At 46.3% G+C, this 226,349-nt stretch overlaps 6 protein-coding genes and 2 non-coding genes across 19 annotated transcripts in view; 3 read left to right on the top strand and 5 right to left on the bottom strand.

Annotated features, from left to right (window-relative positions):
• ZBTB16 (zinc finger and BTB domain containing 16) overlaps positions 1–3,601 on the bottom strand; it is a 184,376-nt gene extending 180,775 nt beyond the window's left edge. Inside the window, exon 1 of one of the 4 annotated variants that reach the window (XM_032427947.1) lies at positions 3,580–3,601. The gene's annotated coding sequence lies outside the window, so the exon portion shown is untranslated. Of the gene's footprint in view, positions 1–56; positions 496–1,951; positions 2,166–2,315; positions 2,641–3,579 lie in introns of those variants that run through there. The other 3 variants (XM_032427943.1, XM_032427944.1, XM_032427945.1) reach the window with 3 other exon arrangements.
• A 53,469-nt stretch (positions 3,602–57,070) lies between these two features.
• HTR3A (5-hydroxytryptamine receptor 3A) lies at positions 57,071–69,372 on the bottom strand. Its single transcript, XM_032428134.1, has 9 exons — positions 69,290–69,372; positions 66,838–67,004; positions 65,899–65,943; positions 63,894–64,003; positions 62,263–62,432; positions 59,854–60,014; positions 59,293–59,503; positions 58,968–59,189; positions 57,071–57,536 (listed from the first exon to the last, which is right to left on the bottom strand). Exons 1-9 carry the CDS (start codon positions 69,354–69,356, stop codon positions 57,238–57,240), a joined length of 1,452 nt encoding a protein of 483 aa, XP_032284025.1. The 5' UTR covers positions 69,357–69,372; the 3' UTR covers positions 57,071–57,237.
• A 23,043-nt stretch (positions 69,373–92,415) lies between these two features.
• On the bottom strand, positions 92,416–119,022 carry HTR3B (5-hydroxytryptamine receptor 3B). Its single transcript, XM_032427740.1, has 9 exons — positions 119,013–119,022; positions 117,987–118,147; positions 104,632–104,676; positions 104,195–104,304; positions 103,603–103,772; positions 102,919–103,076; positions 94,076–94,286; positions 93,759–93,941; positions 92,416–92,783 (listed from the first exon to the last, which is right to left on the bottom strand). Exons 1-9 carry the CDS (start codon positions 119,020–119,022, stop codon positions 92,548–92,550), a joined length of 1,284 nt encoding a protein of 427 aa, XP_032283631.1. The 3' UTR covers positions 92,416–92,547.
• Positions 93,283–93,386, bottom strand: LOC116647065. The gene has a single exon (XR_004302274.1). It is a non-coding gene; the product is annotated as a U6 spliceosomal RNA (small nuclear RNA).
• Positions 119,023–141,421: 22,399 nt separating the features above from the next.
• USP28 (ubiquitin specific peptidase 28) lies at positions 141,422–200,555 on the top strand. Of its 9 annotated transcripts, none has more exons than XM_032427819.1 (26): positions 141,422–141,549; positions 157,329–157,406; positions 158,443–158,575; positions 165,353–165,458; positions 166,401–166,560; positions 171,743–171,829; positions 172,460–172,597; positions 173,433–173,506; positions 174,481–174,557; positions 175,988–176,136; positions 177,959–178,086; positions 181,047–181,142; positions 184,528–184,707; positions 185,902–186,119; positions 187,085–187,155; positions 188,529–188,757; positions 191,004–191,198; positions 191,786–191,925; positions 192,054–192,239; positions 193,292–193,387; positions 194,085–194,263; positions 194,457–194,535; positions 195,626–195,705; positions 196,239–196,362; positions 198,019–198,214; positions 199,319–200,555. In XM_032427819.1, exons 1-26 carry the CDS (start codon positions 141,493–141,495, stop codon positions 199,492–199,494), a joined length of 3,432 nt encoding a protein of 1,143 aa, XP_032283710.1. In that variant the 5' UTR covers positions 141,422–141,492; the 3' UTR covers positions 199,495–200,555. The 9 variants fall into 9 exon arrangements, with proteins under 9 accessions (XP_032283710.1, XP_032283709.1, XP_032283712.1 ...); XM_032427818.1 differs by having other exon boundaries at positions 174,478–174,557; XM_032427822.1 differs by lacking the exons at positions 141,422–141,549; positions 157,329–157,406 and adding exons at positions 162,582–162,704; positions 164,066–164,268 and having other exon boundaries at positions 158,487–158,575; positions 174,478–174,557.
• Positions 200,556–203,558: 3,003 nt separating this feature from the next.
• Positions 203,559–203,665, top strand: LOC116647061. The gene has a single exon (XR_004302271.1). It is a non-coding gene; the product is annotated as a U6 spliceosomal RNA (small nuclear RNA).
• Positions 203,666–212,943: 9,278 nt separating this feature from the next.
• On the bottom strand, positions 212,944–213,630 carry CLDN25 (claudin 25). The gene has a single exon (XM_032427881.1). The coding sequence runs from the start codon at positions 213,628–213,630 to the stop codon at positions 212,944–212,946; it is 687 nt and encodes a 228-aa protein (XP_032283772.1).
• Positions 213,631–218,862: 5,232 nt separating this feature from the next.
• The window catches only part of ZW10 (zw10 kinetochore protein), a 31,954-nt gene continuing 24,467 nt past the window's right edge, over positions 218,863–226,349 (top strand). The window contains exons 1-5 of the mRNA XM_032427996.1: positions 218,863–219,077; positions 220,888–221,022; positions 225,196–225,297; positions 225,497–225,574; positions 225,728–225,887. Coding sequence (XP_032283887.1) covers positions 218,973–219,077; positions 220,888–221,022; positions 225,196–225,297; positions 225,497–225,574; positions 225,728–225,887 — 580 coding nt within the window. The 5' untranslated portion in view covers positions 218,863–218,972. The remainder of the gene's footprint in view (positions 219,078–220,887; positions 221,023–225,195; positions 225,298–225,496; positions 225,575–225,727; positions 225,888–226,349) is intronic.

Here is a 226,349-nt window from a genome sequence, read left to right as displayed (position 1 = left end):
CGCCTTAGGCACCAACGGAAACACACACGCATAACCCTCACACTAGTTTGGCTTACTTCCACGCTAGGTGCCTCAGAGCTACTGCACATGCAATCGGAAATCTGGACTGCGTGTGCATGGACATGTGTGTGCACGCAGCAGCCAGAAGGAGAGTTAACACGTGTGCAAATACTTCTCGGAGATGCCACACCTGCCTCCTGCCCACAAGTGCCCAGTGGGCAAGAGGATCTGTAAGATGCAGAATAAGTCACAAAAGACCTAGAGAGAAAGAGATCATAGGAAATATGCACCCCTCTGGCCAGCAGTGCCCATGCTAAGTACATGAACTCTAAGCGTGCCCCGGAGGCTCCGAGGTCCTGTGCCCACCAGCAGCAACTGGTGCCGGACATGGCTTGGAGGCACCGGATGTGGTTCTGGCACCGGCATCTAGTGTGTGTGTTAAAACCAGTATGAAGAGAGAACAGGCTGGGAGACAAAGGCCTCTCCCAAAGCGCTGTTTGAGGGCTCTGGGACTCCCTAACCGGTTTAAAGTGTTAGGAAGACATCACCCAGCCCCAGCCGCCGCCCCCCCCCCCCCCCCCCGCCCGCCTCGCCTCTGCCTTGCTGTGGCCAACGCTGCAGTGAAATGAACTGGAAACACAGCAGAACACAGGCTCTCCCTGGCTCTGGGAACACCGCTTGCCTCCGCCCCCAAAAGGAGCTCTATTGGCTCCAGAGCCACAGATCTCACGCAGGAAGGGTTAACAGGACGACTAGTCAAGACACTTTTGCTGCCCACCCTGGGGTGGGGACTAAGGCTGTCAAGAGTGGAACTGCCACTCATCCGCGCCTTGCCACCGTGGGTGCGCTTTCCTTCAGACCCAGGGGCTTCGGAGAACGAGGAGGGGCCATCGAGAGAATGGAAGCTGGGCCACTCGAATTCCTTCCCAAAAGCAAGCGCCCTGGGTCCTGCGGGAAATCAGGGTGCTCTCGGGCAGCCGACCTCCACCCACGGCTCCGCGCCCGGGATCCGGTGGGGGGGTGGGGGGGACGCCGGCGCTCACCCGCTCGAGCTCCGGGGATCGATCTTGCTCTCACTCGCCCCCAGTCCAAGCCACCCCCACGGAGACTTGGAAGCGACTTCAGCAAACTTAGGGAAGCAACTTTTCCCGGGGAGCCAGACGGCAGAGAGAAGAGGAGCCGGGTCAGGGAAGAGGGAAAGCGAAAGAGACCCGGCCGAAAGACGAGAGTCGGGGCAGGCTGGACGCCTGGGCGAGAGCGCGAGGAGGCGGACCCGCCCCGCGGCGCAGGGGCAGCACAAAAGCCCGACAGCGAGTTGTGGAAGGAAAAGCGAGAAGGGAGCTGCCGGCCCTCCCTCCCCGACCCGGGGCCGTGACCCCCGGCAGCGACGGGCAGGGTGCCGGGCCGGGGCGCGTTGCGAGCGTCCCGGGGAGCGGGCGGGTGAATCGCCGCACCGCGCGTCTGTGCGTTCCGGTGGGTCCGCGGGCCGGCGAGATGGTGCGCATTTCGAGCGCGTGCGGGAGCGTTCGAGGGGCTGTGCGAGCGAGCTGCCGGCGCGCCAGGTTGGGAAACGCATCCCGAACGCATCAGGTGCAGAGCCGGGGCACCCACCGAGCGCGGCCCGGAGCGCACAGCGAGCTCCCGCGCCACGGCCGGTCCCGCCGAGAGCCGAGGAGGGCCCGGAGCCCGGGAGACCCTCCGGAGCTCCGCCACGGCCGCCCTTCCCCCCAAAACGGGTGGGGGGTCAAGTCCAATCAGGAAAAAAAGAGCCCACCACGTTTTTCAAAGAGAAAGCAAACCCAAGTGAATCCGAGTCCTGCTCCCCTCCGCCCCCAGATCCTCACTCCTCGGATCCTCGGATTCTGGCTTCCCCGCCGGCCGGCGAATAAACACAAATAAACCACAACCCTATCGCGCCCGCGCACCGGTCCGCATACATATGAGCACCCACCGACTCCCGGCTCCTCCTCCGGCCCCTGGTGGTACAAAGCCTCCGGTTCCCCGACCCTCCGCTCGCGCCTGCAGCCCCCGCACACCGCTCTGCCCCCCACCTCTCACCCCGACCGTGCCCTAGAGCGGAAGGCTTGGGGAGGCAGCTGCGCCCAAGCTGACAGCCGGGGCTCCCCTTCTAGCCGACCCCAACCGGCGGTGGCGACGGCTGCCGCAGCAGGAAGGGAACACGCCGAATAAAATAAGGCACAAGCCCGGCGGCCGAGTGGCCGAAGGGAGCGCGCCCCTCGGACCTCTCCAGCCCCCCGGCGCCCCGGCGCGCGCCTGCGGCTGAGCGGTGCGCCCCTCCCCGGCCCCCTACTCACCGCTGCCGAGCCGGGCGCTGGGGGTGGGTGTGCGTGCCTCTTGGGGGTGTGTGCCTGTGTCGGGGAGGGGTGTTGGCTGGGAACTGTTGCTCTCGGTATCACGGCGGCAGCGGCGGCATCGCCCGGCAGTTCGCAGTACCCGCTCTCATCGCCCTCAACTCCTCTCTGCTGCGAGGTTAGCAAATCACCACCGGCTGCGGCGCCTCCGCCGCGTCCCACGTCAACGCCGAGCCCCCTCCCCTGCGAGGCCCCGGCGCCTCTCCATCTTTAGTGCTGGCGGCCGAGCCCGGCTCGCTGCCCACAGCTGCCCCCCTTCCTCCCCCCCTCCCGCGCCGTCCCCAGGCTCAGCCCGCCCACCCCCACCCCCGTACTGGCCGAGCCCGCGCGCGCTCCCCACCCCACCCCTCCCCTCCGCCGCCTCCCCTCCCCTCCCCTCCCTTCCCCGCGCGCCGCGCTCCGGGCTTCGCCTGACATCTAGCTGCTGCTGGGGCGCCGGCGGCCGCCGCTCACCCGCCCAGCGGAGGGGAAAGGAGAAGGAGCTCGCGGAGAGCGGGGCCAGGGACTCGGAACCCTCAGTGGGGGCAATGGAGGTGAGGGGCGAGGAGCAGCCCCTACCTTCAACCCCAGGTTTTTTATTTCCTTTGGACACGGGTTTTCTTTTTCCCTGCTGCCCCGGGCGCGGAGTTTCGTCCCCGGCTCCAGTGTTTGCCCCGATTCTGTGTGTGTCATCTCGCCTTTCACTTTTCTCCGGGCTCGGGGCTGCATCCCCTGTACCCCGACATCGGTTGCAGAAGGTCCCTTTCTTAGCCCAAGCCCAGGCCTTCTAATGCCTCCAGGTGTTGGGCATCCGGATTGCGAGAAGTCTCCAGGGGCGCGCATTTCGCAGGCCCTGGGGAGCCTAGTGCCAGAGGATCCGCGGGGATGAGTCGTCGAAGGGAGATCCCTTCCTCATTTTAGCTGTGGGGATCCCCGGAGGCGAGGTCGAGAGAGGAACTTTTATTCCTCTCAGTCTGGAGCATCCCCTGGGCTTTGACACCACACACACACCCCCCGCCCCCCCTCCCCCACCCCGGCCAGGGAACCTGGTTGGAGACAGTTTCTGAGAACCTCGTCCTGCTCAGCGCAAAGCCTTCAGGGAGCGAGTGAACGCTTGAAAAAGCTCCAGAGCCCCCCAAAGAGCCTCCTTTTCTCCGCTGGCCGCTCCTCTGTAGAGAGTGGAGCTGAGATCACTAACCTCGGGGTAGAGTAACCAGAAGAAACCTACCCTTCCGCTGGCGGCGGAGAGTCCCCTTCTCCCCCCTTTCCCCGGAGCTTAGCGAAGGTAGGGGGGCCAGAGGTAGGAAGCTCTCTGATGAGCACCGGCCTTGGCGGCTGGCTAAGGTCCGGGATCGCTGGGGTGAGGTCGGTGGTGGAGAGCGCCCTCCCTGGGTCTCTGGACAGTCAGCCCGGGAAGTCCTACAGTCTTAGCATCGCAGGGCTGTTCAGTCAGGGAGACCTGAGTCCCCACACTCTGTCCCTGACACACTGGCGGGTCAAAGGTTTGCACAGGACTCACATACAATCACATTCCGATGCTTGTCTCCAGTGCTGCCCCAGACCTAGAGTCAGGCCCCAAGAACTGTAGGGTCATGGAAGGTGGCAGACACCAACTAGATGCAAAAATCTGCCTCTGGGCCACTGAAGGCCGCAGTGCAAAGTGCTCAGGCTCCGAAGAACGGCTAAGGGGGAACAGTCCCAAGGACAGGCAATTCCGTCCTCGTAAGCATGCTCCGGTCTCCTAGCAGGGAAAAAGGGCTCAGCCCTGCAGGAGTCAGAGGAGAGGAGAAGAGAGCAGAGAAACACACTTGGAAGGGAAGCAAGTCAATTACCCTCGGATTGTCCTGAATACAACAGCACCTAACCGATCCCCAGAAAAGCCTGGTCCCTAGGTATTCATTTTGATTAACAATAAAGAGCGATCCCGGTTATGGGCTGTTTTTCTAGCTAAGGTCTACACTATCTGCAAGAGGAAAAGCATTTAAAGGAAGTTCAGAAAGCACTGGTCTGCAAGGAGAGCATGAGGAGAGGGATGTAAGAAGAGAAGAAAGACCTTCCTAGTGCCTCACCAGGGAAGGAGAAGGAACGATCTTTGAACTTGTTGAGCCTCTGCCCAGAGACGGTGCCTAAGGAAGGTTGCCGCCTTGCCATCCACATCCACCTACCAGCCCCTCCTAAGTGCAGTGGCAGGAGAAGCACACAGTTAACCCTTGATCCTAATCTCCTATTAATCCTCAAATCAGAGAAAGAGAGAAGCCTTGGAAACAATGGGAGAGCAAGAACAATCCCTCCATGGCCCTAGACTCCCCCCACCCACTCCATGCCATATTCACTCGATGTGAAAATCTCCCCTGCTTCATAAACTCTGCCCATTAAAAAAGCCCAGCCCTTGTTAGTAAGTGTTAAAGAGAGATTAATGCCTGAATTTAAGAGGTGGAGAAGGTAACAAAAAGGAGGAAGGCAGGCGAGGCTGTGGGCTGAGAGCCAGAATTGGGCTCCAAGCATTTCCACTTAGCGCTGAAGGCGGGCTGCACAGCAGTTTGATAAGGTTTATTGGGCCCAGATAAAGCAGCAGCAGCTCCCCCACCAAAACTGGCACCGTTTATAGCCAGAGCTATGTCCTTGGGTCCCCTGAAGGCTGATGAGAATCCCCAGTTCAGAGATTTCATATGGCGGCACCTAAAGACAAGCAGGATGGAAAATTACAGGAGAAAACGCTCTCTCTCTGATTTCATGTATTTGTAGTTTGTTGTTTTGTTTTGTTTTTTTACTTGAAGGATATGGTAAGGGAAACTGGGACATCAGTTCAGACAGGTCTAAAAATAGGAGAGACCTCAGTCTTACCAGATCATGCTAAAGACGGGAATAGATGAATTGACCTTTGAATAGAATTCCACGGTAAATCTTCTTATTCCCTCATCTCCTCCTTTATTCACATCCTTTCCACGGGTAGCAGCCTTTCAGAGTTTGTGGAGGAGGGGGCTATGTCAGGTCTAAGGGATCTTACAGGCAGGAGACAGTGGGAATAAGAACTCATTCTGAGCACTGACCATGAGTCTCAACACATTACCTATCTTGTGTTATTTAATCCTTGTTACAACCCAGTCAGGCAGATGCTATCATTTCCCCCATTTCTCAGATGAGAAAACTGAGAGGTTAAGCGCCTTACCCAAGGCCGCAGAGCTGAGGCTTTAAATCAGACCATTCGGGCTGCAGAGCTCATGATCTTCACTTCTAGATGGGACAGCCTCTAGCAAGATAGAACAAGGAAAACAAGGGCTTTTGATTTTCCTCCTCCTCTTACTCCACTGAGGGGGAGAGCTACCAGCAGCCAGGCAAGCTGAGGACCAAGCCGGTCCCCACTGAATGGGGCCACCAGGTAAACAGGCTTAGGTCACCTTCCCTCCTTCTTCAAAATCACAGGCACAAGTTGAGGAGGGAGTTTTGAATTACAATAAAACTTCAACCAAACAGATGCCCAGGAAGAAGGCTGCAGTGGTGTTTTGAGTATTCTGTATTCTGATTGAGTGTTAATGAAATGTTGCAACTCATTTTGTTCCGACTCCTCAGCTGGAAAATAGTTGTAAAATTTTAAGGTAGACTTTCCTATCATGATAAATAAATCAAGGACTCCTACCTCTGGGGGAGAAGCAGCTACTTTGCATACTAAAACCTTGAGATGAGTCGGGAATAAAGCCTTTTCACAGAGGGATGCAGACAGTGAAGCCCCTGAATGGAAAAAGTCTCCTCAGCAATTGAGAACTCCAAGTTGCCACTGGAAGATATACCAGGCTGTCACAGTCACCCTCAGCTCTCTGCCCCTCTGGGGACTCTTGGGGGAAGATACTGCAGACCTACTCTGGCCTTTCCTGGAGGCAAAGGACCTTACAAGGCTTCAAGGTCATAATTGCAGATATTTACTAGGTAGATGCAAATGACGTCAAAAACTAACCAAAATCAAATTTCTCCTCCCTGCATAAGTGGATGGCTTTCTCTGGTCCGTCTTTTTCTTCTTTTTTTCTTAATTATTTTAATCCTTTCATGTCACTTTTTTAGATGCCCCCTCCAAAAAGAACAGAAGAGGGAAATAATCAGGTGACATGTGGATTCCGGTTAGTTGAAGGGCAGAAAACCAAATAAGAAGATGGCCTCTCTGATTAATAATTGTCATCTGTTTTCCTAGTGGAGTCCTGGCTAGCAGCCTTGGCCTCCAGGTGCTAAGCACACCCTTCCTGTCTGTTGGGCAGAGAGTGACTTCTCAAAGGGGAAAGAAGAGGGGTTATTTTTTTTTTTTTTTAGCTCCTGGGGTCTTGGGTCACTGTGACCCCAAGATCTTCATGATTGAGAAAGAGAAAGCTTTTTCTCTTCTCTCTCTTCCCCCAGCATATTGCAAATGGTGTTGGGACCTTAATGTTGTCAACTCAAATAGCAAATCTGAGTTGTTATTAGCGCAAAGATGCCCTGAGGGGGTAGGCAGGGTGGATGAAATCTGCAACGGATGTTATGGGGAAGTGTGTTTATAATTATAATGGGATTTAATGTACACTGGGACCAGATGATGGCAGCTATTTAAAAAAGAGATGTCTAATAAGAGAGGTCCCTTAATGACAGGCAGCAGGGTTCAGGTTACTAAGGCAGAAGCACAAGGTTTCACTGGGTGTCACCAACCATGTGCTAGTTTTATGGGGTTCCTGACGAAGCTTTAAGATGAGGCATAGTAACCACTGCTATTAGCCATTGGGCATCACGTTTTAATGTTGCTGTCTTTGAAAGGGGCACCTGCACTTGGGAGAAAGACATCCCCCACCCCATACACATAAGCACAAACACACAGGCCCCAGGCTAACACTGAGCAGTTTGGTGTTTTTAAAAATCTGCTTTGCTCTGAGAAAGACAGCCTCAATTTCAAAACTAAAATTGTGCAGCCATGCAAGGGTGCGGTTTCCATACAGTATTGCGCGAAATGAAGCAGCAGGGTTCCCAGTACAAGTAATGAGAGTCCCACAGCTAAATGCCCTGGCACCGTGCTGAAAATTAACCCCCAAGTCCTCATCACACACTGGGCCTTTTTTTTTTTTAACACTTTGGTGTTTCATCGTGGGGAGGCCAGGGAGAGGGGAAGCATGCCACATTTTCTTATGCTGTTTAACGTGAAGTAGCCAACTGTTTAAATTTTCGCAGTGTTTAATGGTATAGATTTCAATCTGCGGGAGCTGTTCTCTAACAGAAGGCTCTAGTTCTGCTCAGGGCGTGCAGGGAGAGAGGGTCACGCTCCTTGGAAGCATCATGGTCCAGAAACACAGCTCCTGTCCAAGGTGCGTTATTCTTTCTCTTTCTCCCCCGATGTGAGAGAAGTGCATGAAACGTCCCGCGTTCAGCTGATGCCGGCCTCTGTGATTCCTGTGTGTTGTCTGTTCACTATGACCAGTCTCGGAGATCTGGAAGTGGAATATTTCATTAATCCTGACAAGGAGAAAAGACACGGGACACCTGAACTTGCTGTCTCAGAAGCTGAATTTCTGGAGAAGGTACTCTGCAAATACAAGTGGTGTGTCAGGGGTGCACGGGCCACGAGATGAAATGGTTTTACTCAATGACAGGTCATTTAAGCCAATTATATGAAAATTATTATAGCAAAACAAATGTTGGTATCCTGTGGAGTGGAATTCAAAATTCATATGAATCTTGAAGATAAAATGAAAGACCGCCTTGGAGTTCTTCTTTGAGGAAAGCTCATTGCCTTGTTCTCTGAGGGCTGAGTGGGTGGGAGACTGGGGGTGCCCTGGGGGCAAAGGCTGTTGTGAGTTGGGAGCCAGATGCTTTGACTCAGCCTCCCTTGCTAGGACAGGTTCCTGTGTCTCTTTGGGAAGTCACTGTTGGATCTTGATGTCACCTTGTCCACCCCACCCCACCCCCAGTCAGAATTAATTTCTCCCTCCTCACCAAGTCCCATAGCGCTGTTGGAATATTTATCGTAGTATTTACCACCGTCTGCCTTGTAGCCGAGTTATGTGCATTCTGACCACTCCCTGCACTGTGAGTTTCCAGAAGGCAAGGTCTCAATCTTGTTCAACTTGGTGCTCCCACTCCCAACCTACAGAGCCCAGTGCACTGTCAAACAGAACAGACCTCTGCTTGTTGAATTTCCGTGAATGAACTAATTGAATGAATGCATACGTGCATGCATGCAGGAATGAATGAGTGGATAGAGACACCAAGTGTTTTAGGAATTTGGGAGAGGAGGGACCATCCTGTATCCTAGCATCTAGGGCAGAATTCTTTGTAGCTATGGGTTTTTCACCAACCTTTGAAAAAAATCAATGGGATATAGATAAGAGTTGAAGATAGCTGTTGAATGTAATTGCATGCAGCTCCTTGAGGGCATCACTGGGTTCTGTTTCTTTTTTCTTTTTTTTTTTAAATTTTTTTCATTGTTATGTTAATCCCCATACATTACATCATTAGTTTTAGATATAGTGTTCCATGATTCATTGTTTGTGCATAACACCCAGTGCTCCATGCAGAACGTGCCCTCCTCAATACCCATCACCAGGCTAACCCATCCTCCCACCCCCCTCCCCTGGGTTCTGTTTCAATTTCTATCTCCTTCAGGGGCCTAGAACCAAGCTTGTCTCAATATTCTAGGAGCATTAGTAAATATGTATTAAATTGCATTGGATTAAAATGAATTGATTTGAATCACACTTCTTGTTACTCCCACAATGGCCTCCATCTCCCAGTCCTGGAGAGCCGTTAGCTAGCCAGTCCCCAGGGCTGAGAGGACAGCGTCCAGTCTCCAGCTAGGGACACCGGCGACTGGAAGGCTGCTTACTGAAGCCAGCATGAGTATACGAGACACGCATGAGGCGCAAGTACGGATAGTTAGCAGAGAGTAGCTAGCTGTGCTCCAAATATCGGTCTGAGCACACACCGGCTTACCTGTTTCTTCTTACCTTGCTGGTAGGTCCAGGCCATGCGATTGAGTTCTAGCCAACGAATGGATTGGGAGAAGTGCCACTTCCAGGAGTGGCCCATAAAACTCTCCCGCACAGAATCCTCTGCGCCCTGTCCCTTCCTGCCACCTGACCCCATGAGGATATAGACACCTGGGAAGCTGAGTGAGGAAAGTGGCAGAACCAAGCTGGAAGGAGCCTGGGTCCCTGAATCACAACTTGTAGGGGAACCACCTGTCTCCTAAGAGGTTCTATAAGTTCTATAAGTTCACACCCACTGTGAACTTACAGAAACAAGAAATAAACCGTCCATGTCTTGAGCAGGGTTGCCAAATAAAAAACAGGCCCCCAGTTACATGTGAATTTCAGATAAATGAGGAATAATTCTTAGTATATGTATATCCCAAATATCGTACAGCACATAGTTATACTAAGAAAATTATCTGAACTTCAAACTTAGTATCTTTTTTTTCTGCATCAGGCAGCCCTAGTCTTCAGCTCTTTCGGAGTTTGTTTATGACAGTAGCCAGCATGACCTTAATTAATACCCCTTGTTCCATCTGTCAGAAGCAGCAGGGGCCACAGCACCTGAGCTGGGATTCGGGCCTGGGAGAAGAAGAGCCCTAAGGCTAACCCCGAAGGCAGGTACATCTGGAGACTGGAGCATCTTGTGTGGACAGGGCCAAGGGGAAAACTAGGAAAGATCCTGACAGTTTACAGTTCATCCTTTTCCGCCATGAACCTATTTTTCTTTAACTGCCTCGTCCGCTAGACGTACTATGTGTGCTCTGTGGGAGCGAGGGTGGTTGTGGGTTTATTTCTGTGTCTGCCACACTTGGCACATGGTGAAAGTTCTTGTTTGTGGTAGAAAGCAGCATGACTGCTGGGCAAGGGCTGATAGGAAGGCATCGTAATGTGCACCTACCCGGGACCTTGAGGAATAAAAGCAGGAGTGTAGAGACAACGGGCAGGCCAAGGAGGTCACCCTCAACGTCCCCCTCCGTCCCGTAAATACCCAGGGCAGCATAAAGGCTGAGAGTGTGGGCTCTGATTTACTCTCCTGAGTCTGTGTTCAAATACCACCTCCCACCTCTCGGGTCCCGGGTGATCTTGGGTCAGTCACTTAGACTCCTTGAGTTGCAGTGTCCTCACTTGTAAACGGGGATGATAGGGGTCCCCACCTCACCAGAGCAGCCAGGAAGATGCCCAAGGGGTGCCTGGCCCACCACGAAAGGAAGATCTGAAAATGCTGGCTATTCCTAGTGATGATGTCAGGTCATCTTTCTTTCCACCCTCCCCCTCCAAAATGCCTTCTGAGAAATATCTGGGGTAAAGTCTGTGATAGATAAACTTTAAATCACTTTAAAGACGGAGCAGTGACCTGTGAGTATTGACATAACCGTAGCTGTGTGCATCTGTCCGTGGCCCTCTTCTCTTGGTCTTGCCCTGTTTCTTGGGTAGGGGTGAGGCAAACAGGCCAACAGGGAGCAAGGTGGGGAGTGCAGGGGGGGTGGTGTTAATTTCCCCCTGTAGCATGACGTGTTTATTAGTGTGTACATACCTTAGACACGGCGGCCTGTTTTCCCTGAGTTAAATAGCAGTCATGCCCAACTGGCTCTCCATGTACCATTACTCCAAGTGATTGAGCCAATTTCTCCCTCTGCCATGAGTTTAAGTTGTAAACCTCTCAGCCAGACAGGGAGGCAATGATGGGCTGCCTGTTGTGATTATTATTAACCTTTAGGATGACGCGCACAAGACCACGGGGTCTGCGGAGAAGCCCGGGGTGAGGCGGGTGGGCGACTGCAAACTCCCACCCACCCGCCTCTGCCCAGTCCACACGCGTGTGTTCACTCTGGCCCTGCAAGGAGGCTCCAGCGCCCCCACCTGGGGTGAGGGATCCCTCGTGCTGGGGACCGCGTGGGAAGTGTTGGGTGTCCTCTGCTCCGTCAGGCTGGGGACCGGAAGGGGGTTTATGCAAAACCTGGAAAAGTTGCAGAAAGCTGGGTGCCTTGATACTCAGAAGTAATTTGCCTATGATTTTTTTTCCCCTTTGCCAAATATTTATTAGGCAGATGCTAAGCTATCCAGCTGCAAGTTGCAGGGACAGCGGCCACCTCCTAGTTGCTAGCTGGTTCACGAGGATCATAATTATACTGGGGACCACGAGTCACAGAGAGCTGCGGGGCTCCGAGAAAGTGTTCAGTAAGTTCACTCTATCCCAGATCCACAGCTCTCCCTGCTTTCTCGCTTCCATCTCATATTTCTTTCCCTTTCCTTAAAGAAACCTCTCCCTTGTGGATTCATCCAAATTGGCAGAGATAGTATTCCCTGAATGTGGGCAGCTTGTTTTGCTTTGCTCCACACTTTGGTTTCTGCAAAATCTCTGGGAAGAAAAGAGCCCCCATCCCCCACCTTGGGGTGTTTATATTGCTTCTTTGTTAAAACTCCACAATCCAAGGGTACCTGTAGTCTAACACTGGCTGAAGTGGGCAGACAAAGCAAAACGAATTCTGCCCTCAGAAGGTGAGTCTAATAAGCAAGGCTGGAATCAGGAAGTGCAGGTGGTAGTGGTGGTGGTGGTGGGGGGGTATTGTGTTATTACTTCCTTATTTTCCAAAATAAAAGTGGGGAGACAAGGGGGAAGGCTCTTGAGCTGACAGGCACACACACCCCGCCCCCCCCCCCCCCCCCCCCCCCCCCCCCCCAGAGAACACACACAGAACCTGCTTGGGATCAAAGATAACAAAGTAATCAAAGAAGCCCAAATCTGACCTCCCCATTTCCTCTGATCTTGTTACGCTCCTTCTCCCAGTCTCTTAGAAAGGCCCCTGCCAACAGGATGAGAAACTCTGTAGTATATGTAGAATGAATATTGATTTGATAGGCTTAAAGTTTCAGTCATGCCCTCCAATTTATTTTTGCCATGCCCTGCACTGATCCTGCTTATGGGGCAATCCCACCATGGACAGGTATTGAGGACATACTCGAGGGCACTGGCCATTTGCTCTTCCAGATAACTCCACGAAGTGGGTACTGATGTTATTCCCATTTTACAGCTGGAGAAACTGAGACAGAGAGATAAAGCAACCTTCCTTTGACCACGCACTGAAGAAGAGGGGGCAGCCCATGCCCACACTCTCAAATCTAACCACCAGGCTGTTAGAAGTCCCGGGGGTGGGGTTCTATTTCTTGGGGATTGAACACTGAGACCCCCTTCCCAACTTGCTTGGGGGCAAGAGTGTAAGTCTGGAACAGACTTCCCCTGTGGCTTGAGTTTCTTCACAATCTCCCACAAACGAGGAGGAAAAAGTGATTTTTCAGCTTAACCCACTGGGGAAGCAGTAGAGGAAAAGGTGGGGAAAAGCTTTACCAAGGGACACCCTTCATAGTGACAGAATTTAGGGAAAGATATTCACAGAGCTCGAGTCACACGGCAGGAATCATGAGAAGTGAGCCTGAGTCCTGGAAAGAAGTAAAGGCCCTTGAACACGTTGGTTGTAAGGAGATGGATGGTGCATTCCAATGTCTTCCTTTCATGCCCGTGGCCTCCAAGTTGAAGGGAAGAATGGAGGCAGTGGGTTAATAATGACAAGTGGATAGATAGGCTGGAGGAGATGCTGCATTCATTGCCAAACGAAGACCCCAGGCACTGTGGCCGCTCGCATACGTTAGACGACAAAGCAGGGTGGTTAACTTTCTGGTAAGCATACTAGAGCTGAGACAACCAAAAAGGGTTGCCCGCTTCAAAGTGCCTGATAGACTCAAAACCGAAAGGGACTTTTAAACATCATCTAATCCGATCTCACCATTTTACAAGGCAGGAAGCAGAACAGAGGGGCAGTACAATGCTCCCAAATCCAGAGGCCCCTTGGAGCCAGGACTTGGGGCCAGAGCTCTCTGGGGGCCATCCTGAGGGTGTTGTTGATGTATTTCAGTCATTCTTGGAAATCTTGTGAAACTACCTGCAAAGCACATAGCGTGAATGTTTGCAAAGTCTTCAGTCAAGGCCTATTTTGCCCATAGGGGAAAGATTTGATTTTCAAAACAAGCTCAAGGGGGTGATGAAGCTGGATAATAAAATTTGAGGTCAAAACTGGTAGGATTGGAGAACATGAGGCTGAGATTCTCCTGTGGCTCATAAGCTAGCAATAATAGCAACAGAGTTGTAACAAGTCTATCAGCTTTCCCCTTGTGGCCAGTTTGAAGCATGTCCTATACATTTGGAGATGTGTTATCCCTCTTTACATACATGTGCATGGGTATACATATATATATATATATACTTACACACGTGCGTGCACACACGTGCCTGTCTTCATTCTGACATACTGGTTTGAAATTGATCCTGGTACTTCATAGGCCTGATTCCTACAGGCACAATCCCTGAGTGTGTTCCTCCGGGGGTTAGTAACCGTGATAATCCTATGAAGAAGCCGGGTACCCTGCCATCTTGGCTTTGGAGTTAGACAAACATGGGTGTCAAACCCAGATCTGTCATGTAATAGTGATATAAAATTTGGCAGATTTCTTAACTTGAGCTTGAGATCTCTGTAAGCTCAAAGAAGTTAATGGACTTGGCCATGATCCCACTTGTTAGGAGCAGAGCTGGGACACAAACTTAGGTCTATCGGATTCCCCAAGCTGCCCCTTTTCTGGGCACCCCCTGCTTGTACCCCATGCTTACAGAAGCAGAGAGCTATTCCCTCTGAGGAAGGTGGTCATCGGGATCAGAGTGGAGGTCCATACCTTGCCCATCCTTTTCTTTGTAAAGCCATCTCTTCTACTCTGTGTCAAAGGAACAAATAAGTTAAGATCAAATATGATTCTAGTGCTATGTATGTCAGACTTCAAGTTTTAAAACAAAGTTCTCTCCCACTCCCTCACCCATGTCTAAAATTAAAACACCAAGAATATTACCGGGAAGAGAAATTTGGTGAAGAGCAGGAAAGTCTACACAGTGACTGCAGAGTCTACTGCAAGACATGGATGTCTCTGGTTTGTGAAAGCTCCGTTCTGTAGGAGCTCCCAGTCTTCCGAGGGGATTTTCTTGCAAGGGAAAGCACTCAAATAAACTGCACCAGTGTTTGACTGTGTGGAAAGTCTCTTCAAAGACTTAATATCCCATTTTCCCAGAAAGAGAATTTTCCTTCTATTGCATTTACTGTGTATTGAGTGCCTTCAGTAACAAGAAAAAAAGTGATCATGGAGGATGGTAATTTCATTTCTCCCTCCACATCTCTTTGGAATGTTCTGGAATGTTTACTTTTTGTTGTTGTTGTTGTTGTTGTTAGGCAGATTGGAGAGCGCATGGTGAAATTGTAAGAACACTGGAATTTCAGTTAGAAGACTTGGATCCAAGGCCACCTCTGCCAAACACTTCCTGTGCAATCCTGGGTGAGTCACTTAACCTCTCTGTGCTTCAGTGTTCTCCTCTGTAAAAATGGAAATATTATATGGGAAATGTCTCCGACCATCTTAAAGTGTTTGCCCTGTTCTTTGAGAAGAGCCCTAAGACCCCTCCCTAATTTACTCTCTGACCTTGAGCAAGTTACTTCCCCTCCTTGGGGCCTCAGGCGCCTTGTGGTACGCTCGTTCTCGCCAAGGCAACTCTAGTTATGAAATTCTGTACTACTCTGTGAGCTCTATCAGATACACTGAAATTAGATACCAGCACCTTCTGATTGAGGGAAGGTATAATGTGGGAAGAGATCCCTCTTTATCATAGCTTGGAGTCCCAGGACGAGGGGAGCCAGGTGTTGGGGAGCCTCCTACCTCCACACAGGAGCAGGCAAGGTGGGGGAAGGGCAAGCTGGGCTTTGGCCTGGGCAGGAAATGGTAAGGTGCTTCTGTCAGTGATGGCTCTCAGTGGTTCTAGAAAGGAAAGGAAATATCAGTGGTGAAGCCATGGCTAGGTCATAGAGGAAGGGGTGGGGGGGGCAGGGTAGCTGTAGTTGCAGGAGTGTTTAGCTGTGACCCAAATAAGGCATTCTTGGTACAGAGAGGGGGATGGAGAATTAGATGCAGATACAAATACAGATATGCTACTTTGAATCAGGGCCAGAGACATATTTATTCCTCCCTTGTTTAAAGAAATCATGCCCAAACTCTGTACACCCCACTCGAAGCAGATACTCTAACTAAAGTTTGCTACTTCCCACCTCAGGACCTTTGCACTTGATGTCTGCCCCCTCCCCCCCATGCCAATCTCTCCTCCTATCACCCAATACACTTGTTTCCATGTTAAGATCTTAACAAACAGCACTTTCCTAGAGAAATCCTCCCTACTACAGCCAGGCCTGATCTGGAGCTGCCTCCTACCCCCTCAGGCCCTCTGCCCTGCTTTATTGTTTTCGTAGCACTTCTTACCAGCCCAGCGGAAATTGTTTCCTTTGTTTATGTGACTGCTCGTTTATTTCCTGGCTCCCCTCCCTGGAGCCTCCCCAGAGCTCCCTTTACTTAAAGTAAGCTTCCTGAGGGTAGAGAGGGCTGGGCTCTTCCCTGCAGGTTGGTGTACCAAAAGCACCGGGACAACGCTTGCTCCCCTCCTATAGCCTAATAAATATTTGTTCCAAGAGTTGAAAGAACAAAACAAGAAATAGGCTGTTTTTTCCCCCCTCTCTCTCTCCAGGAAGACTTTTTTAACAAACAGGGCAGCATGTTCCTGAGAATGAAGGATTTAGGCCCAAACTGTTAACAACTAAGGAGGTGAGAGGAGTCTGTCCTTCCACAGGCTCTTGCTTCTAAAAGGAATGTCCCCCTCCGGCACGAGATCTGTAAGAGTGTGCCAGCCATGGGTGACAATGCCTGGAATTTGTACAGCGCTGTACCCACTACCATTTCTCCATTTTAGGAACGAGGAAACCACCTTGACCGAGATCATCAAGGGTAGAGTCAGGACTTGGGTCCAGATCCGCCCCGCAGCGGGCCCACTTGCTTTTGCATTTAAACGTTGCACGAATGAGCCCAGGTTTGCTGCCTCCCCTGTGAGAGATCACAGCTGACTGCCCCCACGAGCTGGTCAGTGGGGCCAAGCTGAAGGAGGCCTCACCCTCGGGGCATGTGCATGATTCTAAGAGTGATGCCTTGAAAATTCTACACCCTACGCACCATGCTTGCTCAGCCTAGTCCTGGCCCGGCTCATTGGAGCTTTCTGCAAGTTTTCTGTTCTTTTCTATTGTGTCATAGGATACTTCTTTGTCTAGAAATATCATCAAAACAATTACAGGGTAGACTTACCTTGGGGAGGATTTAGCTCACTTTGCTTGCTTGCTTGCTTCCTTCCTTCCTTCTTTCCCTTCATTTCTTCCTTCCTTCCGCTTCTTGGCAACCTCTCCTCCCAAAGGCAACTGAAATTATTTTTCAAAAGGACAGATCCATCACTCTTCTAACTGAAAACCCTTCAGTGGCTCTTCTCATGGTATACATTAAAAAAAAAGAGAGAGAGACCTGAACTCCTTGGCATGGCCTTTAAGACCTTTACAAATTGGCACCATTCTGCCTCATGAACCTTGTCATGCTTCCATGGCTTTGGACAGGCTGTGCCTTCTGTCCAACGTATCCTTGCCTGTCTGTCTGGGCCAGAATCATGTACCCTTTAAAGTCTAACTGCAAGGTCACCCATGCTCAGGACCGCTCAAGAGTTGGAGCAAAGCTGCTATGAACCAGCTCATCACTGGTGCCCCAGAAGGGTAGCCAGAACTAGGAGGTCACTGCTAGGCAGAGGGTTGGGACCTAAGAAGCCAGCTAGCCAGGGCCTCCCAGGGCTCCCTCCCGACCTTCTCTCACTAATGGGGCATATGTGGGGCAGGCTACCTTTAGTACTTAATGCTAACTTCACAGCCACGCTGAGTGTGACCCCAGCCTTTGAACGAACGTGTTTATATTTTCCTGTTGCAGTGTGGATCCAAGTTGTTGATAATGAAATGGAATCAGGTCCCCAACTATCCTGGGTCCTCCCTACCCACTCAGGGCCTATTTGTAGAGTTTGCCCTTTGGCATCTGGCTTCCCAAGCCACCAGGGTCAGGGACGTGTAACTGGTTTGTAGCTCGAAAATGCAGGCTCTGCAGAGCCCAGTCTTCTGCCTGGATCTCCTCTTTCCTGCTTTTTGTCTAAGCTCTCCTCTTCCTCCTCTGTTCTAACTTTTCTGTCTTTGCACGATCTTGAGAATCAAGCCAAAGTCAGGCTGACATTTTGGCCCGGTCTCCCCAAGGAGCTCAGATGTGAAGTCTTTATTCCTGGAAAGAAAGCTAATGTATGCGTGCATGTGTTGGTTTGGGAGAGGCTTAGAGAAGAAAGAATAGGTATGTATGCTGTGATAACAACTATAGTAATACTAAATAAATACAATAATAAATATCTATATTTGCTAAGCACCATATAGTAACTGTGCTGAGTGATTTTTCATCCTTTCTATCATCTAATCTTCTGGGCATGACTGTTACATATCTATTTTAAATATGGTTCTTTAAAAAAAAAAAGATTTATTTGTTTATTTGAGAGAGAGAGTGGGGGAAGGGGCAGAGGGAGAGAATCTCAACAGACTTCCCACTGAGCTCAGAGCCCGATTAGAGGCTCGATCTCACGACCCATGAGATTGTGACCTGAGCTGAAACTGGAGCCTGACACTCAAGCGACTGAGCCACCCAGGTGCCCCAAGATGGTTCTTATTGCACCCAATTTTCCTATTTTCAAATAGGAAATTTAGGCTCAGAGAGTTACAAAAGTGGGCTAAGTTCAAAGAGCCAGTAAGGAGGGCTGGTGTTCAGGTTGGTCTTACAGACTTAAGCTCTTACTATTTGGGAGACCCTGAATAAATCACTTTACCTCTCTGAGTCTCAGTTAAATTGCATCTGTGACAGAGAAATAAGGAAAGATACTCCCACCTACTTTACAAGATAGCATGGCTGAATGGGATATAGAATGTGACGTGCTATGTAAGCATTAGTAATTATCCTTATGGAATCTGAAACCCCATGAGATCTGGGATAGAAGAGAATTAACACAAGACACTGGGAATTATTTATATGTTTCATGTTTTGATTTGAACCTGTATCTTTTATTCTGAGAGATCCTCATCCTTTATAATCCAGGCTCTTTGGATAGACTGTGGGACTTGATGTTTTTCAAAAGATGGTTTTATCTGAGCCTTCTTGCTATTCGGGAGTTAGGGAGGACAAATATATTATCCCCATTCTGCAGGCAGGAAAAGTGAAACGAGGGGCGGCTGTCAGGAGACCACTCAGAGCGGATCTCCTGACATCTGGTCCTCTTTGCATTCTTCAGGATTCTCTTGTAGGAGCCTGGGCTGGTGACGGAGGTGATAGGTAGGTAGCAGGGAGAAGGTTCTGGTCACTTCCTTTCTGTATTTTAGAGTCCAGGTCGTTTTCAGGGCCGCAGTTTCGAGGACCTTCGCTGGCCCTTCGCGCTTTGCCTCCACACACAACAGCCCCAGGCAGGGTATTCAAGGCTTTACTCTTTCTTCAGTCTTTGAGGTTGGACTTTGGAGCTTTGGCCAGGCAGATCTGGGGTCAAATCCTGTCTCTGCCACTTACTAGCTGTGTCTGGGGCAAATTGTTTAAGCCTTGTGTCATCTGTAAGATGGAGAGAGTAATGCATATGCGTGGCTACATTTCAACATTGGTAGGAGTTTTAATATGATGTATAAGGTGCCTAGTCCATGTCTGCAATGTAGTAAGTGCTCAATAATTGTAGCTTTTTTAAAATATTTTATTTATTTATTTGACAAAGAGAGAGAGCACAAGCAAGGGGAGTGGCAGGCAGAGGGAGAAGCAGACTCCCACTGAGCCGGGAGAGTCCGATGCGGGACTTGATCCCAGGACCCTGGGATCACGACCTGAGCCGAAGGCAGACGCTTAACCGACTGAGCCACCCAGGTGCCTGTAGCTATTTTTATTATAGTTTCTCCCCCCGCCCCCAACCTAGTTAGACGCATGGACAGTGTCTTTGTGAGAAGGGAGAATGGGCTGTAATCATGTGCCTTGAGTGGTTAGGAAGAGGGTTTTGATGGAAATCCAAGGAGTGGGCAGGAGGGGACCAGGCTGCTGGTTACACTCCAGGCCCTCAGACCCCTCTCTCCTCCAGCTACCCTGAGTCCCTTCATTCCACTAAGGGCGAGGCTGAAACCCAGAACCACATCCACAAGGGCCCCGTGTTCAGCCCCCAAGTGTAATTTCAGGGCCTCTCAAAATTGTCCCCTACTGGGATGGGGGCCTGCCATGTTTGTCCTGCCATAGATGATGGCATTGCTAAGGGAAACCAAGGAAAGGGGCAGCAGAACAGGAGGAGAAAAGAAAGGAGCTGCGGGGTGGGGAGTGAGCCAGACCAGGTGGAGCAAGAGAAGAGAACACCACTCCCTCCCTGCTGGGGGCAAAGAGAGCATTCACAGCACTCCCACCCGCCCAGGAAAAGCCTGAGGCCCAGGGGAGCATCAGAAACCACCCTGGCCTATCTCCCTGGACCAGGCTGAAGCTCAGGCTGCGTAAAAAGCCCAGCCGGGAGCTGTGGGGTAGTGGCAAGAGGATGGCTCATCCTCCATCCCCTCAACCGCCCCCACCCCATAATTTCAGAATCACCTGAGTCATTGGTAGAAAATGCATGTTCCTGATCTCCACCCTAAAAGCTACCCAGTCACGACTCTAGGAGTGTGAGGCTCAGGAACCTAAACAGAATCTCCCCAGATGTTTGAAGGTTAAGAATGGAAGGGTCTTGGGGGCTGAACAGAAAAGATAGATCTAGAAAAAAAAACAAACAAAACAGCTCTCTGTGAGTTGATTTTAAATATCATGCAAGTTAGATTCAGGACAAGATTGGCAACAAACATTTCGGTTTGACAAAGGTGTATCCTACACGTACTATGTGCTAGGAACTTATTCAGCCGCCAAGCTGCCTGGCCGTTTAGAGGGAAAGGGACTTCGTAAAGAGCAATCAGGACACCGCGTTGTGGGCAGCACTAGGAGCACGTGTGTGCAGTGTGCCAAGGAGGGGTCCAGGAGCTGGGACCTGGGACCTGGAAGGAGGAGCCGGGAGTAGACCAGGGCGGTCTACGCATTTTTCATTTTTCAGGTCACGTATTGTCAATAGAAGATAGACTACCCTTGCTTTCATTTCTCTGAAACCAAAATGTAGAGAAGGCGCCTCTCTTTGGCATTATCATTCCTGGAGAGGATGAAAGGAGGTTGAGCACTGGTTCACTTCTATTTGCTCATCTGAAATTTGGGCTCCGTGTGGCTCTGCGTGCCTCATCTTAGCCAAAGTAAAGGAACTTTCTGCTTTACCCTTCTCCAGCAAAAACAGCAGTGAGTCAAAATAAACAACCCTTGGAATCCAAACGCTGGCTCCTCCTACGGAAAGGCAAAATACTTCTCTGTGCTGATGGAGGCCCGCAGTGTGCGGGGCGCGGCTGTAAGCGCACCTTCAGCGCGCGCCCACCTGCGCACAGGGCCGGGCGGTGACCGGGTGGGCCCATCCTCGTGCAGAGAGGCGCTCGCTGCGGGGGGGCCTTGCAGCGGGAGGTTTCAACCAGGGATAGTTTTTTTAAGTCTGATTAAGTGAAGTTGACTTGGTGTGGCTCACAGGCCTTGATCCTGCTAGCGGGCCCCCTCCGCCCCCTCGCGGTGTCGGTTCTGCGCCCAGGGCCGCGTCCGCGCCTGACCTGCAGCCGCCCACCCCACGGCCGGGCTCGGCTCTGGCCCGGCCGCCCGCGGCCGCTTCCTCCAAGCCCTGCTGACCTCTAGTGGTCACAAGGTAGAACTGACCAGGACGCCGGGCCAGCGTGGAGAAAGCAAGGTCTGTCTCACACCTGCGCGCTTCTCCCCCCACGTTTGCACATCGGAATCACCCGGAGCTTTGGAAACAGCCCTGTCCAGATCCCACTGCAGGCCAGTTAGGTCAAAATGTCGCAGTGGGACCTTGGCGTCGGTGTGTGTTTGTTTTAAGCTCCCCAGGTAATTCTGTGCAGCCAGGAGTGAGCGCCGGTGGTCTCAAAAGCAGACATTTGCCCACCCACAACGTGGGCGTGGGAGAGGACGTGGCTGTGCTGTCAGCGTCTGAATGTGGCTGAGATGTCCTCATATGTGCCTGAGTGGAGGATCTGAGCTGTGGCAGAGCCAGGGTCCTGTCCCCGAGTGGGTGACTGAGCTGGGGTGGCGCTCACACCCTTGGCACAGACTCAAGAAGCAAAGGACCCTGTCAGCATCCCCTGTCCTTCTAAGTCCAAGCAGCTAGCTTACAGCGTCTTTCCCCCATCCCCACGGGTCACATTCTTTGCTCCTGGGAAGTTCTTCCTGCTATCTCACCTCAGTCCCTCTTAAGTCTAGATTTTTTTTTTTTTTTTTTTTGGTTTTTATTGACTCATTTAAGTAATCTCTGCACCCAATGTGGTGCTCAAATTCACAACCTCAAGATCAGGAGTCGCGTGCTCTTCCAACTGAGCCAGCCAGGCACCCCGAGAAGAGTCTAGGCTGAAAAAAGGCCAGCTTGCCCATGAGCTCTGGTAGCAGGTAGGATTGGTAACGGGGCCTGGGGGCTGCAGCACCCAAGGCTCCCTGGAGGGGCTGGGCCGTTTTCTTCAGGCTCAGCACTCCACCAGGCATCCACTAAGTGGGTTGGAAGGGAGAAAAGCCAGCGCCAGCACAATTAAATTAATTTCCAGCAGCTGCGTGGGATTAAAATTACCCACTTCTCCCTGGTCTCTGTCTAATGTTCCTGAAAACAGTCTCCTGATCCTCTCCTTCTACTTGTCTCTTGTCCTCATGGTCACCGTTTTTGGTAAATTTACTCCTGATCGCTCTGCCTTCGCTCGCCATCGGCTTGGCTGGAGGGCCTCGCCCTGGTGAGACGGACTCGACCCCACGTCGGAGCAGCCTGACCCTCCCCTTTCCAGACTTGCCGAGGGAGCTGGGCAGGGCCAACCTCAGGGAGAAGCATGACCCTGAGCAGTGGAGCTGTTGGGGAGCTTCAGCCCTCGCAGGGTTCCCAGGTGACCTGGAGCCTTGCACTCCCCACGCGGGTCCTTTCACGGGGCACTTCGAGAGGTTAGAGTGAGCGCCGCACTTAGGGCCAAGGATGCAGGCTTGCATCCTCTGTAAAATGGGGAAGAGATTATCTACCACACAGGTTGTTGTAAACACCAAATGAGATGATAGAAAAAATATACACACAACATAGAGATGATGGCTAGAACCTGCCCCATGGTAGATGATCATATATAATATTAGTGGTTATAGTAATAGCTAGCATTTACTCAGTGCACGTTACAGGATGAGGTTTTAAGCTTCTTACATGTACTATTTCACCATCACGCCAATGCTCTGAGGTGAATCTTTTTATCATCCCCATTTACAAATGGGAACATGAGGTGGACAGATATCAGGAAATGTGTCCAAAGACCCCTGGAAAGATCGGATGCCGTGTCCTCGGAGAAGGTATCACTGGGCTGCGCCTGCCCCAGGCATAGTGTTTGCTTGTACCTGGGATGCGGGCGCGCGCACACGCACACACACACACACGTCTTTGCACACGGTCGCTGCATGATCCCAGGCCCTGCGTGCTTTCTCCTGGAAGAGTTTCCCCAACAGGGCCACCCCTTAGAGAAGCGAAAGAGGAACAAACTAGTCTCTGGAACTTAGTAAGAGAAAACTAACAGGCAGGCAAGCTAGTTGCCTTTGGACAAAGGGAGTGATTCCCAGGGAAGCAGGTGGGCCGACAGGACAGTGAGTCACCCACGCCTCAAACCTTTCCTACGAGGCTTGTAGGAAAGCGAACAGGCTTCCTTGGACACTGCCCTCTCCCGGATTAGCCCATTTCTTTCTGGGGCCCCCAGGACCCGGCACTCGGAGCATGAGGGGCCGCTCTTGGGGTGCTGTCAGCTCATCCCAAAGCTTCACCTGCCAACGATGACAGGGCCCTGCACCTGCCTTTCCTGGCTGTGTGGCCGTGGCCGGGTCACCACCTTGCCTCGTCATCTCTGAGGTCTCATCCGGCCTGACAGTCTCTGTGTGGTCTCCGTCCGCCGCGGCCCGCCACGGTGGGTGCGGGGGGGGGGTGGTCATTGCACTGGAGAGCCCCAGGTGACCATGTGTCCTCGCAGCAGAGGAAACGTGTGAGCGAGGGCACTGCCGCCGTGCACGTGGCTCGAGTTCAGGGTCAGGATCGGGGTTTGGGGCTAGTGCAGTGTGGCTGTGGAGTTGGGAGCAGTCCACCCTCCCAAATGCCTCAAAGGCATACAAGGAAACACCAGAGCAAAGAAAAGGGAGAGCCCAGGAGGGCCACCGCGGGTACAGCTGTCCCCCGCACGCTTGGCGCCGGCTACTGTCTGAGGACCTTAGAGACATGAACTCATTTAGGCCTTGGAACAACCCTACAGGGGTGGATACCGTTACCCCCATCTTACAGATGAAGACACGGAGCCATGACAAGGTCACACAGCTGGTAGTTGGCAACACCAGAATTTGAAACTAGGGGGTCTAGCTCCAGTGCTCACTGTTTTAATCATTACATCACATTGCTTCCCAAGGAGTGTCCCCATCCAGGTCCAGAGTCATTTGGGAGAAGGTAGATCACAAGGTCCTCTCTGGAACCTGCATTGGGAACACTGCCCAGGCAGACCCTCCCGTTCAGAGGAAGGCCGTGGCCAGGCAGTGAGGGGAGCCCTCGAAGCTGGAGGATCTGCTTCTGGCACCCTGAAAATTGGCAGAGAATCTGTCATCTATTTCATATTTGCTTGTGGACCCCCCGGCATTTGGCTTGCACTTCCACATCCAGGGGATAAGGAGCAGGGAGGTGCCTTGTCCAACTGGCCCTTTGAAATGCATCTCTCCCATCCTCCTGAGGGTCCATTTCCTGCTCCCGCAAAGCCCCCCCACCCCCGTGCCCACCCTCCGCAGCAGGAGGACCGGCAAAGCTGGGCAGCGGAGTGTCTCCTCACCACAGGGTGTCACCAGCACAGGCCTGGCTTGCCAAGTTCTGCGAAGAACGCTAGCAGAGGACAGAAGTGGGACGTGAAGCCTGAGGCGGGATTCTCGCAGAGGAGGAGGTCGCGCTCAGGTGGCCGAGCTGTGATGGACCCGGGACACAGGGGACCGTGCAGCCGTGCCCCAGGGCCTTGCATGCTGCTGGCTGGCCGGGCCTCACGTCACAGAGGTAGACAAGAGGGGGAAAGATGAACGTGAAAACAACCCAAAGAGAGCGGAGAGGAAGATGAGTGAAAGTCCTAGCTGATGCAAATATTGACATAACCATTACGAGAGTAAATAAAACTCCCATTTATGTTATGCAAGTGCTATATTCTTTGAATACTTCTGTCTTGAGGAATTTTTTATTTTGCCATAGAAGAAAAATGTTTTCATATTCTCTCCCGCCACTCAGACCCAGAACCCAGCAAGGCCTTGTGCCCCCGAGAGCCATAATATTATTTGTTAACATTTTTATGATGCCAAATGGTCTGTAGGAGAATGGGCGCCATTCTTTAGCTGGGAAACCATATGGCACGACGAGTAATAAATAAGGTATTGTGATAGTTAATGAACCTAATTGCCAGCAAAGGCTTTAATACAGAGACTGTGCGGCTGAGAATTTAGCACCACATTAGGGATGCTGCGGAGCTCCCCTGACTTCTGAGGCTTAATTTAAGTTCTATATTGCAAACTCCAGAAAATAATTCCAAACCCTCCTGCTGGAAAAGCAACCTGCTGGTAGACTGTGATTATACCGAATTACTAAAATCGCAATCAATTTTATACACACAGTTAACCCTTGCTAGGTAGGACTCCCGGAGAGGAGAGGGAGCAAGACTACAGCCCGTCCTACCTGTGGCTCGGGACTGCGAAGGGTGGCGGAAGGCAGGAAAGGGGTGGGGCCCAGAAAGGACCCAGAGCCAGGGGTCTTGCTCTGCAAAGACAGGAAGTTGGGGAAGAAGAATCTGAGCATAAGTATAGCCCACTAGACTTCCCTGGTCCTGCAGGGTCCTCTTCCCTGTGGGACAAGAAGACAGAGGGGCTTGGAGAGAGGGGTCTGTGCTAACCACCCCCCCCCCCCCAGCAGCAGGCGTCCCCGGCAGGCAAAGAAACTGAGCCATTGCTGCTATTATTCCATAAGTCAAGGTTATTAACTAGAGAAGATCAGATCGTGGCAGTCAAATAACCTTGCACTGTGTAAAATGGAAATGTCGAACAGCTGCCGCTGAACCATCAGTGGTGTCTGGAAGGTTCCCTGGGCGAGAGAGGCACACCGCGACAGGGGGAGCGGAGCTGGGGGAAAGCGTTTCTTCCCACCTCTTTCTGGAGCTTGCAGGGGCTTCACTCATCCTCTAGTCCCGGCCAAGACGGAAGAGACAGGGGGGCCGTGGGCAGAGTCTCCCGGGAGGAGGGAATGCTCTGGAGGGGGGTGCTCTCCGAGCAGACTCCGACCCCAGAGCACCTCTCATCCCACGGTGATGTCCAGGCTGTGGCTTGGAGAGCTCAGAAAGGTCCTTCCCAGGAGAGCACTCTGAAGGAGATGGGAAACCTCACGTGTCGCTCCCTGAGCTCACCGCCCCCCGCATCAGAGAGGGGTGAGTAGGGCAGACTGAGAGGTGCCGGTGAGTGTTGGAAATAAGGACTCTTCCCATAACTTGAGAAGACGCAGGGAGAAGCTCAGGCCTGAGAATCCAGCAAAGGCAAAAGCGTGCGGAAGAACAGAGACCAGGCAGGAGGCAGAGGAAGGTATAGAGGAAGGCTCTGACCCGAGATGTGAGACCCTGCAAGGGGGGGACCGCGTGTGGCCATGTGGCTCCTTCCCGGAGAGCTCAGGACAAAGCCCATTCCCCGCTGTGCACTAGGGCCCGTTCAGCCTCATCTGGGATTCTAGGTAGATTCTGAGGTCCCAGCCGCAGGGTTTAGAGGCGAGGCCTCAGGAGGCCAGGCAGCGGGAAGTTCTGTGCACCTTGCAAAGTCCGAGGCCTAGGGGAAGGATGGAGGATGAGGTGTTGTTGTAGGTGTGAAGCTTCTGGAAGGCAGGAAACCCGTCTGATCTTAGCCGCCAGCCTGCACACACGCAGGAACGTGAACGAGGTGGATATCAGTAGAGTAAACTGCACAGATGACCAGGAGAGGAAGCACGTCAGCCCCTGTGTCAGTCCAACCCACCAGTCAGTCGGTGCGGGTGACGGTTCCCCCAGGCGGGGTGCAAGATCACTGCGGGAGGGGGCACGGGGCCCGTCTCACGCTCAGCCCCATTCTTGCTGTTGTCCCTGCTGCCCCACGCTTGTCTCCAGGTGGCGATGCTCATGCACGGCTGTGGTCCTGCGTCGGATGCTATCAGTCGCCTCGTCTGTAATTCCTGTCTCCATAGCCCCGGTGACAGGAGAGGCTGAGACCCCGGCGGTTTTTCCAGCCTCTGGGAGAGGAGGAAGGGCCACAGGACCCCCCAGGCCCTCTCTAAATCTGATGGTGCTTCAGGATCAACTGGGGAGCTTTTAAAAACCACAGAGGCAGAGGCCCAAAGCCCAGAGACTCTGATCCAGCACATCCAAGGCGTGCCCCGGTCCATGTAGTTTATATAAAGTTGCATAGGTAGGGGCGCCTGGGTGGCTCAGTCTGTTAAGCGTCTGCTTTCGGCTCAGGTCATGATCCCAGGGTCCCAGGACTGAGCTCCGCATTGGGCTCCCTGCTCAGAGGGGAGCCTGTTTCTCCCTCTGCCTGCCACTCCCCCTGCTTGTGCTCTCTCTCTCTGTCAAATAAATAAATTCTTAAAAATATATATATATAAAGTTGCACAGGTGATCTGATGGGGAACCTGATGGAGAACTAGTTCCCTGGGGAGTTACACCCCCTGGTTCTCCCTGTTCAGCTCCCGACTGTGGGAGGAGACACACCTACCCTCTCCCCAGGAAACAGTTGAGAGAACGCTGAGATTCTTGCTTACACTACAAGCAAGATGAAGAGGCAAAAAGAAGGCATTTTTAACTCCAGGTTTTAACTCTTGGGTCAAGGGCACAGACAAGGTCATTGAATTTCCACCTCTGGCAGCCTTTCCAGATTAGAGAGATACACACCTGGATGCAGAGGGATGAGCCAAATGACCTTTAGATCTTTAGCTTTTGTAGCCTTATAAGTATTTTATAGATGAGGAAACTGGAGGCCAGAAGGGTCTATGAGTCTCAGATGGGCAGTACGTTAGGAATGATCAGAACCCAGGTATCTTGATTCTAAGTATGTGCTCTTTTTTTCGGGGGGGGGGGGTTAAGAGTTATTTATTTATTTATTTGAGAGAGAGGGAGTGTGCATCCATGAGGGGGGAGAGGGGTGGGGGCAGAAGAAAGAGAATCTCAAGCAGACTGCCCCCCCCACCAACGTGGAGTGCAGAGTGAGATGTGGAGCTCATCTCAGGACCCTGAGATCATGACCTGAGCTGAAATCAAGAGTTGGATGCTTAACGGACTGAGTCACCCAGGTGCCCCTAAGTATGTGCTCTTTGTAGAACGGTCTGCTTTTGTCCCTTCCAGTTATGCAGTCTAGGCACTGGGAAGATAAAACAAGAGCAAAAGAAAATCCAGGATTCCTGTTTGTTCATCGGATATGAGAGGGATGGAGGGACCCCTGAGGAGGTTTGAGAACATAAGATGCTGCAAGAGGTGGTCATCTACATAGATTCTTAGAAGGATTATAAAGCCCTGTATTACGTATGCAAGGTAACATGAGCACAAGGGTCATCGAGTGAAGGACCTAATCAGAGCATGCTTCCTGGTAGGGGACGCAAAGTGATAAGTACTTAAAATTCCTTGTGAGTTGATCACCCAGCTCTGTGCTGAAGGCTTTGGGAAAATCAAGGAGGGGAAAGACATTGTGCCTGCCCGCATGGAGCTTCCGGTGTAGCAGAAGGAGCCGTGTGCCCATGGAAGGCCCGGGGAGGCCCAAGCAAGTGGGCCCTGATCCCAGCTGTGGGACCCAGACACCCAGGGCTGTGGGCTCCTAGTGATCCCTCACATTTTCCAGATTCTGAGAAGTGGGGAAAGTTTAACCAAGTTGGATCAAGACTCCTTGTGGCAGAGGGGGCTCACTGGGGATCCTGGGCAGAGAGGTCAAGGTCAGGTGGGTGTCCAGGTGCAGCTGGGCAGGGGCTCTTGAGCTGGCTTCTCCATGCCCTGGGGGGCCTGGGGCTGAGCCCGTGGCCTCAATGATGCCAGCTCCCCTTTCCCACCAGAAGGTGCTGGGAACCCACGGCCGGCCCAGGGCCCTGTCGGACCCGGCAAGTGCCGAGACGAAGAGCTAGCTAGCGGGTGTGGATTTAATCCGGTACATAAATGCACTTTACAGTCACGGAGAAGCCTTTCTACTCAAAGACCATGGGATATTTTATAGTGATGCAGCTCAAGTGGAAAGAAGGGGAATAAATAAAAGGGAGCATAATTACTTGATGGACTTCTCCCCGGCTACGCCCGCCGCGCCCGGGAGTACTTAGGAAGAATACGGAGCCCTGCAGAGCGTCAGGCTCACCTATCCGCTGTCGGAAGCGAGAAGGGGCGCGGCGGTCTGGGCGCCCCCCTGGCTCGCCTGCCGCGGCCCCGCGCGCCCGCCACCCGCCGTCCTGCAGAGGAAGCTGCCGCCTGCTCCGTGTCTCGGGAAACTTAGGGCCGTGCGGCTGCGGGAAGAAAGACGGCGCCGTTTATCTCCGCGCCATCTGCACACGCTCGTTTGTCGCTCCCGAGGCAGCCCACACGCACGCGGCAAGTTCTCAAGTCTCCAGCGCTTGGAGGGTTTTCTTCACCGGGGGGCTGCGGGACTTGGGGTGGCGACTCCCTTTCTGGCTCGGGGTGCTCAGCAGGAGAGGCTGGAAGATGCGCCCCGCCGGGCCTGCTGGAGGCCTGAGCCGCCCCCTCCCCTCCCCCCACGGGGACACCTGCACGCAGGGGAAGAGGGACACGGGGCGTCACCCACCGCCCATCCACTCAACGGACCGCACGGAGCGCTGCCATGTGCCAGGCGCTGGCGTGGACACTAGGGGGACCTGCATGGCTAGCTTGCACGTCCTGCAGGTTTTTATTCACATGTCATCTTCCCGACAAGGCCTTCCCCGTGCCCCCCCCCCCCGCGTCTAAACTCGCCGCAGCCCCCTTTTTGTAGCAGATGCTGGCCCGCTCTGCCAATATCCTCTCAGGTCCCTTTGCCATTTTTCGTGCGCAGGGACTCCCAGTGTGTGTTCAGTCCAGCAACTATAGCACCTGGGTCTCTTTTTGGGAGAACTGCCTTCCGGCTGCTGGAACCTGCTTTGCTGGAAGTGCCTGAGAATGTATCACCCGACTCCCACGCCCGCGGGGGTAGCCCTTAACCAGTGATGGATGGATACAGACCTATAAATGCTCCGTCTCCCTTGCCCCCAGTGGCTACGTACCACACTGTGATATTTTGGTATTGCTGAAACATAAAATATTGAGGAGAGGGTAGGTGGTTATAAAACTGGGGGATATGCAACTGATGCTTTGCTCCGGGTCTGACTGAGCTCATTCTAATGACGGGCTGGGGAGACATTGCTAACAGCTGGAGGCTGGGCTGGACGAGGGACAGGTGGGGCCACAGTCTCTGCCCGCACCCGGCCGTTCTCCCATCCACCCGGCTGCCCCGGCAGCTCTTATAGTCTTGGCACAACAGCAACCAAGCCCATGGAGACAGTTAGAAGCCTTGAGACTCCCTCCCCCCCCTTCTTTTTCTCCGGGCTCCTTTGCCAATACCAAGATGAAAACTTCTCTCTTCTCCCTTTGCCTTCCCCTCCTCCCACCTGCATACCCAGCCCAGGAACCTCAAGCTTACATATAAAAATCCACCTTCGCTGCCTTGAGGGGAAAGAAGCACTGTTCCCTCTGTTCTGTGCATCATCCTGTCAGACTTGGCTGTAAGACTCTGTTGAAATAGTTGTGCCACTGGTGGGGGCAGCCCGCTGGGGAAACAGGGACCAGAGTAGGAGGCAGCTCGGCAGGGCTTTTCCCACTAGGCAGTGCAGATATGGCCATGGTGTTAACCAGAGGCCAGACCTGGTGGGAGCTGCAGCCTTGGAGCCCAACGAGGGGGCCCTTGGAGTAATGTGCCGATCGTATGGCATATGGGTGACGACCCAGGAGCTTTGGAAGTAGCATTGGGGAGGAGGGAATTGTGGATGGATATTCGGGAAGTTTAATCAACAGAATGTGGTGGCTGGTGGGGGGAGGAAAAATCCTTGAGGAGAGCAGGTTCCTGTGGAAGGAGAAATGAAGGACAGAGCCTGAGAGAGGGGGACGGACAGGGGACGGAGGGGGCCAGGAGGTAGTAAAAGGATTATAGAAAGACACAGAATGATAGAGGCTAAGAGGTGGAAAAGCAGCCAGAGAGAGTCAATGAAACTCCTAGTGAGCCTTCCTTTCTTCTGACTTCTTATTTTGAACTAATTTTAGACTCACAGAAAAAGCTGAAAAAATAGTACAGAGAATCCCCACAAACAGCTCACCCAGCTTCCCCTGCGGTTACCATTTTCCATAACCGGGGCACAGTTACCAAAACCCGGGCTATTAACTAAACTACGGACTTGATTCAAATCTCACCAGTTTCCTAGAGATCTGGAGAGGGACGAGCACAAGCACACAGAGCCGGAGGGAGAACGGGCTTAGACACAGGTGCCCACGTCCTCCTCCTGGAGCAAGTTTAGACGTGTCTTAGCAGGGCCTGAGGCCAGGACTATCTTAGGGACGTGAATTAGGGGCCTCCTAAGAGGCTATTGAATAAATGAATGCATTCAAGTGGCCCAGGCACAGACCAAAGACATTACAACCAGTGTCCGCATACAACCGACCACAGTCCTTGATCTTTTCTAAGCTTCCAGGGTGTTCGGAATCTGCCACTCACACCAAGACATTTTCAAGGGGCCTAATACCAAGGGCTGCTTCCAATGTTGGGTTCTGAGCTTCATCCTCCAGAGAGAGGGACCTCTAGTAGTGCCTCTGGTAATGCCTTTCTCCTTAAATGCTTCCCCCTTCGGCATAGTCATGCCAGCCAGTATCTCAATCCAGCTCCCTTTGAATTTATAATCTAGACGTTTAGGGGACGTGTATTCCTGATACGTACCATCAATCATAACTGGGGCCCTGAGCAACCTTGTCCCTTTAATTCGGGAGCCAGGCAGCGTAGGGTTGGTGGACTGTCAGTCACTAGAAGGTTCAATAACTTCTCCCCTCCTGGGCTCATCTAGCCCCAGCAGAAAGCAGGTGTGTAAAATAGCAACCCAACTGGGGCTCCCAGTGCCCCCTTCTCAGGCCAAACCCAAAGGTCCATAAAACAGCCCCACGGCAAGCCAGCCTGCTTCCATAACAATGACATATTCAGGGCGCCTGGGTGGCTCAGTTGTTGGGCAACTGCCTTCGGCTCGGGTCATGGTCCCGGGGTCCTGGGATCGAGTCCCATATTGGGCTCTCTGCTCTGCGGGCAGCCTGCTTCTCCCTCTCCCACTCCCCCTGCTTGTGTTCCCTCTCTCGCTGTGTCTCTCTCTGTCAAATAAATAAATAAAATCTTTAAAAAAAAAAAAAAAAAAAACAATGACATATTCAGAGCCTTCCTTCTGCAGGGCCCATTTTTTTATAGTTCTTTGTTGTATTGAGGGGGACAAATCTGCCATTTTGTGTCCTGTTGACTTCCTTATTATTTACCCCGTGTAGTTGGGAAAACCTTAGAGTATTCTGAAGGCCAGTGGCAGCCCTTAGGGGGGTACCGCCAGAGGAAAAGGAGTGTAAACCTTGGATGAACAGCAACTAGCAGGGCAAAGCCGTCACCTGTCCCCTGCACCGAGGACCTTGAAGGCCTTCCCTTGGTTCCCCCATCTGCTCATGAATATCTCCGACCTTTCTCCCAACCTGGCAGAGAGATGCAAGAGAGTAACAAACCAGAGGGAATTGAGGAACTGAAGCAACTTTTTTTCAGATTTTTCACGTGCCCATATTTGTCTCAATCCCCCCAATAATCACATATTGGCCAACTTGCCTCTTTTCTCCCAAATAACAAGGACAAGAAAGAGCTGATTTATATGGAAAACAGAAGGAACTCTGTTTAGCTACTGTGTCCAGCATGGTGCTTGGCACATAGTAGGTGCTCAAAAATACGTGTTAGCTGAATGACTGAATGAGTGGTAGAAACAGGGGACACTTTAGTAGCTGGGAGATACTGTGACAAGACCATTAGAGTTGGAGAGAACCGGGTTCAAACTCTCCATCCGCTCCTTCCCTGTGCCCATGGCCGAGTCACGTGACCTCATTCAGCCTCTGCTTTTCTCACTAGTGAAAACAAAGATGAACATCTCCAGTGCTATGGTGAAAAACAAATAATGGTGCCAGACAGTGTGGACAGCACCGTGCCTGGCAGGAAACAGACCATGAACGGTGGCTACTTTTAGGATTGTTTCTAGTAATTTGAACCACTCAAACTCAGAAGTTATGGAGAACCGTAGCAAAGACAAAGGGCAGGTAACTCTTACTTAGGGTTATTTGGGGACAGTCCTGCCCAGAGGCAGAAGGATGGATAGGATTGGACTTTAGGCCCAAGCCTGCCCGGGGATTCTAAGATTCTGGATTCCCATTGTCTGGGAGATGTGGTTGTTTCCTAATGCCTGGGACTGAAGTCTAAAATAAGCAGGCTTGGGGGTGCCTGGGTGGCTCAGTCGTTAAGCGTCTGCCTTCGGCTCAGGTCATGATCCCGGGGTCCTGGGATCGAACCCTGCATCGGGCTCCCTGCTCTGCAGGGAGCCTGCTTCTCCCTCTCCAGCCTGCCTCTCCCTCTCCCACTCTCCCTGCTTGTGTTCCCTCTCTCTTTATCTCTCTCTGTCAAATAAATAAATAAAATCTTTTTTTTAAGATTTTTTATTTATTTATTTGACAGAGAGACACAGCTAGAGAGGGAACACAAGCAGGGGGAGTGGGAGAGGGAGAAGCAGGCTTCCCGCGGAGCAGGGAGCCCGGTGCGGGGCTCGATCCCAGGACCCCGGGATCATGACCTGAGCCGAAGGCAGACGCTTAACGACTGAGCCACCCAGGCGCCCCAATAAATAAAATCCTAAAAAAAAAAATAAGCAGACTTGTCAAAGCCTTCTGGCTGTGGTGTGTGCAGACCACCCGTGTGCACCTGCTTCTCCCTTCCTCTCCCTCATTCTCTCTCCCACAAACATGTAAAGACAAGCCCACTGGACCAACCCATACCCCACGGACACTCGGCAGCCAGTAAAGCTCCCTGTAAGAGAAATGGGTTGTCTCAGGTGCCAGGACACACTTTTCTTCCCAAGTTACTGGACAGTAATAGCATGGAGGGCAGAGAATATGTCCCCTCCCTCAAAAAAAAAAAAAAATATATATATATATACACAAATATATATAAAAAATATATATCTAGCTGGCACCCTGTACATAAGAGGTGCCTAATAAGCCCTTGCTGCTGATGAGAAAGATGAGGAACAAGGCGTTTCACCCCAAGGGCAGGCAAGATGGGAGGCTGCAGGATGGGTCCGGCACCGTTTGCAGGCCGTGACGTGGCCCGTGGATGAGAGGCGTTTCTCCCCGGCTACCACGCCGCCATGTTTCACGAGCAGGTGACCATTAGCACCAAAGCCAACCAAAGGATTGTGGCGTTTCACACTCACCGCGCGCACGTCTTCGTGGGCTCTCCCACTCCCTGTGTTTCCTCTCTTGCCTTTCGTCCTTTCCAGCCCGCGGCTTGGTGAGACCACTCGTGGCACCTGTACCAGGATCACCTGGACGGCTGGTCCGATCGCAGGTTTCTGGGCTCCTGCTTGCTTCCTGACTCCGTCGGTTGGGGGTGGGGCATCTCAGGACGTGGAGGCCGCTGCTCAGGGTCCAGACTTCCGGGACCCCAGCTTCCGGGGTCAGGCCTACGATTGGCCCCCACGGCTTCCATCCCCAATCTAGCGTTCCTCCTGTCCACCTCAGGGGCTTCCCTGTGCAGATCTTTATCAGGTGGGATCTTTATCAATGCCTGGAAATCCCTCCACCTGGAGGTCGTGAAAATGGGCTCACCGGTACATAGACAAGGCCTCTGGGAAAGGGGGGAAAGCAAAAGCAAGCACCATACACTCTGGGCTCAACGCAAGAAGAAAAGGTCTGAGGAGGGAGGCCCCAGGCACGAATCTCGCTCACTGGCCCCTAGGGCTCCTTTTACAGGGTGTTTTATGGGCAGGTTCTCAGTGCCAGCATTAGGGTGGGGTGAGGAGCTCAGCCCTGCCAAAATAAACAGCAGTCTGGGCAGGCAGGGAGAGGTTCAGCTGGTGGGGACCCAGACCGCAGGGCAGTTTTAGATCGCTACTGTATTTAATTGTTACCCGAGCTACTTCATTGGTGGAAGGAATGCGAGAGGGGAAAGGCAGGCAAGCTCCAGGATGAACCGTGAGAAGGTGTATTTCTCTGCGCTTTTGGCTCACTGGGGATTCTGTACAGAGCAGCCCCTCGGGGCTCAGCCCCGGAGCTTATGTCAACCTCTGTGCTTGATGGGTTCGAGGTTCATGCCTCCCGGTTAGTGGGACCCAGGGGGCTGGGGAACCCAGCTGCTCCTGGCGTGCGTCTCCCCATTCCTGCAGCAGGGACTGACTTTGACCTTTGTGGGTCCCGAAATAGAAGTCAGAGCTAGTATGGAGTACCATAAAGCTTCTTGGCAGCCACACACCATCACCCAGCTCTTCAGGGCCTCGTACTAGCAGAGGATACGCAAAAGGGCCAGAGACGAACAGCTGCAGAGATCTCTCCGGGGCACTGCCAGCCTGAAGCCCCGAGGATCCTGTCTCCTTGAACTTCATGGATCCAAAGGTGAAGGCAGTTGTCATTGCCCTTGAGACTGTTTAGACACCCATCCATCTTTGCCTGTTCTTCCCTTCCTATGAGCCCCTCAACGGGAATCACAGACTACTCCTGCTTCAGAGAATTTTAACCCAAATGAGCAGTGAGAACATGGGGCTGAAGAAATCCCATCCCTAGAAATTGAGAGTAATACTAATTATTGCTGTCACTCGTTCAGGGCCTACTGAGTGCTGGCCACCGTTCACGTACTGATTTCATTTAATCAGCTCAATGAACCATGACAGGTGCTGTTATCATTCCCATTTTACAGATGCAAAACTGAGGCACTGAGGGGCTGAACAACCTAGCTAAGATCATAGAACTAGAGAATGCGTGAGCCAGGATTTGAACCTGGGTGGTCTGGTTTCAAAACATGTACCCTTGACCTCTTTTATACTGCAGCCCACCTCCAGCCCCCGCTTACCACCACAGCTACCTATGCTGTTTTAAGAACTCCCAACCCCATACTCTCCAATTATGTAGAGATGCGTTATTTTGCAGGAAATGAAATGGCAGGAAGATGACAGTGGGGACAGAGAGCTCTTAGGAGTAGGGAACAGGGCTATGCCCAGGAGACTGTGGGATATCGCAGAAAGCCCCAGGAGTTGGAGTCAGAAGACCTCGCTCCCCAACCTGCTACCTGAGTGACCTGGGCAAGTGCTTTAGACTGAACGCTTGTGTCCCCCTCCCCCGCCCCAATTCTTACGTTGAAACCTACTTCCCGCTATGATGGTATCAGAGGTGGGGCCTCTAGGAGGTGATTAGGTCATGACGGTGGAGCTCCCCTGAATGGGATTAGTGTTCCTATAAACAAACAGACAGGAGAGGCACGGTGTCTCTCTCCACCCGGATCTTGGGCTCCTAGCCTCCAGGACTGTGAGGGAAGAGATCGGTTGTCTGGGCCCCCGAGCCTGGGGTACCTCGTCATGGCGGCGCTAGAACGCTCATGCAGCCCCTGCACAGAAATGCAGACTTTTGTCTGAAGGCATAAGAGGTGGGCGATCTGGGATCCTGTGAAAGGGACAGCCCAGGAATCAAGCGAGAAGAGGTGTTGCTTCAGATGGAACTCAGGAATCCACTGGAACCAACCAAAAAGGATACATTTTTCCAGGAGCAGGGGAACTAATTCGAGGGGTCGGCTTCATTCATTCAGCCAACAGTTATGGGACGTCTGTTATGTGTGGGCACCCAGCATGGACTGGGGCAGCAAGGAAGGCTTCCTGGGGATGGCAACCCCTGAGCTGAATTCTAAAGGATGAGAAGGAGTAAGCCAGGTGAAAGAAGCAGGTGACAATGGTGTGTCCATGTTGGGTGTGGACTCAAGAGAAAGACCAGGGTTTCCTTCTTTGCTGACTAGGAAGGAAGTCAGGACACATGGCACCACCAGCCTCTCCTAGTAAAGGGGCCACAGTCGCAGGTGAGGACTGCTGAGTAAATGAGGGTCACATTAGATTTTCTGGAAGCCTATCTCCTCCTAGGTAAGAACATATTCCTAGGTTTTGTGAGCATGAAGCATAAACAATTTGAAAAGGCTCTCTTTAGGAAACATGAAAAATTATGAAAACACAGGTAAAAAGTGAATATTTAGAAAAAAAAGAAATCAGGGTGAACTGCACATTTCAAAAAGCTAATACATATAGCAAACGTTCATTTTTCTAGGACTGTGTATAGGTGAGGGGTCCTGAAGCTTCCGTTTACACACATAGACACACACCCACATCGAGACACAAGCCTAGAGCAACCTGCCCGGGACCTCACAGCCTTCCTGCCAGAGACCCGCTCACCTGGGCCAGGTGCGTGGCCGTCTGGGAGCATGTTGGCGGCAGTGTGTACGCAGTGGCTGAAGGCATAATCAGGACCCGATTCAGACCCCACAGCAGAGCCTGGTCATGCGCGTTCCTGAACTCCGTGTGTGGAACCGGAAAATGGTCAGACCCCCAGCGGATTCTGAGTCAGGCTGTCAAGTCCTCAGAGCAGCAGTGGGGCCTGTCCTGCATGGGCACATGGTCAGGAGGGACAGCTCGTGCAAGGACCCAGGGAAGGGGTGGCAAGGCCATCTTGCGGGAAGGCTGGTGGCTCAGTGACCCTGGAGGTTCTGCATGTGGGCAAGGAGGTAAGAGAAGGATATGGAGAAGAAGGGAAGGGGCTACTCATGAAGAATTTTGTACAGGTGCTAGAGAGTTTTAATTCTATCCTGAAAGCCATGTGAAATCATTGAAGAAAGCTAAACATGTAAGAGGAATAGGCAGATTATGTTTTGGGAAAATCTCCCTGAAAGTGTGCAAGGTCAAAGTGGCTTAGTAATGCAAGGGCACCATTCCCGAGGCTACTGCCACTTAGTAATCCAAGCGCATTAATCAGGGTTCTCCAGAGAATCCTTTCTATATAGAGATTTACTATAAGAAATAGGCGTGTGGGATTCTGGAGGCTGAAAATTCCCAAGATTTGCAGTTGCTAAGCTGGAGACCCAGGAAAACAAAGGTATAGTTCTAGTTGGAAAGCCAGCAGGCTCAAGACCCAGGAAGAGCTGATGTTTCGGTTTGAGTCCAAAGCCAGAAAACAAAACAAAACAAAACAAACAAACAAACAAAAAAAAAACAATGTCTCAGCTGAAATAATCAGGCAGGAAGAGTTCGCATTTTGTTCTAGGCAAACCTTCGACTCATTGGGTGAGGCCCACCCACACTAGGGAAGCAATCTGCTTTACTCAGTCTACAATTAAAATGTTAATCTCATCCAGAAACATGCTTCCAGACACACTCAGAATAATGTGTGACCAAATATCTGGGCATCACAAGCTGACACATAAAATGAACCATCACACAAGGGAGAATGATCGTGGCTTGAACAAGAAGAGTGACCAGAGAAATGCAGAGGAAGTTATAGATTAGCAAACTCCCAAAAGGTTGAACAGGGTCTGGTGACCAATTAGTTTTGAAAGATGAGGGAGAGAGAGTCTATGAGAACACTAGGGTTTGGGGCACCTGGGTGGCTCAGTAGTTAAGCGACTGCCTTCGGCTCAGGTCATGATCTCAGGGTCCTGGGATTGAGCCCCACATCGGGCACCCTGCTCAGCAGGAAGCCTGCTTCTTCCCCCGCTCCCCCTGCTTGTGTTCCTGCTCTCTCTATCTCTCTCTCTGTCAAATGAATAAATAAATTAAAAAAAAAAAAAAGAAGAACACTAGGGTTTGGTTTGGGGAGATGAAGTAAAAGATGATTTTTTTCACTTTGATAATGACTGGTTGTCCTTTAGCTTCATCAGTTCATGGGGACAAATGTTATCACATTAGCAGTTAAACATCAATTTTACTAGCTCAAAACTCCATCTACAGATCCTTGCCAACTTTTCTTAAAGAACACCTAGCATGTTGGGGCGCCTGGGTGGCTCAGTCGGTTAAGCGTCCGACTCTTGATTTCAGCTCAGGTGATGATCTCGGGGTCATGAGATCGAGCCCGGCATCGGGCTCAGTGCTGGGTGTGGAGCCTGTTTGGGATTCTCTCTCTCCCTCTCCCTCGGTGCAGGCGTGCTCTCTCTTTAAAAAAAAGAGAGAGAGAGTGAGAACTCCTAGCATCTTAAAAGTCTTACCAACATTCATGAATTATTCTGAGTCATTATTCGCGGACACCATCTTTGCAGAAAGGAGATTCTGCCAAGCCAGAGATCCACCGAGCCGCCCCCTCATTGCCATCAACCGCCAAGTGGAGCTCCGCCCGGGTGTGCGGAAGCGGCCCGTAGTGCACGTGCCCGAGGCCCCCTGCTGGGAGGCTGGAGGAGCGCCATCCCTCGCCTCCAGCTATGAGGCTGTGTAGACTACGCAGCTGCTTCCGTGAGGTCCCTTAGCTCCACCCTCAGAGCCCTTGCTTCCAGGGTGCACACCTGCCATCAACCGAGTTCTGAGGGCTCCTCCAGGCCAGCTGCCCTGCGGTACCCGAATCGGCACCTAGCTCCCTGGCCTCCTTGGACAATCGGGCACCTTCGGCAGATGTACCATGTCATAGCAGTCGTCTCTCGTTGTGGTGGATTCTCTCCCAGAGGCCGGGAAGTCCTTAGAATCCGACCTCTGCCGCTGCCCCCAGGCTCCCAGTCCGCCCTCCCGGTGCACCTGATGTGGCTCTATGTGCCTGGAACCCAAATGTAGACACTTGGGAGTCCCACACACAAACGATCCTCAGGCCAAGCGTATCAGGACATGTGAACAGATTCATGAAGATGTGAGTATTGTTCACATCTTGGAGTAGTTTAAAATTTTGGGGGGGGGGCTGGATTTTGTGTTTTTGTTTGCTAAGTTTTATGGTGGTTGTTCACTCTGTTTTTCCTTGTTTTGGATCTCAGGTGCAGTGTTGAGTGAACCATAGTCCTCATTTTGTGTTACTTCTGCAAGATCTGTGCGAAGTCTACCTCTTATTATGTATTCCTCTTATTTCCATACCTAGAGTGACCATATGTTTTATCATACACGCAAAAACACTTTTGAGAAGAGAAAAAAGCTTGTGAATAACTACTATGCTGGGACCCCAGGTATAAACCAGGACTGCGGAGGGCAAACCAGGACATAGGGTCACCCTGCCTGTCCTTTACGTCCATTCCTGTGTCCCTCTAAGCAACCATTCTATGTTGTTTAATTTGTGTGTGTGTGTTTTTTAAGATTTTATTTTTTAGAGTAACCTCTACACCTAACGTGGGGCTTGAACTCACAAACCCAAGATCAAGGGTCACATGCTCCACCAACTGAGCCAGCCAGGTACCCTTTTTGTTTTCATATATACTTACAAAATGTGTATTTTTGTTTTATGTGCATGCATCTTCAGTTTCTGTAGATGATATTCATTATAGCTTTTTCTGTTTCTTACCTTTTCCACAAAACATTGTTCATGTTGACATAGATTCCGTTGCTTCTAATGGCTGCATGGTACTCGATGGTGTGACTTTTCCACATCACCCGGTGACAGGTGCCCAGCCCCTCAGCCTCGCCCCGTCACAGGAAACCCCACAGTGATTCTCCTTGTGCAGGGAGCCTCAAGGGCCACTGTAAGAACGGCTTTGGGGTCTTAGGAGCAGAATTGCCAGGTTGTCACTTAAGGAAGCCAGATTGCCAGATTGCTCTCCAAAATTTGCCTCTTTGCAAGTAATGTATAAATTTCAGCTCCGGCCCAGCTGGGACACCTGGGAAGAGAAGGCTGAGAACAGAAACCGGGGAAGCACAGGATGAAGGGAGTGATATGATGGTGGAGACTGGAAACTGAGGGTTATAAAGGCAGGAGGAAAACCAAGAAAGGCCAGAGCATGATGAACCAGGGTTGTGTGGCGCTGCGGGACGCTGGCTCCCAAGTCAGACGCACCTGAGTTGAACCTTGGCTCAGCCGCCACTTCATTCAGGACCTAGAACATGATAAGCAGACAGTACATGTTAGTTATTTATTCTCTAACAGCTGTCCATTCAAGAACTTACTAGAGTTTGTCATTATATTTTTATTAGTATGATTATTTGATTAATATCTGTATCTTCCCATTACATTATACACTCCCTTGGACCAGGGACCTTGTCCTTGTCAATTATGATTTTATCACTAGCATCTAGCACAGTGCCTGGTACAGAGGAAACATACTAAATATTTATCGCATTCATTAGCCAGTGAAAGTAAAATATAGAGGATAATTACAGATTATGGTAAGTGCAATGAAGCAAAAGACAGCATGATGTGTTAGAGAATAACTGAGATGAAAGAAGAACACAGATAGGTCTGCAGGGAAGGCTTCTCTGAGGAGGTGATATGAGCTGAAAGAGACAGGTAGAAAATGGGCCATGTATATGGGAAGTTGAGGGAAGAGCCTTTCAGGCAGAGGGACAGCACGTTCAAAGGCCCTGAGACAGATGAGGGCTTAGCGTGTCATGGGATGTCAAGGAGGCATCTTATTGGGAAAGTAATACGGTAAGCAGAAATAGAGGGAACCATTAAGAGGCTGTAACAGACAGAAGGTGGTGGTGGCTTGTGCTTAGTGGCAAAACCATGAAAAAGAGTGGGTGGGTTAGGGATGCATTCTGCAAGTAGAAGGTGGGACGTGGTGAATGGTCAGGTATAGGATAGGAGGAAAATATATAAATCAAGGTTGGCTCAGACAATTGTGTGGGCCATTTACTGGGACAGGAAATGTAGGGAAGAAATAGGATTGGGGGTAGGCTGCAGTGATTGAGAATAGAAAGCTCAGATTTCACCATAGTAAGTCTGACATAACTTGGAGATCACTAAGGGGAGATATTGAAGAAGTGGCCAGGGAGGTGGGAGAATGGGGGAGGGAGAGGGGGGCAGGAAGTCACCGAAGGCAAGGTGGGGAGGGAGGGCGGGCGTGGTAAAACCCTCCAGTGAGGCTGAGGAGCCAAGAAGTGTGGGATGGGGAAAAGGCAGTGTGAGGGTTGCTAATATTTTTTTTTTTTAATAACTTCAAAAACCCCAGATTTATTGCGATACAATTCACGTGCCACAATATTCGCTCACGTAAAGTGTACAGTACAGCGATTTTTAGTATATTCGCAGAATTGGGCAGCCATCAGCAGGATTTAATTTTAGAACATTTTCATCGCTCTGGAAAGAAACCTCATACCTCCCAGCAGTCGCTCCTCTTTCTCCTTCCCACCCCGATCCAATCCCAGCTCCAGGCGGCCGCTAATGTACTTTCTCTGCCTATAGATTTGCCTATTCTAGACATTTCCTGTAAATAGAATCCTACAGTCTGTGGCCTTTTCAGTCTGGCTCCTATGGAGGAGTATGATGTCTCTAAGCTCCATCTATTTTGCAACATGTATCACGACGTCGTGCCTTTTTGGGACTGAGTCATATTCCATTGTCTGGATATGCTGCCTTTTAATGACCATGTGTCAGCTGATGGAGACTTGAGTTTTTTCCACTTTTTAGCTCTTATGAACAATGTTGTGATGAACACCTGTACACAGCTTTTCTTCGGACATTTGTCTCCATTTCTCTGGGGTCCACACCTAGAGTGGAATTGCTGGGTCATAGGATAACTCTGTTTCACGTTTTGAGAAACTGCCAATCTGTTTTCCAAAGTGGTTGCACCCTTTTATATTCTCGGCAGCCATATCTGAGGGTTTCGATTTCACCACGCCCTCACGGTCACTGGTTATTGCCTGTCTTTTTAATTTTAGCCATGCTAAGGAGTATGAAACGGTATCTCATTGTGGTTTCAATTGCATTTCCCAGATGACTATTTCACATGCTTATTGGCCATTTGTATTCGACTACTGGTAAATTTGACAAGGACAGCCTCATGGGAGTGATGTCTGTTGAAGCCAGACTAAGTTAAAGAAAGAATTGAAGGGGGGACGCCTGGATGGCTCAGTCGGTTAAGCATCTGACTCTTAATTTTGGCTCAGGTCATGATCTCAGGGTCGTGGGATTGAGCCCCAGGTCGGGCTCTGCACTTAGCGTAGAGTCTGCTTAAGATTCTCTCTCTCCCTCCCCCTCTGCCCCTCTGCGAACCCCCCCTCCCCGGTTCATGCTCTCTCTCTCTCATTAATAAATAAATCTTTAGAAAAAGAAAGAAAGAATTGAAGGTAAGGAAGTAGGAAAAGGAAATATGAAAACTATTTGAGAGGTTTCTCTTTGGAGCAGTTTCAAGGAAAGTTGCTTTGTTTTTGGGTTTTCTTTTTTTTTTTTTAAGATTTTATTTATTTATTCATGAGAGACAGAGAGAGAGAGAGAGAGAAGCAGAGGGAGAAGCAGGCTCCCAAGGAGCAGGGAGCCCAATGTGGGACTCGATCCCAGGACGGTGGGATCATGACCTGAGGCGAAGGCAGACGCTTAACCATCTGAGCCACCCAGGTGCCCTTTGTGTTTTCTTAACAGTAGAAGACACTAGAATCTGTTCATTCCTGAGAATGTTCCAGTAGACATGGTTGTTTGGTGAAGCAGAGCAAAGGAAAGGTAATTTCAGAAGCAAAGTCCTTGAGAAGGTGATGAGGGCAGGACTCAGAGCACAAGAGAGGGGGTGGCCTTTGAAAGCATCTCTCCTCCCTCCAATCTAACCTGTGAGAACTTGGGAACAGGTGTAGTTCATCTGCGGCCTTGGTGTTCTTGAGATGAAGGGGTCTCTTTCTGAGGGCTCCTATTTTCCTAGTGAATGAAAGAATGAGGTCTCAACAAGAAGCAGAGTGGAAGATGTGTGGGAGGTTTGCAAAACAAGAGGAAATAATAAAATAATTATTTGGAGAGTGAGAAATCAAAAAGAGAAATGTAGGTTTGCCCCGAGGGGCATCAAGTGCCCCTGTATTTTGAGGCCACGAATTTATGGTAAATCCCGTCAGCTCAGTTTGATTTTCTCCAAGACGTTCAGCTCCTCAGCCGGGGGAAGCAGAAAATGTGGGTGGTTGGGCTCAGCCGGTGGTGGCTTCACCAGGTGAGGAGCAGTGAGGGAGCTGAGCCCAGAGCTGAGGATGTGCATGGGGCGGTGATTTAAGAAGGACAATGGCAGTGGTTTTCAAGGTGTGATTCCCCGACCAGCAGCATCAGCATCACCGAGAACTTGTTACACCAGCAGTTTGGGGGCCTCACCGCAGAACAACATGAGAGCACTGTAAGGGAGGCTGTGTCCTCAGAAGACAGATGGGGAGATATAAGGGAGTGCACTGGCTATGGATTGGAAGCCCCGGGGGAGAGATGAAAGGGTTTGGGGGCTCTGGGAAATGGGTCAGCTTAGAGGATAATGACCAGAGGCTTGGGGGGTGGTGCGCTGATGATGGACGACCCAGGAGGCCTGGGCTTCTAGAGGTTCCTAAGTCAGTAGGGATGTGAGGTAGGCTGGGATGCTACCACTACCATGAGGGATCCCAGAGGAAAGTGGTAAGAGTTCCCTCTGGGGTCCTGAATCCTTAGCTGAGCTCTGGATGAAGAGCTGGGAACTGGCACCCCATCACTCCTGCCACAGGATTCTGTTGATCACGTGAAGTCACAAACCCGCCCCGCAGGCAGGGGGAGGGGACCTCACAGAGGTGTGACTACAGTCCGGTGTGGTTCACTGAGGGCCGCCAGCATCACAGACTATCACAACAGCTCATGCTTCCTGTTCCAGCTTAAAAAATCATGACTACTACAGGTTCGTAAAGATGCTATTTTCCTTTAAAAGCCTTATTGTTTTACCTTTCATTTTTAGATCTACAATCCCCCTAGGATGGATGTGTGTGATAGATGTGAAGTATAGACACCCAACGTGTCAAAAAGGCTATCCTTTTACCATCGCTGTGGAGGCTGTCGTCTCTGCCAAAAACCAAGTATCTGTGTATGCTTGCGTTTGTTTCTGGACCTTCTGTTTGGTTCCATGGGTATATTTATGCCTGCCCCTATTTCAATCTGTCTTGATTACTGTAATGATGTACAAAGTCTTGATAACCGGTATATGTAAATCTTCCAATTCTGTTATTCTTCTTACAAGATTTTCTCAGCTTTTAGAATTTTTATATAAATGCATTAAAATAAACTAGTTTTTTAAGACTTTATTTGAGAGAGAGAGAGAGAGCGCATGAGCAGGAGGGAGGGGTAGAGGGAGAAGCAGACTCCCCACTGAGCAGGGAGCCTGGATGTGAGGCTCCATCCCAGGATCCCGGGATCATGACCTAAACTGAAGGCAGACGCTTAACAGACTGAGCCACCCAGGTGCCCCTAAAATAAAATATTTTTTAAAAAGATTATTATAAATTGAATTGTGGCCCCCAAAAGATATGTTGAAATCCTAACTTCCGGGGCACATGGGTGGCTCAGTCGGTTAAGCGACTGCCTTTGGCTCGGGTCATGATCCTGGGGTCCTGGGATCGAGCCCCGCATCGGGCTCCCTGCTCAGCAGGGAGTCTGCTTCTCCCTCTCCCTCTGCCTGCCGCTTCCCCATTGTACTCTCTCTCTCTGTCAAATAAATAAAATCTTAAAAAAAAAAAAAGAAATCCTAACTTCCAGGACCCCAGAATGTAAACCGATTTCCAAATAGAGTCTTTGCAGATGTAATCAAGTTAAGATAAGGTCAGATCAGAGTAAGGTGGGCCCTAATCCAGTATGACTGGTGTCCTTATAAGGAAAGGGCTCGTTCAAATGCACGTTGCTGGGCGCCATTCAGAGCTTCCAGGTCAGTAGGTCTAGAGTGAAGTATGAGGATTTGAATTTTGGATGAATTGTGGATGAGTTCCCAGGTGAGGCTGATGCTGTGCTCATCCTGGGAGAACCAGTGGCTCAGACTAATCGGGATTCACCTCAGAGGACTGGGCTCAACTCCTGGCAAAGACACTGCCACTCAGAGGAGGGGGGATACCTGAACAAAATCAGGATCCCATCAGGGTCTAGGAGAAGACTAGAACACGGGGGGAGATGCTGGTGGTCAACTGGTCAACTGGTAGTGTCTGCTATGGAGTGGCCAAAGAACAGCCTGGAAGGAACTGGGAAGGAGGGTGTCCAGACAGCAGAACAGCATATATTAAGGGAGCCTTGGAGAAGATTCAGGGAGAGAGTGGTCAAGACAAGTGGTGAGATGTGGCCATTGGATTGGACAAGTAGGAGGTCTTTATTGATATAGAAAGAGCAATTTTATTTTGAAAAGGAACCATGGGGACAGTTCTACAAAACACAAAGTTCTATACCTCTCATTATCCACTACGGATGCCAAGTGCTAGGACTGATTTCCGGAGTAGGGACTGGCTTTCCCGGTATCCAGGTGACGAGGTGAGTGGTAGGAGGCAGTGACCTACTGCTGAGCAGTGAAGGACGTCTACTGGGACAGAAGTTCTGAGCTCAAGTTTAAACACAGCTGCATCCTGAGTCCTGAGTTAAAGACAAGAGGTCTTGATTGTGGGGGAAATGTTTGCACATCTGTCCCCACATATGTTCCGCTACGTCTACTTAGCCCTCTAGTCCCACCTCGGACTCCTTCACGCATATGCTCGTCTCGCTTCACATACCCACACAACTACAGCCAGACAACTCCAAGGTCAACCACCTACTGCTGGAAAACCTCTCTTGGCCTCCATTGTCACATCGGTGAAATGCAGATCATAATGATCTCTCTCATGGCATTGTGAGAATTAAGTGAGATCATGCATATGAATAAATATGTGTGTGTGTGTGTGTGTGTGTGTGTGTGTGTAAGATCATTGTTGTTATGGCTACACGTCCGTCTCTCTCTCCACCCGTGAACATCACTGGCTGACTAGCAATTGGTTCCTAAGTGTAGGATGAGTACAATTTTAAAAGTATATTTATACCGTCTGATTCCATGTGACGTCCTGGAAAAGGCAAAACTATGGAGACATTACAAGGATCAGTGGTTGCTAGGAGGTGGGGGTGGGGGTGTGGGAGGGATGGATAGACAGAGCACGGAGGATTTTTAGGGCAGTGAAACTACTCTGTAGGACACTATAATGATGGGTACATGTCATTCTACATCTGCCCAAACCCACAGAATGTTCAACACCACGAGTGAGCCCTAACGAAGACTAGGGGCTCTGTGTGATCATGACGTGTCAGTGTAGGTTCATCGATGGTAACAAATATGCCACGTGGGCGGCAGATGTTGCTAATGGAGGAGGCTACATGTATGGGGGGATTTTAGGGAGTAGATGGGAAATCTCTGTACCTTCCACTTAGTTTTGCTATGAATCTAAAATTGCTCTAAAATAAGAGTCTTGGTTTCCTGGGTGGCTCAGTCGTTAAGCGTCTGCCTTCGGCGCAAGTCATGATCCCAGGGTCCTGGGATCGAGCCCTGCATCGGGCTCCTTGCTCGGCGGGGAACCTGCTTCACCCTCTGCCTGCTGCTCCCCCTGCTTGTGCTCTCTCTCTCTGTCAAATAAATAAATAAAATCTTAGAAAATAAAATAGTCTTTTTAAAAAAGTGTATTTATATCTATCGACTTAGACCCACCTACATGTCCGATACCTAGAGATCCGTATACGTGTGCTTCTAACATTGCTTATAAACATAGTCTACCTGTCTTTCCAGCAGCTGTCTACATGAACAACACGTAGGCACAAAATCTCTGCGTGCCATGCCGACATATACAACTGTCTCTCCTTATGCAGATGAGAGGTGTGCTGGTCCAGGTCCCATGAGAATCAGATGCCAATATGGGATTAAATGCGCAGGATTTTATTAGGGGAAAAGCCTGGGAGGGACCGTGGAGAGCGAGCCAGGACCCGGCTGGGTTGCCGTCAGTCTGCTCTGCAAGTCCAAGTGCGGGAGAGGAAGCGCATCTTCCCAGACGGCCACGCAGTAGAAGAAAGACCTGACAAGGCTGTTGAGGAGTCCTCCAGCCAGCTGGCCGAGGGACGAGTCCCCGTCTCCCAGCACCCCTGCCACACTGAGTCACTGGCCCGGAGCCGCCCACGGAAGGCGTGGCCTGGGCGCACACGCTGCCACGGAAGTCAGTGTGGCCGCCCGCCCTGACTGATGCCTCACTGTACTTGGAGGTCCAGGGGCGGTGCATTCTCGGGGCCACCAAATGAGGGGCCATCCATGTTTGCATTTGATACAAACACTCCACACTGAAAGACAAAATCGGTTCAAAGGTGGGGAATTCGCCTTTGAATGGCCTGCGGGGTCCTCCTTGTCACCTTGGCTGTTCCCGACGGAGCCTCTGCTCAGAGTCCCTCAGGCTGACGCCTCGGGAAGGCCAGGGCAGTGGTCACCCGTGAACTTGGTCTGTGTCGTGCTTCAGGCATGCCGTGGGGGATGCTCTGGCAAAGCTTGCTGCTGATTCTTCCTCGGTATGTTCCAGGGAGGACTTCCCTACGCAAGGACGGGAGAAGCCAGGACACTCTTGGCCGGGGTCTGTGGAGACCCAAGCCTCAGATCAGGCACAGATGGAGGGGGCGCACCCCCTCCGGGATTCCCCATCATGTCTCCGTCTCCCGGGGGTTCATGGCTTCCTTCCTGGCGGGACTGCTGGTCCAGCCCTGATCACAGGGCAAGGGACCAATGGCAGGCAACCAGGCCAGGGCCTCCGTGTGAATGACCTTGTGTCCAAGGTGAGTCCCACCGATGAAAGCACAGAGATCCATAGGGGCCCAAGCCCAGCACTGTACAGATGAAAGTCTTATTTATGTGGAAGATATATCTGCAGAGGGAACAATAAACTGTAAAGCAAAGTATGAAGGTTTGCAGCAAATGCTGTTAAGTTTTATATTCCTGAAAACTAGGGATAAAAGATATAACCGTTTAAAGCAAAGTGGATAAAAGGGGCTTCCACAGGATTGTAAAACAGCCTTATAATAGTTAATTGCTAGTTTCTTATTACAGCAGAGAGAGTCAAAAGAGCCTTTAAAATCCCCATTGCTGGAGAGTCAGAGGGAAGAAGAGGACAGGAGGGAATGACCAACCAGAAAGGAGGTCTGGGCCCCAGTTCCCAGGTGTTATCAGGACAGGGACCACTGTCATTTCACTCCTAGAAGCCCGTCCTGTCTCCAGGACCGAGAGGCAGCTTGCTGCCCAGGCCTGGCCATCACGTTCCCGTTCGCTGCTACAAAGACCCTCCCGGACGCTGCAGGCACTGCATTAAGAAGACAGCAGGGAGGACAAGTGGAAAAGACGGACACTGAAGCAGATTGCTGCAATTCCACCTGTAAATGTACAAGAGAGGCGTGTGTGGGTGCGCCGTGTACGCAGGAAGGAGGCACTGAGACCCAAGCTAAGATCGAAGGTGGATCTTGCCAGAATGACATTCTAGGTAGAGGAACTAGCATGTGTAAAGGCTCATGACAGAGCTTTTTGAGTGGCACAACTCCAGGGGCTCCGTTCACATTGGGGTCCATGGAAATGATGCCCCTAGGGTTGTACAGTGCACAACCTGTGCAACCTGACATAGCAGCCCCACGAAGCTGGGGCCCAGGTGCATGCCAGGGATGATGAGGCTGACCCCCCAACCGTAGCACATACCACAGTAGACCTGCAGGGTTGCACCTCTCACCCCACCCCCATTTCCCACCGTCTCCCCAATATAAGGACCTTCAGGGGAGCTCCCACTTAGATATGGCCTGGCCCCAGGGGGATTTCTGTTCCATTTCCAAACTCTGGGGAACACCAAATCCATTTCTCCCTTTAGCAACACACTCGTACTTCCTCTCTACTCTGAAGGGGGGCATAGGGGTTTCCTCCTTCATAAAAACAGATTATTAATGAAAAGTAGACTTTCAGGGCAGTGGTTCATCTGAGGAGTCCTTGTCAGTCCAGCCCCGTTTAGCAAACTCTCAACCCCGTGGGGCACGTCCCCTCTGTCAGCAGCGCCCCCTCCACACTGCATCCCACCCACCCCACACACCAGCACAAGGCAGCATCTCCGGCTAGGGCGGGGGGAGGGGTCGGCAGAACCAAGCCCTTTGGATGGTGGGGGTAGGGCCCCTGGAGCCCCTTTCTGCCTGCCTGGGCCTGCCTCACCCTGCTTCCTGCTCCAGAATCAGCCCATCCTTCTTCTTGGAGGTGGGAGGGCAGAGGGCAGCCAAGGACTCCATGTAGCTCTGCTAAGGAATGTGGCATTTGACCTGTGACCCACAGGAAATCCTTCCGACCTCTGAGGCAAACCTCGGGAGGAAAACCATGAGCCCAGAGTGGACAAAGGGCAGTGTGGAGGCCTCTCGTCCCCTCCCCCAGCCCGAGATCTCTTGTCTCTAGAATTTGTGGGAATGGAAGGACTCCTAGCTGGCCAGCCCTGGGTAGGCTCTCAGCCACGGAAGGGGTCAGGGGGACCATACATCCTGCTTGCCCAGGACAGCCCCACTTTCAGGCAGGCTGTCTGAATACTGCTTCCATGTCCAGGACAAAACCGCTCTGGAAGATAAATTATATGGCCATCCGAGCAGAAACAGATTCAACGAGAATCCACACCGCCACCTCCTTTCATTCATTCCACAAATGTTAAGCCTTTACTCCTGGCAGGCATGCATCTGGCCCTGGGGATCCAGAGCTGAGCAAGAAGCAGTCAGTCCCTGCTATGGTAGCTCACCATTTTAGCAGATACAGCCCCAAACCAGCTATGGTGCAGCGTGGAAGTTCTAGCAAAACATGCCTCGTTCTCTTAAGGGTCTCGGAGAAGATCCACTGAAGCAGCAGCATCAGGAGCTTCATGGCCACCCACGCAGCCTCCTCAGGGCCACTCCCCGTCCCCACAGTCCCCAGGGCCCTTTCAGCTGCCCGGGGTCTTTCTCTTGTATGGGACTCCCTGCTCCCCACCCAAACCGGGAGTGCCGGTGAGAGCTGAAGGGTCGCATAGAATTGGGATTTCAGAGAAGGTCTCCTCCTGCTGCAGCTCATTCATTGATCTGCTCACCAGACGCAAAGCATGGGCTGCGTGTCAGGCAGTGGGAGTGGCCAGCAGGACCGGAAACACCTGCCCTTGGAAACTCACAGGCTGGGAGCCTGGACAAACACTAAGCAAATCCCTCTACAATAAATAAGTGCACTACAATTATTATAAAGAAATTGGCGGGGGTGTTGAAAAAGCATGTGCGGGCTGAGGCTAAGGTAGTAGGACCAGCCCTACTCACCTTCATGAGGCTTTTGAGGAGGGAGCACTTGGTTGGGAATGTTAAGCCCAAGGACAAACCCAGATGGCCGATAGATTTGAGTTTCATTAGTGAGAACCAGAAAAATGAGTCCTTGGGTGAAAGGGGCAGTGGGGTGGGATATGTCAGCCAAGAGAAAAGGACAGAGCACAGACTGGAGCCTAAGCCATGATTAAGTGTCACCTCAATGGACAGGCAGTGTTTCCTGGACCCTACGCTGTGAAGGTCCTCTAGAGGTCATCCTGTCCATTCTCCTGCCTCTGTGTATTTTCTCAAAGAAGGTGGATCAGGAGAAGGGAAGTGATTTCAGACCCCATCCCGTATTTAACGCCTCTTGCCCCGAGAAACTCTTACCACTGTCAAGAGGCTTTGCGCACTGGGAAGATGAGCAGACTCTGGGAGTCGGGGAGGAGGGCAAAGAGAGAGCCTGCCTCAACCTGATCCTATTATCTCTTGCCAGGCTGGGCTCCTGGGCTCCTGGCCTCTAAGGTTCTGCTTTCACAGTCCCTTCTCCTAAGTAATAAAGGAACACAGTCAACATCACCCTAAATGATTGCACGAAGGAACATTGCCTAATAGGAAGTATATTTTCTACATAGTATTAACTAAATGGGTCCGAGAGGCACCACACCTTGTTTTGCTGTGCAGGGGGCTGGGCAGGAAGCTTCTAGGTTTATGCATAAGAGCAATAAGAAAAACGTAGTTAAAATTCATCAAGCATTTACTTTGTGCTGGACCCTTTACTTATGCTGGCTCTTTTAATCCTCATTGACAATCCCGTCAGGCAGGTGCTGCAATTGAATGGATTTTACAGATGAGGAAAGTAAGTTAAGCAGTTTGCACAAGATCTCACACAGTGGTAGACAGAACGGTGTGGTTCCCCCAAAGATGTCCTCTTTCTAGTCCCCAGAGCCTGTGATCATGCCGCACTGCACGGGAAAAGGAATTTTGCCTCTATGATGAAGTTAAGGATCTGGAGATGGGGAGATGGTTCTGGATTATCCAGGTGGGCCCACTGTACCCATAAAGGTCTTTGTAAGAGGAGGAAGCACAAGAGTCAGAGAAGGAGACGTGACAAAGCAGAGCGGTCTGGAGCTATTATTCCAGTCCTGGCTCTGGAGACGGGAAAGGGGCCGAGAGCCAAGGAGTACAGGTGGCCTCTAGAATCTGAAAAAGGCAAGAAAACAGATCTCCCCAAGAGCTTCTGCAAAGAACACAACCCTGATTTGGGGCTTCTGACCTCCAGAACTGCAAGATAAGACATTTGCGTTTTTAGAGTGGTGACTTAGTACAGCGGTAGCAGGAGACGGCTCCCGCCCACCAGCCCCCCCTCCCCCCGTGTGGCAACTGCAAAGATTCGAGCTTTGTGCCGGGATGGCTCCCCCCCCCCCATTTGGGACCAACTTCATCTCTTCGCCGCTGACCCCAGAGCTGATAGACAAGTATCCCCATGTCCCACCGCCCCTGTGTGCCTACTGACCCCCAACCAGCTCCCGCTCTGGGCAGCACCTTCTCTCCTGCTTTTCCCAGGACCACTGAGAACCATCTCAGCCAGTTTGGGATGGGCTGGGGCTGGCGCCCTGGACACACGGGCGGAAGAGAAAGGCTGAGAGTCCTCCATGGGCCTGTATGTGTATGGCTTTGGGTAAAACAGCTTCTTTGCTACCAGGAACTAATATCATGCATAAGCAGAAAGCAGAGGAACAACGAAGTGTGTGGCTTAGCCTGGAGTCCGGGCTGAGCTCAGAAGCAAGATCAGTGCTCAGCGATCAGTGTGGCCACAAGTGTGTGACAGGGGAGGGGGACAGTCTCTGCCCAGAGCACCAAAAGGGCACCAAGCACCCTGGAACAAAAGGGCTGGCCCGGAAGGAAGGGGGCTTCAGAGGCCCTGGGGGTGAAGGGAAGAGGGTGGTGTTTCAAGACCCCTCCATAGAACTTCTGGACTCTGCTGCCACCTTGTGGACAGACTTCAAAAAGACAGGGTCGTGGTTCCCCTTGGCCAAAGATTGACATCTCACTCCAGGCCTTAGGCTAGATCTTTCTAAGTCGTGAGGGTGGGGTTCTCCCAGACACGGGGATGTGAACCCTAGGTTCCCACAGTCGTACACATGGTGCATCCCTCTGCCAATAGTTTCCTTCTCTTTGCAGACAGGGACACAGTGGAATGGAATGGGAGAAACCTAGCCAGGATCGGGGCAGGCATGCATACACCTTCCCAGAGCAGGAATTCAACGCTGTGGTTTTAAGGAGCTGGGAATGTGTGGGGTGAGGGAAGGGGGCGGTAATGGGAGAAAAGGAGACACAAAGGTATGGGGCACAGAGGTCTGAATCCAGGCTGCTGGGGACAGGAACTTGAGCTCCCACGGGCCTTATGATGAGTGACCAGCTCACCTCTCCCTGCCCATCTCTGCAGTGGGGACAGATGAGAAGGACAAAGGCCTCATCTTCAGTCTTCCTGGGGAGAGTTCTCACCCATTCAGAGTGTGATGTGAGCAGACGGAGGAAGGGCTGATACGCCACGAGCCATCTCTCAACTCCAGCCTCATGCTTCCCCGGGCTTTTGCCCCAAGTTGGGAGCATGGTGCCCACAATACTGATAGGCCAGGGACTAATATGCTCCTCACTTTGCAAATGAGAATATGGATGCATAGAGGAGTTAAGTCCTTGTCCAGGGTTTCACAGCGGGCGTGTGATGGGGCCCAGATGCGAGTGTGTGGCAGCTACCCTGTGCACCCACAGGGCCCCCAATAACTGTGTTGCAGAAAGGAATGGGACTGGCCACTGCAGGCATTGGGCTCCCTCCAACTAGAGCGCTGACAGTGGAAACTGAGGCAGATCTCTCCTCCTTGGTCTGTCCCTTCCCAACCTAGATACAGGGCTCTCTGTCTTTCAAGGCTTCTCGAAAATTAGATTCCATTCCTTCACCTTCAGACTCCCAATCTAATCCGTGTCAAGATGATTATCAGGAAGCCCTTGCTATAGTCTAACCTCACACCTCCTCCTGCAGGTCAAGTCCATTTATAAAGTCCCAGAGAGAAGAGAGAGAAGAAGTGGCTGTGTTTCAGAGACGGGTATTCTTGGTCTCTAAACCACAGTTTAATTCTCTAACCATGACAGTCAGGGCTGGCCAATCACAAGCATTAATGGGAGAGCTTAAATTATAGAGGACCAAGTTAGCGAAAAGAAAAGAAAAAAAAAAAAAAACAACAACCCACCCAACTCCCAGCCACTGGGACTTGCAGCTGATAGGTAATTATCTGCTGTTTGTGCGCAGTAAGGGCTCCCTGACCCTGACTGGTCAGGGCGGACAGTGTGGGCCTGGGGAGAGGGCCAAGGAGTTGGTGTCAGGTCAAGACAATTGTGTGGGGCCCATCCAGACCCTTCTCGACTTCTTCCCCCCCACTTCCACCCCTCCACTCCCCTCCAATCAGGGAGGAGGTGCCCTCTTTGCCCACCACCCCTCCCCGAGCACTCAAGCACTCGGAGGAGAGAGGGAGTGATTAGCATGGGGCATTGTCCCCGGATAATGGGCCCCAGCTGCCGCATGAAAGCAGAGACAAAGCGCCTGGCCGCTCCACGTGCATTATCCCCTCGTTAAATCTCTGTTATTAGATTAGATTCAAAATGTATTGATTCAGAGGCTGGGGGGAGGTGGGGGAGGGAGGAGAAGCTGGCTAGTGATTGCTGAACCCCACCCCTCTCCAGGCTCTCCCTCCCCACCTTCACCCCACCGGGCAACTTTTCCTCTCTCCTGTTCTCTTAGGGAAATCTCCCGTATCCTGACTCTGAGCTCAGCTCCTCTCCCTGGACTGTCCTGGAAGCCAGGGGAGGTCCACTTGTGTCAGGACCCCTGAGGTCACTGCGCCCAGGCTACTGCTGTCCCTATGGAAAGGCAGCCTCCCCAGTGGGATGGTGGCGGTGGGCTCCGCACCTTGAGCAGCGCCAGCCATGAATCCAGAGGGCTGGAGGGGTTCATGCTGGGCACTTTCGAGACCTTCAGTGGGATCTTTTGCACACACGTGACAGGTCTGGAAAGCAGGGTGAGTAGGAAAAGAAGGCGAGAGCTGAAGTATGGTGGGTGGCGAGGAAAGGCGGCAGGAGAGGAGTGGAGAGAAGACAGAGAACCAGCAAGCTTCTCAGAAACACTAAGATATAAGTGGTTTCTGGTTTTCTCATGAGAGGCAATGAGCTGAAGCAGCAGAGTGAAGGAAGGGAGCAGGTTCTGGGAGACAGAACAGGTGGGGAGGAAATTCTGGGCGTTCTCATATCCCAGACAGGGTAAAGGTCTCCTTGGGAGGAGCTCAAGATCAGTATTGATGGATGAGAGGTAGTACACTGGGGGTTCTCTGGCCCTGGGCCTCAGTTTCCTGTTCCTGGGCAGCACAGTCTGGGTGCTGGATCGATGAGCTGATTGGCTGCGGCTAGTGGAGCAGAAGATGTTACACGGGGCGGCTCATTCTCAAGGTGGTTAATTGGCTGCCTCAGTGCTCGGCTCTGTTGCCCCATTGATTGTGGGTGAAGGGTGGGGAGGGGGGAGATGAGGAATCAATAGGTTGATTAGTGTCTTACTAGCTCTCTGGTCGGACACTTCGTCAATAGCCACCCACTTACTGACCAGTGGTGCATTGATAGTACCGGACTGTCCCCCTTTCTCTCTCCCTGGCCCGAGGCATGAGAATCAGCCCCAGCAAATCCTAGTGGAGTGGGGCAGCTTCTGGTCCCAAGACCAGGCTCCAAGTATGAGCTTTCAGAACCATCCCGAAAGAGTTTGGATGAACAGAGCCCACCTTTAGCCCAATCTCTGCTCAATGGGAGGCAACAACTGTGAGTGCAGCCAATCCCCAGCCCCGCACAGTCTCCTGCTTTTTGCTTGAGGACCCTGATATCCACCCAACAACAAAACAAATATAAAATCCCTAATTAGTAGCAAAAGCACATATGTCTGGGGTGGAAATAGCAGGGGAAACTTCATTCCCAATTCACCTTAGGAACCAGCAGCCAGTTAGACAATATTTAATGAGTCCACTTTGCATGTTGGGGAACATGTGAAGAAGCTGAGAGAAGCTAAAACAGGTAAGTCTCCTGCAGTCTGTAGGCTCTCCCAGTCTTGAAGCTCCCAAGGGCCCAAGGTCTGCCGCCCACCCAGCCTCCCAGGATGGTCTACACACTAGAACTGCAGTTTGGGATCACGAGAAGGTATAACTTCGGGTGTTCCACACCAAAACCCTTATGATTGGCCAGCCCAGAATGGTTCATCCCAGATATTCCTTTTGGGTCCTTTCCCTTTAGACTGGCAGGTTCAGTCCATCTCCCCCATGCCTTCCTCTGAGTGACAGGCAGCCCGAGGGCTGGAATGAGAACGGTGAGCCAGAGAAAGCCTCAAGCAAACATTGTGACACTAAGGTCCCTCTGGTGGGTTCTGGCATTCTTTCCTCTGAACACTTGTTAGATGGATGGAGTGAGGGAATGATAGAGTTGGGGCACTCCTTAGCATGTCTTATAAACCCTGGTGTTTGGGAGAGCGGGCCAGGATATGAGAAGTAACACCAAAGACCATGCCCCCAACTCTGCCTCTCTCCTGGTCCTGCACTTGGGTGAATGTGCCAGGAGCCGGCTGCGGAGAGTTCCCAAAGGAGATAGTTAAACTCAAGCCTTGGGTTTCCTGTCTTCCAAAGACCAAACCAGCGAGTGCTGGCCCTGGTGAGGCCAGAATGGTAACAGGACTGTGCAGACACTTCCAGCATCTTCCTAGGGGTTCACAGAACCAACCTTCCCACTCCTCACCTTTCCATTGGTAAGTGTTGGTGGTCCTTACCCTCCCACCTTGGATTCTACCTCCTAGTGTGTCTTAACGGCCACTGTTTGGTCACCTCCTGATTCTCCAGGGCAGAAAGCACCAAATAACTGAAACCACAGATAATACCTCTACCTCATTTCTACCAGTAACTTTACACTTCTTCCACCCACCCAGCTGCTGACAAATGGTTAAGAAGAGAGTCTAGGGCTTCATTGTATTTTATTGCCCCCACCTGCCCCCACCCCATCATCTCACGGAACAAGAGTGTTCAGGGAAGTGGCCACAGGTGAGGTGAAGAAGGAGACAGTAGGGCCGGATAAACCTAACGAGGTGTTACCAGCCCTGTGTAGCAGAGAGTTGGTTTGCCTCGAATCTAAAACCAAGGTTGAGGGAGATGAGCAGAAGTCCAAAGTGCCGTATGCAGGGAGGTGACAAGGGGGAAACCAAGGCTTGATGCACAGATCAATAGAATAAAGTTAGGGAATGCCTCGGTTTGTCCTGATCTAAGACAGCATGTTTTAAAGCCATGATACGTTGGTGGGGGGCGGGGGGCGGGAGGTGAACGGGTCTTGAACGCCGAGCTTTCTGGGGAAGAGTCACAGCCCTGGTTCAGAGTTTCTGAGACACACTGGCTTTGGACAGGGTCTTGAAAACATCGGTGGCATCCTCTGGGCCCTGAAATTCTCCCCTCCCCGTTCTAAACAGTGCCTGACACCCCCACACCCACGCTGGGCCGTGCCCACTCAAGAGTCCTGCCAGACGGACCACAGAACGATGAGGGTGATGCTGTAGGCCAGCACCGCCACCAGGTAGATTCGGAAGAGCAACCTGTCCAGCACCGAGCCCACGCGCAGCCACTCCCGGGCCACCTCTCGGCTCTCGTCTCTTTTCTCCAGGAAGCGCCTGATGGAGACCAGCTCCTGCAACAGCCCTCGCACAGCCAGCGAGGCCTCCCGCGGGGGTGGGGGCGGGCTGCCTGGGCCCCTCGGGGTCTTCTCCAAGTCCCGGGGGCCTCCCAAGTGGTTGCAGGGGTTTCCCATGTCTGGAAAAAGGGTAGCGCGTTGGCAAAGGAGGGAGGCTCAGCAGAACGGTCCGAACACCGTCCCTTCTGTTTCTGCGGCGGCTTGCAGATATTGTTATGAACAATTTCAGACATAAAGACTATAGAGGTTAACTTACCTATTTGTGTACCCACCATGTGACTTAAGCAAATAAGGAAAGCAACACAGTTGGAGATTCCTGTGTACCCCTCCTTAGTCACAGCCTCCATTTGCTCCCCAGGTCACCGAGATCATGGATTTGGTGTTTAATTCTTCCTGTGCATTTTTTAAAAACACACGGGCTTCCTCCAGCAATTTGACACCTATTATTTCATTTGAGCCTCACAATAGCCCGTGAGAGAGGCCGTGTAGGAGTAGTTATTACTCGCACATTTTATACAAAGGGGCTAAAGCTCGGAGAGGTTAAGTGATGAGCCTGTGGTCACACCTGGAGCATCATTTAAATGGGAGGCCACCAAGGCCTAAGGTATCTGGGCTGTGAATCCACTGCTCTCCCCCTTATGCCTTGCTGTCCTCTTCTCCATGACTCCAACCCAAGTCCTCTGCACCTGGAAATACACCTTCAGCTGTGGCTACCTTGCAGGTGAGCAGTAAAACTGGGCATTGGGCTGGAGTACTAGCTCACCTGTTCAAGATGAGGTGGTCTTAAGTTAACCATACACCTTCTGTAGAAGGCCCAGCTCTTGCCAGAAGGGAGGACGAAAGCGGGTGGAGTGGTTAGAAATACCAGCTTAGCAGCAGATGGGCCTGGGTTCCAGTTTCACCAGTTCCTGGCTCTGTGACTTAAGGGCCAGCTATTTGGCCTTATGCCTCTGTTTCCTCATTTGACAAATGAGGATGGGAACGCTATTGGGGGCCTGAGGCCGACCTGTGATAATGCACAGAAGATGCACATGCCTGGCCCAAAGCCCTGGACAAATATATCAGCAAGCACAACGACCCCCCTGTCCGTCCCCGCCACCAGATGGTGGCTGTTACAATGTCTCAGGGGAAACAAGCCCCACATTCCATGTCCCCGGCACCCCGGCTCTCCGGCTCATAGGTGTTTGAAATTCGAAGGGACCTGGTCTCTGAGCTGATGGAATGCAAGAGTTTGGGAAATCCTGGCTGCAGACCTAGCCCTGTTGGGAAGAAGTCTCATCACCACCTGAGGGGCATCCATTTGCTCGCTGTGGGGGCCGGTCTCAGAGAAAGGCTACTCTCAGCCCAGAAGTCTCAGCTCCCGACATGCTCAGCCACAGGGAACTCTGCTGCCTCCCCGTGAGGCCGGGCACGGGGTGCCGTGCGCAGGACAGCACCCACTTCCCAGGGCCCGCCCAGACCCTGGCCCGTCCCGTCGTGCCGGCCCCAGGCTCTCCACCACGTCCCCACGCCCAGGCCCCCTGTGTGGGACTCCCCTCTCCCTCTCTCACCTGGGCAGTCATCCGTCTTGGTGGCTGGGGAGGTGGCTGGGGACCTTCGAGGAGCCGGCTGCTCGCCCAGGCAAAGGAGCAGGGCCACCCGCCCCAGAAGCAGGCGCCGCAGCCAGGCGGGCACGGGCTGCTGCAAGTCCTGCTTGTGTACCAGCCGCACGATGAAGATGGTCTCGGCCAAGCTTATCACCAGCAGCGCCATGCACACGACGAAGTAGACCCCTGTGCACACGGGGCGGGGTTGGGGCCCGCGCAGCGCGGGTGGGAGGGGCGGGTGTCTTGGTTCCTCCGCCGCGGCGCGCGCTTGCCCGGGGGGGGGGCTTACCAATGAGGGGCGTGCCGATGGCCGTGGCCGGCAGCGTGTCCGACACGATGATCAGGAAGACGGAGTAACCCAGGAGGAGCGTGATCTTGAAGGACACCCTCTCGCCACTGTCTGGAGGCAGGTAGAAGCCCACGATGTCCATGAGCATGAGGAAGATACTGGGCAGGAGCAGGCTGACCGCGTAGAACAGGGGCCGCCGGCGGATGACCACCTAAGACCAGGACGGGAGCTGTGCGAGGAGAGCCGGGGCAGACGGGCTCTGCGCCCAGGAACCCCCAGCCCATCCCAGACCCCCTTGCTTCGTGGAGCTTCCAGGCCGAGAGAGGAAATTGGACCGACCTCGTGTTCTGCCTCTGGATCGAGGAGGAGTAAGGGACGAGTCCACTGAGTTTCCCCACCTACTTCCCTGAAGTTCCAAGGCACAAGTGTGACCCTGGAGCTGGGAAAAGGGCTGCGGAGGTTCTCCACCACCCCCCTGCCATGCCTCCCGGAGTCCACGTGGGTCTCATGTCCCTGCAGCTCCGGTGGTCGTCCCCCTGTGCCCGCCCCAGTCCCACTCACGTAGAACTTCATTTCTGCATAATGGTTGCTGTCTTCCATACTGAACTCCCGGAACTGGGTCAGCACCCCCAGAAGCTCCCACTCGCCCTGGTTCATGAAGAGGGTCTTGTCGAGCTTCACCTTTTCCGGCAAGCGCCACAGGGAGATGTTGATGTCCTGGACTGAGAGGGAAGAAAGCAAGCCGGCTCTGGAGGCTGCAGACCCTGGGATGGGGCTTAGCTCACTCGCCTCTTGGCCTGCAGCCTCAGTCTCCTCAGCTACCAAATGAGGTAACAGTGCACATGGCACCACCCATCTGGGGTAGAGGGGCTGTAGCAAGGGGAGTGACAGCCTGGAGGAAAACACACAGTGAAATGCAAAGAACCAGAACCAGACAAACGACTTATTAGAAAGCCCCCTCTCTCCTTCTCTCTATCTCTGTCTCTGTCTTCCCCCCCCACCCCCCGACATACCCCTTCCAAACCTTCTGTGTTTCCATTAGGGTTACCGATTTTTGAAATGAACAAAAGTCAACATTCTTTACCTTTCCCCTGATAGGGCTCCCTGCCCTTAAAGGTGAGCTAAGGTCTCAGTTGGTTAACGTCCAGGTCTTGATTTCAGCTCATGTCAGGATCTCAGGGTTCTGAGATTGAGCCCCACATCAGGCTCCGTGCTAGGCATGGAGCCTGCTTAAGATTCTCTCTCTCCCTCTCCCTTGACCCCCCCCCCCCACTGCTAGTGCCTGTGTACTTTCTCTCTAAAGAAGAAAGAAAGAAGAAAGAAAGAAAGAAAAAGAGAAAGAAAGGAAGAATAAAGGTGAACTAGGGAAATAAGTGAAATCTTCACTTACAGAATAGCAGTTTTACTTCTCCGCATCCCCACTAGAAAAACAGATATATACTAGAATGCCAGGAGTATCCATTACAGCAAAATATAGGGAAAGATCTACATGTCCACCAATCAGGAAAAAGCTTACTAAACTATGATGCATCCAAACCCCAAGCTATCCTACAGCAGGCAACATTTATGAGAAAGATCTAAATATGCACTTACTCGGAAAAATGTCCAAGACCTCTCGTTGAGCGAAAAGAATCAGGTAGCAGTAGCATAAATGACACATTTAGTAAAATAAAAACATATGAAATAAATTCCATGGGCTTTCCATAGGTGTGTATGCACAGGTATATGCCAGGCCTAGAGAAGGATCTGGAAGAATGTGCCATATGAAGCTTATACTGATAAAAGCTGTGAAGTCCTGGTGTGGCGAGTTTTTGGTGAGGAGTTTGGGATTGAAGGTAAAGGTGAAAAGTCAAAGATTATTTGTAATTCTGGTTTTTGTCCAGGGAAGTTATACGTTATCTTTGTAATGTACAGTTAGTGTGATAAAATCAGACAGAGGCGGAGGATGCCTTTTTGCAGGAGCATCACGCTCACCTCACTAGGCTATAGTGAGCACCTGGCATTCATCCACTAAATAAAAGTTGCCGAGCACCTTCTTTTGTGCCAGCCACTGTCCTGGGGGCCTACCGGTGGGTCAGAAATCGTGGTCCTGCCCTCTCTGGGCTTATCTCTGCTAGAGAAGCAGACATTGAACGAGCACCTAAGCGTGCAACGGAAGTGGGGAGAACAGGTTGCTAATAGAACTGCGCAATGGGGAGGCCTAGTCTGGAGAGGAGACGGCTTTCCTTGAGGCCCTGAGCCAATGCGGGGGATTAGGTGAGCAGGAGGCTTGGCCACACTAGGAGGGGCTGGGGGCAGGAGTGGGGTGGGAAGGGGAACAGGAGAGGGAGGGGGAGGGGGCTGGGGGGCCCAGGAGAGGAAGCAGCCTGGGATAAAGGGAGAGAACAAGGGGCTTCGGGGCTTGGAAAGGAAGGCAGGGGGGCTGGAGCCGAGCTCAGGGGAGCATGCACGGGGTTGAGGCTGAAATGGTGAGCTGAGGGCAGGCCCTGTGGGCCAGGTGAAGGATCTGGACTCTGTCTCAGGAGTGCCAGGAAGCCTCGGAGGTTTTTAAGCAGAGAACGATGTGATCCGATTTGCATTTTAATAAACGCTCCCCCTTTGCTATGAGGAGCACGAATTGGAAGGGACAGACTAGGAGGTTACTGCCGAAAGCTGGGGGAGAGAGGAGGGAGGGGTGCGTCAGTGTTGAAGACAAGTGAGGGACACTTAGGGCCACATCCTGGCCTTACTGAATGTCCTGCGCCAGTTTACATTGTCTCACTGGACGCTGGCGACAACTGAGGGAGGCGACAAGGGCAAGCACAGAGGCCCGTCTGGAGGAGGAGACCCAGGCTCAGCGGCATTAAGGAAATAAGCAGGAAGTGACTTGGATGAAGGAGAGAGCCTCCTGGGGGTGCTCCTCCTGCAGGTGCTCCAGGGACCACCCCCCTCCGCGCCCCGCCCCCTCCCGGAGCCCTGTGCTGTACTCACTGGTGTGCAGCCAGCTGGTGAAGGTCAGGGAGCAGTTTTGCACATCGAAGGGAAAGTTGTAGATGTCGAGGCTACAGGCGGTCATCACCTGGAGGGGCTTGTAGTTCTGGACCTCGCCGTGATGCCCAACGTACACGTACGGGATGCTTGGAGACTTCCCGACGTCCACACTGCCCAGGGAAGAGGGTCAGTTTGGGGGCTCAAGAAGCAGGTCAAGCTCTGGGAGCCTGAAGGTCTCTGAGCAACGCAGCAGGGATAGAAACTCAGGAAGGGTCTGGGCAGCAGGACAACCTGCACAGTTTCCTTCTTATCTATGGTAGGCTTTCTTACCTGCCCTTGTCGGGGCTACTTTCCAAGCAGGAAAGGGCATTGCTCCTTTATTCCCCTGGGAACCTAGCCGCAAAAGGCAGGATTCCATGCACCTCACAGCCACCGGCTCTAACGTGCATGCCTAGCTGTCCCTACGCCACCAGCCACCCAGCTGGGCAGAGCTCAGCTCCCGGGAGTAGCGGCTCAGTGACAATGGGCAGGCTCAGTGGGAAAGCAGGACATTGGGTTCCGTCCTGACTCAGGCTTCTCTTTGCTCCCCATCCCTAGAAATCCTGTTGACATGAGAATGATTTTGCCTGGAGGAGAAGGAACTAGAGAAATCATTGAGAAGAAGTGAGGCAAGGTGGGAAAGTTCTGCAAGACTTAGCCCCACTCTCTTGGAAGATCCCCAACCCCGAGGCGCTCCCAAGTGACCGCCGCGGCACAGAATGGCCTGAGCTGGGCGTCCTGAGCCTGCAGCCTCCTGCGGAACCAGGCTGAGAGATGAGAAACCAAGATTCAGGCTACTTCACGGTTTAAGTGGAGATCCAGCCAGGAACTGGGATCCCTCCAGCCTGAGCTATGCAGATCATGGGGCTCTAGGTCAGCTGCCTCCCCTGAAAAACAGTGTGAGTGGCACCCCAGGCTTTAGACAATGCAGTGCCTGCTGGGCGGAAGGCTACTGGCCCCAGGCCACCTCCTCCTTCCAACCGTCTCCCACAGCCATCTTCCATGCCCTTGCATTCAGAAGCCCAGGCAGAGGAGCCTGAAGGAGCCTGAAGGATGGGGGAAAGGGATGTTACCCGGGGCCCCATGAGACAGTGTTCAGCTGCTGGTCATAAAGGATGGTGGTACCCACTTCTCATCGGGGTACAAGCTGGAGATAGCCAGTCACTTGTGTGACTGGCGAGGTCTGAGCATCTCCCAGCTCCAAATCACCCTGTGACCAGAGGTGGTGACCCCTGGGGAACTTCATCTCTTTCGGTAACCTCACTGTCCCCTTTAAAAAGGCAACTGTCCCTCATTGGGCTATTATAAAGTGGGGACTCATTCATCAGCTTCCCTTCCCCAGGAAGGGGGCCCTCGGACCAAGAAAAGCAAGGTTTCAACATCAGGCATAGAAAAAAAGAGGAGTTTTAAAAAGAAAGGAGAAAAAAAAAACACAAAGGGGGAATTGGGGCCCAAGGCAATCCCTACAGTTACCTACAGTTCTGCAGGCCTGGGAGGGACCTTTCATGCAACAGCAGAGTCTTGTCCCCATGCCCTGTCCTTCCCCAGGCCCGGAGCCACTGGGCCACCCAGCATTGCATGACAGCACTCACAACTCATTGATGAGAATGTCCGGGACCCAGATGCTCTCAGTGGGGATGGACAGCTTGGTGATGTTGTCAAAGTCCTCGGGGTTCCACTGGAGAAACTCGTCAGTCCAGTACTAGGGGAGGAGTGGGGATGGTCACAGGCAGCCCCCTCCATTTTGGGCGGGGGGCAGGGCATCAACAACTTGGGATGACTTCACCACTCGGGGGGAATCTGCGTATTGATGGCCTCCAAATCACTCGGCAATACCTGAGGGTCCCCCCGACCTCTGTGCTCACACACTCCCAGCATGCAAACATGACCCAGGCAGATGAAGCCTTGCCCGGGGAAGGCATGCAGTCATTTCTCCTGCTTGAATATCCCATGCACCAACTGTGGGATCTTGGACAAACAGCTTCTTGGGTCTTGGTCTGCTCACACGTAAATTGAGATAATAGCACGCGCCTCACAGGGCAGAGATGGTTGTTGTTAAGTTTTGATCAATGCATTGTTCACCATCCTGTCAGAATGACTGATCTAAAATGTCACCTTAATCATGTCACTCCCTTGCTTAAAACTCCCGTGGCGAACCTTGCACTTGGGATAGAGTCAGACCTCACGGCCAGCAAAGGCCTGCATCATCTGACCTCCAGCATTCTCGCTAGCCTCATTAATTCTGCTGCTCTGTGGCCTCTTGCCTCCAGCCGCGTGCAGTGAAGCCCCCCACACCTCTGCACATCCGCGCGCTCCCACGCTGCAATCCCGGTCTTCTCCCCTGAGGGAGGTCTTAATCGTCCCTCCAGACTTAACCAAAGCATCTGCCTGCTCCCTTCTCCAGGAACCGTCCGTGACCCCCACTTCCCAGGCTGGGTGTTTATGTGCCTCCTCTGTGCTCCCATGGTTGGCACCTCGTTCTCGCTGCGTTCACTGGTCTGTCCCTGTGTCTGTGGCCCCCATAGCCCGTGAGCTCAGTGCAGGCAGGGCCTGAGTCTAGTTTGCGTCTCTGATTCTGGCCCCGTAGGTTGGCATCCCCTCACTGCCGGGCAGACAAGTGACCCTGAGGTCCAGGGATGGGACCTAAGCCAGATGTCCCAGGACAGGAGCTCCAGGCTGCCTGTTCTTGCTGGGCCCCTTCCCTTGACTCAGGGTGTGCTCCGTAGTGAGAGCTCTCGGTGAGGCAGAAGAGAGCCGTCCGGCAGGAATCAGCATTCTGGCATCTTCCTCCACCCCACTCTCTGCCTGAGCGGGTGGTAGTGGAGTATGCTCATGAGGAGCGGGAGGGATTTAACTGAGACCCACATATGCCAGGCGTGTCCCCAGACAGAGCCTCTCTCAGGTTTGAGCGCTATGAACCGGCCCCATCCTCCTGCCCGCTCTCCCCAGCCATCGTGGTTCCCTCTGGCTCTCATGCCTGCCCCACAGCTCAGGGGCTGCCAGAGCAGACCAGCCTGTGGACGGCAGCCTGCACGGTTTGCCTGCCCTCCCCACCAACTCCCCGCCAGATGTGTCGTAAAGGCCTCAGAGACTTTCCACCAAGTGCCGGAGCGATGCGGGTCAGAAGCTGAGAGAGTGGGGAGGTGGCCGAGGGGGTGAGGACTCGGGGGATGGAATCAGCCCGTGTCAATCTCCCTGTTTGGTTGTCATCATATCTGGCTTAATAGAAGGAAGAACTTTCTAGCAATTAAGAGTTGTCTGAAAGTGCAGTTGCTGCCTATTGAGCTCCCGGTCGCTGGAGGTATTCCATCAACAGAGGCTGCACAAGTCGTTGTTTGAGATGCTGTGAAACCCTGAGAAACCAGAGGCGTTTGGAGGATTTCTCCTCCACTGAGTGTTACGCTTCCTTCCACTGCTAGTCCTGAGATGAGAGGGGCCCAGACTCCTTGTCTCATGAGTCTGCCTCTGAGCCTCTCCCCTCCCCTTCCCTCGCCAAGGCCTCTGAGGGTCCTGATTCCTTTGAGATGGAGGAATCCTTCCTGGAAGGGGAGGCCCAGATCCCAGGAAATGAGGGTGGGCGCAGGGCTGGGCGCTCACCTGCCGGTACCAGATGTAGGTGGTCAGAACCTGGTTCTTCTCATCCTGTGAAGGGAAAGGGAGCTCAGCTTCAGGGGCCCTGTGAGCGGGCGTCCACCTTGCACACACCCCCCAAAAGGGGCTGCCGCTTTGTGTTCCTGTTCCTTTGGGAAGAGAGAGTGACGAAAAGGGGAAAAGGGGCCAACCAGGAAGAGTTGGTCTTTTACTAGAGACACCTAGGAAGAAATACAACCAATTTTTTAAAATTTCATATATATATATATACACATATATATAAATACACACATATATATATTCTACTATTTTCTATTATGTTATACATATTATATATATGCCTCTTACGTTACATATATTTTACATATACAATATATATAACATAGAGATAAGAGGAGACATACAGAAAATATCATCTCTCTCTCTGTCTATATATTTTTACGTATTTGTATGCCTATATACCTGGATCTGTATCTCCCTCCTGCCCTAGTGTGCAGGCAAGAGGTGCAAAACAGCACTGAGAGAAAGATTCATCACTGGTTTAGGATTAATTCTGCAACAACCCTTTGGCAACAGCTGCCGTGTATCAGGGGCCTGTGTAAGACACCAAGGGCCTAGAGAGCAACAGGACAGTTTGAAGCCGCACACAACTCACATGGAGACGTGGTTACCACGATACACTGAGTGAAGAACCACATGTGGGAAGTGGTTCTCCAGCCGTGAGGGTTGGGAGAGGCAGCCGCACAGGTGACCCCGCTTTCTGGTTTGGGCCGCTGTGCAGGTGTTGGGGGATGTCATCTGTCCTGACACGGGTCGGTGCCAGATCGCAGGGACTCCGGGTCCTTGAAGGTCCGCTGTACTGCCCAGGGGGTGACCTGGCCTTCCATGGTCTCCCACCCCAAAAGGCCCACCTCTGAGCAGGGCAGGTTGGGGCCAAGTGCTCACCACGCTGAGGATGGCATAGATAATGACGTCGATGGCCACGGTGGTGGGCTTCCTCCAGTCCCGCACGGGCCGCACGCCCTTCTCGTAGTTGGCCAGGAGGTGATCTGACAGCCTCAGCAGAGCCGGCCTGGCGGCCTTCTGGGCCTGGTGATGCCTCCAGCGCCTGGCTGAGAAGAACAGTTCAAAGTGGGCATCAGAGCCTGAGGCTTTCCGCAGTTCTCTTGCCCTGGTTTGAAAGCTAGTAAAAGGAAAACGTCTCCACTATTTCCACCTCAGATCCCCAGATCCCCCCACCGACTGAAATTCCCATCATTGGAACATTCTGTCTGCAGAGAGTCCTGCCCAGATCCGAGGCTGTTGTCTCCTAAGCGTAACCGACACCGTCATTTACGTCAGGGAGGGCGCTAGCTGGGCTGCAAAGGCAGGTGCTGCAAGACAGGTGAGGTCTAAGGGGGGCGAGGGCTGAGAAAGGTTGAGAGCAGGCGGCTGCCAGAGGAGGTGGGCCTGTGGGGGACGGATGAGGGGCACTGGGGAGCCAAGGAGGAGTGGCCCTGGGACGTGGTACTGGAAGGAGAGGGGGCTGCAAGGAGAGGTGGCCCCAAGTGCACAATCTCTAAGCACCAAGGTCTGCATGAGGGTTTGCCTCAGCGTCTGCCCGGATCCCCGTTGGCTCCTTGACCCCAGCCTGCTATTGATGAAGAAAGAGGGGAGCCATCCAGTGAACACTGACATTCCTTTTTCTTCCTGCAGAACCACCCCCCTAGTCAGCCGTGCACACACACAAACTCCTGGGAGCGGGTTGGCCAGGACTCCTTCAGAGGGCTGCTCTGTGGGCAGATCTGGTAGAGGGAGGAAGAGGGTTAGGTGTGGGGTGTACGGGAGGTGAGAAGAAACCGAGTTGTCCCCAGAGCTGGAGGCGTAAAGGACCAAATAGTGATGAGGAAACCCAACCCCATCCTATGGGGATTTCATGTGTACCTGTCGTCCCTCTGGGAAATAGTAGAAGCACTTCCTGAGAGGTGCCAAGAAGTATGAAGGTGAAAGGCATAGGGTAGGGAAGGGGAACGCCCTGGAGGGCCAGGGCACGGGGTGTGAGAGGACGGGCAGGGCGCTGCCTGGGTCCTTCCCGCAGCAGGTGCCTCTTCTCTCACCTTGTCTATGTAGCGCGTGCACACCATGCAGCCAACAGCTCCTACAGACCCCCCTTTGCCTCCCCACCCACCTGTCCCTGATAAACTTTCCGTTTCCCTCAGAACGACAGGGAAGAGCAGAAAGAGGCGGGAGACGAGAGACCATTTATTGAGCGTCTCCTGTGGAATAACATTGGTGAACATATTATTCATTTCAGCTTTGGAGCAGCCCCCTGGGGTGGCTGTCACGACTACAGCGTTTACAGAGAAGAGTCCCCGAGGCTCAGAAAGGTGGGTCCTGTGCCCTGCAAGTGGAGGAAATGAGATTCAAATCCAAATCTCTGTGTGTCTTCACTACACCAGCAGCAGCCCTGGTCCCATTGCTGGGAATCTGACCAGACTGGGCCCTGCAGGCCTCAGAGCAAAAGGCTATGGCTGGGAGGGATGATACTTCTCTTGAGCCAGGGAAGCCCCCCAGACCAGAGTCTTAACATGCAGCCTGGGTCTGTTGTCCCACTGAGCTTCCCCAGTGACAGCTCAGGGGAGAAAAACCATCGTGCACTTAAGCTCTTCCTATCCGTCCAGCCCCGGGACAGCACCCTAACTGTGCTTCAGCCCCCAGCTCCAACCTAGCTCTGGATGGGGAGAAAACCTTCTGGAATGGGGAGTCAATATTGTTTGTAGCAAAAGGAAACAGATGCTTTTGTGACCCCAACACCTCGTATCCCAGGAAGGCAGGAAAGTGTGGGTGGGGGAATATGGAGAAGTTTGGTGTCACTGGAGTTTAGCCTTGGAAGGGAACTTTAGGAAAGGAGGCCCAGGGAACCCGTGCAACAAGACTAGGGAAGTTGAGGAAAGATGGCTCTGTTAGTTCTGGTCTCCACTCTGTTGCGAAGGCGCTGTGTGACCTTGAGTGAATTCCTCCCCCTCTCTGGACCACAGCATTCCCATTTACAACAAGAAGGGGTAGACCAAGTGAGCTCCAAGGTACCTTGCAGCCGCCATTCCATGAGTTTGGGGGCAGGGCAAAGAAGAGAGGAGCCCCTCTCTAGCATCTTCGTACACACTTCCAAGTACCAGGCTGCTGTGGGCCCCTCTCGGCAAGCCCTGCCCCCACCTGCACTCAACCACCCCAACTTTGGAGGTGGACCACAGTGCCTTAAAATTCTCTCATGCTCCCCTGTGGCAAGATCCCTGACTCTCCTACAGCAGCACCCGCCCCAAAACCTTCCTTCCCGCGACCCTTGGGGGAATCAAGCATCCCCTGCCCTCCGTCGGCAGGTGGCCAGCGACTCCTACGCGCTTGCCCCCGGTCCCCTTACCTTCTCCCTGTGCCAGGAGCGTGGGTAGAAGCAAGGCCAGCAGTGCTTGTGGCACCCACAACAGCATGGTGAGCTCTCCCGGGGTGGGGTGCCTTGGCGGGGCCTCGGGGTGAGTCGTGCTGAGGAGCAGCCTGCCCGCACGCCGCCAGCCTCGTGTCCCCACCAGCCTGCCTCCGGGCGGGCTGCTTTCCACACCTTCTGAGGCCGCAGCCTCACACAGCCCGGGGCCACCGGGGGTGGGCGGCCGCCAAGTTTTCCTGCAATCAGTCCCTCGGCTGGATCAGGTTTCAGGGCGGGAGGGAAGGAGAGGGAGCCAGTGAGAGAGGAGCCCGCCCAGCTGATGTCATGCGGCAGGACTCGGTCCACCCATCCAGCCAGGTGGCCCGGCCAAATTCCCCAAGGAGTAACGGGGGTGGGGGTGGGGGGGCGGCAGGAGCCCCTGGAGCAAGGATGCGGCCTGTCTGCTGGGAGGTGCTCTGGGTTGCTGCTCTCATTTATGTCAAGTCTGGTTTGGTAGCATGGGGCTGGGGCAGGGAGGGGTGAGGCAGCGGGAGCAGGGAGGCCATTCCTTTACACCACAGGGTGATGCGTGCCCCAAGCTAAGCAGGTGACCGGGCATCCTTGGCGGACAGAAGAAGGGGACCCAGGGTTACCACATGTCTGCTCGTTTGTCCTCATCTACATATTTATTCATTTTTCTCATCTAAATATGTAAATCTAAATATTTAAGTAGCAACACATATATGTATCTATAGTTTATACTATAAACTATATAGTATAAACTATACCAATATATTTATATATTTTTAATATACATAATAAATATGTGTTATCAAACTATAATAGAAATACATGCTTGTTAGAGAAAAATATGAAGAAAAATTAAAATCATCCGTGTGCTTACTTACTCCCCAGAGACAGCCACTGTTAATATTTTGGTGTGTATTCCTCTATAATTTTCTTCAGTGATATGTATACAGTGAAGTAAATATATCCGCACTTAACTTTGCATCCCATTCCTTTCTTTGCTTATTATCAATTCACGAGCATTCTTAACACTTTCCTTTTAAATGTTTTCTTGGAAGAAGTGTTTCTCTTTCCTTTGTAAATTGAATAGGAAAGGATCTATCCCTCAGATACCCAACTGCGTGCCAACAAAATTGTCTGAGAAGAATATTGCTGTGAATTTGAGTGAATCCCACGTCACCATTTGGAGTAGAAGCGGACTTTTCCACCTCGAGTGTGTTCAAAGCAAGAAGCACCTGTGTCAGATCATGGCAAGCCTCAGTCACAAAACATTTTTATACCTTTCCATTCCTTTTCCAATTGAATTTAAGTGTGGCATAGGCTGGGAACACTGTAGGAAGGAAGAATTTTCTGAATTGTAATTAAGTTAAAAAAAAAATCACCTGGGGCAGGGACGAGTCCTTGTCAGTTTTGTCTGGATTTTTCCCCTTATTCATGTGCATGATGAAATCTGCATTTAGCATTTATACCTTTCACTGATGGAGTCCCTTCATATGGCTATGAGCCAGAGTCTTGTCCTGGAATGTTCAGTCAAGCTCAAGGAGGTTGGGCTACCCTTCTCTTAAGTCACGTGCTTCCTCACTGCACAATCTAGAAAAACAAGGAAAATCATCTCCAGGATTTCCTTTTGGAGGAATGGAGATGGGGGTAAGTGGTAGAATAGGAGAAAATAGGCACCCCCAAACTGCTAGGGAATTTAGAGAGCTAGACACCCCCACCCCAGAATGAATGCATACAGACTCCAAGCTTGACCACAGGACAAGGCAAGGCAAGAAGAAGCAGGCTGCCCCCAGGCCTCCAGGTTGAGGTCTTGAAGGGGCTCAAACTCAGGAGGGGTACTTGTGGATCCCTAAATGCATCCTTGAGCCCAGCATCTGGAGTGATACACAAAGATTCTTAGGCTCATGCTCACCTCCATTTTTGGCCATTGTCACTTAGAAATCTGCAAATTTTGGGGCGCCTGGGTGGCTCAGTCGTTAAGCGTCTGCCTTCGGCTCAGGTCATGATCCCAGGGTCCTGGGATCGAGCCCTGCACAGGGCTCCCTGCTCAGCGGGAAGCCTGCTTCTCCCTCTCCCACTCCCCCTGCTTGTGTTCCCTCTCTCGCTGTGTCTCTCTCTGTCAAATAAATAAATAAATAAATAAATAAATAAAAAAAGAAATCTGCAAATTTCTAGGACTTTTCCTCTTGTTGTGCATTATAAAATCTGCACATTTTATAATGTTCCCTGATGGGGTCCCTTACATGTGGGCATTACCAGGTTTGGCGCGTAGCAGTAACCCACTTGGGGTTTCCATTACAGTTGTTTCATCATTCAAGAACAAACAACACTTAGCTGCTCCCCTCTGCATGCCCTAACCCCTGCCCCCCTCCACATGCCCTAACTGCTGCCCCCAAGTGCCTCATTTTGTCCTCCCTGGGGCTCCCTGCATGTACCCACGGGGCATGCCCTCTTCTCTTGCTCCAAGCCGAGGCCAGTGTGGCCTGGAGCCCGCTCCTGCCACAGACTCAAGCAATCTGGAGACAGAGAGCAGGAAGGAGCATCGGGCACTGAATGTGTTGAGCGAGGCACGGAGCCCAGGCAGGGTGCGAAGAAACAGAAGGTAAAACTACGGGAAAAGGGGGATCTGGAGAAGGAGAAGGAGAAGGGAGAGAAGTAAAAAACAAAAGATGAGAAAAGAGAAAATTAGCAGGAAACTGAGAAAGACAAGGAAGCTAGGAGTAGAAGGCAAGGAGAAAGGGAGACACAAAGAGGGACACAGAGGGAGGAAGAAAAGAGAAGGCTGCAGGAGAGGCTGAGCCAGGAAGCGGGGTGGGGGGCTGGGAGGGGTGGGGGGGCGGCCTGAATGTGGCTGACCCTCCGACACTATGGGGTGGTGTGTGCTGAGACCTGTGCAGGGGCCGCAAGAAAGCCTGGAGCCCCTGTCCTCTGAGCCCCAAGCCTTCGTTTCTGCACTGAGCTCCTGGAATCCTCTGGGACTGCCCGACTGTGCGGGGGTGGGGGGGCGGGGGGGAGGATGTCTCAGTACAGCGTGTGCATTAGAGAATTAGCTTCTTGGGTAATAGGATTATAGCGAGCCGGGCAGGCCACGGCCTCGAATGGAGATGTATAGCTTGTGTGCCTCCCCGATGGAGCCACAATCAAGTTTCCCCTGAAGAAATTTCCTATTAATGGATTTGATGGCACAACAGACGGGGTACTTGGAGCTGTGGCCAGTGGCGGGGTGTAAATTGCCTCCAATGAAACTGCGGAGTCACTTTTGTCCCTTTTAAACAAGATAAACATGAGTGCGAGGCCTTGATGAACTCTGCTTGGCCGGTGGGGCCGAGGGAAGAGCAGAGGCCTGGCTAATTTGATTCCCGAGCTCAGCCTGCAGACGGCCGGGCTCCGCCCAGGGAGTGGAGGCCGCCGCGCCGACCGCAGCCTGCCAGGCTGGGGCATGAAAAGCCCCGAGAGTGCAGGACAGTAGGCCGGGGCCTTCCCGTTGTGTTCAGCTGCTCCCCAACGCCGTGGCAGGGAGGACTGGACTCCTGCGTGTGCTGGGGGCTCTCCAGAATTCAATCGGCCCGGGTCTAAATCCTGGAAAGAGCTCTGGGACACTCAGTGTCATCAGGCGGGGACGAGCCCCGGCTCATGCGGGCGCACACTGCCCTACCCCTTACCACGTGGCTTGCTCCCATTTTCCAGGTTAAAACACGGAGCCCAGGGAGCCTCCACCACCTGCCTCAGATCCCACAGCTCCTTTAGGCTCCTGGCTACAGCCTTTTCATACAGCTGTGTCTCGTGTCTTCTCTCGTAAAGTTTACTGGTCTCTAAAACTTTTAACACCAAAGAGCCTGACCTTTTAAAACCTATCAACTTAGAAAAATGCTGCAACCTGGAGTCACATCTGGGCCCCACTAGGCGCCTGCCTGCTAGGGAGGGGCTGGGGAAGGCTTAGGGTTTGCCATCGTGGTCCTGAATGGGAGAGGCATCTTCACCCTCCCCGTCCGCTTGAGGAGAGGGGTCCACGGAGCCCTGCCCGCCGCACACCCACACTGGGCGCTCGGTCGTGGAGACCCCGTGGGCTCTGCCTCTCTGCTCTGGGGATGGCATAGGGAGCAGACAGGTGAGCCTTTCCTCCAGCCAGTTCCAGGCACCTGCACATCCTGGCACGGAGGCTGAAAGGTTTAGGGGTTGTGTCCCATGGGGACGGTGGGAGCCAGCAGGCTGGGAAGAGGCCTGACTCAGACGTCCTGGTTTCCCTGCTCCGAGAGGCAGTAGTGGTCTTTATAGGGAGGACAGGGGAGGAGCAGTCTCTTCCCTCCTGGCCTTGCTTTCCTTCGTGTCCTATCATGTCCCATCATGACTTTTTCTCTCTCCAGGCCCTGATCCTTGGAATGCCCTGGTTCTGCACCACTCCGCCAACCGTCCCTAACGCTTACCGAGCTCGCTGTGTACCAGGCACTGTGCTATCTTATTTCATCTCTGTTTCCTCTGAAGAAGATCTTATGACTTGCATATTGCAGATGAGAAAATTAAGGCACAGGGAAGTTAAGCAACCCGTGTGGAATTACGGAACTGATAAGTGGAAGGTGAGGTGTTAGGTCTTACAGGCTTAAAAGCCTGGGCCCGTAACCACCTGATGACACTGAGTTCCAGAACATTCTGTAGGCTTGACACCCAGGCTGATTGGACTCTGGATCCAACCCTGAGTACAGTTGGGGGTCCCCACTCCTGCCTTGATTGCTCTGATTGAAAGGGCAGGCTCACTGGGCTGGCTCCATGTAAGCCTGAGAATTAAAGATATTTTTATTAGAGAGTAGTCGATAACTTTACAGACCATTCTGTTTCTTGTTTTCCCCAGGACAGAGTGGATTCAGACGTACTGCCCTTTACCATCCTGGTCCCAATATAGTATAGCCAGTTTCTGCAAATGCTAGGTCATGGGGCTTCATAGTAAATTTGGGACCAGGAACCTCTGCACTCCCTCCTCATGGTATGGAAGGGATGCTAGACTTTTTGGAGTGTAATATTATTCTGTTGAGTCTGGGTGCATGGCGGGGGCTTCCTTAGAAGGAATGGGGTTTTCTTGTCAGCTGTCACATGGAGAAGAGGCTTTTTCTGGTCCTCCACGCAGACAGGATGGGACTCCTGAAGGAAGTGGCACAGTGGGGCTTTTTTCTCTCAAAATTGACCCCAAAGGTCAAGATGGCTGAGTTTGTTCTAAGGTGCTTATATTGCTACCCTCCACACGCAGACAGACAAGGAGTAGAAAGGAAGAAACCCAAACAAGGGGCCTGTGAGGTTGCGCTGCCCCTGTGGGGCCCTCTGAAGCACTGTGGGGACATGAGGAGCGACTTGACAGGTCTGGGATAACGGAGCACTTGAGCGATACAAGACCACGTGTTTAGAGACTCCTTCGCTTCCTTCCCCTGTCTCTTCCCTTAATATGTGCTCGTGTGGGAATTCCCAGCCTTGATCCATCACAGTAAGGGGGGAGAAAGAAGGGGACTCTGTTCCTGATTAGGCCAGTGTGGTGGCAGAAGCAATGGTCTGAGAGAGAAAAGCACCTGAGCAAAGTGAAGACCATGATGCGCTGCTTGGCCCCACTGCCCCACCCGCCTAGAGACATTCCTGCTGTGAAACTCTGGAGATTCAGGGACTTGTTTTCACAGGGGAGGTGGCAATCCTTCACACAGGCCATGAGGGAATCATGGGTGTGAGAAACAGCAGAGACGCGGGCCTGTCTTTCCTCTCCCCTCCGCTCCTTCCTGGTACAGGAGGGTGGCGGTCTCGCTCCAGGTCCTTGCAAGTATCCAAGACCCGGATGCGCCAGCTTCTGGAGAACATCTCCTTCCTATACGATGAAGCTTCCCCCCTACTGCATTCCCCAAATCTCCATCAAATTCTGTTTCTTGGCCACAAACAACAGAGCCAACTCCAGGGCGGTCTCCAGGGTAGACAGTCGCCCTGGAAAGTGCATCTAGAATTAGTGAGATGGTAGTAAAAGCCAGGCCTTAGTGTGGCTGCTGATGGGTCATTAGCCCAATGGTCACGCCACAGCTGGATCCGGGGACAGAAGGTTATTTGGCTTAAATTTCTCCTTTACTTGACTTCTAATTTCTAGAGAGGAAGGGATCAGAGAGGCCTTTTTATCTATTCCCTTGCTTCTGGGAAGATTAGTGTCTTAATATATTGTTATTAGTATTTTCCGAAAAATTTTCAAAGAAAGAAACCTCACAAGCCCCTTTGGGATTCCAAAACAAAGTCTCCTCTAATATTAAACTTTAATTGCACTTGGTACAATTTGAATCATTTCCTTTCATCCTGCAGAAATGAGTTCCATCTCCTATCCATTCTCTCCATTGTCTCTGAGAGGTGGTGAGAACATCGTGAGCATTTCTGGGCTCTTCCAGAGTCAGAGAATAAAAACACTTACCAACCTTCGTATGGCTCTGCATGTTTTGCCATGCATTTTCCTGCATGTTCTCTCTTTCACTTTGATGCTCACGAGAGAGCACCCTGAGGTAGGTGATGTGGTCCCCGTTTTATAGCTGAAGAACCTCCAGTCTGAGACATGTAGCCACCTGCCCAAGGTCACTCAGCTAACAGGTGGCCGAGCCTGGTTTCAGACCCTAAGCCCAGCAAGGATAGCACACGTGGAGACATGATTCTCTCTTCGCCCTTTTCCACTGGGAAGGAGCCAAGAGAATGTAGTGGTTGTTGCTTCAGCGGCCATGAGATGTGGAACTGGGGACAGGGTGGGGAGGGAGACATTTTCTCTGTCTACCCTGTTATGCCTTTAAATTTTGTACCGTGTAATTATATCATCTCTTAAAAAACAAAAACAAAACCAAAACAAAAAAACGAGTTGGGTTTTTAAAAGGAAGCCAGGGGAAGAACGGAATACAAGCCGGCTCTAGTCCTACTTCCATTGTCAACTCCCTGTGTGGCCATGGGCGAACTAGCTGAGCTCTCTGTGCCTCAGTTTTATCACCTACCAAATGGGAATAAAGGAATAATTGCTCTGCCTACTTAGTTCACCCGTCTGCCAAATTCACGGACTCTTATTGAGAATAATACAGTCCAGTAATCATGAATCTGGAATGGGAAAGGCAATGCAGCATCCCCTGATTCAAATTATGCACGCTCCCCCCCCCCCAGATATTCTGAGACCCACTCCCTCTTCCCCACCGCACAATTACAAAATTTGTAATTCATGTGTCACGAGAAAAGCACAGACTCTGGAGTCAGACTTGACCTCAAATCTCGGTTGCTCAGCTTACCAGTCGTATGACCCTGGTCAAGACACCTAAAGCAGCTAACCTCAGTTTTCCCGAGTCCAAAGTGGGCATAAGCACACGTGTCCCCCCAGGGGTAGTGAGGCTTCAGTGGGCTGCGGGAGGCGCCCGCACATAGCCTAGACTCAGAAGCTATTAGTTTCCTTCCCATTGCAAACAAAAGGGATCAATAGAATGAATAAATAAGTGAAGTAATGACTTGGGGTCACTCTACAAGAGTTAAATACAGCCACAGAGCCTGAAGGGGGTGGGTTGGGAGCAGCTTGCCCCGTGGCCCCAAGGCGGAGCCTGGGAGGAGGAGAGGGAGTTAGAAAGCAATAGCTTGTCTGTGAGGCCGGCAGCCATCACCTGCCACCAAGGGCACCTTCTCTGACCACCCTATCCAACATGACCCCGTCACACACGCCCTATATTCCTTCTGCCCGGTGTCTGTCACCATCTCACACCCTACACACTCGGTTCGTGTATCTTGTTTATTTTCTGTTTCCGCTACTGGAATGTGAGCTCTGCAAAGGCGGGGATGTTTCCCTTCTCCGCTTTCCTGAGGTGTAACTGAGAAATAAAACTGTATACATTTAAGGTGGGCAAAGTGGTGATTGGAGATACATAGGCATTGTGAAATGATTACTACAATCAAGCTGATGAGCATATCCACCCCCTGACACAGTTACCTTTGTGTGTGCGTGAGAACGCTTAGGGTCTACTCTCTTAGCCAATGTCAGGTAGACAATATGGTATTGTCACCTGTAACCACCATGTTCTCCATTAGATCCTCAGAACTTACTCATCTGAAAACTGCAAGTTTGGACCGCTGACCAACGTCCCCCCTTCTCCCCAACCCCCCAGCCCCTGGCAGCCACCAGCCAGTCCTACTCTCTGTTTCATGAGTTTGACTTTTTTATTTTTGATCCCACACATAGTGTACGATAGAGTCTGTCTGTCCTGTCTGGCTTATTTCACTTAACATAAGCCGCTCCAGGTGCATCACATTGCAAATGGCGGGATTTCCTCCTTTAATGACTGAATAATAAATACTTTGTTGTATATGTAGACCATATTTTCTTTATCCATTCATCCATTGGTGGACACTTAGGTTGTTTCCAATCTTGGTTACTGTGAATAATGCTGCAAGGAACATGGGGGAGCAGATATCTCTTCAAGTACTGATTTCACTTCCTCCAGATATTATACCCAGAAGTGGGATTGCTGGATCATAGGGTAGCTCTATTTTTAATTTTTTGAGGAACCTCCATACTGTTTTCCACAGTGGCTGCACTGATTCGCATTCCACCCACAGTGCACGAGGGCTCCTTTTGTCCACATTCTCACAAATACTTATCTTTTTCTTTTTGATAACAGCCATTCTAACAGGTCTGGAGTGATACCTCATCGTGGTTTAGACTTGCATTGCTCTGATGATTAGTGATGTTGAAAACATTTTCATGTATCTGTTGGCCATTTGAATATCTTTTGGGGGGGGAATGTCTATTCAGGTCCTTTGCCCATTTTTAAATCGTATTATTATTATTTTTTGCTACTGAGTTGTATGAGTTCATTACATATTTTGTACATGAAAAGCTTATCAGATAGGTGGTTTGCAGTATTTTCTCCCATTTCGTTGGTTGCCTTTCATTTTGTTGATGGTTTCCTTTTCTGTGCAGAAGCTTTTTGGTTTGATGTACCCCTACTTGTTTAGTGTTGCTTTTGTTGATTGTGCTTTTGGTGTTATATCCAGAAAATCATTGCCAAGACCAATGTCAAGGAGCGTTTGCCCTGTTTTCTTCTCGGGGTTTTATGGCTTTAGGTCTTACCTTTAAGTCCTTAATCCACCTCAAGTTAATTTTTTTGAGTGATGAAGGATAGGGGTCCAGTTTTGCATGTGGATATCTAGTTTTCTTAACACCAATTATTGAAGAGACTGTCATTTAGGGGCAGAGATTTTTATTTGTTTGTTGATCGTTGAATTCCCAGAACCTAGAAGAGTGCCTATCACATAGTAGATGCTCAATAAATATTTGTCGTGTAAACAAATGAGTGGCATTAGTAGAAGAGAAGAAAAATGGGGCTATTAGCAAAATCCACCTCTGCTCTGGAGCTCTCCTGATCTCCTTGGGCGCGGAGGACAGGTTGCTGTCAACTGAGGTGGTAAGGATGCTGCCAGCCCTGGATCTGGGATCCTTGGCTGCCTCCTCTGGGTCTGGGGCTGTATCGAGCAGATGGTCATGGTCCCACCGCCACCACAGCTCTGGTCTGTTGCTCTCGGGCAGTGACTCGGGGCGGCGCAGCTGGCCACCAGGTGGCTTGTAAAGGAAAGCATTTCTTGGAGTGGGGAACGCTTGGGCTCCCTGAGCTGCCACCAACTGGAGAGAGGAAATACTCTGTGACACAGAGCCTGTTGTAGTCCTGTGTGACTAGACAGAGAGATGGGACGATGGGGAGAGGGCAGGCACGGGAGACATTCCAGGCTCGCTCCTAACAAGAGCGAGGCAGTGAAACCCCACAGGAGGACTAGGCTAGGGAGTGATCTTCCCACACCACCCAGTGGAGAGGCAGGACCCAGGGCCCTCCCGCTTCAGGGGCCACTGTCTCATTCCCCTTGACATTGATGGGAGAGCAGTCAGCCTAAAGCAAGGTCTTCAACACAACCCAGCAGACACAACCTGCTTTTGTAGCAACGTCCTCCAGAGTTGGAGACGTCGGCAAGAGCTCCCTTTGACCTTAGAAACCATCTAGTCCAGCCTCCCTCTGACACCCAGATCTCTAGGACATCCCCAACCAATGATCTCTCAGCTTTTGTTCATAGACCTCCAGTGATGAGGAGATCTTTCATGACCATCCATTTCATTTTTGCAGAGATCTTTCTTATATTGTTCCCCAATGTGTTTCCCTAAAGCTTCCACCCACCCAATGCTCTCCTTTGGGTTATTCAGAAGCCTAATTCCTCATGGATACCAAGTCCTCCCACCACCATGCCTTCTCGTGTCCAGGCCCAGCCCCTCACTTCTGTCAGCAGAGAGCAGAGCAGGAAGGACGTGGACAGGGAGAGCAGAGGCTGTGCATGACTCACCTCGGGGTCTGCAGTACGTGCCATCTTCCTGGGGCCTCAGTCGAGCTTGATGGAGTCCTCTGAATGCATGGACGAGTGAGTGAATCAGTGCAAGCTTCTCCATCTGTAAGTGAGGAAAGTGAATCCCAGGGAGGCTAAGTGACTTCAGCAAGGCCTTGCAATTCCCACGCCCAGAATGAGCTCCCAGTTCAGACGACTTTCCAGAGTTCCGTACTGGAGTGTTCAGAGACCTTGTTTTACTATGTCTTCTCTCTTTCAGGTTTGGCCTGGTTAGCTCCAAGAAGTAGCCCACCCAGCTCCTGTTCCCTCTCTGTGCACACCTTCTGTGACCCTCCCATCATTCTGTCGCCTCCACCTAGAACCTTTGCTCTAGCTCTTTCCTCTCCCCAGAGCTCCCTCCTCCCAGATGTCCACTTGGCTCACTCCCCCTCACCTCCTTCAGGTCTGTGCCTGAACCTCACCTGTTCAATGAAGCTTATGCTGACTAATCCGCTTAGTACCTGCCTGGTCCCACCTCACCTGCCTGGTCCCACCTGGGCACACCTGACTCCTCTTACCCAGCCCTACTTTGTCTTTTTATCCACAGCCCTATCACCTCCTAACATTCAATGTGATTGACTTGCGATGACTCCTTATTGTCTGTCTCTACTGATAAAACGTCAGCGCCGTGAGGGCGGGGAACTTTGGGGGTTTTTGTCTTCTGATATATCCCAAGTACCCAGAACAGTGCCTGACACCTAGTAGGGGCTCAATAAATACTTGTTGAATGAATCTCCTACTTGGAGAACCCGGCAGGGCCCCAGGTCTAAATCACCTCCCGCAGGACACAGTAGGTGCTGAATACATATTTGTTAATACATGGATTAACTGATCATATGACGAGCCTTTGCTGCTCTGTAGTCCTGTGTGCCAGGTGCTGCCTACATGGCTGAAGGGAGAGAGGTGTCACAGGCTCTCCTGGGGTCACCACAGAGGTCCTACCATGGCTGTGGCCTAGAGGATGCCCCCTACCTCAGGCCCCATGGGAGATGTGTGGAGTGCAGCTGGTTGCCCTTTTGCCTTCCAGCCTATCTCGGATGCCCCATGTGGGTGGGCTGGGTAATGGTCCCAGAGATACTCAGGTCCTAATCCCTGGAACCTGTGATTGTTAGCTTATTTGGCAAAGGGAGTTTGCAGATGTGATTGTGTTAAAGATCTTGAGATGGAGAGATTATTCTGAATTATCCTGGTTGGCCCTACATGGAATCATGAGTGTCCTTCTAAGAGGGGGGCAGAGGAGGCTTGATGACAGAAGAGGAGAAAGCCATGTGGAGGCAGAAGCAGAAACCAGAGATGAGCTTGGAAGGTGGAGGAAGGAAGGAGCCAACACGTGTGGGTGGTCCCTAGAAGCTGAAAGAGGCAAGGAAACGGATTCTCCCCTTACAGCCTCCAGGAAGAACCAGTCCTGCCAACACCTTGACTTTTACCTAGTGACACTGATTTTGGACTTCTGACCTCCAGAAGAGAAGACGTTTGTGTTGTTTTAAGCCACTGAGTTTGTGGTGATTGGTTACGGCAGCCCCGGGAAATGAATACACACCATTCCATAGGCAGCTCCCCGCTTCGAGACCACCAGCATAAACCCCAGGTCTGTTTGTTCACATCATCCAAACCTCAGACCCTGGGAGGCCAAGGCTGGGGGGGGGGGGGAACGCAGCACCGTCCGGAGTGATTTCAGCCCTTGATAGCCTTGTGTTCTGCCTCCAGAGTGTTGTTCCGAGTAGAGCCACCCACTTCCTCCTCCTCTGGAGCTCTCCAAATGCTGTAAATAGACCCTGAAGTGTCTCGCTGGCCTGGAGTGGCTTCCCAGAGAGGACCCTGTCAATCTTCCTGCTTCCAAGTATTTAATTAGTCCTAAATGAAGAGTCCTCCAAAAGCGTACAGCACTTTTGCACATTTGCTGACATAATCCCATTTGCTGTTGCCTCTGATTGTCAGCCTGGAACTGTTCCTTCCCTTCTGGCTCCCCTGAAGGTGGTTTCACGAGCACCGAGAGCAACAGAGCTTTTCAAAGCATATCCCTTGTCTCGCAGACACTTCTGAATTCTATAGTGAGATTTGCCATTCCACCAAGTAACGTTTGAAGTGACCAGTCCAGAGTATTCCTGAAGCCCACACATAATCACCACGATTCAGCGTTTCCGGGCTTGGGCTTCTTGTGTGCTATGTCCTGTCATCAGCGTGACCAACCTGAGAGGTAGAATTATTATTCCTTCCTTACAGATGAGAACACTGGGGCTCACTCTACAGTGGGAACCCATGGAGCGTAGGGATTAGAAACTGGATATGGTGGTCATTAGTGTTATGCTCCGAATATTCTGGCCGTCCCCTTTTCTGGGTACTTGCAAAGATTGCCCTTCCTGGTGACATGGGAGTTGAGTGGGCTACATGATGACGACGATGGGACAGTGAGTTAGGTTGTGAGCAGAAGAGACAGGTATATTTTTCAGGCCTGGCAAGACCCTTGTGAGGTCTCTTTCCCTCTCTGCCAAGGTGACTGACAATGTCCCAGATAGAGGCTGCTCCACCAGCCCGTGTCTCAGAGGGAGGGCATGGCCCAGAACTGGAGCTGGCCTGCGGTGGGCACACAATGTGCTGTAAGCCACTGAGATTTGGGGGTCATGTGTCACCGTAGCATAACCCAGCCTCTCCTGACTAACCCAGTTCGAATGTCAGCTCTGCTATTTTCTAGCTCTGTGGCCTTGGATGAGTCCATCAGCTTCTCTAGGGCTTGGCAGCAATAGATGGATGGAATCTAGCATAGAGTTCTGGGGGAGGAGTTAATGAGATAATATGAGTAAGATGCTTAGTGTTATGTCTGCCACGTAGTAAGTGCTCAGTAAATGGAAGTTGTAGTCACTATTGTTACTACTGTTATTATTATAAAGGAAATTAAGTAAATTGACTAGAGTCCCCTAGTTAGGAATGGTTGGTAGGGTGCAGGAAGAGGAAGGGACCATACTTTTGAGCAACTATTACATGTCTTATACACTTGCAGAGTCTTCACTCTAAATGTTGGACATCATAATCCCTATTTTACAGATGAATAAACTGAGGCTCAGAGAATTATTTAAGTTGTCCAGCATCATGAAGCCATTAAGTGGTGGAGCCAGGATTTGAATTTATGCTTGGGTGACTCTCTCCCCGTCATCTTCTTTATCTTTCTTGAAAGAGAATACCCCCACCCTCTTGCTCTGTTGGTGGGAATGCAAACTGGTACAGCCACTCCAGAAAACAGTATGGAGGTTCCTCAAAAAGTTAAAAATAGAACTACCCTGTGATCTAGCAATTGCCCTACTAGGTATTTGCCCAAAGAATTCAAAAATACTAATTCAAAGTGATACATGTGCACTGATGTTTATAGGAGCATTATCTATAATAGCTCAATTACGGAAGCAGCCCAAGTGCCCATCGATTGATGAATGGATAAATATGTGGTGTATATATATACACAGTATAATATTACTCAGCCATAAAAAGAATGAAATCTTGCCATTTGCAACAACGTGGATAGAGCTAGAAAATATTATGCTAAGTGAAATAAGTCAGTCAGAGAAAGACAAATACCATATGATTTTACTCATATGCGGAATTTAAGAAAAAAAGGAAAAACAGTGAGAGACAAACTAAGAAACAGACTCTTAACTCTAGAGAGCAAACTGCTGGTCACCCGAGGGGAGGTGGGCAGGGAGGGGGCGGGGGAGTGAAACAGCTGATGGGGATGAAGGAGGGCACTTGTCATGATGAGCACCGGCTGTTGTATGGAAGTGTTGAGTCACTATATTATACACCTGAAACTAATAAAACACTGTATGTTAACTAGAATTAAAATAAAAACCTAAAAAAGAAAGAATTCCCCCAGTGCCGGGCACACAATTCCCCCTGAAGCCCCACCTCCTCCACCCCGCCCTCCGGCCGGCCCCATCACTTTCCCACATCAGCACGGTTTGTCGAGGGCTCCAAAATGCCAGTCTTCTCCAGCCACCTCCTCAAATCTGGACCTTGCCCATCCCGACTTGACCTGCAGCAGCCCGGCCTCATTTTGCACCCCTCCCCTGCCCTTCACCTGCTTCTCTTTGCCTGGGCAGGGGAGCACGTGGGGTTCTCAGGATTCTAGCCCAAGACAGTGTGTGTACTTTCTAACCCAAAGGCTCAGGCCCGGCAGGGTAAGACCTCAAGGGAAGCGCACTGCATCGGGAAATAGAAGACCCCAGCTCTCCTCTGGGCTCTGCACTGAGAGTAATAGTCCCTTCCCTTTGCAACTTCCACCCCCGGGAGCTCATTTAACTCTGCCCCGGCGGCTCCATGACAGGGGGGCCATCTGCTACTGTCACCATCTCTCCAAACACGAGAGATACTAAATTCACCTAGATACTAAAGCTCCTGGTTGCTCCGTGACATAATCCTGAGTTCAAATCTACTCTTTCACCTCCTCATTGTGTGATATGAGGCAAGTCACGTCACCTCTCTGGGCCTCAGTTTCTGTATTTATTCATTCATCCTACCATAAGAACTAAATTGGATACAATATGGGAAGTCCTCGTGGGTAGCGGGACACACAGTACGTGTCCCATAGCTAGAGGCCATCCGTAATCAGCATCATTACCATCATCCTCATCATTATCTAGGGTTTATTGTTCTCCTGTCCCAGCCTCATCTGCAAAATGAGAGCTTTGAACGAGCTGGGCTAGATCCCCTCCAACTCTGAGCAACCACCTCAAACACACACGCGCACGCACGCACGTGCTGCCCAAGGAGGCCGAGCAAGGGGCCCCAAGCCCACAAAGCCACAGTGACAAGCCTGGGCACCCTCAGGGTGGCAGGGAGAGTGCCATGGTGGCTGAAAGGGGAGAGGGCAGGGAGTGAGGGGGAGATGGGGAGTGGCCAGAAGGAACTGCAGGCCGTGGGGAGAGCTCAGGCCTTGAGTGCAGGCCCAGAGCCACCCCCCGTAGGCCTGGAAGCAGTGCTCCATAAAACCTAATGGATGTTTGAAGTGTCACCAGTAAGGGAAGGTCTGGGAGACAGAGAGAGCTTTCCTCCCTCCCAGGAACCAGGGCTGAGACATGGTGGCGGAGTGAGCAGGCCACCGGGAGCCTCGGGGACCTGGCTGGGAAGACAGGGCGTAGGCTGCACCTGAGTGGAGGAGGGGAGGACCGTGACAGCAGCATGGCTTACCCTGTGACCTGGGGCTCTTCCCCTCCCCAGCCCCATGCCCAGTGCGTTGATAAGAGCAGGCAGCAAATCCCTCCGCCACGGTAGCTTGGCCTCCCGGGAGGCTGGCGTGCACGTCCCTTCCCCCAGCACCAGCTTGTACCGGCCGCAGGAAGGAGGACAGCGGGGCGGTCCCTGCAGTCTCACGTCCACCCCTGCTGAGGTGTCAAGCTCTGGGGAGAGGCAAGGCTTTGGGTCAGAGGCTAGGTCTGTAGAGGAGGCTCCTCCCTGAGAAGAGGGATTCAACGCCTGAGGTCCCTTGAGAGACTGTGGCCACGACACAGCCGCCAGGAAGGCTCGGCGCTCTGCCCGGGGGGCAGCGAGTGGGTTCCGGGGGTAGGGGGGGGAAAGGGTCGCCTGATCGCTGGTGCCAGCTGCCTGGCTCTCCAGAAAGGGGGGCGCCTGCTGTCAGGGGAAGGAGAGCAGTGGAAGGGGCCTTCCTTCCCCTTCACGCTCTTCTCCCCTCGGAGCGCAGGCTCGGAGCTCTCTCCACCATCCGCCCACAGCCTATAATTCAGCCGCCCAGCTGCACCGAGGGCTTGACTGCTCCGACCGGGGGGAGGGCAGATTACTGAGTGAGGCGACTGGCAGGTGCCCTGCGGGTCCAGCTGCCCGGGTAGCCGAGGCGGACTCCGCATGACGCTGTGCTGCCCCTGAACCCCAGGCCTGCCGTGAGGCTCCCTCCAGGAACGCTCACTCTCCCCCTTTACCATCATCCTTTCCATCCAGGCGTCTGTAACTGCAGTGTGCAGACGAATCCTCTGGGGTCAGGTGAGAATTCAGATCCTGACTCAGTAGATCTGAGAGGACCCAAGATTCTGCTCTTCTAAGGGTTCCCATGCTGCTGAGGCTGCTGATCCAGAGACTATGCATGGAGGAAATCTTTACAGTTGACATAGCTATTTTATATATATATATAAATCTCAATCTCCCTGGGCGCTGGTAACAGCCCTGTGGAAAGGTGGCGAATAATAACAATAATTGCTATCACTCTCAATACCTCTAATGCGAGGTACGTGCTCAGCACTTCATAAACCTTATCTCATTCAATCCTCACAGCATCTCGGTGAAAGAGCTCTTTTTCAGAATTTACAGATGAGAAAAAATCCTGACATTCTGAACTAACTCAGTTACTTGCCCAGGGTCATGAACCTAATGGGTGGTAGAATTGGAATTCGAGCTCCTGTCTTCTACGGCGGCCCCCTCCTCTAGCCACATATAAAGTTAGCAAAGATGAGCCTCTTTAGGGAGTAACGGTCAAGGGTTCAAGCTCTGGAGTGAGAGCGTGCTTGACTACAACAGAAGCCCCAAGGGCACGGAGTCTGGGGCCAGACTGCTTAGATTTGAATCCTAGCTTTGTCACTTGCTAGCTTAGTGATCTTAGACAACATAATTAACTTCCCTATGCTTTAGTTTCTTCAACTGCGAAGTGGCAATGATAATACCAGGGCTATTATAAGGATTATATACACCAGGAGGTCTCATTGTACATACATATCTCATAATATAGATAATCTTCATAATAACCCTCGTATTATCTATCAATCTATCAATCTATCATCTACCATCTATCTAATGAGATTACCTATAGTGATCAGTTAGAGAGTGTTTGGCACGGATATAAGTGATGTTGATCACTTGCGAAATGGGGATATTGATACTCAGGATAAAAACTGTCACTTAACCAAGTGCTTAGCATGTGCTGGACAACGTTCTAAGCGTTTTCCATATAGTAACTCATTAAACCTATAAGCTGGGTTTAATATTGATCATATTTTATAGTTGAGGAAACTGAGGCACAGAGTTCAAATGACTTGCCCAAATCACATAGCTAATAAGTGGTGGAGTGGAATTTTAACCTGGTGTGGTTCACCCAACACATATTGCCACACAGGTTGTTTACTATGTGTCAGGCATGGTCGTAGGTCCTGGAAGCACAAGAGTGAACACAACAAACTCCCTGATCTCCCAGGGCTGGGGTTCTCGGGGTCCTAGAACACTATATCCCCTAAGCACTCAGCGCGGTGCTTCGCACAGGACAAAAGCCTCAGTGAACATTAGCTCTGCTTCTCCTCTTACCCCTCTCTTTCCCGGGGCAGACGTCACCAATTGACCACAGCCTTCTTTCCCGCAGAGCCCACTTAGGGCCCCCAAACCTGTCTCAAGACAGCACTTCCTCAGGTTTGCACGGAGAGCAAACCCATGTCAGCTCTGCGTAACCATGCTCTAGGGAAACAAATGAATGCTTCTGACCCCAAAGCCCGTGGTGTCCCCCACCTGGGAGGGAGCCGCAAGCTTAGGAGACAGGCGTGGGGAAGGCTTGTACGGGAAAGAGCTGAGAAGCTGAGATTAGCCAGGGAGGTGGGGAGAAAAAGAAATGCCAACAGCACCTCAACCCTCTTGCTCTTGGCCCGGAGCTCTCCAGAGAGGATGAGCAGGGTGACGGGGAGTGGGGTCTGCTCAGGGTCTGGCCGTCCCCATGCAGCCCTGGTCCCTAGGGCCACTGAGTAGGGCTGATAATCCTGCTAAGCCCAGGGCTTCAGAGGCTGGCATTAGGCTGGGGGAAGGTAGAGGGGGCAAGGCAAAGGGCAAGCAAGCCCCCCGCCCCTCCCCCACCCACCCCACGGATCTGGAATCTGTTACCTGCCACGGAGCCCGCCCACTGCCCGGCAGTGTCTTCCCACCCCTGCAGAAAGCCCCGCTGCAATGCCTGCTTTATGGTCTCTGCCAAATGAAGCACAAACTTAACTACATCACCCCCCCAACAGGACAGGGGAGAGGGTTGGGGGTGGCACACTGGGCTGCTTCAGCCCCCTAATCTAATCACCGGCGTGGGTCATTTCAATTACGGACACCAGAGTGTGGTGGGGGGCCTGGCTGCTCATAAAAGCCTCCATGCTGTTGCTCAGCTAATTATGAAGCTCTTATTGTCTCAGCAGGTAAATAACTCAGGACTGAAAGGTTCGGGCTGCTGAGACGGAGTGTGAGCCAGGGAACAGGACGGGGAGATGCCTGTGATGAGCCCCAGGGCACAGATGGGGTTGCAGGGAGGGAGACACAGCCATCCTGGAGGGAACAGGGCAACTGGGTCTCTGCCCTGGGATGATTATCCAACATCCAGGAATTGGTGGAGGAATTCCCTACCTTAAACACAAGATCTGAAGTTTACTAGAAGCCTCAGAGCCACACTAAAAGATAAAAATTTTAGGTCCACCTCCTTTTGCTAATCTCACCTTTCTATGTATATTTAGGTCCTTGAGAAGTGAGCACCGCCCCCCCTCCGCCCTGGGAGCCAGGGGTCATACCATGCTGCCTGTCCCCAGGGCTGGAGCTGTGATTGCTTTGGTTTGCTTCCTGGTCTGACCTGTCCAGGCTCAAAGCTGGACCCCAGAGGCTGGCTGGGTCCTCGAGATGTAAGGGTGAGGGGCTCAGCTTCCTTAACCACAACAGCTCCTCCCCTCTAGGACAGGCAGGGAGGCAGAGGGGAACCTCTCGAGAGGGGAGCGGGACCCTCCACCACCTAGTCATTGGCCGCACGCGAGGCCCCACAGGTATGGGAGACCACGGAAGCAGTGCCTAGAAGTTATTCTGAGATGTAATGACATATAAAATGGAGGGCTGGGTGCCTGGGTGGCTCAGTTGGTTAAGCGACTGCCTTCGGCTCAGGTCATGATCCTGGAGTCCCAGGATCGAGTCCCGCATCGGGCTCCCTGCTCAGCGGGGAGTCTGCTTCTCCCTCTGGCCCTCCCCCCTCTCATGTGCTCTCTCTCTCTCTCTCTCTCAAATAAATAAATAAAATCTTTAAAAAAAATAAATAAATAAATAAAATGGAGGGCTGCCTGTCTAGCCCAGGGCTGTGCTTCGCTAAGTCTTTATTTTAGATGTCAGTGAAGTCCCCAGAACTGGAGCTATGATTTCTTGGTGAGTTCCGAAACTACCTTAGCTTCTGGGAAACAGCAGATGGTCGGAGCATTCACAGCTGGGAGAATCCCTTTTTTGCTCTGTTCCTCAGTTTCCTTCCTCTATGAAACAGGAATCGTGAAACCTATAAACATTTGGAGGAGCCGAGCTAAAGCTGCTCTGTAAATAAGGGCTGCAGGCACCCTCTCTTCCTCCCACCGCACAGGGACTCTGTGCCCCTGACGTTTATTAATGTTGGCCTTGCTTCGGGACGCAGAGCTGAGCCTGGGGCTTCGAATGAATCCCTGGCCGCCATGTTCAGATCAGGGGCACTTGGAGCTTAGACAGAGGTGGTCCACCCTGGGGCCCAGCTTAGCGGCCAGGCTTCACTCCTCTTAGAGGCAGACATAAAGGACCTGGAGATGTTCTCCAGGGAGGCAGCAAAAGTGGGCTACACGGCAAGTGGAACGGGAAGGGCCTTGGGCAGCCCCCCCACCCAAGCCCCCAGGAGAAGGCACGGGATGGCTTTAGTCCTTGGCCTGTGGATCCTGGAATAAAGGCACTTGTGGGGAGAACCAGAGCCCATACCTGGATTCTGATAGAGGTAGTGGAAGAAGGAACACTTCAGACTAGAATCCCATCTGTTGATAGCAGGCAGGTCTTATTTTTATTTGGTGACGTATTATCTACTTTTCAAAGTACTGTTAAATACATTGCTTCATTCTGATCCTCAAAGTTCTGCGATTTGGTAGAGTAAGTAGGAGCAACCCCAATGCCAAACAGGGTAACTGAAGCTCTGAGACATTAAGCTCAAGGTCCCCTGGCTAGACAGTGTTGGAGCCAGGACCCAAACCAGGTGCTTTCTCCAAGGACAGCTGGAGAGGAAGGAGACTCCGCAAGGGGGAGTTCATGGCAGGCCTTTTCACCTTTAATAACCGAGGAAGTAAAGAGAGCTCTAGGGATCAACGTAGAGGCTCACTGAGCAGGTGGAGACAGAGGAGGCCAGGAGTAGAACGGAGGAAGTGAGGAGGGAAACAGGTGGAGGGTTGCATGGACACTTCCTGTTCACAAACTTCTTATGTTCCTCATTTCATTAACAGCAGCAGTGGAATTTCATGGACAATTGGCATTGAGCACTAACTGGGAGGTAATGAGAGAGGGAGGATGCAGGTAAAGGCTGTTTGAATTTAAATTCTTTTTCTTTAGGGGGATGGGAGGGTGGGTTTTTTTAAAGGCAATTTTAGCGCTGCAGAAAGTTCCTAGCAAACAGCTTTGGACTTTTGTGTCCTCTGCCGGTAGCATTAGGAGTGCTGGTTCTCGCTCAGCCTACCGTGGTCTACACAGCAAGCTCCCGATGGCTATCCTGACAGAGGGCAGAGCGACGCCAAAGCACCGGGAGTCTGACCTCGGGTAGACTCTCCCCTCAGACCTGGGAAGACACACGACACCTGCGTCCAACAGCAGCAGTGAGCTGGGATGAGCGGTTCTACAACAGCAGCTGCAGGGGTGCGGCGAGCAAAACTCTGTGCGGACCTGGGCAGAGACAGCGGAGGAGCCAAAACAGAAAACAGGGGGACTCCTCTAGGAGTATGTGGTCTGTGTGACAAGTGATGCACATACACACACACACACACACAACACACACCTATGTACATACCCCACACACGTACGTACACACACACACACACACACAGGAGGCCATAAAACGTTCAAAGAGGGAAGCGTATAGAATAAGGTAAAACTAAAGCTAGAGAGAGGGGACAGAGTCACGGGATGATCTGGTGAAGAAGGTGGGGGAAGGCTGTTTTGAGCAGGGTCCTTAGACGGAGTGGCACACAGATTTGGTGACACAAAAGAATACGTGAGCTAGCTGTAGAGCCTGGGACGGAATGGCAAGCAGGTGAGCTGGCCTAGACGAAGCCTCCGTAAAAAGAAGCAATGGGAAATGAAGAAAGTCAAAATAAGAGGAAGGAAAATGTGTGGAAGACTTGAACTCTAACCTTCGAGTTCAGGTGACGGGGCCATGGGAACTGCCGAAAGGTAAGCCAGTCAGTACAGGTTCGGCCCCTGGAGAGTAAGAGCCAGAAGCTGATGAGTTACTCGAGTGCCCGGGGATCAGGGCTCTTCTGTCTTAACAAGCGTCTGTGGGCATAGATGGGAAGCTATGGGGCCACTGGGACTGTGATGGTTAGTTTTGTGTGTGAACTTGGCTGGGCCACAGGACCCAGATATTTGGTCAAACATTATTCTAGATGCTTCTGTGAAGGTATTTTTTACACGAGATTAGCATTTAAGTCAGTAGACTTTGGGAAAACAGATTCCCCTCCAGAATGTGGGTGGGCCTCATCTAATCAGTTGAAAGCCTCAAGAGTAAAACACTGGCTTCCTGGAAGAAGCGAGAATTCTGCCAGCAGACACCCCCACCTCTGCTTTGCATTCAAACTGTAACTATTCCCTGGGTCCCCGCCCACCTGCAGATTTTGGACTGGCCAAGCGTCCACAGTCATGTGAGTAGTCTGGGCTGAATTGTGTTACCCACCCCAAATTCATGTTGAAATCCTAACCCCCAGTGCCCCAGAATGCGTATCCAGAGTAGGGCCTTTAAAGAGGTGATTCGGGTTAAATGAGGTTGTTAATGTGGGCCCTAATCCAATAGAGTTGGTGTCCGTATAAGAGGAGGAATTGGACACAGATATGGACGTGCGCAGAGGGAAGGCCACGTGAGGATGCAGGGACCAGTCAGCCAGTTGTGGGCCAAGGAGGCCTCAGAAGAAACCAACCCTGCTGACACCTTGATCTCAGACTTCCAGCCTCCAGAGCAGTGAGAAAAGACATTTCTGTTTAAGCCTCGGAGTCTGTGGTGTTTTGTTACAGCGGCCCTAGCTGACGAATACAAGGACAGTGGATTATAATCTCCTGGAACCCTAGGTTCATGCATGAAGCCTGGCCCCCAGCTCGGTGCCTTACACATGGTGTGTGCTGACCAAGTGTTGTGTTGACTGGGTCTGAGACGTCGGTTCCCGGCTTCCCTCCAGCAGTGATACGGTGCAGGGGAAGAGGCGCTCAAGGGAGACAGTGGGAACTAGAGCTTCAGGACACGGATGAGGTGCGAATCTTGCATTCTGCTCTGTACAAGGTTGACCTTGGGAATCAAGTCAAGCGAAGAATGATCTGTGACGGACGTATTTTGTATTCTCTGGTGTGCCCAACATAACACCTAGGACTTAATTGACACTCAGTAAACATTCTGAATGGCTGACTGAATGACCAAGACAGACCTGGGGGTGAAGTGATCTTTCATTTGAAAAAACAACCCTCAAAACACACATGTATGTAATGTACCTAGAAAGGCTCTGAAAGAGATTGCTAATGGTGCTCACTCTGGGGGGGTGAAGCGATCTTTCATTTGAAAAAACAACCCTCAAAACACACATGTATGTAATGTACCTAGAAAGGCTCTGAAAGAGATTGCTAATGATGCTCACTCTGGGGGAGTGACGTGGAATAAGAAGGCAGGCTTCCTTTGCACTGTATACCCTGAGATGTCCGGGCATTTTCATCATGAATGCCTAATCCTGGGTCATTCAGTACCTCCTCCGGTGTGAGTACCTGCACTGAAGGCCAAGAGGCAACAAGAGGTGAGGAGCTTTTTAACCCACGTGCCCCCTCCGCACGGCCCACAAAACCCCCCAGCCTGCCCCAAGTGCTGAGAGAGCAGCAGCCTCCGGGGCTCACGAGCTGCCCCACAGTGCCCAGAGGGAGCACAGGGTGACAGTATAGAGGCCCAGCATGACGGCGTAGGCTTGAAAGAGCAGTCGGTCAAAACGTTCCAGGAGGGCCAGCCACTTAACCCCCTGCCGGTCCGCCTGCTCCCAGGTTTGGAAGTAGGTGCTGATGGACTTAAGCTGGAACCAGACTTCCTTCAGGCTCCCTGGCTGCACCTGGTGCTCTCGACAGATCGGGGGCTCTGCATGAGAGAGGAAAACATCCTGGGTGAGCTGGGGGCTCCCGAGGCCCCCTGGGCTTCCTACTGGAGGCGATGGCCTCATCCTACAGCGAAGGTTTGTAGGCAGAACAGGGCAGTGGATTGGGTTGGGCTTGGGGGGAGGTAGGGCTGTGCTCAGGGGAGCTCTGCGGAATGTGGCAGAGTCGGGTCGTGTGGGAAGCCCGTCTAGATTAGAGCCACCCAGATTTTCTGAGCTGGGGGCTGGCCCCACTAACTCCGTCGGAGCTTTAGGGGCTGGGATGATTATTTTTGTTTAATTGTGATATGATTTACATATAACATTATATGTCTCATGTGTATAGCATTTTATATATATATATATTATATATAATCTATCTATCTATCTATCTATCTCACCAGAGTAAGTCTGGTTAACCTCCACCACCACATAGTTACACATTGTTTTCTTGTGATGAGAACTTTTAGGATATATTTCTTTAGCAACTTTCAAGTATACAGTAAAAATACAGAACGCTTCACAAATTTGCCTCTCATCCTTGAGCAGGGGCCACACTAACCTCTGTATTGTTCCAATTTTGGTATATGTGCTGCCAAGGCGAGCACTGGGATAATTCATACACTTGCTCACATTAAGCAACAGGAACCCAAATACATACAAGCAAGTGTGCACACACACCAGTACTCTATTATTCCAGAGTCAGTCGCTTAGTCACTTCAGCTAACTGGCTAAAATTGGAAAATACAAACAAAAATAAGCAAAGTCAACTGAGGGCCTGACCTCTAAGCTAAAGTGAGGCTTTCTGGAAAGTCAGCAGGTCTCCAGAGAGGTAATATCAAATGCAGCACAGAGGCTAAGAAGCAAGCGTTTCAAATTTTTCGCACAGCTGGACGCATGGCCTGGTGCTCCACCAGTGGGAACCGGTGCGGAGAGTGATCAGGCAAGACAGGGGGCGGACCCCGAGGCTTCTCACAAACCTGGTACCCCAGCAAGCTGGGCTCTGGGATCCATTCTAGGCCCATCAGCATCAGTGTCCCCTCGAAGGCACAAGAGGGGCCCCTCCTGCCCATGGCTCCACTCATCATGGAGGAATCTGACCAGCAGGATGGACTTAAATAAGCTGATAACCAGGAAGGCCATGCAGACCGTGAAGAAGACTCCTGAGGGAAGGAACCAGAGGAGGTGTACTTAGCCACAGTGTCTGGCGCTCTCCCTCCCCTGATCCAAAATGCAACATCAGATCTGTGACAGGAGTCATGAAAGATGGGTGTCTGGTGTCCCCAAGGCTGCTTACCAATCAGAGGGGTGCTCAGTGCGCTCCTTGGCATCTCGTCGGACATGTTGACCCTGAAGACGGTGTAGCCCACCAGCACGCTGGTCTTGAACACAATCCTGATACGGCAGGTGGGTGGTAGGTAGAAGCTCCCCAGATCCACAAGCATTAGGAAGATGCTGGGAATCAGCAGGCTCACAACATAGACCAGCGGACGCCTGCGAATCGCCACCTGCCCAGGGACAAGGCATCTACTGAAAAGGTCTGCGCTGAAGGACTAGAACCCATAGCCAAGAACACTCCCTGACGTCCCAACATTTTTGCATAATGTGAAAAGACTATGTAGTTTAGAAAAAGGAGATTATTTTGTGGTTTAGAAAATATAAAAAAAACCCTTTAAGCTTCTATGTGGAACTAAATTACTAATTATAATAAGAAGTGTCTATTTGCCGCTTGCTGTATGCCAGGCACTAGCCTAAGTGTCTTCTGTGCCCTGTCCTGCTCAATCCTCACACCCATTCAAAGGGCTGGTCATTATTATCTCCATTCTACAGACAAAGAAACTGAGGTTCACAGAGACTGAACTGCTTGTTCAAACTCACACAGCTGGCAAGTGAGAAACTGTTTTAAATCGAGGTCTTACACCAAAATCTTTCTTCTTATGTCACTTCTACAACATATTGTACTGTTTTCGGCATAGCCTGTCCTCTGTGGAACGTGAGCATCTCAGCACCTGGGTGTCTGTCAGAGTCTGGGCACGACCAAATGGCACCCCTGGGCCCTCTGAGGAGGGCTTGGCAAAGAGACGGCTGACAAGGTATGGGCAGGCAGAGGGCAGTGCCCAGGTATTTGGGATGGCTGGGTGAGCTGTCCCTACCCTGGGTCCTAAAGGGGCCTCGGGCTGGGAATGTGACTAGAACCTGAGGAGAGAAAGCTGGGTGGAGGTGGCCACCACGCAGGAGCTGTGGCTCCCCCCTCCCTCTTCGGGGCACAGCCAGCCTGGTGGTGATTCCATAGGGAGAAAAATGGACAGATAAGCATCTGACTCACTCTTCCCCTCTCTCCAACCTCCTGCCATTCCATCCCCTCTTCCCATCGGTCAGTGAGGCCATGGCTCGTCTCCAGGAGCACAGAGCAGGTGGAGAAGTGGATCTAAGTGGGGGGACAGCCGAAGATGTCCAGCAGGATGGCCGGGCATACAGAGCTGCTGAATGGGTTTTGTAGCTGGGAATTGGAGACTCAAAAATTGCTGTTATTGCCATTTTTGTACACCTCTCTTGTCTGGGATGGTGATAGGAAGTGTCTTTAATAAACACAAAGTATTTTCATCAGAATGACAAGATTGCTTCCCCCCGACCCTTGGAGGGCAAAAGCAGCAACGATTAAACAATTCCTCATGGGGTGGGGGCGGGGGGGGTGCCTGGGGGGCTCAGTTGGTTCAGCATCTGCCTTTGGCTCAGGTCCTGATCCCGGGGTCCTGGGATCGAGCCCCACATTGGGCTCCCTGCTCTGCGGGAAGCCTGCTTCTCCCTCTCCCACTCCCTCTGCTTGGGTTTCCTCTCTCGCTGTGTGTCTCTGTCAAATAAATAATTAAAATCTTTAAAGAAAAATTCCTCATGGGGCCAAAAATAATACCTACCTTATTCATGTTTACTGAACATATGAATGTCCTGAGCCCTTCACTGTTGGATCTGGACATAAAATAATGTCTGAAGTCTCCCATTTCTCTGATCCACCAAACAACTGAATGCTTTCTATGTGTCAGATAATGTGTGAGATGCTTTTACACATATGATGTGGTTTATTTAATTCTCACTGTGAGCTTGTTGGCAGGTAATAGAACACCCCCACTCTAGACTCAAAAACAAAGCTCGGCTCCTGAAGTAAGTTGAGTAAGTGGAAGAGCTGGGCTATACCCCACATCTGGTTCCCAGCCCAGTGTCTCTTCCGCCACAGCGTAGCTACAACTCTTGGTCTGAGCAGACATCCGAGCTGAGTTCAGGGTTCTTCTCCCTCATCTCTGTCTCCCACTCTGCAAGGCAAGCACACAGAAGGAGCCCAGGCAGAGGCCAGGGATGGAGGAGAAGGTGGTGGGGAAGAGCTTGGCTGGGTGAGACCAGACATCTACCACCCTGCAGAAGCAAACGGGGCCCCCAGCTGTTGGGTCTGGGAGCATATCCCAACCCAGTGGAGCTTGGGAGGCCAGAGCCGATGGGAGGACTCTAGTCTGGCTATTATCTTTCACATTGAGCATAATTGGCTGCAAATATCTAAACGAGGGCAACACTCATGCTTTGTAATAATTTGGTTAAAACACATTTCTACCACAGCGTAGTCAACAAGAAAAGCAACAACCAAACGGACTGTCACCACTCTGGGCCTTGCAGGCTGTCTTGGTCATACTATGGAAGAGATGGCTGTGGTTAGCAGGGGATGGGAGGAAGGGAGCCGGATGGTTGGGGTCCACAGGGGTCTTGTGCGGTGCGCCCGGCCTGGGCTATGTGGGGTGGGGGTGGGGGGTGATCAGCCTGCTCTCTCTAGAAGGGAGAAGTGGGAAGGCTCCCCTAGAGACTTCATGGCAGGTATGATGTGAAGAGGATGAAAAGCGTTAAGAACACCACCCTAAAGAAAGTCCAAGTAGGCAGGGTGGTTAAGCAGAAACAGCCCAGACTTAGAGTCAAGGGACTTGAGCTCCAGGGCCCCTCAATTCTAAGTGCCCACGTGTGCTAGTTTAAGTGATCCTGGCTGCATGCCTTGATTTTCCTTTTTTAAAAAAGCACTTTACTGGGGAGCCTGGATGGTGTAGTCACCGCAGATATAATTAATTGGTTCAGATGAGCGTCTAACTCTTGGTTTTGGCTCAGGTCTTGATCTCAGGGTCGTGGAATCAGGCCCCATGTTAAGCTCTATGCTGGGCGTGGGGTCTGCTGGGGATTCTCTCTCTTCCTCTCCCTCTGCCCCTCCACTCTCTCTCCCTCAAAATAAATAAATAAACCTTTTTAAAAGACTAATAAGTAAATAAATAAACACCTTACTTTTGCTTGCTGAGCATCTTGGCTATGATTGAGATTGGCTGTCGTATCTAAATAACATTCCCGTGTCACTAGCAGATGCTTAGGTGGTTCCTCTCTACCCAGAGGCTGATGCAGAGAGTGAACATAACCCTGGGCCAGAACCAAAGACGGCTCCCCAGTTTTATCAGACCACGTGCCCCCCAAGGCGACGGGGGAGAGGTGTGACGAGCCAAGAGGCTGGGAGGCAGGCTGGCTTCGTGGGCATACAGCTTGGGGAGTTACGCAGGGCCCGGCGCTTAGAAGGGCCTGGCGCTTGATTTCAGGCTCTGCTGGTGCCATTTGGAAACTCGTAATTTTTGAACAGGGAGCCCCACATTTCCCTTTGTCCCTGGCCTCACCAACCATGTAGCCAGGCCTGTCAGGAGGATCTTTGTCCCTGGATATCAACAGTAGCTGAAAGTAGAAGGGAAACACGTAGCTCCAAGGGTAGACAATTAGCTCTGCTGTCACATAAAGCAGAAATCTCCCCTGCCTATGTTTGGCTTATACAATTATACAGTTAGATAGGCCCTCTCTTTGGTTTTCTTCAAGAAAAAAGGACCTCCCTTTTTATTTAGGAGCAATATTGATTTCGGAGCAGTATTACTTGTGGACTAGACTAATTTTCTCCACAAGCCCAGTGCAGCCTAAAGAAATTCTAAATTTTATCACATAGCTTTCAGAAATGGTTTGTTTTCGTATCTCGTTTGATCCTCAAATCCCTTTATTCTCTTGTTTAAGGAACATTAATTGAGCATGAACAGAACGTCAGGCACTTTTTAAAATAATGGAATTAGAACAGTTAATAGGATAGGTTTCTGCCCCTCTCCATCCCATGAAATCAGCAACTGGACTCTGGAGGTTGGATGTTTTAGAGTCTGCACGTAGAAAGGAAGTTTGCTCCAGAATGGACCATACCCAGAGTCTGTACCTGATTTAGATGATGAGACTTGGGACCTTCTGAGTTTATATTTAGATTATATGTTGGTCTCAGAGTTGGTGCTGAAATGGGTTAAGACATTTATGGATGTTGGGATAGGGTGAATGCATTTTACACATGTGATGGACATGAATTTGGGGGAGCCAGAGGGCCAGAGGGCAGTGGACTATAATGGGCTGAGTAATGGCCCAAGAATTAATGTCCTTCCTGAAAGCCAAGAATGTGACTTATTTGGAAATGGGATCACCGCAGATATAATTAATTGGTTCAGATGAGGTCTTACTTCAGTAGGGTGGGCCCTTATCCCAATAGAACTGGTGTCCTTATGAGAAGAAGAGAAGAGATACATAACGGAGAATGCCACGTGAGGATGGAGGCAGAGATTGGAGTGATACATTTACAGGCCAAGGATTGCTGGGAGCCACCAAAAGCTAGGAGAGAGGCCTGGAACAGATTCTCCCTCGGAGTTCCCAGAAGGAACTAATCATGCTGACACCCTGATTTTTAGCCTCCAGAACTGTGAGAGAATAAATTTATTCCTGTTGTTTTAAGCCACTGGTTTGTGGTCCTTTGTTATGGAAGCCCTAGGAAACAAATACAGTTGACTTGCCCAGTAACACACAGTGGATGAATGCCAAAGAATGCACTGGCGTATGCTGCGTTCTGTTGAGTCGTGTGGCAGTTGTGAGCTACATATAGGATTAGCACATAGTTTCTGGAGTCAGACTGTCTGGGTTCAAGTCCAGGCGCCACAGTCACCCTGTCCCCTCGGGCCAGTTACTTAGACTTGGGTGAGTTAACTTCTCTGTACCCCCAATTCATCCATTTGGGTGTGTTGCACTCAGAGCACCAATTGCATAGACATGTGAGGTTTACACGTACAAACTCTTAAATGGTGTCTGGTGTCGAGTAAATGCTCAGTTTTGTGGTTACTGTTACGGTGTCTCCCTGGGCCACATTTGAGGTCCATGACGGATACCAGGAGCCCTCTTTTACTCATGCTTGTGTCCTCAATGGGGCCACTGTGATGGGCACATGAAAAGAGCTCAAAAGATGCTTGCTGAGTTGTACTGGAGTCTATGAGGGATGCTACTTTTAGTTCCAATAAGGTGGGAGTGTGGAGTTAGCCCAAACGGGGGCTCTCCTGGTGAGGTCGGTCCTCTGAGGGCCACTTGTCTGCAGGTCATGCCGGGGACAGTAACTGCCTGCTGATGCTGGGGAGGAAGGTATGTCACCAGGTCAGTGAGACACCGTTCTCCGTGGAACTGGCCCTACCGAGAGCCCATCATTTCTAATGGACTAAAGGAGCTGGTGCCTTTAAATTCCAGAGAAAGGGAAGAAAAAGCACTTTAGTTTCAGTCCGTGTTCTCCATTAGACACCCTTCAGGTGTTAGCAATATTATGCCACAATTTCATTATCCATTAAAGCCAGGTAATAATAAGTACACAAAGGTATTTGGAGCCTATTGATGTTAATGAAAGAGATCAATCTAATTCAGAATGTGTGCGTGGAGAGCTCCTTGGAGATGGAATAGGCCCCAAGGTCAGCCTCTAATCGCCTCCTTGATGGTAGACCCCACCAGTACTCAATTTTGCATGACCGTCTTTATGACATAGTTGGAATTTTTGACGCCCAGACTCACGCTTCATACAGAAGCCCATCTTCCTCCTCTCCCAAGCCCCTCCCAACATTCCCAATTCAGAAAGAACAGGAAAGTTCGTGCCATCTAAGTAAGATTCTTGCACAGGAGTGAGAGTTTCTTGGATCTGGACCCTGGGTCAGGCTGGATGAGCAGAAAGTCCATGATTCCAGGGATAATTGAGTGACCCTGGAAAGATTTCTAGGACTCTAAATTCTCTTTCTCCTCTCTCTCTCGATCTGGTGGAGCTCAGAAAGATCTTCTGTCAAGTTTATGAGCTGCATTCAATGGATATCTCCACAAAACTACTCTACCCTAATCTAGAAAGGAAAACTATGTCAGAGAAGGAGGATAGATGAGGCACCCTTCTTTCTCAAATGGCCCTCTGCATTTTCCCAGGAGTCCCCTGGACGGCCGCCACCTCCTGCCTGCACGGACATCTCGCTCCGCGTGAGGATATCTGAGGGTTGGGCTCACTTTAGCTCCTACAGCTGTCCACCCTCTTCCATTAAAATGAATTCTCACATTTTATTCCCACCTCCTCCCACTTCTACCCTCATTATTAAAAAACCCAAAAAACAAAAAGCTGCCATATAGAAATCAAATGCTCACCCTGCTGTTTCTGGGAACCAGCACCTCCGATAATGTAGTGGAGGTAAGCTCCCCTCCTAAGGCTGCTGGATCGGAGCCAGGCTGCACACAGACATCCCTGTAGGCCGAAGGGCCTGTGCTCTGGGTCGCCTGTGGAATGCAGCCTGACTCCAGAGTGTTAGCAGTGCCCTCTGATAAACAGTACATGTCCCGGAGCCAGCAGATCTGATTGCCCATTAGCCAGAACCAACAAGGCATCCTGAGCATTGGATTTAGTATCAATGGCAACATTGTACATCAGGCCCAGAGTGACAACATGTTTAGAACAGATCATTTTTCCTCCTGCCTGCCCGGACTTGTCTCCAAGCCCCTGCTGGGTAGCCTGGACAGGGATATAGCACATGATTAGATTAAGAGGGGGATGGCCCTTTGCTGTCAGGACCCTAGTAGACCCAAGGTTGGCATGGAACCGGGCTCTGAATTTCACATCATTGCCCAAGGGCTATTGAAGGACACCAGGACACCTCAGTTGTTAACTTCAGAGTAGGATGACTGATACAGAGTAAGAGAACGTAAGCCTAGCCATGGTACACATAGCAGGGGTGGGGAGGCACAGAGGCCGCGAGATGTCGAGGGAGACAGAGAACTGGGATAGTCACTGAATCTACTTTAAGTCTGTTCAGAGTTGTAGAACCGTTGCTGAGTCTGGCTCCCTGCCCTATGAAACATGATCTATGACTCCACTCAGGGTTCTTTCCTCCTTTGTTCCAGAGGGCCAGGGTGGAAGCCAGCCCTGCAAAGGGAAAAGCTCCAAAAGCATGAAATCCTACCGATGCCCACCTCTAGCCTGCCTCCATGCACACACTGTAAATGGAGAAGCATGGCAGTGAACAGAGCAAAGGAGTGGGATCGTTGCTCCTGAGATGCAGGGAAGCTTCTCCTTTCCTTAAACAATCTTTTACATCTCTGTCCGTTATATTTAAAATGGAGCTACTACATAGAAAACCTTTTGCGACTATTGAGAAGACAAATTAATATTCAGGGTGAGGGGTGACATGTAACCACAGATAATCCCTGCTTTATGGAAAGTGTGTGTGTGCGCGCGCGCGCGTGCACTCCTGTTTATCTGCCCTGTCTCTTGCCTTTGTTTGTCTCCTTCGTGCAGTGTAGGTAATGGTGTGTGCAGCGTTCTCCGGAGTGCTTGGTGGGTGACTGTGTTCCACCTTGCACGTGCTACCCCCTCACATTTCCCTTTAATGCTCTCCATTATTCGGGCTGCATTAATAATGTTTGTGGGCTGATATCTTTAAAATTAATGAGGTGTTTACTCTTAGCCAAGAAACTCATTGAAATTAAAAAAGCTTTCTTTTCTTCCCCTCCTTTTCTCTTACTTAAAAAAAGGTGGACAAACAAGCCACAGTGCTAGCTTTGCTAAAAACCAAGCAGCACAGGGAAACACCCAAACCCCACCACTAGGAAGGTATGAGTTGCGAATAGTTAGTTATACATGTGTCAGGTTCAAACCACAGCTATTTCTAGGAGCCCCTAACTTAACCAGAGCTTTGCTAGAAAGCTACATAGAACACCCACAAACAATGGAGGGGCATCTGTGACCTCAATAATAGCTTATTTCAATACCACCCTCTCTTAGCATATAATTATCCAGCATAACCATAGTACCTAGTCTAGTCTGAATTTTCCTTCTTATTCAAGAGGTTTGTTTCCAGCAGAATTCATCTTGTGTTTAATCCTGACCTGTCTGTAGGCTCTATTTTTCAATCAGAAACATTATCTGGCGTGAAGGACTCCACCCCACCCAACTACCGCTACCACTAGCTGACTTGGTACAGAAAAGCAGAAATGAATACTAATCATGGGTCTACCAGTTGCAGGAACTTGCTGCAAACCACTTATCAGGACAATTTGCCAGAAAGGCCAGGAAGGGAGAATGGCTCCCTCTGGAGTGTAAACCAGCAGGCTTCACTCTCCTGCATCCACCTCCCAAGCTCCTGCGGAACACATTTCCCCATGACAGGGCAGCCAAGAGCATCCCTGGTGGTGCCTCTGAGAAGTCTGGCTTCTCACTGCGTTGTTTCAGAGCAGTTCTCTCTGATCCAGAAACCACCAGTGGGCTCCAAGGGCCCTGCAGGTGATTTGTTAGCTAATTGCTCAAGATAGTCAAGTGAATAATGATAATTTTATACATTTGTATCTGGAATTAATAATTGACTCACTTAAAAACAGGACAATAATGTTGTAGAGACACTTCTCCCAATTTTTTGTTGTTGTCGTATGTGGGTTTTCTTTTTTTGCCCTCTCCGTAGCAATTAGGAATGAGGATGTTAGTATGTACCGAAAGGCTTGAGGACACCTGCTATGGTGGGTGGTTCAGGTGCCTGAAAACCATTCTTTTTATACCCACATACGGACTATCTACAGCAGGAGTCCAGGACCTGTGACTGAATCTCTGGTCTGTGAAATGCCGTCATGCAAGAGGATGTCCAGAGCCACCAGAGTCATCTGTTCTTGGATGATAACGAGTGAGAACATGCGACAGAGCAGAGAACTCCTCAGCCCAACACAGAAGGCCCAAGACTGCAGAGAAGTGGGGCAGCAGGGACAGGGAGGGGTAGGACCTACATTAAACTGAATCTGGGCAAAATCTCCAGCGCTGCTCTGCAGGATGCTGTACGTTGAGGACACAGAGAGAAGTTCCCACTCACTGTCATTCAAAAATTCCTTCTTGTCATGCTTAATGTCTTCTCTGCTCCTGAGGAAGGCCAGGTTGACATCTTGCACTGAAAACAACATGAACGAGTGACTTCCCCACAGAGGGAGGCCTCGATAATAACCCACTTTTCCAACTTCCAGTTCTTCCTTTTACCCCTGCCCCCATGTGTACAGTCTCACTGAGATAGGGTTCAATATAACCATTTTGAATTAGGGATAGAGATGTGGAATAAAATCTTTCTAGCAGCAAAAACAAAAACAAGAACAAAACCCAGTTGTGAATTTACGGTTTGTATTCCATTATCCATAGAGGGCTGGCCCTGGTCCTATGACTTCTCTAACCTTCTCAGTGGCAGCAGAGGTCGAATATTGTATTCCCAAACCAACTGCAGCAATGAGCTGGGCACAACACTATACTTGGTCTGAATTACAACAGGAGCCAAATAACTATAAGAAGAGATTTAGATTTGTAAAGAGTCAATTATGTGCAAGAATAAAATGCACCTGATGGATGGCACGACAGAATCTCACCTGTGTGTGCCAACCCAGCACAAATGTGTCTCCCACTAGCAGACCATGCCTCTTGCGGTTTACCTGTGTGCAGGACACTACTGAAGGTCAGGCTGCAGTTCTGGATGTCAAATGGAAACGCGTAGGTCTCTAAACCGCACGTAGAAACCACCTGGATAGGCTTAGAGTTCTTAATGGTCCCAGATGAGTTCACATAGACATATGGAAGGTCGGGTGATCCTTCAATGTCCACACTATGGAAACACAAGAGACCTCGCTGTTACAGAGAGGGCCTTCATCATTTCAGTCCACAAACAGAACTGATTATGAGGCGGTAGTGACCATGATACCCAGGACTTGCCTAGAAGTGCAAATACAGAATCACATTTCCCATGACATAATTCAGATGGACTCAGTAATCACAGTCTCAAAAGTTAATTCACTTGCTACTCTTGTAACACAGACATAATCCATGAGTAACCTCAAGCATTTGTAATCAAATCTGTATCTTAAATGATGTCAAATCATGGTACTTCTAACTTGGATATTCCCAACACCGTGATCCTTTTCAAGCTGAGAAACAAAAAAATAGCAACAATGACCAAAAGTAAGAACAACTGGCCTGAATAGTCCAAGCAGTTTTAAACCCCATGGAAATACACGCCAGCACACTTACAGCTCATTAATGATGATGTCAGGGGCCCAGATGTCACTTAGAGGAAGAGAGATCTCTCTAATCTCATCAAACATGCTGGGGGTCCAGGATAAAAACTCATCATCCCAAACCTGTTAGGAGTAGCCAGAAAAGAAATTTATCAAAAAGGGGCAATGTCAGTCTCACCAAAGAACTGAAGAGGGATTTGGATGAATAACCCAACTGATCTGCTTGTTGGCACTGTTAGGGGAGAGGACTTTCCTCCCAGCTCCTAAAGATGGTGCCTCAACCAGAAACCATGACCGTATATCTTACATAGATTCTAATAAATTAGGTCTGTTGCAGATCTAAGAAGCTAAGTTGCAAACACAAAGAAAATGTCTATTCCTTAGAATAATTACATTTTGCAACCGATTAAGATCAAGAGTCCAGCATGCATGGAAGGAAACATCATTTACCTCCTGGTACCATATACTTGTCTTTAATTTTTGGTTCTGTGCATCCTGCAAAGCAAAAAGAAAATCTGTACCAAATCTTAGAATGTCAATAAATCAAAATCCAATTCAATACTATGATAATTCAGAGAAAAAAATCAAATCTAACTAAAAATGCTGATTTTAAAAGCATTGCCTTGACTCTTCAAATCTGAGTATTCTTGGTTCCTATTTATTACTCATGCCTGGCACTATGAACTTTACTATAGTATCTATGACAAAATGGCACTATGACTACACCTGACATCTTGAATGATTTGCTAATCCCTTTCCTACCCTAATTAGTTACTCTGCCATTAATCAAACTAAAAAATGACATGTAGCCTTAGCCAATTCTGGGATAAAAAGATGGGACCAAGCTTCTATTTATTTTTTTTAAAGATTTTATTTATTTATTAGAGAGAGAGACACAGCGAGAGAGGAAACACAAGCAGGGGGCAGGGGGTGGGAGAGGGAGAAGCAGGCTTCCCGTGGAGCAGGGAGCCCGATGTGGGGCTTGATCCCAGGATCTCGGGATCATTACCTGAGCCAAAGGCAGACGCTTAATCAACTGAGCCACCCAGGTGCCCCCCCAAGCTTTTATTTGCAATCAAGATATTATTCATAATATTTCAATGAGTGTTCTCTCAACTGCTCCTGGCAGCCATTCCTGTTAAGTTACCTTATGTTTGGATTTCTCTGCTTATCAAACAGACTGAATGAGCTTAATGTAAATGAAGTGTATTTTTGATGATATAAATAGACAAGATTTCCCCATGTCTGCGATGAGTGAGTAATTTTTTTAAAAGACCCCTAAGAATAACAAACAAAAAAGGAACCCCCTCCTTACTAATTTTTTCATATCTCCTCTAGTAAAGAGCATTCTAAAACTACTATCTTCTTAGGAATTGAAAGGAATATCTCACACCATATACAAACGTTAACTCATTAACTCAAAATGGACCATAAACCTAAATGTAAGAGTTTAAACTGTAAAACTCTTAGAAGAAAACATAAGAGGGGTGCCTGGGTGGCTCAGTCAGTTGGGCAGCTGACTCTTGGTTTCAGCTCAGGTCATGATCTCGGGGTCCTGGGACAGAGCCCGGTGCCAGGCTCCACACTCAGTAGGGAGTCTGTTTGAGATTCTCTCCCTATCCCTCTGCCCCTCCCCCCACTCGTGTGTGCACACTCTCTCTGTCTCAAATAAATAAATAAATATTTTTTTAAAAAAGGAAGAAAACAAAGTAAATCTTCATGACTTTGAATTAGGCACTTGTCCCTTAGATATGACACCATAACCACCGGCAACCAAAGAAAAAGTAAATGGGACTTGATCAAAATGAAAAACTCTTGTGCTTTAAAGGACATCATCAAGAAGTAAAAAAACAACCCACAGGATGGAAATAATATCTGCAGATCATTTATCTGATAAGGAGTTAATATCCAGAATAAAGAATTTCTACAAATTAAAACAAAACAATGACCCTATTTCAAAATGGATATTTCTCCAAAGTAGATATACAAATGGATGATAAGCACATGAAAAGATGCTCAACATCACTGTTATGGACCAAATTATGTCCTTCCAAAATTCATATATGACTAAATTTAGACTTTGAAGGACTTTGAAGAGGTAACTAAGGTTACAGGAAGAAATCAGCCATCTGCATGCCAGGAAGAGAGCTCTCACCAGGAATCTAATTGGCTAGAACTTTGATCTTGGACTTGCCAGCCTCTAGAACTGTGAGAAATAGAGTCTATGGTATTTGTTATGGCAGTCCAAGCTGGCTAATACAATCACTAATCATTAGGGAAATGCAAATCAAAACCACAGTGAAATACCACTTCACTCTCATTAAGATGGCTACTAAAACAAAACAAAACAAAACAAAATCAAACAAAAGCAGAAAATAAGTGTTGGTGAAGATGTAAAGAAATTGAAATCCTTGTGCACTACTGGTGGGAATATAAAATGGTACAGCTGCTATGGAAAATAGTGGCAGTTCCTAAAAACTTAAAAATAGAATTACCATATGGTCTAGCAATTCCATTCTTTGGTATAAATCCAAAAGAACTGAAAGCAGAGACTCAGTTATTTGTACACCCATGTTCAGAGCACCATTATTCACAATAGCCAAGGGGTGGAAGCAACCCAAGTGTCCATCAAAGATGAATACATAAGCAAAATGTGGTATATACATACAACGTAATATTATGCAGGCTTAAAAGGGAAAGAAATTCTGACACATGCTACAACATGAATTAACCTTGAGGTGACACCACTTCCTTCCAAGTTTTACCAGCTGAGAGATTCTGAAATAGATAATGTTTTTAAAATCAGCATTTTTTAGTTAGATTTGATTTTCTTCCTCTGAACTGTCATGCTGTTGAACAGGGCTTTGATTTACTGACAATCTAAGATGTGGTGTCTGTCTCCCCGACTAAAGCACAAAGGGCTCTGTTCTAGGCTTAGCTGCCATCGATGAGGGTTCCCCACAAATGGGGGGGGAAACCAGGTTCAAAATGCCATTTGTATTACTGGAAAGCATAGCTTGTAACTATTCTTTCACAACAAATATACCTTTACATCTATGAAATGTCCTGATCAGTTTTTTTGTTTTTTTGTTTTTAATTTCTATCACGCCAAGTCGTGAATGCGTCACTGACTCAGTCATGGTGGGGGAGACTATTATTTTACCCAGTTGATTCTTATTAACTGCCATGTTGATGCCTTAGCTCGTTCTTCTCTTCCTGCCCATTGCTTTGTCATGCTACATGTAACAAGTGTTAAGAATTTTTTTCTAGTATATTAGGGGGTTTCTGGGAGGATTTGTCATTCAGCCCTAAAGAACACAATGTCAAAAAGGAGTTTGAGGCTAAAACTGAAATCTTTTTTTTTTTTTTTTTGTCAAAGGAAACAAGTTTTTCAATGCCAGCTGGTGAACATAATTGGTTCTCTGGTGGCATTATTCACAGCTTTTCCCTCTGTGTATCTCTCTCTCTCTCTCTTTTTTCTTTAGATACCTTCCATCTTGCTTGTTAAAAGCAAAGGATATTTCAGAGAATTGGAATTCATTAGTCTTCCTAACAGAGGGAGTCTATTTAGATCTAAATTGGTGGTTAGCAAATATACAGATAATTCCCGCACATTCTTATTTATCTTTCCCAGTTCCGAAGACTATAGAAACAGATGCCTCAACGTCTGGCTGGGAGGCTCTAGTCAATGGACTGGAATACAAAGGTATCTGGGATTCGGAATTGACAAAATTCAATAGAAACAAATTGAAACTCTTCACTGTTGAGTAGACTATCTCTATAATCACATTTCCCTAAGGTACTCATAATACCCAGAAATTCTAAGACAAGACTGTAGTCTTTCATATAAACAAAACAGGAGGCAAAACATCATAATGGAAGCGAGGTGCCGTGGTGAAAGAAGTGCTGAAACTCCTCCCTCCAGAAAAAAGTTGCTGGCAGATGCACCCAATAAGTTATCTGTTCACACGGGGGGTACCCTTGTCTCATTCTGTGCACGATTTCATCAAGTCCTTCAAAACCAGCCCTACCTCCACAATGAACTTTGGGCTTAGCCCTGCTGAATGTACTAGAGACGTTTGCAAGGCATATTAGACTATCCTAATCAATTAATTGCTTGACAGATATCTAGCCAGTGTCTTTGAAGTAAGATACGCTGCGCTGCAGATTGTGGGAAATATGAACATGAGTAAGCAAGCCCTTCCCTCAAGCAGCTTATTAATAAATTAGGGTATGGGACATTTTAACAAATAACTCTGTGTCTTAAGAAATATATAGACTTCAGTGGATTTAAAGAAAGGAGACATGGTTGTCAGCTTGCAGACTTGAGGGAAATCTCTTTTGGGAACTGAGATTTGAAGGACTGTAATATTTTGCAGATGGAGAATGAAGACAAAGACATTCAGTGGAGGAAACAGCATACAGGCAGGAGACAACAAGGGGTTGGTTTCATTGTAGTATTGAGGGGATAAGGCTAAGGCAGCAGACAGGGATAAAACTAGAGGGATAGAATTTGAGATTTTTCCAGATTTCTGAAGGAAAGTCTGCCAAATTCAATAAGACAGTATTACCGTCTAACGTATTCTAGTAAAAAAATTGTATATTCCATGCCAGTGGAGAAAACATGTCTTTGAAAAAATAATGGTGTTCTCCTTAACTACTGTAATGAGTCTGGTTTTATTTTCTTTTATCAGGATAGAAAGAAAGAGATAAAAAAATATCAATTTGATATAGTTGTTCTAAGGGGAAAATATTAACATAGAAACTTTGCTCCTTTTCGATAGTTATCTCCAAATAGTCCTCGAGAGGAAAGCCTGAGCAATTCTACTTTATCTTAATCAATAGGAAGTAGAAAGTGGCAGGATGAGGATAGACCTGAAGGTAGTCTTATTCCCTTACTCAAAGTTGATCATATGCATGTCCTGGGGTTTTACATGACATGGCTCATATCATGTGGCTTTATTCAAATCATGCTATTCCCATTATACAATGTCTGATAAACAATGCAGTCATAATAACCCACTGACAACTAGCAAGGACTAATATTCCCTAAGTATATGAAGATATAGCCCCAGGAAATTAACTCTCAAAAATTTTAGTTCAATATCCAAATACAGAGGAAATTGAAGGGAGTTCTTCTGTTGAAGCTTATGTAGGACCAGGCCTTTGGAGTAGGGGTGGATATTTCCTGGCATTTAATTAAATATTTTCTAGGATCTTAGATCTAGTACTTTTGCGAAAACAGATTTTTTGTGTATCACTTAAGTGTTCCTGTTTACAAAGAAATAATGATTAGGGATTTATCTGAGCTGGAGGAAAGGGATGTTAAAATAATTTGTGGGGCGCCTGGGTGGCTCAGTCGGTTAAGCCGCTGGCTCTTGATTTCGGCTCAGGTCATGATCCCGGGGTGGAGCCCTATGTCAGGCTCCGTGCTCAGCAGGCAGTCTGCTTGAGGATTCTCTCTCCTTCTCCTTCTGCCCCTCCCCCTGCTTGCACGCATGCACTCTCTCTCTCAGATGAATAAATAAGTCTTTAAAATAACTTGTATCAGACAAAAAAAAAATTTAAATCCTGTTATATACTTTTAGTTTCAAATTATTTTTTTAATCAATTACAATGCCTAATTCTCAGTCAAAAAACCAGAGTCTATGATTCACAGCACAGCATTAGGATATTAACATAGAAAAATATCTCCATTTAAATAAATAAAGAGAAATTATTAAGTTATTTTAACAAAATACATTAAAATAATAACATTGTATTGTGGCGTGTATTATGTATGTAAATGTAAAATTGAAGAAAAAGTAGTACAAAGGACAGTGGAGCGGGGAAATGGAATTTTACTGTTGTAAGATTTGTACAGTTTATGTGAAGGGTAATAAGATTAATTCTAAGTACACTGTATTAAGTGAATGATGGATATGGAAATCCCTAAAACAACATCTAAAAAATAATACAGAAGGATGTTAAAAAGCCAACAGAAGAACTAAAGTCAAATATTAAAAAAAATTTTTTAATTTACTTAAAGTAAGGCAGGATAAAAGGAAAAGAAGAAGGAGAACAACAACAACAAAAACAGATGGGGCAACTGGAAAACACATAGCAAGATGGTATTGGTAAATGGACGAGATGCTTCAATTAAAACGCATAGATTGACGGGTTAAAAAAAAGCAACGCCCCAGAATACTGCTCAGCAATAAAACTCAATGAACTCAAGATATGCACAATGTGGGTGAACCTGAAGGGAATTACACCGAATGGAAAAACCTATCTCAAAGTTTACATACTGTCTGTTTGCATTTATAGAACATTCTCAAAATAACACAATTGCAATGATGGAGGAGAGACTTATTGGTTGCCAGTGGTTAGGGATAGGCGACAGGGACAGGGTTGTGGCTATAAAAGGGTAGAATCAGGCAGCCCTGTGGTGATGACTGTGTAGCTTGATGTGGTAGCAGTGGTTACAAAGCTACACATGTGATAAAGTGACATACACACACGCACACACAAATGAATATATGTAAAACCGGAGAAATCTGAATAAGTTCTGTGGATTGAACCAATGTCAATGTTCTAGAACTGGAACTATACTACTACATTTGCCTAAGATGTTAACATCGGGGGACATTGGGTGAAGGGTGCATAGAATCTCCCTGTAAATTTATTTGCAACTTCCTGTAAATTTATAATTATTTCAAAATTAAAGTTACCCAACTATATGCTGCCTCCAGGAAATGACCTTGAATACAATGTCACACAGAGACTGAATATAAAAGGATGGCAAAACATACACCATGCAAGAAAACCTTCTCATACACCATGAGAAAAACTTCAAGAAAAGGATATTACCAGACATGAAGAGGGGTATTTAATAATATAAAAGGATCTGTTCATCAGGAAGACATGTAATTCTAAATGTATACTCACCTAATAACAGAGCAGAGAAATAGACAAAGCACAGTTATAGTTGGGGATTTTAACACTCCTCACTATGAAATTACTAGAACAACAAAAATTTAAAAAGTTAGAGAAGATTTTCAAACTATCAAACTTTGTATATTCCACGCCAGTGGAATTTGATATTTATGGAGTAGTACACCCTTCTATTTAACATTGTACTGGAGGTTGAATCCAGTGCAAGAGACAGTAAAAGGAAATACAGGTAGAAAGAGTAGAGATAAAGAAGCAAAGCTATCTTTATTCACAGACAACATGATCTTCTATATAGAAAATCTGAAAGAGGGGCGCCTGGGTGGCTCAGTCATTAAGCGTCTGCCTTCGGCTCAGGTCATGATCCCAGGGTCCTGGGATCGAGCCCCACATCGGGCTCCCTGCTCGGTGGGAGGCCTGCTTCTCCCTCTCCCACTCCCCCTGCTTGTGTTCCCTCTCTCACTGTGTCTCTCTCTGTCAAATAAATAAATAAAATCTTAAAAAAAAAAAAAAGAAAGAAAATCTGAAAGAATCTACAAAAAGGCCTATAAAACTAATAAGAGATGGTAAGATCACAGGATCCAAGGCCAATACATACAAATCAACTATATTTTTGTATGCTAACCACAAAGAGATTCATTTTAAAGTACCATTTATAATAGTACCAAAAATGTGAAATACTTAGGGATACATTTAACCAAATATGTGTAAAACACTGACAATTACAAAATATTACTTGGAGAAATTAAAGAACTAAATACATGGAGAGCTAAGATACACTCATGGATTGTACAACTATTATTAAAATGTTGATTCTCTTCAAATTGATCTATAGATTTAATGTAATCCCAATAAAAATTCTAGCACTTTTTTAAAAATAGAAATTGATTCTAAAGTTTATATGGAAATGCAAAGGACCTAGAAGAGTCAAAATGATTTTGAAACAGAAGAAGTTTGGAAGACATACTCTAATTTCAAGACTTCTATAATGCTGCAGTAATTGAGACAGTGTGCTGGTGTCAGGTGAAACACTGATCAGTTGGATAGAATAGAGTCCAGAAAGAGACCCAAAATATATAAAGAACTCCTGCAACTCGATAAGATAATAAACAACACTATTTTTTAAATGGGTAAAAGATTTGAGCACTTTACCAAAAAAGATATCAATTGGCAAATTAGCACACAAACATTAAATGTGTCGTTAGTCTTTGGTGAAATGGAAGTTAAAAACTACAGAGAGTTATCACCACAAATCTACCAGAATGGTTAAAATTTAGAAACACTGACAATATCAAGTGCTGACAATCATGTGGAAGAACTGAAACTCTCATACATTGCAGGCGGAATGCAAAATGATGCAACCACTTTGGGAGGCAGTTTGGCAGTATCTTATAAAGTTAAACACAGGCTTATCATACAACTCAGCAATCCTACATCTAAGTATTTATCCAAGAGAAGTGAAAACATATGCAATTGTATATAGTGGCTTTACTCATGATTTCCCCACACTGGAAATAACCCACATGTCCAACACTGGGTAAACAGATAAACCAATTGCAGTACACACACCTGCACGATGGAACGCTACCAACTCTAGAGCAAAACATGTGTGATCTCCAAGGCACTGTGCCACATGCAAGAAGCCAAAACAAGGGTAAAATACTTTCTGGAAAGGCAAAACTCTAATGAGAAAGGTAAGATCACTGGTTGCCAAGTATTGGGGGTGGGTGGAGCAATCAGCTTTACAAAGTTGTTTCATTTTATGTAATTTATGTCTCAATTTTAAATGCTTCAAAATTTTGTAGGATATAGTTAAAGCAGTGCTTAAAGGGAAATTTACAATATAAATGCTAAAATTAGAAAGAGAAAGGTTTAAAATCAATAATCTTAGCTTCCACTTTAAGAAAGTAGGTAAAGGAAAACAATTTAAAAAAAGAAATTAAGTAAAGATAAGAGCAGATATTAGAGAAATAAACAACAGATAAAATTCAAAGTGATATTTGGTTCTTTGAAAAAAAATAAGTAAAACTGATAAAACTTTCACAATATTGGTCAAGGGAAAATAAGAGAAAACACAAATTACCCACAGGAGGATGAAAAAAGCAATATTATAAACAAACAAATTTGACAACTTGGATGAATAGATAGAATTCTTTGAAAAACCCAAATTATTAAAAGCAACACAAGATATCCAAGATCTATAAAGAACTTCTCAAACTTGACACCCAAAAAACAAATAATCAAGTCAAAAAATGGGCAGAAGACATGAACAAACACTTCTCAAAAGAAGACATACAAATGGCTAACAGACACATGAAAAAATGTTCATCATCATTAGCCATCAGGGAAATTCAAATCAAAACCACATTGAGATACCACCTTACACCAGTTAGAATGGCAAAAATTGACAAGGCAAGAAACAACAAATGTTGGAGAGGTTGTGGAGAAAGGGGAACCCTCTTAAACTGTTGGTGGGAATGCAAGTTGGTACAGCCACCTGGAAAACAGTGTGGAGGTTCCTCAAAAATTTAAAAATAGAGCTACCCTATGACCCAGGAACTGCACTACTGGGTATTTACCCCAAAGACAAAGATGTAGTGAAAAGAAGGGCCATATGCACCCCAATGTTCATAGCAGAAATGTCCACAATAGCCAAACTGTGGAAAGAGCTGAGATGCCCTTCAATAAACGAATGGATAAGAAGACATGGTCCATATATACAATAGAATACTACTCAACCATCAGAAAGGATGAATACCCAACTTTTGCATCAACATTATTAGGATGAATACCCAACTTTTGCATAAATAGATTATGCTAAGTGAAATAAGTCAAACAGAGAAAGTCAATTATCATATGGTTTCACTTATTTGTGGAACATAAGGAATAGCATGGAGGACATTAGAAGGAAGGGAAAAATGAAGGGGGTAAATCAGAGGGGGAGATGAACCATGAGAGACTATGACTCTGAGAAACAAATTGAGGGTTTTAGAGGGGAGGGGGGTGGGGGGATGGGTTAGCCTGGTGATGGGTATTAAGGAGGGCACGTACTGCATGGAGCACTGGGTGATATACGCAAACAATGAATCATGGAACACTACATCAAAAATTAATGATGTACTGTATGGTGACTAACATAACATAATAAAAAAAAGCAACACAAGAAGAAAGAGAAAATTTGAACATCCTTAAACATGTTAATGAAATTAAATTCACATTTGAATAATTTCTCACCAAGAAAACTCCAATCCTAGATGGTTTTACTGGTGAATTCTATTAAACATTAAGAAAGAAAAATATCCATATTACACAACTCGTTCAGAAAATTGAAGAGGGAAGACATTTTAACAGTTTTTTAAGGCCAGCATAACCCTGATACCAAAACGAGACATGTACATTACAAAAAATAAAAATAAAAAATAAAAACCATTGCCCAATACTCTTCATTAACATAGATGCAATCTATATTAAGTAGGTATGTAAATCCAGAAATATATAAAAAAGGATAATATATTGAGATTAAGGGGTTTATCCTAGGAATGCAAGGACGTTTTAGCATTTGAAAATCAATCAAAGTACTTTACCCTATTAACTGCATAAAACAGAAAAATTATCTGATCATCCAAATAGATGGAGAAAAACATTAGATGTAATTCAATATACATTCATAATTTAAAAAAACAAAATAAAACTCTTAGTGTACAAGAAATAGGAAGGAACTTCCTCAATCTGAGAAAGAACACTGATAAAAAAGCTATAGCTGGGGGCGCCTGGGTGGCTCAGTCATTAAGCGTCTGCCTTCAGCTCAGGTCATGGTCCCAGGGTCCTGGGATCGAGCCCCGCATCGGGCTCCCTGCTCTGCGGGAAGCCTGCTTCTCCCTCTCTCACTCCCCCAGCTTGTGTTCCTTCTCTCGCTGTCTCTCTCTGTTAAATAAATAAATGAAATCTTAAAAAAAAAAAAAAGCTATAGCTGAGATCATACCTAATAGTGAAAAATTTTCCCCTAAGAATGGGAATACCCAAGGATGTCTGCTCTCACCATTTCTGTTAAATTGTAGGAGGGGTCAGAGGCAATACAACATGACAATGAAAAAATAAAGAGTATAAACAGATTAGAAAGGAAGAAGTAAAACTATCTGCAGATGCCATGATTGTATGTGTAGACAATATTCACCCACAAAAAACCTGCTAAAATTAATAAGTGAATTTAACAAGACCACAGTATACAAAGTCAACAAGCAGAATTAATATTTCTCTATAATAACAAATAGAAAATAAAAAATTTCAAGTAATATTTATAGCAGCATCAAAAATACTTTGGGATACATTTAACAGAAATATGTGTAAAGCTTCTACATTGAAAATTATAAAACACTGCTGAAGACCCAAATAAATGGAGAGACATAATGTATTCAAGAACTGGAATATTCAATATTATTAAGATGTCAATTCTCCCCTAAATTACTCTGCAGATCCCATACCATTCTAAACAAACTCCCAGCAGTTTTTTTTAAAAAATAGAAACTGACAAGCTGATTATAAAATTTATGTAGAAATGCAAAGGACTTACACTGCCTGATTTCAAGAGAAATAGCCCAACATTTATCAGTCAATTTAATTTTCAACCAAGGCACCAAGCAATTCAATGGTGAAAGGAAAGCCTTTTCAACTCCTCTTTGAATGCAAAAAACAAAACACAAAAACAACAAAAACTTTGACCCATACCCCACACCATCACAAAGATTAATTTTTAATAGATCATAGGGCTAAATCTAAGGAGGTAAAAGCTATAAATCTTCTGGCAGAAAATACAGGAAAATACTTCTGTGAACCTGGAGTATCCAAGGTGTCTTAGTACCCAGAAAGCACTAACCACAGCTAAAGAATTGATTTACAATGGACTTCGTTAAATTTTAAAATCTTTGTTCATCATAAGACCCATTAAGAGGATTAGTAGACAAGGCAGAGATTGGTAATAAACATTTGCAATGTAAAAATATGCCAATACATAAACAATGCCTGTAAGTCTATAATAAAAAGACCAACAACCCAGTAAAAAAAAAAAAAAAAAAAAGGAAAAGACTTAAAAAGGTACTTCACAAAGAAAGATATGTAAGTAGCCAATAAGCACATGAAAAAGAATTCCTGGTCACTAGCCATCGGAGAAATTTAAAGTAAAACCTCAATGAAATACCATTACACCCTCAACAGAATGGCTAAAATTAAGAAGACTAATAACACCAAATACTGATGAGGATGTGGAGCAATGGAAACTCTCATAGCTGACTCGTGGGAGTGTAAAATATACAACGACTTTGTAAATCAGTCTGGCAGTTTCTTAATAAGGGTACACCTGTCTGAAGCAGTTATTCCAATTCTAGGTTTTACCTAAGAGAAATAAAAACATGTACATAAAAAGTCTTATATAGGAATGTTCATAGCAGCTTTATTAAGAATGTCCCAACACTGCAAACAACCCAAATGCCTATCAACATAAGAATGGATAAAGAGGGGCACCTGGGTGGCTCAGTGGGTTAAACGTCCGACTCTTAATTCCAGCTCAGGTCATGATCTCAGGGTTGTGAGACTGAGCCCCGTGTCCAGCTCTGCGCTGGGCGTGGAGCCTACTTAAGATTCTCTCTCTCCCTCTCCCTCTGCCCCTCCACCCGTCCCCAACCCCCTGCCCGCTTGCTCTTGTGCTCGCTCCCTAAAAAAAAAAGCATGGAAAAACAAAGCACGGTATAACCATAACCAAATACTGCTCATCAATAAAAAAGAAAAACTACTGATAAACACAACATGAGTGAACCTCAAAAACATGATGCTGAATGAAAAATCCAGACACAGTAGAGGGCACACAATAAAATGTCATTCATATGAAATTCTAGAAATGGCAAAAATAATCTATGATGAAAGCAATCGGAACAGTGTTTGTCTCTGTGGATGGAGGGATGGGATTGGCTGAGAAGTCAATAAGGGGCCTTCCTGGGGTGATGGAAATATTTGTTATATTGATAGGGGTGTGGATTCTATGGGTGCACCCAGTTATCAAACCTCATCAGACTGCATACTTAAGATCTGCGTATTTCAACATATGTATGTTATACCTCAATTAGAAAAAAAAAGTTTTGAGAAGTAAATCGAAAAAAATATTAAACTACATTAACAAACAAGTTAAGTAAAGTCTGTTCTTAAGAAAAATCAAAATAAATCTGGGACCTATTGATACTGAATTGTGATTAGTGATTAAGAAAAAAGGAGAAAGAGGAAGGAGGGATAAGCCATCATTTATGGAGGGCATACTAAGATCTCTGCTAACTGCTTTCCATGAATTCTCTCCTTTAATTTCCACAACAACCCACTTTCTAGATATAGAAGATAGTTTTATAAACAAATCTTCCCTTACCACCCTTAGCAAACACCTTGTATAAACTCAAGCACCAGGACCCTTTTTGCTCTTTTTCTCAATTTCAGGCAATAAGTGGTAGATGTTTTTCTTAAATCGACTACTATCCCTAAGAAATGTGAGCCAAAGGAAAAAAAAAAATACCTATTACCATTTTTTGGTTTCAGCAAACTCATAAAATATGTAAAGTGGTCTATGACCACAATTTTTAAAATGTCTTAATTCCATAAAACTCCTATTTCTAGACGATCTGCCTCTCACATTGCAAGTCGGGGACTAGAAAGCATGATTTGCCTAATAAATGTTTTACCTCATGCTCACTGCTAACACGAGTCTAGTACAACTTCCCCACCAGCTCAACTAGGCTGCTGCATAAACAGCAGGGTTTTGTTTTTGTTTTGTTTTTTTTACAAAACAGATAGTTTTACAAAAGGGTAACAGGAATCGGAAAGGGTAAGACGGTCCTTACCACATCCAATATGGCACGGACAAACACATCCAGATACACCGTGGTGGCCTCGGTCCAGTCGTGAACCGGCCTCACTGCCTTGGGATATTTCTGTAGTAGCTGCTTGGTGAGACGATACAGAGCAGGATTCCTGGGATGAGGCATATCTATGGCTAGGATTTCTGAAAAACACAACTGTCATCGTGAGGATGAAAATAAGAGGAGCTTAGCATCTTGAGATCTCAGGCTGTTCAAGACTTGGTGGCTCCTAGCAGAATACGGTTTTCAGCTTACTCCAAACTGCTGAAGTTCCCAGCCAGCTGGTGGGCTTTTTGGCAGATGCTTATTTAAAGTAAGCTGATGACCTGATTGCCCAATAGAGACAGCTCATGTGACAATAAATAAATCAATCCGATCTCCAAGGATCCAAACTGCACCTACAATTCTGTTTTCACAGCAATCATGAATCTTAGAGACAGAATCTTTTATTCCTGTATCACCCCCTCCTAATACACAGAAAAAAACCTTCCTATACACTTAGCCAAAAGTGATCTCTTCCTTGGATTTTTCTTTTGATTTTTTCCATTTGTAATTCAATAGTTAAATTGGAAATCCAAGCAGAAACATGGACAAACCAGTGAACCCAAAGATCTGTGTGGATTCCTAAATAATGGGATCAATAAAATTCCAGTTCATACTTTTCTCCTCAAAAAAAAAAAAAAAAAATCTCTTTTCTCTCTCAACTGTCTTTAAATAAAACACATTTGTCAGAAAATGAGATCTTCGTTTTGGGAAAATTCTTTCTGGTTCCAGAGAAGAACCATTCTTTACGGCCTGGGAATCCTGATTTGTAGAGGAGCGGTGATTGGTGTTGCGGTGGGGGAGGCCAGGGGAAAAGAAGCAAGAGAAATGAGCACCAACAATTGGAACTGACAAATTTGTGAGGGTTTCCTCTGAATTGCAAAAAGATATTTTGCTCACAAGCTTTGCCAGCTCCTGGGGGATTCAAAGCTTCGCTAAGTCATTGGACTGAAGCAAATTGCACACCTCCTGCCATAGTGCGTGAGTGAAATCTATCTGTAGGGTCCTGTGCGTGAATTCACCTCACCTCTCAGTGGTTTTGATGGTTATTTTGATGAGCTGCTGAAGGTATGCGGGATCCAGCAGGAAACTGTAAATGAGATATCTTCTCCCTGTGCGACAGATCTGTTTATACCCATTTCTTTATGAATGATGTCGTGTCACCTGCCGCCACAGGCTGCAATTTCTATGATTTGTCAACGTCAGTGTGACCAAAATGCTAACAACGATGCTGGAGGTGCAATTGCAGACTCATTGTGGGAGTGGAATATTCACTTTCATTACCACCAGAGCTGCGAAGCTAATGAGCATTTTAGCTCCCTAACTAACTATTCACCCAAGAAGATGCCTAAAATGGCATCCGCTCTTCAGGCATGCAGGACTAAGGTAGGTGGCTGGCAGCAGGCATCATTTTTAGTGTTTTTGTGAACCGTGATTGTCAAAAAAATGTGCTGTGAATCTCTCTTCCTGAGATCGTTTCTTGCTGGTGTACCCCAGGGGAGAGGAATAAGGAGCACAAAGCAAAGCTGGTCTGGTGCTTTTCCTGTGAACTTCGCTCTGGGCAACTTCACTTTCACCTCGCTTGGGAGCTCCCAATTCAAGTCCCAGTTGGGGAAACACTGAAACGTGCATGTTTCAATACAGGAAACTATCTGAGACAGAGTTAAAACATAATTCTGGGAGATGAATGTGTTTTCTCTATACCCTCTGCTCATAAAGACTCAAATTCCCTTCTGCTATCTTTTCTAGGAAACAATCCATACGTCCCCTATGGATAAACATATTTTCCAGAACATATCAAAGCCTTTGGGTAAAAAGAGAAAGTTCTGGAATCTAGAACTAGGAACAACAGAGAAACAAGCAACGATAGGAAAAATAAGGAAATGAAAGTATGCTTAAATAAACCATAAGGGTAAAGCATTCTTTGTTTAAAATGGGAAGAAATAATAAATTACATTTCTACTATGAATGCAAATTTGCCTGAGGAGAAAGATCAATTACAGGAGAGAGATTAAGGATTTAAGTGACCATTAATTAACAGTAAATTATGCCCCTTGAAAGCTAATGTGACATTCACACAAGCACTAAATGACTCACAGTTCAGTGATGTTTCAACAGACACTGATGGAAGCTATCCACAGACCCAGGAAAGATTCCTCGTTAGCACTGCCTCTATGGATGTTAATAATTGGCTCCAAATAATTCACTTGTAAGATTTCTGGAAAGTAGAGTGCTCGCTTCGGCAGCACATATACTAAGATTTCTGGAAAGTAGAATGTGTCAGGGACTGAGCTATGAAGCACTTTTAGGTGAAGAGAGATTAAAAAAAAAAAAAAGATAAGGATACAATAGAATTATTCCTTTGTTTCCCTTGCTTTAACGAATTCTATCTTAAAGAGTTCTGGGCACTCTGATGAAAAGAGCTGTTCTCGCTTTAGTGAGTATGTCATCTTTAGGATTATAAGAGTTATACATATATCTGAGAAGTTACAAGGAGATTGAGACTTAGGTGTGTGGTCTATTGAATTCCCTGTATGTCAAGCACAGGGCTACGAGCATTTTATGTGAATTATCTCATTTGGTTTTTACAATAGCCTTACGAGACGGGTACTCTCCAGCCCCACGAGCAGTCCCTTTACTACGGGTGAGGGACTAGAGGCTTAGTGAGGTTAGGACCACCCAAAGTCCTACAGCTTACCAATGAAGAGGCTGGCATTTAAACACAATTGACTGATCTGGATCCAAAGCCCAAGCTCTTAATCATGACATTCCACTGACCTGGCTGCCTGAGACTATTAGGGACAGCAGCGAGTAGCCCTTCAAAAGAAGACTGATGTGTTACATGGTGTACATCACTGGGCAAAGACAGCCCATTGTTATTTTCTGTATATGTATGTTTGCAGGTCATAAATATCTTATATTTGCATTGCACCTTACAGTTTCACAATGCTATCTCATTTGATCTTCACGATATGCAAAATAAACATTTAACGTACAGGAGAACTGAATCTCTAAGAGATTAATTGGCTTGTTCAAGGTCACACGGCTGGTGAGCAGCGCAGGAGGAACTAAACAGGTCTCCTAATCTAGGCCTCTTGCCCAGGACACCACCTTCAAGCAGCGGCCTCGAACTGGTGGCTGGCTTAGTGCTCTTGTATTTACAAATCATCTTGATATTAACCCAGCAAAAATTCCAAAGGGCAGATTTTTCTGCAACACGTGTCCCCAGTATGATTTATGGTCAAGCACTGATTACTAGGCACCATTAAAACACACTTTCTGTCACGTTTAGAACAAAAATCAAGCATAATACAAAACATTAGAAAGAGACATCATTAAGAAGAATTTCTTCCTTTTCCTTACCTTTATTTCTCTATTTTATCTCACTTAGCTTAATGTTCACAATTATTTTCTGCTAAGAAAGCCATTTGGCATTTAATGAAATTTCCTGTTTTCATTTTTATAATTAAGATATGCTTTTATCCTTTAAGTTCAACGTTCAGGATTTTCCTACTTTAATGATAAGTGGTTATTTTTCTTCTCCACCCAATAAAAAATCATTTCCAGCTGCTGGGCTACCAAATTCCTTCCTCATCTCTGTAATTGACTCACTCCACTTCCAGTTACACTTTAAAACATGTGAACTCCCAGATATGAGCTCAAGGAGACCCCTCAAGAAAGTGGGGTGTTGGGGGGAACACCAGCATAAACATATATTCTTGATCTGTGTGTGTGTTTTAAGAATCCATTGGATCCTAAGGCAAATGGCCCAATTCAGTGGAGTTAATACTCGTACCACAAAAGTTCAGTTCTAGAAATTCAGAAAAATATATTAATTTTTAAAGTATTTTAAGGGGAATTGTACACTCAAAACATGCAAGTTTCTAGTACGTGTCTCTAGAGATATATTCATTATCTATACAAACTTTGTACGGCGGGGGGGAAACCCCTGATACCAAAATGATATCCAGGTGTCCGTAGCCATGCTGTATCCAAGAGACTCTTTCTCTGGGCTACTGAAAGCTTATAACGAAGCCAAGACTATTTTGGATAATAAAAATCTGTTATTCAGACATAAAAGCAAATCTAAAAAAGAATGCCCCAAACTATCAGTGTAAAGCGCCACAAAGAGAGCTTGATTTCTAGAGAAGCAGAGATTTATCAAACAATTAGAACATTTCCGAGCATATTTTCAGCTGTGTGTAAAAAGCCCCACTGTGTGACTCTGCTTGTATATATGTTTCTGTAATTGTAGGAGCAAAGACAGAACAAATCACTGGGCTCCACGTAGCTTTGCAGGACTGGCATTTTACAGAGGATAAATAAAAACGAACACTTGTAAGGACTTATACAGCACAAGGTAGAAAAATATTGTCTCTAGCTTCTAAGAGTTAACATTCAATGCCTAAAATAAAATCAATGAAAGGACCCACCTGAGGCAGCCACCAGGACGAAGGGCCACAGAGGAACCATGGCACCTGCCCGTGTCCCCAGGCACGGCCCAAGGGAAGATATGCAAGCTTGCCTATCGGATGGACTGCCACTCAGTTTTTCCTAAAGGGGCTCCTCTTCACTCCATTCTTCTCTCTTGGCCAGTGTATGCTGTCCTTCTGGTGCTATTTGTAAACACTAACCAGGACCAAAGACAATGGCAGCACCACATAAATGTTTTGGAATCGATACCACCGCGATACCCCTTAACTTCTCCATTTGGTTCTGCCCCAGGATCAGATCATGGCCAACATTTCAATTTCCCTGACAGGAGATGGCTAAGTGAATAATGTAATCTAAGAGGAGCCCCTAAGGAGAGGAAATTCCACACTAATATGATTTCCTTTACAGTCTTTACCTAAGGCAGTGCTCTTGCTGACATTCAGGACACTAATTTCATTAATAATTGAGATCTAAATAGCTGTTCTAAATCAGACTTAGGCAGCTACATCTTCGGCATTTGACAGTGGTTATTGGACTCTGGAATTACACAGAGCTAATGGAAACCTGGTATTGTCTAAGGAAGAACAACTGCTAACAATACAGTGGGAAAAGTGCTTTTTGTTTTTCCTAAGCCCCTTTAATTAAAAGAAACATTGATTTTTGATAAATGGGAGTGCTCCTTCAATTGTCACTGCGTACAATTCAGAAAGTAACTACGTATGAGAGGATGCTTCCAGGCTTATTGAAGATGAGAGTTACTAAAGTTTAACATCATTCGATGAGATTTTTCTTTCACCTTTTGATTGAGTACCCATCCACTCTTCACTATTAAGGAAAAAGAGGCACGATTCTATATAACTCTATCTGCCATTGGTAGACCCCTAGATGCTCTAGAAACAAAAACTAAATTCCATACCATTTCCAGCGTCTGTCTGCTTTTTACTGTAGAGGCACAGGATTGAGATGAGTTTCACAGAGCAAACTGATGGGGAAAAGTACATATCTGATCCCTCTTCTCCTAATTATTCAGCCCCTTTGTTTAGAATCTATGAAGCTCTCATCTTAATTTTCATCTACCTATAAAATGTAGCCTGATTGGTGTCCTACTGTTGGTGACAGGAGTTACAAATATGGAAATGGAGAAAACTAGGACAAGCCCTGTGGTGTTGAGTTGGTTTTGTAGGTATCAGTATGAACTCATGGTTCTCAATACATGTTGCTAAAAATGGAAATAAACACAGATGTAAATGTGTGTGCACATGTCCTTACAAACATACATCCCTGGGTCTGTCCACCAGTGGGTCTGGGGGGAGGGACACCCCAGTAGCAATGAGTATACCCAATACCCAGAGCTTAGTTTCTAAATAACATACCTACCTAAAAGGAAGAAATGGAGAAATGACCGATTTCAGGGATGGACAGGAGAAGTGTAAGAAAAGCCTAGAACATCTCGTTGCATCACAAAGTAAAGAAGTGCTAAAACGAATAATAGGGACATGGTCAAAGGACATAATCAGCCTGAAGGGTCTCCCACTTGCCAAATCTGGGAAAATTCCAGCAGCAAAATCAATAATGATGGTGAAGAATTATAACCCACTAAATAAAATACTAAGACACAAGTCCATGCTGATTTAAACAAATGAATGGAAAGAAGAGAAGGCTTTTCCTTAAGTTAGAATGCCAACTAATAAGGGCACCTGGGTGGCTCAGTTGGTTAAGCGACTGCCTTCGGCTCAGGTCATGATCCCGGAGTCCCAGAATCGAGTCCTGCATCGGGCTCCCTGCTCAGCAGGGAGTCTGCTTCTCCCTCGGACGCTGCCCCCTCCCCTGCTCTCTCTCTCACTCTCTCTCAAATAAAATCTTTAAAAAAAAAAAAAAAGAATGCCAACTAATAAATGTAGAAGGAATGCTAGAATCTTCATAGTAATTATTCACTCAAGAAACATCAATGTCTGATAAAAACTAGTTGGTGAAAGTTTGATGAAAAACAGGACACTTACACAAGATACTCATTAATCACAATGATTAAAAAAAACACAACTTTCCATGGAGAAAACCTGGCAGACAGCACCTTAATCAAACAATGAAAATTAACATTACCAATCATGGGAGTTGTGTGCCATGAGATAGAAGGAACTGAGAAGAGACAGCTGCATTTCTGCTATCATCCTGCAAAAAATTCAAAACTTGTATCTATCCAGGAGGAAACACCAGATAACCTCGTACCGTGGGACATTCTACAAAATAGGCATATCATCTTCAAGAGTGTCAAGGTTATGAAAGTGAAGGAAAGACTGAGAAACTGTATCACACAAAAGCAGATTAAAGAGACATGACGCCTCAGTGCAACGTGTGATTCTGGCTTGGATCCTGTTGTTACAAAGAACATCTTGGGGAGAATTCATAAGACTCAAACCGGGGCCTGTAGATTAGATGGTAATGATGTAGCAGTGCTAATTCCCTGATTTTGATGGAATTGAGATCATGTGAGGTTCTTGTTTGTAAGAATCACACACTAAGTATTCACAGGTGACAGAGCATCATGTTGGTTTATTCTCAATTGGTGGTGGGGGGCTTCATTCTACTGTTCTTCCAGTCTTGCTGTGTATTTGAAAATATTTCAGAAAAAAATGTAATCTGGTAGAGGAAATTTGATACAAAGTTATGAAAAGTTTGAGAAATATCCTTTAGAGAGGGTGGCCAGATAAATGGGGCTTTATTAAGAGAGAAGATCACCAAGGATTGATGTGGCCACCAAGGTCCCAGGCCCGTCCATCGGGAGAAAGGCAAGCTACAGGGCAGCATATCCATGTACACTGCACTTTTTATGCGAAGGCAACGCGGAAGCTTGCCTTTATGCAAAGGTTTAATCGAGATGATGATCGACATTATATTCTTGCCACACATTTCAGTAAGCCATGGCTCTAAGTCAAACCTTCTGGGACATGCTTCCCCTCCCTTTTCTTCTCACTTCCTCATATACCCATCTGTTACTGGAAGGCCATTGCTAATGATGTGTAATACAGGTACATTACGACCTTCATTAGCTAATTTAACAACAGTCTGGTGATCCTGCCCATTACAGCTCTTTACTGGCTGATGAATTCTGCCAAGATGGGAAAGGTTTTGTGTGAGTGACTGGTCTTCAAAAGAGTTTATATCCAGATGCTTCCTGATCTTTCTTGATCGCCCTGCTCTGCATCACCAGATGGCTCAGATATTTCTTTTTCCTACCTTACTGTCCTGTCTGGATGTAGTTTGTTCACTCAGTGCCTTTAGATTTGGTATCTCTTCCGTTCAACCTTTAATTTTTCATGACAACTGTCTGTTCTCCTTAATACAGTACTTTTTAACTCACATTGTTTCTTATAATCCATTACTCAAGGATCTCACCCCCACTACCCCACTCTCAGACAGCTCTTTAGGAAGGATGAATGTGAGATGAACCCCATTCAGGTCCTTCAAGCAGATCAGTGTATTAAAATAAAAAAAATGGAATTGTCAGGAGCTCAGCATTCAGGCTTCTTAAATATCAGCTGGGAAAAGAAAGACTTATTGATCCGAAGTTTGAATCTGCTGTTTCCTGAACACGGTTTAGGTCGGGCCTACAATTGAGTACCTAGAGATGTATTTCTTTCAGTAGCCCCCCTCTCCACATTCCCATGAGCCCTTGTACTTTGTTTCTCCATCATTTCCAAGTAAGATATGACACCTCTTAGCTGGACCAGTGTCTTTTAGAAGAAGGCGGGGGAGAGGGTTTATTATGCAAACATAATAAGGAAGTGTTTATTATGCAAACAGCGACTGAGTTATGTGTCCTTTAAGACTACTAAATAGTTTTTAATTACCGCTATATCAGTAAATCCCATAAATATGCAAATGCAATTAGTTCACAAAATAGACCTTAAATATCTTTATTCCTCTCCAACAAAGTTCTTTGAAGTTAATGGCTAACTCTCTTTGTTCACTCCCTTGGCAGTTGTGCTAAAATTGACAGGAATTTTGACAGATGTACATATTCGGGGGAAACCAGATTTTCTGAGCACATCTGGTCAGGCTGGAGGAGAAAAGTAGAAATGGATGCTCTAGCCAAAATCAAATATTTAATGAGTAGAGTCCCATATGAAATTTCTTTTACTCCATAGCATTATCCTCTGAAATAAATATCAAGGTAACGCCTGGGGCACCACTTCAAAGTCCAAAGCCACACTCAACATCTGATTTTCTTCTGGCTCAGAATTTCATTTTTAATAATAACGCACATTTTTTTCTGGCCCTTAGAAATGAATGAATGAATGAATGAATAAACAGAGGAATCGTACCCCCCATGACTCTGGCCCTTCATGGCTATGTGACCTGGTTTTCACGGGAGTAAGTTTCCAGGCTTTTGAGTCTGACACATCTCGTTTTCCCTCCCCGCTCCATCACTTGCTAGATGGCTCATGGCCTTGGTCAAATTGCTTACCATTTCTAAGCGTTAGTTTTGACATCCGTATAACAGGCTCTGTTTAGTTTTCTATGGCAACATAACAAATTACCACAGACTTGGCAGCTTCAACCAAAACTCATTTATGAGCTCATGGTTCTGTAGGTCAGAAACCCAGGCACAGCTTGAATGGATTCTCTGCCCAGGGTCTCAGAAGGTGAAATCCTGCTTGTGTACTGGAGCTGGCTCTTAACTGCGGCAAAAAAGCCAACTGTGTGTTGACCTGCCCAACTCTGTGTTCAGCGACATCCGGTTAGTAGCGTGAAATCAGCCATGTTGGGAAGGTCTGCCACACTTAGAAATCAGCAAACGCTGCCAATCAGGAGGGCTCCTCCCACCAGCTGGCTACTGAACATCTGCTAGTGTGCCATGGCTCACTCCCTGAGCCTCCAGGGCCTCATAGAGACCTCCTATATGATAGCATTTTTTCAAGTATATTATGACTTTTTTTTTTTAATTAAGACTATTTGTTTACTTCCCTATTTCTTCCAGAATCCTGTGAATTCCCTGAGGGTAGAGCACCGTGCCTTATTCATCTCTGTATCTCCAGGACAGAGCTTGGCACCTAGTTAGGACTCGTTAAATATGTGAGAAGGATGGAGGAAAGAGAGGGAGGGAAGAATTGACAAGTGGGCAGAAAAGAAGCTTGGTTTATGCAAGAAAGAGGACACCAAAAAGGACGAGCTTTTTCACAACCACACCCAATATGCTGTTCTTCCACCACCAACTCACAAAGGATGGGTGGGATCTTCAGAGCAAGACTGCTTTTATTTGGTTTCCTCCAGAACCAGCTAGCCAGCAGTGCAAAGGATAAATGTGGGGCACAGACACAGGTAGTTCATGCCTCTCTGATTCTCTCAGAGGCTGCCTCAAATTCAGGGGTCTCACAGTTACCTGGAGGGAGATGTGCCCCCAGAACTAGAGGAACATGGAATCCCAGGTTTGCTGCTTCTTTTCATGCCTCTGACTACATCAGCTCCAGGACACGGCTTCAACTGCAATGCAAGGCAGGTAGTCTGACTCATTGGTCCGTGCTGTCCAGGCCTTCCGCACAGGTGATGGGCCTTGAAGTCTTGCTGTGCCAGCTCTGGGAATCTTCCCTGATCTGTGGCTCAATGCAGGACACAGGACGTCTCCATGTAGGCCCATTTAGAACTCTTCTGTGGAGGGGCGCCTGGGTGGCTCAGTTGTTAAGCATCTGCCTTCGGCTCAGGTCATGGTCCCAGGGTCTTGGGATCGAGCCCCGCATCGGGCTCCTTGCTCTGCGGGAAGCCTGCTTCTCCCTCTCCCACTCCCCCTGCTTGTGTTCCCTCTCTCGCTGTGTCTCTCGCTATCAAATAAATAAATAAAATCTTTAAAAAAAAAAAAACAAAAAACAACTCTTCTGTGGAGAGGCCATGGTCAACCACAGCAGGTGGAAGATATTCTGGTTCGGGTCTAAGTTTCTGGATATTTCCAACGCTGCTATGGACTTAAGATGGGGCAAGGGCTTTGATCTGTTAGAGCTTGCTTTATTTATCCATTCATCTGCTCACTATGTGGGGAATTGTGGCAGACACTGGGTAATATAAGATAAGAAAGTTCAAGGAACTCGGAATAGAGGTGATAGATAAGACCCATTTAGAATGCAATGAGATGAACACTAGCTAGCCGGTGAGTGAACAGGTGACAATGGAAGCAAAAACAAGAGCCAGACTTGGGTCGGGTGAGGAGAGGTTTTTCACAAATGGCTTTTGTGTTGGGAAAAGACAGTCAATTAGGTGAGGGCAGGGAGAGCGGAGCTCTTCGCAGAAGGAACAGGGTATGAAAGGGCTGGATGGTACCTTCCTTTGTAAAACTGGGGAGCAGACAGGACCCAGGTTTCTACCTTGTTTTCTGACTTGCAATTCTAATTGCCCGAATAAATGCCTGTTGCTTTAAAAAATAAATAAAATAAAGTAAAATCAAATAAAATTAGGGAGACAATAATTCTAGACTCATGAGATGAGTGGATTAACAAACTCATGTTGCAAAGTGTTGAGGGGGGGAATAAAACAGAAAAGGGAAATATTGTGTAAGTCTGTATAAGTGCCATTATTATAAAGCTGTCTCCAAATGGCCTGTAGCAATTATTCTAAAATGCACAACAGCTGTATTTGTCCCCTTTCTGCCATTGCTGAAATTCACACTGTCATTGCTCCAGGCGGAAGGCTTGGCACTAATAATAGGATGGCTGACTATGGCTGGAGTGTGACAGACCTCTAGTTAGAGCCCTTGAAGACTGAGAGAGGAGTGGGACAATGAAAAGCACAGTGGAAACCAAAGTAGATGTAGTCAGAGCGCCGCCTTGTGGCAGCCACTGCACCCACAGCCCGGGAGAACTCCAGCCGACTCCAGTGTGTTTTACTCCACCGTGCACGTTTCCAGGACTTCAGAGTCATGCCACGCCTCCATTCACTAGTCTTCCTTCTTTGCTCTAAACATTCCTCTTCAGGTTCCCCAACGCCACCCCGTCTAATCTATTTCTACTCTGCTTGCCACTGTCAGCAAATTCCTCCCTGCTTGCTTCGTTACTCTTGCTTCTCCAAACTCTTGGTCCCTAGGAGCTCCCGAGGTTCCCAGGGACTCAGTGACTCTTTAAGGGGTAGCTTCCCTACTTTCTTCCTAAGAGTGGAAATAAATAAAGCCTTGGTCCTTCCCTTCTGAAAAGTTATAAACAGTATTACTAAAAACCATATAGAATTTTAATGTTAGAAAGTTCCACCTTTTCTAGAATGTCATAAAGGTAGAACCATACAGTATGTAGCCTTTTCAGAACCAGACCTATGAATACAGAGAACAAATGGATGGGTGCCAGACGGGTGGGGGGGGTGGAGGGTTGGGCAAAACAGGTGACGGGGAGTGGGAGATACAGGCTTCCAGTTATGGAATGACTAGGTGACGGTATAAGGAATATAGCTAATGATGTTGTAATAGGGAGGTATCGGGACAGATGGTAGCCACATTTGTGGCGAACGTAACATAATGTATAAATTTCTTTGCATCATTATGTTGTACATGTGAAGCTAATGTAACATTGTGTGTCAACTACACTCCAATAAAAAAATAAAATAAAACCATACATTTCCTCTAAGCACTGGGTTAGCGGCATTGCACAAATTTTGATATGTTGTATATTCATTACTTTTCTGTTTTTTTTAAGATTTTTTAAAAAGATTTTATTTATTTGAGAGAGAAAGAATGAGACAGAGAGAGCATGAGAGGGGGGAGGGTCAGAGGGAGAAGCAGACTCCCTGCCAAGCGGGGAGTCCGATGTGGGACTCGATCCCGGGACTCCAGGATCATGACCTGAGCTGAAGGCAGTCGCTTAACCAACTGAACCACCCAGGTGCCCTTTTTAAAAGATTTTATGTATTTATTTGTCAGAGAGATAGAACAAGCAGAGGGAGCGACAGGCAGAGGGAGAAGCAGGTTCCCCGCTGAGCAGGGAGCCCGACGTGGGGCTCGATCCCAGGACCCTGGGTCATGACCTGAGCCGAAGGCAGATGCTTAACTGACTGAGCCACCCAGGCGTCCCATCATTACTTTTCTGCTTTAAATACTTCCTAATTTCTCTTGTGATTTTTTTGCCCCATAGATTATTTAGAAGTTGTTTATTTTAAAATTTGGGATGTTTTTATAGATACTGTATAGATCTTCCTCGACTTATGATAAGGTTATATCATAACTTGAAAATACAATTAAGTGGAAAATGCATGTAATACACCTAACCTCCCAAACATCATAGCTTCACCTAGCTGACCTTAGATGTGCTCAGAGTACTTATATTAGCCTACGGTAGGAGAAAATCATCTAACACAAAGCCTGGTTTATACTAAAGTATTTAATATCTCATATAATTTATTGAATACTATACTGAAAGTGAAAACCAGAATGGTCGTATGGGTACAAAGTGATTGTAAGTGGATCAGTTGTTGACCCTTGTGATCTAACTGGGGCTTACTGCTGCTGCCCAGCATCATGAGAGAGAATCATACTGCATAGCACTAGCCCAGGAAAAGATAAAAATTCAAAGTATAGTTTCTAATGAATGTGTATCATTTTCATACCATCATAAGGTTGAAAAATCATAAGTGGAATCATAAAAAGTTGGGGACCATATGCATTTTTCTTGATTTTTAATTTTGTTATGGTCAAGGAACATATTCTATGATTTCGATAATTTTATTTTGAGTGAGAGGTGTTTTATGGGTTGGCATATGATTCATTGCAAAAGCACCACGTATACTTGAAAGGAATATGTATTCTGCTATTCTTAGTTGTAACATTCTGTATCAGTAGATCAAGGTGGTCGATCGTGCTGTTCAGATTATATTTTCATTGTTTTTTTCTGCCCCTTGATGGACCACTTCCTGTGGGATGTTAAAATCTCCTACTACTATTGTGGAATTGTCTGTTTCTTCTTTTTATTCTTTCAATTTTTGCTTCATGTATTTTTGAAGCTCTGTTATTAGGCACATACACATTTATGATTATTATGTCTTCTTGATGAATCAATGCTTTTGCCGTTATAAAATGACCCTCTTTGTTTCTGATAGTACTCTTCTTCACTGGCCTATTTTGTCTGATACTAATACCACTGGATGCCACTCCAGCCTTTCTGTGTTAACTGTTTACACAGTGTCTTTGTTTGGACTGCAATAACAGAATACCATAGACTGGGTGGTTTATAAACAACAGAAACTTATTTCTCACAGTTCTAGAGGCTGGAAGTCTAAGATCAGGGTGCCAGCACGGTCAAGTTCTGGTGAGGGATCTCTTCTGGGTTGCAGACTGCCGACTTCTTTTATCTTCACATAATGGAAAGAGGACTAGGAAGCTCTCTGGGGTCTCTTATAGGGCACTAATTCCATCAGGAGGGCTCCACCCTCATGACCTAATCACCCCCAGAAGGTCTCACCTCCTCATACCATCACATTGGGAGGTTAAGATTTCAATATATGAGTTTGGGGGGGACAGAAACATTCAGTCCACAGCACATGGTATATCTTCTCCTTCAGCCTACATGTGTCTTTATATTTAAAGTGCATCTCTTGCATACAGCATACTTGGGTCTTCCTTTTAATTCTGTTTTGTTAATTTCTGCTTTTTAATTGGAATATTTGATCCACTAATATTTAAAGTAGTTTTTGATAGGGTTGGATTTAAATCTCCCATTTTATTGTTTGTTTTCTATATTCTCCTGTTTTTTTATTCCTCCTTTTCTGCCTACTTTTTTTTTTTAAAGATTTATTTATTTATTTGAAACAGAGAGAAGACATCACAAGTAGGTAGAGTAGCAGGCAGAGGGAGAGGGAGACGCAGGCTCCCCGCCAAGTAGGGAGCCTGATGTGGGGCTCGATCCCAGGACCCTGGGATCATGACCTGAGCCGAAGGCAGACGCTCAACAACTGAGCCACCCAGGTGCCCCTCTGCCTACTTTTGGATTTTTTGATTTTTATTATCCATGAAAGATTACCTATTAGCATTTTAGCTATACTTTTTGCACAATTTACTTAGTGGTTATGCTAGGAATTAAAATAAACATTCTTAACTCCTCACGGTCTACTTTTAGAGTTACTATTGTACTTTCCCATAAAATGTAGTAATTCTGCAATCATTTGGTTCCATTTAATAGCCCTGCCATTATTTATGCTTGTTGTCAGATGCATTACATCTAAATAGACACACACCGTAAGACAATGTTATAGTTTTCCCCTTATACAATGTGTACCCTACTATGAAGCCAATTCAATGACTTTATAATTTCAGATACTGAATGCTTACTTTTGAAATTTTTTCATTTTGTTCTTGTTTATATTTTATAACTATCTGTTGAGGTTTTACTGTTTTCTCATTTATTATGAGTATGTTTTCCTTTCCTCCACAGAGTATAGTTATCATAGATACTTTAATATTCTTGTCTGATTAATTCTAACATCTTGATCTGGCCTCTCTGTCTCTTCCCTTGATAATGGGTCATATTTTCCTGGTTCTTTATATATCAGAGTAATTTTGGATTATATCCTGCATATTATGTTTTACTGAGACTCTGAATTCTGTTATGTCTAAAGGGTAGAGAGGGTGTGTGCGTGTGTGTGTGTGTGTGTGTGTGTAAAATCTTCCTCCAATGAATGTTGATGTTTTTGTGCTTTAGAAGTGAATTAACTTGGTGAGACTCAAACTGAGAACAGTCTCTTTTGGATGTAGGCAACAGCTCAGAGCTCATCTGATTTCTTTTGTCCTTTTTGAGGTGCTTTGTGTCTATAGTAGAAGGGTCAGCCAGAGACTTGGGTAGAATCTGCACAAAAACCTAGGGATCCTTTTCTCTACCTCTCTCCTTTTCACAATTCCCTCCTTGCTTTTGGGTGAATGTATTTGTCCTAACCTCTAGTTTGGTTTCTCAGGCCAGAAGCCTGCTTGATTTTCTATCAGCATTTCCACCACCTCCTGTCATGCTGTGACTATGGCCTGTTGCCTGAGTAAAGCTGCAAAACTGGGGCACACACCCCTTGTCAGACCTTTCTTCTGTGTTCTGACTCTTTTTTTTTTTTTAAGATTTATTTACTTTAGAGAAAGAGAGAGTGTGCGAGCGTTGGGGGGATAGGGGCAGAGGGAGAGGAAGAGAGAGAGACTCTTCAGCAGACTCCCTTCGGAGTGCAGAGCCCAACACGGGGCTTGATTTCAAGACCCTGAGGTCATGACCTGAGCTGAAATCAAGAGTCGGACACTCAACCAACTGAGCCATCCAGGGGCCCTTAGTGTTTGTTTTATTTTTTTAAGTAGGCTCCACGCCCAGCATGGAGCCCAATGCGAGGCCCGAACCTAGGACCCCAAGATCAAGACCTGAGCTTAGATCAAGAGTCAGACGCTGGGGCGCCTGGGTGGCTCAGTCGTTAAGCGTCTGCCTTCGGCTCAGGTCATGGTCCCAGGGTCCTGGGATCGAGCCCCACATTGGGCTCCCTGCTCCGCGGGAAGCCTGCTTCTCCCTCTCCCACTCCCCTGCTTGTGTTCCAGCTCTCACTGTGTCTCTCTCTATCAAATAACTAAACAAAATCTTAAAAAAAAAAAAAAAAAGACGCTTAACTGACTGAGCCACCCAGGTGCCCCCAGATTTTTTGTTTTTATGATAACCAACGCAGAGATTCCTAACTAATGTATGTACATGGGTGAAAAAGCCAAAAGTTATGTCATAGCTTTTCTAGTATGGTTAAATACTGAGAATGAATTCCTAGCCAAGAAAAGAAACAAAAATGTCACTTCTGTTAAACTTTGGTTTCAAGAAGCCTCCCCCCAGGAATCTTTAGAATCTGCTCTGAACGTGTAGGCTTACTCGGTAATGTCACAGAGTGATAGAAAAGGGGCTCTTTATCCTATCCAGTTTGAGCAATGCAGATTTAGTTTTTGTAAAAATCAAAACCTATTTAAGTGTCACTTCATAATGTTGAAAATATTTTCATCATGTTCTCCCAATGAGCTTATAACCAGATCATGGACCTACTCACCATGATCAAGTCAGTGTTGGTTTTGCCATTGTCCCATTCTCTTTGTCTTGCCAATGAAATGATGAGATTTAACATACAACAATAATTATTGGGATCACTTCTTATCTTTTCATGAGGTAGGAATAAAAGTTGAGAATCCTCTACTTCAAATAACACGACTAATAATTTTAAGCTAAGTACTTTTCTAAATCTTTTTTACTCCTTGGTACTAGAGCACTTGGTTTTGCATGGACAGACCAACTCTCTGAACGGCCTGCTCGGGGAACGCAATACTTACCTGTACTCCTTAAAGCAACTGACACCCCCTCTCTAGGGTTGTAGCTCCTCACAAAAATGGCTGAAGAGTCCAGATGATCTATTCAGCACCCTGTTCCTTTGGTTTTAAGTTTCTTTTTACTCTGGAGAAGTAGAGGAGACAATAAATACTACAACAAACGACTGTTTCAGAATTTTAAAGTTCTTACCTTCAACATCCCAGGTCCGAAACTCTAAACTCTTTTCTCCCAAGGGGATGGAAAACCCCCATTCAACTTCTGCCCCTCTGGCAGAGACCATCAAAGATTTTCCCTCCTTTTAACTCTACATTGTCTCCAATTCTCCAGGGATGGCTCTCAGGCACCTGTAGGCCTTAAAGGCCATAGAAGTTGGCTTACAAAACTGAAAAAGCTACAGTCCCTTAAGGGCATGGGACTCAAGGCAGTGATCCCATGCACTTTCAGTGGGGTGCCCTCTATTCCCCCTGGCTGTGTTCTTTAGAAACAGATTAACCGATTCTTGTTAATGAGGCATACTTATCAGACTTGGCTAGAGATTTGCATTTTAGCTATACCTCAAAGACTTTGGTGGGATTCTCTAGGAATTGCTTACACTCAAGATAAACTCCGTAAGTAAAGTGACCATACAATTTATCATCCAAACCTAGAAGTTTGAGAAAGGGGAAGCTACTAATAATCGTGCTGGGAAAACAGGGGTAAACTGTAAGTGACCCAGGCAAACTGGGACCTGTGTTACTCCACCTATAACTAGTCTTTGATAGAGCGCCAAGACTCCCATTGTCTTACTCAGCTTCCTCTGTCTTTGTCAACACTGTTCAAATGGCACCTCCTCAGAGAAATCTTTACGGGCTGTTTCTTCTAGTTATTCATCCAGAATCTTATTTTTTTACCTCGGCCTATAGAGAGAAAGCTAGACCGCTTAGCTTAGACTCATGGCTCTGTCTTTATTAGTAGAAAAATCTTGGGCAAAGTATTTAACCTTTCTGTAGTGGTTTCCTCATTTGTAAACGAGGTATTAATAATAATAGCACTTACTTCATAGGGTATTGTGAGGATGAGTTCATAAATGCAAAGCTCTCAGAACACCACCTAGCCTATAAATGCTCAGTAAAGTTATTACTTCCTCTAAAAATGTTCTTTTCTTCCAGAGTCAAGTATCAGATCAGTAAAAACATTTGCATTTCTGAAGGCAAGTTTGTATTAGCTACTCTTGCCTCATCTATTTTTTCAAATTCTGATATTTTGAGAACAATTTTTCGCTTCAGTGGTGTCTTGGGTGAAAAATTAAGTCACCTTAAGTTCCAATTTATGCTCCAGTACTTACTGCATTATACAAGTTTCTATTTGCTTTTCCTGGGTAGCTTTCTGGCTTTTATCTTAAAGCATATTTCTGGTTTCTGTAGGAGGCCCCAACTTTGACACAGAAGTCTTTCCCCAAATCTAGAAGCTAAAAGGGAAAATGTTTTATAAAATGACTTTCTAACTCATTGGGCATCACCTAAAATCTGGATTTTTGGCACAATTTGCATAAAATGAAATGGTAATATTTTTCATTTATCTTGAAGATAGTCAAATTATAATTTCTACTTATTAGGACAGAATGTTAAATCTCTGCCTCATGTATCACCCAGCATAAAAGAGTAATCTTTGTAAACTACGGAGACTTGTGTTTTTCTGTATTTTTGGAGGGCACAGAAACATTATTAGAGTGAAGATTGTATGCTTTTGATCTTAATTTTAGAATAATGTTCTTTCAATGTTTTATTAAGTAGTTAATAAAATGTATGTAAAATGATATGATGAACCCTCATATATCTACCACTTGATTTATGAAAATAGAGCATTACCAATATCTGTAAATTCCCCTATATGTCCCTTCTCCTCCCTTCCCTTCCCCTTCCTTTCCCTCAGAGCTTCTAGTCCAGATTTTGTGTTTATAACATTCAAGCTCTTATTAGTAGTTTAACCATGTGTTTATCTTCCTAGACAATATATTATTTGACAATTTTTGTAATTTGTACAAATGGAATCATATTGTATGCCATCTTCTGTGATGTGTTGTTTACCCTACAACACTATGTTCCTGAGATTCATCCATGATATTGCATGGCTGTAATTCATTCATTTTAACTGCCGTATACATTTCCATTGAATGACGACACAAAAAGTTGATTAGTTTTACTGTTGATATATTTAGGTTGATTCCCATTTCATCTGCTATTAAAAGTGTTACAAACATTTCTGTACGTATGTCCTGGTAACAATGTTTAAGAACTTTTCTAGGATATTACTTAGGAAGTGCTGCCTGTGAGGCATGCACGACTTCAGACTTTAGTACTTGATGTCAAACTGTTTTCCAAAGTGGTTGTGCTAATTTACACTACCAAACAGCATATAGGTGTTCTCCCGTTGCTCCATGTTCTTGCCAACACTTGTTATTGTGGTATCTTAAAATTTTTGTCAATTGTATGCATGACATGGCATCTTTGTGGTTTTCATTCCTGTGTTCCTGATTATCGGTGAGTTTAGAATCTTTTCATATGCTTGGGTTTCCTTCTCTGTGAAGTACCTTTGGCTCTTTCTTCAATTGCACTGTCTCTTTCGTAAGGGTTTTTCACCTAGTTTAGATAGGTGGTTCTCAACTGGAAGAGAATTTGCTATTTAAGAAACATTTAGCAATGTCTGGAGACATTTTTGATGGTTATGGGTGGGTAGCGGAGAGCTACTGGCATCTAGTAGTGAGAGGCCAGAAATGATGCTAAACATCCTACAATGTGCAGGACAGCCCCCAAAACAAGGAAGTATCTGCCCCAGTATGGTACCAGTGCCAAAGTATGGAAATTTTGTTCTAGATACTAAAATGTTATCAGTTACACATATGTGTTGCAAATATTTTCTCCCAGTTTGTGGATATTTTCTTTTTTTTTTTTTTATGGCACCTTTTGATAAAGAGAAATTCTTTTTTTTTTTTTTTAAGGTTTTATTTATTTGACAGAGAGAGACACAGCGAGAGAGGGAACACAAGCAGGGGGAGTGGGAGAGGGAGAAGCAGGCTTCCCGCGGAGCAGGGAGCCCAATGTGAGGCTCGATCCCAGGACCCTGGGACCATGACCTGAACTGAAGGCAGACGCTTAATGACTGAGCCACCCAGGCGCCCCAATGAAGAGAAATTCTTAATTTTAACATAATTGAAGTTATCGATCTTGTCTTCTATGGACTATACTTTTTGCATCTGATTTAAGAAAGTACCCTTGACCTCAAAATATATTCTCCAATTGAGTGTTCTAAAATTTTTCAATTTTGATTTTTACATTCAAGTCTTTAATCCACCTAAAACTGATTTCTATTTATGATGTAAGAGTCCAAAATTAATTTTTTATATGGAAAACTAGCTGTCTGAGCACCATTTGTTAAAAATCTGTCCTATGCCCACTGGTCTACAATGCTGTCAAAAATCAAGTTTGAAGAAATGGGCTTATTTCTGGTTCTCTATTTTATTATCACCTTTCAATCTGGAGGCTAAAGTTATTTTCACCTTCTTATAAAAGGAAAACTGACTCCCACGAGTTAAAGGTTTTTATGAATTCTGAAGAAAACAGATTTTAAGAGGGTTTGTTGTTGTTTTAGTGTTTGTTTATATTTTCCAGAGAAACAAAAAGAAGGGGACGGGAGGTTGTTATTTTGAATACCAAGGCCAAATACCTCTGAAATGGAAATGAACTCACTCACTTTAGTGAAAGTTGTTTTGATTCTCCACAAACTACATTTGCCTACAGTATACATTTCAGGAAGGCTAGAAATGCATTTACTTTTCAAGTAGTCAAAGGTAACCTTTTCTGAAACACTTTATTAACACCTATAATTTAACTTTGTATATCCTCTAATTCCTTAATCTAGGGGTTATAACAGAAATATCCATATTCTTTTTTTTTTTTTTTTTTAAGATTTTATTTATTTATTTGACAGAGAGAGACACAGCGAGAGAGGGAACACAAGCAGGGGGAGTGGGAGAGGGAGAAGCAGGCGTCCCGCCGAGCAGGGAGCCCGATGCGGGGCTCGATCCCAGGACCCTGGGATCATGACCTGAGCCAAAGGCAGTCGCCTAACCGACTGAGCCACCCAGGCGCCCCAGAAATATCCATATTCTTTCCTAAATAGTGAGAAAGGCCATTTTCCTACTGCTAAGAAGCTGGCCCTTACATAAGGACATTTCTGACTCCATCATTCCTGGAAGGAATCCATAGCTCAAAGAACAGTCATACCTGTCCATCAGCCTCAGCCTTCAGCTTTCAGATCCAGTTCCTCCAAAGCCAGTGGCAAGCACTAGTTACAGAGTGAGGCAGAGAATAGAAGTATACATATCCTTCTTTGCCCTTTATTCTCTTCCTAACACTTCCTCTTCATTGTCATTTATCCCACACAAGCTCCACACAAGTATTCAATAACACTGAAATGGGATCATTTTGCTATAATACAAACTATATTTCGGGTGTGAGTAAATCAGAAGCAAAAATATAAATTCATTGACTCAGAAAAAGAAACAGCATGGGGACAAATTTCCAGAAAAAGAAAAAAAAATTCAATTTCTTCATCAGGAAAATACTCTGAAAACTATTCCCTTTTTAAATATGTCAATTACTTGCTATTGTTCCTTATTAATATTATTTATTTTCCTGAACACTCTTGAAATGATTATCAGCTAATAATGTAATTATTCTGGAACCTTCATGTATGGGTTTTAAGGAGGAATAAGAAGGGATTTTCTTTGGCGACAGCACATGTTCCATGATGTCCACTTTTGATATTTGATCACCCTGAAACTTGCCAACTGATGGACAAGCACTGACGTAGATTGGTCATGAAATACTCTGGTTGGACAGGGTGTTTCTAGCTGATTACCATGTCCAAGATCAGGTGGTAGTTAAACCCAAGGAGGCTAAGAGGATTTATGAGATCTAGAGCCCTCAAACTGATTTTATCAAATCTATTAGATCTGGAGTTCTGTTTAGAATCACATAGCAGAAAGACGCTTAATCAAAATTCAGGTGCCTATATTTATCAAATGGCCTGTATATATCTGTTGCAGAAATACGGGTATAAGTGGTCTCTGGTGGCCTTTTAAGGAAATTTTCACGAGTAAGTTACAGGTTTCCACCCCATTTACTCACATTAAATAAGCACTTTCCTAAAATGAATGTGCAAAGACAAACATGAGTTTCCTGAGACACGGTAAGGACACACAGAAATAGAACTTTCTAGTAATTTAGAAGTATGCAATGCTGTAAGTTAGCCAGACTGAGAAATCAACTTGTTTTGCAATGACCCCTGAATTGAGGCCATGAGCACAGCTTTTGATTACTCATGAAAAAAAAAAAAAAGGCCAAGACATAAACATAAAAGTCCAGCAACCATCAGACACACACACAGTCAACCTGTTGAACGTGGAAGATTCTGATCACTCTGCCGGTTTACCTGCCAGGAAAAGGGGCACGTCTGTGTCTCCAGGTAGGAAAGAAGTAGCAGGAGTCACGGCCCAGGCTCCGGAGAGCAGCCACGTCTCCTCCCAGGGGAGCTGCCCCTGCGCTCTACCTGTTTCCTCGAGCCACAGCTGTGCTCGCATGCAGACTAGAAAGCCCTGCAGGTGAAAGAAACATCACGATCACACGGACAACAATGCCAGGAGCACAGGAAAGGCCACCCTCCATATCAAATTCACACCCAAGGTGCTGCCAGGGACCCTGGACCGGGAAAATGGTATAACCCTACCCCTAAAAGAGGCTCCTCCACACCCGGCCTCCACGTACACTGGGGACAAAGGGTGCCGACTGGATTGTCGTCGTGATACATGTGAATTAATGTGAAACATTTAAAATCTCCACCAAATTGTTGAAAATACAATTTCAGGTGTGGTGGGGGGGGTCATCTTAGCTCTTAACATGCCGTCATAGCATCTGGCTCAAACTTAACGAAATAGGACAGAACTGTGGTTGGAACTGCAGAAAACCGCAAATGGGACAACTCGGCAATTGTTGCTCCCCGTGCCCGGGGGTGTTCGGGTACCACGCTGGGCATCCCCGCTTAGAAGGTCTGGTCCGTCTGGTTAAAGACCGCAGCGCTCAGCCTCCGCCTGTCCTTGAGGACGACAGTAGTCCTTCCTGTCGCCGGCCTTCCAAGCGGCTGCGCGGCCAGGTGGGAAAGCTTCCAGGGCGCGGTCCCCAGACAGGTTCCCAGGTGGAGAGCAGTTTTAGCTCCTCTGCGGGCAGGCTTGAGGCGACAGCGAGTCCTACAGATGAGTGGGTTCTGAGGGCAGGGCGCCGACAAGCGGACTTGAGAGCGCAGCTTCCGCGCTTTCCAGGACCATTTCCTGGGCGCCAAGAGCTCGGAACGCAAACGTCCCGGGGCGGCGCCACTGACCGTTAGCCGCGGGCGGGGCCTGGCGTCACGTGACCCGCGCGGGTTCAGAGCCCGGCGTGCGCGGGAGCACGCAGAACCTCTCGGCCCTCGGCCGCGCGCCTTGCGTGCGCCCGCAGGCCGGGGGCGGGGCGCGTGGGCTGAGCCTCCGGCGCGCTCTGGGGCGGAGGCGGGGCCCGAACGGGGCGGAGGGCGGGGCGGGGCCTCCTCCTCCTCCTCCTTTTTCTCCTCCTCCGCCTCCACCTCCTCCTCCCTCTGCGAGGCTGGGCTGGCGGCGGCGGCGGGAGCCGGATGACCCGCGGAGGGGCGCCTCGGCCATGACTGCGGAGCTGCAGCAGGACGACGCGGCTGGAGCAGCCGACCGACACGGCTCGGTGGGCCTCGCGGCGGCGAGCGGGGGCCGGGGGTGGCTCGGGGTCCCGGGAGGGGAGGGGGCTGCGGGGCGCGGGCCGGAGCGGCGCGGGGCCCGGGCGGGCCTGCGGGGCTGCGGGGCTGCGGGGCGCGGGGCGGGAGGGGGCTGCGGAGGGCGCTGGGGCTGGCTGGGCGGGGGCGAGGGCGGTGCGCCCGGGAGGGGGCTGAGGTCTTCGCAAGGCTCGGATCCCGGGCGAGCTGAAGTTGGGGGGAGTAGGTATTTTGGAGAGCCAGCTATAAAGGGCAGGACGTGGGGTGGTGTGCATCAGGGATCTTTAGGGGGAGCGCTCTTGGGCCCTGACCTGGGTGAGAAACTTCCAAAGAGGGCAGCTTAGGTGGGTTTTGTGGTTTTTAGTTTTAAGTCCCTTTTATGGCAGTACTATTTTAAAGTGTCTAAAGCAGACCGAACTTACCTGACTTAAAGCCGGGATTGATCAACACCTTGTGAAAGACCAGGGGTCCTGTTTACCACTCCCTACCTTCCCTTACCCCAGCACCCCCGCTTTTTTTCTTTTCTTTCTTTCTTTTTTAAATAAACTGCGAGCAGCCTGCCCGGTGCATTCATCAGTAGATTTTTAAGGAGGGAGGAGGAACAGCGCGATGAATAGAAGGTATTCTCATAAATGCTTTCCTGTTTCTATTATCTAAGAAGATTGAAATCAATACAAGGATTTCTGGGCTAAGTTGGTGAGAGTGAAACACTGGTTTGGGAGAAAATCAAAAGGCTGATAATGCCGTGTGTAGAAACTTGGTAAGTGGGCAATTTGAGAATGTCTTCTAATGTTACTTTGGAAAGTTATAACTTAACACCACCTCCTCACCCCTCAACTGCCGTGCTTTTTCGAGACCGAATGGGAGACCTGTGCCAAGTATTACAGTGAGAGTCTGGAAATGAGGAATTTCATTAAAATATTTATCATGCAAAGCTGTCAGATACCTCCACGTGGGAAACCTTTTGTGCCTGTTTATTCTTTTCCTGCTCACAGGAGACCCGTGGTGTATAGTGAACACATTTCCTTTTTAATCTCCTCCAGGTCCTGGGCTCCAAAATGAAAGTAACATGGATGGTACTTCACGTGCTGCCGATTTCTAATGGAGATGCTATTGTTAGGTGTTCACAAATACCTATTGGAATCTGAGTCAGGATTTTCTCTGGTTTCACGGTCATTTCTATTTGTTTTTAGGACAGTGACTTCAAAACAGGTGGGAAAAATCCGAGTTTTGAGATAGTTGTGTTGATTTAGAGAAGAGGCTATTTTAAGGGAGAGTAGGTCATATTTAAATTTGTTCGGGGACCATGTGCCTGTTCATCAACAGCATCTTGGTTTACCTCTGCCACAGTTTGAGTAGTGACCACTCTCTCAGCACTCAGAGGGTTTGTATGTGAGGTGTTTGATGAGCGCTTGTATGTAAGTCATAGCTATTTTGGGAAAACTTGGAACTCGGGTTGGCTGTGGCTGGCTGGAGTACCCTGACTCCTGGCCACCTGCAGAGTGATGACATTCACTGTTCTTCCCAGTGATTCGCGCCATACAGACAGCCGATAAGCTTGGAATGCTTGATAATGTTTGCCCCTTTTGTTTTTGCTAATGAAAATGCTTGATATTAGGCTAGGTTGAAGGAATCTTATCTAGGGAAAGTACCTTTCACATCACAGGAAAGATTTTAATAACTTCCTCATCTTGATGAGTTTCATGGTAGAATGGACTCTATTCATATTCTCTGAAGCACTCTGCGTTTCCCTTAAAGGGTCTTTAATTGTTCTGCTTGAGAAGAGCTATCCTCCCCTGACACTCAGAAGCTATTTAAAACCTAGAATGCTGCCCTTCCCTTATGGGTCAGTTGTGCACGGGACAGACAGAACCCTTTATAGCCTCCCAAGAATTTTAGTGAGAAAAATGCAGCACCCTTGGAATATGTTCTCAGGATGTCCTAGAGTCTGAAAGAAGGTACTTTGTGATATCGCTAAACACCCCAGACTGCAGACAGATAATTCGAACATCTACAGAGATTCTTACAGACAGGTTTCTGTGTTTTAATCAGCTCTTGACTTAGATAAAAACCAGCAGCAACATTTACTGTTACTGTAGGATAAACAACTTGAAGTCAGGTTGGTTCTTACAAACCTGTCATCCTTGGCAGCTGCCTGAGGATTCATCACATGTTCCTGACGCTAACTGGAGCCCTGTGAGAACCTGCCAGTTTCAGTGAAAATTTAATGTCCTTTTTGCTTTCTCTTGATTTATTGGCTTTTCATTCGCGTTTACCTTGTCTCGTTAGTTGTGATTTTTGGAACATCAGCCAGTCAGTGCTTGGTTGGCTCTCACAACTTTAATGCCTCTTCAGCTGCAAACAGTTTCTGCTCACACAATGAGTACAATATTTGTAAAAAGCAGTGACAAGTAACGCCTCGCCAGGCAAGATCTTTCCATGTGTTATATTTCATCGAAGAAATGTAAGCAGGAGCCAAGTGAAGCAGATGTTTTTTTAAGGAAAATAATGATGCTGGTAATAGTAGGAGCTAACGTTAATTGAGCATGTAGTATATGTCAGACCCTGTGCTCAGAACTTAACCCATATTATCTCAGGACCTACGACAACTCCATGACGTTTTCATATAGGAAGGCTTATATTTGCTAAACAATTTGCCCAAGATCACCCACCTAGTAAATGGTACAGCCAGGATTGAACCCAAGCTATTCCGAGTCCAAGAGCCCAAGATGGCCTTGATCCTGCTTCTTAGTCAATGGACCCATTGTCTTAGGTCAGAACCTTTCTTTGACCCCCCAGAACTCTCCTGATGTTTTAAGCTCAATCCTCCCTGCATTCTTTCTAAATACATAGTTTCTTTTCTGCTCTGCTGAGCCTGCTGCAATCAACAGAGATGGGGTGGTTTTTGTTTTTGTAAGGAGATGTCTTATGTTTTTTCCTTTTGTTTTTCCTCCTCATTATCTCTTTTCTCTCGGTGTAAGAGGTACCACCCTTCCCTTCTTCCTTTATTTCTTAGAGATGACTCTAGATCCGTGGTGTCTGGAGAGCTTTTGGATCGTGATTGCTGGAGGAGGATGCACTGGCCTCAGTGGGTGGAAGCCAGGAATGCTGCTGAACCTTCTGTGATGTACAGGATAGGCCCCCAAAACAGTTATCTGGCCCCGAATGTCAATAGTGCTGAGCTCGAGAAACCCTGAGCTAAGTGATGTCTCTCTTCGCTCTTCTCATTTATCTCACATTTCCTTTATTCTGGCCTAAGCCCCAGACACCTTCATTGTCTTCTGTTCTCTTGAGACTCAAAATGTGGTCCATGGACCAGCAGCATCTGCATCACCCAGGAGCTTGTTGGAAATGGAGAGATTTGGGTGTGCTAGGGCCAGCTTGTACTGCCTTTCCAGCTGAATGTGTGCATCTCTTCCCAACTCTGTGTCCAGTGACTTCATGTTGGTAGCTTGAAATCATCATGGTGGGAGTATTTATACCAAGGAACTAAACAGGCTCCACAAATCACCACACCACGGTTTGGGCCTCCACCCTGGACCTATTGAATCGCAGCTTGCCTTTGGATAACATCCCTGGGTGATGACTTTGAGAAGCTCTGTCCTACTGTGCAGAATTCCCACTTTCCCTTTAGCTATGCACATGTGTCCCCAGTCCTCCAACAAAACAGCAACATCGACTTCTGCCCTGCCCAGCTGTTGACCTCACCCAGCACCTTCCTTTTGTTTATTTTTTGACCAGAGTTTTCTAAATCCATCTGTTTCTTTTCTTAAGTGTTTTCTCAGTTATATTTTAATTTCAACTCACTGTGGAAAACTTGGGAAACAGACCCTTGCAAGATTTGCTCTTGGCTGACAGCCCCCAGACCGAGGCAGATCGGTTCCCAGGTTGCCCCGCAAAGCTTATGGCAGCAGCCTCAGGGCAAGAACCCCGTTAGGAGATGGTGTGGGGGACCAGTGTAGGCTCCAGCTAGTAGAGGGCTGGCTGCCCAGAGGCATGCAGAGAGGCTGACCAGGCAGCAGAAGGTTGGGTTGTAGGGCAGTGACTGTTTGTATGTGATCAGCATTCCCTGGGCCACCCGATGAGAGCCTTGCCAATAGTAGGCTTTCAGTATTTGTCTCTTGAGAATGAAACTGATCTCTTGGGGGTGACCAGGGACTAAGCACCTAAGCACCTTCTGATGAAATCTGTGGCCTTACAGAGGCCCCAGATACTCAAGCCCCAGTCTCATGCTTTTGTATGTGATGATTCCTCATCGCCCCTGTTTGGTTGATGTTCATCTTGGCATTTGACTTTATTCCTGCTTACTTTCAATTGTTCTGCTTTTTCCTAAAAACTAAAAACAAAAACAATAAAACCCAAAACTTTCCAAAAACTTTCCTAAAAACAAATCATTTGCCACGGTCTTATCACAGACAAAAGTACTGTAGTTGGCCCTCACTTCCGAATTGGCTACGTAATTTTACAGCGTCCTTAGGAAAATTAGCCCTGGAAAAGCTGTTTGAGTTTCTCCTCCTCATCTTACAACTTGAGGGTATTGAAGGGGTTCTTAAACAGTGACCTGTTGGTACCCTCACTGCACAGCTGCCTTACTTCCCGAACTCTCTCCCTTGGACATTTGGAACCTGTATTACTCTGCTTCTGCTGCCTTTCTTCTCCTTTAGGGGCTAACCTTATAGCTTTCTTGGCTGTTATGTTCCTTTTACTAACTTCTTCCAAATCTGCATCTGGAATCCCGACTTGCAAATGACTTCTCCTCCTCTCTTTGCAAATGCTGGTTAAACAGTGGTGCTTGCGTATCCGCATCCTTGGCTCTAACCATGTGCCGCATAGTGACTTTTGCCACAGGCCTGGGAATATCTACCTGTAATAATGGTACCTGCCATGTGCTGGGTATGGCCCGAAGCACTTTCCTTTGCATTCTGTATATTTACAAAAATTCTGCAAGGTATGAATTATTATGTCTTAGGACTGATGAGGACACTCAGACTCAGCTCTAGTAGAGCTTATCAGGGCCTAATATGAGATTTGAAATCAAAGTCTGTTGGCCTCCATGTTGCAGAGGGGAAATGGCTTACTTACTCAGCTCGAATGCTTAAGTAGCAGGGCTGGGACTTCGAGCCACTCCCACTTTCTACCTGGAACATGTGCCTTTCTTTTTTTTTTTTTTTTAAAGACTTTATTTATTTATTTGACACAGAGAGAGACAGCGAGAGAGGGAACACAAGCAGGGGGAGTGGCAGAGGGAGAAGCAGGCTTCCCACTGAGCAGGGAGCCCGATGTAGGGCTCGATCCCAGGACCCTGGGATCATGACCTGAGCTGAAGGCAGATGCTTAAAGACTGAGCCACCCAGGTGCCCCAACATGTGCCTTTCTAAAACCAGACTTTTCAGGGACCTGGGTGGCTCAGTTGGTTAAGCATCTGCCTTTGGCTCGGGTATGATCCCGGGGTCCTGGGACTGAGTCCTGCATCGGGCTCCCTGCTTCTCCCTCTCCCTCTGCTCCTCCCCCTGCTCATGCTCGCTCTCTCTCTCTCTTAAGCAAATAAATTAATAAAATACTAAAAAAAATAAAACCAAACTTCTCAAGGTCCACTTGATGACGTATGATGTGCCTTAAGGTATGTTGTCATTGAACCCACCACAGAGCCACCTTGTGAAGCTAAATTTAGTGTGAGGAGGAAGTAGAAGTTGCCCAGGGGTACAGCTAGTAAGTGATCCCACCAAAACCATAGCGCAGGTGGTTTTCTCCCAATCTCTAGACGAGTTTTGTTGGACAGGCAGGTCCAGTATTTGACATTTCTATATTGTTTTCATTTTACTAACAAATCCTGAACGCATTACTTCATTTGATGGTCATACCCGTGCTGCCAAAGCTTGTGGTTTACTTTATTTTCCAGATGTGGAAATTGAAGCCCTGGAAAGTTGAGATTTACTCAGAGGCTAACGTGTGGTGGGATCTATGCTACGTAGCACTATTCCCACTATCCAGGCTTTCTATATAAAAAGGGAGGTCAAAATACCAGACAGAGAAAGCCAAATTAAAGATCTGCATGAGTAGGGCGCCTGGGTGGCTCAGTTGGTTAAGCGACTGCCTTCGGCTCAGGTCATGATCCTGGAGTCCCTGGATCGAGTCCCGCATCGGGCTCCCTGCTCGGCAGGGAGTCTGCTTCTCCCTCTGACCCTCCCCCCTCTCATGTGTTCTCTCTCATTCTCTCTCTCTCAAATAAATAAATAATAAAAAATAAAAAATAAAAAAAAAGATCTGCATGAGTAGGTGCGTCTGGGTGGGTCAGTGGGTTAAGCGTCCAACTCTTGGTTTTGGCTCAGGTGTCCTGGGATCGAGCCCCACGTCGGACTCCGCACTCAGTGGGGAGGCTGCTTGAGGATTCTGTCTTTCCCTCCCCCTCTGCCCCTCTCTGCTCACACGAGCATGCTCTCTCTCTCTCTCTCTCTCAAATAAATAAATAAATCTTCAAAAAAAAAAAAAAGATCTGAGTACATGCTGGCAGCATGCTGCATGATGGCTGGTGGTCAGTTTAAACTTGATTTATCCCAAGCAAATATTTTTTCTCTAATACTCTTGTCCAGGTTAGTACTTCCCTGCTGTCCTTTTTCTTTTTTGGTGTGTGTGTGTGTATGTGTGTGCATGTGCAAGCACAAATCTCTCTTGATTTCATTCAATTGAAGTGAAATTCACATAATATAAAATTAACCATTTAGTTTTATTTTATTTTTAGAGAGAGCACAAGCCGGGGGGAGGAGCAGAGGCAGAGAGAAAGAGAGAATTTTTTTTTTTAAGATTTATTTATTTATTTTAGAGAGAGATTGAGAGAGAGAGAGAGCATGGGTGGGAGGGAGAGAGAGAATCTTTAGCAGACTCCGTGCTGAGTGCGGAGCCCAATGTAGGGCTTGATCTTACGACCCTGAGATCATGACCTAAGCCAAAACCAAGACTCGGTCACTTAACCGACTGAGCCACCCAGGCGCCCTAGGAAAGAGAATCCTAAGCAGGCTCCACACTCAGCATGGAGCCCAACACGGGGCTCAATCTCACGACCCTGAGATCATGACCTGAGCAGAAATAAGAGACGCTTAACTGACTGAGCCACCCAGGTGCCCCCAAATTAACTATTTCAACGTATCCTGTCCAGTGACATTTAGTATATATATTCACAATATTGTGACCTCTGTGTAGTTCTAAAAACATTTTCAAAACCTCAAAAGAAAACCCATATCCACGAAGCAGTTACTCCCTATTCCTTCCTTCGCCCAGCCTCTGGCAGCACAGATCTGCTGTCTCTCCATTGACTTATTCTAGATATTCCATATAAGTGGAATCATACAATGTGTGACCTTTTGTGTCTGGCTTCTTTTACTTAGTATAATGTTTTCAAGTTTCATCCAAGTTGTAGCATCTATCAGTACTTCATTCCTTTTAATGACTGAGTAATATTGCACTTTGTGTATTTTATCCATTTTTCCTTTGGTGGACATTTGAGTTGTATCCACCTTTTGGCTCTTAGGAATAGTGCTGCCGTGAACATTCGTGTACAAACATTTGAGTACCTGTTTCCAGCTCTTTTGGGTATATTCCTAGAAGTAGAATTGCTGGGTCATATGGTAATTCTGTCTTTAACGTTTTGGGGAACTGCCAAATTGTTTTCCACGGCAGGTGCACCATTTTACATTCCCATCAGCAGTGCACAAGGGTTTTAATTTCTCCACCTCCATCCTCTCCAAACACTTGTTATTTTCCATTTTTGTTTTGTAACAGCTATCCTCATGTGTGTGAAAGGGTATCTCATGATTTTGATTTGCATTTTCCAAATGGCTCATGTTGAGCATCTTTTCATATGCTTATTGGCATCTTTGGAGAAATGTCTGTTCAAGTCCTTTGCCCATTTTTGAATTGCATTTGTTTGTCTTTGGTTGTTTGAATTGTAAGAGTTGTAATCTGGATACTAGACCTTTATCAGATTTATGATTTGGAAATATTTTCTCCCATCCTGTAGGTTATCATTTCATTTTCTTGATAATGTTTTTTGATACACAAAAGTTTTAATTGTGGTAAAGTCCTGCTTACCTATTTTTTTCTGTTGCTCATGCTTTTGGTGCCATATCTAAGAATCCATTGCCAAATCCAAGATCATGAAGATTTGCCTCTATGTTTTCTTTTAAGAGTTTTGTTGTTTTGGGGCACCTGGGTGGCTCAGTCATTTAAGCGTCTGCCTTAGGCTCGGGTCATGATCCCGGAGTCCTGGGATCAAGCCCTGCATTGGGCTCTCTGCTCAGCGGGAAGCCTGCTTCTCCCTCTCCCTCTGCCCCTCCCCCAGCTCATGCTCTCTTTCCCTCTCTCTCGCTCTCTCAAATAAATAAATAAAATCTTAAAAAAAAATTTTGTCATTTTAGCTCACGTATTTAGGTTACTGATCCATTTTGGGTTAGTTTCTGTGTATCGTAGAGATAGGGGTCCAAGCTGATTCTTTTGCGTGTGAATGTCTACTTGTCCCAGCATCGTTTTTTTTTTTTTAAAGATTTTATTTATTTATTTGAGAGAGAGAGAGCACATGAGAGGTAGGAGGGTCAGAGGGAGAAGCAGACCCCCTGCCAAGCGGGGAGCCTGATGCAGGACTCGATCCCGGGACTCCAGGATCATGACCTGAGCCAAAGGCAGTCGCTTAACCAACTGAGCCACCCAGGCGTCCCAGCATCGTTTTTTGAAGACTATTTTTTCCCCATCAAATGGTCTTGGCACCATTGTCAGAGATTGACTGACCATACATTATAGGTTTTTCTAAATTCTCAATTATAATTCTGTGCATTATTACACTGGCAGGATTACTGTAGCTTTTTAATAACTTTTGAAATCCAGAAGTGTGAGTCCTCCAACTTTGTTCTTTCTCAGTATTGTTTTGGCTGGTCAGGGCTCATTGAAATTCCTTATGAATTTGAGGATCAGCTTTTCCGTTTCTGCAAAAATGGCTGTTGGAAATTTGACAGAGATTGCATTGAATTTGTAGGTCACTTTGGGTATAACAATATTAAGTCTTTTGTTATGGTTAATTTTGTGTGTCAGTCGGATTGGGCCCCAATGCCCAGATATTTGGTCAAATGTTATTCTAGGTCTATCTGTAAGGGTGCTTCTGAATAAGGTTTGAATTGTAGACTGAGTAAAGCAGATTGCCCTCTCTAATGTCTGTGGGCCTCATCCACTCAATTGAAAACCAGAATAGAACAAAAAGGCTCAGTAAGAGGGAACGTCACCTACCTGACTGTTCAACTGGGCCATTGGTCTTCTCCTGTCCTCAGCCTGGAACTACATATGCAGCTCTCCTGGGTTTACACCTTGCCAGCTGAAGAGCTGAGGACTTACAGCCTCCATAATGGCAAGAGCCAATTCATTATAACAAATTACTTCTCCCCCGCCACCCTGACAGGAAACTAGGAATACAGGGTTCATTTACACACACACACACGCGCGCGCGCACACACGCACCCTGTTGTTCTTTTCTCTGGAGAACCTTGACTAATCCAGTCTTCCAATCCATCAACCTATCTTTCCATTTATTTAGGTTTCCTTTAGCTTTTTTCTCAGTGTTTCACGCTTTCCAGAGTTCAAGTCTTGGTTAAATTTATTCCTAGATATTTTATTTTTCTGGATACTATTATAAATGGAATTTTTTTTTTTTAATTTCCTTTTCAGATCATACATTGCTGTTGTATAGAAACCACTGATTTTTGCATGTTGATCTTGTATCAACTTCGCTGAATGTGTTTATCAGCTCTAGTAACTCTTGTAGATTCTTTGGGGTTTTATATATCCTGTCATCTGTGAATAGAGATGGTTGTATTTTTTCCTTTCCAATTCGGATGCCTTTTATTTTACTTGCCTAACTGCTCTGGCCAGGACTTCCAGTACACCGTTGAATAGCACTGCTGAAGGTGGGCATCCTTGGCTTTTCCTGATTTTAGAGGGATGGCTTTTTGTCTTTCACTGTTGAGTATGATGCTCACTGTGAGTTTTCATTTTTTTTTAAATAAAGGCACTTTATCATGTTGAAATTCTCTTCTGTTCCTAGTTTTCTGATTGTTTTCATCATGAAAAGGTGTTGAATTTTGTCAAATGTTTTTCCTACATCAGTCAAGGTGATCAGGTGTTTTTACCCTTCGTTCTGGTAGTGTGGTGTATTACATTGATTGGTTTTCTTGCTGGTGTCCTTTTATGTCCTTGCCAGCAGCATTCTCTCAGGCATGCAGTTTCAAATATTTGACTAAGCTTCATTTTTCCATTCTCTGAGATGTTCACTGTGTGTCCTACCTTTTCAGTTCTCCTCTCGGCACCCTCCCTGTCTCATCACACCTGTGTATTCAGTACTCTTCTAACTCATGGTTAAGCTTTCTTTCCCTAGTCTTATCTCCCTTTGAACTAGCTGTTCACATGTGCTAGATTAATCCCCTTAAAGCACCCTTATTTTCCCTCATATTTATGCCCTGTGATGATTTTCCATTGTTCATCAGATCAAGTCCAAACTCATGCTGACATTTAGAACCTTTCCTAATCCAGTTCCACACCACCTCTCACGTCCCGCTTATTTATCACAAATAGAAACTGCACACTGAGTCCCACCTAATAATAACTTTTAATTTTACTGTTAGATTTGTAACACAGTAAGCACCTAAGTTTGATTTCCTATATCTTTGCCCTTATTTTCCTAGTTTCTCAACCTTCGCAATAAATTGCTAAAAATGGCATTTTCTCTAATTTGTGAAGGTGCATTCCGTATGTCCTTATTGTAAAAGCTTCCTAGACTCCTTTCTTGTATTTGACTGGGGCATGCATTCAAAGAAGTGAGAAAGTATTGTCTTAATGTGTTGGACAGTATGAAAAAAGCAAGTTGCTGGACACGATGTTCAGTATGAAAAGACATATTCATGTGCATAGGCCACTTCTGGAAAGATATATTGGAAATTATTAATAGTGGTTACTCCTGGGAAGTGGGACTGGGTTGGACAGAAGAGAGAAATTCCTTTTCACTCTGTATCCTTTTGTGCTGTTGGAATTGTTTCGTGCATTTGAAAAAAAGAGGAGAAACAATGATTAATTCCTTTTTTCTCCTGGCTTTTAATTCCAGTTTCAACCTCTTCTATGCTATATAAGAGTGGCTACATCTTAAAAGCTTTTAATGCCTTTTAGAAACTTTGGGCCATGGGCGCCTGGGTGGCTCAGTTAAGCGTCTGCCTTCCGCTCAGGTCATGATCCCAGGGTCCTGGGATAGAGCCCCGCATCGGGCTCCCTGCTCTGCGGGAAGCCTGCTTCTCCCTCTCCCTCTGCCTGCCACTCTCCCTGCTTGTGTGCGCGCTCTCTCTCTCTCTCAAATAAATAAAATCTTTAAAAAAAAAAAACAACAAAAAACTTTGGGCCAGTTGATGAACTGAAACAGTCCTTTTCACCATGTTACCTACTTTTCACGTCATTGCAGTACATTATCAAGTAGCCCTATTTCAGCGGGTTTAGTTTTACCCACCAAAAACTGCTGTCATTTTTAGGAAGTCCTATCCTTATGTCATGTTGTGAGTAAATCGGAGTTGTTGGAATACACATGGATTTGTTCCTGGAAGGAAAACCGAGAAAGCATGGCCAAATATAATGATTGATGAATTGTTTAACACTTGGAATACCGTATTTCATTGACTCATATTTATTGGGCATTCTGAGGTCTCTGAAATTGAGCTGCTCCTTACATTTACTACCTCCAAGTAGCAGAGGTGATGTACTTAGTCATTGTCTGCACATGTATGGGCTTGGTCAGGGCTGTTCCTACTGTCATGACAGTTGAGTTATATGTACTGTTGGGACCACATGTTAGTTTACTTTTCGCTTTAAAAGATCGCACTGTGATTCAACGCTTAAGTGGGAAAAAAAAAACTGGATGAAGAAAGGCATAGAAACAGAACAGTAGGGTATAAATTTGATTTTATGTGAGGCAAACTATCTGTCACTGGAGGAATGAGCACAGTTTCATATTTTCTTGCAAAGCTACAATCAAGTGTTTTATGGGACCTGAGAAAGGAAGACAGCCTAGGTATATAAGGTTTTGTCACTGAGAAAATGCAAAAGATGTCACATGCCGGGCAGTGCACCTGGAAACAGGGAAACCCGCTGTGGTTCTCAACATAAATAAGGAATTTTTAGAGCTGCAGGAAGCTGGTGTGACCAATTCATGGGTCTCCTAGGACCGTCACGAAGGCATCCTGTCCTAGTTTAAGTGGGCAACCGTTTTTCTCCTTAGTGGCGCGTAAAATAAGTGTGCTTCTTATAACGAATGGCCCCTTGGATTCAGTCAGAAATAGCATTTACCTCCGATACAGCCCTTTCCTGATGGTGACTGCTTTCGAACTGACCGTACCACGACGTAATCATAGTCGTGATTGTGATCACAGGGATCTTGGGAAGCTGCAGAGACCCAGGTCACAATACAGGAACAAAATAATTGCCTGGTTTTGCACGAAATAGGTATTCCTGCCTGTTTTCCTGGTCTTCTCAGATACAGCCCGGCATAGAGTGCAGACTCTGGAGGCAGGCAGCCCTTCACTAGCAATCACCTTGTGTAAGTGCCGTGACCTCCCCCTGCCTGCTCTCTGTCACACAGGCCTAGCACCTATCCCAGCTTTGTTACGAAGGCGAAATTAGTTAAATTAGTTAATACAAATGAGGTGTTTATAACAATACCTGGCTGAAAGCAAGCAGCGTATGTTAGCTGCTATTTTTGACTGGCATTATTTTCTGTGAACCCTAAGTGTCAGTTGGTACACAGAGTAGTTTGAGGTGAGGGTGTGATTGTCAATCCTGTTGCTACCTTGTTGGTTCCAGTTTAGGGCTAATAACACTGCTCACTTCCTCCTCCCAATTATAGACAGTCCCTGACTTACGATCATTCGACTCTACAATGGTGTGGGAGTGATACACATTCAGTAGAAACCATACCCTGCATTTAAAATTTTGATCTTTTTCCCAGGCTAGCACTATGCAACATGCCCCTCTCTCTGGTGACGCTGGGCAGGGCCAGTCAGCCACTCGATCTCGGGGGTCAGCAACCAGTCAGCCACTCGATCTTGGGGGTCAGCAACCAGTCAGCCACTCGATCTTGGGGGTCAGCAACCAGTCAACCACTCGATCTTGGGGGTCAGCAACCAGTACACTTACAACCCTTCTGCACCCCTACAGCCATTCCGGTTTTCACTTTCAGAACAGTAGTCGGTACATCCCATGAGATACTCAACACTTTATTATCAAATAGGCTTTGTGTTGGATGCCTTTCTCCCACTGCAGGCTAATGTAAGTGTTCTGAGCACATCTAAGGTCAGCTCGGTGAGCTATGATGTTTGGGAGGTTAGGTGTAGTAAGTGCATTTTCCACTTAATGACATTTTCTGCTTACAGTGGGTTTACTGGCATGGGACCCCACCATACGTTGAGGAAGGTCTATTATCCCACCCTTTTGGGGGCATATTGATTTTGATTTTTTAGAATATTGCGTATGATTGAGATACATAGATTCACACACTTTTGTACAGTAAAATAAAATGGAATTAGAATTCGTTTGGGGAAGAAAAACCTTCTTATTTTTATTGTTTATTTTTTAAAGTTTGTTTTTATTCTTTTTAGAGAGAGCGCGCACAGAGGGAGAGTCTCAGGCAGACCCCGTGCTGAGCGCAAAACATGACTTGAGGCTCGATCTCACGACCCTGAGATCATGACCTGAGCTGAAATCAAGAGTGAGATGCTTAACTGACTGAGCCACCCTGGTGCCCCCCAAAAAAACCTTTTTAATACATTATTCTTTTAAAAATCCCATGCTTGTGTTTGCAGCATTAGCCAAGGCTAAATCTGGACAGCTTTTAGTCTGATAGCACTCTCCCAGTATACAAGCAATGAGTGCCTCTGACAAGACTCATAGCCTCCAAGACTGCTGGTCTCAGCAGGGTCGGGTTCCATTTCTAGCCTATGACCGTGGCCCATGACTAAAGCAGCAGGGCTGTTGATGCTTTTCTGAGCACTGTGCAGGGCTGTTTCAGTTAGTTATTTCTAGTTGTGTGATATTTAAGTGTTGCATTGGGCCCTCAGCTGTTGAAAAACAGGATACTATTTCTGTTACAGCTGACGGTGAACATAGACTGCCTCTTGGAGACATATTACTAACTGAAGGATAGTTGATGGGAATCATCAAGTATTGAATTGAGGCTTAATTCTAGAATAACCTTAGGAATGATTTCCTCTCGCTGAATTAAATTTGAACTATTTCGTTTTCTTCCTTTTTTTTTTTTTTAAGATTTTATTTATCTATTTGAGAGCGAGAGCACAAGCAGAGGGAGAGGGAGAAGCAGGTTCCCTAGGGAGCCCGAAAGGCTCCATCCCAGGACCCCGAGATCATGACCTGAGCTGAAGGCAGATGCTTAACTCACTGAGCCACCCAGGTGCCCCTGAACTATTTCGTTTTCAATAATCGTCTAAAATAATTGGGCCAACCAGTTCTTTATATTGAGCTTGCTTGTAAAAATTAGGTGTTTTGTGTCAACTTTTGTCTTTGTGCAAAACAAGGTAAAATGTTCCAGTGAAGACTTGAAAGCTGCAAAGGGGTTATAAACTGAGCTTGTGGTGGCTGAAAGCTAACCAGATAGGTTTTTCCATGATTTCGATTAATGACGGGAAAGCATTCCACAGTTTATTCCCTCTGGGATTTTATGTATAATTCAGAAAATCTTAGTTTTGTCTATACTTCTTTTTTTTTTTTAAGATTTTATTTATTTATTTTAGAGAGAATGAGAGACAGCACAAGAGGGAAGAGGGCAGAGGGAGAAGCAGACCCCCTGCTGAGCAGGGAGCCCGATGCGGGACTCGATCCGGGGACTCCAGGATCGTGACCTGAGCCGAAGGCAGTCGCTCAACCAACTGAGCCACCCAGGCGCCCTGTCTATACTTCTTTTTAAGCAATCAAACCCGTAGTTTTAAATATGATGTTGGTGGTATCATTTGTTAATTACGTGATTAGAAATTTATTGTCCGTGAAAAATGACACACAAAAAAGGCATGTGCAGTGAAGCTTAAAATAGCACATCTTCACGTCCATGCAAATTCCCTGGACTCCTTATATGACCTAGTTATGTATTACTCACAGAAAGAAAAACCTCAGGCACTTTCAGCTACTCCGAGAGCTAGATATTACATTTAAATGTTTTATATACTTAATAGTTTTATTGTTTACTCATAATTTTTCCACAAGTGCCAAAAGCATTTTTCATGATTAAGCTTTTAAAAGGGTAACAGATTTGGCATTTTTATTTTATCTTATTTTATTTATTTTTAAAGATTTTATTTGTTTATTTGTAAGAGCACAGAACCGCAGTTCGGGGGCTGAGGGGGAGAGGGAGAGAGAATCCCAAGCAGACTGCGCCGAGTGGGGAGCCTGCCTCGGGGGCTTGATCCCACGACTCCGAGATCATGACGCAAGCTGAAACCAAGAGCCAGAGGCTTAACCAACTGAGCCACTCAGGTGCCCCAAGATTTGGCATTTTAGAATGGGTCTTGACAGTCAGTAACTTCTTGTTCGGAGCTTTTCGATTCCTTAAAGTAAAATACACAAGTCTCAAACATGATTATCCAGGTTACTTGTACTTAAATTCTTTAAACATATCCAGCTTTACTTTGTGACTGACCTGTCTGTGTTTTTTTTTTTTGTTTCTCAAACATAGAGCTGCCAAATGCTGTTAAACCAACTAAGAGAAATCACAGGCATTCAGGACCCTTCCTTTCTTCATGAAGCTCTGAAGGTTAGTTTCAAGGCCGCTGTTAGTCAACAGGCTTTAAAACAGTTGTCCATATCATAGTTATGTCAGATCAAGCTGTTTTTATGCCAAAATGAAAGTGCATATAGGGACAGGAGCTCTATGGGTCAGATGACCCAGTATCATCAATGGCCCAATAGGGTGGGGGAGAAGTTGGGAATGGCGAGCGACTCAACTGGGGAGGACCCTGCAGGGCAGAAGAGATTTAAGAAATGCATCAGCCAATTGCATTGTATAGCCTTTATGTGGCTCCTGACTCAAACACACACACACTAAAAAATCTTTGAGTTAGGCAAGTTTGAACTGGTGATTTGATATTAAAACACGTGTTACTATTAAGGTGTGATAATAACATTGTGGGTTATATTTTTACGTTTTCATGTACTGATAAGATGCTTAGGATTTGTTTCAAAATGTCTGGGAGAGGTTAGGCAGAATAGATAAGATTGAGCCTAACTTGATATTTGTTGAAGGTGAGTGGTGGGTGCCTGGGGTTCAGCTATACATTCCCTCTGCCTCTACCATTGTAAATGTTAGAAAGTTTTCCTAATAAAAAGTTAAAAACAAATAGAAATGTGATCAGCACTATAGAATATGGTAACTGCTTGGCATGTTTGCTGTAGGGGCCGACTTCATTTAGAATCTCTGTTTTCATTGCCAGCCCCCTTTTGACACATCATGCCTTAGCTAATGTGTGAAATCGGAGTAGTAGCATCCAGAGCTACTGAGACCAGATCTCAGCAAGATTTCATTCTTGTTTGCGTGGGGTGGGAAGTCAGAACATGGCGGCTCCCCTGCTGTAAACCAGGAGTTTGATAGATGCTTTGAGCATGGGACACTCGCTATCCTCCACCATACTGTCTGTCTTCTACTTTCTACCCTAGAATTATGCCCTGACTTACTCAGAATGTCGCTGAGGTAGTAAGGAGTTAAACCAAAAAACTAACTCAACTATTTTAAATGCTGTGATGCTTTACTTTTGAAATTTCTGGGTTTTCTTTTTTTTTTCCCCTTTCTTTAGGCCAGTAATGGTGACATCACCCAGGCAGTCAGCCTTCTCACCGAGGAAAGAGTTAAAGAGCCCAGTCAAGACACTGTTGCTACAGAACCGTCTGAAGTAGAGGGCAGCACTGCTGACAAAGAAGTTTTAGCAAGTAAGTATATGCCGTCTTGGTCCTGCCGTGAACTAGCAGGAAATATGTGAGTTTCCCATCAATCACATCAACCCTTTTGGAATAGTGCTAATCATAGCTAATTATTGAACCATATGAATCACTATGTGCCAGGCCTAATTCTAAGCAATTACATGAATTCATTCATTCATTCATTCATTCTGCATTTATTTAATGAGCACCTACTATGTGCCAAGCACTCTTTTAAACACTGGAAATAAACAGAATCCTTGCCTTCATGTAGCTTACTTTCTCGTGGGGGAGATCACTAAATCAATGAGTAAATTATATGGCATATTAGAATGATAAGTACCATAGAGAAAAGTAAAGGATGGAATGAAAGAAATGAAAAAAGTAGCGGCGAGGATTGGATTTTTACTAGCGGGGCCTTCTGAGAAGGTGAAAGGGAGCTGAGGGAGTCAGTGAGGTCTTAAGACAGGGATGTATACCACCTGCTCAAGGACAGCAAGGAGGCGGGAGCTGAGGCTTTAGCGGGTGAGAGGTGAGGCCGTGGAGGGACCAGGAGGCAGGTCCTGCAGAGACTTACTGCGTGCTTGGCTTTTCCTCTAGCTAGAGGCTAGCCAGCGGAGAGCTTGGAGCAGAGGAATGACGTCCACTGGTTTCCATTTCCTAAAGGTCATTCGGACGGCTCTGTTGAGAACAGAATTGCAGGGGGAGGTAATGAGCATGGGTCAGAGCAGGGAGCCCCGGACAGTCAGGACGCTTTGCAGGGTCTGGCGGTGTGGGCTAGCGGGTAGTGGTGGGAGGGTGAGGAGTAAGAAAATCCTAGTGGGATTTTCTTACAGCAGATATAAGGGGTGTGAAAGAGAGAGGACTTAAAGGCAGCTCCAGGTTTTTTCCTAAGCAGCGAAAATGCTGGAGTTGCACTAAGCACCCTGGGAATGGCTGCCGCTAGAGCAGATCTGGGTGGCAGATGAAGGAAATGCTGTTTGAGGCACCTGCAAGACGTCAGGTGGAGTGTCGCAAAGGCAGTGAGGATCCAAGCATGCAGCTCAGGGGAGAGATCCGGTTGCAGAGAGAGAAAACTTGGAATCGTAAACCTGTGAATGGGATGTGAAGTTAGGGGACCAGGTGAGCTTTCCAAGGAGTTGGGGTGCACGGAAGGGAACAGGTTCAGTGACTAAGCGGTGGATACTCCCAGTGCTTAGAGGCCGGGGCAGGTGAACAGTGTCCAGGGACATTGGAAGAAGACCAGGAGAGCTGGGAGAACGGGACTCTGGAAGCCAAGGAGGCTTCCTGGAAGAGGGAGCCATCAGCTAGGGCAGATGGAGTTAATGGATATTTGGACTTTTTGCAGTTTTGAGCTATTCTGAATAATGCTGTTATGAATATCCATATCCTTGTATATCTCTTTCAGTGCAATAATGACTCTTCAGTCAATGTTTTTCTTTTTTTAGAGAGAGCGCGCGTGCGTGTGCATGCGCCTGTACCGGGGGGAGGGGCAGAGGGAGAGAGAGAGAGAGAGAGAGAGAGAATCCCAAGCAGACTCCACGCTGAGTGTAGCGCCTAATGTGGGGCTCGATCTCACGACCCTGAGATCATGACCTGAGCCAAAATCAAGAGTTAGACGCTGCCCCAACGTTTTTCTTTTTAAAGAAGTCAGGTGCCCCAACGTTTTTCTTTTTAAAATTCATTCCTGTTGAAGGTTATAAATAGTTCCTTTACTTTGACTGGTGTATAGTATTTCATGGTCTGAGTATACCACAATTTATGTATTTGTTTATTGACCTGGGTTTGTTTCCATTTTTTTTTTTTTGCTATTATAAAAAAGGCTGCTGTGAGTTGTTTGATTTGTGTTTCTATTACACGTATGCAAGAGTTTCTTTAGTGTATATACCTAGGAGTGTAATTGGTGGGTGGTAAAATACGCTCGTCTTCAGTTTTATAGGCAATATTCTCCAAAATGATTTTTTAACTATTTATTAAATTCCCAGTCACAGGATTTGGGGGTAACTGTTGCTCTCAAACTTGTTAGATTATAAAATCGTTGCCCATATTTTTGATAAAAAATATCAAAATATCTTGTTTTCAATGAGAATTTTTTTACATTGGTAATGAGATTGAACATCTTTTTCTTTTTGACCATTCATGTTTCCTTATAAGTGAAATTTCTCTTTATGTCTTCTGCCTCAATTTTTCTGTTTGTTTGCTTTTTTCTGATTGATTCCTGATATTATCTTATTGATAATAAGCTTATTCTTGATACATTTCTTGATACTGAACTTACGTGTATTTGATATTAACCCACTCTTTTGGATTTGTGTGTTGCAGACATCTTTTCCGTATTGGTGACTTCTGTTTTCACACTATGGTGATGAACTAAATAGCTAAATTTTATTGTAGTTGCATTTATTGGTCTTTTTCTGTGATTTGTGTTTTTTGTTTAAGAACTCCTTCTATACCTTGAAGTCATAGGATTTTTAAAATCCTGATGTTTTGCTTTTCACATTCTTTAATTCACCTGAAGTGGATTTTGGGGGAAGGGGCAAGGCATAAGGTAAGGATACAGTTCGATTCCTTGCCACCCTGCGGCCCAATACAGCTACGCAGTTATCCTAGTATTAAAGGATACTTTTATTAACAAGGCTTTACTTACCCACTGATCTGCAGTATTAGCTCTGTGTTATATTGGATTTTCATGTTTCCCATTCTATTTCACTAAGTATGTGTTTTTAATTCTTTAGGATATATACCCATGAGTGGAATTACTGGGTCGTGTGTTTTACTTTCTTGGGTTTTTTTTGTTTTGTTTGTTGTGGTTTTTTTAGATTTTATTTATATATTTGAGAGAGAGAGCACACATGCGTGCTTGTGCACAAATTGGGGGGGGAGGAGCAGAGGGAGAGGGAGAAGTAGACACCCCACTGAGCAGGGAGCCCAATGTGGGGCTCTATACAAGGACCCTGGGATCATGACCTGAGCCAAAGGCAGATGCCTAACTGACTGAGCCACCCAGGCACCTCTAACTTTCTTGTTTTAATATTTCTAAAAGAGGACTGTTTTCATAGCTGCAACATTATCACATTTTAAAAATTAATAATTCCTTAATTTCAAATACCAGGGTAGAAGTCTCCCTGATCATCTCATTAACAATATATTTGCAGTTGGTTTGTGAAAATAATGATCCAGATGACATTAAAACATTAAATATATTTGAATGTCTTTTAAGACACTCCTTACGGGCTCCTGGGTGGCTCAGTTGGTTAAGCGTCTGCCTTCAGCTTGGGTCATGATCCCAGAGTCCTGGGATCGAGCCCCGTGTCGGGCTCCCTGCTCAGTGGGGAGTCTGCCTTTCCCTCTCCCTCTGCCCCTTCTCCCACTCGTGCTCTCTCTCGCTCACTCTCTTTCTTAAAAAAAAAAAAAGATAAGACACTCTTTATTTCCCCCTCTTTTTTTCTTGCAACTTTAGGGTCCAAAGAAATCAAGTCCTTTGTTCTCTCAGATTTCATATGTTCTGAAATTTGCTGATTTCATTCCTGTGGTATCTTTCAGTGGATTTTTCGGTCCCCTGTCTTTCCTAGAGACTTAGGTGCTTAATTGGCATGACTGTGTCTCAGGTAGGGCCGTGTGTACAGTGTATCTTCTTTTTTGTCATATCCAAGAAGCAGGGAACCTCCCGTTGCCCTCTTTTTGTGTTATTAAAATTGTTAGTGTGTTCAGAATATTATCAGCTTGATTCATTTATTATATAATCCCCCACCTAGTGTTTCCTGCAGCCACGGGTTATTGTTGCTGTCATTCTTTTATTTTATTGGAGATTTCATAATTTATTAGTTGGGATTCTGTTTTTCTTAGTTGTCAATAACACGTAACATAAAATTTACCATCTTAACCATTTTTAAATGTACAGTTCAGGAGTGTTAAATATGTTCGTCTTGTCGTGAAACAGATCTCCAGAACTTTCTCATCTTGCAAAACTGAAGTCTGTATCCACTCAACAATAATTCCCCATCCCCCCTCCCTTCAGCTCTCGGCAGCCACCATCCTACTTTCTATGATTTTGACTGCTCTGAGGACCTCCTTTAAGTGGAATCCCACAGTATTTGTCCTTTTGTGACTAGCGTACTTCACGCAGCGTAATGTCCTCAAGGTTCGTATTGTAGCACGTGTCAGAATTTCCTTCCTATTTAAGGCTGAGTCATACTCTTGTATCTAGATACCACACGTTGTTTACCCATTTATTCATCAGCTGATATTTGGGCTGCTTTCACTGATTGGCTGTCCTGAATGGTGCTTCTGTGAACATGGATGGTGCAAATAGCTCTTCGAGACCCTGCTTTCAGTTCTTTTGGATGCATGCCCAGAAGTGAGATGGCTGGCTCAGGTGGTAGCTGTATTTTTATTTCTTTGACGAACCTCTGTACTGTTTGCCATAGTGGTTGCTGCACCATTTTACAGTCTCACCAATGGTGCATCAGTGTTCCACAAGTCTCACCACATCTTCACCAACACTTGTTATTGTTTGTGTTTGTTTTTTTTAGTAGTCATCCTGATGAGTTTGAGGTGATACCTCATTGTGGTTTTGATTTGCAGTTTCTTTGATGATTAGTGATGCTGAACATCTTTTTATATGCTGCTGGCCATTTGTGTGTCATCTTTGGAGAAATGTCTATTTGAGTCCCTTACCTATTTTTTAATTGGGTTATTTTATATTTTGTTATTGAGTTGCAGGAATTCTTTGTAGATTCTAGATATTAACCCTTTTATCATGTATATGATTGGCAAATGTTTTCTCCCATTCTCTAGGTTGCTTTTTTATTCTATTGGCTATATCCTTTCATGCATAAAAAAGTTTTTTTAAATTTTGATTGAGTCCCTTTCGTCAATTTTTATTTTTGTTCCCAGTGCTTTTGGTGTCATATCTAAGAAATCATTACTAAGTCCAATTGTCGTGAAGCTTTGTATGTTTATCCTTTTTTTAAAAAAGATTTTATTTATTTATTTGTTGGGGGAGGCACAAGCAAGGGGAGTGGCAGGCAGAGGGAGAAGCAGGCTCCCTGCTGAGCAAGGAGCCCAATGCTAGACTCCATCCCAGGACTCTGGGATCATGACCTGAGCCAAAGGCAGACGCTTAACCAATTGAGCCACCCAGACATCCCTTTATGTTTAACTTTTTGAAGGACTGCCAAACTCAGTTCTTCAAAATTCCACAGCAGCTGTGCCATTTTGTATTCTCACCAACAACACACAAGGGTTCCAGTGTCTCCAGATCCTCATCAACACTTGTTATTTTCCTGTTTTGTTTTTTGTTTTTGATAATAGCCATCATAATGGGTTCAGAATGATATCTCATTGTGCTTTTGATTTGCATTTCCTTAATGGATAATGATATTGAGCATCTTTACATGTACTTACTGGCCATTCGTATATCTTCTTTGGAGAAATGTCTATTCAGATTCTTTGCCCGTTTCTAATATTGGGCTATTTGTTCTTTTTATTATTCTCTTGCAGGAGTTTTTAAAACATATTCCATATATGTAGGTGTCTTAGCACATACATGATTTGTGAAAAATTTTTCCCCCTTTCCACTTTCTCGATGGTGTCCTTTGACCTGAACCGAAACCAAGAGTCAGACGCTTAACCTACAGAGCCACCCAGGTGACCCTAGTTTCTTTTATTTTCTTATTGAATTGGCCAGAATATTCAGAACAATGGTGAGTAAAAGTCCTGATGGTAGACATATTTGTCTTAGTCTTGATTTGAAAATAAATGTGTTTTACATTTCAAATTAAGTATAAAGTTTGCTGTGGGCTTTCCTTTTTTTTTTAATTTTTTAATTTTTTAAAGATTTTACTTATTTGACACAGAGAGAGAGACAGTGAGAGCGGGAACATAAGCAGGGGGAGTGGGAGAGGGAGAAGCAGGCTCCCCACCAAGCAGGGAGCCCAATGCAGGACTTGATCCTAGGACCTTGGGATCATGACCTGAGCTGAAGGCAGATGCTTAATGACTGAGCCACCCAGGTGCCCCATGCTGTGGGCTTTTCATGGTTACTCTTTCTTAGCCTATGAATATTCTCTTTTCTTCTCAGTTGGCTTGGGGTTTTTATTCCTGAATAGAGGTAGAATGTTGTTATTAAATGCTTTTTCTCTCTTTACTGAGATGATTCCTTTCAGCATATTCTGCTGGTCTGTTTTCTCATGTTAACTCAGTATTTCATTCTGCAGTTAGCTCCACTTGGTCCTAATATTTTATTTTTGGGGGTTACATTATTGGATTTTATTTGCTAATACCTTGTTTCTTTTTTTTTTACATCTGCGATTATGTGTGAGTTTGTTGTTTCTCCTTTCTCTTACTATTCTTGGATGGTTTGGGCTATAGCTAGGTGTTATGCTGGTTTCATAAAGTGAATTGGGGAGTATGTTCTCTATTCTCCAGAATAGTTTGTATGAGATTGAAAATATCTGTGCCTTGAGTGTTCAATATTTAGCTGATGTTTTATGATGATAGGTAAGGAGATAACTTGACCTACAGAGATGGGATGTATTTTTTACTCCGGAATAAGACTGCAGAAGCGGGTATTCATTCCATTTTCGTGGCTCATTGGCTCGTCTTAAGGTTACCATATAGCTGTGAGTTACTCAGGTGACTCTGGCACAGAGTAATAAAGTTGTTCCACGGATGAGAACTAGGGAGCATATCGAGTTTTGTGAATGCTTTTGCCTTTTTTCCTACCATACAGTCAGAAGGGCATTGTTTCCTACATGTAGACTAATTAAATTTCTGTTTCTCTTACAGAAGTGATAGACCTTACCCATGATAACAAAGATGATCTTCAAGCTGCCATTGCTTTGAGCCTACTGGAATCCCCCAAAATTCAAGCTGATGGAAGAGATCTGAACAGGTCATTGATGTAATTTGTCATCTTCGCTCCCCACATCAGTGTCTAGGTCGAAGGCAATAATAGCTGTGGATGCCACTGAGGGACCATTCTGCCAAGTTCTTTTAATTGCATCCAAATGAAATTTCTTTTAGGAGAAAATTTAAATTCACATTAGCTTACTTATTCTTTGGTTTATTTTTTTGACAAAGCCAAATATGACAAGAGCCTTACAGTAGCTGTGGTCTTTGAGTAGAAGCCTGCAGGCTTTTGTAGTTTACAGTTTCTGGGGTTGGGGGGAGACACCCCATCCTCGTGCAAGCATCTGACAGTATGTATTCCCTTTATCAACCTGGAACCTTTGTAAACTTCGAGGGTCGTGTGGTCAGCTCTTTGAAAATGAAAGGTATCACTCAACTACCCTATCTCAGGAGTGACCAGGGATATCTTTTTTGAATTGGTGCTAATTTGGTGATTAGTATTGCTCGTAAACATCCAGTTCCAGTGGTAGCCGGTCAGTTTCCGGACACGTTTATTCCCTCACACCGATGAGTTGTTTTTTCAGGGAAACATAGGGCCAGGTTTTGTGTGCTAGGCCATTGAAAGGCTCTTACCATTAGCAGAGTGTCTCTCTTGCCTTTTTCAATGGCAAGGTCTGAGATAGGGCACTGTTGTTGAAATCTAAAACTTGTAATACAGTAGCCATAAATAGGCTTGAGCGTCAGCTCAGTTCCATCGTGGACCTTGTAAGTAATAATCTCTGATGGAAGGATTAACATCTATGTCTAAATCTTACTTTACCCTTGCATTATAATTTTATAATTACCGTATAGCCAGCGATGACCCAGTAAATAGTTCATCTGGCATTTTGGATTATCTATGAAAGATTACCAGCATTCTCCATATATAATACATTGTTCCTTAACTTTTTCCTTTCTGGATTCGTGGTGTTTCGGCACCATACAGGATGCACGAGGCAGCCTCTGCTGAAACGAAACGCTCCAAGAGAAAACGCTGTGAAGTCTGGGGAGAAAATCCCAATCCTAACGACTGGAGGAGAGTCGATGGGTGGCCCGTTGGGCTGAAGAATGTTGGCAATACATGTTGGTTTAGTGCTGTTATTCAGGTATGGTATTTTTTAAAAAGATTTTATTTATTTGAAAGAGAGAGAGAGGAACACAAGTGGGGGAGCAGCAGGCTGAGGGAGAAGCAGACTCCTCGTGGAGCAGGGAGCCTGTCTCGGGGCTCAATCCCAGGACCATGAGATCATGACCTGAACCGAAGTCAGATGCTTAACTGACTGAGCCACCCAGGTGCCCCTCAGGTATGATATTTTTTGAGACAACTGTGTGTTCTGGGAACAACTTTGTAATTTGTTCAACTGAAATGTGAGAAACATAGCTTTTAAAAAATGGAAACAGATATATAAGACTGGGGTGTTTTATTTTCCCCATGGCGTTATTGTGTTTTGGTTGCTTTCCTTTTTTGGATTTAGATGCTCTGGTGTCCAAATTGGGCAGTACTAAAAACAAAATATCCTGTGGTTGCAAATATGGTTGCAAAGATGTTGAATAGGTGTTTTGGATTAGCATTTCCTGAATCACATGTTGGAGCAGAGCCAGAGTTAGTAAGGAGAAATCATCAGTTGGGAGGCGATCAGAGATATTCAGGCAGGAAGTTATGGCGGCCTGGAATAGAGAAGCTACATAAGGCTTGGAAGGAGAGTACAAGCATTCTAGAGCTGCGTAGGAGATCAGATCTACAGGATGTGGTGGAGCGGTTGGATATAGGGGTGAGAGTTGAGAAAGACTCCAAGGTTTCTAGCTTGAGGAATCAGGTGGGTGATAGTGCCATTTGACGCTAAAAGAAGAATGTTTGGGTGTGTGTGAAGAGTGGGATCTCAGTTCAGTTTTACCCACGCTGAGTTTAAGATGCCACATGAAGAAACATGTAGGCAGTTAACGACATGAACCTGTAGTTTGTTTAAAAGATCTGGGCTACAGATGCAGCTCTGGGAATCAGTAGCATATAGAGAGTGATAAAGCCAAGGAAGTGGATGAATTCCCCTAGAGAGAGGGTTGCCTTTCTAGAAGTACCTCCCAGGCATCTTAAACTTGGCATGGCCACGGTGCGGCGCTTGATCCTGCCCCACCAGTCTTCTCCTTCATGGTATTTGACATCTACCCAGCTGCTCAGCCGGAAATGGAGGCCTCCCTTTCCACACATAGGACCCAGATTCATTCAGCTACTGTGCGCCTGACACTGTGTTCGCACCAGGGAAACAGCAGTGAATACATCGAAGCCGTTACTCTCAGAGTTTCCTTTGAAAAGAGCGGGACAGACAGTAAAATATATATCAGGTGGTGCGAAGTGCCATAAACATGAGTGAGGGCGGGAGGAACTGGACGGGGAAGGAGGCCTTTCTGATATGGCGGGCTTTTGAGCAGAGGCCTGAGGGAGGGGACGGAATGTGCCCTGTAGTTACAGAAAGGGCAGCAGACAGGGAGGAGCCAGTAAAAAGACCCAGGTTCAGGAGCTTGCTTGATGTGTTGAGAAACAGGAAGAGGGCAGAACTCGCGGGTGGGGAACAGACTGTGACGAGGTCAGAAAGGTAGTGGAGGTGAGGTGGGGGAGCTGGGCGTGGTGAAGAGAACTTAGGGATTGTCTATGAGGTGGGAAAGTATTGGAAGGTTTAGAGCAGAGAAGTGAGATGATCCTACTTCCGTTTAAGAAGACGGCGGGCATCTGTGTTGAGAATAGCATGTCAGAAGGAATGTGGAATTAGGGACATCAGTCAGTCCTTTCAGAGAGAGAGGGGGAGAGAGGTTGAGCACCCTGGCTGCATTCACACGCTCCTCAGCCTTCACACCTGTGGGGATGTTGAAAGAAGCCGAGGGCATCGCTGAGAAAGGTTCCTGAGGAAGCCTGAGAAGACAGGATGTGGAGCCTGGAGGTAGGGATTGGTCCTAAGTAGGAAAAGGGCAGGAGGGGCAAGATAATAGTAGGGGAGAGGGCAAGGAAGACATGATGGCTGCAGATTACAGTTGAAGTAATTTCCGATCATCCTCTCTGTGACGTGAGCAGCCATTTTCTGAGGCCATGGAGAGGGGACAGCATCGGGTGTTAAAGGGGGGGTCACCGCGGACAGTGGGAAACCAGTTGGCACCAGGACACAGTAGTAGGATTTCTACAAATTAGAAGGTCTACTTGAGGGTGTTGACCTTAAATGCATAGTGATGTCAGTGTGGCCTGTTTTTTATCAGGACTTTTTCTTAGCAGCACTCTGAGACTCTTAAGTGGAAAATGAAATTTATTTAGGCTGGAGGCTCTGCTGGGTTCAATGAAAGTTTGAGGATTTAGTGAAGGATGGTTAAAGACCCTGGAATCAAAGCTAGAGAGAGGAAGGAATGAAGACAGGGAGGGACTGGTGGTTAGGGGAGAACAGGAAGCGTCTGTTTGCTCAGGTCCTTGGTGAAGTCAAAGAACAGATGTCCTGCGGGGGACTTGGATCAAGAACGCCAGAAAGGTTATGGTTCAAGAGCAGGCTTTTCTGAATTTGTGGCCTGAGAATTGGCTTCGTCTCAGGAATTGACATATCCTGGGTGTGACCTCAGATGTGGGTGTAGAGATGGAATGGAGAAATGCGTTACTAGAGATAGGATGCTCGCAAAGCCAAGGGTCCCTGGGCTGGGTGGATGTGCTTGTGTTCCCTCAGCAAACGTTAGTGGAACACCCACTGCATGTCTAGCCCTGTTCTAGGCCCTTGATAAGGGAATGAATAGAACCAAGACGGGGCTTTACCCTCATGGAACTTAAATTTTTGTGAGGCAAGACAATAAACTGCAAAAGTAACTATTTAATTAAGTAGCTAAATTTAGGTGACATGTTAGGTTGTGATCAGTGTGATAGAAGCAAGATCAGGGCAGGGAGACCAGAATTGCTGCAGGAGAGATTGGAGCAGGGCGCAGTATAAACTATGGTAGGTAAGGCCTCCTCGGGCCCAGGGGATGAGGTTGGAGCAGGTGCCAGTTACATGTGAGGCGAGGGAGTGAGCCAGGCAGCTTCCGGGGAGAACATTCCAGGTGGGGGAACCCCGGAGCAAGGGCCCCAAGGTGGGAGCGGGCTGAGTGTACTCCCCGGGGCGTCCAGGAGGTCCGAGGGGCTGGGACACTAGGAGCAGAGGGGAGAGTCACTGGAGGTTCTGAGCAGAGGAGTGATGAACTCTGACCCGAATCTTAAAAGGCTCACTGTGGCTGATGTGAGGAGAGCAGAATGGGGGTGGTGAGGGACAGGTGGAGTGAACTCTGCAGGGGGCTGCTGCAGTTGTCCACGGGACAGGTGACAGTGGCCTGGACCTGGCAGTAGCCATGGAAGTAGCAAAGAGGTTGGATTCTTGATTTATTCAGAGGGCAGGGCTAACATGATGTCCTATTGGGTTGGGTGTGGACAGGACTTGGGAGAGGAAGAAGAGCTGTTATCCTTTGGCAGGTGTCCGTGGATCAGGAGCTTTATTTTAGTCCTGTTAGGAAGACAGAGGAACCCGTGTGGCAGGTGAATTGGTACAGGGGAGGCCCTGGAGGCAGAGAGACCCTGAGCAGTGACCCAGGTGAGCAGTGAGGAGAGACCAAGGAGGGCACTTGGTAGGGATGGGAGGGAAGAGGTGGTTCTAAGGAGCACCCCAAAGGCAGAGTCCAAGCGACCTCTTCCTCATTGGATGGGAATGGTTAAGAGAGAGACAAGATTTGAAGATTCTTCCAAAGTTCTAAACTTTATGAGTAGAGGAGGAGGATGTGATTAAGTGACACAGGAGAAGCAGGTGCTGGAGGGTCCTAGGGATACTGGATTGGGAAATGTCATCAGCTCACACATCGAGGGGTTTTAAGAATGGCGGTGTCTTTGGGGAAAGCCAGATTTGGTTGAAGGAGAGGGGTTAGAATGGAGTGTAAAGCCAGTTTTCTCATGGCAGAGCAGAATTTCTGGGACATGTGACGGCATAGTCAGCAGAGCGCGAATGACACAGCAGGAGGGGACAGGGGAGGTGGAAGGAGAAGAGAGGAGGCTGAGTAGAGAGCAGAGCGGTCTCGCTCTGGCTCCACATAGAACGTTGGAACAGCAGGACTGACTTTAAGGTGCCGCCCAGGGGTGCCGGGGTGGCTCAGCCTTCGGCTCAGGTCATGATCCCGGAGTCCTGGGATCGAGTCCCGTGTTGGGCTCCTGGCTCAGCGGGAAGCTGCTTCTCCCTCTGACCCTCCCCCCTCTCATGCTGTTTCTCTCTCTCTCTCTCTCTCTCTCTCTGTCTCAAATAAATAAATAAATAAAATCTTTAAAAAAAAAAGGCACCGCCTGGTTGTGTGCTCACCCTGTTGGTGGCATCCCAGTTGGGTTGGGAGAGTGGGAGGGAAGCCAGAGGCCTATTGTCTACCCAGGATGTTGCTTCCAGAGTTTTTCATCTGGGTCTTTCCTGAGGAGGAAAGTGTACTCCCCCGGGGCGTCCAGGAGGTCCGAGGGGCTTTTCCTGAGGGGTTTTCCTCTGAGGAGTGTGTTGGGATGAGGAGCTGTATTCATACAAGGGATTTTTAAAAACATTAACCTTCAAAAGATATTCATAGTGGGATTATGCATGATTTACAAGTAAGCCAGAGATTCGTGCTGTTAAAATTTTTTTTTAAATGCAGTTCTTGTGACAAAGAATGGAGAGTAGCCCACGTTGCTGTCCTCACCGCCCAGCTTTAGAAAGAAATGGTACAGCTCCCTGGGTCCCTGGGAGTGCCCATACCCAGTCCCTGCTGTGCCCATCCCAGTCACAGCCTCCCTTCCCCGCAGGTAAAACCACCCCTGCAAGTATCCTTAGACCAAATGCCATGTTGTTTTGTATATAATTAAACTTACTATGAACACTTTAATACTCTGTTTTTCTGGAACTTTCTTCCACACAGAATATAGCTCTGAGATTTCTCCATGTTGATCCTGTAGCTCTCGGGAACTCACTTTCAGTGCTGTGTACTAGTCCATTTTACGAAGACACTTTTTTTTACAACTTGATTTTAATGACTACATAACGATCTATCATATACACATACTATACATTATTTAATCCGTCTCTCTTGTCAGCCATGATGTTGTTTCTGGGTTTTTCCCAAAAGAATTAATATTCCGTCAGCTTTGTTTGTACCGTAGCCATCATTCCCTCAGACAGGATAGAGGTAGAAATAGCAGGTGACGGTCACACGTACTTTCAAGGTAAAAGAAATACCGTTCTGCTGCAGTTAATTTGAAAGAAAGGCTACAAATCTCTGTCTTTCTTTCAGTCTCTCTTTCAACTGCCTGCATTTCGAAGACTCGTCCTCAGCTATAGCCTACCGCAGAATGTGCTTGAAAACTGTCCGAGTCACACGGTAAGTTGCTGTGGAGAAGTCCTCACTCTCGCTTGGTCCCTCTCATCCCAAAGGCTTTTAAATTCTGGCCAAAGCTGATAGCTGTGATGTCCTTTGGCTGCGCTAGTATTTGTTTTCGTTCCCAAATGGCTTTTTCCTTCTCTGTGACACGAAACAGGGGTTTGCAAAAATGTAAAGTTAAGTACGAATAAAATTAGAAAAAGAGTTTCAAGAAAGTGGCAAGTCGTCCTGACGGCCTCCGCTTTTCTGCCTCTGGGAGGGAGATTCAGAAATTCTGAATCACAGAAAGTGTGTGTGGCGTCCTGTGCCGATGCTGGAGGCGTGCACCCTCCAGAAGGTTCTCCGGTCGGCTCTTGCCCAAGGACGTGGCCTCCTGCCAGCGATCTAACCCTTGCCAGGATTTCACCTTGGGGGTGCGTTTTCCTAATAGGCGGGAGGGCAGCAGCTTCAGAAAATAAACATTTTTGCCTTTCCTACAACATTCCTTCCTGGCCTCCACATAGACAGCTTCAGTTGAAGGTAATCCCCTACACAGACCTTATCAGAGCACCTGTGAGGTGGTTTGGGTCCTCACTGATCCAGGTCTAGGCTGCTGTCTCGTGCGCTACTGACACGTTGGTGTCTCTACAGGAAAAGAGAAATATTGTGTTTATGCAAGAGCTTCAGTATTTGTTTGCTCTGATGATGGGATCAAATCGCAAATTTGTAGACCCTTCAGCAGCCCTGGATCTCTTAAAGGGAGCATTCCGATCACCTGAGGAACAGCAGGTACGAGAAGCCCATTATTCTCGTGTTTTCCCTTGGGTTCTGTGACGTTTAAAGCCATGCCTCGCTGCTGTTCCTGTGATGTGGCCTCAGGTCAGCTGTGCAGTAAGCTCTGAACGTGACTGCACGGGACTCGGGGTACATAGGGGCTGTTGGAGTAGCGAGGAGGTTGAAAATACCTCGGCGCATCACAGCAAAGGGTCGCTGACAAAAGTAAAGCCCTCTGTCTGCGCCTGTGCCTTGGGATGGCCCAGATAAAAATCCTGTTTTTAATATTACGTAAACCTAAGTTGAGCAGCTTTGCTGAGCGATCTTTCTGTTCTAGACATTAGTGCTTCCCTTTCCCTGCCTTCTGTTACAAAACAAAGCTGTCACCAGTAGAAGAGCACCTGCCTCGTAAAATTAAATTTTCCCTTTGTTTCTCTAAAGGTCCTACAGTTCTACAAAATTCTCAAAACATTTCATAAAAGTCTCTTTTCTCCATTCAGATCTCATATTGTTCTAGAGGACTAGAGTCTGTTCTGTGGACCTTTTTTTTCTCTTTTTTTTTTTAAGGCCTGCCCGGAAGATTTTGTTTGTTCCCCGTTTGTTACAAATAGATGTGGCTTGAAGCGATGGCGCTCCAGTTCCCTCCTAGCCAAGAGCTGGTCAGCGGCTGCCTTCTGTTTCTGCAGTGCCTGGGGTCCAGGGTTCCTCGTCTCTTCTTGCTGTTTGTCCTCAATACACAAATCCTTCCATAGTCCTACAGTCTTAATCGTTGGCGGGATAAGGGCAGATTTTCATTTCCCGAAGTGTAGTGTTGGGTCTAACTCTTATGCCATTTGTGCCTTTTTTGTAGCAAGATGTGAGTGAATTCACACACAAGCTCCTGGATTGGCTAGAGGACGCATTCCAGCTAGCTGTGAGTGTGAAGTGAGTGTTGAGGATTTGTTTGTCCCGCATTCCTACGCACAGTGGTCCAGCGACAACTATGATGGGGGGAAGGTACTCTTCTCCAGTAGAAATTGCTGGTTTTTGCCAAACTTCATGGGGTAACCACTCAGATACTTGTCACTCTGTATCCTCCTTGCCTTTGGTTTTTCTCTCTGAAGATGTAGATAATCATCTCAGCCTGCCACCTTTTACTGAAAGTCAGGCCGTGACTCTGAACTTCGTTAAAGTCATGGCCTGTGCTACAGAATGTATTAAAAGGCCAACTCAATCCTAGATGTGAATGTGGTAAATCGAGTTTAGTCACTGCAGGCACTGAAATGAATTTCAGAAGTGAAATTCAGGGCAAAGAATACAAGTATCCCCTTTCGAATACAGATGCTGAGAAATTTTCTAAGTTGTTTTAACTCTAAGTAAAAGAGAAATTTTCTACCATCACGAAAAGAAGAAATTTTTCACGAAAAGGTAGAAATTTTCTAAGTTGTTTTAACTCTAAGTAAAAGAGATATATATATATATCATAAGACAGCTTTGCACATAGCACCTTACATAGTAACACTTTATTTAAGGCGGACTTGTCCGTTTCTGTTGTGCCACTGGGAAAACTTGTGTTTATTTGCAAAGCTGCACAAGGGGGTTGATTCTTGCTTCTGTCCTATTCTAGAATTTGTACACATCTGTCACTGGCTGTAGATCTATATATTGAATGTATACAGAGACATGCATTTTTCGGTATGTAGGACTCTCCCTCAGCTCCTCACAGCCAGGGATCATGCCTGTATATTTGCTCAATGAGTATTTAAACTGAACGAGCCCATTACTAATTTTGGACCATGCCTAGCTCTTTGGAGGTCTATGAAAATGAACTATTTTTGCTTTTGAATGACGGTTAGGTTTAGTGTGGTGCTTATCTGATCCAAATGATAGAGTACTGTTTTCTTTTTTTTTAAAAGCAGCAATCCCAGGAACAAATCTGAAAATCCAATGGTGCAGCTTTTCTACGGTACTTTCCTCACTGAAGGGGTCCGTGAAGGTAAATTCTCTGCTCTGTTAGTTCTAGACTTGTGACTGTATCTGTATTAGTCGAAAAGGCTTTCAAGTCAGGCATTTCCAGGTCTGAATATTGATTCTACCTCTTAGTATGTGTGTAACATGGACAAACTGTGTGAGTACGTGGATCCTCAGTCTCTTCATCTGTAAAATGGGCACAGTGTTTACAGTTGTTAGATGAAATCGTATAATATTCGCACAGCCCAAATCTAGTATTAATGTCAGACACGGTGATGCTACTTAATTTTCTCAGTGTTGTTTTTTTCCAATGTAATATCTAATCTCAAAAGGTTTTGTTGAGTTAGACTGCCAAAAATACTTCTCCACTTTAGAGGTTTATCTAAGCTGCATGTTGGATGTGTAATTTTAATTTTTTGTTCACTGTGGAGAATTTTTATCATCCAGATAGGGCAGTCTAAAAACCCCCCATGAACTCAGCAAACTTTAGTTCATGGCCGGACATTCCCTAACTCCTTTCTTCTCTTACCCTTCCGGTATTCTCTGTGAAACAATAACAATACCACGATTCACTCCAAAAAAGTAGCATTTAATATCAAATATCTAGTCAGTGTTCAGATTTCCAAGTTGTTTTATAATTTTATATATTGGGGGGATGGGTGTTGTGTTTATTTTTACAGTTTGTTTTAATCAGGATCTAAATGTGGGTCATTGGGGCGCCTGGGTGGCTCAGTTGGTTAAGCGACTGCCTTCGGCTCAGGTCATGATCCTGGAGTCCCGGGATCGAGTCCCGCATCGGGCTCCCTGCTCAGCAGGGAGTCTGCTTCTCCCTCTGACCCTCCTCCCTCTCATGCTCTCTGTCTCTCATTCTCTCTCAAATAAATAAATAAATAAATCTTTAAAAAAAATAAAAAAAATAAAAAAATAAAAAAAAATAAATGTGGGTCATTTATATAGTTGATACGTCTTTTAAGTTTCCTATCAAAATCTGTACACCATCCCCCCCCAGTCTCTTTTTTCCTTGAAATGTTATTTTTTAAGAAGCCAGGTGGTTTGTTCTCTGAGATTCCCCAGAGTCTGAAATTTTGCTGCTTACATATCCATGACATCACGTTCCTTTCTGCTCCTCTTTTTATAAATTGGTAGTTGGATCTAGAGTTTGACCAGATTCAGGTAAGGCTTTTCTTGGCAAGACTAATTCACAAGAGGTGGGATAGTCTTTGATCAGGAGGCACATAATGTCTGCTCATCTTTCTTTTCGTGATGGTAGCAGTCGCTCACGATCGGTGCCTGGATCCACTGGTTCGTTGGAAGTTGCCCTACAGGCTTAAGTACGCTTCTGACGGTTCTCAGCAAGTTGCTGAACCAAGAAGATGCTGTCTCTGTAGTGCCAGCAAAAAGGCTTCGGATAATGCTAGTGAGGTCTTTAAAAAAGCAATCTGTTTCTTTGCCTAGGAAAGCCCTTTTGTAACAATGAGACCTTCGGCCAGTATCCCCTTCAGGTAAATGGTTATCGCAACTTAGACGAATGTTTGGAAGGGGCCATGGTGGAGGGTGACATTGAGCTGCTTCCTTCCGATCATTCGGTGAAGTACGGGCAAGAGGTAAGTTGGATATTTTTATTTGCCGTGCCAGTGACAAAACCAGTTAAGTAGAACTGAGCTTTTTGGCAAACTGTCTTCCCATCAGATACTAAAGAACTTTACACGTAACAGATGTTGAACTAGTCTGAAGGTCTCTCATGAGTTGATATGCGTTAGTCAGTCTTAGTGTTTGATAAATAAATTCTTTGCTGAAAGTATGAATTTGAGTTAATCATATAAAGGTTGTATGCTGCTTCTGATGTTTTAAGTATGATCAAGTTTCTCTTTTTCTGTTGAAGCCTACCTGTACCAGTAGGGAGAACCCACTGCCTCCATATTTTCGGAGGGTAAAAGTACAGTGATTAACTCCTATGGTATGCCATTTAGAATATTTTCCCTATTATAATATTTACTGTTCTTCGTAGTAAATTCTGCCTTTGCTTTTAAAATTTTTCAAATTTAACGTTCATTTATTTTTGTGGGTCGGAAGGAAAGGGGGAAGTTCGCGGGAGAGCAAGGGTTAATTAATGCCTCAGGATTCCAGTTGGGTTAAGAATTAGTGAATTTGGAACATAACTGTCACTACCACACTGCTTGGCTTGTTCTCCTTTATCATACATTTTGAAACAAAACTGTGGTCTTATGTGAGTCCAACTCAGTAATTACTGTCGGAGAAAGCAGAGCTTTTTTGAATTAAAATCGGGAGCCTGACACGAGCCGTGTCGCAGTGCATGAGCTGTTGGGCAGCGTGAGCACTGGGAGAGAGCTGCTGCCCCCCTGGCTTTCCAAGGACAGTGCGGACTCCTGGCTGGGAGGCAGGATGGGACATCTGTCCCATCTGTGCACAGCTGATGCACGCTCTTACGAAAGAGAAGGGATGTTCACCAGCTACTTAGACCTCTGGAGACCTTTATTCAGAATGGGAACGCTATTAAAAAAAAAAAAAAAAGAAAAGAAAATCATTATGCTTATTTAGATTTAGCCTGAGGCAGTCAGACAGGCTCTCTGGATTCACCTCATGCCAACAGGGAAAGGGAACTTAGCTGTTTGCTCCTTTGGTAAAGGGAACGTCTTAAAACTGTTCTTGCAGACCTCTGGCATAGAGGTGAATTGAACAGAAATGCCTCTCCTGGTTTAGCTCTTCCTCATCTGTGATCAGGAATAGTTGAGATCTTTTTTTAGAAGTCAGTGCTTTCTTCTCTTGAAGCTCAAGGTAACATCCTAGGTTGATTTGACTGGGTCCCTTATGAGACATCTGTAAAGTCTTAGAATTCAGAGATTTTCTCAGAAACTTGAGCACTTATAATCATGAGGCTCTTTCAAGTTTCTTATTTTAGAAATAAAGGGGATTCACATTATGGTGAATAGACTGTAAATAAATAGTATATATGTACACATATTAGTCTTCTGAGCTGATTCATGGAGATAATTAGCTCCTTAGTTATATGCTGCTTAGGTCATAATTTCCGATTCTTTGGTTAGGCTAGCCGTTCTCTTCAGCTTTTGACCCTGTTTTGACTACTGATGACTTAGTAAGTGGGGAGGATTCTTCTTGCAGCTCACCTACCTAAGGGTGGGTATTTCTGAGGATAATAGTCAAATAAAATGTTGTTGACTGGCTTGTAAATTTGGAGTCTTGAGGAATGTTTAACCACGTTCTCTGAGAGGGCACGATGCTAAGTGGTCATTTTAGTATTTGGGATAAAAAAACCTCTAGGGTCAATTGGATTTGAATATAAATTCTATACCAGAAGAAGAAAGTTTGATGAGGGATGCTTTAAATCTGGCTTTTGCTATTTCCTGAAATTAACTTCTTTCTTTCATATTTCTGCTTCTGACATAGCGTTGGTTTACAAAGCTACCTCCAGTGTTGACCTTTGAACTCTCAAGATTCGAGTTCAATCAGTCCCTTGGTCAGCCAGAGAAAATTCACAATAAGCTGGAATTTCCTCAGATCATTTATATGGACAGGTGAGTTCTGTGATTGAGTGTGTTCTTTGTGTATTACAGAAGGAGTAGGGAGCATTTACTAAGTGTATTGTGCATAGGAATCGCGTGGGGCTCTTGATAATATGCAAATGTGGAGTCACTGGATTCACTGGCTCTAGGTTGGGGCCCAAGAGTTGGCATTTCTGAGAAGCTCTCAGGGTGATGCTGATGATGCATTTCATCTCGAGACCACAGCTTGAGTAGCTAGGCTTCAGGTGAGAGCCATGCATGTGGAACGGCCCCAGGGTATTGCATCTAATCTCAATACTGTTTGTATTCCTGAAAAAAAATTCCTAGGTAGACTTATATTACAGGATTTTAATCTTTTTAAAGTGGTTTATTGATGTATAGTTTACACACAAAACAATATTACCATTCTTTAGGTATAGGGCCAATGAGTTTTGACAAATGTCTATAGTCAGGTAACCACCAGCACAGTTCGATATAGCACATTTCCATCCCCCAGAAGGTTCCCGCATACCCCTTGCAGTCAATCTCTTTCCCCACCCCAGGCCCTAGCAACCACTTGACTTGTTTTCTGGCCCTATAGTTTTGCCATTTCTAGAATGTCACAATAGTGATATTAGTATTCAGAACACACTCTGTTGTGGTTGTCTTCTTACTAAGGATAATGTTTTGGGGATTCATCCATATTGAGTAATAACCCACTGTAGTGATATTCCAGTATTTTTTCCATTAACTGGTCGACAGATATTTCAGATGTATCCAGTTTTAGGCTATTATGAATAAAGCTGCTATGAACATTCACCCCAAAGTGCTGGTGTGGTTTTTAGTGCTTCTGGGTAAAACACCTAGGAGTGAGATTCCTGGGTTGTATGAAAAGTGTATGTTTAATTGTATAAGAAATTTCCAGACTGCTTTCTAAAGTGGCTGTATGATTTTGCATTCCCACCAGCAGTGTATGAGAATTCCATTTGCTCCAAATCTGCCCATAATTGGAATTGTCAGTCTTTTAAATTTTAGCCATTCTAATGGGTTTGTGGGAATATCATATTTTTCTTTTGACATATATCTCCCTGATAACTATTGATGTTGAGCTTCTTTTCATGTGCTTAATTAATGGTCATTTGTATATTTTCTTTGGTGAAGTGTCTTTTCAAATCTTTTGTCCATTTTTTAATTGGGTTGGTTGTGTTCATCCTGAGTTGTAAGAGTGAGTTCTTTGATATATTTTGGGTACAGAACCACATAGACCCCATCTGTGCTGTCTCTTCCATTTTCTTACCAGTGTCTTTAGGAGACAGTGAGTTTTTAGTTTTGATGAAGTCTAATGTATCAGTTTCTCTTTTACAGTTTGTGTTTTTGTGTTCTAACTAAGCGATCTTTGCCAACCCAAGGCCACAAATTATGTAATTTTAACTCATATATTCATGTCTATGACCCATTAGGGTTTATTTTTGTATATAGTATGAGATGAGGGCTTTTGTTTTTGTTTTTGTTTTTTGCAGGGGAGGGAAGGAAGTCATGTGGATGTCCAATTATCCTTTCCCCCCATTGGATTACCTTGGTACTTTTGTCAGAAATTAATTTTGCATGTAGTTGTGGGTCTATTTCTGGAGTCTCTGTTTTATCTATTATCTAATCTTAAGCCAGTGACACATTGTCTTGATTACTTTGGCTTTATTGTAAAACTTGGCGTCAGATCATGTAAGTCCTCCGATTTTGTTCTTTTTTTTTTTTCAAAATTGTTTTGGCTATTTTGATCCTTTCCATTTCTAGGTAAGTATTAGAATTAGCTTGCCAGGGGGCGCCTGGGTGGCTCAGTTGTTGGGCGTCTGCCTTCAGCTCAGGTCATGATCCCAGGGTCCTGGGATCAAGTCCCGCATCGGGCTCCCTGCTCGGTGGGAAGCCTGCTTCTCCCTCTCCCACTCCCCCTGCTTGTGTTCCCCCTCTTGCTGTGTCTCTCTCTGTCAAATAAATAAAATCTTTAAAAAAAAAAAAAAGCTTGTCAGTTACTACCTAGTGACTATTGTGATTTTGATTGGCATTATGTTGAATCTGTAGATCAGTTTGGGGAAACTATTTTGAGTCCTTTAATCCATGAACGTGGTATAGCTCCATATATTTAAATCATTAATTTCTCTCAACATTGTTTTGTCATTTTTAGTGTACAGGTCTTGCATATATCTGAGGAAATTTATACCAAAATAATTCATGCTTTTGATGTTCTAATGGTTTCTAAAAAATTCTGCTTTCCATTTGTTCTTCACAAGTATGCGGAGATGCAGTAGATTTTTCCCCCCCCTTTTTTTTTTTTTTTTTTTTTAAAGATTTTTTTTATTTATTTTTTGACAGAGAGAGACACAGCGAGAGAGGGAACACAGGCTGGTGGAGTGGGAGAGGGAGAAGCAGGCTTCCCGCGGAGCAGGGAGCCTGATGTGGGGCTCGATCCCAGGACCCTGGGATCATGACCTGAGCCGAAGGCAGACGCTTAACGACTGAGCCACCCAGGCGCCCCTGCCCCCTCTCTCTTTTTTAATTGACTTTATATCTTTTGACTTTACTAAACTCACTTACTAGTTCTGATGTATTTTTGTAAGTTCTTTGCTACTTTCTATGTAGACAATTATGTCTGCATAAAAAATTATCTCTGCAATGAAAGGCAGTTTTACTTTTTCCTTTGTAAGCCTCTCCTCCCTCCCTCTGTTCCCCTCCCTCCCTTCCTTCCTTCCTTCCTTGCACTGGCCATGCCTCCAGTAAAACATTTAGTAGAAGAGACAAGAGTGGGCCTCCTTGCATTATTCCTGGTCTTAGCGGGAAAGCTTTCAGCCTTTCACCATTAAGTATGATCTTAGCTATATGTTTGCATAGAAGCCCTTTGTCTGCTTGAGGAAGTTCCCTTGTATCCCTGGTTTGCTGGCACTGTGTGCCATTAATGCTTTTAAATATAAATTGTGTTTGTGGTGTTATCATTTGCTTAGGTACATGTACAAGAGCAAAGAGCTTATTCGAAGTAAGAGAGAGTGTATTCGAAAGTTGAAGGAGGAAATAAAAGTTCTGCAGCAAAAACTGGAAAGGTGAGTCGTGACCCCTTTGTGCTTAGAAATGTGAAAGAGTAGAACGTTAAAACCAGATAATTTGCTTAAATTTAAAAATTAATTTGGATGTTAAGTATTAACTAGTGTGTTTTATAAAATAGCTAAGGAAAATTCTCCGAGCGTGAAGCAGTCTGTAAGAGGAGCCAGAGTATCCATGGGCGAGTAGTAGGCCCGAGGACTGGCGGGACTCAGGGTCACGCGGTCAGTCCCTGGCAGTGCACAAAGGGACCTCAGCTTCTGAGTTCATAGCCCTTTACTTTTTCTCCTCCCCTCGTCATCTTCTTCACAAACATGAGAGAGAGAGAACGGTCACAGTACTCCAATCCCTGTCTTGGGAGAGCGTTTTCTTAAGGATCTGGGAAAGATAAAAAACAAAAACGGTGCTCTTCTACCTGGAGCTGGTGCTCAGTGATTCAAAGGGTTAACAGTTGTGACACAGACAAAGTCCTCTCTCTTGTGGAGGAATCTTTCCCTTTTTGTCCATTCGTTTTCCCACTGTTTCTTGGGAACCACCCCGTGACTTCCTAAGGAGGAGTCCATGTATTGATCCCATTGATTTAGCATTTAAGAAGGAAATCCCATACAATGTCAATGGCTTTTCCCCTCTTTATCTACTTCACAGTTTTGCTGTGAACACCACCCCACTTCTACCCACTCCATTGCGAGGTCGTTCATTTCCCTGAGAGGCAACCCTTTCCATACCAGCCCAAGATAGACCCTGCACCCATAGGTCCCCGTCTCCTGTTTCCTGTCTCTCACTTGGGAAGAACTTATCCAAGGTGTTCAGTGATCAATTCTCTGCTTGTCTTATATAGACTTAAGCTGAGGATTGATTCTTCAGATACCATCTTGGAAGTGATTTACAGGACTCTACTTGCAGCTGTATTTTACCTTTAAGGTTTTAGTGATGGCTTTGTAAGATTGGAAAAATGTAACTGTTTTTATAGAACCAAATATACCTGATGTATTGTAACATAGAAAAACTCAATTTGCCAGTAACCAACAGGGCGTTCTGACTTTAGATTTTAAAACAGAGTCTATGAGCATTTTCTGTAGTATGATACTACTTAAAAAAATACATAAATAAAGTGAATTTTTTATTTATGTATTTATTTATGTATTTTATTTATGACTGGCTGACTCAGTAGAGTCTCAGGGTTGTAGGTTCGAGCCCCATGTCGGGTGTAGAGATTACTTAAAAATAAAATCTTTAAAATAAACAAATAAAATAACTTTTAAAATCTCAGATAATTTTATTTGGGTAATTTAAAAAAAAAACCACTTGTCTAAGTGTGACCTGCTCCTGGGAAAATATACAGGAACTGTTAGTGAATACCAGTAGGTAGTAGAACTGAGACGTGAGTGGGTGAGTTTTGTGATTTGTTTTACACTCTTTCGTGTTTGAATTTTCTTACCAGCATGTGCATTACTTTCATCATTAAACAAAAAGTTCACCCTTTCTTCTCTAAGATACCTTGATACAATATTAAAAATGAGATTTCTTGCATATAGCGTAGACATCTTTTTTTTTTTTTTTTTAAGATTTTTATTTATTTATTTGACAGAGAGAGACACAGCGAGAGAGGGAACACAAGCAGGGGGAGTGGGAGAGGGAGAAGCAGGCTTCCCGCCGAGCAGGGAGCCCGACGCGGAGCTCGATCCCAGGACCCCGGGATCATGACCTGAGCCGAAGGCAGACGCTCAACGACTGAGCCACCCAGGCGCCCCTGTAGACATATTTTTTGAAACTACTTTTGCTCAGATTCTACTAACCGAATACAGGTGCTGCCTTGTATGAAGTGGTGGGTCTAAAGGAATTAATTCAGTTAGAACAGGACAATGATTATGTCAGAAAATCGAAGCTAAGTTTCTTAGAGGAAATTTTTTCCTGAAGTTTTGTTATCAGTATCATATCATATTAAAGTGTTAAAGTGCTGGTTGTAAATGATGACTTAAGATCCAATGACATATTGTGTCTGTGCTGCATTTCTAGTGAGAAAATGTTTTCTTTGGTCCATGCCAGTCATGTGTAAATTAGTTCTTTCAACAAACACTATGTGCTTCTGAAGACCTATTAGCCATGTCTGTGGTATAGACCCGAGGTTCAGGTCCTGTCCTGTAGAAGTTCAGCGGGGGAGGGGGGAGTTGGGGGTGGGAAGGATGTGGAGGAAGACTTGATGGAGAAACTAGATCTTGAAAGGTAGGTAGAGTTCAGTTAGATAAGCCCATAGTAGCTGAAGTAAAGACAAGAAAATACATCTAAGGAATAGTACGGTTTTCTAAGCTTCCTCTAAGTTGACATATTTGACATCGTTTTCAGTGAGAGCCGCCACTCTCCACGGCTAATTGCTAATTCTACTTCTCCTTCAAATTAGTGAGGATAAAGTGTCTTTGCTACCTACCCTCTAACGTGTGGTTGACTTTGAACTGTCTTTGCTACCTACCCTCTAACTTTGAACTGCATATTTCCCACTGGTATTCTCATTTCATAATGTCCTTTTTGATATGGACACAATTTTCTTCCTTCCTAGTTCTATACATGTTTCTTTCTTTCCAGGTGCCTCTCTATCCCTTTGTAAATGGAACCCCATAATTGTAGGGTTCACTTGTACCAGCCAGTCAACCAGTGCTATTTAAATGCTGTCCCCTGTGGTGAAGTACAGAGTTCATTACAGTTCATATTTATATTGAGTCTCACATGTGCTGGTAAAGGCAGAATATTGGATAGTATGAAAATCATTTGTTAATTATTTTGGTTATATATCGATTTTATTATTTACTAATCCCAAAGAAATCTTCAATAATTTATGGCTGGCCTATGCCGTTGAATGAGTGCATGAATAATAGGGTACTGAGGACCCTACAGAAGAAAGATTTGCCAGTTTTCTTCAACTCTGACCTTCATTAACACCTATTTTTTATTTCCAGCTTTCTCTCATTGTTCTTAATTTCCAAGTAGGTGTCTTAAGGGTAGCAAAGAATAAACCCTTGGGTACCAGTACACCAGCATGATTTTCAGATTTGAGTACTGCTAATATATCTGTTTTCCTTTAAGAAATAGAATTTACTTTTCTGACCAGAGCCTAGATGTGATACGATTTCAAGAGAAAGCGAAACAGACATGACTTCAATTAGGAGCCCATTTGAAATGTTTTCTACCAGGTGTAAACACATAGACACCAGTTTTTACCTTTGTAGAGAATTCTCACCTTATGGATTGTTTGAGTGACGCGTTGAATACTGCATAGCCTTTAGGAATAAGCCTTTCTGTGGACTCTAGTAGAGGGTAACAGGTGTTTTGTCAACAAGCCACGAAGTACCAGACAGACTTGGCCAGTAGAGCACCGTTGTCTTTGCCTCTCAGGTACGTGAAGTACGGCTCAGGCCCAGCTCGGTTTCCACTCCCGGACATGCTGAAATACGTGATCGAATTTGCCAGTACAAAACCTGTCCCAGAAAGCTCCACGTCTCAAAGCGATGCGCGCATGACGTTACCGCTTTCTTCAGCACACTGCCCAGTTTCTGACCCGGCATCCAAGGAAAGGTAATGAAAACAAATGTTTAAAATAGTACACACTGGGGGGCGGGGCGCCTGGCTGGCTCATTCGGTGGAGCATGCCACTCTTGATCTCAAGGTTGTGAATTCAAGCCCCGTGTTGGGTGTGGAGATTACTTAAAAATAAAATCTTAAGGAAAAAAAGATAGTACACATTGGGGTTTTTTGTGTAATTTGAACTGTGCACCATCTTCCCACCTGATAAAGACTCTTCCCACCTGATAAAGACTCACCCCATTAGAGGGCAAGGGCTACAACTTCTGGTCTTAAAGGGAAAGGTTTGCCCCACATAGGTGGGAGTGTTCCCGATTCCCACCAGGGCACTCACTTATCTTGCCCACAGGGTGGGTGGGATTATTTCAGGGGCCTTTTGAACGATCTGCAGTGGTGTTCATGCCCCACCAAGTCTACCTTGTTTTGAACTAGCTATAAGCTAGCTGCCACTCAATCCCTGATCTTCCAAAATCTCTCATTCTCACACCTGCTGAGAAGGATGCTCAATCAAGTCAACCTCAGGGAAAGATTTATTCATGAGTAGACTATTGAAACATGTTCAAGAACTGCTAGACATGGAAGAGGACAGCAGAGAGGGGCTTGTTGGGAAGGAACGGGAGGCCAAGTCACATGAGCCCTCGTATTCTCGTAGCTCAGATCAGATTTGCTGTGTGTCCTGGCTAATACAATCACTAGAACCCATTGGGGAAAAAGTCTGTACTTCGTATTTGTTGCTTCTGTATATTTTATTCAGTCATCTGCATCGTGGAAACTCTGTAGTGGTTCCTTGATTCTTCCAGCCCAGTCTTCTCTTCTTTGAACTCTTCCTTCATGTCCCGTCTTAAAAGAAGTGGTTAGAGAGTATGAATCATAGACTCAGACAGATCTGGGTTTAAGTCCCATAATTTACTAGCTGGGTGAGCTTGGGTAAGTTGTTTAACTTACCTAAACCTTAGGTTTGTAATTGGTGAACTAGGGATGATAATAGTATCTGCCTCAGAAGCAGCTAGTGTTCAATGAGGTGATGCATATAAAGACACGGTTGGGCTCAGTGCATTTGTGGAGCAAATAGTCACTAAATTATAGCAACACTTCTCCATAGAGCAGTTAGCACTACAAAGCACGTTAATTGAGGCCGAGGCATATTTTGGAAATTATCATGTGAATGCGATTTTTATCTTTCTTCAGTATAAGTAAAGAAAGCTCTTCTCAGGATGTTGAAGGTACCTTTTCTTCTGAAGATCCTCTACCCAAATCTAAGGCAATGAATAAGCCACTTGCATCTTCCCGGTCTTCAATGGAAATGCCTGCACAGCCAGCTCCTCGAACCGTCACAGACGAGGAGATAAACTTTGTTAAGACCTGTCTTCAGAGGTGGAGGAGTGAGATCGAACAAGATATACAAGGTTGGCTCTTTTAAAGCTCGTTGGACGACTCTTTCCCTTTCCACCAGGAGTCAGGCATGGGTGATGGAGTGCACGACTCAGGCACATGGGGATTGGGACTGGCTTTGTACTTTTAGGTCCTCCCATCATACAACTGCGGAAAGATCCCTCCTAGAAACCCTCCTCAAAATTTCTGGGAACTCTCGGGACACTTAGACGCTCGCAGTTACCGTCTGCTGGCATTTTTCTGCATCTGCTGATAACCTGTTCCTGTAGCTTATGTGAACTCTGGCTTTAGTCGACCCAGACTTAAAATTTAGCTCTCGTAGATTTCCGCTTTTATGAGTCTTGTCTGTATGAAGCAGGTTTTACTGAAGGCTAATGAGGCAGAGAGTGTTAGAGCAATGCACACAGTGTAAAATGGAGTTATTCAGCCTTCTGTTTTTAAAGGCCCTTTGGCCTCATTGTCATGTTGCTCAGACTTTCTCTCCTTGCCTTCCTTTCTCCTTTTATCTAGGGAGCCAAATAAATAAATAAAATAACCAGATCAATCAAATCACATTAGTCAAATCAAATCAAATCCTCAAATCCAGATTCCTCCCAAGTTCTTATCACAGAAATTTTGCCCTGCCTTTTGCTCTGCCTTCTCCTCTCAGATCCTGTCTCAGGGGTACCCATTTTATACCCAGAATGACCCATGAAGGTCTTTTTCTAAATAGAGACTGTTTCTTTGGGGGGAAATTTTGGTGCCGATTATAAGAGATAATTTTTTAAACCCTTAATGGAATTAGGTTAAACTAAAAGCCTTTATAATCTAAAGCACTAGCTGCCTTGAAAGCCTCCACTCCCTTACGGTTCATAGAGTAAAAATGAAATCGTCAGAACCCAGAGAAACAGTGCTTTTTGCTTGGCTGAAGCACCCTGTGTGGCGTGGAATGACATCATTTTAACTAAGTTTTGTTTTTGTGTTTTTTTTTTTTTAACAGATTTAAAGAACTGTATTGCAAGCACCACCCAGACTATTGAGCAGATGTATTGTGACCCTCTCCTTCGTCAGGTAGAATGGATATTGATGGGAAAGTAGTCAAGGCATGTCCTCATGTGCTAATGTAGATCAAAAAGAAAATTTGATGGTTTTCTTTGAGACTGAATGGGACCCTCCCTGAGTTATAAGAATAAACTTAGAACAGAAATAGGTATTTTTTCCGTTTATTTTTAGGCCAAAACAAGGAATGTATCTTCTACTAACAATAAAATTTAAAACATACTTGTTTTGATTCTGCCACATGGTATTTTTTCATACAGTAGAAAGATTTGCTGTCCAGTATTAAAAATTTCCCATCAAGTGGTCCTTTAAGTCGTGTGGGGGGGAAAACCCCCACCAGGGACTGGTTACCCACCCTTTCCAAAGTATCACCATCCTTGGTGATGCTTTGCATTAGCAGCGTGCTTTCAAGCTTTATTTCCCTGAAAACTGCAGAAGGGAATGTGGTCAGGGCAGAAGTTCTTACTGTCCACATAAATTTTTGTTGGGAATAACATCGTGGGTACGGAGCGGGGAGGAAGCCGCAGTCAGGGGCACGAGCGCCCAGTGGCTTCTGTGTGCACGGCTGGCGGGGGAGAGTCCCGTCTGCTGCCGGGTCTCATGGAAATCCTGGGTTTTCTTCTTCGGCTCTTCTGTATTATTTCAGAAATGTCCCCACCAGAAAAACCTGTCAAGGTCATGGTTGAATGCAGGTTTAACTTGATTCTCTGGCCAATTTTCCTTCTTATCATCAGTACCTACTTGCCACCTAAAGCATTGCTCTGTTTTCTCCATATTGAAAAAACAAATGCTTTTCAAATGCTGAAACAAACAAGTATGGAGTTAAAAGGGTCCTCACCCCAGATAGGTGGATGGGTCACTGGGCAGAAGAAATGTAGGGACCATATGACTGATTCGTGATGAAATGTGCTAACTTGAAATTTGGTACCAGATAAAATCTGGTAAGAGATTCTTTAAATGGTACAAGAGAGCCGCTAAACTTGCTCTAGGTCCCAAAATTTCTCAACACGAGTGGTGAAGGTGATTTCTATTTTTAGATAAACTGAGTTTGGAATTGGGGGGGAGGATAAATAGGTCTGTGTTATCTTTGACTTTAGATTTGTGATTTTAGGAGGTTAAAGAGTCATCGAAGGAGCCATCTCGTTCAGATGTGTGGTCTTAAAGATTCAGGAATTGAAACATAATTGGTAGATTCCAAGACTGTGTTTTTATTAGTTCGTATTGAATCCTCAAGATGTTAGACTGTTAACCCTATATCAAGCACATGTATATAGTCAGTTTTCTTATGTCTGATAGTTGGCCATAAGTTTGGATTTTAATAACCTAAAATTTAGTCTCCTTTACTTTGCTTCATGTGCCTCAGGAATATGTCTTCTGCTCTGCAGGTGCCTTATCGCTTGCATGCTGTTCTTGTTCATGAAGGGCAAGCAAACGCTGGACACTACTGGGCCTATGTCTATAATCAACCCCGACAAGTCTGGCTCAAGTACAATGACATCTCTGTTACTGAATCTTCCTGGGAAGAACTTGAAAGAGATTCTTATGGGGGCCTGAGAAATGTTAGTGCTTACTGTCTGATGTACATTAACGACCAGCTACCGCACTTCAATGCAGGTAAAAATAGCCTAGTGGAAGCCAGAGATGGGGAAAATCTCTACTGCTCACAGAAGGGAATGCTCTTGTAGCTTTTTAAAAAAAAATTTAAACTAGAATTTATTTTAAAATAATATTTCATTTTAAAAATACAGTATAAAAGAGAATTAAAAAAAAATGTTTGCTTTCCTGCTCCCATCCTGGAGCTTGGCATGTATTCATTCTTAGGTTTCTTAGGGAGTATTCAGGAATTATTCTGGGCAGATGCTAAATTTTATTTATCAGTATCTATCCCTGCCCCATTTTTTCCCCCAAATGGGATATTTTTCCATTCTGTCCTGCATTTTTTCATCACTCATGTGTATTAATGATCTCTGTAGTTTTTTTTAAAGATTTTATTTATTTATTTGACAGAGAGAGACACAGCGAGAGAGGGAACACAAGCAGGGGGAGTGGGAGAGGGAGAAGCAGGCTTCCCGCTGAGCAGGGAGCCCGATGTGGGGCTCGATCCCAGGACCCTGGAATCTTGACCTGAGCCGAAGGCAGACGCTTAATGACTGAGCCACCCAGGCGCCCCAGTGATCTCTATAGTTTTATAAATAGAACCAACTCATTCTTTTTAACAACTGCATCATAATTCCATTGCATGGAATATGTATATAATTTATTAAACCAGCCTCCCATTGATAGACTTTTACGTTGTCTCTAGTTGTTTTTTTTTTTTTTTCAGTGACATCCTTGTGCATGTTTTTGCACCCTTTGAGAATAGCTAAATTTTACAAGTGGCTTTGCCTGAACAATTTCATCCTTCTCACAATACTACTAATTCTGAGAGCAATCATCATTATCATTTATATTGGAACTTTACTCCTTACTACAGGCTTTCAAACTTTATTTCTCTAATAACTTATAACTCTAAAAGACAGGGTAGGAATTATTACCTACGTGTGCCGGCTGAGGTACTCCACTCGTCCGGAGTCATACAGCCAGGGAATAAATGGCAAACCCAGGAGTCAGACCCAGTTCTGACTACAAATTCTGTGTTGTCGTCCATTTACATCATTCTCTCTCTCTTCCTTTCACACTTTCTGGGAGAGGTCTGATGACCAGCATTTCACATCTAAGATTGTGGAAGGCTTTTTCTTTTCCTGTTCGAACTGTACTGGGTTGAATAAGTAAGGAAACACAGACGGCGTTTTGTCCAGGCAGTGCGTTGTCTTTCTGATCTGCTGGTGTGGCTGGGGGACGGGGGGTAGGCAGAGTGATCACTTAGCAGTAGCTGATCCTCCTAGTTGGGTCTCTGCAGCACCCGAGCAGGGGCAGCTGCCTGTGGAAGTTGTACAAATGACCGGACTGTTGTTGATAGGACAGAGGGGCCTTGGTAGGACACACATGCTTCATTTTTATCCTACGCAAACAGATAAATGGAAACTGTCATTTGCTTAATAAAAAGACTAATTAAAGGCACCCAGGAAGTGGATATGTTGTTCTACTGTAGGCTTCTTTTTTTGATTTGGTCACAGGCTTAGAAATGAAATTTAGGGGCGCCTGGGTGGCTCGGTCAGAGGAGCATGCGACTCTTGATCTCGGGGTCGTGAGTTCGAGCCCCACGTTTGGTGTAGCGATAACTTAAAAATAAAATCTTAAAAAAAAAAAAAATGAGATTTCATATGTCCTTGATATCCTTGTCATTTTTCATCCAGACCTTTAATTATCCCCCAGGTATTATTTACCATCTAACTGTTGTATCACATTGCTTTCTGATTGCACTCACTGGTGTGGAACTTGAGGCGGTACAAATGTCTTGGAATTCGTCTCTAACCATCTTGAGATGGATATTCTTATCAGTAACAGTTGTAGTGGTTACATTGATAAAACCGTTCAACTTGGAATTTCCATTGGATCTAATGGTTTTCTGGATTTCCAAATGTTTGGTCAGTTCTTGCTGTTTTGCCAGTGATTGGCCTCTATTCCAAATCCCTGCTTTCTGTTAATCATTCGTTCGTTCGTTCGTTCATTCATTCATTCATTCAACAGATACTCCATGCATGCCTACCTGCTAATCTGCCAGGCACTGTTAGTGGCGTGTGATGACTCTTGGCTTTACATTGTCATTACTTCTGATGGGTTACGTATATACGTATTTTTCACATGGAGCAAGAAAAAGGACAGAGTGTCTTATTTCCTTCTTTCTAGAAAGGACCTTCTGATTCCTTGTGACCTTTTGCTGGATGGTGCTGCATCTTAACTCTTTGTTCTTGTCTCAGAGGTAGCCCCAAGCGAATCAGATCAGATGTTAGGAGAAGTGGATGCCCTGTCTGTTGAACTGAAGCATTACATTCAGGAAGATAACTGGAGGTTTGAGCAGGAAGTCGAGGAGTGGGAAGAAGAGCAGTCTTGCAAAATCCCTCAGATGGAATCCTCCACGAGCTCGGCATCCCAGGATTTCTCTCCATCCCCAGGTACCCCGGTGGGGGGGGCACGCCAGCACGCCTACGGTCCGGTAGCCTCCCCCCTGCCCTCCCTCAGCCAGCCGCGGCACCTCAGCTGAGTGAGGGGGGCCGCAGGGCACGATGTGCGCTTCAGGTGTAGCTGGCATCGCAGCATCGACGGGATAGCTTGTGGCTTTCGGATGTCTCTTCTGATGAACAGAAGTGGCATCGGCAAGACCAGCTCCCTGTCCTTTCCGTCTGTTAGTTTTCACGGTTTCCCAGGTCGTAGGAGAAGCTATGATAGGATGAGTAAGTAGACTCTATGAAAACTGTCCTCCAAAGACGATCTTCCTAACAGAAGGCCGTTTGTAGGAAGTCTGAAGAAATTGGACAAAGCGGGAGCACATTAAACTTGCTGGAACCATCAGTGGGTTCCTGCCGAAGCAGACGTGTCTTCGAGTCACTCATTTCTACGGGACGTTTGCATAGATTCTGTTTTAAGAGTTTGTTAGAAGTGTTGTAGATGAAACTTTGTGTCTGTCTTGCTTGCCTTTGACAGAGTGTTCTAGACGTTGTTTATCATCAGACGCTAATCCCTTTGTACCATTCCTTATCAGAGCCTTCAGCAACCGCCTCGCACGGGGTCCGCTGCTTGGCGTCGGAGCACGCGGTGATTGTCAAGGAGCAGACAGCGCAGGCCATCGCCAACAGCGCGCACGCCTACGAGAGGAGCGGCGTGGAGGCGGCGCTGAGCGAGGTGACAGAGCCGGGCAGTGCCCGCCAGTTTCTCACCTTTCCGTGATTCTGTGTCTCTGCTGCATTTAACTGGTCCCTCTTTCTTTCTCCTGTTTTTTCTTACTCTTTCTCTCCATTCTGCTGCCGCAGCTTAAAGAAGCTGAACCCAGGAAGCCCATGCCCCCGGAAACAAACCTTGCAGAGCATTCAGAGCAGGCCCCGAAGGCGAAGGACGCAGAGTCTGCCGCCCCGCCTAATTCTGAGGCCTCTGAAGTCGAGATTCCCAGTGTGGGAAGGATTCTGGTTAGATCTGATGCAGATGGATATGATGAGGAGGTACACAGATGAGTGCAGGATTCAGCTGTCTCCGGTCTTCTCTTTCCTTCCCATGTGACCCAATATACTTGTCGAGGGTGTCTGGCAATAGTTAATATTGGAACAAATAAGGAACAAGAGGGCCTATCTGGTTTTGACCTTAGTTACCATTTTGTAAAAGATTGCCTTTTTCCCACCGTATGCTGCCCCCCCCCCCCCCCCCGGTGTCTGTCTACCCAGGCGGATCCTGCTGGACACCTTAGAGTCTAGGTGGCTCAGAAAGGTAGCACTTAGTTCCTCTCTTGGTATTATGAGCAACAACAACAACAACAAAAGTGCCTTTTAAATAAGGAGCCTTTGTCTTTGGTAATATTAGTCCATTGTTTTCCCTCCAAATCTAAAATTTTCAGTTGTCTGGTGAGCAAAACAAATGTGAATTGAAGTTGTTTTTAATTCTCAAGCTTCCGGAAGAAGCTGTGGGATCCCAAGTTACTCATGGTCGGTCCCCCTTACAGTTGGCACCGCACATCACAGTCACGAATCCTGTCCCTCAGGGTTCTGTTCCTTGCTGTGGGATATTTTTTTTTTTCCAAATCATTGAACAGTTTTGATTTTATAAAATCATATTTGTATACCGCCTAATTTCCAGACTGTTAAATGTACTGATCGTTTTAGTAAAACTCTAGAATACTTGTGTCCTAGGATATACAGCCAAATTACAGAACTCCAATGGGGTTCTCACCATGGACACTTCCCCTGGGAGAGCTGTCATTTAACTTGATTCTTTAGCAGTGCCGTTTGTAAATATTCTCAGATGCCCCTCTTTACTTATCTGCTAAATTAGAGTATGTAGGAACAGCTCTTCTTGGGCAAGGTCTGGCCAGGGTGCACAGGGACGGGGCTGTGGGTGTGCGTGGGGGCAGGTGTGTGAATCTGAGCTGGCAGCAGATGCCGGCCACGGGCACGCGGCCACTCTTGCTTTCAGCAGCCCACTCGCCTTCCTTCCGTTCAGTCTTCTTTTGAACTTTTCTTCTCTCCTTTTTCTTTCTGTGTTTTGTGCCTTCCTGTGGTAGGTGATGCTGAGCCCCGCCATGCAAGGGGTCATCCTGGCCATAGCTAAAGCCCGCCAGACCTTTGATCGAGATGGGTCTGAAGCAGGGCTGATTAAGGTATCTCTTTTTAAAAATCTAATCCTTATACCACAGGTAATATAGTAATGGGGACATAATTTTATTAGATGGTTAAAAAAAAAAAGGGGGATGAAGAATGTTTCTCCTTAAAGTAACACCTAAAACTGTTCCCGTTCAAACTGCTGGGCGGGACAGGCCCTCCCACGATACCGACCGCACCTCCCCTCGGGGCTAACCCAGCATTGGCGAGCTATGCCCAGCTATGTTAGGCCTGGCCTGGAGGGCTGGCTGTTGTCCTTAGGAAATCTCTATTAATAAAGCTGGGAAGGAGACATCGCCTTTATAGTTTGAGAGCCATAATACAAGTAGGCCATGCTTTTTAAGCTACCTGAATAAAATTTAAGGTACTTGCATAAATTGCATTTATGTGCATTTAAAAAATGCAGGTCCTTGGGACTCAAGGATACTAATTAAAACTAAATATTTGTTTTTCTTAGAGCCTTATGAGAAAAACGAATTTCTCACAAGGGCAGTACGTCTTAGGCGCCACAGGAGTTCTGTCCCTTATGAAATGCGAACAACATAGGGATTCCGTGGTTTCCTCTGTAATTCCCCGATACGAGTTTCTTAGAAGCCTCCTCGGAGTTAAGAGGACCTCTCTAGCCCGTAGGCGTCAGGTTCTGGGAGCAGAACCCCCAGCGCGCCCCGTTCGGACCGTCAGTCTTGTTCTTACCAGGCGTTCCATGAAGAATACTCCAGGCTCCACCGGCTTGCCAAAGAGACGCCCGCTTCGCACAGCGACCCTCGGCTCCAGCACGTGCTGGTCTACTTTTTCCAAAATGAAGCGCCCAAAAGGGTAGTAGAACGGACCCTCCTGGAACAGTTTGCAGATAAAAATCTTAGCTATGATGAAAGGTGAGACAGGAATGCTCAGGCGCATCGCCCGCTGCTTCTGGGTCGGGCCCAGGGACCTTAGGGAGCCTTTGTCTTTGGTAATGTTAGTCCATTGTTTTCCCTCCAAATCTAAAATTTTCAGTTGTAATGGGAAATTGGTTGGGAAAGCGGTTCCTTGGACCTCTCACTGCTTTCTGACCCTTGTCCCCCACAGATCCATCAGCATCATGAAGGTGGCTCAAGCTAAACTGAAGGAGATTGGTCCAGATGACATGAATATGGAAGAGTACAAGGTGAAGTCTTTTCCTTAAGTCTACAAAACAAAAACATTAATACTTTAAAAAAAATTTTTTATTATGTTAATCACCATACATTACATCATTAGTTTTTGATGTAGTGTTCCATGATGCATTGTTTGTGCATAACACCCAGTGCTCCATGCAGAACGTGCCCTCTTTAATACCCATCACCAGGCTAACCCATCCTCCCACCCCCCTCCCCTCTAGAACCCTCAATTTGTTTCTCAGAGTCCATCGTCTCTCATGGTTTGTCCCCCCCTTCATTCTTCCCCTCCTGCTATCTTCTTAACATATATTGCATTATTAAAAACGTTAATTCTTAAGGCCAAACTAACAGTTTTGCGTTATCACAGACTGACCTCCCCCTGCCCCACCCCCCAAATAAATAATTGGGTGAGAAGAGATAAATGATCTTTTCTGACCGTCAGGATAACCAGTTTCTTTGTTTCATTCTTCTATTAGAATAAATGAACACTTTATTTCCTTTTAATACCTACTTTGGCCTTGTACCTAGGCAATCAAATTCTTGATTCATGGTTTTGGTTTGTTTGAAAATAATATTGTTTTCAAATAATTCTATATTTGAAATGAAATCTCTGTGCATTAAAATGCATATTTAATTACAAATTTCCAAAAAAAGCATTGTGTTAGAAGTAACACAGTGCTCTGTGACCCCTGGGTGTGCCCACAGCACCTGCCGAGCTGAGTGCTGTTCTGGGTGATTGGAACAGCCTTGTCCTTCCATGTTCCCTGCACGTGCACGGTTTTGTGAGACCTTGACAGTCATCTGTTTAAACCAGAGCTGCATGACTTTGACAGGGGTGTTGGAAATTAAGATGATACATTCTAAAGCTCACGTGAAATAAATATTTCTGTTCCTCAGTGGAAGTAACAGGTTACTGAAAATTAAGGTCAGGAGTGGACTTTGATCGTAAATGGTGAATACATCATTATTGAAAAGCTTTTGTGTTTGTGGTTTTTGTGCTTGATAAGCATTTGTATGGAGCGTACAACTGACCGCAGTGGGAAGTATAGAAATAGTTTATGGTGACCATAATCGCTAATGGCATTCATTCCTTTTCAGAAGTGGCACGAAGATTATAGTCTGTTTCGAAAGGTGTCTGTGTATCTCCTCACAGGCCTGGAACTCTACCAGAAAGGAAAGTATGTGGGCCTTTTCTGTCTCTTGGATTATTGGTCAGGGCACTGTTAACTCCTGATGCCCAGCCGGGAATACTGACAGCCGTAGCCGTGCACCTCCCCCCCGCCGTCCCCACACACCAGGGCGCCTCTGCATTTCCCACTGTTTCACGAAGCATCGCACGTGGTTTTTCATCCTTCATGTAGTGATAGATATGGTGATAAAGATATGTAACAGCCAGATTTTCCATGTGATAAGTGAAGATGAACCCAGGAAATAAATTTTAGAGTTGTGATGGACCTTAGTAAGCACGCAGTCCCCTTCTTTGGTTTAGGGTTGAGGAAAACAGAAGCGCAGGGAAGTTTCATGATTCGCTTTGGGTTCCTTGACCAGTTTGCAAAAGAGCTGAGAGTGGCCTCCATCTTTGGCCCTCAGGCTTTTCCCAGCGCACCACGCTGCTTCTGTCCTCAGGACCTTTCCATAATTGCAGCCTTGCAAACGTTTGTACTGGGGGACAGAGAGGTCAAAGCCCTCAATTGATCTACCGTTTTCTCAGGTACCAAGAGGCACTCTCCTACCTGGTCTATGCCTACCAGAGCAATGCCGCTCTGCTGATGAAGGGGCCCCGCCGCGGGGTGAAGGAATCGGTCATCGCTTTGTACCGAAGAAAATGCCTTCTGGTGTGTACTCTTTGTAGAGCTTTATGATTTGTATTAGTTTATTGTCTTCACCTCTGTTCCTGGAAGCCACAAAGAAATATAGCTTAAAAAACAGAATAATCTTCAATAGGTTTTAAGATTTTTCTAAACTCTTAAGAGTAGTTGTACATTGAAACAAATGATTTTAAGTTACTTAGATTAGTATCATTCTTCTTTGACCCCTGACAGAAGTTAGGATGAGAATCAATTACCCCTTTGCCTTTGTGTATACTTGCATATCTCTACTGGGTCGTGAGTTCCTTGAGCACGGACACTTTTCCTCTTCCGCTGTTTTCTCTGTGCCTGGCACCTCGTAAGCATGCAACAGATATGTGTTGAAGGAATGCAGTGTTTTTTTTCTGTGTTCTGTGCAGTGTTCCCTGCTAAGCTAGTAGATGAGAATTTTAGCGACTCTGGAGAGACTCCAGTGTTTTTTTCTTTTTTTAAATGGTATAAACCGTAAGTATTGGTCCTGCTGTTCTGTTAATATCACTGTCGTACAAGGGCGCCTGGGTGGCTCAGCTGGTTAAGCGACTGCCTTCGGCTCAGGTCATGATCCTGGAGTCCCGGGATCGAGTCCCGCATCGGGCTCCCTGCTCGGCAGGGAGTCTGCTTCTCCCTCTGACCCTCCCCCCTCTCATGTACTCGCTCTCTCTCATTCTCTCTCTCTCAAATAAATAAATAAAATCTTTAAAAAAAAAAAAAAAAAATATCACTGTCGTACAACACTGAAGGTCTAGCCTGGCCTCCTTTGCATTTGGCAGTCACGGGGAATGACAGACCCCTGTCCCCTCGGCCTGTCCGCGGGTTTATACAGCTGCTTGTCCTTCGGGAAACTGCAGAGAGCTGGCTTGCCCTCAGCCCGTGAGCCTCCCAGCAGGATTGCCGTCCTGGGAAGAGTCCAGCCAGCATTTCTGCCACTGCCTTTGCTAATACCAAATGGAGGAGGTTAAGTCATGACATATATTTGCCTCAAAAGCTTCATTTTCAGATGTATCCCTTGATTTCTGTATCAGTTATAGGGTGTGGCAGGGCATTTTGAAGCTGAAAAGAGGGCCTTGTAGGTTTGATGGATCTGAATTTTATTATGCTTTAAATCACCAAGTACAGATTACATTCTGAACGTCCTGCTCATCTTCCACCGGTCGGTGGTAATGGTGACTTATGGCTCTTCCCATCACTGGCTCGCAACCCCCCGTGTGTGTGAGAGTCACTTGGGAGCTTTCACACTGAGGCAACTCCTCCCCAGACTGTCAGACCAGAGGCTCTGGGGAGGGGCCTGGGCATCAGCGTATCTTCTGCAGGTGATTCCGATGCTCAGTGGAGATTGAGAGCCATTGAATAAGGCTTTCGGTAGAAGCAAGTGGTAGGCAAGACCTTGACTTGTAAGTTTAGGGAAGTGGGTCACAGACTTTGCTGCATCAGAATCACCTTTGGGAGCTTTTTCACAAAAATCCCAGTGCCCCGGTCACCTGCATACCAATCAAATCAGCATGTCTCGGGTAGGGCATCAGTAGTTTGTAAAGTTTCCCAGGCTACATGGGAAATTTGGGGAACCACTTGTCTAGGCTCTTCTAAAATAGGTATTTATCTTTTTCAGACTGTTTTTTTTCCCCCCGCTCTGCTTTTTACCTGTAGGAGCTGAATGCCAAAGCAGCTTCTCTCTTTGAAACAAACGATGACCACTCTGTAACTGAGGGCATTAATGTGATGAATGAGTTGATCATTCCCTGCATTCACCTTATCATTAATAATGACATCTCCAAGGATGACCTCCATGCCATCGAGATCATGAGAAACCATTGGTGCTCTTACCTTGGGCAAGATATCGCTGGTATGTTGTTGGCACTTTGCAATATCTACAGCTCTTCAGACTTTAGAAATGACAGTGTTTTCACTCTATAGCACTGGTTATCCAACCTTTTTAAAGGCTTACTGAAGCATATAAGTGAGTGGATCTGCTCTACTGAAACAAGGGATAGGATCCTGGCCCTCTGTCCCTCTCAGCCTCCCCTTCCCTCCTCTCCGGCTGCTGAAGCACCCACAGAGAGAGCCTGCAAGCCCTGTCTGACAAAACTACTCCTCTCCGGGAATGTCAGACTTGCCTTACCTTTTCATCTGTCAAAATCTGAACTCTGTAGCTTAGAAATCAAAGTCTGTTTATGATGTTTGATTACCTGGTGGTGCCATAGCTAAATTTTCCCATGACTTGAAGTTGCAAGACAGAACACCTCTTATTAACTGTGATGCCCTCACGATTCATAAAATGGTAAATGGAATTGCCTAGCTTGTCCAAAGGATTTTGAAGAGGGAGCCTAAAACTAGTCATTTTTAGGTGAATTCTGGTAGCCTTAGAAAGTTGGTATATGTTCTAATATGAAGCCTCTTTGTTAGTTTCTCACTGATGTAAAGATATTGTATCGACTTGTTAAAGTATTCATGTTTATAATATTAATGGAAAATCCTATACTTAATAGTTACGAATTTCCTTTTAATGTCTTCGTTTTCCTGTAGACTACGTGTGATGTATAGTTGTACTTACAATGCCATGCGTACACACTCGTGTGTTTTGATCCTAGAAAGGAAATAGCACCATTATATTTATGGCATAGAGTATCTTATCCACTTTCTCAAGTTTTAAAAGGATGATAGATTAGAAGGCCTGTCAGTGAACTGAATATTTAATGTTATCCTGCCACACATCACATGGTTTAAAGCAGGGACCTAACGTTTTGGTTTATTTGGCAAGGAGTCTTTGCTCCTGGTTTGGGCCGAAGGAATCATGATTTGTCGTTAGCTGGTCAGCCCAGTGCCTTGACCTTTGAAGTTGGGGAATGAATGGCTCTATGGAAGGCCTTCCCGTTACAGTTGCAGACTTCACTGGTTTTTACTCAGAACTGTTTAGCTGTGTATGTAACCATCCATTTTCCCTCCACAGAAAATCTACAGCTGTGCTTAGGAGAGTTTCTACCCAGGCTTCTGGATCCTTCTGCAGAAATCATTGTCCTGAAGGAGCCTCCGACCATTCGGCCCAATTCTCCCTATGACCTTTGTAGCCGATTTGCAGCTGTCATGGAGTCAATTCAGGGGGTTTCCACTGTGACAGTGAAATAAGCCCCCGCACGGTCAAGGCCCCGTTTGGCCTGCGGCCGCCTGCCTGTTGTACAGTCTGTTGTCACAGTGTTTCCCCTGGGGGAAGGGGTTAGGTGGGAAAGTAAGATTCAGATCCAGACCCCAACCATGCTAAAGAAGGACTGAAAATAAAATTGCACTTTTTAGGTACAGAATCAGAAAAGCAATTTCGCTAAAAAAGACAAGAACCGTTGTGTATTAAGCTATTGAATTATGTCAGAAGACCTGAAATGCCCCTTGTACCTGCAAGAGTGCTTGGGCTTTGGTAGGCCTCTTACCGCTTTTAAAATTATCCTTCAGGCATAAGTATTTTTGACAGTGGAATAGAAGGGTGATCCATCAGAACCTGAGCCAGATGAACAGCTACTAGTTATTTTATCAAATACAGGTGACATTTAAAAGTTCTTAACTGCAAGAGATGAGACATCTAAACCTCTGCCGGTCTCTTGACAGGAGATGACAATGGGTTGCTGATGAACTGCCGCCCTTTTACATGTGGGTAGAAATGTAAGGGCACGTGGCAGCAAGATGCTGCAAAGTCAAAAGAAAGCTGCCTTTCCTCTCTTCTCTCTCTCTCTCTCTTATTTTATATTTTTAAATAAACCAGAAAAACCTCACACTCAGTCCTGAGTGAAAGAAAGCAAAGCACTAAGGACCGCAGACGGAACGGCATTGTGAAACGTGATCGAGACAGGATAGCGTTGTGAGAGTTGTTCACCATTTCAGTAAAATCTTCTAGCATCCGAAAATTGTCAACAACAGATGTCTAAGGCTGCTGCTGGCCCGAAAGAACATTTGGATGCCCCTCCCCTTTTTTTTTTTTTCGCTTTGGAAAGAGAAGGGCTGTGGCTTTTGTAAAAAGAAAAAAATCTATCTATATATATGTATATGTAGAGAGAGAAATATCCCCTGTTGACCATTTTTAAAAGGCTCCAGATTGGATATTGTGTTTTAACCAAATTTTAACATGAATGAGGGAATAGTGGGCGGGAAGAAAATTGATACAACTATGCAGATTTTATAAATGTGCAATAAAAGTATTTGTTGTACCTTTGGTGTGCGGTAAGGCGTTCATTTAAACACATATTTTCCGGGAATAGGTGGACTCAGTAAGCATTTGTCATGTTTCAGTTACGGTGACTATCATAACATAATAAAAAAAATTATAAAAAAATAGTAAGAAAAAAGCAGATGAAAGGTTTGAGAACCTTGTTGGGGGAGAAGTGATTCTTGAGCAGCACCTAGTGGAGACTGGTGTCTTCCATCCCATTTGCTAGTTGCACTGCATCTAAGTATACCTACTTTGTAATTTGTAGAATTTTCTGTTTTTTAATTTTATTTATTTACGCGACACAGGGAGAGCACAAGCAGGAAAGCGGGAGGCAGAGGGAGAGGGAGAAGCAGGCTCCCTGTAGGGGCTCCATCCCAGGACGCTGGGATCATGACCTGAGTTGAAGGCAGACACTTAACCGACTGAGCCACCCAGGGGCCCCTGTAATTTGTAGAATTTAGAAGGGGAAAAAATTACTCTCTTAAGACGGACTTTATTACATTTTGACTAAATTAGTGGTAGACCATCTTTTACAGAATTTCAGAAGTGCTTTTGTGTTTCAAAGCTCACTGCAGAGGTAATTGTTTCATGGGAAATTGATCAGTTTTCTTGCCATTGATTTGCTGTACTGCTTAAGCTTCCGAGTACCACCATTTGCAGTTCCCTTTTTAATCTCTGGCATTATTGAGTACTGTGCACAGTTACATTATTTCACTTAACGTAACAGCCCTGGGATGATGGTGGGGACTGGTTTGTCCAAGGTCCTAGATGTTTGAAGTAGTGGAGCCAGGATGCTAACTCTTGGTAGTTTCTCTGCATAGCCTTTTAACAACTGCTCAGCTGCCTTTTGGTAGTTTTGCAAAATCTTTTGCTTTCTGCATTTCCACATTTGTCACTTCCTGGTCAGCTGTTGGGGATCTATAGTTGACCAAGAAAGGAACAGATGGACATTTGTATGTGTGGCGTTGGGTACTTTGATTTGGATTCACTCAAGTCACCAGGTGGAGTACTGAGAAATCATTTCTTTGTCCTCACATTTGCTGGCTGCTTTAGGTACAGCCTCGTTTCCTAAGGGGTCCACAAACTGCCTCAGGCTAAGCATGGTTTTCGTGTGTTTAAAGGATTGTGAAAAAGGAGGATGAGGGTGGGGGGTGGGAGGCTGGGCCGGGGGGTGGTGGTGTGGGGGGAAGAAACCTACGTGACTCAACCTAAAATGTTTCAAGGGTTTGGTCAGGGCACTTGACCTCAGCATAAATTCCCTTGACACTGGGTTTAGACTTTCTGTAGTTTGCTGGAATTGCCACCTGCTTCTGTTTGGATTTGTTAGCTCCTTTAAGAACTCTAAGCCATATAAACTCATTTTTACCCTACCTGCTTCAAGAAAGAAGTGGGAAGTAGACACATAACAACAGTTTAGATAATGAATGAACTGGAGGCAAGGCCTGAATGAAGACTGATGGAGCAGAGCTGGGATAGAAGGGGCGATTCACTGTAGCTTAGTTTAGCCATTTTCATTGCTTGTTACTGTTCTTTCTTTGTACCTTACAATTTATTCTGCTAATTGTCATTTGAACTCTTTCCAGTTTTTGGCTACTACCCATAATGCTGCTAGGAGCATTCATGTGCGTGCGTTTCGATGCTCATGTGAATGCATTTCTGTTGGCGTGGAACTGTGAGCGGGATTGCTGGGTCACGGGGATAGAGGGCTGTGTTTTTACTAGGCCCAATGCAGTTATACCAACTGAACCCGCCCCCCCCCCCCCCCCGGGGCAGTTCATGAGCGCCAGTTGCCCCGTATCCTTGTCAAGATTTGGTTTTGTCAGTATTTTTAATCTTAGCCATTATGGCTGATGCGTGATACTGTTTTAATTTGGACTTGCCCACTAACGTCGTGGAGCATCTCTTCATATGCTTATTGGCTTGGGCTATTCTCTTTTGTGAAATACCTACTTAAGTCTTTTGCCGACTCTTGTTGGATTTACTGTCTTGCTATGTATTGATATGTAAGGGTTTTAAAAAATAGCCGGTTACGGAAACTTTTTTGGTTATAGGCATTGCATAGATCTTCTCGCCCTCTGGCTTTTCGCTCCTGATGGCTTGATGAAAACAATTTTTTAATGTTAATGTAGTCTAATTGACTCGTTCTTTTCCTTCACGGGTAGTGCTTATTGTGCCCTGTTGAGGAGATCATTATCCAAGGTCAAGAAGACATTCTGTGTAATCTCCCAGAAGCTTTGCTTTTTGACCCTTCCTGTGGAGCTGATGGACCCAGCACCATTTACTGTCTTTTTCCCAGTGCTGTTCCTTTGGCATTAATCGAGTGTCTATGTAGGGGTCTACTTCTGGGCCCTTTTGTTTGTTCCATGAGTATGTTTGTCTACTCTTACCAATATCACACTGTCTTAATTCGTGTAGCTTTATCAGTCTTGATTTCCAGTACAATAAATCTGTCCAGTTTTGAACGTCCTCAAGATCCTCATGTCTAGGGGCGCCTGGGTGGCTCAGTTGGTTAAGCGACTGCCTTCGGCTCAGGTCATGATCCTGGAGTCCCGGGATCGAGTCCCTCATCGGGCTCCCTGCTCGGCAGTGAGTCTGCTTCTCCCTCTGACCCTCCCCCCCTCTCATGTGCTCTCTCTATCTCATTCTCTCTCTCAAATAAAATCTTAAAAAAAAAAAAAGATCATCTTGTCTATTCTTAATCTTTTGTATTGTCCTATAAATTTTGGAATCAGTTCATCAGTTTCACACACAGACAGATTTCTGGGGATTTTGATTAGGTTTACAGTGACTATAGATAATTTGGAGAGAATTGACATCTTCTAATTTAGGAACACAATATATCCTGTTTATGTAGGTTTTCTTTAATTTCTTTACAAAATTCTTCCATATCGTTCATAAATCGATTCCTAGATCTTCGATGTTTTTCAAGCTATTGTAAATGTTGTCATTTTTGGAATTACATTTTTAATTGTTTCTTGCTGGTATCTAGAAAAATGTGCTCACTTCAGCAGCACATACACTAAAATTGGAACAATACAGAGAAGAATATCATGGCTCCTGCACAAGGATGAGACAAATTTGAGAAAGAAATCGATGTTTTTATATCAACTCTGTATCCAATGACATTGATAAGTTCACTTACTAATTCTAATAGTTGGTCAGTAGTTTTTAAAATTTTCTCTGTGCATAATTATGTTATCTGTGAATGATGACTTTTAGTTCTTTATTGCAAGTCCTTGCAACATTTATTTTTTGTGCCTGATCACACTCGAGGGCCTCTGATACAATGCTGAATAGAAGAGGTGATGGTGGGCATCTTTGTCCCCTAATATCAGGGAGGAAAGTTTTCAATATTTCACCATTAAGTATGCTGTAGGCTTTTTGTAAATTCCATTTATTATATAAGTGAAGATTCTATTCCTATTCTGCAAAGAGTTTTTTAAAAATTATGAATGGATGTTGAAATTTATCAAATACTTTTTCTGTATTAGAATGATGACATAGGTCTTCCCTTTTTTCTGTTCATGTGTGAATTACATTTATTAATTTTAAATGTTAAGCCAACCATGTGTTGCCAAAATACACTGATCATGGTATTTTTATATGTACATGGAATTTTTCATATTTTTAGGATTTTTGCATGTATATTTATGAGAGAGATTGGCCTTTTCTTATTATGTCCTTATCATGGTTTTGGTATTAAGGTTATTCTGACCTTAGTGAATGAATTGGGAAATATTCTCTCATTTTCTGTGCTCTGGAAGAGTTTGGATAAGATAGGAATATTTCTTCCTTAATGTCTGGAAGAATTCATTTTTGAAATCATCTGAGCTTAGAATTGTGTGTTTTGTAGGCATGCTTTTCATTATGAATTCAGTTTCTTTCATACAGCATTTTCATATTTGGGTGGGTTACTTATGTGAATTTTGGAAATTATTGGACATTTGTCCATTTCATCTAAAACTTAAATTTTACTGGCAGAAAGTTCATAATACCTCATGATTTTTCTTTTCTTTTCTTTCTTTCTTTTTTTTTAATGACCTTAGGATCTCCGATGTTCTAGTGATGTCTCTTTTCATTACTGATACGGGGTGACATGAATCTTTTTTCTGGTTAGTATTATCAGGGGTTTATTCGTCTTTTCAAAGAACTATATTTTGCTTTTGTTTGTTTGTCTTTTGTAAGATTTTATGGGTTTCTTTTCCTGCTTTTTTTAATCCAAAGCTCTTCAGCAGTGGTTCTTAACCTTGGCTGCCAATCCAGAGTCAGCTGTGTCATTTAAAGAAAAAAAAAAAACAGCCGCTGGGCTTCAACCCTGCAGATACTGACTTGTTAGATTTGAGCTGGGGCCCTGTTGTTCATGCTTAGAAGGTATCACAGGTGGATTTTGATGTACAGTCACAGCTGAGAGCTAGTCCTTCAAAGGACTTCTGTGCCTGCTAAGAAAGTGGCTTTTACAACACACCCGAATTTGTGGGTTCACAAAAAGGCTGTAGAACCTCCTTCAGTGAGACTTCACAGGATTTCATGCTTTTTGAACTGCTATATTTTAATATTCCTCATGTAGCACTTGACTTTGATAGAGCTATAGAATAATGTATTTCTATATAATTCACCTTTAATTCCCGTAAATACATCAGTTCCTTAAAGTCTGCACAAGCTGAACTCAGCTACTTGTCATTAAGTTACTTTTTTCTGAACCTTGAAAAAAATTCTCCACATTCTTCCTAAGTTGTGGAACAATCCACTGACCTATTACTCTCCTGCCAGTCGGGGTAGAGCTGACTTAAGAGATTTTCAGGACATTTCCATGTCTTCCTGCTTTCAGTTCTCTTGCTTGTTGCTTTGCCCATTAGGTTGTTGGCTAATTATGAGGACACCTCAACCTCCTATTGACCATTTACAGACAGGTGAATGGGTCCCATAGGACAGAGACCTGGTCTCTTCCCTTCTCACAATAAGATCAGCCTGATTGCTCCTATGACACCAGGAGGACGAGAAATTGTGTTAATAAGCGATGAACAGGAATATTAGCTTTGAGTAGAAGTAGGGGAGAGACCTTGTATAGAATGTAGGTGACTTGGAATTGATATGCTCGCACAAAAGTGGTGCCCAGGAACTACCAGTGGTGAGCTTTGAAAATTAAATGTGTGCTAGTCCTAGTGTTAATCATATTCATGTCTAGAGTCCTGATAGTGGGCTAGAGGTATCGTTGCATGCCAGAGATGGTCTTCCCAAATTAGCATTCAGATGTTAACAGTAAGGACAGATTTCCCAGTGATGACCTGGCAGTGGCATGGTCATTCACTAAGTCATCTTGACTGTCCCTGCTTAAGGAATAGCCATGAGACCGAACAGGTCCCCAGCTTTCCTGATTTATAAGTCACTGCTGAACCAATGTCTCTTATAAGAAGAAATGGACCCTCAACTCTATGATCAACTAATCTTCGACAAAGCAGGAAAGAATGTCCAATGGAAAAAGGACAATCTCTTTAATAAATGGTGCTGGGAAAATTGGACAGCCACATGTAGAAGAATGAAACTGGACCATTTCCTTACACCATATACAAAAATAGACTCAAAATGGATGAAAAACCTAAATGTGAGATGGGAATCCATCAAAATCCTAGAGGAAAACACAGGCAGCAACCACTTCGACCTCGGCCGCAGCAACTTCTTGCTAGACACGTCTCCAAAGGCAAGGGAAACAAAAGCAAAAATGAACTACTGGGACTTGATCAAGCTGAAAAGCTTCTGCACAGCAAAGGAAACAGTCAACAAAACTGAAAGGCAGCCTAGGGAATGGGAGAAGATATTTGCAAATGACATATCAGATAAAGGGCTAGTATCCAAGATCTATAAAGAACTTATCAAACTCAGCACCCAAAAACAAATAATCCAGTCAAGAAATGGGCAGAAGACATGAACAGACATTTTTCCAAAGACATCCAAATGGCTAACAGACATGAAAAAATGCTCCACATCACTTGGCATCAGGGAAATAGATATCAAAACCACAATGAGATATCACCTCACACCAGTCAGAATGGCTAAAATTTACAAGGCAGGAAAAAACAGATGTTGGCCAGGATGTGGAGAAAGGGGAACCCTCTTACACTGTTGGTGGGAATGCAAGCTGGTGCAGCCACTCTGGAAAACAGTAAGGAGGTTCCTCAAAAAGTTGAAAATAGAGCTACCCTACGCAGCAATTGCACTACTAGGTATTTACCCCAAAGATACAGATGTAGTGAAAAGAAGGGGCACCTGCACCCCAGTGTTCATAGCAGAAATGTCCACAATAGCCAAACTGTGGGAAGAGCTGAGATGGCCATCGACAGATAAATGGATAAAGATGTGGTTCATATATACAATGGAATATTACTCAGCCATCAGAAAGGATGAATACCTGCCATTTATGTCGACGTGGATGGAACTGGAGGGTATTATGCTGAGTGAAATAAGTCAATCAGAGAAAAACAATTATCATATGGTTTCACTCATATGTGGAATATAAGAAGCAGCACAGAGGATCATAGGGGGAGGGAGGGAAAACTGAATGGGAAGTCATCAGAGAGAGAGAAAAACCATGAGAGACTCTTAACTCTAGGAAACAAACTGAGGGTTGCTGGAGGGGAGGTGGGTAGAGGGATGGGGTAATTGGGTGACAGGCATGAAGGAGGGCACGTGATGTGATGAGCGCTGGGTGTTACACACAACTGATGACTTATTGAACACTACATCTGAAACTAATGATGTACTGTATGTTGGCTAATAGAATTTAAATTAAAAAAAAAAAAAGATGTTCCATGGAAAGAATATTGACATCAGAATCCTACCCGTCTGAGTTCAAATGCTGGCTGAACCTGTTTTCCCGGTCTATAAAACCGAAAAATACTTACCTTGTAGTTATGTTTTAAGAGTCAAGGAGAAAAGAGAAGTAGCAATGACTCAATGTGAGTAGAGCCCCAGATGCAGTTCTCAGGGGGAAATTTGTCACAGGGTGAGAATTTTAAGGGTTGGCCTGGCCTGTGCAGGGCCCACAGGTGGGTTCTAAATATTTGGGGCATAGGTAGGTATCTAGAGGGTTATGGGCTTCTGGCAAATAGAAGTGTTAGTATTGGCCAATCTGACTGGGAGAGAGAAATGTTGAAGGGATCAGAGCTTATGCTGGATAGAAGAATCACGGCATCTTCTATCTGATTCTTCTCCTGTTTTAGAAACATTTTTTCCTTTAATCACGTTATTGAAAAGCTTGGACTCGATAAGGTACAGCAAGTCAATGGCTTTCTTTTTGTTTCCACTGCCACCTTCCAATATGATCCTGTGGATCCTCTTCTTCCCTGCCCCTGACAACATCTCAGGAAGACAGCGTGGCTTTCTTGTCATGTGGGAGTGTTAAAACAATGATTTTCATGTATTGCAGAGCCCAGACCAATCTAGATCAAAAGTTTACTCATTCGCTTTTAGGTGCTTCTCCTCTCGCCTGAGCTCAGGCCGAGGCCTGAAGGTCAGGGACTAGCAGTGAGGAAGGAGCCTCAGGACGTCCTCGCACTTGTCCTGCTCTGTGCCCCTCCTCACCCCCAACTCCTGGCTCCCCAGCTCCAGGCTTTGCAAGAGAAGACAAAGGATGTTGTCTACTTTTTAAATAAAAACAGTAATACCCTCTTGGTTCTCAAACATCCTTTATTATGTCAGGAATGCAATTATTAGCTCTTGTGTGGGATATTTTATGGGTTCTCCAGAGAACCCCGTAGAAAACCTCCACACTGTCCTTTGATGTGGCTTTTGGACTTCCTGGCTGACCTCTTACAGACCTTCTAAGCCCCTAGTTAGGTCATTCACCCCTCCCAGCAGTGCTTTGGGACAGTGTCACCCAGACTGCCTCCCCTGCATCCACTTGGGCTGTGCAGAGCTCAGCACCCTGGCCCCACAAAGGCCAAGGGCACCTGCTGCCGCCATGCCCGTCTCTGGCCAGCCTCCTGCCGCAGACGGCCTCGGTGGGCATCAGGCACCCTTCTCTTGTACCTCCACAACACAGATCAGGTTTTCTCAAGAACTTTCTTGGGCACCATCCTAAGGGCAGCAGGCGTGGGCCTACAGAGTTTCCGGAGCTCAGCAGGTGTGGGATGGGTATGTTTCAGATATTGTCTTCCTTCTTAGAAAGAACTCCTGTCTCTGCGTGGTTCTCTTGAGGTCCACCTCCACCCTATTCTTCACATGGTAGGGAATATCGCCATACCCACCAACTGCTATGAATTCCCTTCCAAGAATCCTCCCTAATGAATCTGTGTGCTTCTCTTATGTAGGCTGTTGGGTGTGGGCCTGGCCAGCTTGGGCCCTTCTTAGAAGCAGTGTGTTGAGCCTCTCTCTTTAGAATAGGGGGCACATAGCACCCATGGGCCTTGGCTTTGAGGCCTTATTAAAAATTCTGGGCAACAGAGAAGTCCATTCTACATTCTATAAACATGGATGAAGTAACAAGAAGAATGACTTAAAAAATAAATCCATCAAACAGAGTGGAAAGTGACCTCTGGGGTCTTTCATTCTATGTTCAAGGCCAGTGACTACAAACATTTTCCTAACTCTGTCATATTGTCTTAGTCCTGGCTGCTAAGACACATCTCCTGTCCAGAAGCTCATGAAACTATTTCTGACTTCTCTCCCATCCCCAAATGTGTCTAATCCACATCGGCTTCCCTTAGGACCTTTTCTCTAGATCTGGTCTTGGAGGCTTACAAGGGTAACAGATAAGTATTTTCATAGGGGCCTTCTGGAATGCCTTAGCTGCTAACGGTGAAGTTTTCAGACCCTGTTGAGAGAAGATGGCACCGAGGCACGTCCAATTCCAAGGACATCAAATTTGGGGAGTCCCTGAGTTATTTTCTTACAACACTTTGCCCATAATGAACGCTTTTGACTTGGAATTCTGATTGACTGGTATCCTTTGCTGTTTCTAGTACACATGACAACACACAGCTCTCCCTGGGTAACCACAATAAAGAAATGTTCCTAATGTTAGGATAATTTGCTGCAAGTCTTTAGGAGAAAAGGCTGAGTTGAAGCTAAGATTTAATTAGTTCTATTTTATTTCTCATTATTTTCCCTACAAAGCAGATAGATGAAAGGTGGTGGTTTTAAGTGAAACGCATCTTCTTCCTCAGACTCTTTCTCGAAACGTGGGTTCACACTCCCTTCTGGGAGTGACATGCTGTTGATTACTTGGGAATCAATCAACAATCCCCATCCCATCCCCATTTTTTTTAAAAAAAGCCTTTGTGTCCCTTATAAGAAGAATTAGGAAGAGAAAATATTTTCTTAACAAATCTTTAGTTTGGAGTTTGTGTTCTCTCTTTTTTTTTTTTGGCAGTGGAAGCCATAATCACATGCTGATGATAAATATCCCATTAGCACCTGCAAACATGGGATTAGGATGAGCTGTGAGCCCCCAGCAGGAACAGGTGAGCCGCCTGGCAACAGAAACCCTGTTTAGGCCTCAACAAAAACACAAAGGACAAGATTTTTCTTTGTAGGTCTTTGATTTTTTTTTTTTTTTTTCTTCTGCTTCAGTGCTAGTTTTTCCTTTGGTCTGGCAGATTGTCTCAGCATCCCGTCTTCATGAAGCGACAGGATGGGATGAAGAAAGAATGCCCTGGCATCTTCACAGCCCTGGATTCTAGTCCGGAGCAGCTAATGACTCACAGTGGGTATGTTGCCCAAGGTTTCTGAATCTCAAGTTCCTTCTTAGCAAAACAAAGACTATCGGCTCTCGCGACCTCAAAAAAAAAACCACTAAAAAAAACCTCTCAAGATGTGTTAAGTAAAACTACCAAGATACATGGAGGTGTTTTGTAAACTATGAAACCCTGCACAACCGTGTCATCGGGAAACCTCATGGGGATGAGGTGTGAGAGGAGGAGAGCAGGTACAGCGGGGGTAACCTGGGGCTGAGTTCCCACTCCTGGCCACATGCTGGGCCTCCTGTGGTCCTGAAAATGGAGACAATGCTCCGTAAGGTGAAGGACAGACTCTGCAAGATCTGGCTCCTTCCTATGTCACTACACTTTTCTCTCTTCATCCAGAACTGCTCTCCGTCCTTCACCTTTTAGCCAGTTATCACTTCCTTAAGGTATCCATCCATGACTCCTTGACTAGGTTACAATTTCTCCTATTGCGTGATCTTGTAGAAGCATGTAGCTTTCCGAATTTGTCACATGTGTCATGGTTACAATTTCCCTTTATCTAAGTGATTTCACATTAATATTTGTCTCCCCTATCTGCCTCTATGAGGGGCAGAGATAAATTTTGTCTTTTACCATTTTATTCCCGGTTCCTAGCAGAATGCCGGGGGTATGGTAGGTGCTTAGTGCATATTTGTTAAATGAATGAATAAGTGACCAGGTGGATGAATGATGAGGTGGGCCCATCTTGGAGATCCTGTGGGATCCAAGGTTAACTCTTGGATATTTGAGCCTCACTCCTGAGAAGGAATAGTTGACGAAATGGGCATTGGAACCCTAGAAAGCCAGAATATGACTTTGGTGCAAACTGCCCTTTTATGCTCGGAAATTTATTTACCTAACTAAGGTCATTTGGATTTGTGGACATCGAGTGGGCATACACAAAAGGACATGCATAAAAGGGAAAGGAGCTTTCTGGAGAAAGCATGACTCCTAGAGAGAACCCCACTCTGGGTAAGAAGGTAAACGTTGCCGGAGATGAAGTTGCACCTGGGCAGACTTGTTTCCTCAGGAAAACAAACCAACCAAAAAACCCATGTTATTTCCCTAAGGAGGGAACTGGCCTGGGCTACGCTGGCAAACTTGTTTATACTCGTGTTGGGGTGTGCATTCCTGCTCGAGCAGCGGCTATCTGAAGACGCCAGGGCTACTCGGTGGAGGTGCGAGAGGCGAGGGAGCACAAGCAGAGGACGCCTCAGAGCTCAGCAGGCGAAGTGCAGCACCAGCCTGGGGGGCGTGACTCTCCTCAGCTCTGCAAGCCATCCGGCCTGCCTCTGAGCTTGGGGAAGTGACCCGCTTGGGGACACTGGGAGCCAGCACCTTTATTCTCCTGCAGGAATCATCGACTCTTTCGACTGATTAAGGGAGTGGGGGCAGATGGCAGTGAGAGGAACAGGGTGGGTAACGCGTGGTGATTTCTGCCGACACACAGGCTTATGAGTAAGCGTGAGGCTCCTCCTTGAGGACTTGCATAAATGCCTGAGGAGGACCTGGGGGCGGGGTAGTCAGGCTGAGGGCCTGCCAGGGCAGGTGGGACAAGCAAAGGAACTGGGGTTAATTGTTGTGAAGGGGACTTTTATTTGTAACCACAGCCTGGGTAGATCTGCTGACATCAGGGTTCCATTTTAAAGGATGCATAAAGTGAATTTGCCTATGGTAGAAGACATTTCTGAGAAGCTGCTAGTTCCCTCCACATCCATGCCCACGTTGGGCAGTTCCTGGGCATAGCCACTCTGTGGTAATCAATTTGCGCCAGTGTGTCTGGGACTCTCCTAGCTTTAGCACCGAAAGTGCCCAGTTCTGGGCAAACCGGGACGGTTGTTCACCCTACGACTCATTCACACTATTTCTTAACTTCACGCTGAAAAGACAGAACCGACCACACACAGCCTCACAATATAGCAAAAACAAGAATATGTCTTCTTCTGGGATATTAAGAATCTACAGAACCAATAGATACTGGTAAGTCCCCTTCAAACTGTGTACCTGAGAAGGAAAATGAACACAAGGAATCTTCCTATGTTAAGGTGCTATCCTGAGCCAATAATTCATTTTCATTTGCCAAGACATATTCTCCAGCATTTCTTTTTTTTTTTAAGATTTTATTTATTAGAGAGAGAGAGAGAGAGAGAGCGCCTGCACACGAGCCGGGGTGGAGTGGGGGGCAGAGGCAGAGGGAGAAGCAGACTCCCGGCTGAGCAAGGAGCCTGATGTGGGGCTCGATCCCAGGACTCTGGGATCATGACCTGAGCTGAAGGCAGAGGCTTAACCCTGAGCCACCCAGGCACCCCCACAACATTTCTATTTATATCTACAGTGGCTATTCATACTAGATTTTCTATGATAGATGTAATTTTGTAATATATTTAGTAATGAATCAAGTATATAATTAATGTTATGAGTTTAAAAGCATTTTAAACAAGTAAAATCTAAATCAGAAAAACATGTTTGTTAGAAATTCTGCCTTGATTTTTCATTCTGAAATTATGGATCACCATATCACCAAGATAGTCAAATCCTTAACAAATGGGACAGTGACTACCACCCCCATATAGGTAAATAAATAGAGCGGTGAAAGATAAGGAAGAGAAAGGATTCTACTGACATTCCTTTATTCCAGAGATTCCTTGGCAGAAGCAGTTCCTAGATGAATAGGTTCCCAGGTCTTGTTGTTAGATAGAAGGAATCATTGGACTCGTCTGCTGGGGCATAGAATGGTGGGGCTGTAGGGCCAGCCATCGGGAGAGAGGGCACATCTTCTTTTCCCAGACAGGCTGAGAAGATGAGGAATAACCCGCCGAGGGCCAGGAAAATCCCAGCAGCCCAGCCCAGGTAGAGGGCATCTCCAAACTCCCAGCGAGGCACAATCTCAGGGATGCTGTTATCCCAGAAGTCTTGGATTGTGGCATAGGCCACCCAAGAGACTGGAAAGAGGGTAGTGGCTGAAGCTGATGCTTCCAAAGTCCCTCCCAGAAGGCAAAGCCGCCTCTTAAAGACCCATCTGATCCTGTGAAACTGGAAGCATTCGGACCCAAAGCCAGAGAGCAGAAGCCCCAGTAGCCCCAGCCCATGGGAGGCTACCATGAGAATGCGGGATACCTGGAGCTCCTGGGGCAGAGACAAGAAGGACTCAAAGGCCTTGCACACGGCAACGTCCTCCTGATTCACGCAGACCTCCCAAAGCCCCATAATCCACGTCTCCATTTCGTTCAGTTCCAGATTGAGAGTTTTCCACTGAGGCAGGATGGTGGTGACACAGGAGCAGACCCAGCCGAGGAGAGAGAGGAGCAGTCCTCCAAGCTGGGCTTTCCCGCGGAAACTCCAGGCCATGGCTGCTCCCACTGCAGAGGCAGAAAGCAAAGGACAGGCGGCTCGGTGACTGGTTAGCAAGGAGTACTTTTGGGGATGCCCAGTGGAAGGTCTTTCACATTTGGAGAGGGTTCTTGTTTTAGTTCTTAGGCAGCAGCTGAGGCAGGTGCCAGGAACTTGGCAACGTTAGGTTCAGGGGGTGTGCCCAAGATTGGATGTGGGCGTGGGTTCTGGGGGAGGGCCCCATGAGAGGCAAAAAAAGCCAGATGGTAAACCATCAATATCTATTTGATGAGTAAATTCATAAACTTGAAGGTAAAATCACTCCCCTGTTCTGAGATGATGAGAATGGTGTTCTGGGAATATACATTGATGAATCTTTCTGGAGGACAACATGACTTCATATTTCATACTTTTATTTTTTTTAAGATTTATTTATTTATTTGAGAGTGAGAAAGAGAGAGGAGGGGCAGAGGGAGAGGGAAAGAAATCCTCAAGCAGACTCCCTGCTGAGCATGGACCCCCCCCATGCAGGACTCGATCCCAAGACCCTGACATCATAACCTGAGCCGAAACCAAGAGTTGGACACTTAACCCACTGAGCCACCCAGGCATCCCTCATATTTCATACTTTTAAATATGCACATACTTTGATCCAGCACCTTACCTCCAGGAACTGACCCTAATTTATTGTGAGTATATACAAAGATTATGAAAATGTCCATTGAAATATTAGTTAGTACTGGGCAGCCATTTTAAAATGATGTAGAAGAAATTTCAATGACATGAAAAATAGTTTTGATTTGTCGTTAAGTGAGACAGGCAAGTGACTGACCAATCAGTATATAGAGCATGTAGAGGACAATTTCACTTTCAAAAAAGAGTGTACATCTATATCTATGTATATACATAGCATATATCACAAAATGTTAACCATGGTTATTTTAGTGGAAGGATTATGGATAGTTTTTATTTCCTTATTTGTGATTATCCATGTATTTTACATATTTTATAAGTGAATCAGTTAATATTTTTGTAAGCAGGAAACAAATAGAAAATACCTCACCCGAGGAAGGAATCCAGACCCTGAATCCGCCAGGAGGGAAGCGCTCCCTCCCTCCCCCACCCCGCGCAAGCTCCAGCCGCTGTAGGACAGTGGCTGTAAGAGGTGGTACCCATGCCAGCTTTCATTCCAATGTGTTGCTGTTGCCAAAAGGCAGGTTCTGACAGCAAAGGAAATAATTTGCATTTACTGAGTATGGCTAAATGCCAGACTTTTGACCAGATACTTTATCCGTATTTAATTTTCACCCCACCACTGTGAGATACATGTTAGGTAACGTACCAGGGTGCCCCAGCTGGTAAGCAACTGATCTAGCTCCTGAGCCATGTGGTTTCAGTCCGTGTCACTTCAGGTCCCTGTCTCCAGGCCGCCACGGTGACTCCCCCTGCCCTGCGCCTGCACACCAATGACATAGCATGTGGGCACGGTTAATCTTTATGGCAAAACACCGAGAAAAATTGGGATTTCTTATAATGAAGACACACGTGTTGACCAATGTATTCCCCATTCATATTTTAAGCTACTGATTGTCCTATGGTGCACTAGGAAGGGGAAGCGGGGAGGAAGGATCTAAGAAAACACTACCTTGACTTTATCTGAATGATGTCTCAATATAGTCTGATCAGATTATCAGTGGTGTGGGGATGGAGGGAGGGGACCAGAATCATCTCGAAGGCCCTTTTTTTTCTTTTATGTTTTATTATAGAACATTTCTTTTTTTTTTTTTTTAAGATTTTATTTATTTATTTCACAGAGAGAGACACAGCGAGAGAGGGAACACAAGCAGGGGGAGTGGGAGAGGGAGAAGCAGGCTTCCCACTGTGCAGGGAGCCCGACGTGGGGCTCGATCCCAGGACCCTGGGATCATGACCTGAGCCAAAGGCAGACGCTTAACTGACTGAGCCACCCAGGCGCCCCAATTATAGAACATTTCAAATACATACGCAAGTAGAGCAAATGGAAAAAGAAATTTCATGTCCTACCACCCAGCTTCAGAAATTATCCACACATACTGATCTTATTTCATACATGCCCACATCCACCATCCGCATCCCTCCCTTTGCACTGTTTTGAAGCAAATGGGGTGCTCTCTCAAATTGTAGGCTCCTTCTGCTGTTTGTGTAACAACCACATGTTCTAATCAACACAATGGCAAAATATTATGCATCCCTGGAAATGCTGTCTGCTTGCACTATATTCATCCAGGTTTGTATTTGATATTTTCCTTCTTGAACATAGCCATGCCACATGTACATGAGCTCTGATAGGTCAGGAGGAATTCTTTCAGACAACACTCCTTATTCCCTCGCCTTTTCTTCAGAGCCCTTTCTTTCCTTTTTCTTTTTTTTTTAAGATTTATTTTTCTGGGTGCTTGGGTGGCTCAGTCAGTTAAGCGTCTGCCTTTGGCTCAGGTCATGATCCCAGGGTCCTGGAATTGAGCCCTGCATCGGGCTCCCTGCTTCTCTCTCTCCCTCTGCTCCTCCCCTGGCTTTTATTTGAGAGAGTGTGCATGGTGGGGGGAGGGGCAAGGGAGAGACAGAGAGAGAGAGAAGGAGAGAGAACCTTAAGCAGACTCCCTGCTGAGCGCAGAGCCTGACACGGGACTCGATCCCATGACCCTGAGATCATGACCTGAGCAGAAAACAAGAGTTGAAAGCTTAACTGACTGAGCCACCCAGTCACCCCTTTCAGAGCCCTTTCTTGACAATTTGTGAAAATCTGTGAGTTGGGAGACATATAAACCATGATAAGTGTGAACTGTGGAGGAGGTCAGGTTAGTGAGGGAAAACAAAATCCACTCATTTTATTAATTTCTTTTTATTTATTCAGGTAGTCATTCATGCCTGTCTGCACTGTGTGTAGCAATCCCACTCCATTCCTTCTTTCTTCTCCTTCCTCAGTCTAACTCTGGCTCTTCCTGGCCTTTCCCTGCAAACTTGAGGGGCAGTCTGCTGCTTATCCCGTGGCCTCTCTGCCCAGGGAGGGGCAGAGCTCTGCAGTTGCATTTGTGGGTCTGACCCACGGATTGATTTCCTGGAGAAGATTCTAGAACCTCAACCTCAAAGTGGCATCTCCTTCCATTCTCAGTTCAGATTCCTTCTTCTTCGCTCTCTCTCTTTTTTTTTTTTTAAGATTTTATTTATTTGACAGAGAGAGACACGGCAAGAGACACGGCAAAAGAGAGAGACACGGCAAGCAGGGGGAGTGGGAGAGGGAGAAGCAGGCTTCCTGCTGAGCGGGGAGCCCGATGTGGGGCTCGATACCATGACCCTGGGATCATGACCTGAGCCAAAGGCAGACGCTTAATGACTGAGTCACCCAGGAGCCCCAGTTCAGATTCCTTCTTACTGTGAAACTTTTCTGGTTCAATCAGGGACTGGGTGCTCCTCCTCCATTATTTCCTCTGCCCTTTGTATCTTCCTCAAAGGTGGCTTCAGCTTCGGGGCCTGTTACTTGCACAGGCCCCTTCTCAGGCCTGCACCTAATTTTGTATTTATTTTCTATTCTTTTCCTTAAAGAGTCCTCCCCTTCCCAGCAACTGGATAAGACTTAGGCCCCACAAAATCTGGATTGATCTCTCATTTACCTTCAAGATGGCAGTGATCATATTTCCTGGGATTATTTATTCACACATTTTGGATTTCCAGCCTAGCCCAGTGTCTGTCATACGTAGTTGCTCAATAAATATGTAAGTTTTCAGGAATGTCCCCTGCAGGTCCTTCTTTCTCACTGGGCATTTAGTAGTAGTACCATTTAGAATTCAAAGTGAGGCTGACAGGTGTACTGAACAGAAGTTGATTTGGTTTTCTAGGGAGAGACGGCTTCCCAGCACGTTATGGCTGTCCTTTGTGCTTCCTGTCTCAATCCCAGTTTCATTTCCTTTGCTCATGTCACAGAAAGCTGCCCTTGCCTCACTGGGATAAGCAGATAGTCCCATAGGCACTCAAAATTGACAAGGACTTTAGGGTCAGCATCTACTTGGGGTCAACCCTCACCAAATACCTTTTTAAAAAATTAAAGATGACATTTTAATCAAAGCAGTACAGAAAAATAGGAAAACAAGGCAAAAAAGAGAAAAAATACCATAAGTCTGCCACTCAGATAATTTGGTGTATATCCTTTACCACTCTATATGTATCTATATCTATTTATTTTAAAAAGCAATCATGGTGTACATAGTATGTTGTGAACATCTTTCAGTATGTAACACATGCAAATAATGAAACAATTTTTTAAAACTTTTGATAAAGTTAATTTGTAACCTCTGATAGAAAGTGTTAAGTATCTTGTTCTAGTCTACACAATACTAATGTTATTTATGCTTAGATAATATGAATAATATAAAAAATATAAATATGTAATGGGGGCACCTGGGCCTCAGTTGGTTCAGCCTTTGCCTTCAGCTCAGGTCATGATCTCAGGGTCCTGGGATTGGGAACCCACCTTGATCTTTTTTCGTTAAATATTCACCCTCAAGGTGACATTTTAATCAAAGCAGTACAGAAAAATAGGAAAACAGGGCAAAAAAGAGAAAAAATACCGTAAGTCTGCCACTCAGATAATTGCCCCCCCCCCAAATCAGGCTCTCTGCTCAGCAGGGAGTCTGCTTCTCCTCTCCCTCTGTGCTCCTGGGTGCGCTCTCTCACAAATAAATAAATAAAAATCTTTAAAAATATATATAAATATGTAATGTATTACATAGAAGAAACACATGTGTATTTGTTACACAGATGTAGTATGTATGTACATAGATTGCATTGTAAACCATGCAACACAAAAGGAGTGCAATTTAGTCAGACTTTTTTTATGAGGTGACGCCACTTCGTTTGCACAACTCCAGAGGGCACTATTCATATAGATTCTGACGGCCGCTGCAGCCCTTGAGGGTGAATATTTAACGAAAAAAGATCAAGGTGAGTTCCTCGGGTATTCCAGCTCAATGAATTTCACAGTTAAGCATTTTGAAGTTGAGAAAGGTTCATTTAGGACTGGTTTTTAAGTAAAAACATTTCATTTCTTCTAGCGAAAAACAGGCGGGAAGAGACAAGCTATTTGAAAACAGCCAGGGAGGGAAACGCGTCTTGCCCAGTTTGCCAGCTACGGGACACCGTGGAAATTCCACGCTAGGACAGTCGCGGTGCCTGCTGGGAGTTGTAGTGCGTCCTCGCCTTCGGAGCCACGGTCTGGGCCCCGCGAGACTCAGTTTCCCGGCAGGCCGCGCGCCAACCCCGCCGGCGGGACTGGGGCTGCCGCGCTGGCCGCAGGAGTGACCCTGTCCGTCTTGGTTCCAGTCGTGGCGATGGCTTCGTTCGTGACGGAGGTTCTGGCACACTCGGGGAGGCTGGAGAAGGAGGATCTGGGCACTCGGATCAGCCGCCTGACCCGGCGAGTGGAGGAGATTAAGGTGAAGGCCCGGCAGCCGGGGGCTGACTGAAAAGGGACGCCGAGTCCGTTTGTGGAGGGACCGGGAAAGGAGTGGGGGCTAAGGGCAGAGAGAGGGGGTATGAGCAGAGTCCGGTGTCGGGGCTGAGTGAGAAGAATGTGAAGTGGGAGGGCTGGGAAGTGTGTGGATTGGGGAGGGGCGCGGAGGGGAGCCCAGACAGGGGTTGGGGAGTGAGGAGGCGCGGAGGCCTGGCGTCTAGGGGAGGAGGAGTGCTGGGCAGTGGGGTTAGGGTGGGGATCGGTCAGGTCGGGGGCTTTGCTCCCCAGGAAGACTGTGGAGACCAGCAGAGGAGGTGGGTCTGGAAGCCCCGAGGTGTCCAGGGAGGGAGCAGGTGCGAAGGATAGAAATGCGGACAGGACACCTTCCTGGTTTGTGTTCATCTCCTCCGCCCACTCCTTTTTATACCATTTGCTGGTGAATAAAATAGCTTTGGGAGAATGCTACCACTCTCCTCTCTGAAATTTTTGTTGTTCCAGTCTGTCAACATGTTTATGAAACTCTGGTCTTCATCCCCAAGTCCTCTGAGGCTGCTCTGAGTGTTGTAAAACAGAAAGAACGCTTCAGTGGACCCTGCTGTCTTGAGGTTGATACCAACTCAAAAAGCACCTGGCTGTTCACAGTTTCCCTCTGTATTGGTATCCTTCCCTGGCCAGTCTTTGCCCACATCTTTGTTGCTTTCATATAAAGTTGTGCGCACCTGCGTTAAGTGTGGATTTCAGGGAGCCAGTTTGGCACCCTATCATAAAGGCACAAGAAGTAGGTCTTCCTAACAACCCCTGATTTTACAAAAATGGTTTCCTGACTTGTAAGTATTCATGTTACGGCCATCTCTTCTTTAACAGGGCTTTAGGGTTTTTCACCATTTTTTATATGGTGGAAAGACTATTAAGCTACCTTAGCATGGCACTCAAGGCTCCTACTGTTCTGGACCTAACTTTCCTTTTACTGGGTTTCTTTCCCTCACCAACTTGGATCTTCAGCCAACTGACAATTACTTTCTATGCTCCAAGCAGACCCAGTATTTTCCTTGGTTCCCAGATTTTGCTTATGTGGCCATCTTTTCATCTTTTTAATGTCCTATCTCAAATCTAGTTTCCTGCGTATAAAGTATCTTCATTTTTCCCTCAAGCAGAGGTGATCTCTTTCTCATTTGTGTTTCTGGAGGACATTAACTCTTCCTATATTACATTTTTATATTCTGTTACTTTATAGTAATTTTTCTACTTAAAAATAATTTATGGGCAGGCATAATTTTTTCTGGTATTTTCCAAAGCTTTCAGTGCAGAGTATTCAATAATTTGTTTATTGATGAAGCTCAAATTAAGTTAAGAGTTTTAAGATTAGGCCTTAAAATTTTATAAGCAAAAAGATAGAAATTCATAAGTTGAAGTATACAGATTGTGGATTTAATTTATCTGTTTGCTTTTTCTAGTAGCTATATGGTTAAAGTTGGTGGCTGCAGTCTGAGCTAATCTAGTTTAATATGAGAACTTCTGGCTCCCCCTTTTCTTTTTCAGCATTTGTACAACTTTTGGGCACTGGTGGGATTTGGTGATCATTGTCTTCTTGCATCCTAATAATGTTATGGGATCCTTAAAGGTGGGAGAAATGTGTTTTTCAAAGAAACCCATTGGCTTGGAGGAAAAATGAAGGGGTGTGGGTAATTGGCCAGAAGGCTCCAGCATGGAGGATTCCTTATGGAAGATGAGCTGTATATTTTTAATAGAGTTCTCTACTCATCTCACTGTAATTCTTCTGTCTTATTTTATAGGGTGAAGTGTGCACTATGATCAGCAAGAAGTATAGTGAATTCCTGCCTAGCATGCAAAGTGCACAGGACCTGGTTACCCAAGTGGATAAGCTATCTGAGGACATTGACCTGCTGAAATCCAGGATAGAGAGTGAGGTAAAAATGGTTCATTATATTGGTTAGGTTTGTAGGGTGGTAGTTCAGCTGCCTGATTGCTCAGACAGTTCAATTCTGTGTATAAGTTTTCAAGACCTCACTTTCTTTATTGGTCAATGGAAGTTGTATAACTTTAGAGTAACTTCCAATTTTAAGATAGAAATATTTTCCAAAACTATCAACAATTTTCATAGTACATTTTTAAAGCTATAATAATAATGTCTTGCATTTGAATAGCACTTTATAAATTAGAAAAAAATAATCTTAGAATTTTATTGTCTTCAAAATAAAGCTGGGTCATTTGGACTTTTATCTCTTAGTTTAAAATGCTTACATCTCTTAATGGCTAGCATTCTCTTATATCTGTAGCTGGCCTCTACACATTCCAGCCTCAACATAATCTTGGTCGTTTGGCCTTCTCCTGGAAAATTGGCTTGATTTGCCAGCTACAACCGCTCTGCTTCCTGTCATAAAGCCGCTTTATCTGGACACACAAAGAATCCTTGCCTGTCTTGTACCGTGTCACTGTGTCGGGCCAGTGCTTGCTGTGCTTCTTATGGAAGGTCTGGTGGGGTTTAGAAATGCTTACCACGTTTGCCAGAGTGCTGTCATCACAAAAAAAGTAAGCCAGTGTGGAAACAAAAATAGCCACTTCAAAATTTTAAAAACATTTTTCACATATATTATTTCACCAGGATTTTTTTCCTGTATTTAACTTTTAGGAAACATAGTCATTTGAAGCAAGGAAAGCTGATATTAGAGGTTTAAGCAGGTATAATCTTCGAGGCCTTCTACATCTATTGCTAAATTATTGGGCAGGGCTCGTTGATACCCCAAATCAAGATGGTGAAGTGTTTTCAAAGTCCTCAAGGAAAGATGCCCAAGTCTTTTCTCTAGTTGATAGTTATTAAGGAAGGAAAGTGAGCAGATGTGTTTTTCAAAAGTTCTGTGTAAAACTTTAATCACAAATGGGGGTTTCTAGATTTTCTAGAAAATCTATTAACAGTCAGTTCATCAATCATTCTGATTAGAAGTTTTAATAAAAATCTGTTCCTCTACAACTCTGGCACAGTTCAAATAACATTTTCAAGGTGCATTTGTAGTTAGTTGATTGTTTGATCTGTGAGTCAATAGTGCAATCTTAGACTGTGCTATTAGAAATGCAGTGTCTGGAGTAAGAGAGTCTTGGACTGTCTGTACCACATTATGGTTGGTGAAATTTACTCAGTTCTGGGTGTTGCATTTTGAAAGGTGCCTGGTCTAAATGAGAAGGTCCATCCTAAACATTGTATCGTCGGGAGAACAGTGAAAGAAACTGAGGATGTTTAGCCCTAGTAAGATTCAAACTTATGGCCAGAGAAGGAGAATGAGATTTAATAGGTAGCTATTATAAAGAGATTTAATCAGTCATTTGGTGTACTTATTCAGCATCTACAAGGGGTCAAACACTGTGGTAGTTACTGAACACGACAGTGTTTTATTTCAAAATGTGAATCTCTTGCCTAATGTAGATGACTAAAATAGTATGATGCACATTAAATAGGAATAATTCAATTAGAGAGGGAAAATACAGCTAAGCTTGACTTCCTATAGGAAATAGTATCAGACCAAAACCTGAAGTAATAGATAGTTAGGCAAAGAGGAAGGAAGAGTGTTTTAGGTGGCATAGGGGATAGCATTGCAGAGACATAGATGGAATGGAGAGATGTCACTTTTGAAGAGGATTCCACATGACTCATGTGGTGGGAAGGGACACGAGATGAGAATAGAAAGGTACGCAAGGACCGTGTCTATCAGGTTAAGCAGTGTGGACATTATCTTGATGGCACTGTGGAAGCCATGGAGGATTTTAAACAGAGTAGTGACATCAGGTTTGAATTTTAGGAATCCCATTCTGCTTGCAGTTTGAAGAATGGACTTGGGGAGAATGAGACAGGGAAATGAGCTGGCAGTTAAAGCATTAGGAGGCAGTTTAACTAATCAGGGAAGAAAGGACAGGGTCCTGCTCTAAAGTCAGTGGCAGTGAGGATGGAGAAGAGGATGAGGATGAATCCTAGTGACATTTAAGAGATGGGATCTTTGGGACTTGATGTGGGGAGTGAAAGATGGAGGAGTCAAGGATCATGGAGAACGAGGTCATTGATGTGCCATTCACTGAAAAGAAAATCTAGAGAAAGGAGTAGGTTTTTGTGGGTGCCTTTATTGGTCAATGGAAGTTGTATTGTATAACTTTAGAGTAACTTCCAATTTTAAGATAGAAATATTTTCCAAAACTATCAAGTGTGGGTTTTTGTGGGGTGCCTGTGGGATATGCAAATGGAGCTGCACGGTTGGAGTGTAATAAGACAAAGGCTAGACTTCAACAAGAAATGAAGAGAGAGAGAAAGAGAGAGACAGACAGACCTTGAAATGCAGTGGCTCAAATGGCTTTTTAATTGTAATAGTCCAGGCTGCCAGGCCGATTCTACACAGTCAAGAACTATGAGGGAATCTGAGATTTTAATCTGCTTGTAGGTTAGCTAGTTAGCCTGCCACAGTTTCATGGATGCTACTAGAAGACATGAGACTCCTTGGGTGAGAGATGAAGGACAGTTTATTACTCACAGCAGTGGGCAGACTGAGCATTTTGTACAGAGGTTAAGAACAAAGAGGGCACGGAGGATGCACATCTATTTTCTTGACTCAGACTTGGAAATGGTTCACATCACTTCTGCTTATATTTCATTGGTGAGATTTTAGACACATGGTCACACTCCACTGAGCGAACCTACAAGTCTCGTCGGGTAGCCATGTGCTGTTACTGTGGGGGAATGGGAAAATGGCTTTTAGTTGGCAGTTTACACATCACCCATCCATATACATGTTTGGAGCTTAGGAAAGTGATGTGGACTTGAGATAGAAGTCTTTAGAAATGGAAGCCATGAGCCACTGATTGCCCAGGGAGAGCGTGTAGAGCAGGATTTCTCAACCTCCACACTGTTGATATTTGGGGCTGGATAGTTCTGTGTTGTGGTGGGCTGTCCTGTGCATTGTGGGATAATCCGCAGTATCTCTGGTCTCTACTCCCTAGATGCCAGTAGAACTCCCTCTGTTGTGACAACCTAAAATGTCTCCAGACGCTGCCAGATGTCCCTAGATGGGAGTGGGGGAAAAATACAATTGTTTTTTGAGAACCATTGGTTCAGGATAGGAGGAGGGCCAGGGAGAAAGGACTGTCAATCTGTATGAAGTGGTCAGAGGGAAAATGAAGTTCCCCAAAGAAAATGAATGGCCAAAGAACTAGGAGGAAAATCAGTGGAGAATAATTTCAGCAACCAAGGGAAGGAAAGTAACTGTACTGATAAATAGTTAGACACTGATGATGTTTGCTTTGGATTTACAACAAGGAGTTGATTGGTGTTTGGGGCACTGTTTTGGAATAGTTTTAATCGAATGGTGGGGGTAGAAACCAGATCTTGGTGAGTTGTAGAATGAATGAGAAGTGAGAAAGTGAAGACAGTGAGCATGGATCACTCTTGCAAGAAGCTTATTTGTGAGAGGGAGGAGAGAAATAAGGTAGCCACTGAGAAATAGGGGTTGCTGAGGTGGAGGGAATTTTTTTCTCAAAGATGGGAATTTCAGCATGTTTAAACCTGAAGGAAGGAGCCTTGCTCTAGTAGGTATTCAATCAGTGTATATTTCATGAATGAGGAATGAATTAGGAAGAGGTAAAAGATACAGAAAAGAAGAATTGATAGTGCAAAGTCCCTGAAAAGGTGGGACAGAATGGGAGGTGGATTCTGATTCAGCATAAAATCTTTCTAAGAGTTAGAGCTATTAGCTGTAGAATGAGTTGTCACTTAGCAGTGGGGATACCCCTCTAATCATCCAGGTGGATGAGCTCTCTGATGAAAAATACTGCTTAAATTAAGGCTAGATTGTGACATGAGCCTATTATGTTGATGGCATATTGCTGCATAGGATAATGGTTTAGACTAAGTGAACCGCTTAAGATCTCTTCCCAATACATTCTGTGACTTTTTTTTTTTTTTTTTTAGTTATTCCAGTCTTAACCAGCATTTAAATTTCAGTATGAATTATGTTCACCTAATAAAGCTTATTGATTAGCTATAAATGTTTTATTTCTTAGATATAGTATAACTTAGGAGTACTTATCTTTGATGTGTGGATTAGGTTTGCCGGGATCTTCATGTATCAACTGCTGAATTTACAGACTTGAAGCAACAGTTGGAAAGAGACTCAGTAGTCCTAAGTTTGCTTAAGCAGCTGCAACAGGTCAGTAAACTCAACACTCAGTGTTTTGCTGGTGAGAAAGTCATTTTTTTCCAGTTGGTCTTATTATTAAATGCATATCCTTCTAAGGTATTTTTTAAATACCTTATTTTTTAAATATTTTAAAAATAAACAAGCAGACAGACTTGAAATAATAGGATGTATAAAATGAAATACCTAATAACAATGTTTATCATTTTAGTTTTCTACTGCTATTGAAGAATATAATTGTGCATTAACGGAGAAGAAGTATGTCACTGCTGCTCAGTGTCTGGAAGAGGTACTAAATGCTTTCTCCACAGTATAAGCAATTAGTACTGTTCTTGTTTTTAGCAAATTTTGTGTTCCACGTATTCCTTATCATTATACCAGTATATTCTCATTGCCCTGAGGCTAGATGGAATGTCTAACGATAATTCCATTTCACTGCCAGGCGCAGAAATGCCTGAAGTTACTGAAATCCAGAAAATGCTTTGATTTAAAAATGTTGAAATCTCTCCACATGGAGCTCACAATACAGAAACAGAACATCCTTTACCACCTTGGAGAAGAGTGGCAGAAGCTGATCGTATGGAAGTTGCCGCCATCAAAAGGTGCTGCTGACCTCAGGTGGACTGCTTTGCTTAATCTGCCTGAACCAGTGTGGCCTCTGAATATATTCGAAATATCTTATACTGGGGGATAAGGAGGTTTCATTTATCAGTCTCCACTGCACTGAGTTCTCCTGTTAAGCAGAATGCGTGTTAGGACTAGCTCCTCGCTTTCCTTCCCTTGAATCTCTCTCTGTCCCCTTCACGAGGAAGGAACACAGCAGGGGAAGAGGACTGGGTGGGTGGGATTCACATGATGAGGGTGCGGCCGTGGAGGAGGTGGTAGCCATTTAAGACCCCACAGAGTTCCCACTGCACTGTAGGCCCGCCCATTCCCAACAGCCCTAATCCCAACAGTTTACCATGGCTGGAAAGCTTTGAAAAGCTGTTTGACCATTTCCTCTCTTGGCGAGGAAAGAAGACCGGGGGGGGGGGGGGGGGGGGGGGGGGGGGGGGGGGGGGGGG

Source organism: Phoca vitulina, unplaced genomic scaffold (genome assembly GCF_004348235.1).
Source record: "Phoca vitulina isolate PV1807 unplaced genomic scaffold, GSC_HSeal_1.0 scaffold38, whole genome shotgun sequence".
NCBI classification, from domain to species: Eukaryota; Metazoa; Chordata; class Mammalia; order Carnivora; family Phocidae; genus Phoca; species Phoca vitulina.
The sequence above is the reverse complement of the archived record's forward strand: the minus strand, read 5'-3'. Positions and strand labels throughout refer to the sequence as shown.

Coding starts and splice junctions, on each gene's coding strand:
- HTR3A (XM_032428134.1), bottom strand. CDS start 69,356: ATGCTGTTGTGGGTGCCACAAGCACTGCTGGCCTTGCTTCTACCCACG. Junction 62,433..63,893: donor GACATTCTCATCAATGAGTT/GTGAGTGCTGTC, acceptor TTCCCTGGGCAG/TGTGGACGTCGGGAAGTCTC. Junction 60,015..62,262: donor CACCAGCTGGCTGCACACCA/GTGAGTACAGCA, acceptor CTTCCCTCTCAG/TCCAGGACATCAACATCTCC.
- HTR3B (XM_032427740.1), bottom strand. Junction 103,773..104,194: donor GACATCATCATTAATGAGCT/GTAAGTGTGCTG, acceptor GTGTTTCCATAG/TGTGGACATTGAAGGATCAC. Junction 93,942..94,075: donor ACTGAGCACCCCTCTGATTG/GTAAGCAGCCTT, acceptor TCCTTCCCTCAG/GAGTCTTCTTCACGGTCTGC.
- USP28 (XM_032427818.1), top strand. CDS start 141,493: ATGACTGCGGAGCTGCAGCAGGACGACGCGGCTGGAGCAGCCGACCGA. Junction 178,087..181,046: donor CAGATCATTTATATGGACAG/GTGAGTTCTGTG, acceptor TCATTTGCTTAG/GTACATGTACAAGAGCAAAG. Junction 195,706..196,238: donor GAACTCTACCAGAAAGGAAA/GTATGTGGGCCT, acceptor CCGTTTTCTCAG/GTACCAAGAGGCACTCTCCT.
- CLDN25 (XM_032427881.1), bottom strand. CDS start 213,630: ATGGCCTGGAGTTTCCGCGGGAAAGCCCAGCTTGGAGGACTGCTCCTC.